The sequence below is a fragment of the Camponotus vicinus genome, unplaced genomic scaffold (genome assembly GCF_025532165.1).
Source record: "Camponotus vicinus isolate PSW18456_S1 unplaced genomic scaffold, iyCamVici1.0 SCAF_2, whole genome shotgun sequence".
Lineage (NCBI taxonomy): Eukaryota > Metazoa > Arthropoda > Insecta > Hymenoptera > Formicidae > Camponotus > Camponotus vicinus.
Genome location: NW_028141956.1, coordinates 14,908,307 through 15,196,664, shown reverse-complemented (window position 1 = coordinate 15,196,664; position 288,358 = coordinate 14,908,307). Strand labels below are relative to the sequence as shown.

At 31.3% G+C, this 288,358-nt stretch overlaps 6 protein-coding genes and 2 long non-coding RNA genes across 17 annotated transcripts in view; 4 read left to right on the top strand and 4 right to left on the bottom strand.

The window, feature by feature from the left end:
* Positions 1–45,842, top strand: part of LOC145967537 (uncharacterized) — a 147,525-nt gene extending 101,683 nt beyond the window's left edge. The window contains exons 5-6 of the mRNA XM_083092532.1: positions 33,161–33,362; positions 42,886–45,842. Coding sequence (XP_082948658.1) covers positions 33,161–33,362; positions 42,886–42,971 — 288 coding nt within the window. The 3' untranslated portion in view covers positions 42,972–45,842. The remainder of the gene's footprint in view (positions 1–33,160; positions 33,363–42,885) is intronic.
* On the bottom strand, positions 39,674–42,025 carry LOC145967540 (uncharacterized). Its single transcript, XR_014437452.1, has 3 exons — positions 41,758–42,025; positions 41,490–41,644; positions 39,674–41,089 (listed from the first exon to the last, which is right to left on the bottom strand). It is a non-coding gene; the product is annotated as an uncharacterized LOC145967540 (long non-coding RNA).
* Positions 45,843–68,813: 22,971 nt separating the features above from the next.
* On the bottom strand, positions 68,814–73,963 carry LOC145967539 (uncharacterized). 2 transcript variants are annotated; one of them, XR_014437450.1, is made up of 3 exons: positions 73,849–73,963; positions 69,340–70,350; positions 68,814–69,185 (listed from the first exon to the last, which is right to left on the bottom strand). It is a non-coding gene; the product is annotated as an uncharacterized LOC145967539 (long non-coding RNA). The 2 variants fall into 2 exon arrangements; XR_014437451.1 differs by having other exon boundaries at positions 68,814–69,976; positions 70,078–70,350.
* A 124-nt stretch (positions 73,964–74,087) lies between these two features.
* Positions 74,088–78,804, top strand: Cnb (centriole duplication and spindle assembly protein centrobin). Of its 6 annotated transcripts, none has more exons than XM_083090943.1 (9): positions 74,088–74,212; positions 75,180–76,005; positions 76,184–76,292; positions 76,436–77,128; positions 77,256–77,482; positions 77,577–77,779; positions 77,898–78,172; positions 78,243–78,404; positions 78,489–78,804. In XM_083090943.1, the coding sequence occupies exons 2-9, from the start codon at positions 75,248–75,250 to the stop codon at positions 78,576–78,578; spliced, it is 2,517 nt and encodes an 838-aa protein (XP_082947069.1). In that variant the 5' UTR covers positions 74,088–74,212; positions 75,180–75,247; the 3' UTR covers positions 78,579–78,804. The 6 variants fall into 6 exon arrangements, with proteins under 6 accessions (XP_082947069.1, XP_082947065.1, XP_082947068.1 ...); XM_083090939.1 differs by having other exon boundaries at positions 74,355–76,005; XM_083090942.1 differs by having other exon boundaries at positions 74,106–74,212; positions 75,183–76,005.
* A 2,477-nt stretch (positions 78,805–81,281) lies between these two features.
* Karl (lipocalin/cytosolic fatty acid-binding protein Karl) lies at positions 81,282–86,071 on the top strand. Its single transcript, XM_083092116.1, has 4 exons — positions 81,282–81,557; positions 84,704–84,932; positions 85,255–85,426; positions 85,823–86,071. The coding sequence occupies exons 1-4, from the start codon at positions 81,390–81,392 to the stop codon at positions 86,010–86,012; spliced, it is 759 nt and encodes a 252-aa protein (XP_082948242.1). The 5' UTR covers positions 81,282–81,389; the 3' UTR covers positions 86,013–86,071.
* Cask (peripheral plasma membrane protein CASK) lies at positions 86,058–278,238 on the bottom strand. Of its 4 annotated transcripts, XM_083092112.1 has the most exons (23): positions 278,134–278,238; positions 276,892–278,054; positions 260,763–260,875; positions 257,979–258,084; positions 256,910–256,987; positions 254,394–254,569; positions 249,661–249,732; positions 242,184–242,359; positions 241,900–242,022; positions 240,705–240,891; positions 239,580–239,701; positions 236,585–236,764; positions 112,196–112,384; positions 111,366–111,530; positions 110,998–111,072; positions 99,150–99,179; positions 96,017–96,254; positions 93,818–93,874; positions 91,534–91,653; positions 91,161–91,277; positions 90,920–91,027; positions 90,569–90,744; positions 86,058–89,285 (listed from the first exon to the last, which is right to left on the bottom strand). In XM_083092112.1, exons 2-23 carry the CDS (start codon positions 276,948–276,950, stop codon positions 89,106–89,108), a joined length of 2,847 nt encoding a protein of 948 aa, XP_082948238.1. In that variant the 5' UTR covers positions 276,951–278,054; positions 278,134–278,238; the 3' UTR covers positions 86,058–89,105. The 4 variants fall into 4 exon arrangements, with proteins under 4 accessions (XP_082948238.1, XP_082948239.1, XP_082948240.1 ...); XM_083092113.1 differs by lacking the exon at positions 93,818–93,874 and having other exon boundaries at positions 111,004–111,072; XM_083092114.1 differs by lacking the exons at positions 93,818–93,874; positions 99,150–99,179 and having other exon boundaries at positions 111,004–111,072.
* LOC145967324 (uncharacterized) lies at positions 205,362–232,861 on the bottom strand. Its single transcript, XM_083092117.1, has 3 exons — positions 232,050–232,861; positions 222,766–223,731; positions 205,362–205,727 (listed from the first exon to the last, which is right to left on the bottom strand). The coding sequence occupies exons 2-3, from the start codon at positions 223,360–223,362 to the stop codon at positions 205,656–205,658; spliced, it is 669 nt and encodes a 222-aa protein (XP_082948243.1). The 5' UTR covers positions 223,363–223,731; positions 232,050–232,861; the 3' UTR covers positions 205,362–205,655.
* LOC145966737 (salivary endonuclease-like) lies at positions 268,442–271,294 on the top strand. Its single transcript, XM_083091055.1, has 3 exons — positions 268,442–268,558; positions 268,660–269,143; positions 269,482–271,294. Exons 1-3 carry the CDS (start codon positions 268,474–268,476, stop codon positions 270,146–270,148), a joined length of 1,236 nt encoding a protein of 411 aa, XP_082947181.1. The 5' UTR covers positions 268,442–268,473; the 3' UTR covers positions 270,149–271,294.
* Positions 278,239–288,358: the final 10,120 nt, after the last annotated feature.

Sequence of the window (288,358 nt, the reverse complement as noted above, 5' to 3'; positions counted from 1 at the left end):
TTATATTATACCATTCGATATTCTTAATCTATGCGTCATCGCTATTACGGATACATATAAATTTTGCGTCCTTATGTGGTATCAACATGCGGTCTTTTAATACCTCATAACCTAGTATCGTAAACGGCATTGATTCACGTGCAACCTCGCTTATCTTTCATCCACGGTGCGCATATATGAGGTGATGAGAATGGGCTTGTTTAGTCCTTCTCATCCGATATATAAACTGTATCATTTCAAGGAGAAAATAAGTATAAGAAGTAAAAGAGTACTTTTTATATCCTTGCTAAGGTATTACCAACGATAATGTCATTTAATATAACAACATAATGGCTTATACATATATTTTTACTGTAGTCTAGTTAAGTTATTAGTTTATAGATACGCTAAATTAAGAAAACAAACAGAATTTTGTTAATTCGCAGAATCAAATATTGATTTCGTTCTTTTTCCTTAGATCTCATCCCTGAAATGCTTCATTGAGATGTTTTCACGACTATGAATCTTTCGCGCTTTATTTCGATCACACCTGTCTCTTCTTTCGCAATCATCCACACTATTTGCATCGCCTCTATATGAGATTCACACGTTCACGAATCTATTGGAATACCATGTATTACTGGATAGTATAGGCGGGATTTATTATTTGAGATTTATTGTGGTTTTATGCATCGTCCGACGTATAACCGCGCTATCGAGTTTAGTGATGACAAATTACAATTTTTCTGAGATATCTGGTCGGTAAATTGCATTTTTTATTTTCTTGTGATTTTATTTTTAATGTGTTGTATGTCTTTTTTACAAGAGAACTAATGTTCGGTCCTTATAATTTCTCGATCTCTGTGCAAAACGTTTTAATTTTGAATTTAAATCTGAATCTTTATAGAATATTTATTTGCATATATAATATATTTATTTTACATTTACGACTGAGATAAAATGTCTGAGACTGATGATGTTAATATAAAAACACCTTATAAAAGAAATTGGAAAATTGATTTCCTACTAATATGCTGTCATAAAATTAATTTTGAAAAGAATATTTAAATATGAAAAGATTTTACGAAGATTGCATAACAAGTTCTTAGAATTTTTTAATGATTTTTAAAACATCTTTTAATTAAAATTATGAAATATAGAAATTCTCTTTTAGAATTTATATTTTCAATTTATTCGATTATTTTCCAAAGCAGATGTATAGTTTGTTTAAATATCGCATATAATATGAATAACATACTTTTTTTATTTTTTGCTACATCTCATTTTTTTCATCAATCATTAAATTAAAAAAAAACCGTGTTCAATTAGAAAAAAATCGCGATATATTCGCATCTTATCGGAAACAATTTTGAACTTTATCGTGACGAAGCCGAGTTTGAGATTATCTGCAAATAGTTCTCGGCATCGTTTCCCGTCGTATCCTTAATCAACTTATAACCCATAGTAACTTCTGCCAATCAGAAACATATCCCGCGGGAAAGAAGATCGGGATCGCAGCTGTGCTGCGGGGGAGAGAAACTTTATTGAATCGTAAATCGTCACCTGAAAATAGCACTCGCGCCAACTGTTGTTCGTGCACTTTCGACTTCCCAGGACACCGGCGGGTATTTTCTTTCTCGTGCTTTTCGAAACCGCGCGACCACATTGTTGTTTTTATAATCTCATGAGGTATCCGACAGATATTGTAAAACAAGGTGGAGCGATGGACTCGAGGTACTACATAGTGAAATAACCTCCGGTGATGCTAGTGAAAACATTATCTTAAATTGCTGGCGAAGTTTGCCAGCTCTTTTCAATCGCGATACCGATCGCTTAGTACGTCGCGAATCATATTATTCAAGATCCAACCAACTGATCTTCAAGCCGCACGGCGAACCACGAGAAATATCCACAATGGTTTCATTGTTTCTATATCGATTTTACACAATCACGTTAAAAGCACGATTACTGTCCTGACGGGCAATCTTCTCGAGAATAAACAAGGCAGAGTGATATATTGTCATAATATATCGTATTATTTATTGAGAAATAAATATATATAATAAATTATAACATATAAAATAATTTATAAAATAATAATAAATAATAATAAATAATAATGATAAATAATAATAAATATATTTAATAAATTAATTGTAAATATTTAAAATTACGACGCGTTAAGGCATAAAATGCAAATCTGAATCGACAATTGCAATGAAATGCTTAACGAATCATAAGTTAATGAATGCCCGATTACGTGCACGCATATGTGAAAACATATCACGAGTAACTCTTACCAAAGCTTTTTACCATAAATGGCAATATAGTTAAATGACTTTTAAGAGCTTATATATAAGGAACATATGCTGATGATTACTCGCGTTAAACATGTCTCCGTCCGCCTTAACACCGCACATTTTCGACTTGGTTGTTGGCCAACGCGACATTACTTTTGCATATATTTGAATATAAGGCTGGTGCTGCGGAAACGGTGGAACATTAAAAGGTAACAATGGTAGTTTCTTATTTCTAGGCTTGATTTCTGGGCAGACTTACAGTAGATGTAATTTGAATAACTTGTATTAAAACTTCAAATACAAATCTACGCGATCTCTCTTTGTCATTAAAGTATACTTATATATTTATTTTATTTTCATCAGCCCACACAAGTCTTTTCTTACATTCAAATAAATTTTATAATGTAACGAATATACGGATGAAAAATACATTGTATGCATTTAACGAAAAATTTCTGAGGCGAGCTTCGTGCAACACCATTGAATTTACTACATCATAAACCATGACTCTATGCACTGCTTGCAATTGCTGCACGATGCATCAAAAGCTTCGTTCAAAGTCGGCACTTTGTTATCATTTTCCAACGTAACACCTGCGTCTACACGAAAGTACTGTACGATGTACGAGCTGTCAAAAATCTATGTATATATCTACTATGCGGAACAATAAATTCCTATCATGATGCTTTTTGTGTGCATAGCATTAAATTCTGTTATAATGCTATTTTCTGTAATCAATTCTACGTTAAATACTTCACTTTGAATTAGTTGAGAGAGAGAATTTCACAAATACCAGAATTCACGCTGAAATTCAAATATAATGGAAAGATCGACGATAATCATTGTGTAAAATATATTGAACTATTTAGCTATTTGAATTTGATATTGAACTATTTAGCTATTTAAGTCCGACACAAACGTTAAAGTAACATTCTCAAACGCAATCATTGATTTAAATATTAAAAACAACACGTTGTTATACGTGAGCATGAAGTGTAATGTGTCAATAGTACTTTCTCATTCTCCGCGGTAAATAGACAGGTGTCTAAAGTGATAACGAAAAAGGATTTGCCGCGACGGACCTTCCGTCCTTCATTTCCACTACGGCTTCACCGGCCAGCACTGTCTACAAACACCGGTCCACTTTCCCGCATGGCTTCGGCATAATGAAATGCATCGCTCTTTGAGGGTATAATCCGATGCAGATTAAAACCCCGGCCCCCACTCCCCCGTGAAACAAATTGCAGCGCAACGCCGCCGCAGGAGGAGGCAAGAGCGTTGGAGCTAATCCGACGCAAGGCTCGCAGCTTTTGTACCGGGAAATGAACGGAGATGTCCTCGATGGGAATAATTCGAAACTTGTCGAGACTGCACTTTTCACCCTTCATGGACGTCGAGTCCTGGCTCAAATCATTAAATCTTATCGCGGGTATTTTTATTTTTAAGGAGGAATGGGGGGGGAATTAATATCAACCGATCTGAAATAGTTTCTCTCTGCAACAATTCATATTTTCACGCACGATTTATTTATAACTATATATGCATATGCAAGGGGTAGCAGTTATTACAATAGGTAAAGGCATTAAAATGATAGAAGCGTTTCATCGATTTTATTTTATAACATGCGACAGCAGAAAGAAAGAAATTAAGTAGCTGTCTACCCTTAACTTTCCACCCAGCTATCAACTTCTTTCTCCCCTGCTCTCGCGGTATCATACTCCTTCCTACCTTGCCAACGTTGCTCTTTCCCTTCCTCACACACACACATACACACAACACACACACACACACACACACACCCACACACATAGCGGCTCATTCATTAAGTCTGGAGAACGCAATCTCTATAGGTTCGTCAGTAGATGTGTACACGACGTGCCGTTTGTTCTCCCCTGAAACTCGAGATGTCCTCCTCGGATAACATGGAGACCGTGATGGCTAGCACACACAAGTATATATGGAGCTCGCGCACACTCGCGCGATCACGACATGAAGCGATAGAGTCACCGACTCGAAAGATAATGAAAGCTTACACCCGCGATCTTACGGCTGCAAACGAGACGAACGATTGCAAGTCTTGACCCGGCGTGAAAAGCTTCTTTCCTCTTTTTTCTTTCTTTCCTTTACGAGAGACAGCATCTCTTATCTTCAAGTGGCGTTGGATTATAGAGAGGGGGCCGACACGCAAAAAGCTATCCGAATCTGAGATGCTGAGATTGGTGTCATTTTATTCTGTCAGCCGACGATTACTCATTCGCTCGCGCTCTCTTCCTCTTTTGCGTAGTAAAAATTGAAATGATCGAAGAGATAACGAGTCGTATGAATAAAAATGAAGCAAGAACGAAGTGAGTACAATAATTTTTGGACCCTTTAGAGTATTATTTAAAGTAGTATTTTTACACAAAGAGGCTATTCCAGATCTACGGTACTGTTCTTTTTTTATCTATGAGAATTCTTTGATGTAACTTCGAATTATAAAATGGATTGTATACGTATATGTGAATCTGAATGCACTCGTGGAGCATTATATGCTAGACAAAACTAATTTTAACGAAGATATTGCATATATACAAGCACAGTACGTTATGTAGTTATCCTTCTATTGTATGTATATTTATATAATACAACACAAGCTGAACAAAAGCAAATGTCATTATATTATATTCTAAAGCATAGAATAAGATCCCCAACCGAGTTAACTGTGTTTTTACGGAAATATGTGTTTTTGCAGACAGTAAATGTCTCTTTTATGTTATATTTTCATAACATTTGCTCTAAGCTTTCAGTGAAAATAACAAATATATTTTAGCATAAGAAAATATTTTAGAATTTTTACATTATGTTTTTCGAGACATTTCTAAATAAATAAAAGCAATCTCATTTTATTCATATCATCTATTAGATATAAAGATATTGGATAAAATTATTATAAGAATATGCTAAACTCTTTTCTGGAAAACTAAATACTTTTATGTACAAAATAATGAGAGGAATCAATTGATGTAAAGAAAACACATAATTGTTTCGAAAAAAAAATGTAATTTGCAATTAACAATTACATTTTTTTTCTTAAAAATAACTATGTGTTTTCTTTACACCAATTGATTCCTCTCATTATTTTGTACATAAAAGTATTAAGATAAGATAATCGAAAAATGAATATTTTACAAGATATTTTACAGTTTATGTAAAATTAAGAAATTATTTCAAGCCTCATAACTCGGAAAGTACTTAATGAAAACTAACTTAATTATAGTGTTTTGGAAAGCTCTCGAGATGAGCTACAAGAATATGCAAAAGCATATAGGGTGTCCCATTTAAAAAGTTGGAGGTGACCTTCACGTGACTTTCAGCTGATTCTTCAAGGTCAAACTAATGGCACCGTCTCATGTCCCCCTTGAAACTATATAACTTTTGTCTGAAACGTTTTTTTCTACAATCAAAATTAAAAAAGTTATTCGGGGTGATCGATTAAAATGGGACACCCTGTATAGGATGATATCCTTCCTGAATTAAATTTGTTACAAAATTGGGCATATTAAACCAAATCACACGTTCGTATGATCCTATTGTAACTAGAGATTGTTGTATGAAATTCCGGTTTACAGAAACAATTCCAGAGTATATTATGTGTCGCCATTTCATTAATGTAGTCTAGTGTAGTTGACTATTTTGACAAACAACACTATAAATTTTATTACTGTTATAATTGTAATATTATATCAGCAATGGAATAGAACACTTTAATGAAATACGCTCTGAAAATAATTAACGTGAGATTTATGGCCTGCTTACTGACCAATTAATATTTTGTAAATGTCTCGGCAAAAAGCCTGTACGTAACATAAATATTACGTAAAATTTATTACCGCAAGTTATGAATATATATAATATGAGGAAAATTAGATGTTCAAAGAACAATTAATTATACGATCAGTATATATCATAAATATTGGCGAACGGCATTAACTAGTTTAAATTTTATATAAATATATTCACACATAAATGAACATTTTATACATCCTTATAATTGCAATCAATATAATCGAAACGTATGTATCTTCTTTTTTTTTGCGGATTTGATTATTATAAAAAATATGCGATAAATTACAAAAGCCGAAAGAGATAAAAGACTTTATATAAAGTGATGAAATAGCATGATGAAATAGTTAAAAATCCCAACTGTATGATTTCCCCAGTTAGCAATATACACATGGTGATCATATTGGGAATTATAAACTTTATTTGATTATACTAACAACGGGAGAGAAATATTGTTAATTCTTTCTCGCATTTTTGCAATTAAAGCAAAATATACAAAGATATTATTGACAAGAAAAAATGTTATTTACTAATTATATTAATTTTAGTTTATTATTTTTTATTATTTAAGCTTTGATAGTAAAGACTCTTTTTCTTTCTCATTTTTTTATATATTCTTTAATATATACATATATTTTTATTTCTGTAGCGTAGTATATTCAATTTTATTTTATCACATTATCATATTAGTACGATAGATCAAAATAAATTAATTTTAATTAAAGAATTTTGATTGAACTGCTACAGAAATAAAAAAAAAAATATGTGTATATACTCATAATAAATAAGTAAATTTAATATCGTTATGCAGATATGCATTGTGTGTGCGTGTATTTTAAATAAATTAACGTGCATGCAACGGACCATATAGATTTTTTGATGTATACTTTTTGACTCTTACGTTTCTAAAACAATACAAACAATTGTCATCTTCTACAGTGTACGCAAGTATGAAATGATAATGAAACTACGTTACAATTATTAATAATCAGCGAATACAGAAAAGATAGTCAAACAAAACCAGCAAGCAGATTAAGAACAGAAAAAGATAAAAGAGGAAGTTACGTATTGTAAACATCGCGCGCTTCAAAGAGTTAATGTTGCCATGCATAGAAAGAGGGCCCGACGGTTTAATATCTTTTATTTTCTATGCATAAAAACATTTTTATATGATCAGAGATAAAGCAGCTTCGCTTCTTTCATATATGTATACACATATGTGTGAAAAAGGTATCAAAAGATATTAATACTAATAATATACATACAGTGGGTGTAAAAAGTATTCGTACACTACACTTTAGGAATTTTCTCAAAAAATGGATTATTTCTGTGTAACAATAAATAATAAACAAATAATTATTTGTTTATATTATAAATTCTTCTTTTCTTAATAACATTTAAAATAAAACTCATAAATTATAACATTTTATATTTCAAAACAATAAAATAACAAAATATAACGATTTTCGAAAATACAAAAAATATTCGTACACTATGATATCAATGACAACAACTGATCTTAGGTAGGGAACATAGTTTGTATGTTTGTTTACATTTTTTTGATTCATCTCCCCCTTATGTATTGACGTAAAATTTCATAGTTTCTTATTTTTTGTAAAAATGGGTCGAAAAGGAAGCGAGGAAGAAAGAAAAATTATTATTAGGCTGCACAATCAATGTAAAAGTCTCGCACAAATTTCGAAGATTGTTGGTCGAGCCCGCTCAACGATTCAATTTATTATTGATCGATTTTGTACAGAAAACCGTAAAAAATGCGCCCAGAAGTGGTCGACCACACATCTTTCAAAGACCGATGAAAGATTTATCGTGCGTCTTATCAAAAGAGATCCCAAAATTTCGGCTCCGACGATTGTGACTACAATGGAAAAACGAGGTATACATGTTTCAATCAGTACTGTTCGGAATATGTTGCGCAAGAACGGTTATCACGGTCGAGTAATAAGAAAGAAATTTTGAGTCAACGAGACTAATCGGAAAAAACAACTTCAATTCGAAAAAATACGTCAATAAGGATAGTGATTTTTGGAGTAAAGTCATATTCTCAGATGAGAGTAAATTTAATATTTTTGATTCGAATGGAAGACGCACAGTGTGACGAAAAAAAAATTGTGAATTAAACCCGAATAATTTGTTACTCACTGTGAAACACGGCGGTGGTTCAGTGATGGTGTGGGGCTGTATGAGTACTGGAGGGGTTGGAAAATTACATTTTATTGAAGGTACAATGAATCACAAAATGTATATTGACATTTTGAAAAATAATCTAGCCGTCAATGCGGAAAAACTTGGACTCGAAAATAAATTCATCTTTTAACAGGACAACGACCCGAATACAGTCTATAATACCAAAAATTGGCTGTTATATAATGTACCCCAACAATTACATACTCCCCCACAAATCCATCACCGGACTTGAATCCCATTGAATATTTGTGGAGTATTCTTGAAAATGCAGTGAGAAAAAGACAAGCATCGAATCGTGCAGAGTTTATTAAAATTTTATAACAAGAATGGGATGAAATTTCACCTGCCGTTACAAAATATCTTATTGATTCGATGCCAAGAAGACTGAAGGCAGTGATCGACTCTAAGGGATACGCGACAAAGTATTAATTTTGTTTCTATTATTCAACAATTAGAGTGTACGAATACTTTTTGTACTTTCGAAAATCACTATATTTTGTTATTTTATTGTTTTGAAATATAAAATGTTATAATTTATGAGTTTTTTTTTAAATGTTATTAAGAAAAGAAGAATTTATAATATAAACAAATAATTATTTGTTTATTATTTATTGTTACACAGAAATAAACCATTTTTTGTGAAAATTCCTAGTGTACGAATACTTTTTACACCCACTGTATATATTTATTATTGAAATTGTGATTCTCAAAGATACATACATATTGCAATATAACCAGAGTTGGGAACGTTACTCCAAAAAAGTAACGCGTTACTGTTACCGTTACTTTTCGTGAAAAGTAACTCGTTACCATTACTCGTTACTAATTTTGAAAAGTAACTCGTTACTGTTACCGTTACTAAGAAAGTAACGATTCGTTACTTTTTCGTTACTTTTTATAATACAAAAACTAAATTAATTTATTTTAAAATATAATTATTATTTTATAGTATTTATTATAATTGATTTTAAAATATAATTATTACTTTTATATATTCGATATTTATAAATTATTCCATCATTGATGTTCTTTATATTCAATTTTTCATTTATTGTAATTTAGAAATTTTTAATTTATGAATACAGAGAAAAACATCATGCATGTATATAATTTTCCAAAATATTTGTAAACTGTTTTGTAATAGGAATAAATTTTTCACTTACTGAGGGGATACTATCCAGGATTACAGAATTAAAGTAACGATAAAAGTAATGGTTAAATTCCTTACCGTTACTGAAAAAATGTAACGACGTTACCGTTACCGTTACAGACAGAAAAAAGTAACGATCGTTACCGAAAAAAAGTAACGGTAACGGTAACGACGTTACAAGTAACGCGTTACTTCCCAACTCTGAATATAACAATATATCTATTTATATATGAGATATTGATTGTCTGAACAAATTGTAGATACATATTTGAATTATATAAATTATCTATTCGGTTAAATTATTATAATTGTAATATTTGAGAGACCGTAATATTAAATAAATAGCAATATTAAATAGTAATATTGAATGAATGATAGAGAAATTATATTTTTCTGTGGAAATAGCTAATTAAATATAAACTTGAAATAAATACTAATAAAGAATTCAGACAAATCATATTTTTTTCGATACATTTTCACATTGTGTGCATAATTCCGTTCAATTATACGCAAAGGCGTATTTCAAATGCATATGCGATCGCGATAAACGATTAATAGCAACGCGGCATTTTTTTTTTTAAATTTTTCCATCCAACCCCGCCGTGACCCAAATACTTCTATACACAGAGTGAGAGAATTGAACAAGGGGAGATAATTGAATTCCGATTTACATGACTTAAAAAGTATTCGTACATAAGTTATCGGGCGTCCTCCTTTGTACATCGCGCGACATTCGATTCATCGACTTTCCCGAGCTGCGTTTCTCCTCGAGCGATGATGGGAGCTTGTTGACCATGTAGATCGATAGAATCAGGATCGGCTGATCTCGTATTCAACGTTCACGATCCCACCGTTGAGCGCGTTACGGGGACACATAGGCGTACGTGTATACGCACAGGCATCACGCGCGCATTAGCGTGTACGCAGGTACCGTGCATGTGCATCGCCGATGGGGGTTGCTGCGCGGGTGTCGGATAGCTATTACAATTTACACGCAGTTATACCTACCGCCGGACTAAGCCCGGAGTCCTACTAATTGTGGTTAAGTTTAATTCGCGCGGACGTGCGTCCTGATGGGACGGAGAATGGCGAGCGGCCGCTTCCCGTTTGACATGCGCCGCTCTACCTGCCAGTGCCGCTTTGCGCCGTGGCGTTTGCAGCCTCCCAGTGTGTATCCGACGTATAACCGCTCTATATCATTGTAGGGTACACACTGTATATGTGTACGCGCACGTATAATTCTACATCCGTCGATACCAGCGGATTATCGGCCAATAACACCGAGGAAAATCGTATCTAGCTTCGTGCGGTCTGCCCTCGAGGCTTCAGCTTCGTCGACTTTCATTAAGCGATCCCAATGAGGATAGAGAGAGAAAGAGAGAGAGAGAGAAAGGAGATGAGGTTACTGGGAATGAGAGGCGGATAAGAGAGAGGACAGATGAGAGAAAGAGATGAATCGGGACCACTTAACGAATCATCGATAAACAAGCGGGGACTCTCGGCGTCACATCGCTACGATCGCCGTCGTAATGGAACGAATAGATGCACACGGAACCCATTGTTTTCCATCCAGAAAGATCCTTTCGGAGAGACATCGAGGCTGGATGTCTCTGGGGCTTGTCTCGTCTGTATAACGGCTTCTCCCCTAAAACTACCAACTAGCTCCGCTCTATTCTTCGCTGCTTCGTCAATTCCTGGTCCTCTGTCTCTCTCTGTCTCTTCTCTATCTATCTATCTATCTATCTATCTTTCTCTTTCACATTGCCCTTTATTCCCTGACGCGTTTCCGACAGTCGCTTGTGTTTCGCGCACGTTTCGCTCCCTTTCAATCCCTCATTTCCATCCGCTCGTATACCCTCTTTCTCTCTGTTCGTGTTTCCGCGTCCACTTCGTTACTCGTCAACCCCATGAACTTCAGACCTGCGCGGTCTAATAAAGCTGGTGTATAGTATGCGTATACTTGACACGCGCATATCAATGTGTATAGGCACACGGATACGCGACACACATTGTCGCGAGCCGCCAGTTTCGTTTTGCCGATAGTACACGATAGCGAAGCGCGTGAGATGCTTGTCCACTTTACTGAAAGGAACTATGCTCTCTACAGCCGGTAGTAAATTGAAGCTGATACCGTATAGTCGATTCAAACGGCTGACGAGTTTATCGGGTAGCTTAACCGGTTGCTGGATACTACCGACTTTAATCTAAATGCACCGGATCTACAGTTAGAGACAAACGACTAATACCAGTCTGTCGTCTGAGTCCCGAGCATAACATCCAGGAAGATTTAAGCGAAACAGTTGACTAAGTTGCCTGTATAAAACGAAATAAATCAGTTTAACCGGTGTGTTAGTAGTTTCTGAAGCATATTGTAGAAATGATGAAAAAAAAAAAATTAAAATCTATATAAATCTATTATGATATATTCGACCAGAGAGATATACGAACTTGAAAATTCGCTTAACGCGTAATAAAGACTGTTGCAACCTAAAAATTCATCAGCGGTCTCCGTGCGAACAAAGAATTGCATGATGAAGTACGTCTATAGATTACGTATTATAGGAAGGTCACGATGACGCGGATAAAAATTCAGATTAATGTACACTCGGGAAATTTGCTCCGACGGTAATATATTTATGCGGCGGATTTTTAACTGCCGCATAAATCTCTCCGCTGCTTTCGCGTTAAAAAGTCCAAAGAAAGTCGGGAAAGTCATCAGAATTACATCGAACACTCAAGCGCGGACTTATATAAAGTTATAAGGCGAGGATTCAAAAACTATCTCGTTGCGCATCTGACTTAGTATAGACTTCGAAGCGTTGGTTGTTATGCGAAGAAAGTGTTTCGGCAGTTGCCGAATATACATTTATGCCATTGTTGACGAAGCTGAGGCGTACGTATATATTTCAACGACGCGCACTGCTAAGATAATATTTCGCAAAGTTAAATTCAGCAAAGAGATTTTTGGCCCGCGTGTAATTTTCCAAGACGATGGAGGGGTCACCATCTCGCAGATTTCCCAAGCTCAGCAGAAACATGCTAAATTTACTGTGAGTTGCAGACGGCGGGCTAATACCGACTCTCGCGTCGTCCTCCGCGTAATGTAATCCTGCCGGTTTATCCTTTGCTCAAGAAAGCTTGCAGCTGGTGTCCCGCACTTTCAAAACACGCTAGGATGCGGATCCTTCTTTAATTTTCTTTGGATAATAAATTATTTTCTTACTAATGAGTTTTATACACGAAAGATGTCATGCATCTTATATAGGGTGTTCCTAAATTCGCGATAAATATTTTAATGACAAATTCTTTGTAACATTTTAAAACGAAAAGTCTAATAGGAAAATGTCGAGGCTGTAATAATTTTCAAATGGGAAAAGTTTAAAAATCACTGATGACAGATCTAGAGTTTCACGCGCTCAGAAGTGACAAAATGGCTAATGTATAGTTACAGATCTTTGAATCTAGTCAATTGTGCTATGTTTTCTTTCTTTTTCTCACTCTTTTCTTCTTTTGATATATTTTAAATATTATTAAAAATTGTCCGACTTTATTCTGCCAATGTCAAAGATGACAATTGTTAGTAAGATTCATGAATACTCAGATCAAGTCGACAGTGACGTCGCGGTAACTGCAGACTGTCTCTGCCCCAACATACTGGTCATTATACTACTGCATGTAATGCATGCAAATTACATTATAGTCATCATGTTACTGCAGTTACTCGATCAACTTCACCGCAATTCAGTTTTGTGTGTTGTGTATCTTCCATAACTTTCATATAAACGCTTTTAAAAGTTTACCGACACAACGGATTAAAATGCATCTGTTTACAACATTGTTGCTTTATGAATATCTTTTCCATTTACATTATTACGAAAGAATTATATGATTAATGAATATATCAATTAAAAAGAAATATGTATTCTATAATGCACTATAATATTACAGAATTGCTGTAATCAAGAACGTGTTATTGACATACGTTTGAGATATAACTTACCAATTAAAAGTAACTATTGCAATGTAACAATGTTTCAATAAATCTCGCGCGAGTCAATCGCAGCAAATACACTGAAATAGCCTTCTTCGCGCCCGAGTTAATAGGTGATTGGCGTAATAACTAACTTTGCTGCTCCTCTACGTGACAAAATAAATAGACATAAATGTCTCGAAATCTTTTAAAGATACTACACAGAAAAAAAGGACATTCTTATTTTGAAAATATATTTAGTTTTAACATGGAAATCTTGAAATGAGATTATATTACGTTAATTAAAGAAAAATATATTGCTTGAATAATTGCTTACTTGAATGAAGCCATTTTATATAGTTCAATCAAGAAAAATATATTCTTATGATTTAAGATTTAATTTGCTTGAATGGAAAAGAAACAATGTTAGATAGAAAATAACATTTTTAAATCAAAGATTATAATTTTCTTAAAGTAGAATTAAATAATTATATATTCTTGAGGTGACAATTAAAATATTAAAATAAGACTGTAATATTGTTGAAATTTAAAATTATTAAATTCTTCCAAGAAGATTATAAATTGTTGCGTACATATGAAATAATGAATGCGTTAGTTTAAGTATACAAGTTTTGATTTGACTTATTTTTTTCTGTGTACATGTAGAAATGAGGTTGCAGTGCGCCAGCAATCGAGTATCAAATGGGACTAGTAATAATTCGCACACGCGAAAGGCAGCATTAATTACCTCCATAAATCTAAACGTTAATGCACGGGCGCTCGGCTAATTGCGCGAAAGACCATGTTGATGTAACACGCTTGGCCCCCCGGACTGGGCCCCGAGGAATCTGAGATTCACGCGACATTCACGAGGAAGGACGGCGTGTCTCACTGTCATGTCGGTGCGCCATACGTGTACATACATCCGAGACTAATTCATCATGCCTCGAAAGGGAGAGAGACATTACGCGTATTGTTTGCGTAGGATTCACCTATGAACCAATTTTAATTTTAGTCCCTCTACGATGCAATATCTCTCTCGCGCCACAATTAAGAAACAATCGGATATCGAATGAACAGACGATGAACAGTGACGACGGGATAGAGATTCAACGTGGGAGTTGAAGGCGGAATGCGCGCAATAGGCAAAGAGCAGCTTTTGTCTCGCAGTGTCTATCGTAAACCGACGATCTTATTGCGAAAGCTGTGGCGGCTTTGAAGTCGAGCACGAGAGACGAGGAAAAGGAACGGAGCCAAGCGGAAGAGAGCCTGACGCTTCGGTGACGCAGGACGAAAGGTAGAGAAGAAGAAAAGGCGAGCAGCGCGGATTCCCTCTTCCTCTGAGCTTATCGTGAGGTAGCGCGACAAAGGAGGAGATGGGGTTGAGAGACAAGAGCCCCCTAGAGGGTTCAATCGTCGTGAAGCATAAAGCACCGACGACACACATCGACGAAAAGATAGAACGTCGCTTAAGCGTCGTCATGACCAATGGCCTGGAATGCCTCTTCCGGTATCGAACGAACGACGCGTTGTAGCCGAGTTACACGTACTCATAATTTTTCGCAGACGGAGATGGAAAGAAAACCGCGATAGAGAGGAGGGAGGGGAGAGGATGGGGCGCGGACCGAGGAGGAAGAAGAAACCGGAAAGCCCCGTTTGCGTTGCTGTTGCCTCCTTCCTTTTCGATAGGACACGTTATATCGACTAGATCGATCTCTTATCGTTCCTTCGCGCATCGGAATGTCACGAACGTATATCGGCTACGTAACATCTGCGCGACTATTCGTTCTAGGTCACACGTTAAATCGCGACACAGTCACGTATAGAAATATCTTCGACATCAAGTCCCGATGCCGCGACTTGTCCTCCGTTTTTATCGTTTTAATATAAGTTTGGACTTGTTTCCAAATATATAGCGTGTGCACCTTGTTACATAATTTCGAGAAACGGCGCACTCGGGCAATAAATCATTCCCGAAGTTACGTAAGATGTATCATTGTACACGGGATAATGCCATCACCTAATGCTTAACAATATAATTATACGTCGAAATAGAGAGCGTGTCGCATGACGGTCAATAGCTCTACGCTATTATCGTAAGATTCGTTTCTATATCATTAGTTTTATGGACGTGTCCTCGATCCCGCCCTGCTCTCAAGCTATTAACCTCCACCTACGTCGATATCTATCCGCTCTTCAGATCGACCTCCCGCCGTCGCCGGGGCTGCGCTCATAGGTCACCGGTTAATACTTTACGAACGCCTTCCTAGGAGAGAAAAGAATTCTGGCTGAGAAAGTAGGTTATACCGCGCGCCGGATGGGTCGCGATGACAGCCCCGTCGTATGATTCGCAAGCGACAGTTGGACCATATCCCGGAGATGATGCACGAGAATACGCTCGCATACCACGGCACCATATATCCACGACGGAGCGATAATACCTACGGTGCGGGGAATGTGTCCGCCTGAAACGATCACGACAACGACCACCGACACTCGGATCGATGAACACACGGAAGACAGAATGGATAATCACCCACGCTCTCGTGAATAAAGTCTCGCTAGATTCCTCTGACGTGAGGGAAAAAAAATCTTTTTCTGGCATCAGGAAGATCGAGTAAAATTTGTTCATTTATCATTGCAAGCGGAGCGACATTCTCTGTCGAGACTCGCAATCTCTTTCTTGCTTACTAATTATCATCGACAATAGGAGATTTTCTCGAAGAAATTCTCTCTTGATAATTTTCTCGTTTAATCATGATAAATTCACGCGTGATAGACATTTTATAATTTGTAACTTTGACAGAATGTAATATAAGTGCGCAAATTTATCTCGAGCTACGCATCATATTTAAATATTTCGCAGGTATAAATATTGGCATATGTACCTTACTGCATTCATGTGCAGCTGTCGCATACGCGTTCGACAAAACCATATTTCAGGAGAACACAGGAAACGGCTCATGGTATAAAACGATCATGGTATAAACTAGTCCATACAGATCCGCATTCCACAATCAGCCTCGGTTTCTGTCTCCGCCAATCGGCCAGAAGAGAGACGCTCGACACCGCTCGTGGCCCATAAAGTTTAATCGCCGTTATTTCGCGGAGGATACGTATCGCGCCTCCCTCTGGCCGTTCGTGTACGTTTCAGCCACGTACAGATAGCTCGTGAGCCGGACACTTTTAAATATCCCGTCCAACACGTCCCCGGATATATCGGATTTTTCGCGATCGCGGTAGCCGTTGACCATAACCCGAGGCGAAGTTCGCGAAATCCGTGGAGCTATAAATTTCATGGCGGTACATGACGTCGGTGAGCGCCGGCGTCGGGGCGCCATCGATACGAAAATTAATCGAATATCCGAGAATTGAAAGTAAACGACTTCTGGGTGGAAGTGGATCATAAATAGAGCAGCGAAATGCATTAATAACCGCGGACGCGCTTTCGTCCGCCTCGCGCGTTTACGGGCCAATGGTAATGGCGATGATCGTTTGTCCATTGGAGTGACATCTCGTTTTTATTGCCGCTTTATATCCCGTATTATACTTCGCAAGATTTCTTCGTATCCCATAGAGAAAAAAATCAGGCTGTTGGACACTGTCTCGTAGCGAATGATTTATTGATGCAGAACAAAAAGGGTGTGTTTATTTCGATGCGTTTATTGTTACATTGTGGAACAGTTTTCTTTCAATCGCGTCGACACAATTTGATATTTATAGACTATCTTAATCGTTCATAAATAATATAAATGCATTGCGAATGCAGAAATTTTTATTATGTACATACATTGGCCTAATTCAATTCCCCGAACTGAAATTCCGTACAACTTTAGACGCCTCAGATTGTGTGTTATTTATCACTATTTCTGGCGCTGTATAAGTCTTCTTTGTTTTATAAATGATGTCGTATAACGCGAGAGCTCTATGACGTATCGGGAGACATATTTACTGAGACGAATCCCATTCGGGCTATTTACTCGACGACTCTTGACAGAAACTACTAGAGGACTACGGTTGTTCTTACAAATGTTGCGAATGCGATTCGTACAAAGAGACAAATCGCGTGCAACATGCACTGCTCTCTTCTTAGATGCAATTTATATCACTTAAAGTTAACTTCTATGATATATCAATTTAAAGAAATTTTTGATTCAATTTTAGATATGAACTTTATAGAATTATAACGTCACGCAATAAATTATAACATGCAAATTATAATTAGTTATATTTAATAAAATTTTGAGGTTTAATCGCCAAAACATTTATAAGCTTGAAATTTTTAAAGTTGCGAAAAGCACAAAGTAATGATTTCTTATTACATTTTTGTTAAGGAAATTTCGAAAGATTTAAAGCAATTGTCATTAAAATATGTATTTAGGCTATGCTATTCGTTAGTCTTTCTAGTGTAGATCCTTTAATAGTTTTAAATCAATCTATCCTTTAGGGAATTTGAAGAATGACTGGCACAATATTTATTGAATTTCAACATTAAATATCTTAGTAATTAATCTAAATTAAATTTTTATTTAAATATAAAACAAAAAGTTTGCTTTAGGAAATGGTTGAAAAACAAAATATTTTTAATGTCTATAAAATAAATTTACGTAAATTCTTTAATCGCTTATAGGATAATAACTATTGATTTTTAAATATTATTAAATCTGCACGTGTCTAATTTAATACATCTTCTGACATTTATAACTGAAATGCAACACTAATAGTTTCAAATACTCTTTATGCATGTGTTTATAATAATATTCGTTTTTTAATTGAAAACGATAAAGAATTTTATGTGCTAATGGTACCGTAATTGATTGTCGATATTATTCATGAAAATATCAATATTCTATATTTTTCAATTTTAGAACGAATATATAAGTGTTTTTTCTATATTTCTTTTTTGAAAAAAAGAATTAGTGTAGAAAATAAATTTTCGTCAGATTTTATTCTTGATGTTTTATTTGAAGAGAAATTCTCTACAGTAATATAAAATTTAATGATAACTGAAAAAAATATAAATTTTTCTACTAAATTGTTTCATCTCTGTTATAGTTAGTCCTTCATGTTACTTTTAATCTTTCTTTTAGTCACGTTTTTCTTTGCATTTTCCAACATGATGAGCATAAAGCGACATTAAAACATCTTTTAACTTCGCACGTACAATACTGTAACGCGAGTAAGCAGCTGCTTGATCAAAGTATACCGAAGATGTTACGCTGTAAACTTCAGTTCGAAACTACTTCGTTAAGTATTAACGCGACCGTAAATTAGTATATCGTACACACTCCACATATCGCTATAATCTCTGTACCGTCGAGAAACTGATTTTCAAGTTGGAATTTTCGATCCATATTCTCGTGCATATCAAGCTTGTGCATATCGAGCGGCCATTTGTCGGATTGTGCACTTAAGGATTTTTCCGCGCCCATCTGCCCCCGATTTTCCGATTTCCCTTCAGAAAATGCGAATCGCGAGCCTTACGGATCGCACGGTGAAGCGTAACCTGACAGGGGATCAAGGCGAGGAGTTCGTTTTCGACCTTCGCCACGAGAAAGGGGATCTACTCCCCTTGGTCCCTCCCTACGAATTCTAACGTACTTCTTCTCCGCACCTGAGATATATCTCTCCAGATTCGGGACTCGCGCAATCACGCTGGAGTATCTTGATTCGCATAAATCTCCCGTAACTCGCGATGGATACGAGGGAGAAAATGGGAGAGGAAAAGAGAGGCTCTTCCCTCGTGACAAGTACACGCGTAATAGGAGAAAGCTTTACGGGCGGGCTCTGAATCCGGTGTGGGGTACGACTGAACAGCGCCCATGAATTCAAAACAGGTTGGAATATTCCGGGTCTCCCTCCATCGTTGCGGCTAACGCAATTATGCGTACTGACGTTCCCGTATTCTCTTTATTGCGACGCGTTGCGTAACGCACTGCGGACCGATTATACCTCACGTCTGACGAAAATCGTGTTTTATTGGTCGACCATAAGGTACAAACATACCGCGGCTCTGGGGCTGTAAAAAAGAAAATTGACTATTCGTATATAATGGATGTGCCGTTTTAATATTGAAACGCAAATTTTGCGACACACGCGGGTGCACGCGACAAGCGAGATCGTTCGAATAGCAGCGGGGATGTTATAGCCGAAGAATTTACACAGGTTTCCCTTTGATGATCATTTCGGAATCCGAAAGCGAATGTGCATTGAATGATAAAATTTTTAGGTATACTCAACGAGGCTAACTTACGCGTTCAAATACATCGAACATATGGAATATCTCTAAAAGAATTTGAGATATGATATTCTCTTTCACATTTTTACGTTCCATATAAAAATTTAAAAGGTTTATATAATAATGAAACAAGTATAAGCAAATTTAAATATTTTACTTAAAGGAAAAGAAATTGAGAATAATGCGTGAAAATAATCACATTATAAATTATTCAAATCTGTTAAACTAAAACTATTTAAAATGATATAAAAGCACATCAAAGGACCTCGTACATTTTATATGAAAAAAGTGGCTTCGGTCAAATTGGCTGAAATTGAAATATGTTGTAGTTTAGGTGATGCTGATCAAAAGTTTTCTGGGGCAAAAAGTCCAAAAATCAAAAATATAAAAGATACGATTTAAAGTGGGTGGTACTGAAGTTTAAAAAACGTCTATTTTTTAATACATAGATTAAATTAATATATAAATGTTTGAAGAAAAAATATTTATATATAATGTGTGTCACTTTTACAATATTTAATAATTCCAAATCCTTTCTGTTTTGTATGGTGCGTGCGTGCCTGATCTCTGCATAACACACACGCATGACAAAAAGAATTAAAAATCATTAAATACTGTAGAAGTGGCACACAAATTATATATGTATATTTTTTCAAACATTTATATATTAATTTAATTTATGTATTCAAAAACAGGCGTTCTTTAAACTTCAAATACCACCCACTTCAAATTATCGTATCTCTTGTACTTTTGATTTTCGGACTTTTTGCCCGAGGAAACTTTTTCATCAGCACCACCTAAACGACAACATATTTCAATTTCAGCCAACTTGACTGAAGCCACTTTTTTCATATAAAATGTGCGAGGTCCTTTCACAATTTCTATTTATTTACGACGTAGCTGTGTGTGTGTTCATCTTCTAATTCTATGGATTACACAACCTTGCATGATCATTTAAAATAAACGAAAATTAGATAATCATGAGAAGGACGAATGTTTCGTCTTAATCGAAATCTACTAGTGCAAACTGTAGTTGGTTACATTGGTACGGAAGCAGCTGTTACTAAGTCCCGAAATCGTATACCGGGATCACCGCTAACCGCAAACTAAATCCTTTGAGGGATCAAAAGGATCTTATCCTTCGAGTTGTTGACCTTTGTGACACGATATGCTCCTGCTATTGGATACGGTGTCAGTAACTTCGGCGTCGCGTAAGTAATCAACAGCGACGCGTATAATGCCCGTTGTTACGGATTAGTATGTCCGATAGCACTGCGTATATACGAGTAACTGTCTTGAATGCCGGTGACCGTCGAATGCAGCATTTCACTTTAGTGAACGGAATATATGCATAGAAATTGCACCTTCGCTGCATATCCTGTTACGACTAATTATCATATAATATTCATATATTGATTCTTTATGAAAATTCGAATTAACGTACGTATTGACGAGATTAATTAAACATTTAGCATCTTGCTATCTGCAAAAACGGAAAATGTTTCTGAAAAGTTTTATAATGAAATTCATAAAAATTGCACGATATTACAAATAATCATTTAATCATCTAATAGGATATAATCTTGATCTCACTCAGAGATCAAGAGAAAATATATTAATTAACGAAGAAGTGAAAGAGAGTTATGATGTTATAATTTTGCTGGACTGTGAGATCTCATTAAATTCTCAGCGCAAATGACAGGCGGCCGGCAAAAGTGAGATTACGAGGCGTTATAAATCACTCTTTGCAAGATGTATATTGGCCTGAACGAGGATACGGGCTATGGATTCCTGCTCAAATCCGTTAGCCTTCCGCACTCGTACGGCACTCTTACGTAGCGCAATTTTCACGGAAAGGAGGCAGGGAAGAGAGCTCTCGAGTGGCTCGCAACTCGGAAACGAGGAGTGCCGGCACTCTGGCCGACCCGAAAGCACACATACTTCCCCTTCCTTCTTCTATCCTCTCCTCGCTATATATCCGGCTCTTTACAGTTGCTTCCTGTACACTCGCATATATAATTCTCGCAGCTTTCGTTACACAGCTGCTATTAACATTCTCACCTCGTACAAGATCGAGCCCCTCACGATTCGGCGGCGTAACACGTTGTTCCTTCGCAAATTTAGATAGTTTGCGCATACACAGAAAAAAAGGACATTCTTGTTTTGAAAATATATTTAGTTTTAACATGGAAATCTTGAAATGAGATTATATTGCGTTAATTAAAGAAAAATATAATTGCTTGAATAATTGCTTACTTGAATGAAGCCATTTTATATAATTCAATCAAGAAAAATATATTCTTATGATTTAAGATTAATTTTCTTGAATAGAAAAGAAACAATGTTAGATAGAAAATAACATTTTTAAATCAAGGATTATAATTTTCTTAAAGTAGAATTAAATAATTATATATTCTTGAAGTGACAATTACAGTATCGAAATAAAACTATAATATTGTTGAAATTTAAAATTATTCTTCTAAGAAGATTATAGATTGTTACGTATATATGAAACAACGAACGCGTTAGATTAAGTATGAGTTTTGATTTGATACTTATTTTTTTTCTGTGTATTGCTTCACAAAAATATATAATAATGTTTAGAGTTACATACTAGATTCATATCATATTTTTTCATCGATATCTAAAGATTTCTAGTTAAATTTATTTAAAGAGAAAATGGGCTTTAAATTTGCATGAGATGCACAGAAAAAAATTAAGTGTCAAATGAACACTTATATATTTAAATTAACGCGTTCATTGTTTCCTATATACGCAAGAATTTATAATCTTCTTAGTAGAATTTAATAATCTTAAATTTCAACAATATTATAGTCTTATTTCAATATTATAATTGCCATCTCAAGACTACAATATCTTGATAATAAAAACATTTTCTTTTAACACTAAAAAAAGTTGTATTAAGAAGATGAAGGTTTTGCTTTAATCTCTTTTTATATTAATCATACGTAAAACTTCTTTCAATAATATTAGCGTATTCATTATTCATAACTAAATAATGATGTTATTTGGAATATATTAAAATGTCAGGGCAACATTTAATATTATATATTTAAGAGTACTGGTTTGTCAAATGAACATTGTTTTCTTTTCATTACACAACACATACTATCTTTAAACAAACCTAGAAAATATTCTTCTTTCAATAATTTAGTATTATATTTAACACTATTAGAACTTGAATCAATTTATTATATTACTTATATCAAACAATATTATTCTTGAATCAAGAAATTCTATACTTATTGTAAAATTGCATTAGCTTCAGAATAAGCAATTATTAAGGCATGCTTAACGCATTCTCATATTCTTAAATTAAAAAGCTTTATACAAATTCAGATTTATTTACGATGAAAAAACAAAAATTCATGTTAATTTTTATTGTTTATTTTTACTATGAAATATTTTGACAATAATTACATATCTATTCATACATGTATGAATAAATATATTAATGAACTAAATATCTTTATTGTGGGAAGAAGTTTAATTAAAATTAAAATATGCTATTTTTGTTTCTTGAATTTAATTCGTCAAAAGTCTTTATTTTTCAATTTTATATATAATTTCATTACTATTAATATCTTGAAATTGTAGCAACCATCGTTTTCTTGTTTGATCTGTGGTATCTGTTGTTGAAAGGACACATTTGGCGGGTCTCGGGCACTCTGTATACTCTACTAAATTGCATGAACAAGCAGAGTCCGAAGGGCGGATATTACCACGAATATACTATAATATCACGCTCTTGGTATCTGCGAGGCTTGTCATCAGGGTTTCTATTTTTGTCTTTTGAATTTTGTTGTATTTTCTATTGTGTAGAAAAAAAATGTCAAATGAAATCCCATCATATTCTATTACTACTTATTTTTCTATTAGAAGATAATCCGGATTAAAATTAAAAACTCGTGATCCAGAGACAATACAATGCTCGGTCACAAGAATAAGTGTTTCCTGAGAAATTTCGTTAATTAATAAGTAAAGGCAATTCGAGAATTTTGTAATGAAGATCTAATTTATATTACATAACGTAATCCACACTTGTCGTATGTGCGCACGCATTATTACATACATACATATATATATATTTCTTTTTTCTATTATCTACACAGAAAAAAAATAAGTGTCAACTAAAAACTTACATGCTTAAATAAATTAACTAACTTATATGCTTAATTAAATTAACTAATGCGTTCATTGTTTCGTATATCCACAACAATCTATAATCTTCTTAGAAGAATTTAATAATTTTAAATTTCAACAATATTATAGTCTTATTTTAATATTGTAATTGTCACTTCAAGAATATATAATTATTTAATTCTACTTTAAGAAAATTATAATCCTTGATTTAAAAATGTTATTTTCTACCTAACATTGTTTCTTTTCCATTCAAGCAAATTAAATCTTAAATCACAAGAATATATTTTTTTTTATTGAACTATATAAAATAGCTTTATTCAAGTAAGCAATTATTCAAGCAATTATATTTTTCTTTAATTAACGCAATATAATCTCATTTCAAGATTTCCATGTTAAAACTAAATATATTTTCAAAATAAGAATGTCCTTTTTTTTCTGTGTATGCATTTATTAGTGTCAAGCAAAGCGTAATTGTGTTATATTTTCTCGATGAGATAAGAAACCGATATCAATCGCGAACGATCCTTCATCGCGCAATTGAAGCACGACGACGCATCTGTTAACAGAAAGCAGCAACTGTCATTGCAGAATCATCGATCAGAGTATACAAGAGGGACGCGACATCGGAGAGAAACTGCAAACGTTTGCCCTGGACGTTCGGCCTGTTTCGAATGGCATCCCGTGTGGCAATGCGCGTTCCGAGCTCATATTCGCCATGATTTATCGTATTCGCGTGTGCAACCGCATGTAGGCGCGTCACTCCACGCGGTCGGTGGATCAGATCTGTCCCATAGATCATGGAGACCGAACGTATGCGCGCAACGAATAACACGGAAGTGAAATAAAACAGAAAGGCTCACTAGCTCTCCCTGAATGACTAAAAAAAGAGCCATCGAAACGGAGAAAAATGAAGATTCATTCTCGTCAGTTGACACACGGCTAAAAACGTACCGTAACGCGTTGTCGAAGTTAATGCACCAGTATGGATGATATTTCGATTCTTTCTCTGTCTCCTTCTCTCCCTAACGCGGTTTTTTCGCGTATTTCAATTCTAAAAGGTCGAGTTTTTCTTTTCGATCGGACGCAGCAATACCGAGCAAAGTTTTCTAACACTAAGCCTAACAAAAAATACGTTACATTTGCGAAAGTTAGTACAAAGTTTTACGAAAGTAAAAGAACGAAATTTCTCTGAATCACACTGGTACAACTAAAGTAAAAAGAATGATGACTTTTTTTCACGGTTGAGGTAATAATGTTTTTATTGTTATAAAAAAATGAAAGAAAATTAATAAACAAATTAAATCTTGACGTAAATAATGAATAATCCAACGAGAAATAATTTTTCATTCAATTTGCTATAAATTTCATTTCAGCAAAATTTTTAGACAAAATTTCTGATATTAAAATTAAGAAATTTTTTAAAGTTCAATTAAATTTTCTATACTTTCGAAAGGATTCGCTGTTGAAAGATGTGTGTGCATCTTCGAAGACACTCGATATATCTGTGCGCAGCATGAAACGAGCTCCGTAAAGTGCAAAAATGTTACGTAAACTTTAAGATTGGATGAAAAGCAACGTTTGCAAGATTCAAAACTTGGAAAATTGAGCCGTCAAAGTGCAAAGATGAAATGTAAAAATGTGTGCAACGAAAATATATGCATATATATTTATCCGTAAACATATACTTTACGTAAGCATATGAATTTAACTTTTAAGATGTTGGCTGTAAACACCGCGATATCATACATTTACTTTTATTATATTTCACTAAATATGTATGAATAACGACATCAATTATGTACTCTATTAATAATTAATAATTATTACATATCCGTGTATTATACATTATTTCAGCCGTATCATTATCGAATTATATAATATGTTAACTTGTCGGCTATTGCAGTTGTTACATTAAAATAAGATAAACGCATTCTATAATGTAAACGTAACATGCACTTCACTTTTCACAGATTAAAAATGCATTAGACAATGCAGAAAAGCAATATAAAGCAGGTATGTTGGCTAAAACGTGGTATATTGGAAGAAAACTAATGTCCCTTCTGTAGACAGTCGATTGATTCGCAAAGTATGCTCGAGTAAATTCCAGCAAGGGAAGAAGAAGATTTCTCTCAAGCCGATCGTCGACGATCGAGCTGTGCCTTTTGATTTCTCTTCTCTACCGGAAAAACACGATCTCTTTTTTTTCCATCCTGTGGAGATGCTCCTTCTTTTCTCTCTCGATATCCCAGCATCCTTCTTAAGCATCGCATTCGATAGCAATAACAAGCGGACGAGCTATGCGATAGTAGTATCTCTTTCCCGCGATTTCTTTTATATTCCTAAACTGTTCTTGTTTTATCATATCGTATGCAATGTCGTCTAATTCAATAGCGTATCTGGAGAGAGAGGAGACTCGTGAAGCGAAGGTTGCGCAGCTCGTTACAAACGGACTACAGTCCAGACACGTTCGCCTATCCTCTGCCGTAGACAAGCAAGCTTGTAAAAGGATACCTGGAGAATCCTTTATAAGATCGATTCGGCTTTCGAGCATTGGCTTTTGGTTTCTTTCTACCGCCGCACGTTTCGCCACCAGCAGTTTATTCGAGCCATCTCGAATGATCCTCTCTCCTTTCTATCTCTCTCCCGTTTGGTTAATTCGATATCACCCTCTGCAGCTCGAGCCACTGCACTTACCCCAGCGATAAACGACGCTTAAATACCAGTCGAATCTCGGCGCAATATAGAATTTCGCTTGAGGAAGGCTATGGTCGCTGGAAGAGACGGTCGGGAGGCAACTGGGAAGAAATTGGACTGCTCCATGACTATCTTGCACGTTCACGAATGCATATACACGTATATCCACACGTTCCTAGATACGTGCACAGCTATCCGCGCCACCATCGCGGTCTTCTGACAGAATTTGCATGCATGCTGGGCCAAGATCTTTCCAGGGAACTCGACTTATCGGGTATCTATCGCCTCTTACGGAAGAAAAGAGACGGAAAGGAAATAGCTGCGCTGATGCACAAAAATTTGCTAGATGGCGGCGAGCTTGGAGATCACTTTGAAATTTCCTTAGAAACGTATTGCAGCACTTTGGCGTCTATCCGTAGTCATAAAGATGGACAGATGCTCGTACTTACTTTTTCATTCAGAAATCTTCCGATAAGAGTATTCTTTTCATGCGTTTCTTTGTAGTTGTTATTTAAAATGCCGAATATAACGTATAAACTAGATTAAAATAATAAGTAATATTAAAATATTCTTGCAAAATGCGATTTTATGACAATATAACAAAAGAAAAGATTATACCGATATTTTTTTATCTCCGATATTTCTTTCAAATCTGTTTCTATATAGTTCTCTAGACTTTTATATCTATTTTATATTTTATATTTATATATTTTTTTATATTTCATATTTTTTATTTATATATATTTTTCTAAATTTATTGACAAAATTTTAAATTTTTTGACAAAAAAATTAGAGCAATATCATTAGTAATGATGTATATTTTTACATCGTATAAATGTATTTTGATCCGCATACAAAAAATGATGTTTTATATATTCAAAATCTAGAATCAAAGGCACGAATTAATACCTCGAGGCACGTCACAGAATTATTTCAAGGTATGCCGCTAATTAGAACGGACAGGAGATACAAAAGATCGTGAATTATTATTCTGAAAAAGAAAAAGAAAGTCGGTCCAGAGCGCAATGAACGCAAGAGACTCCTGTAATATCCCATTTCGAGACGACGTTAAAGCCGCGGCGTAAATGAGTCAACTTACTAGCTATGAGAGTAAGAGCCGGTCGGGGGTTATATTTCATAAGTGAGCGGTTACACCGAAAACCGCGCGACACTTCAAAGGTGCCGCGGGAGAGCCTGAGGTCTGCATAAAATAACCGAGGTCAAAAGTATCTCGTTCTCGCGTTACACGACGGCACGTCCGTCCGCATAAATTCGAGGACTAAACTGTCATTGCAGAGCTTTTCGCATGGCTACGCCCTTAGGTGCAATGCACACTCCGAATTGCAGGCACTGGTATTTCGAGGCGTAAGCCCGCGGCATGAGATCTCTATGTGTACCGGTTGTTATTGTGCGCAGCTCAGTCAGGGTGAGCTGCCCATCATGGAGTTAGTGCATAAACACACGTGCCACGTGATGCATTGTGGCGATAATGCAATCTATGTAACGATTGTGTCGGTAGTTTTACCGATATATACATTTCGATGCATGCATAATCTTGTATTTTATTATGATGAAGTTTCTTAAACCGCATCGAAAAATGTTGTAGCAGATACAATAAATAACAATATAAATTTTTGTTGATACACTTAGAAATCTACCTACATCAGCAAGCTATTTCGAGTAGAGAGAAATGATCGGGAATATATAATGATGCTCAAAATAATGATGATGACGTAATTATGGTATATTGTGGAAAGACATTCGTTGGCAAACGATATAGTTTAAAAAACTTTAGAGAGATAAAACACAAGATTATGCATGTATCGAAATGCATATATTGATAAACTAACTGACTACCGACACAATATCTTTTAGCAAATTAATTTAGTGCATTGATTAACTGCAAAACATATGCAAGGAGGTGAGAAAAAGAAAGAGAAATATCACAATATTTGCTAATCATTTTTATTTATCTCGCAATAATTTTTCGTAGTTAGAAAATTGTTACTGTAGTTGCAAGACCATTTTTTTTTAATATCCAATATTTATCGAATATTTCTGAACATGACTTTTTGAACATCGAAATTTTTTTACCATTTTCTGTAATTAAATTATGTATGATAGAGATTTAATCTATATCTTTCTTTCTCTTTTATTCATCTAATATAAAATTATTTATAGACATTTTTCACGATTTATATGAAATATCATATATTTCATAATTGAAATCCAAAGAAAAATTTAAGACTGCTATGTATCGAATTAATTAATTATATTTGAAATAATTTTTTTTATAGAAATTCATTTGTGTTGTATACAGAGAACGTTTTTATCTATTTTCGCGTTACTTCAGTCCCCATGGAGATGGTCGTATTTTTTCTCGATACCAATCGGATTCCACGTTCGCGATATCAATCGAATATATTGGTTTTCAGATATATGCGCGCATCGATTCAACAAGTACTGTACGTGTAATTAAATGTGCATTACTGCGAGATTTCATATTTCGCTCGCGTTGGTACTGTGCACAGCTCTGCAATGGCTTTCTGTGCAGCAACATTCTGGCAATCTGCGTCTTGAATAGCAAAGAAAGAAAGAATTCCATTTTCAGGTGACGAATAATGAAATTAGAAAATACAGGCTGTTCCGCAAAAAGCATAAATCAACGGTATAATAGTATTTTCTCTTTCTTTTTCTCTCCCTCTTTTTATTTTGTTTTTTTTCTCTCTCGTTTTGACAAATGTGAAAATAACTTTTTCTTTCCTAAAAATTAAAAAGCATGATTTAATTTAGAAAATAATATCAAAAATTAAAAAAGATTTTAACACGAAACTAAGTGTCAGGATTGTAAATAAATAAGAATAAATAAATAGGAAAGAATTTCAATTTGAAATAAATTTTATTTAAACAGAGCTCTCTCTCTCTCTCTCTCTCTCTCATCATCTCTCGGATTTTCACATGTGTCAACTTTTGTTTATAATCTACATATAATAAAAAAATTTAAAGCGTTCCTTGCAATATTGTAAAGAAACATTACGACAAATTAGGTAAATTAATAGTTAATCTTTAAAAGTTTTTTTAAATAAAAAGATATATGATTTATGCCACCTTGACACATTTATAGTAATGTATAAGGGCATAAAATCCCCCCCCTCTCTGATCTTTAATCAGAAATATTCTAGATATATCTGCTTCAATTTGTCTCGAATTTCTCGCTTGATTACTTAACTTAGATAACACATGCTGTTACATCTATCTTAATCTATAGTAGGCTTTGTGGGAATGCGAGAATTCTAGAGAATGCGGTTGAGCATGCGAAGCAAACATCGTTAGCATTTCTTTCCTTCATGTGTGGAATAACTTCCATGTTTCCTATGCACATGAGTATTTTGCAAAATTTATTTATTTTAGGTATTTTTTTGTAAAATACTTAAAATAAATTTGTTGCTATAAAACATATTTTTTAACAATTATTACAATTGCGATGAAATGTCTACTAACAATAAGTAGTAAATTTGTCATTAATTCTGTAAAAGTTTTATGATATTAGACATAAATGAAAAAAATATAATAATAATAATTAAATATTATAATAAAATTAATTTGATTAGCCAACTTTAACTTCAAGTGAGCTTTACTTTAGCATTTTTAATTTAGTCACTAAGATAGATATTTAATACTAAAAATTGGAAGTTTTTCTGAAAACAGTGGTAATAAAATCTTGATTCATGAAAAATCAACTTTGAGTTTGCTAAAGAATTTTGAAACAAGGTATGTGGTTTAAAAGTTCACTCGTGAAACTTTTAACAAAAGTAGGCAATTAAAAGATCGAAAAGAAAAGTTTTTTACAACTTACAAGGCTTTTGTTTGTTGAATCTTGTAATTTGATTGAGGAACAAATTGCAAGATTATTCGGTTTGCAGTTTTGCATTGTATAAAAAATCAAACTATTTTTTTTTTTCAAAACCCAATGTTGCGGAAACTTAGTAGATATTACATTGCATGAAAATATCATTACACATCAAAGGTTTTTCTGCAATATAATATTGGAGTGAATTTTTTTTCTTAAGATAAGTCTATAGCAACATTTAAATTCATAATAGAAAATTTCACGATCCGTTAGGTAAACTCAAGCAATTTTTTTAATTTTCCATTGCACAAGACACGAAAGTGTGCCCGTGGGAAAAGAAATATAGCTTTCCTTTGGACGCTTACAAAGAAAATCCCAGGCGCTTAAATATGACGTAGCGACCGCCTTCTCATAATCTGTATTCAACCGCTGTAATCATTTTCGCTCACTTCTTTCCGAGATTGAATTTCACGGGTAGCTGTTTAAAAACCGGAATTTATATTCGACCGGGCGCATTTACTGCGTCAGAAGATAAGCATCAATGCTATTCGGTCATTAATCATTGATCGAGATTCTTTTTTACTCGTGTGACCGTATATCACTAGATCGTGCGAATTGTATAATTTTTCAATTGAGAAAAGCGTAAAGTCAGCAAGTGCTCTTGTGTATGTGATGCTCATATGTCTCCATCGATATTGTTTGTTGAAACTAGCATTAAGTTTAAATTATTATATATTGCAATATACTTATACAGGGTGAGTTTTTTATCTTGAGACATCGAAATACCTCGTAAAGTCTAAAAGATACGATAAAATGGTTCAGACAAAAGTTGTATGGTTTCAAGGGGGTCATAAGATGGTGCTATTAGTTTGACCTTAAAGAGTCACCAGAGTTAAGAAAAAATATGTAATTGTTAATTGCAAATTACATATTTTTTCTTAAAAATAACTACGTGTTTTCTTTACACCAGTTGATTCCTCTCTCGATTATCTTACCTGATTATTTTGTACATAAAATATTCAGGTAAGATAATCGAAAAATGAATATTTTACAAGATATTTTACGGTTTATGTAAAATTAAGAAATGATTTCAAGCCTCACAACTCGGAAAGTACTTAATGAAAACTAACTTAATTATAGTGTTTTGGAAAGCTCTTGAGATGAGCTACAAGAATATGCAAAAGCATATAGGGTGTCCCATTTAAAAAATTGGAGGTGACCTTCACGTGACCTTCAAGTGACTCTTTAAGGTCAAACTAATGGCACCATCTTATGTCCCCCTTGAAACCATACAACTTTTGTCTGAAACATTTTATCGTATCTTTTAGACTTTACGAGATATTTCGATGTCTCAAGATAAAAAACTCGCCTTGTATATAAATATTCAGTATTTATTCAGTAACATCACCCTCATTAAATTTTATTATTAATTAATATATTAAATTATTATTCTGATACGCAAATCTTCTGAATCCTTTGATGAGAATATAATATATATTGTATGTATGTATGTATGTATGTATGTATATTTGATAGAAAAATAAATATTTTATGATCTCTCTCTCTAATAATAATCCAGCTAAAAGCTTTGTTTTTTTTTACGTAGATAGAATCTGCCTTTGAAGTAATTTGGAGCTCAAAGATTGTATGGATTATTGAATCATTATAATATTTTGTATAACACAGTTGTGGCTTCTTACTATAAAGTCCTTTTATTGTAGTTCCGTTCTATTTGGCTTCATTTGATTGGCTGCGATCAGAAATCACCCTCTAAGATTCAATTTCACTGCAGTGCTGATTGTTATTTGAGAAGATTACGTTACGTTTCTCTTGTAATTGTTTCAGTTGTCTATGTGCTTCTAAGTATTCTTACAATTAGTTTCTATAGGATGTACCAATAAGGCCTATCGTAAACATCAGTTATTTTATTTTCTTTTTTATTTATATAGAATTTCAAATAATATTTCAAAATAAAAAATTAATATATGTATTTCTCTCTCTCTCTCTCGCTCTCTCTCTCTCTCTCTCTCGCTCCCTCTCTCCCTCTCAAAAAATTATATCTTATGGAAATATTTGCTTTTTTATATTTTTTACTTCAAACTTGCAATTAATATAAAATTTCTAAGAAAAGAGAAAGAGAAAGAGGAAAATTACGTTTTTAGAGCAAGAAAAACTCTATCGATCTATCGCCTGCATTGACGAGAATTTCGATAAACTTCTTACGATTCACTTACAAATCACTCTACCGTACGATTCACCCGAATAACTCACTTTCGACGCCATCATGACTCCCGGAACGATAATGATCCATTAAGAAAGCCGGAACTCTGTCATTCCGGCCAATACTTTCGGTTCGCTCGTTGCCGCCGCGGCTCGATGAGAACCGATCTCGCGCAAAAAGAAAGAAAGGGAGAGAGAGAAAGGGAGAGGAAAAAAGAAGGAGGGACATTAATCGGGAGAATACGGCGCCAGGAACGCGAGTCGAATCCTCTAACTTTCCATCGAACTGGAAACCCTCGTCTTTGTACTTGGCGCGGGACGTCGTCGAGTGCGCAGGATGACGAAAGAGAGAACGGGGTATCGGGTAGGGCGAGTGTTCGCCTCCCGATTCCGGATGAACGGATTTCGTTGAAAGCAGATTTACATTTCTCCCAAGCTCTCTCTACGACGACTGTCCCACCCTCGTTGGCTCTATCCATCTCCCTCGCTACCTTCGTAAATTCGCTTTTCTCACGGCATTTTTTTCGTACGGTATTCTAATGATGGGCTCGCGCTTGATTTGTTGCAGGTGGAGGCGACCGCGAAGCAGCAGCGAACGAAAGACGAGGACGGGGTGCAATGGAGCGAGATCAGTCTCATCCTTCAGCCATTCCATTACGCGAACGGCCAGTTAAATCTACGTTGCACCGCGCAGATAGCCGGCATCTATTCGACGATGAGCAGCGAGCTTCAGCTTGGCGCGGGTCTACGCGAGCCCGTGCCCGAAAGAGGTGACTATAAAAATTTTATTTTCGTGCCCTGTAGTATCCTATAAACCGCCGGTCACGGATTTCCGTGCCTCATAAATCCCTTCTTCGGATTTCGCAACTCGTTGGTTGTTTTCACGAACTTTGGCGTGTACTATTATGACCGACTCGAGCATTCAAGTCGAATGGCATCGTTTAGAGATCATTACGTTGAAAGTGGAGAGAAATCGAATAGTCTGCACTCGGCTTATGATTTAACCTTTCTCCAAATTACAATTTAATAGTTTATATTTACACATTACATTCTCTTACTTTATCTAAATCGAAGCATCTATTTGAATGTTAATTGAGTTTTCAACGTGAATATATTCGAAGGAATATCCAAGGTTAACGTAAATTAAATCAAGTCTGATTAAGTTAGTTCAAGTTAAATTATGTTCGATTAGAATCGGGTCAGGTTTCTCGGTATCCAATATCGCAATATGCAATCTTACCAGCGGATTAGTACGATATCCTTCTCGTGACATATCGGTAATTATAGCAAATTCAGTAGTAGTGCTCAACGAAAAGATTTTCGGGGAGGAAGGAGAGAAAGAGCGATAAACAGTAAAATGTTGTTTTATACGTCATGAAATTATTTGATCCGGATGCTCATCTATTTTTCTTGTTTTTTTGACAATTTTGCGACCAACATTAACACGCGCTCTACGAGTAATAGTCGCGCACGCTCAGGCTACCCGAGCCAGGATTAGTCGGTCGGTCGCACGCGGACTAATAAATTTCGAGAGCCGGGTCCACCCACTTGAAATCGGTAAGGAAGCCTCCGGTGCATGCTGCGCTCGCTTCCTGCACGCGACGTCGACGAGATTTAATTGAGCGGCCACGGATATAACCGACGCTTCCATTACCCTTCCGCTCGACCGACCTGTCCTTTCGCCCTTTGCCCGCCGCATTCGCCGACGTTCCAACTTTCGTCGTCGCGTGTACGTGCGCAGTCACTAGTGCATCGATGATGTCTGCCGTTTCTCTCATGGATGTTGCATAGATGCGAAATAATTCACAAGTTTTGCTCTCAGAAATACAGATTTGTAAAGTTGCGAGTCTACTTGAAAATTCTCTAACAGCAAGTTGCTCGCAAAATAATAAACCATTTTAATGTATATACCTCTCGAATATTTTAATCTTTCACGAAAATTATTCTCCGGTTAAGGGAGAGAGATTTGTATTTTAATGATATTTTTTGAAAAAATATTAATATATAATATATTTTATAATATTTATATTTATTTATAATATTTTATATAACATAATATTTTAGTCTTTTAATTATTTCATTTTACTGGACATGACGCTTCGAAAGTAATCATCGTCTTTTATTACAAAATTGTCCTACGTATTGTCATGTCATTTCGACAAGTTCAATTTTGTTACAATTGCGTCCTATTAATCCTGTGCCAGAGATCGCGAACTAGTTTAAAACCTAGCTTTGAAGTTGCAGCAGTATGTGTCAATAGATTACACTGATGCAGCTCTCACTAGCAGTGTCCCCGTTGGCAATCCCAATTTTATGATCGCATTCGTACCCTGTGGAATCGAAAAGTATCGTCTGCCGATAATCTATATCCTGGTGTTTTGAATCTGGCTCTCCATGGATTCTGTTCAAAATACGGGTGATTGGATACTTCCGCTCGCTCGACGGTCGGGAAAATATCTAGTGGGTTTTTGCGTATTGTGCAATTCGTCCTGCGAAAATACGATGAACGTATAAGCGCTGTTATACACTTTTTTGTCTCTTTTATATCTTGCTATAATACGATATCCCTTGTTTTCAAAAAAAGCCACGTTATACATGTGTTTTATTGTTTGCTATTATGTGTCGTCCTGTGTGCAGTTTTTTGGTTAATAAATACTATATTCCATTTTTCAACATTCACAATCGAACGATACTTAAACTGTTATCGCTACAATCTGGACCGATATTCAAGCTTTTGTTTACATATGTTGCTTCGAACGTCTTTTTTCTTTTTATTGTTAACCGAAATGGAGTAATATAAAAATACAAGCTCTCTCTTTCTCTCCTATATTTTTATATTTTATACGATGAGGTAGAAACTATGCAGGTAAGTTGACAGTTTTCGAGAAAAGAATATTCGAAAACCTTTTTAAATGATCAACTTAAGAGGAACTGTCAATAGAGAAAACCGCAGCCAGCATTAAAAATATTAAGGAGAATTCAACATCAAAGTGCTCAAAGAAACTATGGATGAAACGTAGTACGAGAAAGCTAAAACTGTATATAGAAATTTTAAAGATCTTGTCTCGACATTGCGGATGTAAGCTTTTATACGCGAGAAGATATAGAATATATTTGCGCTCGGTATAATATGGGGGATGTTGCCGTACATTTTTTAGTGATTTTCTCTTCCGCTGACGTGAACTGAAGTTTAATATGTGAAACGGGTGCAAAGTAGATGGATGACTTGAAGAGATGGTTGGCAGGTGTTGTCGCAAAGACCGTCGCGAAGAATGTTCATGAATTCGCCGACGTAGTTGGTGCCTCGGAAAACTTCTTATCACGACATTGAGGACGATGGTGACGAGCGTATGATACGCAGCGTGTGTGCCGCTTTAATATGTCAAGCTGATAAACTCGCGTTATTTCGATATAGCCAATCAACTATGCAGTGGTAAACCAGAGTTATTCCGAGGTAGGTAATCAACTATGCTGCGGTAGACCGAAATATCACACGTAATATGAAGCTGAAGTACAACGAGATATTATAGTATCTATTGTTAACAGCATAATACGTACGTTACCCTAGTAAGTTGCGATATTCTCTGTTCCTAGATCTATCAGTCGCTGATGAATTCTATTGGCGATATCAATAAAACATTTTGACATACAATCTGCCGGATAATCCCTTTTCCAAAATGCGCATGTATATACATTTTGCGAAAATAAAGGAAAGCCATTTGTACCCGAAACGAAATTAACGCGCGTACATTCAATCCTGTATACAAGTTGACCAGTTGCCAGCGGCGTGAATTTAATAAATCGCGGCGGAACGTGGATTACGAAACATATAAAAATTTCGATTTTAGCGCATAGCGGCATTTATCAAAAGTTGGTATATGTCTGACGGTACCATAATCACTTTTCCGCTGGGTCGTGTATTAATCTCTCGACATTTTTCGTTAAATATTATTCGCATCTGTCGAGCTACTGTACCGTTAAACTACCGGGGAGCTTGGTTCACCTCACATTTATTTATTTTGAAAAGGCCGGAGGTCTATATCCCGACGAAAGCGAGACGTACATTTTATTTTCAATGACATTTGTCCGATAACATTTAATAAGCGCCGATCGCATGCAGCATGCAGCATTCTACAAAAGACTTGTATGGGATTTACAGAAAATAAAAGCGACCACAAAAATAGCATTTTTCGTTTACACTCGTTTTTTCATCTCAATAATTCGTCTTTTATAGAATACCCGATTTATAACATAGGTGTAACACAATATTCAACATAAAATGTCCAATTTATAACATGGATATAACATAAGTATAACACAATATACAACATAAAACGTTAAAATGCATTTTTTCATTTAGCCATTTTATAGGATAGTTAATACTAGAAAATTTATTGATAACGTAATTTTAAATATTTTTTTATTTATATTTTGATATATAGTTTTATATAGTTTTATTACAAGTACATCTATATTGGTTGCTATATGATTGCTTATAATTTGCATGTTTATTTATTTAATATATAATGCAATATAATTTATTATTCAATATTTGTGCTTACAAACATTTATAATATTTAAAATTTATATATATATAACTGTATATATGTGTGTGGACTAAAAAGTAATACGTGTACATGAAAATATTTAATATAAAGTTTATTTTACTATATCTATAGCGGTAAAAATTTTACGTCAAATTGATAATACTAGATTCATATTTGTTAAGATTTTATTTTTTAATTTAAGACACATGCACGTTATAATTGCATTCAGAGACGCGTAAAGTTAAGTAAAAATGGAATAAATTTAGGAGTAAATAACAGACGATATGTATGCAAATATATTTCTTGATTAACATTGATCGATACTTGTTTCGTATTCGAGTTACGGAACTTGTATACAGGAATATAATCAGTTGAGTCAGGAAATGCATTCGCCCTCAGATGATATCATATAACATCTCTCCGCGCGCGTTACGCGAAATTGTCTTTACTCTGGAGAATTTGTTCCCATGCAGAAAAACTCGGGTCGTGTACACGGAAGTTTAACAGCAGGCTACTGCAGAATTCCTGTAGATTTCGATGTACGCTTCCGCTCTCGCTACCGCCCCCTATACGATGGTACAAGACACGAAAGATTCGGTACCTCGTTGGGGAAACTTGCCCGAGACGAGATGACAGTCCTCACGTCGAAACTTTGGTTCTTCTCTCTTGATCTTCCTCTTTCGCTTTCTCTTTCTCTCTGTTTCGTCATGTTTCCTTCTCGTTCCCTTATCCTTAATATATCCTTCCTCTAAAATCCCCTCTGTTCCTCATTCCCCAGTTTCGTGAATTATCCAAGTCCCGGGACGCTAATCTCACATGTACGACGACGAACGAGGTAAGAAGAAAGAGATTTGAATGTCTTTGGGCCTGAGGGATGCCATCTCGTTTGCTGTCAAAAGTTACACTGCAGTATATCTGTGCGTATTCTGCGTTTGAATATACATGCTAAAATACATAAAGTGATTTGGAATAACACGACTGTACAGTTAGAAATAATTCCGCATTGTTTCATTGCGCAACAAATTAATTTTACTATCAAACATTTAATTAATTTGTCTGTATAATTAAAATCTCATTATCGTATCTCATTAACGAAACCTTTTCATGCGCGTTATCTGTCCGTTTCACATGGTTTACACACAACATTGCTACGATTATTTGATACGTAATCTTTTTATCCAATTGCATTTTAACAAACCTCGTTTACAATTTATAGAAATTATTCATCGATACGCTGGAAAACATCAAAATTTTTTAATCATATACCGACATATTTATGAAACTATTCTTAAAATTATTATTTTAAGAATCCTGGATCAAGTACCAAATCTAGAGACATTTTCTCATACACATCATATGTGTAAATTCACGTTAGTCGGTCGCGTTGCTCGATCGAAGCGAAAGTATCCCGGGCGCGCTTTAAGAGTAGTTGTTATCAAAGCTTTGCATACTCGATTATACGCGGCTTTTGTTCCCGTGTAAACTCCACTGGGCGAAGAAAACGCACAACGCTTTTCGATCGACTTACCCTTCTTAAAGCGACGCTTATCGACTGCCCGGCTTCGCGCGCAGTAGACACAGCCATCTCCCGTCAGCCAGATAGGGAAATGGCTCGCGCTGCGCTCCGACGCGCGCTCGCTTCTACAAACGGCAAATGTGCGAAAGCCTGGATGATTGATCGCTGACACTTCCACTGTCATTATCGGAAGTGTCATGTAACTGATCGTTTCAAGACAGATTAAGATAAACCTTTCGCTTCGAGCAATCCATTTGCAATATTTCAATCGAAATAATATGCCTTTTAAGTATCAGTATTTTTTAAAAATTTGTACAAAAAATTTGAAAGCTATAGGAAGGATATTTTTATATTTAAAATAAAGGGAAATTATATTTCTGACTCTCATCATAAATCTGCAAAATTTTACGCTCAGAGCAGTTGAGTTTCAATTTAATTAATGAGAGGCACAGCACGAGTAAAGTCTGTGAAGAATAAATACAATTCCGAAATTAAAATAGCATGGTTATAGGAAATTTTCGAGTTACGTTGAATCAGGATTCTACTCTCAAGTTGTGTACGAACTCATTTTCAGGTGTCTGAAATTTATTGGTTTATGTCGAACTTCACCGAGTTTCTGATTACTTGTGAATATCCGATTAGTTTCGAGCGTAGGAAAATAAATGGATTACCGCAAGACGTGGAAAATGAGGACTTTTCGATTTAAGCTTATCCTATGGGTAAAGAAGTTATCAGAGTGGCATCGCATGCATTTATTTACATTCAAAACTTTACACGTATAATATACAATATACGTTGTAGACGTCGAGACGTATTGGTTCCCGCTTTTGAAAGCACGTAATAATATTTTTGAAATATATTCCGAGTGCAATGTTGTTACGATATATTATTGTACATATTTATCTTTATTCTGCTATATTTTTCTATTATTTCTCTCTGTGCCATTTATTTCAATATAAATTTAAATATATAGCACAATTTATATGTGTATAAATCTTGAGTTTTATTTGCTCTCCAGTAAAATTAAATTAAATTAATTATGCTAAGATTTAATTTAACCAAGTACATCATCAATTACCTCGTTAAATGTGGGTAATTTAAAGATACATTTTAATGCATATTAAAACATTTTATAATTGGACAACTGTATCAATTTCATATAAATGACTCGTAAATGCGGCATAGAAATGTTGCTCCGTTAATTGCGTGCACCTCACGAAAGTAACTTTTGACCAATTTCTCGCTGCAATGCGCATGGAGACTTTCGCAAACGATGACAGAAACGCACTTTGGTTGTGTGTACTTAAGTGAATCGTTTCTCCGAAACTTTCCGAGGACTCGTGACACAAACTTACGAGCACTGGACTTATGAAGTTGGCTCAAGAGTTTTTACATCAAGAACTCTTTGGATTTCGTCACGGCCTAGACCTCACGCACTTTTCAGGTCGCGACGGACGCTTTCAATCCTTCTGAAAGGCTTTTACCGAAAATCTATAAACGATACCTTACATAAGCTGTTCTTACATTCACGTTGCATTTATATATGCCATATAAAAATCTGATTTCACGTTTATGAAGGATATGAAAGTTCTATTCAACAACTCACTTTGTATATATTACACATTTCATATAAATACACTCTCTGAAGCAACTCTGTACAAATTCACTCGGTATTCATTATGTTGCATATTCATATGAACTTACGAAAGAAATACCACTATATGGTAAAAGATATTATTCTTTTATCAGATTTCACCTATATATTTTCTAGCAAATTTGAAATAATAAATTCTAAAATAGTCAACCTATAGTTGAAAGAAAAGTTTTGATGAATATATTTTTTATATATTAATATTTTACACAGGATATTTAAATATGCATGAAAAAGTACTGCGTGTGGCGCAGCATGCGATATCGTTAGAGATGAGCAGATTATATTCATCATTTTTTATGTGCAAGTGGAATATTCCAAAAGTAATATCAACGATCGCTATCGAGTGAGCCGCTTTCTGGAATGTTTGCAATTTTGCCACCGTTCGCAAAACTCTCGTACATTTTGGAATAAATTTGATAGGAGCAGACTGGGGAAACCACGACGATTGATAAGCGACTAAAGGAGATTTCGGCCCTCCTCAATTTTCAAACCTGTCAGAGTTTATTCCACTTTAGTCCCTCTACCTTTACTTCGCTACTACCGTCACAGAAATTCATTCTCTTTTGCGCCCGTAGTAATTTCATTTCGTTCACACTCGGTTTTCCGCGGCCGGCTGGTTGCTTGATTCGTACGTATTACTCCCTGGGCCGTGGTCGACAGAATTGTTTTTAGGAAATTGACTTTTCCACCCGACAGAAGGAACAATGCCCCGCGGAGGAAAATCCACTGACGTTCCACTTAATGGCGCTCTCCCTCCCCTTACGCGCCAGAGTTTCTATTCTGAAAGGGATTTCAACAGTTGACACGCTTCGCCTTGCCAACGAGATTTAATCTTGGGCAGGAAGAAAAATGTCGTTTTCCGTGAAATCCATCTCTAATAATCTATCATATTTTAAATATAATTTTTTCTACCTAAGTATAAAGCAAACTTTCTTAAGGAAATAGGGAAGAGAGAGTGAGAGATGTAATTAATTTTTTTTACTTTGTTACTCTCTCTTCATATTTTCTTATAAACTTATAAACTTCAAAATAGAAAGTATATTTATTTTTTTATTCCCTTGCAGATTTAAGAAACAAAATTGGATTTGAATCAATTTTATTAAATTTCTTCATAAAATGTACATGAAAATGTTTCTCTTTTTGACGCAAGAAAGGATTCGATAGTATTAAAAGCACTTACAGCTGTATATTTAAATTTTTCCGAAGATTAGATAATTTTCTTTCACAACATAATATTTTTTTATTCATATTTCAGCCTTTTGATTATAATGTAGAATTTTAAAAGTAATTCGTTTATTCTCTTCTTGAATCATGTACAGAACGCATGTGGATTAACTGAAATATTATTGAAGAATAGTAGTCGTATGTAAATATACAGTATATAATTACAACATTATTCACGCATGGTATATCTGTCAACATGTCAACATTAGAATCATGTTCGTTACCTATGTGCGCTTAATTTTCACATGTTACATTTACAGACGATAATGCCAAAGCGTACAAGCCAAACTAAAATCAACTGATTATCGGCGACATATTTCTCGACGAATTTAATATCTATTCACCAGATTTCGTGCGCATTTCTGTCCGACAGACATGTGTCGTTATTGCCGCTGTTATTGATTATAAGCGTGTCGCTGCTGAACGTAGCGCATAATGATGACGTTTTAATGATACGATGAAATGTAATGCAGAATATGTTTACTAATCAATATCCAGTGACGCCAGGCAGCACATTATCCAATTCCTATCTTATTTCTTTCGTTCATAATACTGTACAGATTTTGTATAAATTATTTAATCTAAAAAAATAAAGTTTCAACGAGAACGATACACGATACACTGATACGTGCCATCGTTCTGTGCAAATAGAGACCATGTAACGCATATAAATTCTGCAAAGATACTAAAAATTCGAATGCAGTATAGAGAGAGTTTGTGATAAAATGTTCAACTTGGAAAAACTTCCTCTCTTTTATTGAATTTTTTTCTTTTTTGCGATATGATGAATAATAAAATAATCTGTAATCCAATTTTAATGTATAGTTTTAATTGTAAATTGTGTTATAGGAAAGTTCTTCAAAGAGAATATTAAAAATATGATATGTCGATCTATTATTATTGAACATCCTTCTTCAATTTTTTTTCACAACTGGATATTATATTATTGAAAATTATATTTTCTCTTTTAATACATTTGCATAGTTACATTATGCCATATTTTTTATTTAGCACACAATATTAATAAAATAGATTTTTTATTTATATGCAATGTTAAAGCATAAAAAGTTGGAATGTAGTTGAAAAATTAAATGCAATATGAAGAAAGACAACTTGATTTATTTTTTAATATATTGTATAAACATATATAAATATATTGTATAAATATCTGAAATACATAAAGCGTTTATTATATATTTTAGTATTGAAAATAATTCAATTACGCTTTTACTCATTGTTAAAAATTACCTAAGGCTTGTCAGAAAAATGACTTTGTAATATTTAACATTGCGAAAACGGCGTCTGTTCAATTGTGATGAGAAATAGTAACCTTTTTCTAACATATGTTGCAGTAACCTCAGAAAACGGAAGCGACTCACACACGATGACGTTTGTGACAATACTCTGCCTGGGCTTGCTCCATCTGCTTCTGAGATAGTCACGGCACGTCTGAGACTACGAGAAGGGAGCTCACGGGCGTCGCATGATAAATAGCACACTAGTCAGCAAGAGGAGGGGCTGGAGAAAGAGAGGACAGAGTTTAAGGACCGCGTATGGATGGCGCAGAAACAAATAATATTATTAATTTGATATAATTACTTAACTTTCCTTTTTTTTTCTTTCGTCTAGTACATTGAATTCTGTATATCTCTGTATATTTTTTTTTAGAACGCGTTTGAGATCGTGAATTCTGCATGTTATCCGGGTTTTCGTTCATGAGATTTTTAACAGCAATATGGTGGTAACATTCGATTGGTGACCCGTTTTTCGACTCTTTGAACACTGCCATGAAACTGCCACGAAATTAGAATCAAAAGGACGCGACGCTTAACGTTTGAAACTTTGCCGACCGTGAGATCGTTGATTGTTGTCGTTATATATTTTTCAATCGCATTTCTCTTATATAACTCATTTTGTAAGACGTGCCCGTACGCGCGGATTGTTTCTCGTTTGTCTTTTCAATATACAGAGGGATAGAAGAGAACGTGATGAGCGCGTGCGTCAAAGGCTAACGTGTATTCCGACCGTGATTGGACCGGTGGAGAAATTAGTTAATGGGTCAAAATAATGCGCATCTAAATCCGCTGCTGAAAGACTTGCGCTTTACAACACGATGAATCGAAGAAACGGAGAAAGCGTAGCCAATTAGTCGCGTTCGATTATTGCCACGACGCTCAATTTGAGATTCGATGAGTAATGAAAAGGGATTCGTCCAAGGATTGAGCGACAGCGAGAAAGAAGGGAAAGGATAGGACTTTGAAGTCTGTTGCACGTATACACGTCTATAGGTGCTTGTACAGCCCGCCTCTGAAGGATTTGCGATCCTTGCCACGAGAAAAAGTATGTGCGTGTATGTATATGTGTGTGTGTAAGAGAAAGAAAGAGAGAGAGAGAGAATGAAAGAAAAAGAGAGAAAGTGAAAGACGTTCTCTTCCGCTACATCACTGACAAGAGACCCGAACCGGAGAGATCGCACAAAGGAAGAGGTACGGATAAAGCGGTGCGAAAAAGTTTTCGCATACCAAACGAGAGAATTTCTGTTCTGCGAAATCGTATCTCTCTCGTACCCCAGTAACAACGCACTGCGCGCATTCGAATATCTCCCCGTTACACTCGTCTAGGACGAATATGGCGATGGAGAGTCCATTTGTCCATTGTCCAAACGCTCCCGGGCTCGCTCGCGTAGTCGGATCAATGTCGCGAATTTCGAAACGGAGGACTTTCTGGACGCGCGCGCGGAATACACTACTGTTACGGCTCTTTTTTTCTAACATAAATTGTCGTTTTTTTCACTTTCTGCATACGAGAGAACGACGTGGTTGTCGCTGCGGACGAGTGCGACTGTAAACGAGCAGGTATGTATTTACGCCGATCGCTTATTTTCCATTTCGCGTACGATTCGTTCTAGCGATAAATTTGTTGCTCGATCGAGATGCTCGTTTAATAACGCTAAACAAAAAAAACAAATTTTGATTTCGAAGCTGTTTTTTCCCTGTATTTTTTTTTAACGCAACTAGGTACATGTTTATTTTTTTCGTTGCCTTAATATTTTTCCACATATTTTGAAGCGCAACTTTTAAACTAGATGGGTAGCAATCTCCGACGTTTGCGCTGTCAAGTTCTTGGACGAGTATTTCGAAACTATTTGCAAATATACGTAAATAGACGTAGCTGGGCGTGTAATTTGGAAGTAATCGATCGGTACCGAGCTCGATTTATCGAAGGAGATAGAAGAGAAAGTAACGTGCTGGAAAGACTGGCACGAACGTTGCGTTTTTCATTCTTTCCCCGTTTATGCTTTCTTTATTAAACGGACGATAAACCTCGCGAGCGATTCCGCGCGTCTATAAGTCGGCTACATAAGCCGCGCAGCTGAACAGAAATCGCATCTGTATTAACTCCTATCCCTCTTTCTCAGACACGGAACGTTTCTTTCTTTAGCTCTTTCTTTTGCTCTCGCTTTCCACATGCACACGATAATATTTGGCATGATCGTCTGCAAATCTTCACGACATGAAGCGTATCGACGTGAAACTGCATCATGCAAATGCTTATTTTTCACGAGCAGATTCGTCGAGTTCCAATTGGTACGATAAATCGCGCCAAATCGGTGTCGGGCGTGCTAATATTCCGTGCCACGCTCAAAATAAAGATCGAGTTTTAGTGAGAAGCTTGAAGTGCGCTCTTCGAAAGTTTATAGGATTAATAATTTATAGTGATACTCGTGAACGCGTTACATTGTTAAGTTAAAAAATATGTAGAAACGTAATGGCATACATTTTCGCAATCATGTTGTTAACGTTATATTTTTAAACTCGAGCTGTTTGCTTTTAATTTATAGAATGAAAAAATGAAAAAATGTTACTTTGTGGATGAATGCATAAAATACGCTGTTAAGTAATTTGATATGAAAATTTAATTTACAAATGTTGACTGAAATATAGCTCAGACAGGATTCATTCTTTTGAGAACAATTAATCTTTACGCTTGAGGTGAAAAAGCTTTTATAATTAGGTCAGATGAAAGAGCTCGATTTATTTTATTGATAGTTTACGATATTTCCAAAGAGAAATAATGTAAGTAATTACACGTATATAATAACTTCTCCGAGATATAATTAAAATTATAATTTGATGCAACGCAATCTGAAAGTATGGTAAATATTTCATTAAGTCGGACTTTAATTCTACTTAAGTCTCTTTTTATTTTTAAGATCTTTTAAATCATCGCATTATTGTTTTCGAACATTAATTTAATTAATATGTACATAGTTATTTTTATCATATGTAATAAACTACTGCATGTGGAACTACTGTCTTTTTACCGACACGCAATCGATCCATGAACTATCTTTACAATCTTATTTTCAGCCCGTTGAAAACAGTATCTTGTTGATGCGGACGTTTTCATTCCCCGACAATTGCACCCACAATCAGATCGAAGAATTTCCACAGACGCGCATAAATACATCCTCCCGGTGGTGCTCGCCCTATTCGACCTCTCGCCTCCTCTCACGATGATACTGCGCGCGCGCGCGCCCGCGACTTCTAAAATTCATTGCCCGAGCACCGAGTCTATAGATGAAACCCACAATTAACCCGAATCGAGATCTCTACGCTTTCACCCTTTCTATACAACTCGATTCCGGGCGAAGTCTTAGAAGGAACCCGTGCTCGTGCAAGCTCGAAGTTTGCACGACGAATATACGCTGCGCGCAGGCAAGCAGGTACAACCGCCGAGAAGATAACGTGTACCGCACGGGAAACCCGTTACGGTGTTTGTGCATCTCGTATGTGTGTACGTGCGCGCGCGTACGTTTGTTTGAGATGGTGTACGTGGCATGCGGTATGCGGTGTACGTTGGTGCGCGTAGCACGTCCGTACATCTCGAGGATAGTTCCTTCCCCACACTGACGCGACAAAGGAAACGACGTTTCAGCTAACTGAAACGTCGTCGCCGTAACAATCACCATCTCAGTCGACTAGACTATCCTTCGCTCTCCGCACCCCTCCGTCTCTCGTTTCGCCCGGCTCCTCTATTTGCCCCCTCGAGTCGCGCGAGTTTCGTCTCTTCAGTCTGTTGTGCCGATGTTGAAAGCCGAGCTATGGCAGAGCGAGAATGCCGCGAATCTGTACTCTGGCGGCTGCTGCGGTACTCTCGCGGTGCTATTCGCTGGTATAGTGCGACTCGGTTGCCATAGCTGATTCAAAATAAACTTTGTTTCGCCGCTCGCGCTGATACCCACCTGTCTGACTAGCTGGTTGGCTTGCTTGCTTGGTTGCTTGCTTGCTTGTCCGACCTTGTTGTGTACGTGATCGCACTCGTTGCTGACGAAAGCTCTTCTCTGCCATCCCCCTCACCTGAAGCATCAGCCACTCTGTAGCTCCCCATGCTCGTTATTAATGCTTCGATAATGTTTGGCGCGATGTTTCGTTTCCAAATTAGTTATACATCTATTTACCAATCGTGCAGTGTTTTAATTATCCTTTAATTATCCTTTACTGATATGACTGCAGCATCAAAACGTGCGACTGGTGTCTTAGCAAAGAATGAAAATGTTCGTTTAAGTCTTAGCAAATGAATTTTATGTAAGTGTGTTACTCTCGGATGTATCTGTCATTGTCTAACTTTCTTTAGAGGCTCCACTGTCAACAGTTGTAATTTCTACACCTGAATTTTTAATCATATTATGAAAATCACATGTAATCTTTACGTTTTTGGTCTCGATTAATAGCATTTAGAATGAAATTTTTTATATGTGATTCGATCGTGCAATATGGGGTTCTTTATGTTAACTTCATTAATATAACATTATATAACATAATAAATTTTAAAAAATTGAATGGTCTTTGTTAACAGAAATAAGGATGTAAAGAGCAGAAGCGCATCCTATGTTTCTCATGAATAATCTTTTGCTGTTATTACAAAGCATCTTTCTCATGATAGATACACATAACATGTGTAGAAGCAATTTGCAATTCATATACGTATATGATTTTGCAATACATCTTATAAGAAATAGGAAAGAATAAAATTCACTACATTTGAAAAGGTTTATTTTTGCAGATGATATAAATATTCCGTTTCATTCTTATTTCCGTAACGTATTTGCTACAATTTTTGTTCTATAGAAACAACTGCTTTGATTCTCTCTGTCTTCGAGCACAAATATTCTAATATCTCTTTATTCGTATTTTCCACAGCATTTATATCGATAAATAAAAACAAAGCATTTGTTCGTAGATTTTATCGTTGTCTCGGCTTTAATATATACAAATATGTATTTTCTCTGAGTAAATTATCTTATTTTTACAACAATACTCTTTTTCGGGGAAATTTTTAGTGAAAAAATTGATATTCTTTATTTTCGTTGACGTTTTATTAAGTTTTATTTAGTACCAATATTGCCATTATAAAATTAAAAGATATTATCGAAAAACCAAGATTAAAGTAATAATTATCTCATTCTAGTAAAGTAGAAAAATTCTAAAACTCTACAATAGAAGATAGAGAAAGTATAATAATTCCTATAATTTGTTTTGCGGTTACATGTTTCTTATTCATAAAGCAAAAAGAAACTGTAGCAAAAATGCATTTCCGTCAATAACCGGACACTGACGGTACTATTAATCTATAGGTACGAGACTCGCTTGTTTCGGACAAATCGCCTCAGCTTATCGAGAATCCATTTTTCGAAACTCGTTTAATCCTCGCAATAACTAGGAAACAACATTTATAAACCGCTTCCGTGCGCTCTAGCTTCACATTTTCTTGCAGCCACGGGTGACAATACGGGTGTCTATTCAAGGGTACGGGCGCGCATTATCTTTGATAAAATACGGTATTAGGTATAACAGGAACGGCCGGAATTGGGTCGCGCGCGCGATCTTTAGCGTCGGTACCGATTTACTAAGGTAGAGTAATGGAGCTTGGGGTGCTTTATGCCCTCTTTATAGCGGTGGATCCGCTCTGCTACGATCCTGCGGATAGTTCCCGCGCAACGACCTTTCCACCAACGCGCGAATTGATACTACGAGAAGCAAATGTTTGCCCGCGATATCTAGGAGAAGAAGTCGACCTGAGAAACCCTTTCCGCTGTTGAAACGCGTACTTTACACGGTTTAATGAAACCCCATTCGCAGCTCTGAGTAGAGAGACGTGTTGCGCTATAGGCGATACTCTCGTGGCTTTTAACTGAACAAATCAATCAGATTGTGGTATTTGCTTGAGAATTTTGCTTTAAGTAAACGCAATATGCAAATCTAATGTGTTGCATCGTTATATATACAAAGGAGAATAAAATTTAAAAAAAGAAAAGACAACAAAAAACATCGAGTATCAATTCATCGGATCGGATGATATATTCTATGCCTATGTATTTGTTTTTAAACTTAAACAAAATAAGATTTATTATAGAATTATAACCGAAAGAAATAATTTCTTTGAAATTTGATAATTATAATTTTGTTTCTTCATTTATTATGATTTTAATTATATCAAGTATCGCGCAATTTAATGTAATATATTTGATATTAAGAATTGTGAACGATAATGTGTGTCGATAATGTATATTTCTTTTACGGTTGAAATTGATCTTAATACTATGATATGCGAGAATAAGTAACAGGGATAGCTCTTGTGAATTGTTGTTACAATAGATTATACTTACGACGGACAGTACACGTGAAAGCTATTGTCATTAAAGGCGCTCCTTATCCCTTGCTTATGAAGTTCTTCGTTCAAACATACATAAGATATTTTCTATTAAACTCCATTACTCAACTTTAAATTTCCTATACAAAATACGAATAATCGATAAATACGAAAAAGATTGAAATGTATAGAAAAAAAGGATATAATTTGGAAAGAATATATAATTTAAATTAATATGTTTGCTTTTCTTTCTGATCTATATTTTTAAATAATTTATATAAAATATTTTATTAAAAAATGATTCTAAAATAGCCTATATTAACTTTACCTGTAAGGATGAGAAGTTATTCTATAAATTATATCAATTTAGTATAAATTATATATCAATTTAATAATATATTATCTATAGGAGAGAAGTATACATTACATGTACTTAGCTTTATCACCTGCCTCTTTTGACAAAGAGGAGAAGATAATGTTTCTAAACGACACCCTATAGAAATTGACCTACATGTTGTTCTCCTTGTAACAGCGCTATTAACGTATCCGGTAAATTGACCCTTACGTCACCTGTCGCAAGTTAATTGTTATGTTTAACATGCAATTTTACCTAACTACACCACTGTACGGAAAACTGGAAGTGAAGTTTAAATTTGTTTTTTTTTGCACGATATTTTTATTCTACTTAAAAATATTTCATAATACTTTGTAATATATTTCTTAATAATTTTTTTAATTAAAAATATAATTGATTAGCGGGGCAGGGAAGAGTAGCACGATTTCTATGGACTTTCTTTATTTCCTAAAGTCTGTCAGAATCGTCCATTTTAAAAATTCTGTCAATAAATTATTCACAAATCAAAAATGTGCTAACGCTTATCGATCAAGAATCCAAACTTGAAATAAAGCTACCACATTTTTCTCTTTCGTGCTTGGCATGATACGATTGTTCGATGATATTTGATTCGATATTATCATCGATATCGTCAAATTGATTTGTGTTCCGAAATTATCATTCATTCGCTTAAAATGCTTTCTCGATGGTGTTCGGATCCACAATTGGAACAGTTTTCTATTCTTTTCGCAACCGTAAATCGCAGCGCACGTTTCAACATGATCGCGTACCAAGGAACACGTAGCCACGTTCCGATAACGAAATAGCGAAATCGAACGAGCTGGCAGCTACAGGACGGTGACCCGACACGCTTCGGCTAAGTACCTGCCTATGGAAATTTAACGCGGCACTTCACCGGCATGTTACATTTGTAATTCATCGAGTCGCCGCGTGCTACAGACAGTTTCGACATACGCGCCATTTAATGGCATGAATTGATATTGATTGCAAATAGACGATTTTCGAAGCGGAGATCCGGATCCTGGTCTCTATCGTAACTCTAATTTGAGTTATTACTGTCGCAAGAATTCTGTGTAGAGATCATTGTTGCTCACTTTATTAACTTTAAGAGTTTTAATAACAATTATTTATGTGATATAGACCTTTCTAACCTTCCGCATAATACTCTTAATAACTTTCGAAGATTTCGATCTTTACTTATATTATAAAATATTTTTAAATAATTTAGTATGTTTTAATATGTTTTATATTATTAAATTTTAATATTTTTTTCCAGATTAACAATTTAATTTTTAAACATATTACTCAAATATATTTTATCTTTTTTAGGCATGTGAAAATATTCATAATGCCGTAAAATATAGAAAAATAATATTCTATATTAATATACGAAAATCGCGATAAATTAGATGATTAAAAGTCATTTGTTCTCTCTGATTCGTTTATTGTTTCAAGATGTACCTCTATTTCTCATCGCATCACCTTTCGCTTGTACTCTCTTCTTTTCTTTCTCATATACTGCCTCATTCTCTGTATTCAGTAATTGCACAGTGTATAAAATGTATACGTTTCTCGCGTACATGCTCATTCACGCTAGCCTTCTCGTATACACATACAGTACACACGTTTCCGCGCACGCAAGAAGGAACGTAATAGGTCTTCCTCCTGGTACCCTATGTAAATTTGCACATGCTCGCAGTTACCGCCGTTGACCGTCCATACGTTCTCGGGCGCGCGGTTGTGTACGTCCACTTTTCCACCGACAGATTCCGAAGAGGGTCTCTCCTTCGTTCCGGTACGCCGCAACACGGCCGTAAGGAACACGTACCGCACGTTACACGAACATCGCATTCCGACGTTCGTCCCTTCGCTCGAAAAATCTCCGTTTATTACGGCGCCACTCGTGTTTCTACGTCCATTCGATTCTTGCGATTTTCGGAGCACGTACGAGTTCGAGGCGGGAGCTCTCGTTGGCCAACCGGTATCTCCCAGAGGTATCGGATGATCTGTCGTAATTGAAATGAATTTCTGCTAGTTAGACCGCTGGAAGTTCATTGAGACGTCGAAAAAAAGTGCTTGGCCGCACTTGAACTTACGAGCGAACATAATACTCGCCTTTAGGATGTTTATCGTTTGTCGTCCAAGGGTTTTAGCGAAACTTGCGCATTTATACAATGTTAACTTGTAACATTATTTTGCAGCTATTGCCGTTTAATGGCATTGAAGGCGGCGTGTTTGTATTCCATTATTGCGTTCTATCATCAATTCCTTTCTTTTTTGTAATTCGCAAATTGTATAAATGGAATCTTCCTAACTATCATCTCATTGAATTATAACGAAACAATATATACAAAAATACAATTATATGTGAAATAAACTCAATTTTCTTCATATGCGTATTTAAAACATATAAATTATCCAAAATATTCTGAGTTTTATTTAAAATTTATATAAAATAAATAAATTGAATAAATAGAATTATTTTAATATTGAATTATTTATATTTTTGTATTTATATTATTATATTAATTATGTGTATATTATAATTCATGTGTGTATATATATATATATTATTTACGCTTATAAATGCGATCAATTTCATTTAATTAAAATAAAATACAATTAATTACTGTGACTGCACGAATAAATATTTACATTAGATAGATTTGAAATCGGGGTTAAAAAACAGGTTACAAAAAAGGAATCTAAAAATTTATTTTATCGTACAATAAATGTTAATTAAAAATCCATTTTATTACGTCAAAATAAAGATATATTCTATTATTTTAGACTTGAATAAAAAAATGTATAATAGAGCTTTATGAAGAGCCGTGCATTCAACCAGCATGTACACGACGAGACTAAATTAATCGTAATGCTGTGCCTGCCGTTTGCAGGCCGGCATCTGTTACACTCTGATCAAACAGAAAGATGCCCGCTAAGCTTATCTCCACAGGGTTTCATGCTGATGCAATTAGCAGCAGAAATCTCTTTGCGACGTTATAATTAACGCTGATTATGACGTACATAATACGATTCTCCGGTTTAGATCGCAACGAATGCATTAGTTGCATTAAATACATGCTGCTGAATGATCATTTCATTTCCCCGCTAATTAAACGAGACATTTGATGTCATAGTTCCGATTATTACATTCAACACGCAACTCGCCCACTGAGTATTCCGTCAATATTAAGCTGATATGAATGATCCAAATCAAGGAAAGGGATAGGATTGGCGTGAGTGAGGATTTCCCCATAGATGGCTAACCACGGCATCGAACAACATCTTCATTCCCGGCATTACGATATGCTGATTTAATTGTGCCCGTTTGAACGTAACGACATCGTCATATAGTCACTCGCTTTTGAAGGTATTTCGAGCAACGGAATATGCGATCGATAAATTTGAGACCGTTTTCGGTCTCGCAATTTACCGAATGTATTTATTATAGGATTAAATGAATACGCTATTTTCTTGCAACGAATAATATAATACATTAAAAATATCTTACTTATATATTTGAAGCGAATTAGAGGATATATGTATAATAATTGACGCAGCTTGCCTGATAATTTCATCCTAATACATGCTTCTGTATTAAAACTTAACTTTGAAACTTCTGCAAGTGCGAAAGTCCTTTAAATTTTCATGTACGCCTTTAGGACAGGAGTAATAATTCAGTTTTGAATGCGAATATTCTACCATGCGAATAAGATGAGAAGTAAGTTTGTAACTTTGGTACAAATTAACACATTACTGGTAGGATCTACAATATTAAACATAAAACTGACAAATGTGTCACACGCACACAGGAAAGACTTACATAATATATCTATTCATACTTTACAGAATCGTGTAGAGTAATTTAATATTCCAAAAATGATGTTATTGTTTTGAATTTGCAATGGAAATTTATAAAAATACGCGAAACTTGAGATATTTCAATATCCCCCAAGGAATGTCATCAAGTTATTTGGAAGCAAAATGAAGGAAATACATAGGTATGGGTTCGTTCGAACATCTCGGTAAAGCTTAAGCCAGCAGTAGACTCGAGCATGCCAATCTCCGGTTGCGACTGGAAAATTAGAAACCCCCTACTCCCTTGAAGGATATAGAGGAGCTAAGATCCCTTTTCGATCTTTGAAATTTCAGTTAGCCGCACTGCCTCGCGCAAGTGATAGCCGAGCAAAGCCGGTACACCGCACCGTATCCTAAATTGATTCCATTTCAACCTCCAGTATCTTATATCCGCAATCGATTTGGCGATAGTGAGATTCGCGAAATCACGTAATTCCGTAAGAAGAGCCTCCCCGGGTGCGACAGGCGATTCGATACTCCTGACTCGATGCAAGCGCGCGCGCGCGCGCACATATATTTATTACACAACCACACAGCGGAAGGGCAGAGCCTCGAAGTCGCTCTTCACTCTCTCGATTCGGGATCGTAACGATCGTATTTCGGCGACGGGGATCGGAGGATAGGATGGCGGTGGCGGCGGCGATATCGAGGTGGCGAGGATATATCGTCGCTACAACGAGCTTCGATCACCTCGAGAGCTTTCCTCAATGGCCTCCGACCGACGCCACGCTTCGCCATCGGAGCACGGCATAAATCGCCGGATTCTCCTCCCCCGCGACGCCTGCATCTAGCCTTAGTCGAGTGCGAAATATCCTCGACGCCGCGACGTTTCCCGTGCTAAAGAGCCATGAGGAAGAAGACCACTCCGCTGCGGAGATCTTGGGTATCTTCAGATGACTTTGATTCCCGCGCATCGAAATGAGATGAGAAAGAGAGAGATAGACGGAGAGAGAGAGGAAGAAGGGGAGGAAGGCCTTATAGGAATCTTCATCATTACGCGCGAGCATGAGCTGTGCTTTAATTAACCATGGATCAAAGCCAGCGCTTAATGGAAGCCGACGATATCTGGACTTGAGGCAGACCCCGAGGAAAAGAGTCAAAAGGAATCGCGTTGGGGAGTCAGAGGGAATCGTGTCGTTTGAAACACTCGTACGCGCACGTATATGGCTTTTCGGCCGAGTGACTTCTGCATCGTCGAGAAGTTTCCTGCCGCGTATTCGCGTGCGCGGGTTTGCGATTTCGAGTGGATGAGCGGCCGTGAAAAAAAAAAAGAAAAAAATGGAAAAAGTAGAAACGGGCGGAAGAATACACACAGACATGACACGCGTATCGCGGTTCTGTGCAGGTGAAGCGACGGGCTTTTTAAACAGTCGCGTGTGACGACGCGTGGTTTGATGCGATCAAACAAACTCGCGCGGTTGCAAATCCGGTTGAGATTCGTTCGCTCGTTATACAAAAACATAAATCATCGAGGGTTCTTGTCGTTGATTCGTGACGGGCGCGTAATATACCCTGTAGCTTTGTGCGAAATTTTCGACAATATTCGTTTGTGCTTTAATATGCATTCGTGCATCCTTTATTGTTTGGCAAATAATGAAATATTGAAAAAATGATCGTATGTTCTTTTCCAAAATGTAACAGATATATTTTTTATAAAAATTTTTTTTTCAATATTCAAATTCGAACGACACATCTATTGCAAGTAATTGTTGATAATTTAACAATTAAAGAGACAAAATGATAATTAATTTGCAAATTAATTGACAATTACTGAAATTGATTCTTTTTTTTATTATCTCGCAATATTTTGTGGAAATTATTAATTTATATAATTTAATATACAGAATCAGGCATCTTTATAAAGTGTGTTTTAATAATATCATAAATAGATTTATATGATAATGAATATTTTTAAAATTTCATGAGAGAAAATATCATTCACCCTCGCATAAGTATGTTTTATGTGATTGATTATAATTCTATTTTATCTCATAACGCAAAAAAGCAATCGAATTCTTATCGAGGATATCAATAGAGTTACTCACATCTTTTTGTTTTAGGAACTGGTCGCCGTTTTATACGGGACGAATTGTTTTTCATCGACAGTAAAACGAGACGAGGATGAGACTATGCTGAATCATAAGATTCTCATTCCAAAAAAGTCGTACTTTTCGTATATCAGACAGTCGGTCATCTTCAAAAGTGCGAACGACTCTTATTACTTGTACCTCTTTCACGACTCAGATCGAATTTTACAACTGGAGCTCTCGATCGGAAGAGATGTTTGGCGGAATTTTTTCGAATTTTTTGGAGTTCTCGAGAAGAGAATCTTCCTTATTCTCTTTTTTACCGTCAATGTAGAAACGCATAAAACAAGATTCTAGGGACCGGTTGCGGCGAATAAATAGTAATAGATCGACTGGAGCGCGTATCGAGATATTTATGCGCTCGTTTATCATCATCGAGAACTATTTTATCCTTATGATATGTTAAGCGACTACCGTGATGCCACGTTACACGAAAGAAACTTTAACTCTCTCTCTCTCTCTCTCTCTCTCTCTCTCTCTATTTTGCTTCGCAATGATCGAGAAGGAGTAAATTTATGCACGGATATAGTACGAGTATCCGCATTAACGCGAGGAAATACGATTCGATTTATTTGCTCGTATATTCCCCGCGATATCCATTTCGCGTTTCAAATGGCATAGTTATTTATGAAACGCGCGTTCCGTCGCGGTGTTTTTCTTTTTTTTTTTTTCTTCTCATGTTTGAAGTATGTGTTTCGAGCACCATTATCTTCAGACATCGCCGACTTCCGACACGCCGCCGATGTGAAAAATTGACCGTAGTCGCGACGTCGTCATCAACATCCGTCTTCCTTACGATCTCTCCAGTGGAAGAACGTGAATCGTGCGAATGCGCCCTGTCATTTGCTGTCATTCCCCATGCATTTCTCAGCATTAACCTGCGCGTTTACGTCGCCATACTCATTCATCCGTGCCACCGTCCATTTCTTCATAAAGCCCTCGTCGGTCCATCATTTCCATAACGTGACCGATCCGCAAAAGTAACTCGGACATTCTGCGCCGAAAACCACGTTTTACATACATACGCACCAATACACACGTTTTAACCGCCGGACTTGCTCGTCGCCATTGCATTTCCATGTAGAGCCGATTAAATGCTGAAAGAGCGCATTTCCCGAAAATTCCAACGAACCATCTCTCTCCCCTATGGACTCGTATACTTTTCGATATGCATTCGCATTCCCTGTTCGCGTCTCTTTTGCGTCTTTGATCTGACACTCTTCTTAGAACGCTGCACGGCTCCCTCTTCCTGCGACCAGTTATCGGAGTAAAGTATTGAAAAAGTTTCTTTCTCATTTCTAGTTATTTTTCCGCCTGTTCCCTCTTCCTTTTTTCGGTAAGCTTTTCCTCAACGAATATCAAGCCACAGGAGACTCGCTCGAATTGGCTAGTTAACACATAAAACGCGACTTATCGCCGGCAGGCTGGAAATAATCGAAATAAAGCGATTCCCGGAATAATAGCGGAGTTGCCACCCGCCACCTTCCGTTCCTCTTCATCAGCCGCTCTCTATCCCCGTCCGTCACCCGGATATAGCGAAAGACGGGAGAGAGGAGGAGTGTCGGTACGTTATACCGAATCACATTGTGCAGCATCCAGGTCAACAATATATACCCTTCCTTGCGGAGCATAATGGAACGTCGAATAAGTACGGTGCACGCAGCATCGAGGGTGACGCAGCAGCGGCGGCAAGGGGCGTACACTACGACTGGGATTTTATTTTGCAACGTCATTCGTCATGGATTATACACCCGAGTCTCGTTTTGCTCGGCGACTCTATCCGGCCGCCACCGCCGCCGCCGCCGCCGCTTCCTCGTCATCTATCCCGGCGCGCCGGCTTCTGGATTAAGTGCTATATCCGCGAGGAGCCGCCCGGTTATTATTAATGCGGCAAATTACTCAGCGAATTCTCTCGTATATCTCGCCTCCCCAGGATCCTCCCATCCAGGTTCTCGCGCGGCTCTCGTCTCCCTCTCATTCGCCGAATAAATTTACAACGCTTCGAGCGAGAAGGAGAGAGAGATACAGAAACAGAGAAAGGGAGAAAAGGAAGTGATCGGTGCCGAGACGAAGACGTTCGCGGGAGGTTCCGCTTTACCGCTCGTCTTCACAGCTCGCGTTACTCTATAGACTCCGAGCTGTCTCACGCGCTGTTCCTCATCGTTCAAATGATGACAAGTGATGCTGACTGATGTTCGCCGCATAAGCGCGCGTGCCCACCACCAACGCCATTACCAGCATCCCCAATCCCCGACTAGCATCCGCAGGATCGCTTATTCTCCACCAGAGAGCGAACAAACACGCGCGCGTAAAACGCTTGTAATGGAAAAAAAAGTGACGGCAACATCCAGCCGCGGAGTCTGATACGGCGCCGTTTTCGAAACAGAAAGACAAACGGAAGAAAGAGAGAAGAGGATTATTAATTCCAGGGTGGGATCTCGCGTGCCGCGAGACAAATACTGATAATGATGGAGACTTGAACGCACAATGGAAAACAGCGCGTTACGGCTGACACGCGAAAATAAGAGCGACGAGCAGCACTTTTAACCGCTCACAATTGTGGATCCGAGTAAACAAACTGATGTTTTATGCAACGTTGCATTTCCTACTTTGAAGAGTGATAGATCTGTGTGATTTAACCGTGGATCTACGACATGAAAAACTTTCATCGTATCTGAGTGAACAAAAATACAACGAGATAAATTTCAATTTTAAATATTTATTAACTTATTGGATATTATAATATATATAGCGATATTTCATATATCTTTTTGTATCTTTACGTGAAAGTGGTTTTTTTAAAAAAATTTTGCTCAAGTAATAATCGAAAAATCTTGCAAAAATCTCACGTAATATTTTATATAATAAATCAAAACGTGGTGATCTACAGATCTGCGGAAGGAATAATGGAAATAGTGGCAAACGAGCTCCTCGTATTTAGATATCTTTTACACGGCGTTCTCACGGAGACGAGATAAAGAAATTTTTGTTCTGATTTAGAAGTTGGTAGAGCAATCTCAGAAAGTGCAATTTCTTTGGAAGGAATTGCAGCTATTAGCGGAGGAACTCGTACCAAAGTTCTGCCGTTTAGATTTAATTCCCGCTGCAGTATATCGTATTTATCGGCGGTAACTGCGCAACTTTTAACTCGTCTCGCTCATACGAAATTGACGAAGAGCGCTGGGCCGCTGGGTGCATAGTGCTGGTGACGTAAATCAGTGCGGCGATGGTATTTTTTTCTCGTATAAGAATGTTGGTACACGGACGTAGCATAAAAATGCGTAAAACGAAAAAAAAAAAATACGAGAGAGAGCGAGTGCCACTCGCGAGTTGTATGCGAGTCGCATTTTAAATATGACGAAGCCGCAGGCCGACCGCGCTTTGGTCAACATTGGATCATTTTATTGTTGCAACGTCACCGCGCACGCTGGATAATGTTAAGCGATCTCCTGTTTTGTCCATCGCAACATAAGCGCATTATTTAACGACACATCGAACGCGGTTACAAATAAAGCATCGGATAACTAAATATCGTTAGCTGTTCTTGTAATATTACCGTTCACTCTAAATTAGCATCGATCTATCTGCTTGATTACTTTTTTTATGATTGCCATTATTTTCTGTAACATAGACAACGTTTGTCGCGATTATATTCAGTTAAATGTACGGTCCCATTTCACTGGACACTAATTCAGGCCATTCAACAGTATGAAATTTATATGTGTATCTTTATGCGCAATTTTGCGCTTCTGTTTTTTTATCGACTTCATTTATTATACTGCCATAAACTTGAGCGCTGTTTTTCAATCGCGCAACCTTCGCTATTTACATTTACAACTGCTGACGCATTTTTTTTTTACTAGAATTTTAATAACGATTTTTTTCATATTTGTTTAGAGACTCGTTTTGAATGATTATTTTATAGGTTGCTACTGCAGAAATTATCATTGACTGCATCGCTCATTAAATAAATATTCATACCGATAAAAACAGATATTAACAGAATAAATTCATATTTATGTATATTTGATGTGATTTATAAATTATAAGTTATAAATTTTTTCCGCAAATTCTCTTTTGACAAATTTTATACAAGAAAATTACAAGAAATTCTTTAGAATTTATTTCAAATTTGAGATTAATTTAAGAAATGCGATCAATTTTTATAATAAAAGTTGGTGACGTATTTTAAATTGTGTTGATTTTTTTTGTATATATTGCATTGTATGACAAATTTCCTCTCAATTTCATGAGATAGTGATTTTGTATGTCTGATTCTAGAACATTTTAATTAACTGGACATTGCAAAACGATTTATATGGTCTCGCGGTACAAAAAAACTTGATCGCTTTTATCGAGTTTTATGCATGTGTGGTAAAAAAGATTAAAAATAAAATCTATTTTGGATTTTCATTACCATTGTTATCGGAAAGAAAAAATTGTAGTATGAAACAAACTACAATAAAATGTAAATCTATAAAATGTATGAAGAGAGATATAAAGATTTTTGGAAATAATTTAAAAATGATATTATTGTAATTTTTCGGGCGACGATATAAAACAACCTTTCTGAAATTGAAATGTAATTAAATGTCACAGCATAGGATAAATTGGTTTATATGATATTAAAATTATATAAAGTCGATATATATTGTATAATATTTACGTAAGAGTATAAACACGGTACGTTTTTATTTAATAAAGTTGAATATATTTTTATACACGTACACGATATAAAATCAAAATTTACTTTTCTAGATAATATGTCACAAACATGAGTCGTTATTAAAATATAAATCGAATGTTAGTGAATGATTTTTAGAGAAAAACAAATATCTGTTATTTTTATTCAACTTCTTTTTAAATCTCATCAAGTTTTTGAACTGCGACATTATCTCGCTGATCGCTTAACTGAAAAAATGGAAGAAATTAAAGCGCTTAGGAATTGCTGATTCCACGGTTAGTGCGGAATATTAATTAGCGCTTTTCGTGCATCGGTGCGGTTGCAGCAAGCTTAAAATGTGCAGCACGCGCGAATTGAACACATCGATCTCTCATTTGACTTGTGTGCGTCGGCTGTACGTATCGCAATGTTCCTGAGTGGTATGCGGAAGTGATATCGAGATATTCCGGAAAAAGTTGCTGAAGTAGCGTGAAGTAGCAACTGAACGGTAAAAATCGGACAACACACCGTTTCCGCTGCACCGCTTTCGTCGCGATGGGAAAATTCCTTAGCCGCGTCCACCTTCGAATAGACGGCATGTACGGTATGAGATGGATACATCCGGCTTCCCGAGAATCCCAAGCGATTTTCTCGTACTAGCCATTTTCTTGGCGCGATATCGGAATTCAATTCTCTTTGCCGGAGTAACGTGTATAACGCATGTAATTCGTTTCGCGGGTCGTTCATCCGCGAAGCGTATTCACGATTGATCTATATTTCCACGCGTTATATGAATTAAATCTCAGGGAGAGAAAGAGAAAAGAAGAGAGACAGAGAGATTCATATATTAAGCCGCCGCGTTAATCCTCGCAATCAGCACAACCAGTAATTGATAGCGCGGCTAAATTAACGAGTTAAAGAGTCAGGATTTCCGCTGCTACGGTAAAAAGTACTCGCACAAGCGGAATTCGCAATTAAGACGGAATTTATAATTTATATTTCGAGGTACGAAGAGAGATAATTACGAGACTCTTTGAATCGTGTATTTCTTAATCGTCCGCATTAATAATCGCGGACATGCGCTATTTGATTTAACGTGTTTGACAATTTGACAATTTCGCGTTGCGCACGTAAATTAATTTAGCGTTTAATGAATACCCATCCGTCCGATAATTCTTTATACAAAAATTGGATGTTGCACTATTATCGAAGCTTATTCGGGCAATTTGTAGCATCTTTACTTACTCGTGGTTTTTTTTTAATTTTCCAAGCGTCGTAAATAAACAGAGTCGTAATTAAACCGCCAATAAATTATGACTTAGCAAAGATTGATGGCGATTTATTTTAGAAGAAAATTTCTGCTAGCAGATGATACATTTTCTGGAAATGCATAATGTAACTTTAATGTAATTATCTCAACTTGTGAACTCATTACGCCGATATTACAAAAAGTACAAGAATATCTTTTGTATTTTTAAGATTGATAATGATTCCTTTAATTGCTGTATAATTGATCTAAATTTAATTATCAAGCCATTCGGCTTAATATGTCTAAAATCATTAATCCGGCACGGACATGGCGCTAACATTAGCAGCTGTGGAACAGTCTGACTCGTGCAATTGGCCTACGAGGTCTTGTCCACGGATTCGAATCTGATCCCTAGTTGATCCTTAATTGAAGATCCACGGATTTTGTAGCACATCGAGAGTCGCGCTCTGATGTGCACTTAAAAACATTTGTAGTATTCACTTCAACCGTGACTTATTTTCTTTTAATTTTCAGTTAAGAGATTTTTATTTTAGCACACGATTTCCGAATTACCGTATCATCGTGATGATTCGTTCAGAGTGTGCATAAGGTCCATCGTGATAAAATGTTTCGCGTTTCAAAAACTTGCAGAAATTTTGTATTTCGTCCATCTCTAGATACCTATTTAATTAAAATTTCGGGGTGCTTCTTAAGTCGATTATGGGATGAGTACTATTTCTCGCAGCTATGGCTATAATAATTTCGGCTTTGGTAGGAAACGCGGAAAATATATTCCGTTTAACACGGTCCATCACCTTTAAGCTCGGCGCCAGGGCGTCATCGGGACGCGCTTGAACCGATAGCTAGGCTAGGGCATTAAATACGTCCGCGTGCACACGTAATTCTGCCTCTCTCTCTCTCTCTCTCTCTCTCTTTCTCTCTCTCTCTCTCTCTGTCAGTCATGCGTATCGTATATACGAAATTACATTTCCAATAATCCCGGCGACAGCGGGCGAACGCGCTCGATCGCAAAACACGTTCCTTCGCGCAAATCTCCCTTTACTCATCCGCGCCTTCTCCACCCTTTTCCGTCCGTGCGCGCCCACACGTGCGCTCTTCCTTTTTTCCGCCTTTGACACGTTTCTGTGCGCGCGCAGTGCTGTCCTCTTACACTCATCCGCATCCCTTTGCTCGTACATAGCGTGGCCATGTGTCGCGATGTTAAATTCCAGTGAAATTCGAGGTGGAAGCGCACCTGACCCGCATAGCGACACAATCGCGCGAGCTATGCTCTCGAACCTGTCCAACCATTCGCACGTAATGCACCGCGAGTGTTGGACACGTGAGCCCTGCGTTTAGATTGATAGCCCTTTTTCGGATAAATTTCCGGGAAGCTCCTATTTCCAATTTTTCTCAAATCTGGACCTTTTTTTTAGCAAAGAAAGATAATGAAAAGAGAAAATCTTGCACGAATCAGAAAATAAATTATTTTTATCTAAATAACAAAATAGTACGAAATAAATGTTTTGACATTTCAAAATTAGCACTATAAATTGTCATTACGAATTATCATTGCATTTAGATGCGCAATAGTAATTTTGAAATACATAAAATACATGTGTGTGTATATATGTATACTACTTAATTGATTAATAAATAAAACAAACATGTTATCGTATGTTAACGTATATAAATGCGCATTCGCATGATAGTTATTATTATTTATTGATATGCATAACAATTCGCATGTATATCATATCATGTAGCATTATTAACAACTGATTGTTAATACGCTTGATGAGCATCAAATCTTGATTGCAAATGTTAATTCAAATATAAAGCTACTTCCTCTTTTGAAAATTTCAAATCAATTATTTTATCGCTAACTACAACGATAATTACGAGTCACGTATATTATATTTTCATCTGGAAATCGGTGACATTTATTTAAATGTAAAAACACGGTGCATTGTCGGTAAATAACGATCGTTAGTATCGTGCATGTTTTATTATATTTTACGATAGTTTTGCGGTGTAAAAAAAAGCAACTGCTATCATGCCATCGGACTTTTATGCGGATCATGATCATCTAGTAGCTACCGATCGTTAAACGGATTATTTAGCGTAACGTATAACCATGAATCTGCACCGCTTATGCGGCTGCGGTTGCCGCCGGTATAATAGCTACACCCAACGTGGCCTGCCAATTACGGTAATCGATGTTTAACGTTTACAGTCGAGACAAAAGCCAAACATCGTACGGATTCCGCGCCCCATAGCTTGATACGCAAGTAAGATACGTGGACACGCATTCGCTTTCGCCTGAGATCCCACCGTGAGAACGTTCACGCGTGTGGCAGATTGCACATATTTAGATGAATAATATTGTGTCGAGCATATTACAAGGGTAGACCTGTTAACGCAAATTCAGACTGTAAGACGAATATATGAGAGATGATGTGACAAATAGCGATATGATGAATATATATATTGCCGTTTAGTGTTAAGTGTAACGCAATTTAATATTTATTTTATATTTATGTTGTTTCTGTCATATTACATAAGATAATACTTATTGCTCATACGAAACAACGATTAATGAATCTGGAAATTTCATAATCTATCGATTGTCATTATCTCTTATATTTTGCACTCATTCACACACACACATATGTATACAACATATGGAAAACCATTCATTTTTATAAATTTCCTATGAATAGAGAGACACATTGTTAAAAGGATTTAATAATTGAGTATAATTTTTCTGTGCAGAATAAGTTTATGCAAGGTTTATTAAATATTCGCGAATTTTTTTAATATCATTTTATATTCCAATTAATCATACTATAAAATTTTAAAACTTTATAATGGCTTCGTTATGCTTCTTGCATATAAAATTGCGAAATTCTCATCTAGCAGGTAGTGCTGCTATTAATATTATTAATAATTTATATGTCACGATTCATCGATGACCAAAACCAATAGGTAGTACAATTAACTACTTTGATCTCATAATAAGCTATGAATATCGAATTCCTCTCATTTAACTTTCTGTATACAGGTAGATCGAATAATTCATACGGAAGAATCATGCATTAAGTAGTACAATAAGCATTTTTATATTCATACAAAATTATATAATTTTAATGACATTGCAGATAACCAATAGACAATATATGTATATTGTTTACTAGTTGTTTGCAATGTCATTAAAATCACTTAAATTTATAATGATCGATATAATAGTTTAATAGTACATATATGTAATTATAATATGTATATTATAGAGAAAGCGGAATGAAATTAATAGCAACTACTTTCTATTATTACAGTACTAATACGCTATTACAAAATCGAAACAAATTTCCGCGATCAGCAGTCTATCTCCAAAATATCTAAAAAATATCGAGGATTACATCTGCTCTTAAGAATTATGTATTTTGGATTGTGCCGATATTCCTGTTCTGTATTTGAAATATCTGAAACTTCAGATTTCCAAGATTTGCGGAAATATACGTGCAATAATTCCACTTTCTAAAAAGCTGTGCAAATTTATCTTGGCTAGCTCGCATCGGACTGAATGAAATACTTTCGTGTGCGATACAAGAATCTTGAAAGGCAGTAGAGATCGAACGTGCTTACTATGTGGTTTGATGAAACCATTTGCGATTTATAGCCGAGAGAAGGTATCGCGACGGTCTGCAACGAAGCTGCTTGGAATGTTACAATGGGCGAAACGATAGGCGGTCGTATCTGCTTGCCAACATATGACTATAATGGTCCGATGACTTTTTAAAATCGCAAAAGTTTCATCGTTACAAAACTGAAAAGTCATGGAAGCATATTTTACATATTTTATCGTGAACTAAGATATAGTCACCTATAAATTTTATTCAAAGATACGGATATATTCATGGATGAGAACCTAACATTTTTATTTGAAGCATCTTAGTAAATCTTATTTTAAAAATTAATCCTTTTTTGCTACATACTTTTGAAAAATCGTTAGCAATGAATGTTTCACGAAAACAACGCGCATGAAACTATCAGGACTTTGCGTATTTGAAATTCACTATTTCCATCAATATCAACGTACGAAAAGATTATTGTGAAAAATTTCATTAATATTACTTTTGATTTTGATGTATATTCCAATAAAAAAGTAGTAGTGGATTTTGAAAAATTTTTCAAATGTAAAAAAATGCAATAAATTATAAAATTATAAGAGATATGCTTTTATTTAAATGTCCATTAATAAACTACATCATTCACAGTTAACTTTACCGTCCATACTTCACAACCGAAATGAATGGCATTTAACGACACAGTGTATATGAAATGCTATAAAAATCTAGTTGATAAATCTGTCAATAACAATCTTACAGTCTTGAAACGAATAATAATAAATTGAATAAATTGATCGAGATGTTATAAAAAGTATCAATTAGCAGTAATGGGATTGCAATCAACACATAACGATACAGATATGCAATATCGTGATAGCATAATCCGTGCAATCATCGTCGATTGGAAAGGTAATGAAGTGCGACGTGAAATACGACGTCGATCTCGCGAAAACGATATTGCGAAAAAGGGTGAAAAGGGGCGTGTGCATTACGCGTTACGTTGGCGCCACAAAAGGGGCGACCGATCGAGCGTAAAGGATATGTGACATTATGCAAGTGTGCCGGTGTGCAGGTTCTAGATCGGAGACGCTAGCTCTAAAAATCCCGACGCGGCGATTTCTCCCACACGATGCCGCCAAAGGGTGTCAAACGAAGACTGACGGCGAGGACGAAGGGCGGACGCGATATAGTGCAAATACTTTGGCTCAATGCATTTTCGGGAGATACGGTTGCCGTCTGAATAGGAGACAAGTACGAACCGTGACGGGGGAGGGGAATGGGGAAATGGGGAGTCTCAGGATAGCGGGCGAAGTTGGGAATCGAGGCTCGATGCACTACGGGGACAGCATAGTCATCGGTCTTGCCGCGGTTTTCCAAGATCCTCGAGTTTATCTCCGAGAGTTTATCTTCGGAAACGCTCTCTTACTCTTTCGCGTGCGCGGCAGGGAAGTGATCTAAGTTTCATCCGGGGGCCGGTGAGACGTCAGAATTCACGGATACTTCACACGGGCTATCCGGGCTAAAGGTTATCTTTCAGTGGTGTCAAAAACGCCTGGTTCGCGCACCGTTACAGCCGATAACACCTTCCTCACGTATTTATATGACGATGTAGCTTGGCGTGCAACCCATTCCAGTACCTGAATAAATATCATTTACAAAACATGCAGCTACATCCATGGCTACATCATGCCGAAGAATCGCTTGCGTTAGCAGATCTGCGTTTAATCACGATGATATATAGAATAATAAACCATTTGAAATATCTTCGTGGTTATTGATATTTGATGAAATTATTTCGGAAAAAAATGTAAGCTTCGATCACGTATGATAAGTGAATATGGCGAAATTTATGGATCGAGTAAATAATGTCAGTTTATTTCTAAAATTCCATTATATAATTAATAAAAATATTATTGAAAATCTTATGAGCAAATCTAAAATCGGGAAAAATGACAAGATACTAAAATAATGTAAATAATAAAATATATATAATTTGACGTAGAAAATATTTTGTATTATTTGCGCGAATATTCACGAGATACGAAAGACTATATCTTTCCTGTATCTTTTCGAAGCGGATATTCGTGATATCTTGCATTATTTTTAAACAATGCATTTAACTTAGCATACGTGCTTTATTTAACCATAGCCAAAGGTACTTTCCTCCTTCCGAAAGTTACTCTAATTTATGACCCAAGTCAGCGCAGAATTGCAGCAATTCCGTTACCATCGAGTTCTCGACAGCGTCGTATCGACAGCGCAGGCATCGAAACGAAACTCGGAATGTCGAACGCAGCACGAGAGCTCCTTCGCGTAATACTTCCGGCTGACAGCGCGCAACCTGCCATTTTTTTCCCACGTTCCACACAAGCTCTTTGTTTTCTGTACTTGACGGTGTTTTTGCTCGCTTCGCACGAAAATGCCGTTGTCGATGTTCGGTGTCTCTCTCTCTCTCTCTCTCTCTCTCTCTATGTCTCTCTCTCTCTCTCTTTCTTTCTCATCGCTTCAGATTATTGATCGTTCGTTCGGAAGATTCCTGCCAACCAAGAGTCATTGCTGTTAAACTGCTAGACGAGCAGTCTCGCAGGAAGTAGAGGACGGGTAGAGTTATCCTCAGGAAGAAGATCGGCCAGTGGACCTATTGATTGTACTTCAAAACTCTCCTTGTGTCGCACACTGTCCTGCCTGCTGACTGTTGCACACCGCTACCGATTGGGAGATTTTTCGCCTCGAGCTCTTCGAGAGTCGTCATCGTTCGATCTTTCATTTTTTTTGAAGATCTCTCGTCTTTTCATCTCCAACAAGCTTTTCACGTGACTCTTCAACGCGATACCGACGTGTGTTCGATGTTGACAAGTATTCCGGGGCGTCGAGCTCATTCTAAATATTTTCCTTTCATGTGTATATGATTTTAGAGAAATATGGAGTGTATTCGTTGCGTTCCGCTAGAAAAATGCTGTTGAGAGAAATATAGATTGTCTCTCAAAAATAGATGTTATATTATCGTATATACGCATGCTTGTATGTATTGTATCAACGATTTCGACGTTTGTCGCAATTATTTTTGTGAAAATTACATAATCCAAAAAAAGAAGCAATATTGTCGAGAGCAATGCTTACGTTTACAAATCAAAAGGAAATAGCAATATGTAAAAATTAATATTAAAAAAAAATTAAGCTCTTGATAATTATAAAATGTCTGGAAAAAATATCGAATTTAAGCAAATTTTAATATATACGAGGAAACGTTTAATGTATGTACATTTTTTCATAAAGAACTATGATTGTTACAATCACTTAATATTTGAATATAACTGATTTATAGAGTGCAGAAGAGCACACTTTGTCACGCGTTATTTGATTCTGCATTTTTTCGCGGAAATTCTGCGGAAATTATATGGAAAATACAATATATATATATAATGCATCTTATATTATATTGTCTTTTGTAAAGCGCTTTGTAAAGCGTGCAAATTTTTAATCTAGAGCTATTTGGAGAGAAAGCTGCCTTTTTTCATTTGTAATTATGTCGCAAATAAATCTCATTAAGATGTATTGTTTATACTCCCAGATTAGAAAGTATTGATAATAAACACTATATAAAACATACTCGGAAAAAATGTGAAAGATTATTAAATATTTAAGTGAACAGAATGCAAATATATGAATCAAATGATAACAAATGATAACAATTGAGAGTGAATAAACTAAAATTTGTAAAAGATCATGTATGTGATTGTAATATACTTTAATGATTGCTAATAATAAGTATATTTGCTCACTGAAAGATCGAAATTTCTTGATCTCTAAACTACCTTTTTGGATCAAATCATATTTTTATTATTGTTTTTTTTAAAGAAATAACATGAAGCAACAAGAGAGACTTTTCTCTTCTGATATTCCTTATTCTACGTCATTGTTTCGTGCAGCTTCGAAACGTCAATTACTTGTTTTACACGTCATCTTTTCTCAATTTGGAACATCGAAATATATGATATAAGCAGCAGTTCCCCTGCTAATACCGAAATACCCTCCTAATACCAAAAAGTTTCACAGACTCCAATGTGCGGCAATAAAATCGATAGTTCCCGCACATTGTTATCGTCGATATAATAATTACGTTGAACGTTGTGCGTTTAATATGTCATCACGGTTCTGAAGAAAGCGGAAGAGAACGCAGGATGTGATTTATATTGTATAGATAACATATATGATATATATTTAATGGTTTTATGAGTAAGATTAATCGTATGTGCTAAGTAGTTATCGAGTGTCCGTTATCGGTAGTCTTGATGATTGTATAGCATACAGAGACAAGAAGATCGATCCGTCGTTATAATATTCCATAAATTCGTCGTTAAGCCACCATAAACGAATCGTGGTTTTGTGAAAGTTGCAAGATATTTAATATTACAGTTTAACATGCGAATTTGGTGCCAGTTCTTCACGTTTGTCTACTGGATATTCTATTATTACTGTATGCTGATAAATGATTTGATTAATGACAATTGTTAATTCGACGAATTTGAGATTGATTTTTCAATAACCAACAAAGAACTTATTGTTAGAGCTTTCTAAAGCCTAATATATATTTTAGGAAATAAATTTAAAAAAAAGTATAATGCTTCTGATAATCAAAATCTTTTTTATCAATTAAGAAAATAAGTTTTAGTCGTCTATTTGTAATTCACAAATTGTGTGCCTAATTGCCTGGATACTTTAATTATATTATATTCATGTAATATTTTAAATTGCTAAATTTTCATTTAGAGAAAATTGACCTCAATTTCGTCAAAACACACGTCGTTACAGATTCATCGGCGGGTTTTACATTCACGTAAAGCGTTTGCATAAAGTATTGTATCGATGACCGCTCGTTTATTTTTTCATCGCCTTTTTAATGGCATACAGCAAGCTTTGTAATTCGTTATTACTTAACGTTGTCACTAAATAATAAGGTTAATCAGTGTACGCGCGTGCGCGCGCGCGAGAACGTGTCGTGTTGATCGTTGTAAATCGTATCGTGATGCCGAGCCTGGATATTTACCTTGCCGACAGTTTATATGCAGGAACTTCCACGTAAGCTCCGGATACACAACGGTGCCTCGAATGCAAACTTCATGTGAAATGCTAACATGCGTTCGGGCGCATCGTGTCACCGTACATACGTACATACACACATATTATACGTACGCACGTTTGCCCCCTGCATTGTTCAAACTTGCGTCGGTTGCATTTTTCGAGTGCACATCGGGAGGATTTTTCCCTTGCACACGCTCGGAGTATGATTATTGTCGTTAACCCTCAAGTAGACTTGCACCTGTGTAATGCGAAGACGGACCACTTGTATTTTACGAATTAGCTTTTTCGATTTGTAACACTTTTGGTTATATTAATTCATTATTATATTGTAATATGTACACAGGGCAATATTTAATCTATTTTTAATCGAGCTTTTCCTCTTGTGTTACAAATTTTATTCATTTTATAAGATAATACATAAGAAAATATTTAAGTTCCACTCTGTTTCAATTTATAATTTAATAGTTTGTAACACTCTTTCAAAGTCTAATATTTAAATCTAAATTTTCAATTAATAACAAAGTAAATAAAGTTTTTTTTAACGCAATTGCCTAGTCTATGCTTAAGGGTAACGGTGATAAAACTATAATTATAATAGATAAATATTTGTGAAACTATCTTTTCGTTAATATACGTGAGGATCTTTAAAAGGATCACCAATTGCAGGTAGAGAAAATGTTAGACGACGTGTTGGAAGTTGCATTATAAATTATTTGATTGTTTATTGTATTAAAATAATATGCTGAAAGCTATTATAGCTATGCATGTTTGCGTGAATTAATCTTTATGTGATAATAGATAATAGATTATTCTAAATATTATATTATATACGTGTAGTTTTTATTTGAGATAGATTTGCATAAAAAAAGCAAATAGTTTTATAACCATTAAATTCACTTATGTATTTTTTGAAGTATGCAAAAAGAGAATTTATATATAATAATAAAAATATTTAGCAATTAATAATAAAGAATTCATAATAGATAAAATGAAAAAGTTTTGAAAATTAAAAATCATTTATTATCAGATCGCGTGAATAAATTTTATTATATGATTCAATTAAATCTGCTTGTGCATCGCTATTTTATGTGACTAATAAATGATTAGTAATAAATATTTAAAAACGAGATATTTTTTAATTCTTAATTAACGCAATAATTATTTCAAAATAAAATATCAATTTTCGAGTTAATAATAAGTTCAAAACATTGATATACAATTTGAATGTTTTTTAAATTGATTATTAAGATATATGTCAAATATAAACGATCGACTTTTTATAATGCACCCATCATACTCGGTCAAAGATTGATGCTGTTAGGTACGCGGTATAGCCTAATGTGATATTCATAATACAATTATATCCATAAAAAGCTTATATATATATATATATATATATATATATATATATATATATATAATATATCTTTCTCTTTCTCTCTCTTTTCCCATGCGTGTATTTCGCAACACGATACGAGAGTGCATGCGACACAAGACGTTTCACGGTGTACCTTAAGCAGGTGTATAATATTATACAAAAAATATATGAAGTAAGTATTGTAGTCGACCGAGAAGAAGTGCATTTGCATTACGAAAACTTAATAAAGTGATATGTTAAAGAGCGTTGTTTGTCTTTTCTTTCATAATCGATATCTTATTTTTAGTATGCACGCAAGTATTTTTATAACCAAAATGCATAAGCCGCGTTTATTATTAACTAGCTTAAAAAATTTCAAATATTTTACAAAGGAAAAAAATGGCAGCATAAAAGATTTAAAAAAACTGATATTGCTCATAGAAAATAATCTCCTCATTTTATTCTTCCACATTAATAAACAGAAAATAAAAAGAAAATAAAATTACTTAAAATTTTAATTACAAAAAATTTCAATTTGTTTTTCTTTTCAAAGCTTCTTTTCAAATTTCATTTTTAAAATGAAATAATTATGTTATTCAATTTCTTTATGTAATATGAAATTATTATTGCACTTTTTATATTTGAATTAAGGAAAATATAAGCGAAGAGAGAGATTATATAGTCCTTCTATATAAATATAAAATTAAATTTTAACTTTGAATCTTTTCTCTCTCTCTCTCTCTCTTTTTTATTAGATTAAATAATGTATCTTTTGTAGCTTTTGAAAAAATGTGTCTTTTCCAGTCTTAAAAAAAACAGCACATATATATACAGGGTGTCCTAGACCACCCGTACACCCCTTTTCTTTCAAAAACTAAGCATTTTAGAGAAAAATGTTTCAGACAAAGTTGTTTGGTTTTGAGGGGGCCATAAGATGGTACCATTGGTTTGACTTTGAAGAGTCATTTGAAGGTCACGTGAAGGTCACTTCAATTTTTTTAAATGGAATATCCTATATATTTTTGCACATTCTTGTAGCTCATCTCGAGAGCTTTCCAAAACACTATAATTAAATTAGTTTTCATTAAGTACTTTCCGAGTTATGAGGCTTGAAATAATTTCTTAATTTTACGTAAATCATAAAATATCTTGTAAAATATTCATTTTTCGATTATCTTACCTTAATACTTTTATGTACAAAATAATAAGAGGAATCAATTGGTGTAAAAGAAACACAGTTATTTTTAAGAAAAAAAATGTAATTTGCAATTAATAATTACATATTTTTTCTTCGAAACAACTATGTGTTTTCTTTACACCAATTGATTCCTCTCATTATTTTGTACATAAAAGTATTAAGGTAAGATAATCGAAAAATGAATATTTTACAAGATATTTTACGGTTTATGTAAAATTAAGAAATGATTTCAAGCTTCATAACTCGAAAAGTACTTAATGAAAACTAACTTAATTATAGTGTTTTGGAAAGCTCTCGAGATAAGCTACAAGAATATGCAAAAGCATATAGGGTGTCCCATTTAAAAAGTTGGAGGTGACCTTCATGTGACCTTCAGGTGACTCTTCAAGGTCAAACTAATGGCACCATCTTATGTCCCCCTCGAAACCATACAACTTTTGTCTGAAACATTTTTGGAAAAAACTTCTCCTTTTCGAGATATTCGCGTGTATTGATTAAAATGGTCTACCCTGTATATGTATGTATATATGTATAAAATAATATAATTATAAAGAAACATATTATACTATATATAAAAAACCATAGCATTTTGTTTATATTTTTACAATACAAGAATGCTCTAAAGGAAATTTATCTTTCCCTTCAATTTAATTTTCTGATTTAACTCCCGCATGCCGATATATTAGCATGATACTTTACGTATTTTAACCGCGACATATCGATATATTTTAAGACTTTATAATTAAACATAATTATTGACAAATAAACACGGTGCGTTACATCCGCGTGTTAAAATGTTAATAAAAACGAACAATTTTTATAGTCATATTTTATATTCTACGTGATCGATGTTTTAATGTGTGTATGTATATAAAAAATTGATGACAAAACTAATGATACGACAATAATTAACAATATGTAGTTTTCAAAAAATTGGCGAAATAAGCAGAAATATTTTTATTTTTATAAAAAGATTTAGTTTGTTATATAAATTAAGAATTTATAAATTATGGCATTACAAACTTTGTAATGAAAATATTAAATAATTGCAAAATTCCTTACGACATTAATGATATTTCAATTCTAAGGATTATAGTAGAAAAATAAATTGTGCATATGTGTGTCTATATACATATATATATACATATATGCATATACAATAGTATTTTATTGTATCTTACCTCGAATTTGAGTAGCTTTACCTCGAAATGGATGTAAAAAATCACTGGACAAAGCGTTAATTGTGCTGATTGAAGCCAAAAAACGGAGAGAATTCGAGTATGTCACATCTTGAACTACGCATTTAACCAATGCGATGAAATTTGTTACGTTCGCGCCCAGCATAAACACCGCCATCTCTTGGCACTTTAGTTACACTACCGCAAATACTCGGAGTCAATGATCTGTGATGGGGGCCGTCGCCATATTAGTAGTAAATAGTAAACTGTAGTCCATGCATCATAAATGAATGAATGTATATGTGTGGATGAATGATTTTTCAAGACTGTCAGAACCAGTCTCTATCGGAGAATACTCCTTAGAAATGTAATGTTTTCCTTCAATGGCGCGCGAGTGTCATTCAAGTTTGTTTACGAAATTTTCGTGATTGTGTATACCTGTGCAATGCGATTTGTTAAGGGCGGGAATGATTAATTGCCACTTATAAGCTATACGCTTTGTGTTGCAGCCCTCGGTAAATACATTGCTTGAAAAGCTGAATCTAACCTTAATCTAATCTAACCGGTTCATGCATCCACGGATTCTCCTGCTGTATGCAAATAGCAATGACAAGACCCTTTGTAAATATCGACTGATCGGTGGTGATCGCATGACAAATTGCAATCGGTGGCAGGGAATTGCAGATGGATAATGAGTGAGTCCGATGATACGGATGTCTTGCTCCTGATCCCGCCCGATATATTCCACGTCCCGTCTTCCGATTCGGACGCCAGCTCGAGTGATTCCGACAGGAGAGATTGCGGCAAGACCGGCGTCATTTCGGAGCTGGTAGGACACATGCAATCGTTGGAGTCCCGTATCTCTGCTATCGAGTCCAAAGATAACAGTCTCGACGTATCCGCGCTAAACAATTCGCTGGATTCTCAACCAGTCTATCCTTATCGACAGACCTTGCCCAGATTGTCCGTAAGTCAAAGCACCAGCCTGCAAAACACTCCTGTGAAACCTCACAAACCTTTGTCAGTCCCTTCTACTCCCAGTGGGTATTCGACGCAGAACTATATTAATCCGCTGAAAAATGAAATGAAATCAGGGTGCTACCTTTCGACAACTGCTATCTCTAATTTGACTACTACTAATACTCCCACTCGAGCCAAGCATGATACTCTAACATCGTATTCTGACTCCTTTGTGATACCTTCTACTTCCTCGGGTACTGAACTCTCGCATGCAACTGCTATGTCTGTGAAGAAGGAGTCCCATTTATCTCTTCGTCCAAATGATTGTTGTATGAGTAACTTGTATCATAAACCTCACAATTCTTTACATTCAGCAGTATCTGCGACAAGCTTACCTAATACAATAGGACAGAAGCATACTCGTACTAGAATAGTGCAAGAAATGGAACTGTCAGAAGTTGATGAGTTGCTTCAAGAAATGGAAGCCACTGAATTGGAATTATCGAAAAGAATAAATAGCTCTAACAGATATCAATATTATAGTGAGTTAGCTCATCCAATATTATCAACTCAAACTGTTGATGCTACAAATAGTCAAGAAAAGGAAACACAACATAAGCTTGGAGCACATCAAAAATTAAATTTTCAATCATACAGTAAGGAGCCTCAAATCTCTGATGCTTTATCAGCATTTTCCCAAAAGAAATCAAACAATGCATTCCCTGATAAATCATTGCCATATAGCGAATCATTCCAATTAAACGAATCTAATAAAATGATTTCTGAGTTTAAGACATGGGAACAAAATATTCAACAGCCTACTTCAAAAGCAAATGAGCATACTATAGAAAACAGTATAAAAAGTATAGACCGTTTATGTAATGTATCATCTACTATAATTGAAAATGCTAAATTAAAAGAATCAATGTCAAATCAAAATATTGTAATGAAAAGTGAAGCAAGTACAAACAATGCATATATTCAATCCAAAGATTCTACAGATCCTTTATTATATGTTAGCGAATCAACTAAATTTCCTGATATGATGCCATTGAAAGCTGCACAATATAGTAATACAGAACATTTATTGGATCCTTGCAAAACGCCGCAACATAATGGAAATGTACATGACGACAGAGAAAAATCTGTACTTGCCAGAAATACTGTACATGTTGCTACAAACACGGATCCTCATTTAAGGTATTTATATATATATATATATAGACATGAAATTTTTATTATATATTCTCTTTTGTTTAAACATATGGAAAATATAATATTACTGCTATTTAAAAAAAATTTGATTTAAGTTTTTGAAATAGCCGATTTTATTAATAATTTTACCTAACAAGTATTTTATTATAAAATTTACTTGTAGAAAATATCAGCGAGTCTTGTCACTTTCGGATTTCTGGGAAACTCATCCAGCTAGATCACAAGAAGAAACACTTAGAATCAAATTGGAAGAGGAAAAATTTCGTAGAGAGGTATAGTAAAAATGAATATATATATTTATAATTCCATAAATATATATATATATATATATATATATATATATATATATATATATTTATATGTATTTATATTAATAGATAATTTATATTAATAAGTATATTTTTTGTGTTTTTAGCATTGTGAGCACCTGATTCAAGAACTTCAAAAACGATTGCTAGAACAACAAGAAAAAGTTGCAGTAGCAGTTAGAATTGATAATGAAAAAAATGTTTTGATATCTCAATTTCATGCAGCTTGGTCTAAATTAAAGCAACAAGTCGCAATACTAGAAGTGGAACATAAAAACTCACAAACTAATCTGCAAAATATTACAGAGAAACATCAGACTGAAATCTCAGAACTTCAAACTCAAATCAAAGGACTTGAAGAAAAATTATCGAAAGCTTTAGACTTGGCCGCAGGATATAAAGAGAAAAGTGACATCACGATTAAAGAAAAAGTTGATTTACTAAAAACCCATGCAGATGAGTTAGAAAATTATAAATTATTAGTCCAAGAAGCAGAAAATAGATATGAACAAATAAAAATGGAATTTGACAAATTATTAGAAAAAAGTCAACAAAGTGAGGAGACATTAAGAACTGTTCAATCAGAATTAAATAAAGAACGTTTGAAAGGGAGTGAAGTACGAAGTGAGATGAGTGTCATTCATAAAGCGCTGGATACTTGTGAAGCCGAATTGACAGTGCTCAGACAAGAAAAGGAAAATTTGCAACTTAAATTAAAAGAAGAGATAAACAGAAATTCTATTTTAGAACAAAAGAATTCATCGTTGCTTGTATCTATTGACGACGCTAAGAAAGCGGAGGTAATACATCTGAAATGTTCAATTATTTGTAATTAAGTTTTCAAATTTACATTATTATTATATTATTTTATATATTTTAATTGTTTTTGTGACTTTATATTATTTTAATTGTTTTTATTTTTTTCAGAAATTAGCTAGGGACGAAACAAAATCTATTGTTGAACAAAAGGAAAAAATCAGGGCAGAATTACAGGAAGTTTATCAAAAACAGGTCGATGAAGTGGTGAAAGTAAAATTACAAGAATTTCAAATGCAACTTGATACTGCTGAATCAGAATTTTTAGAGGAATTGAAAACAAGACAGCAAGTTATAGCTGAATGCGCTGCTAGGAAGATAAAGGATGTTATTGATAAGTTCGTTGCATATACATTTTCTTATGTACAGTACTGCAGTAAAGAATATACAAATTAATTTTTCAAAATATATAGACATATTGGATTTTTTCAGACACCGTTTAGAAATAAACTTGTTGGAGGAAAAACATAAAGAAGAGAAACGATTGTGCGAACTACAATTAGCTCAAGCTTTTCAAAGATCGTCTATGTTAGAAACGCACTTAAACTCTCAGCGTGCAACAAAATCCCAACTTGCAGAACAACTGCACTCTGTTATGCAAAAACAATGGCAGCAAGCTCTACATATTATATCAGGTAAATCATGAAATTTTGAATTTGTATTATTTTATTACTTATTAATATTATTATGATCATAATATTAATGTTTGCTTGGTAGTGTTAGTATGTATAAATTGCAAATTACAATTTACAGGTGGTAATACGGATAATTTATCTCCGATTCAAAAAATTCATGCAAACAAACATTTTGACTCTAAGGAGCCTAGAAAGTATGAATCAGTGCCAAATTGTTATACTAAACTTTCTCAAGAACCGATAAGATATGCGACTGAGTCGTTAGAAACGCAAAATCCAATACAATTGCTTGAAGATCAAAACGAAAGCGTGATTACAATGAATTCTAATGACAATACACCTTTAACTAGTAGAAAGGAATCAAAGAATGATCTTCGAAAATATGTGAAAATGGTAATTAAAAGCAATAATTTTTTATTATTAATAATATCTAAAAGGTCGAATACAAATAAATTGTTTACAGATTGCAGAAATGCAACTAGCAAAGGAAGATAGGGATTCAAAATCTAGAAGCAGCATTTCAAGCCCGCCGTTAGAATGCAGAGAAGTACCGCGAAAGCATTATTTAAAAAAGGAATTAAGTATAATGAGTGAAGATAGCATCATGTGGCAACCAACTTCCGAGGTTTGTTTATATGTGCAGCTAAAATTTTACGTAGTACACACACATGTGTTTGTATTTATATATTTATGATAACTTTATTGCTAGACTTCGCATGACATTAGTGAACATATACCTCTCCCGCAAAAAATGATCACGAAATTAGATCAGCAGAAAAGCAAGCCGCCTTGGAAATGACGTGTAGCTTGTAATAATGACGATACCGAAGGTGTGGACGAACTCGACTAAATCTGTTAGATCAATTCGATGCAGTGTACTTAATTAGCAGTAATAAAGGAGATTTTATAAGCAAGAAATATATATATATATATATATATATATATATATATATATATACATAAATCAATATATCTCTATATTTTACTATGAAAAAAATTTAATAAAAAAGAATTTTTTACACATATTTCGATTTATTTAAATTCTTACACTTTTGTATCCTCTTGTCATTTTTTTATAACGAGTATATAATATTTTTTTCGTAGATTGAAAATGAGAGAATCAATGATAAAAATATTTCTCTTTTCTTCCAAATCGTATCATGACATTAAGTTTTATATTTCTGATAACATTAATCTAATTATCGATTTAACATTAATCTAATAATCTTTAAATTGTTAAATTTATACTTTGATACATGAGTTTTCTGGTAATAAAATATTTTCAGCGAGTAATGATATTCCTATATTGCCAAGCGTGTGTGGAGGAAAAGGATGTTTGATAAAATAAACATCCGAATGATAAAATAAGTATTCTTGATAAAATAGACTCAAGACCGACAAACTGATAACAGGAAAATTTATAGCGAGAATATAGCGAATTCGTTTTAAAATGATGACCAGTCTTATATTTAAACATAATTAAAAAACTTTATGTATACAAGATATGTACATGGAAATTACGATCTAGTAAACAAATTACATAATCCAATAATCTCAATATATCAATAAAATTATTTATCCAACTTAAAATAATTTATCCAACTCATCCTATTGATAAACTTCGTGGTATATTACTCACAGAAGCATGCCGAAACTCTTAAACTTAGAACTAGATGACCTGGATAATCAGATCTAAGGTCGTAAATCTCTTAAGTCACTTTTTTGTCAGAATGACGTAAACGATAAATTTCGAGCTAAAATTAGAGAACGATTCATTTTTACATCATTAATAAATTTTAAAAAATGCTAATATAAAAGATAATATTTTAGTTTTTTATATGTTAAATAATAATGAGAACTCGGATTTTGTTGCAACGGATAATTATAAAAAATATATCAAAATATAACAAAAAAAATACTTAATAAATAAATTAGATAATAATTAAATTATACTTTTTATTATAAAGCTTCGAAAAAATAGATAAAAGTGTATATAATTTTTACATGTAACAATGTATAGACTTCAATAAAAAATTTTAGAACTTTCTTTCTATCTTAAATAATTATATAAACATCTTTATTTAAATAATTATTTTTTTTCTGAAAAATTAAAGCGACACAAATGTAGAATTTTATATATAGAATTTAAATGTAGGATTCATATATAGTATTTAATAGATTTATTAAATCTATATATTGCATTTTATATTATATAAATTAAATAAATTTAATAAATTTATATGTAGCATAAATTAAATTATAATAATTAAATGTAGGATATATATAACTTATCAAATATATATGTATAATTATTTATATAATTTTTATTAAACAAGAATATATAACATAATCCATAAATTAATAATTATTAAAATTCTTATAAATTCTATATAAAAAAATTAGTTTTTATAGCAAATGAGCTAATCAAGATTCGTCATAGATGCATCAAATAACATTTTATATCGATATCATTATGTTCAACACGTTTGCTTCGCACAAGTTGTTGCATGCTGATATTATTCGAAGAGATATATTGTTACTGAATCACCGTTAAGATCGTCTATAGTGACAATCGATCGATGTTACGTACGTGCAATATATATATATATATATATATATAATAACAGAATGCGGCGCTGCATGTTTGAAACTTATTATGTTAAACTACAGTGCCGCTCGCGCATCGATTATATTACTATCTCTTCATCCCAATAGCTTTGACGATCATAATTATAATTACATAATTATATATTCGTTTAATGATTTGCCATTTGTCTAATGCATTTTAGTTATTAAATGCCTATATGTAATGTTGTTTAGTGATTAATGAAGATATTAATATTTTTTAATATTATAATATTAGATTATTAATTGAATAAATATTACTATTCTTCAACATACATACACAGATATGTAAAGGAAAATAAATATTTTTTCGAAAAATATTATATATCGATATAATTACATCGACATGCATTGTCTTTAGATCAAGGATCAAAATTAAATCTATTTATATAATTTGGATGAAGTTTGTTGAATTGTTACGAACATATCGATGATCGTAAATCAGCTCTGTTTATGTAAAATTGTCTTTATTTTTATGACTGCATTACAACCGTAAAATCACTTCGTCGACCATCATTTAGCACGTTTTATGAGAAACGACACGCTCGTAGATTCTACAATAGGAATTTTAGAATCGTCCCATAATGAAAGGGTCGCAAAATATTCTTGTGCATCGTATTTTTTTGCTGATTTCGAACTGGAAAGTGTTAATAAGGAAACGAAATGAGCGAATCGCACGCAGCGCGAGCACGTTTCTTCAGCTATAAATGACGATCACACGCCTACGAGTCCTGGCGCCAGTTATGAGAATTCTATGCGTGGAACAAGTTGCCGATTGAAAACGAAAGAGCAGCAAGAATGCAAAGGGAGGAACGTGATAGTGGCCACCCCCTCTTCGTTCGTGTAGTAATAGTCATGAGTCGCATCCATTCTTCGTGCGCTATGTACGTGGCCTTTAGTCGCCTCGACAGTCGAGAAGAAACCGTGTTGCGCGCAATCTCAGCTAGCTAGTTCGTGCGTGATCTCGTGAACGGAATCTGAATGCATGGCAAAGATGCATCCTGGTACGAGACGACGTTTGAGATTCTGTTGGATAACAATAGCGCTGCTCGTCGGTCTTCTTGTCAATGCCTCCGGCGGTGTTTGGAAGAGACGAGAGGATAAGACCAAGTGTCCAAAAGTGAAGGGCATACGCAACTTTGATATATCCGAGGTACGAGATTACTCGTCACCTACGCGGCGCGAGATCACTATAGTCCCGAGATAAAGTTTCACACATTTCCTTTTGATATGTACAATTGTCTTTCACAATGCTCTTCCGACTATGAAAGATTATTAAAAAGGAACTTCTATACTTATTTTATATATGTATATATTTCTCTTTTTTATATTCTTTTGCATTATATATATGTATATATTATTGTGCGATATTCTCATATATATATAGATAGGTCAATAAATTGAACTTGCACATATATTTCCGAAAACTGCACAGAAAAAAAAATAAGTGTCAAATCAAAAGTTATATACTTAAATTAACGCGTTCATTGTTTCGTATATACGCAACAATTTATAATCTTCTTAGAAGAATGTTAATAATAATTTTAAATTTCAACAATATTATAGTCTTATTTTAATATTGTAATTGTCATCTCAAGAATATATAATTATTTAATTCTACTTTAAGAAAATTATAATCTTTGATTTAAAAATGTTATTTTCTATCTAACATTGTTTTTTCCATTCAAGAAAATTAAATCTTAAATCATAAAAATATATTTTTCTTGATTGAAATATAAAATGGTTTCATTCAAGTAAGCAATTATTCAAGCAATTATATTTTTCTTTAATTAACGCAATATAATCTCACATTTCAAGATTTCCATATTAAAACTAAATATATTTTCAGAACAAGAATGTCCTTTTTTTTGTGTGTGCATTTTTACAGTTACGAATTATGCAAATCATTTTTGCGTACCAATGTTTTACTGTTGTAATTATAGATTCGCTTATTTTTCCTCACTATGCTTTTTTATTTCTACTAAAAAATATTAATTAAAATATGTGAAAATAGAAGATAGAAAGTGATCTGGAAATAGACGAGATAGAAAGTTATTCTAAAAGCAAATATTTTTAATTTATATAGTTTGACGAAGAATTAACTTGCCGAAAAAAATATAAAAAATTGATTCTATATTTGTGGAGAAAAATTTGTTACTATAAAATTAGTTCTTAATAATTAAAATGTCTTGATATAATTACAATTACTTTTATATAAATCGAAATTAATTTCTGCGTGTTATTTGTAACATTCGACATTGTCCAATAATTTACAACGCTTTTCGCTGATCGTAATTTAAATTCATAACTTTGTCGCATAATTTGACTGTTATTTACGCGGATACATTGTTTGATGTGCTTCATTCAATACATGATATATTACTATGAAACAGTATGAAGTGCACGCATTGATACATTATCCACTGCTGATGTGGCTTTGAAAATGGATATAATCAATGAACATTTATATCGTTGTCGAATATGTCGGTCGAATATTAATTGTACAGAGTGCAATCCATGACTATATTTATTAGGCGCAATATGTCGGGTTTGTGTAATAGTAATGGAGATTATTGTTTGTCACATAATTAACAATAGCCGGTGTGGGATGAGATAGAAAATAATAATCCCTATGACGTTGACATTCCTATCGATAAACCGCAATTCTACGCATGATATTGCATACATGTTATTAACTTTTCGATCAATTTTGAATTAGATATATGGGATTAATAATTACAATTGAACATTTTAATAATTGTACATATATGAAACTAACATATCTTTCTGTGAAAATTCATAAATTATTAGGAATCTTAGTTTCATGTTTAATAGTTTTTGACAATAGAGAGAATTAATTTTGGCCATTAAAAAAATTGCCTCAGTAGAACAAAGACATCAAGCTCACGCAGCTTTGCCTTCTGCGAAATTTTCTTTATTATTTTTCGTCAGATTTTATGTCAGTTTCATACACAAATGTAAATATCAGATATAAAAGATACAGTATGATTATTTCAATTAATAAATAAATTCAATAAATAAATTGATAAGTAATCTTAATAATAAAAACTATATATACAAAATATGATTTAGATTTTTTGTTTGTGATTAGTTTGTCATATTATGCAAATTTTGCATATTTTATCTTTAGCTTAAATATTCATTTTTTAATTAGAAAATTACAACTAATCAAATTATAAAAAATGTTTACGGCAACCCTTTAATAATGAAAAATTGTTTTAATGTAAACCGATAAATTTTTGTAAATTTAAATATATTATTTGAAAATTGAGAGTGAAGCGTATATATCTAATGTATATCTAATGTTTAATATAAAGTGTTTATAATTAATTATCTAATAAATTTCATATAAAACAAACACATATAATATATAAATATTTATAATTTTATTTGATGTATATCATTCAAATATATAGTAGTTACAATTTACTGGCCTTGCATTTGCACAGATTCTCTTTTCAGGGTAATGTTTAGCAGATTTATTTTTAGATTGGAAGACTATTTCGGGACATGTGCTACGTATATATGATATTCTACATACAACCAACTTCCGTTGAGTTTCTTTTTTTTTCAAAAAATAATGATAAATACACTTCAAGATGAAATAAAATATGTGTGTGTCAATTTTTAATCTTTATATTTCATTCTCATTTTAATCCTTGCGTTTGTTTTTCAAAATTACAGAGTAAACGGAAAGTATAAAAACAATTTACACATTTTATTTAAAGACAGAATTTTAATTTCTTTTACTAGACATATATACAGTGCGTTTTTAAATTTTTGAATAATAATCTAAAACTCTTATTCGATGAATAAATTTAAGTAATTTATTTGTATATGTTTTCATATATAAGATAAAATATTTTTTTTTTGAAAGTATTAAGTATAAGAATTTTTTATTTCTTCTAGCAGAATAATAATGAGTAATATATATTTTAGAAAGAGTACATAGTTAATTATATAATTGACTTTTAATTATTAATTATATATAATTTTTTTATACAATGCATGTAAAAGAAGTTACATTATACAATAATTTGAGAAATAAGAAGAAATATATTTTTAAGAATAAGAACAAAGCGATAATCATTTAAGAAATTTCTTGAAGTAGTTAATGCTATTTACTATTGGGTGCGATCGCTTGACCTGTATAACACACGCATTCATTATCATATGTTTAACGCGAAGAAAATCAACGTGTGTGAATGAATCCATTTCCAGGTGTGACTTCGCGCCTACATACACTCGCACATAACAGACACTTTGCACTTCTTACAGTTTCTCGGATTGTGGTACATAGTACAGTACTACGCAAGCTCAGAAGAAGCTCTTGCGTACAGATGCATGAGAGCCGAGCTCTCGATTTCGCCCGAAAATGCCGAAGTTACTATGAATTTCACTTACAGCTTTACCGATGATCCCATTAATGAGCTACTCGTTGGTAACATCACGTGGAAAATTCCTTCACCGGACTTACCTGCTCATTGGATACACGCTGAGTTTCCGTGTAAATAGCTCTATTTGTCTTTAATTAATCTAATTTTTTTTACTTTTCGGCGCATTGTTTTATTATCGGAGAAATATTTCAATTTTTTTAACTTTTTTTAAATAAAATTAATGTTTTTCCAATTAACTTTTTAATTATTTTATAATAACATTAAATATAAATGTTTTTTTTGTTCAAAACCAGCTGAAAAATGTTTTCTTATAGAATTGTTACAATTCGATTACATCGTTAAGATACATATTGAATTTTTTTTAAAATAGTGCCAAGAAAGAGAAAGCTCATACATTACAATAATTTAATATAAAAATTTAATATATTTTAGATGAAGGGGTATACAATACGTATGTGTTAGATTCAGATTATAAATCCTGGGCCTTACTAATGCATTGTGCTGAAAAGAGCAAAAGTCCACGATATTTATCTAGCTTTATTATGAGTCGCGAATCGAGCCTTGGGGCAAACGTCATTTCTTATCTACGAGAGAAACTGCCTAGGTACATTTATCTTGTTTTATAATATTATTGCGATTAGAGATTTCTTCAGAACTTTGTCAGTTGAAAAATCTTTCAATGTGTGTGTGTGTGTGAATATCGAAAATAAAATATATTTCAAAATGTTATGCTAGTTAATACAAGACCTCTCTCATAGTCTACATATATTTTGAATCATTGATTTTAAATATCGTATATTTCCGAGATGTTTTATCAATAATATTCTCTTTCTCTGTTAAAAGAAAATAATTTATTATTTTCATCAAAAAATTAATTAAATTTTTTCACCAAAAATAATCTTTCCCATAATAAAATGAATTATTTAAATTAAATTGCAGCATATTTCCCATTATTTTATAAGATTATCAAAAATACATTTTTATCTTTTTTAAAATGTAGATATGACATCGATTTGGAATATATGTTTCCTATGGATCAAACACAATGCAATAAAACCGACAGTTCGGAAGATGTGCTTATACCAGCGTCGATTACATCAACCAAGAGAGACTACGCCAGCAGAAGACATCCGTTAAGGCGAAAACATAGACGTCAATTGCAAAAAAATATAGACAATGTAAAAAATTAATACAAAGAACATAAATGTAAATTGTCTTCAAATTAAACACCTTCATTACTTTGGGCTAATTTTATTAATTCAATTAACAACGTGTGTTATAATACTCTTCGTCTCTTCCTCTTATTTATAATTACATAATTGTAATGAACTTGTTATTGTTTTCTTTAGACCCGTCGTCTCTCTCAACATCTTAGCACAACTCACCCAAATTAACCGACACACACGTGCAACAGCACGTACACGTAATCACGATCACCATTATCATCATCAACATCATCGTCATCATTATCATTAGCATAACAGTCGTCAGATTATCACTCAACGCACCTAGTACTTAATTACTGGATATGGCAGCTACAACTTATAAGAAATATTACAAAATCACTTGTGACTCATTCTCCTCGCGCTTTCACAACGTTTTATGCATACGTATGCTATCACACCGAGGCGGACAATCCTTTTTTTCTTTTTTTTCTCGTGAGTGTCCCATTACTCACTTACAAATTCATATCTGGCTCCGTTAAAATCGGTTCTGTCCGGTATTAGCGTCGTCGGTCCTCGCGAGCGCGATATTCTGACTTCCCCGTCGTTTGCGTTTCTGAAATATATAATAATCGAGTGTGCGCTTTTGCTACACGGCCAACTCGTGTATAGTCTTGCCGTGATCGCTCAGCGTGCAGAATAGGAAGAACGCACCCCGGGGGAGTAAGACGCGCGCCTAAGTTCGCTTGTGTACGTATGTTTCGAGATCATTGCGACGATAAGGAATGCGAGGAAGGCTGATCGACGAAAGCCCGAACAGATCCACAATGAGCGCCGAAGTTGTCAATCAATAAATTATCACATCGCGCCTGCATGTATACACACATTCACTCCTTCGTTCTACGGGCATATGCATATGCAAATCACCTATTAGTTTCCTAATAATTCTTTTAGTATTAATTAGTCATACATTTAATTTTTTTTTCTTTAATCACTTGTAAATTAATTATCTAGTCGTTAAATCTGTATCTTGTAAATCTGCATTCGCGCGCATGCGACTGCTTGCGTACACGCTCGTACGTTTTTTACGTGCGTGCGTGTATGAGTGTAATTGTGAACGAGTAGATGTGCGTGTATGTGCGCGTGGCGTATAATAAACTTGTACGTATGTATGTAGACGCGTGTGCATGTGTGTATGTGTGTCCTTCTGCGCGAAACTGTCTCCTCATTATTATTTCATATAGCTGGTAAACTACCTATTTATTTGAAATTTACGTTTTATAAATATCCTATAATAAACCGCGATTTTTTTTGTTTTGTTACTTCGTCATTCGATCTCATGCGCTTTTGTACGAGGGTGTAAGTAATGCGAACAGAGTGGCATTGTAGTTTTGACATATGTGCCCATGTGTATATACGTATGTATGTATATGGCGCATGTGTGTGTGTATGTGTATCATGTATCAACTTAATAATCGCATACAAGTTCTTTCGAGTGAGAGCGTAGAATTCTCGCTGCCGGATCGATATCCGCCGTCCGTGCATTCGTCCGAGATATGCGGTTCGGTTCCGGGTTTCTCCTGTACAGAGTATAAGAGCGTCGCAATCTCGACGGTGAATATTTGAGCTGATAATGTTTCATGAATAATAACGACGAATGGCAATGGCATGGGCGAGTGCACGGCCAAGCGAGGAAGCGAGCGAGCCCGTCCCGCTCCAACGGCGGTCCCGATTATCGAAAGTATATGGAAAAAAGCTCGGTGGGTTAGGAATAAAGAGGCAGAAAAATGAAAGAAGACGGTAAGAGAGAAAGATAGAAAAGACGGCACTGAACGTAAAAAGCGCTCGTAGCATACGCATAGATTTGTCGCAATAGGATTCTTTGCGACAAGAGATGAACACTCGTTAGATATTAGTAGAAGTACTAAGACGAAACCGGCGAAGTTCTCTACTGCTTAAAGTTACAATTAAATGACGGACGGCCGGCAGCACACCAGAGTTCATGTTCTTCTTTTTTCTCCCTCTTTTCGATTGAACGGTATCAGACGGGTTTCGATTATTACGATAGGACCCTCGTCTTTCGCTATATGTGTATATATATATTAACGGGCACTGCCGTGCCGCACGATCTCTAGCTTTTTTTCGTTTAAATAGTTATAATAAAGTACGATAGGAGGCAATTACAGTTTATGGAAAATCGACTGATAGATTTCGCAGGGTAGGTAAGATACGAAAGTGCAGCCATTCGCTTGACATCCGCGTGAAACATGAACGGCCATGTTTTTTCATTTGGTTTTCCGTAAACGAGATATATTCTTTGGTGCTTGTTGTCGCATGTTACCGTCGCATGTACCATGTCTCCACACACGCGTCGTGACGACTGCTTTTAGGATAGGTGTAAATCGTGAGAAATTCATGTGAAAGGTTCGCTGAAACTGTGCCAGGGATGCAATAGACTGTATAGAATAGAGAGAAAGACATGCATTCGTATAGTAGCCTCGTTCAAGAGGAGTTTCAGCTGATTGGTTTTCTGTTTATCTCTTTATTTTCGAAGTTTCGAAAAAGAGAAGGAAGAGGAACAAAAGGAGAAGAAGTGCAGGAGAAGTTGGTGGTCCGCGAGAAGGCGTCCGTTTTTAGACGCACTGTGACGTGATTATCATCACTGATTTCGCCGTGCTTGATAATGGCGCGTTCCAAATTTCTGGAAGGTCCAACGTCTCGATAGTGGACGCGGCGATGACGCTCATCGACGTCAGGACGACTTCGACACGTCGCTAATTTCCCCTCGTGTCCCGCGACTGGTAACAACTACGCAGCGAGATGGAAAGAACTTCATGAACACACGGCCATCATATAGTACACGCACTCCGGTCGATCGTTTCACCGTCGAGTCGATCGACGTCGAGTACGTTTTTCTGGTATATATCCGATTGGTCCGACATAACTGCTCGCGGCGCGTTCCTGTCGGATGCCGGCAGCTGTCGGCGTCGCCGTCAGATCTTTGCGACGAGAGGCTGGATCGCGAGCCGATGGCCGTTATGGTGCCGGCGATCACTGCTTCATCCTCGACGAGCCGTTGCAGTCCATGGTGGTGATCTGACGAATCGGCGAAGACCGCTGTCAGTAGACCCAAGAAACGGGCACCCATTGAGGTGTCGTGTGCACGCGCTCGATCGCGGCTTCCAGCTGGGCGATCGTTTCGTCGAGATCGTTGTTCACGATGGTCAGGTCGAAGAAGTGTCCGTATGCCTGCTTCAGCATGTCCGACTCCTTCGCTAATCGTTCCAGACTGCCGTCGAACTGAAAACACAAGTGAGTGTTAGAAAAATCATATAATAATATATTCAGTTAAAAAATTAATTAAAATTTTCAAAAACAAAAAATTTTTTTCGATAAAATTTTCTACAAAAACGTTATTCGTCTTTTTACATGAGAATTCTGCATATCATTATTTATGTTGGAGATTAATTAATATGCGCTTAAGTCATACGAATACTATAAATATATAAATATAAATATATAAATATTATTTTTTATAAAAACGATATATAAATCATTTTAAAAAAGTATTTAGTTATATACATTATGCAGCTTACGAGAGATATAAATATGTGTATCAATTTATATTATATTTATATTATAGTATCATCTAAGCCCTATATTTTTTAGTGATTTTCTCAAGCATATAACAGATTATAATGATGGTCGATTAATCATTCAGAATAAATGGATATTACCAATAATTATTTGTCCGCGGCTAATCTATAATTCATTTGAAGATCGTTTAACAGTTAGTTTAATCTCTTAATCGCCGTGCAAGCAATACTGGCTCGTGTTATAGCTATGAATCAAGAATCGAAATACGTTTAGCAAATAGTAAAATATTCACAGATTGTCTATTAGTATTTTCTATAGAAACGTTGAAACAATGTAATCTTTCGTTCAACATTAATCTTGTTTTATATAACAAACTTTCAGGCTAATAAATCTATATTTTTTTAAATTAGAAAACTACGAAAAGATAAATTTATATATATTCTTTATATAGTATTTATATAGTGTTTTTAATTCATTATATTATTCTAATGTATTTATATTATATTAATATATTTTATATATTATATTAATTTAATGCATAAAGTAAATATAATATCCTATATAATTAAAATATATATAATTATTTTATTTTGATAAGCTTAATCATGATAATAATTTTAATACGTTGTTAAAAATAAAATTAAAAAATAGCAAAATAATGTAAATCTTATAATGCTGTGATTCTTAAAGATAAGTTTTTTCCGTTGTTATTATGAGATACTATTCGTCATACAATTAAGAGTTATAAATAATTTCATAATAATTGCACAAAAAATAAAAAAATATTTGAATATTTAATTTAAAAACGTCTTTGTTTTTTATTGTATTTTTCATATCTATCATATATATGCATATATATCATATTGCAATAAAATTTGATGTAATTCATGTGCAAGTACGTTATATGTTTTCAAAAAAATATTCAAGATATACAATGTATGTTTAATTTATTAACTAATCTCGTGAAAAATTATTTTCATACTTACGTCCGTAACGTTTGCAAATGCAGGTGCAGCTATGAAGACGACGTAAGGTGCAAATTCAGCAGTCCGTAAAACCTTCAGTGCCTGCGGTTCAACATCCAATATGGCCATTCTGCCTTCTTCGTGTATTTTACGAATAGTTTCGAGCTTAGTTCCATACATAGCGTCTTCATGTGTACCTGTTTATATAAAATAAATATTTTAAATTCGATGCTTAATTTTATGCTTTCTATGTATTTAATATACACTATTTTTGATGTTTCGATCGATCTATCATTATATATTTCTCATCGTTGATGATTACTGTTTTCAAGAAATTTCAAATACGATAAAATTTGTATAGGTATAATTTACCGTATTCGAGATATTCATTAGCAGCTATATCTGCCATCATTTCATCGTGCGATACGAAATAATAATTACGACCATTCTCTTCGTCGCTTCGTGGAGGCCTCGTTGTATCTGTATAAGGAAACATATTTTATAGTATTAAATATTCTGAAAAATATATTTTACACAATTATTTAATTTCACATACTTTTTTAAGATTATGAAACTTAAATTTAAAATTTTATGAAAAATTTAAGATATTTACGCGGAATAGGATAGGCGTATTTATCGGGATGCTTGGAAATAATCGTATTCTTTATATGTCGTCGACCGACGCCATGTGCTCCCAATAATACTAAAGTTTTCCGTTGGAAGGCAGGATCTATAAAGAAAGAAATAATACAATTTGATAATTAATGATTACATATGTTTTATGTGTAAGCTATAACATTCATGTGATTAAATTAAACCTGGAACGATAAAATTTAAAAAAATGTTAACAAGTTATACTTTAATAAAAAGATCTCTGATAATGTGAGAAAAAATATTCCTAACTATAGAAAAAAATAGATATTGCATATCTATGTCATATTAAATAATTTGTCGATCATATATGAAAAATCGTAAATAAGACTTACAAGGAAGCTTCACGACCTCTTCGTAGGTCACCAGATCCAGCTGGTCGAAAACGGCGTTGTGCTTTGCAAGATATTTATCCTTGTATTGCTTCTTTTTCCGGCCGAATATTGAGCAATTTACTGTAAACAGAAACGATCGTTAATATAGATGGCGGCGGAATTGGAGACGAGGCTATCTCGACTCGAAAATGTCTTTCCGGTGTAAACTTGCAAATTACTGTGCAAGTGTCGTGTTACAGAATCCATTATCCGTGCTAACAAACAAATCCCGTGCCTTTATAGCGTCGCTGAACGACCGCAAAATTGATTTTAAAGAACGATGACATACTGTGTACCGTCATATAGCGAGACAGATTCACAAATTCATTTATCGTGTATCAATTGTGTACGTGTACCAGAAATTAGTAAATGAAACGGTTATTTCTTTATGATACGAGTTATAAATTTTATCACAGAAGTTTCCTGACAATAAAACATTAATAATGCAATTTATCTCACGAGGAGAAGAAAAATACCATTTTTTAAAATAAAAATCAGATGCATAAAAGGTCGTATGTGTCGTTAAAATATTTCCTCTGATTATTTCTCCTAATAAGTACTTCGCCTATATAATATAATGTGTTATCCTATTAAAAACATATATCGATATGTGCACTAATGTTAGCAATCCTTTGAAACATTTCGAAAATCAACGAATCACGCCGACACGAAATAACGAACTACTCTGCGAATATCGATTCCTGGATCAAGCAAAATCTTGTCTATTGGAAAAAGAATTCATTCTCAGTCAGCCAGTTCGAAAGAAGCCATGCCCAAAGGCATTTGGGAGTCCTATTAAGAGGGGTGTTCCAGCAGGTCACAAGATGACAACGTAAGATTCGTGATGTAACTGATGCGTGAAATCTTAAATAGGTATTATAATCGGAGCCATGATGAATTGCATCGTGAATTTTATTTCCGTGATTATTAGAGCTACTGAATATGCTAGGAAGATTTCTTGTGTGCGAAACTACAACGCAAAAATCTTACAACTGTAAATGATAGTATGGCTGTGGGTAAATCGCGATATCTTGCCAAAACATTTGAGTGATTGAGAAAGTTAATAGCGTTAAAAATATTCAATATGTATAAAACATAAAAAAAAAGTTCATCTCTCTCGAACATAAAATTATGTGATAGTTAAATTTATTCATTTTTCACAAGAAAAAATCTTATATTTGAAATTTTGGCAAGATATTTGTTAACAATGAGTATCATTATATGCTAATATCTAAAACAATCGATTAATTATCTATCACAAGTTCCGATTATAATCGTGCTGCCACGTATGTTTATTAATGATCGTGCGCGATAAGCATAAGTGCATGAAATGTTTTGCAGCAAATGCATGCATTAAAGCACGCTATGTAAAAGCATCCTATTAATTTATAACACAGAATATCATAGCATCTATATTAATAAATTATTATTAATATATTGCTCATATTATTTTATTTATGCTTATAACATTTTATGTGATGTGTTGCAAAATTATTTACACACAGAACCAGAAAATAAGAATTTTTTAAAGAATTTCTTAAATTTTGTTTTTTGCTTTCTATAAACGTATAATTTAACAATACAATTTTTTATAAATTTATATGCAATGAATAAAACATAATATTTTTAAAATTAATGCGCAAAATTGATCAAAGAAGCAATTTCTGAATTGTAAAAATTAAAAATTCTGTGTTATTTTTTTTAACAAACAATTATAATTTTAGAGTAAGCAGTTACAATTACAGATTAGCTTATTGTATGTATTGCACAAATATTTGTTCATTATGTAATAATTATGATACATTTTTTATATAAAATAGCGAGATATATATATATATATATATATATATATATATATATATATATATAAAGTATAACTTTCAAAATTTCTTATCTCCAAATAATTTATTGCTAATTTCAAAACTAAATAAAAGCTCAAATATCTTATACAATTCTTTGTCAATATTTTATTTAACCACTTCATTAAATGCAATGAGTGAATAAAAAATGCGCGTCCATTTACATTATGAAATTGAATGTGATAAATTTCATGATATAAAATGAGTTATTAAAAGCATGACCATCTTCCTTTTGTGTAAATCATGAAGAGAGATGTTTGTCCTACTTTTTCTATCTCGCCTTTGTATTGATGTGTGTTAGAAGCATAGATCCAATCTGTATTTCATGCGTCTAAAATGGTCCTCTACGTGTCTCTACACGTGTCTACCTGAAGGCAGAGACGTACCTGTCGAACCGTCGCAGCCTTCGGTGTGAGAAGAACATCCACCTTCTCCTTCAGCATCTAGCCGCGCATAACACACAACAACAAATATATCACTGCAGCTAATTATTCCTGTAGCGCTAATTCTCCGTTTACCTATCCCTAATCCGTCTCTTATGCCATCCACATGTGTCAACAGGCATGTAGATATAGAGATACATGACAATCCAAACTTTTTCTTGCTATATGTTCTTAAAGTATCCAGCTCCTCGTTTGCATGGTAATGTCACAATTAAACCTCTAACTCGATTTTTTAACATCATACTTTAAAGATGTAGAATTACTTATTTGCCTAGTTCTTATTTTCTCTCTCAATTTTTCCACTTCATAATCTTTTTATATATATTTTTTTGGGGTTTAGAGACCATTCTGTTCTATTATAACATACATTGTAATATACATTATAATATTCAATTATAATATATATTGTAAAGAGTTATAAAATATATTACATAAAATGTGAAATCCCCAGAATCATGAATCATCTTATATACAACATTAACTATCAATTGCTTTTCCCAGCAGCATTTCTTTTTTAAAATGCTTTACGACTATTACAAAGGCGATAGCATTTTAAGATTTTACAGTTCAAGTAGTAAATATTCAAAGTAATGGTTGCGTTTGTTCTTTATTTTCAGCATCTGGAGATGATAGACGCATTTAGTCAAATGGTCTCAAGAACGTTCATACCTCTTCGAGATTCGAAATCGATACGCATATGGAGTATAAAAATTAAAACTAATTTAAAAAATATAATATTTAAAATGAGATTCAATCTCTCTAAGCGTAATTAATTGAAGCTTAAATCAAACATTTAATGCTAAATGTAATTATTTGATTATATGTTTAATTTATTAAACAAAAGAATATAATATATATTATATTCAATTTTGATCAAAGTCATAATCACATTTAGCACTAAATGGCGGTGTACATTTGCAGTTTTAGAAGTTTATATATTGAATTGATTAAAGTAATTCCTCTTCTCTCTGATCCCCACTCTCATTTAATATTTATTATTATAATTCATTTAATATTATAATTTACATATCGAACCTCACAAACTATAATAAATCTATTAATTATTCATTTTATTCATGTTATCATAGAATTGACAATTATGATTTAAAGAGAACTGTTAAAATGCATAATTTTTGCGCGACATTTCTTTTAAAATGTAAAAAAATTGAAATAATTTTTTAGATTATTTCCTATGTACATTAGAACTATAATAAAAAGTACGGAATATCTCAACTATAAGATTACGGATGTCAATTTCCGTTTTGTTTTTGTTCAAGATGCCACGTGGATTAGTGTCACTAAATGACAATTATCTAACTAATTTGTAGCGAATGATATGTTATCAATACACGTCTCATTTGTAATATAATTGATTGATAACAACGATACCGCATGCTCCATCGAAAACCTGTACACATCAAACAACACATAGACGACATCATGTTTCATTAGCACATTCGTTTTTGGCAGCAATAAAAATTAATGGGAATCGATTGGAATCATTAGATGTGATAGGATGATAATGGATTGATTGAACGGCGGTGAAAGAACGTAGTAATAACGATTTTCTCAATCGGCAAAATTCTGATTTTCTGATCGGTATTCGAAAGAAATTCTGCGATCTGCTGGAACCTGTGATTACTGCACACTCTCTCTATTCGAGTTTTCAACAGAAATTATCTTTGCGTTAAGCGTTTAACGTTTAACGTTCCTATAATTTCAGAGAAAATTTTTCTTTTCGAAAGTACTTTAGAATCATCGTTAAAACTCTCACAACAAAGTCAGAAAATGTTATATTCTTATTTTTATTAGTTATTCAAAATTGTGAAAAATGAAAGAAAAAAAGAATATATTCTACAGAATAATATTCTCTATAATTATTTTGTTATTAAATGCACATTCTTTTGTGTTTTCAGATGGCTTGCATTTTTACGCAGAATAACATTTTAACAGTAAAAATAAAAGGAAACCTATTCATATTCTCATCAAACGATGGAAAAAGGATCTCAACAAGAAGACACGCCACATAAATATCGTCTTTCATTTTTCGTTACTACAGTATCTGATATTGGAAACGCTATTTGTGTCCTATGGATAAGCAATTTTACATAAATAAACGAGCAAACAGCCAAGTTGTATTACCTTGTTCTTGTTTGTTCTTCTCCATAGACATGCAGGCAATGCGCCATTCTTGAAGTTCGGGCGAAGGGATAAGACCCGCGGAACCAGCCGCATTATCTTTTCGCGCTTGCCACCAATGATGATCATCCTTGCTGATAATTTGCAGAATGTCACCGGTCTTAAAGGCGATCCCAGCTTGCGCGCAAGGTATCAGTTCGTCCTCCAATGGATCGTAATCGAATTGTGCTCGAACGAAAATCTGTTGGTACAGTGAAAAACACATTAAAATTTCTCAGAAATGATAGAAATATCGTTATAAAATTACTATCAAGTTTGATATCAAAGATTTCACTTTATGTGCTAACATATTTATATAATAAGAGAAATTATAAAACTAATTATAAAAAAGAATTACACTTAGGATATACAAAGTAAAAAATATAATATGCGTAAAAGATATAATATTGAATCGCATAGTGAAATCATTAATATCTCTTTAGGATTAGTGAGAAAAAATGTCATCAACAACAATAGATTCTGGACCATAAAACGTGACTAAGATATCGTTCTACGGCTAAATCGATCGCTGATAAACCTACATAGCTCTGCGCTAGACATAGCGAACGAATCTAGATATTGCGAGAGAGAAGCGAAAAAATGCGATGTAGTAAGCACTGGCAATAGCTCTTGCAAAGAGTAGATAAATACGATGTAGAGTATCATTAGAGCACTCGCGCAAGTTTGTTCAAATTACGGTGTATCGATATTACAAAGCGTATAAAATACAAATTCACACGTTATATCTCGAGACAACCAGCGATCGATTCGTAGCTCGATTTCGCCACATCGCTTAAAAGTTAGAAGGAAGGGGACACGCGCGAAACAAATTTCCAGACGAGATATTCGCCGGTCTCCGAAACGTCGCTGTATGACGTTTTGCAATCGGTACGCAGTTAGAGGTCATCGACTCGAAACGGGCCGTGCGGCTTTTACAGTCAATTGGTACAATCATCGGCTCGGGGGAATTCTTCAATCGGAGAAACGCGGGAGTATCGTGCGAGTTTTTTGTCGCGTAATGTCACCAGCGCTATGATTTGGTCATTTAGCGATACACAATAGGTATTTACATGTAAAGGCATGTACATAGATACACGTATGAGTGTAATTCCGTTTTTTTTTTTTTTTATAAAAAAAGCTCAAGCACTAGTTGCTGCACATCACGCAAAACAGACGCACATGTATACGCGCACGCACGCATACCGAAGATGCATGATGCAGATATGCGACGCGGCCACTACATGAATGTGTGAGTAAAGAACGACGCATAAAGAGGTGGGCATGATGAATAATATGGTTGCACAATGACGAGAGTGGCTTCTGGTTAACGCGCGTGTCATTCGTGAGAAACACAGACAGCCGCGGAAATATTTAATTAATATATATAGAAACACGCGCGAGGATATTATGGGGAAGAACAAGAAGACTGATTGTTCATTGATTCCGTACGAATATTATCTCTTATATAGATATAGATATAATTATATATTGAGTTTAATTACAATTAGAAATTTTGTTTGAATATTTTTGAGAGTTAGAATATCGATAATCCTGAACTAATTAACCCATATATACTAATTATGTGCGTTGGATGGACAAGAATTTACGAACCGTGGCTGAATATATTCTGCTGTTTTGCTTAGCAACTAATTTATATTTAATATTTTAATATTTCATAAAAACAACTTTTCCTTATTTGATATAAATAATTTGACACGCACATTAATATATCATCATCAATCAATTAATATCGATAATATTCGTACAGGAATGTCTGTGTTATAAGTTTTACATATCGATAAAATTGTATGGTTACTTAGGGTTGCTATGATTTCTAGTAACAGAGCACCCGAACATTCGATCATAGAATCGTTAATGTATAAGTAAATAAATATGAAAACATATATGCTATATACGTAAAAAAAGTTATAAGTTTCATGCGTATTGATATATGATAATATTAATCGCGTATAAAATGTTCTATTTAGGAAAAAGATATTTATGGGTTAAAATCAAATCAGCAAAAAGTATAAAATCAAATTTAGTAACTTACGTTCACTCTTAATTCTCGAATCGTATGGCAATTGCAAGATTTTAGGTTCCGCAATTTCGAAAATTTCGGATATAATCAAATATACAAGAATTTTCGCGGACATTCGATTAATCGTAATATTGCGATCCCTGTCAACGTGTGGCATTGTCTGTAGATTTTTAAAAGCTGTATGTCTGTGCTAGCGTTATGTCAGCAAGTGCTCATTTTAGAAATGTCGAATCAATTGAATTCAAGCATATAAAGAGCCACACGTTCTCAGGCAGGATAATCACCTTTTCACACATCAGTGCTTTAAGAAGCGACAAAATTTCTTTTGATAAAAAATACATGGACGTTCAGACTAAAAATGTAAACAAAAAATATTAAATATGATTAAATTTATTTACATATATTACCAGTAAAATAATACAACATTACTTTTATACACATTCATTTATATTTGCGAAATTTAATTAAAAAAATTTTCCTTTTGATTTCTAACTTTTCACAAACTATTGATAATTTAAAATTAAAATAGCTTAATTACAATTAAAATTTTTTCTTAGCTTCTAATATGTATAATGAATTCCTGCACATACTAAAGAAACTATATATGTACTTTTTTTACAGGCTTTTCTTTTATTTCTAAAGCATTCCTCTGAGCGTCCATGCGAATGGAAATTTTCTCGTATATAGGCACATAAGCGAATGTATCGATATGCATTACTCGCGCTTGAGGACTCCTATCGCGAAGTAGAGGCGTCGCACAGAAAAACGCGGAATTAAAAAGGAAAACCGATAGACACGAAAGTCCGAGTAGAGAGTTCTACTTTTCAGCGATGGCGTGTATAGGTAATAGGAGCAGAGATAGAGTATGAGGCATGTAATGTATATATGAATGTAATATATATATATATATATATATATATATATATATATATATATAATATATTTTATATATATAAATATAATATATATATAATTATATATATAAAAATAATATGTATACGCATAGCCTTCTAACTACAGCAGTCCAATCACACCAGATCAAGTGGCGGTACTTACTAACACTGGCAGAGGCTTAATCCTGAACAACTAGAGTGTTGAGGAAACAGAAAAAAAGGAAGATCAATTAATTAATATGTTTAGAATCGCACCAAGCGTAATACGAATTAATTGAAGGCCGCCCCGCGCACGTTGCGCGGGGGGTGAAAAAAAGTGATAAGAATGATACAATCAACGATAAAGAGCACCTACGTTGAGTCGCACGCGTCAACGCTTCCGAGATGCACGGTGCGCATTGCTGTGTGGCACATGCAGGCTTTACTAGATCTTCGTACTATTATAGACAGAGATATTTCGTACCCTCGACGCTTACGAGCGTTGGGCTACCACGCATAATCTACGCGTAAAATATCTAAATGAAGACAGCTACAGCTTTGAAGTATTCAATTTTCGATATTCTAGATATAAACAGAGATTAATTTTACGTGAAATATTACATTTCTGTTATCACGAATAAACATAGTGATTATTCTAGTGTGTCTGCATCATCGAGATGTGGGTTCGCCAAAATTATGCAAATCTCTGATTAAAGTCATCACCTGTAACAGCATTCTGCACTGTGAATCAGCGACATTTTTAATTATTAAAAAATAATCAATAGCTATATAAAGTTGTAATAATAAGAAAATTCTATTATTCTATTAAAGATGTGTAGAATAGAGTGTTTAAAGTAAATCTTGTATAAATTATATGGTGTATTAATTAGTTATCTTGTACTGTGCCAATGATGCCGATGCAGTACAGAGTACCGTCATTGATATGCAATCTGATTAAGTATTAAAAACAAAGATCTTTTTATTATTGTCTGCTTGTGTGCATGTTTGGATTTTATACGTGATATTGTACGCATAGATTATATCGTTGTTTTCCGATTCATGCCCAACACCTGTTACGAATCGACTGTACGAAGTAATTTTGAGCTCGCAGTTCTGTGGCACGTGCGATGAGCGTGGCGCGGAAATGCGAGTTTCGAGCGAGAACTCTCGATGCTTTCCGTCGGGAAGTCGGGAGGAATCAAAGCGGACTGGTACACTTAATAACAATCTAATGCTCGTGGTACACCTCGCGTTTTATGTGAGAGAGAAGTTCCCTTGCGCGCATTGGAAATAAAACTTTCAAGCAGGAGCAAGCTGGTAGAAGTTCTCGTAGTTTACCTCCAATTGTATAAAATCCGCGATTAGAACACTGTTCAAATTAACAGGAGTATACATCCGCGCGACTAACTTTAGCTCGAATCTTTCTGAATTTCGCATAAATGATTAGAGAGAGCTTGTTTCCGGCGAAATGTTCACAAGTTGGCGAGAGACACTCTACTAACGCTTTAGAGTCTCGATAGAGTCTTAACTTGTCGTACTCGCAACAACTTTATTGTCACATTGCGGCTTCATTAATAACTGGTTTAATATCAAGTAAATTATGGGATAATTAATGACTTATAATACAACTGACCGAATATCGAATCATGTATAACTTATTAGGAAATATATATGTATATTTAACCGAGTAAAGTATTTAAAATATTGTATTTTAATCGAAAAATGTATTTAACCGAGAAAAGTGGAGAGGAGAGCAAAAATATTAAATTTTAAAAATGTGGAACGTACATATTTTATAAAAATATTCTGTGAATCGGCTTCATATAATATATTTATTTAATAGATAATCGAAAATATCTCCAAATTTTATTTGCACGAGAGATGTAATAATAATGTAATATTAATATACTGAAATATCCGGAGATAGTTTGTAATCACCGACAAACGATGTTAAATAAATGAGTATATCTTCCGTCAATAAATTCCATTTAGGGCGTAAAATAATGGAGACAAATTACATGTTGAAATTAATTATCTGAGCAAATGAGAGAGTTTACTACGAATATAATTCTTGAAAATCTAATATATTTTTGTGACAGATCAATATTATATCTATTTTCCGCAACTCCAATTCCGATAGAATTCATATCCTGTCCGTATCCTGTATAGTATAGAAATTTCCATTCTATCTGATTACAAATTCCTATCTCGCTCCGATTCGGACGGGAGGAATAATGAGGCGAGTTCCTTTTATGAAACCGATTCCGCAGAGCTCGGCAACGACGCGACGCGTCCCCAAACTTCTCTCAGGCCGCACTGTTCGAATAAAGTCACCGCGAGCGATTGTGCCCATCCCGTTTCCATAGTAACGTCGCAGAGGACAGTGCATGGACATGGTGGTTTAGTATGTGGGTTTCCGACGTGCATTGGAAGCTGCGCTCTACTTCAAAGAAGAAATGAACGGGCGAACGATGGGAAGAGGTTGACGATGGTATGCTGCTGATGGGATTTTCAGGCGACACTGGGAAAGACAATTCTACTCAGTGATATAGCAGGTACTGCGCTATCGACAACTCGTCTGGTGGACTGACTGCTGCTGATGCTGCTGAATCCTCTTGTCGATTTCCATCGGGACCGGACTATCTGCTTCCGAGTGCCAGACCGAAGAGTCAAGCTTCGGTCTTGCCTTTCGAAAGGGGGAAGATAAAAGGAATCGTATCGCAGTGCATACAAAATAACTCGACTGACAATATTGCAATTATCTATCGCAACAGCGGTAGATTTACCTGATTGAATCAATAACGTGCGTTATATCAATCAATGAGTATTTTTTATCATCGCTATCAGCTTGAATCGCGATTGAAAAACCTTGGATTTTTAAAATAATTAATATCTTATATTAATAATATCATGATATTGTTCTTGAATCTTATAATATCTTAATGAATCTTAATTTTCAAGTTTTATGGCTAATTAATATAATATATGATGATTCATATCGTATGATAAATATGTTTGTATACTATTAAATATTTTTGTGAATTAAACCGAATCAATCATTTAGCATTATATATACTGCGATACGTTTTCTTTGAAGAATCGATTGTGCTTTTGTAAAATAATTTTTCATTATTGTGAGGGTCAAATTTCTATATGGATCACGAACATCACAGATAATGTGTGTGTGTATATACATATATATATATATATATATATATATATATATATATATATATATGTATATATAGGTCGGGGTTTATCAAAGTGAACAACACACAGACACGTAGAGATTATAGCCAGGTAGAGAGAGATTATATCCTATTTTATCCATGTATACTGCATTTAATATTTATGTGAGGCGTGCGTTATGATTGAGGATTAACGAACAGTAACGCGCGAGGGTGAGAATAAGGGTGAGATAAGATTATAGTTGTCGAATATTTTTCCATCGTTCGCGGATTTACTCGAAAAATTGGTATCGCGTTTTCAGTTTATTCCAAACGTCGTCTGATATAAATATTACAAATACTTTCCACACGCGATCGTAGAAACGTACGTCGAATCATATTTTCGTTTCTCGTGGCATATTCTTCACGAGGCAGAGAACGTTATAAATCGAAAGTACGACTCGCTGGCAGAAGCAGAAGATACGCACGTGCTCAGAATAATATCTGAGAATAGCGAGATTGAAGGATCAATTTCGACAAATAGGATTTCAGTGCATCACGCGTTTAATCCGCGTCGTATTATATATGGAAAAACAGCTGTGAATGAATAATGTATCGAAAAATATCAATGCCTTGTAGGACATTTGTTGCCGAAAAATATAATAATTATTACATATTTAATTATTATTAGAGGTCTCAACTTTTATGTAGTTCACAAATAATAAGATGTTTTTTTCGTATAATTAAAAAAAATACATTTTTTATACATTGATTATAACACTGAATTTATCCAATATACGAAACTCTACATTAACATCGTGTATACTCGACACGTACGAAAGAAGTTTATTTTCTCTGAAGTATTTTATGGCGATCGACCTTTCACGCGCTACTACGCAATTGCGAAAAAGATTGAACTAATTTACTCGAGACGTCTAATGAGATCTTGAGATGCCTTCGTGCGAGGCGATAAAGTGTCAACAACGATTCGAGCGCGATCGTTGCATGGTGCAAGAACGATAAACGGGCGGTAATGGAGGATGACAATACTGAGGGGTATGTTGAACACATCTGAGCATGTGTGTCTAATGGAACAGACGGACAGACAGACAGTTGTTGTATGTATGTGTGCGTGTGTATGTGGGGGGAGAACGGGGTGTGCATGTATCGTTCGTCGATTCTATTTCTACGACGGACACGGACAAGAGGTCACGTTATACAGGTAACGTGCGACGACTCGTGGTGTGTTCCAGCACGGTTCATGCTTTATTATATCTTCGTACAATGCATTGTAGGGTAACAACGCCGCAGCCGTTGCGCTCGCCGATGTTGTTGCCGCTCCTGCCTAAAGGTGCGATTGGGGGGTTGGGGGTCCGAGAGTGATGGCGTCGGAAATGCAACGTGGTACGGTCGGGGTGGAGGGGTGTTTATCGTTACCGAGGGTGTCTCGCTTCTCGTGTAACACTCGAGATACCCTTGTCCTCGTTCGTCATCGCGAAACGCCTTTAGGTTACATTGTCTTATTCGTACCATGTCGAGGGATTGTTGCTCATTTCGAATGCGCATATGTCTGCGCGACTATTATTAGCCGCAAATGCTCCCTTTCAATGTATAACGAGTATAATGTAGACACACGGGACAGAGAATGCTTAACTTTATAAGCTCGTTTTCGCGAAAGACGGATAGCGTTTTGATACGTATTATAGTAGGACTTATTCTCGCCGCCCGATTCGAATGCGTACACATTTGCAGTTATCAAAAATAGCGATTTTTCTGCAGGCGGCAGTTACTGCGTATCTTAATCGAATCTGTTGAATACGAGTCTCTCATTCTTGTCATGTATACTTATTTCTCTCCTCGTAACATTCTTATAACGTAAAGTGATAGTTAACGTTCATCTGTCCTGCGTCTTTCTACCTTGCACCCCCGAAAGTATAACGAAATTGTATATTTCGGAAAATATGGTCTATATACTATGCAATCGCATATACAGATATTTGTCACACCAATAACTTGAAGTTATACATCGATAAGAGTTCTGCGTACATCTCTTATAACACCTATAAACTCCCAACACATTTTACAACGCTTTACAAAATCTAATCCAATCAAGCTGTTGCATATATATGTATGTTTATACGTATATATATGTATGTATGTGTGTGTGTGTGTTTGTTTGTTTGTGTCTATGTGTGTACACAAGTATAGAGTGCGAGGAAGTAGACGATATATCACTTTCTTATCATATCCACTTCTTCTTTGTTTACGTTTCTACGTGGTGCATAACGAGAGAGCGAGAGGCTGGGCGCTACGTTAAACACATGTATGAACATAAGCAGATATATAAGAGTACAGAGTATGTACAAACAAGAATGCTACGTCTCACATTAAGATATTAAAAAATTATAATTAAAATTGAACCGCACGCGATATTATACTCGTATTAAACAATATTGGTTGTAACTATAACTCGAACAATCTTTCAGAACTAAAATATTTACACACAATGAGAGACTAGAAGCTTCTAAGAATCATAATCATCGTTCGACGTCGTAACATTTTTAGAATAAATTCACAATTTTTTTTCTTCAGGTACAGAATACGTCGAAAATAATATCCGTTGATTCAGGTACGAAAAAGAGGGAAATGCCTTACTTGAAGCTATTAGTGCGTGTTTTACTAACACTTATTAAAGAAATACCTTGAAGATTTTATTAGAAATGGCGTCCGCTGTTTTAGATCTCTTACGAAGTAAAATCAAACCGCGGCGCTTATATTAAACAACGATCTATTTTATTTGAACTGTAATAGACGATATTATTTGCGATCTACCCTCAACTGCATGTACGGAAATTTTTGCACGTTTTAGGCATTTATACACAATAATGTTGCAAGAGAGATGTTAGGAGAGTGTATATTCTTTTTCTCAAAAATAGAATTAGTCCATCGTACTAAATTTTATCCAGAAAGAATACATTAGTCGTTTTATAATTTTAAAATGTTGTGAAAAAAAGAAACTTATACAGATGTAGCTTGCGTGTGTGAAACGGGTATCTATAAATCAGCATGTATTGTCCGTCTCTGTGGACAATCCAATAATTACGAGGCGATACGATTGGCCAATAAAACAAAGTAAAAAAAAAGAGATTAAATCACACTGCTACTAGGCTTGCGCGTTATCTACACAATCGCGAGTGAGTTCGTGCAAAACGATGATTAACGAACGGCCCAGAGAGTTTTGCAATCTCGACTAAAACCCATCGATCGATTTACATAGCCTTACGTGTATGCATTTATGATGCAGAGGGCTACATTGGCCAAAAAGAAAAGCATCAGTTCGCAAAGATGTCCTTCATGCAGGTGAGGGTATAATGAGGGGTGTAACAAAAGCTTCCTTATATGACAAAAACACAAACAACATTCCAACACATGTGGAAACGAAAGTGTGCATTCCTTGTATACTTCTTTTCCCCGTAAAGTGAACTATCGTACTATCAGTAACGAGATGTTGTTTGACTCAAATGTCATAAGACGAAATTAGAGATACAGAGAGGAAGAGTGAAAGTGATAGAATAAAAATTACGAAAGTATGAGAGAAGAGGGAACGAGAAAAAGAGCTTGAGAGAAAGAAAGAGAGAAAGAAAGTGAGAGAGGGAGAGAGAACGAGAGAGTAAAACCGGGGAGAAAGAGCGAAAAAGAAACATGCACGCTCCGTGAACTCGAAAGCGCCGACCAAAGCGTTTTGTTACACCGCTCGTACGATCTTGCCTTATAGAGATATAGATTATAATATACATATTTTTAATATATGTGTATGTGGATATCACATAAATTATTTTCTAACAATATCGTCCCATTAATTATTCCATTAATTATTCATTTAATTGGATCTCGCAATATAGGGCGAGATGTTAACATCACACTGGCCCATAATTCACAAAATTCACGTTAGTCGACGATGTCATGTCCAATTCTAATAGCTTCAACACTTGCAACATTAATCCGAATAATCTCAGTTGAGCGAGCGTCATCTTCTTACGTTAATGGTATCAGAACAGGTCACCAGTTACGCTTTATCTCATTACAGAATTAATGTCCATGACATTAATGTGAACTTTGAGTACGGGTCAGTGCAGGGACAATCAACTATATCAAACATATATGCGGAGTGCCGCAAGATTGACGTTACAATTGGCAAAATTTAGATCTCCGGAAACTATATCGTTAGAAAAACGCATTGCAATTAAATGACAATTAGATTAAATATACAATTACATTCGTGCGTTGTTTCCTTATAAAATGTTAAATTTTTATAATTTTTTTAATGATGAGAATGTCTTTTCTTATTAAGTGTATCGTCAATTTCAGAGCACTCTTATATGTGACGCTTGCGTGTTGCAAGTTCTATATAATCCTAGAAAAAAGAGAATATTATATATCATGCGAGATTAGAGCGTATGTCCTGTTGCCGTACAATTGCAACAATCGTAGGACGTCCATTATCTACATCGCAATGCAGTTTGGGATAAGCAATTTGAAGGCGAACATTCTTTGTACATGTGAACACGCGAAGAAGGGTGTATTGTACATCCATTTAAAGAGCTGTACATGTAACTGCATATTGTACGGACCTTTGACAAGTTCATGAAGTTAAATTATGTACAACGTGCTCGAGACACGAACTCTCGACACGCAGAATTGTCAGCTATGAAAATATTGCAAGGACATTGCAAATATTGCAAACATAAAATCATTTAGTTTCTAGTAGTCAAGTGTCTCATCAATCTCGCAGATTGATTGAAGAAGCACTCATTTCACGTGTACTGTGTTTAAAATTAAATTTGCAACAACATAAAAGCAGCTGTACCTAATAAAATCCTGATCCGGGAAAAAACTGTTCTCTCAATTTAATTTTATTGGATTTGGCGTTATGCTGAAAGAAATCTTTGTCTTATGTAGCACTGCTTGCGTACTGAGAAAGACGCGGCAAGATATATGTGTAAAAGAATAGAAAATAATATTTTCCGCTATAAAGACGATCATTGCAAGTGAGTGTAATTAATGTTAGTATTTCTCGGTACGTCAAGCAGTATTAGTTATATCTAAAGTCTTCTTTTATAAAATAGTAAAGAATTGATTAAAAAGAATATTATTTTATATATTGTTATGCATATATATGTGTCTCTCATACGGGTATAACTCTGGTGAAAACCTCTGCAAATATTGATCACACTGAACAGCATTTTACGCATTATTTTAATGTACCGTATAATTCTTAAAGAATGGACCATAATTTGTGCAATGGTTTGGCTTAACACGAGTACGTTGATTTAACATCAAAATTGTTACGCAATGTGATTCCGATTTTACTTCCACTATTGCCAATTACGCACATTTTGCGCTATTGCTTGGAATCCTATTTTGAAGTAATTAATGGAACGTGAAAACAAGCAAAGTATCTGTTTAAACATTTCCAGTAATTGCCAGTTTTATAAAAACAGCTGAGTGAAAAATTTGCTGATTGAATGAACGTTTAAAATAATAATCTCATAAGAAATCTCAAAAATATATCATTATTTTATAAATTATCAAGTGCATAAATCTCATATTAAATACATATTAACTAGTTCTCAAGAAATTTAGTATTTATATTTTTATTTTAAAAATTTCGTAAAATATCATAAAGAATTGTTTTTTTATCGATTTATAAATCAATATTAAAATAAAAATTTGTTAAAAATCTCATTGTCTTCTGAGAATTTTAAACATTATTAAGTAGACGAGAAATAGTCTTATTACATATTTATTTTTATATTAATATGTCTATATTTTCAGATAATTCAAATAAATTATTCAATATATATTTGAAAATAAAAATATAATAGTTTGAAAATAAAAATAATTGATTACTTATAAATAATAACTTAACGTAAAAATAATAAAAAAATAATTAAAATAAAAAATCCTGTATAAATTTTTTAGTTATAAAATATTTTAATATAAAATGTTTTAACATAAAATTTTAATATATTGTTATATATACAGGATGTTATAAAAAGGAATTAAATTTTCTTTCTTATTTTGATTCATTTTTTTTAAATGTACGCTCTCAAAATATATAATTTTTTGTAACACCCTGTATATATAATTTTTTGTAACACCCTGTATATATAATTACATATGAAAAATGAAATTGCTTTTAATATACAAGTATAAACAAATAAAATTCGAGTATAATACAAATCATCAAACACTAAACAATCATTCACTTTTAAATTTTTGAAACTGTCAGTCGACAAACGAATTTTTGAAAAAGTGTCGTTTAAATTAGTTCCACTGTAAACAAATCAGTTTATAACATTTTTATCCGATTTTGCTTGATTGTGTTGTAAATCAAAAATGTAAAATTGTTCTACCAAAACCAATTTGTTGACATTGTGAAAGCTGTTATGAAATGAAGTTTACCTGCATTCAATAACTGTACTATGATCCAAAAAGAAAGAAAAATAAAAATTTATAAATTCTGTTATATTTATATATATGTATTCAGAGTCATTGTAATTGTTCAAAACGCAAACACTCATAAATTAGAGAAAGGAAAGTTCTCGTTTACTCTAAGAATTTAACGTTTCATTCTTTAAGAACTTACTCCTTTGGATAGAACTCGTGCACAAATTACTGAAACTTTAAATATACCTGACCGTTGAACTATAGCAAAATTTGTCGCCGAATATATCCAACTATTCGAGAATATTGCGCGTAACCTGGCGCATATAAACCGCCGGATATCAGTTTTCGTTCCTACCGTCAATGTTAACGAAGATTAATAGTGAAACTATGTCCAAAGTTACCTCAGATTTCCGAGATAACTTAGGACAGAGATAAGTAAATATTCCTGTTATATGCTTAAAAATTTAAAAGAATTTTGACACACGCATCTAAATCATACATACTTTACTGATATACTTTTGTTCTGTGCGAAGATACAATGTAGTAAAAGTATTTGTATAGTAATATAAGAATTAAATGTATCTATTAATGTAACTATTAAATCTAATTATTAAAAATTGATATTAAAATCAAAGAATATTAATTAATATTCTTATTCTTAGGCTCATTTTATATATGTGTTATATATATATATTAATTAGGAATAATATTGTATATGACTGTATATTAAGACATGTCAAGAGAATATATTTTACGAATATATATAATAAACCATATCGAGAGAATATATTTCACTTAATTATTCTTTGTAATATTATTATATTACTTATACAAAGTTCACATGAATTTTGATTAATTCCGGTTAAAGAAAAATCACAAATTTATTAATGAGAGCTTCTAAAATAATTCTAAATCTTCCATATAAATATCTGTGTTGATACATTATTTTTTATTATTACCAATTACATCGAAAATCGAAAATTTTTTTTCTAATAGCGAATTTCATATGTGATTATCTAAAATGGACACTGTTAACTGTCTCCTCCCGCAAATTTCTTGTAAACTCTGTGGTCTATCTTGGATGGAATTACGCAGGAAACTGTATACAAACTACAAACTATTGAGAAACTAATCGCATATCCCTCTGTTCGTTATCGGACTCAAAACTTTCCTAATCGCGGAACGGATAATAGGCAGAGACTTCTCGCACTTTGCGCAGGTTCTTCGAAGTATTTCGTATTACGTAGAATACGAATCTAACTTGAATGAACTATCAAGCGAAATATGGAGCGATATTTCATTACAAAAGCTAGTCGTGTGAAGTTTGAATCATCTAATCGAATTAGGTTCTTGAATTTTCCTTCATGTATAATTACCTGTAATAATTTGCATGTATAATGTAGCGGAAATTATTAGTTGTTTATTATTATAAGCTCTATCAGGACTTCTAAAGTTTCTCTTGTTAGATCAGAAGATCGTAAGAGAAACTAAGACAAACTATTTAAGCGATTGATAGATCACGCTTCGAAACATGTCCCCAGGTTGTAATCAATAATAACATGCAAAATATAATATTAATGCTTAACTAAGTTTGATTTTATAGTGGATATATTTGAAGAATTATAATTTGTTAATAATTTATTTATCAATTTATATAAATAGTATTTAAGAATAAAATTAAAAATTTGCTTGTATAAATAATCTCTCACAAACTAAATTAGTGAATAATAAACACAAATAAATAAATAAATAAATATTTGGATTAAACATATTTACTTTAAATGTATAAATTAAACTTGTAATATTTATCATTGCATATTTATCATTGAAGTCATTTGAATGACTCTAAAATATCACAATAATAATACAGAAATTCACGAAATTATTATATAATTAATATATTCACTAAAAAAGCGTATTGGAAAAAAGCCTAATTATCTACATGCATAATTATTTGTTAGGTCTACAAGCCACCTACTCTATAAGGCTCAGGTTCGTAAATCAACTTTGCTCGATAAATTCAATAGTGTCATTGGAAGAAGGCATAAATTTATCCCCGAAAATCCATCACAATTATGTCTAAAAACGGATGTATTTTTGGTGATTCTATGAATGCGCGATCTAATCAGGTAAGCTAAAAAATTGAACGTTTTAAGACTTTCGCGATCGTAGGGCTGATAGTGGGTTTAAGCGACGTCTAGGCGTGCTCTCGGTAGACGAGGAAGCGCTCTTAGACTTGGAAGATTTCGACGCCTTAGACGTCTTCTCTTTGCTCGTGGTAGCTGCAGAGGTTTTCACCGGTTTCCCGGATTTGTTCGCACCACCTCCAGAGCTGACGCCCATGGAGGTTGCGGATGATGCGGGCTTACTAGACGCGATAGTGTTTTGGGAATGGGTTTGGGTGTTGGGTCTTACTTGTACCTCGCAGGGGGGCGGCGCGCTCCTGTACGACGGCACGATCTTGAAAGTTACAGATCCTCGTGCCTCCCGCTGTAACAGTCGAAAGAGATCGATTCTTTAGATATTATATCTATGAGAAAGTAAAATGAATTTTTTATATAAAAAAATGAGTACAATCTTGAGATTTACTTTAGCGGATAAAGAAAAAACCAATATATTTTATAATAAATGATATGTTCAAAGTGTAACTTTTACTAAGCTTACAATTAAAATTTGTATCAGTTATGTCTTCTTTCAAAGGAATAATTTATAGAAAAGAGTTTTATATTTTTTTAAATATTTTCCATTCGTGATTGAGAAGATAATTTTATGATGATACTTACCAGAATCTTTTGCAAGGCATTAACGGATTGATTCTGAACTGGTATACCATTGATCTCTCTGATCTCGTCACCAACGTGAAGAGTGGCTTGTCTATGGATCATCCCACCATGCATAATTCGCGCAACAAAGCATTGTCCGTCCTCGTTCATTTTTAGTGTAATTCCCTAAAAAGTGACAAAACAAAGCGAAATAAATAAAAAATGGTGAATGCAGAGCACGTTAGCGATAATCAGATATTCCAAATTTTTTTGCGATAACGTGTTTCTGAATGTTAATGCTGCATTAAGCCGCACATGTAGTAAATGATTACGCAAATTTAAAATTAAAATTTCATGATAAAATCCAGTTGTTTTATATCGCACATAAAAGTTTAGTACTTATCATGTTTAAAATATGAGATATTGCGAATACTCTATTATTTTTCCTTTATTTGTCCTATATAATATGAAATAATATTTGCGACATAAATCTTTTAATATGACACATTTTATTTCAATATTTCCCAAAGTCTGTATATTTTATTCTTACATTTTCGCTGAAAAAATATATTTAAATAAATATACGCTTTTCTTTAACAAGTACATATTATATACATGTATGTATGTGTGTGTGTGTGTGTGTGTGTATATTGATATTGATTTCGTTTCACACAAAAATCATGTTATAGATACACACACACACAGAAAAAGAAAGAGAGAAAGAGAGAGGAAGAGATTGTAAGTAAATTTTATATAGTGTTATATAAAATTCAATGCCGGTTTAAAACGTCGTCTCCTACTGTCGAAAAGGCACGTTTCCGCAATTACAGGTGCTTTGAAGTGCCACTCACCATCGGCTCATCCGTGTTCTTCTGAAACTGCACTAGTCTGACGCGAGTGATTTTCTCGTCTAAATCGCCGTTTTGTCCTTCGAGGTCATCGCCACCATTCAAATACGTGAGAAGCGGTGGTGGTGTTACTCTGGTGGCTTCCTCGCCGTAGACCTCGTGGCCGGCAACATCGTGCGCTTGTAAGAGTGCCTGAAACAGGTCGCAAAGCAAAATTGCAAATTAAACTACGAACGTCACTATCTTTCATGTAGCAAAACACATAGTAAATTTGCCATTACCAGAGAAACGTACACTAGAAATCTACTTTCCATATTTGATAAATTATGTCACCTTTTTATTATAATAGTTATTATGATAATGGAAAATATTTTTGTCATGTACAAATATGTTTCACTTGTAAAAAGAGTTTTGAATTCGTTAGTTATATAGTTTACTTTTTAGCTGTTTCATAAATAAAATGATGATTCCCATTGTGAAAAAAGGAAGCAAACAATCAAATTTTGATTGCTGATTCAGTCTTGTATTCAGAACGTGATCTAAATATGAATATCGAATCTCGTTATCGATAAAAAAACATTGTTTTTTTCCAAGTTGTATGGTCATATCGTGTACACAACGTGCAAAAAACATTGTTTTGCATACACAGTGAATACATTAAATAAAAAGTTATATACTTTTTAAGAAAATAATATATCATATAACTTTATATAACATGCAATTATCTCTCATTTTTTGACAATTATTCATACATATTACATGAAAAATGTGATGTCTTATTATAACACACGCAATATTTTTCATATGGAAAATGCATATCGCATAAGTAGTGATATGTGTAAATGCAAGCGTTTCTATCAAACTGCAAGCGTTTCTATCAAACTGCAAGAGCGTAAAATATGCAGTTTAATTTACATTTAAATTATCGACTTTCATTAAAATTCAAATGTAAATTTTGATTTTAATAACGGGATGGTTGATAAACAAATAAATGATCGCATTCTACTTTACAAAATGCATATTAATAAATGTACTTATAAACATCATGTTTGTCGCATATTTTATTTTTTTCATTGCCAAAAATATTTTATTGATAATACACATATGTACATTATCTATATTTTCGTAATATAGTGATGTATTATAGTTATAAAAGATAATATCTTCCCAAAGATCTATTACACACGTATATTACATTAACGAAGAGACATATACAATCTTATAATTATCACTTATAATTTGACAGCTCTTTATTGAAGTTATTAGATAGAAATATCTTATAATAGAAAAGAGAGATACGTATACACTTGGTATACATACAAATAACTGGGTAGAAGAAAAGTGCTCTATGAAAGTATTCTATAAAATTTATGATGTTTACGTCAACTGTACGTTGAATACGTAATAAATTTCCACGAAGTTGTAAAAAATGGTAGATAATACTTGACATTAATTAATATTGAGAAGTAATCACTAAAACTTTTTTCATCACCTTAATTCAAACTTTAGTTTATTTAGTAGTTGCATACTAGTAAACGTTGTCTTTTTATGTTTAAAACGTAAATAAAATTTTCGATTCTAAAGATGTCATTTTTTAAAGTAATATAAAAAAGAGAGTAAGTATATATGTAATTAATAATATAAAAAATTAAGATAACTAATTGTAAACTAAATCTTAATAAAATTATGATTGTATGCCAATGTGGCAGATTATGAGCACTTTAAATTTTGCTTATCGTGTGTAAAATAGATATATTGTGTAAGACGGATTATCATATAGTCAAATCTGTCTTCTAATATCGGAAATAGCTTTGAGAAGATCAAATATTAATCTCAATATTTACTAAACTTATTATTTACTAAAACTTTAGCAACAGCTTCGCGCTATATGTTACTACAACGATCGTAACTGCGCTTGTAGCTCAATAACAGTATTTGAATAGGAAGTTCTAGTCGGCCGATCAAGTTTAAAGCTTAATCTGTTACGATCTCCAAAATTGTCTCTCGCGAATTTGACTTGCTTGCGCTGCGAACTCTGGTTTGAGAATTGTATGTTGCTTTGATACGTTGAATTACATGTTTGCATAATCCTCTGTCGCAGTTAATCTCGCTTCTCTACCAAGATTTAAACTCCTACAAAAACTTTCATGCTTAAGATAGTATTCAATAAAAAAGAGCAATCGCGTTTAAATATATCTCTCATCTTATTTTAATTCAATTTGAAAACATATTTTCTGCATTGATCTCTGTCAATTCGTGCAAAATAGACTTCAATATGCATAAAATAAACAAGCGTATATTGCCACACGTGATCTTCGTATAGAATCATGGGAACACTTTATTCATGGATGTAAAGGATCCTCGAAGGGGTTATATACAGGGTGACCCATTTTAACTTAGGCAGCCAAATAACTCGAAAAATAAGCAAGATAGAGAAAAATGTTTTAGACAAAAGTTGTATGGTTTCGAGGGAGCCATAAGATGGTATCATTGGTTTGACCTTGAAGAGTCATTTGAAGGTCACGTGAAGGTCACTTCAATTTTTTTAAATGGAATACCCTATATATTTTTGTAGATTCTTGTAGCTTATTTCGAGAGCTTTCCAAAACACTATAATTAAGTACCTTTCCGTTAAGTACTTTTTGAGTTATGATGCTTGAAATAATTTCTTAATTTTACATAAACCGTAAAATATCTTGTAAAATATTCATTTTTCGATTATCTTACCTTAATAGTTTTATGTACAAAATAATGAGAGGAATCAATTGGTGTAAAGAAAACACATAGTTGTTTCGAAGAAAAAATATGTAATTTGCAATTAACAATTCCATATTTTTTCTTAAAAACAACTATGTGTTTTCTTTACAACAATTGATTCCTCTCATTATTTTGTACATAAAAGTATTAAGGTAAGATAATCGAAAAATGAATATTTTACAAGATATTTTACGGTTTATGTAAAATTAAGAAATTATTTCAAGCATCATAACTCAAAAAGTACTTAACGGAAAGGTACTTAATTATAGTGTTTTGGAAAGCTCTCGAAATAAGCTACAAGAATGTACAAAAATATATAGGGTATTCCATTTAAAAAAATTGAAGTGACCTTCACGTGACCTTCAAATGACTCTTCAAGGTCAAACCAATGATACCATCTTATGGCCCCCTCGAAACCATACAACTTTTGTCTAAAACATTTTTCTCTATCTTGCTTATTTTTCGAGTTATTTGGCTGCCTAAGTTAAAATGGGTCACCCTGTATACGAGCACTTTGTCCAAGGACAGTACTCGCTCACCTGAAACGCGGCCAAACTCGTCACCTGCGACCCAGTTGATAGCAATGACACGTCTCTATTTCTCCTTTCTCGCGCGTCTACTTTGTATGCAAATCACACATGGAAAAATATATTTCAAATATACTGTAAATAGAACGAAACATAAAGAAAGATGATAAATTCAAAGACAAATAATTTGCTATAATATGAATGCATATAAGCCGCGTTTTAGGCAGGAAAAATATCTGCAAATATGCTTTAAATTATATTTAAAACATTTTTAAATTGATTTTCAATGTAACTCAAATAAGAATTCTAGGTTTTGCAGCTATTAATTGATGATTTGAGAGAGATGATTTGAGAAAATTTGAGAGAGTAAGATCGTTGACAAAAAAGATAAGACTGTTATAAAGCATAAATAATGAATTAATCTTAATACGATTATACGAGTATTGTATTCTTGTCCATTTATTGAACCATTTGGTCAAAGTAAATTATATAGCTAATTCAAGAAAGACGAAAACAGTCGTGGAGGTTATTTAGATAGTATTTGTTCGCAATGCCGTTAATCAAATGCCGTTAATTACATTAGCGCCATTGGATATTCATTAATTAAGCACAGCCATGCAGCTGTCAGAGAGAGGGCAGCAATGTCCATTAAAGTTTCTTTTTCTCAGAGATCTATTAGAATTGAAAAATATATTGTATAATTTAATGTAATTACCATACACACCTCAATATCATTCTTCTTTATAGAATGGAATTCTTTATGGAATTTTTTTTTTCAAGAATTCTCGACAATACACGCGTCAAAGAAACCATTATATATTCATGCATAAGTACGTTGAAATTGCGCACTTGAAATGTTTTCACTTGGGAAATGTCTCATTATCATAATTTTCGAACGACGTAATGCATAATATTGTATAATTCCGTTACAGTTACACAGCTTTAGCAGACACTTGGAGGTATCTAACAAAATGTACAGCTGTTGCGATTTTGACACATAAAATGGCAGCATACAAAATAAGATATCCTGCGTAATAAGAGAAAAATATCAAAATCGCAAAATCTGTGAAAATGCTTGTCAATTATTTTATATATTAGAGAATTGTATATGTGTAATTAAAGTTTAAAAATAAATTAATTAACAACGCATGAATTGTGAAAAATAATAATAATATATATTTACTATCTTTTATACTATATTTTATTATTTATATTATTTATATTATTTTCACACATTTAAACGAAAAAAGAAATTTAGAGATATAGATATCCCACATATCAAAAAGTTTTGATTTTTATTTGATAATAGCGATAGTGTTGTGCAACTTTATTTTAGATATTAATATGCGTTCGCGCACAAGCATATGCAAACTGGTCCTCGGATTTGAGGATAAAATAATATTACTCCATGCAAATTGAAGTGCGATGTATCCGTGGCTCTGGCATCATTCGTACTCCGGAAGCCAATTCATCGGCCAGCAATATCAAGAGGAATGGAAAGGGGAGAAAGGGTTGGATGCGGTAAACCGCGATTGTGGGTTGCTTCAATTGTGGTGCATATAAGCTTCGTGTTAAAATTTATAATCATTCTTCTTGTGCCAAGGTTGAACAAATGGAATGGGTGTTGTTAAATAATATTGGGCTAATAAAATTCGTTCGATGTGTTTGTCAGCTATATGTGCCATTGATATCAATTGTCGTGTATAATTAATCTGTAATGCATGAGAGATATGTGTCTCTCTCTTTCAGATATAAAATAACTTTTCTTTGAAAAATACGTTAAAAAGAAAATGCTAAATCGACGAAGGAACTAACTTAATCGTGAGATTCGAAAATCCGATTCAGTTATCATTTAGCGACTGAATATCTGCGGTTATTCCTGCAAGGATACTTCTCTTTCCTTCAAAGGCAAATTAAAATTCAATTATACGTAAATCTGCTGTCTGAGAAATCATTTTAGATTAGAGAATTATTAAAATATATATAAAATAATCCTAAAATTGCCTAAGACACTCTAATTTTCGTGAATTTTTTAAATATATCTTTTAAAGTCATCATTTTAATAGAAATGTTAAAAAAGATAAGTTACTTTATTACTTATTACTTTAATTGATTGTAATATTTATAAATTTGAAATCAAATAATTTAAAATAATTTAAAATAATAATTCTAACGGAGAGGAATTAATTTCTAAATAAAAAAGTATTACACTTCATATATTATAATTTTAAATTATGATTGAAATGGAATTTAATGAATGTTAATTTTACAATATAAAGATATTCAATATTATAATATAATAACTTATAGAAAGTTATGTCAGAAAATATTTAATCAAACTTTAAGAAAAGATCGATCTTAAATTGCTCAAAGAGAATGAAAAAAATATGCAATAATTTTGAAAGACCTAATATTGTATGACTTTTTATGCAGTAGTGCATATGTATATCTCAAAAATACGGTTTTTAAGTTTTAACTTCATATCTACGTACACGTACTAAAAAAATTTTATAGTTTCCAGATTTTTGCTGTGTTAAATATGTATTCGTTGGTGAAAAAATAATAAAAGAAAACTGTAAAAAAAAGAATAAAATGATTGTTTAAAATATTACAGTTGCATGAATCTGCAAAAAATAATCTTTAATTCAACGTTGACATATTCATAACATCAATAATTCAACGCTGCAAATATACATTGTGCATGACCTAATATTTATCAGATTTGTCTTATTCTTCGTCAAAAACAATTTTGTGATATTTACTTTAATAAACTATTGCATATGCACAAACCCGATTAGGAAAAATAAATGATACTGAAATGTAAATGGAATATAGATTGATGAAATGTTACATTTTTTTTAGTTTCATACGTTTTTTTAGTTTTATACGTAAAAGTAATTATATTTAGAATCGCGAGATCAATATTAGATAAATATGTTTAAACAACGAGGATATAGAATATTTACTGAATTAATGCTTTATGAAATATTCCTATGGGATTATACATCATTTTCAATTATATGTCTATGGAGAGAGAGAGGAAGAGAGAGAAAGAGAGAATTGTTGACTATATAGTACCTGCCAATTAACACACAAATGGTCCCTGTTGTCGAGACCCAATCACTGAGTACAAGGGTGTACCCCGAAGCGATTGTTACAACATTAGTCCCTTTGGTCGTTTATTATATTGTAATAATATGGATATGTTCGATGACTATATTGGATTATTCTTACAGTCATTACAAATGCCGAAAGCATCTTTATGATATTTTTTAAGCTGTACAACTTTTCTTGTTTACAAAAGAATAATTGTAATTAAAGATGTATAATAATTGTATAGAAGACATACGAAAAACACATTTTTCGATGCATTTTTCATAAATCATAAAAGGAGCATGCAAAGTAGGAACTCGCTTACGATGGGGCGGAGATCGACATATTCGTGAAAATAGCGCCGGTCTCTGTCGATTGTGACGAATGAACGCGATTTGGACTGCCAACACCCATTGGTTTTTGGTGATTTATTCTGGAGAATCGACTCCGGATCTCTCCGCCGTTAAATGTGCTTGGAACGCGACGAATTATCGCCTCGCGCATGAACATATATGGCGCCTTCCTCGACTTCGCACTTCGATCGTACAAAGTAAAGCGATGTTGGAATATATTTATCTTATTTTGAAGCAAAAAGAAGATCGTAATAACAACTCGCAGAACGAAAACAAACAGGGACTCTTGTGTGCATACTATATATTAGCTACATGTATAAAGTTTGATTAAAAATTTTGATTTAATATTTACGCAATTTCATTCATATTTAGCAGATGAGAAATACCGATTTAATTTATATATGTTTATATTAAACATGAATATATATTTATGTATAATATATCACAATTTATATTAATTAAATTCTTTTATTGGTCTCTCTAATTTTTCTGTTGAATGACAAACATTCTTCAAACATATTTGAAAATAAATGAATACCAAAAGCTCATATATATCGATTATCGTTATTATTCCGAGATGTAAACTAATGAATGGTTACGATGATATATATAACGTGCCATAAAAATCTCTTCATTTGCAAAGCTAGAAGGACGATAAAATTCCCATTATACTTAATAATTGAACTGTCAACGGTCGCACTGTCAACAACTGAATTTGTTTCTCAAGAGAATGCAATATATGAAGTACATAACGTTGATTTGCAATCTAGTAACGCCATCCTGCTTTATATTCGTCCAGCTCTGACTGAGCCTTGCGTGACCATTTATTAACTTTTTTTCCCCACGCCCTACTTAATTTCTCTGTCAGCGGCAGAAAGAATATAGGCGTTATATACCACCGAAGGCGAGGGCCGAACTTTGGCTCCAGCATTTTTAAGTACTTGCTAATGAACCGGCGTTGTTAAATAATTTATTGTTCGTGAAAACATTATTCCGCCTTAGAATGCAATCGATAATGAAACACACGCGCGTTCCCGTATATTTACCGTATCCGATAAACGTATTGATATTTGTTCTCTACGGATCACGTTGAGAAAATATTTATGGTTTAGATAAAGCGAAAATAAAATCAAAGGATGTTATCTATAGTTATAACTTTCACATAAAAGAGAATATTCAAAGATATTATAAATTTTTAAGTGCAAAAATTAGTTTTATTTATTGTTATTATTGTTTAAATCAGATTTATGTTTCTTTCACACATGTTTGTTTCCATATCAGTCTATAAATTCATGTGACAAATCTGCCCGCACAATTACATGAAATTATTATTATTTTTACATACATAATTGATATTACATATAATACAATATTTGAATCAATTTAGCGAATATGATTAATATATTATTCAGAAGTGAAATACACGTTATGGACTAGTTATACATCTAAAAAAATTATCTAGTCTTATTATATTGAATAAATAATACATTTAGTTTACATTTTAATATTAATTCCGACTCTATTATATATTGCAAATATAAAATATATAATGATGCACAAATTAACAATAAATATTATTTAATAAATATTAGTGCAAATGACTTATCAACAAATTTAGTTTAGTTTGATCATAAGGAATAATAAAATCAATATTCATATTAATGTGAAATATATTGTTATCTTAAAGATAAATAATGTTAAGCAAATGAGAGACATAATTACGTCTTGTAATTTGACATTTAATAATATATATCTTTGATATTTTTTTAAAGAAATTTTTTATTTTGAGAATCTTTTTAGCTATACGCTTTGAAATGTTACTAATGAAAAATCTGCTGCGCTCTCTTTATAATAATATAAAATTACATATACATATATATAAATGAGCTTTTTAATAGTATCAAATTGTGTGTTATGCGTATTTATTCTATAAAATATATTAAATTATTTTCTGTATAGTTTATAAAAAATGAGATTATATAAGAAAATTATTTGTTTAAATATATAATTTGTTAAATTTATAAGTATAAGTATTTCTTTTTACAATATTCGCTGAAAATATATATCTATAAAATAATTATTGATATTCATTGTGTGAAATAGTTATATCTCGCAAAAAGATTTACTATATTACTATCCAGCCCCGTTGCGAATTTCATCAGTTACAAAATACTGTTGAAGCGCGGAATTAAATTCTCAAGCGCAGCTTATTCGATATAAATCCGACCGCCAATTAGTATACATCTTGAAATAACAGCTTGTAAAATTTTTCATATAATTCATTACGGAAAAATCTGAACATGACGGCGAGAAATTCGAAAGATATTATTAAAACAGAGGTAGTAGATATGTACATAAATCAGAGAAATCATGAAATTAATTATAACGGCACTATAAAGCTATCTTTACAATCGTAGTCGAATACCGAAATTCGTAACGGAATTCCTGGGATATTTCGAAGGGGAAGGACATGGAAGGATCGAATGATAGAGCGGAAGTGCCATTCTCGTACAACGCAACGACGCAGGTGCATCACGAACGACATAATGCACTGCGTAGCTGACTTCCGTTTTGTTTTGCGCACTCAGAAATATATTCTCTAGGTACATAGTATACGAGTTATGTAACATGGTTATGCATATATACGATGAATATGAGGTATGAAACTCGCAAATATACGTGCCATGCAAAACGTTGTTCCATTTTTTGACATTTTTCTAACCATTCTTCATCAAGTTATGTCACCCTAAATATTTACAAATTTGTCATTCGTAAATTTATACTATCATCATTTATACTATCATCTATATAAAACCGAGAATTTCTATCATTATCATTTTGGTAAATAAGAGATTAAAAGAGATTAAAATTGATAAAATCATTTCTTTAATAAAAATTTTATGAAAGATCGTTTCTTCTATTTTACAGGATTTAATATTAAATATTTAATTTTTAATATTAAATATTCTGGCGCAAACTTTAATTAAATATCTGTTGAAATACAAATCCTCATAATAGTCATTCATAAACATTATCCAAAACCCTAAAATAAATATAGTAATGTAAAAAATATAATTTTAAAAAATCGAAAAATTTATATACATCTTAATTTTATTTTTAAAGAAAAATAATAAACTAATATTAAACAAGAAACAAGAAAGATAATACATTAAACAAGAAAGATAATAAACTAATATTAGACAAGAAACACCTTGTAAAAGAAAGGGAGAGAGGAAGAAAGAGTGAGAAAAAGAATGAAAGGAATATAAGAGACGTAAACCGCTCGTAAATAATATTATTTTACATAGTGAATTCTAAGCGGTGTGAAGAGCGATCACATGATATACTTTATGTGATAGAAACTGATGGAAATCGTGGTCTCTAACGTTTACAATGTATTTTATACGGAAAAAGTGCGCGAAACATAAATAGTACGTCAACACTAAGGAATCTCACACGATGCAAAGTGGAAGTAGATACACGTATGGCACCAAACAAGGCGTTCTCTTCGCTGAGGCGAGGACTACATTCGCCATAGTGGATCAACTTCCGGCTTTCAATAAACTTGTATCGCACGGGCCATTCAAAGCAAACCATGTATGAGAGTATATCATTTCCTGTATCCTATTTTCGAGTTTGTGTGACAAACTATAACGATCGCACGAATGTTGAAATATCATTGTGAAAATTAAAAGTCGAGAGTGAGACTCGCGCACATACTTAAAAAGTGTTTTAAATTAATGGCCGCTTCGCGAAATGCATGTACAATTAAGCGGATTATTTAAGAATCTCGGTCTACTTCTACATATTTCGTTCAAGGTATTTTTATATTAATAGAAAATCTGAATATATTATTAGTTGGATTATAAATAATATTTCAAATAAAATTAATAAATTATATTATAAGTTAATATATTATGTATTTTAGCAAATTTATTAGCGATAAAATAATGAATTTTTCTACCAATGATTAAAGTGATGTAACTAGTAAAACAATTTACAATAATAATTACAAATCTTGGACTAATAAAAAATTTTTATATTACTAGGCAAAATTAGTTTAAGCATATATAATATGTTAAAATAATATATCTAAAATATATGTTTAAAAGATATATCTAAAATATATGTTTAAAAGAGGGATTCAAAAATGGTTTATGAATTAATAAAATATACCTTTAAAATGAGAAAATGAATAGTTAAATAGCGTATAATTTATATCAATAATAAATCTATTCGTTTCGTAAAAATACTACAATTTTACATCGCATGCAACAATAATACGTTCATTGCCGGCTTCTTAAGACGATTTAAATGCTATGGTAATATTATTACCATTGCATGTAAAATGTTATTTATTATGTCGTTAAATGAAGTTGTATATGCTGAAATTTATGATGTTTGTAAATTTTTATGGCTTAGAAAGTATCGAAAATATCATGGTAATTATTGATGTATGAGAATATAATTCTTGAATGAAGTACAACAGCTAAAAGTAAAAATTATTATAATATTTCTATAAAGACTAATAAATCTTAATGTTTATAAACTATATATTATGCTGTTATACATTTATTAGAAGATACAAAAATTGGCTAGCTTTATTATGTAAAGATTTATATACTTTATATTGTACATAGATTTATTAACTTCGTATACGTTGTATTTTAATACTTTTCGCTCCTATCACTAAAATAGAAAATGTCTTGATTTTTTCTTTATTAATTATTAATAAGTTGCTTGAAATAGAAAATATACAGATAATTTAAAAAAAAAAAATACACTCAAAGTTGATTTTATTAAAATGTAAAAAATTAATGTAAAATAATAAAGAATATGGAAAGAATAAGTATATATAACGTTCAATAAAAGATAAATGAAATAATTGTTAAGATTAATTGGTTGATTATTTTTTCTACCGTAGCAGTCTGCAGTTAATTGGTGCATTCAATGTTGGATGACAGGCGATATCATTACAAAGTAGTATGCATCAGCAAATCCGTAAATACAAAGAGTCACAAAGTGTAAATATAGATCAGAGAAAATATTACAGAGAAAATATTACTAGTGTCTATCTTGCAATGGTTACTGAAACTGTAAACTGCATTGTATCTGGAAATTACAATCAATTCACTCCAATAATGTCCCAGTGATACGTGTAATTAGAATCTGAAAATAATGTGTAAAATGCATTACCAATTCAATAAACGAACTTGTTAACGTGTAGTAGAGTGAATAACATTTCTCTGTTGAACTATATAAAGCTCGATCCGTGTCCGATATTAATTAGCAATATAGTAGCTGGATTGTATATGAGGAAAAATTTAATCAAATGATGTTGGAGATGTGTAATTTTACAAATCATGTCGCTTATTAATCTGGCAATAACTAATGTTCATATACAGAATATATGTATAATTTTATTTATAATCTTATATTTATTGTGTAATCTCTTTTAAATTATATTGAATATACGGATCTTTTGTTTCACATTTTTCAATAGATAGATTATTGTAATCTTCTGAACAATATATAACAAATAAATAAAAAAGTAAGGCGATTGGCCATTTGTTAAACTCGCTCGAAACTACCATCGACAGATACGTTAACTAAGATTACTCTAATTGTTCAAGTATAGAGCAATAATTTGTAATCATAAGTAAATGGCAATACACTACTCCATATTCATATATCTCTTGTACCGCCGTCTGTGTATGTGTATTGGTAGCACAATACATTTTCGAATTGTCATTTTATTACAATTGCATGTTTCTTTCGTCGAGAATTGGCTATTTGCGCCGCTTATAGCGCCCAAGTTTTGTCACTATTGATTCTACTCGTGACCTTAACGACTTAACCAATTAGATGAAACTTTGCTCATGTATTTACCGTGAAAACAAAACTTTTCTATTCGCGTTGACAGCGAGTCGCTAGTGAAAACTTCCTTGCGGGCACCGTTGGTTTTTCCTCGCAGGAGTTACCGAAACAATGAGATAATATACGAAATTGCAAGCGAGGGCGAGTTGCCGCGTTGGTAACGACATAGAGAGCAGGAAAGTATTATTTACAATCCGTATTATTTACAATTCTACTCGCAAACAATGTCTGTACATTTTAAAATTATCCCGATAACTTTCGCAATTTTCTACTAGCAGAGAACTACGCAAGATGCAGAAAATTGCTATAGTCATTCTTAGGTTATCTCTATCGAGTTGGATAAGTTTGATATACACGATCCAATATTTGATCTATCTCAGTAAACAATTACATTGATATTGGCGCGAACGTTGGATAACGCCATCTTGCATTTCCAAATTTGAAAAGTTAAACATAGCTCCATTGCTTGTACTGAACTATTGCGTTGATGTTCGATTTTATCATAGTAATTCAATATTAATCTCATATACAGCTATTTATCAATAATTTACAAACATAAAGTATTATTTTTAGATTATTGATAAATATAAAATATAAAAAGAAAAATATTCTCAACACACATAATATATCGAAACTTATATGCTGGTCATTAATAATTGATATTTGGTCGATATATTTAATATTATATTACAAATATTTATTTTTTATTAATAACTTCTAAAATTGTTTATTAAGTTTTTTTAATTGATTTTATTTTTCTATCTTATTTATTTATTTCTTTGCAAAATCCGCTATTACTCTCGATATATTAATCCGTTTCCAGTTGCATAATTTTACCCGAAGCAGTAGTGTTTTACGCAGATTTGTTGGACTATAGGATTATAATGTGACGGATTTTCATAAAACACCATGTTTCTATCTACAATATATATAAGCTTACGAGAATAAATATTATGCAAATGCATATTAAGGAGGAGAAATTTTAGAACAAATATTTAAAAAGTTAAATTTTTATTTAGCAAGGAAATTATCTATCTATATATTGCGGGTTTTGTACTATCAACTGGTGCATTTGATCCTATAAATTAAAAATCTCCTTCTTTCACATCATAGATCATATTGAAATTCAATGCCATTTGGACGTTCACGAAATAGGCGATAAAAGAGAGAAAATAAATCACTAGTTGCAGATTGAACGACCGAATAATCTCCGCAGGATTTATGCATGGAATGGTGCAAACGACAAGACAATTCTTTAAATCATATCATACGCGTGCCCTCCCTACGATGCAATGTTTCCAACGTACATATCCCGTTATAAATCAGAAATCAATTTTTCATATCCTAGATTTTATTTAATATTCAATACTGTGCAAGATCACTCCAGCCACTCACTTTGGTTGCAAGATGTACGCGCACAGTAGATGCGCTCGTGAAATTATGGAGATGATAACGGGATGGGATTTAGATGGTGGAAATGTGGTATGAAGTATAAGGCGATTAGAAGATGCAAAAGTTACGAGAGCTCGTCCTTGTTGTCATTTTACACCCGCGGAACTAAATGAATACTCTTTGAATTCGCTTAATAGCGAACAATTATAAATGCAGTCAAAGTGAGAGAATGTCGCGAAATGGAGGACAATGTGGAGAAATGTGGCAAAAAGCCAATTGTAAGTGAATATGCATTATCTTGATTTCTCACTCCGCATCGGTCGAAAATTGCCAACGCATCTCGTTATGGAGAAAGTTGCAACAAGGTGTTAGAACATTTCACCATGCGAAAAGCCATTTTCCCAAATGATTGTCAAGCCCACGGACCAGACATTTTTCGTGAAACTTACATTTACGAGAGATTTTTAATCGAGTCATGGGGCTAGATGTGTACGTTTATGGTGCAGGTGTATTTTGGTCCGGGCAATCGATGGACTAATTATTTTTAAAGAGCTTAATCCGCTTTATCGGAGCTTATATAGAAGACGAAGAAATTCAGTCGTTAAGACCACCATCTTAATTACATTTTCTAACAGTTGTGTGACTGTTTGCTACTGTTAGAACTTGATGACTTGAAATAAAAATTAGAATTTTTATGTAAAATTATAATTTGGCAAAATATTTTAATAAAATAATTAAAATCAAGCACAATTTTTTATTTTACATACAATAAAAAATAATAAAATAAATAATTAAAATCTATTTGTAATCGGTATTTCATGATTTAATAATCGACCTGTTTAAAAAAAAATACTTCTGATTATTATTGTAATATATTCACTTTATATGTTATGTTTGTGATATTAATACAAACAACAAATATGAGATAATTTGATAATTAAAATCTATAGATAAAATAAATCGTATAAAATGAACCTTCTAAACCTTAATGTTTCCTTCATTTATGAAAGTTATTATAACAGAATAAATTTATAAAAACATTATAAATATGCATTAAAATTCTCACGAAAATATTTATATATCATCTATATATCTCTGTGTCTTTCTTGGTCTATTATTAATTAATTTTTCATCTATTAGAAAATATAAATAAATATATAAATTATGATTGTGAGAAAATGTAGTGTAATATGTTTTAAATTGTATTTTAAAAAAGATTGTAAGATGTTAGTGTTTTTTTTTTATTTGATAATAAGATTTTCGCATCGACATATGCGTGTATATTAGAATAATGCACGTGCCTAGAGTAGTTCATTAGCAAATAAATTAATTCAGGAATGTAAACATAAATTACTATTAATTCCGGTTTAACGATGTCGTTGTGCGGGATAGATTCTGCTTAGTCAGGACCATCATGATCGCACATCGGCGCTGTGGTAATTCCACTTTAGTGCACGCGCTTTTACGTTACAGTCAGTCCAATTGTTGAAACTCCGACATGGAATAAACCACATTAACACAAAGTACAAAGGATCAGTTATAGTTTAGTCGCTAAAGTGTGAAGTTTATTTTAATAACTTTTAATATTTAAATAAGCTCTATAATATACATTATATATTAAGATATTTTGTGTCACATATTGATGATCAAAATTTGGTAGCTAATTTAATTCAAGGTTTGTATAAAAAAATATATGTTCTTAAATCTCTTACATTAGAATTGTGCATAATTAAGTATATAAAAATTTCTATAATATTTTTACACTTTGATAAATGTTTGTAATTGATATAAAAAAAATTAAAATAGAATGAAAAAATATCTATATTGGAAAAATATCTGTGTATCGATTTATGATTAATATAAATATATGTATATGAAAAAAATGACAGCAAAAATTGATAATATATTGATTTATTATTATTATAGATATAGATATTTGAAAAACTTTGATCCTTGAGATTAAAATAAATGATTAACTTTTGTATTAAATAATTGAAGAACTCTGAAGATAACCATAAAGGATCAATAGTGAATTGCCGTTCTTAATTAAAATAATTAAAATCAAAATATTTCTCTTTGTTTAGAAGATCATTAACGTAACTTGCACTAGAAACAATAATTAAATGCCGATAAATGATTAATATTCATAGTTACACGCATAATATCAGATCAGATTAAATAGAGATATGACTAATATTATATATATTGTAATATACATTAATCATTAATAATATAAATATCAATAATATTTAAAATTAAAGAACATATTATAAATATCATTCGATATTATAATTTTACATATAATTTTCAGTTTTATGCACACATACACACATATACATACACATATATATATATATATAACATAATAAAAAAATTAGTTATAAATTTTATATTAAAGTTTAAATTTACATTACTTTGTATCAAATAAATTTTAATATTTTTAACACATTATTGTTCAAATTCCAGTAAATTCAAATATCACTTTAATAAAATTTTCATCAAAATATTTATATAATTATGATTCTTTATATAAATGAGTATAAATTATATACAATTCATAAATAATTTTATTTAACATTAAATTATCCTCTTAATTTAACTTATAAAATTTAAAAAAATGCAACAATAAAACAAGTCGAATTATTCTATTAAATTGCGAATTATCTAATTGTGAAAACTTATATATGTGTAGCACTTGGCATAATAAAACGAAACTAACATTCACGCTGAGTAAAAAAGTTCAATTTAACTTTCTTCCCTTCAGCAATTCTATTACAGATACGTCTTGCACATCCGCGTGTTCGTTGAAAGCTTTTAGCATTAGAGACGCGGCATCGGTAGCGGAGATATCCTCTGATAAGAATACATTAAACTTGCCAGAAATTTCAATGCAATAACCACAGTTAATTTCTCGAATTGAAGTTCCTTTATATAAAAATAGTGCATTCATAAAGCGTAGTGCTATATCAGATGAAAAATTTAAGATTAGAAGTTCAATTTTATATATATATATATATATATATATAAATTAATAATATATAAATTAATATATAAATATATAAATATATAATATATAATAATATATAAATTAATATATAAATTAAGTCAAAATGTCACTAAAGATAATCATTATAAATAATTATAGAGCAGTAATAACTGAAAATACTAAGTTCTTAGTGCTAGCAATCAACAATTTTAACTTGGTACCGTAAATCGAGTACTTTCATGACAGTTCAAACCTTTTTGAGTAAAACAGTCCTAACATAATGAGTATAAAATAAACAATGCTGTTTAAAACAATTGTAAATTGTAATGATGTTGAACAACGAAAATCTTCAGTTTGTGTTAATTCAATACCGTCGCAAGTGCGATGAAGCAGAACGCTTGGCGTGTAACTTCGTTCTAGTAATAAGAACTTAATATGTCCTATCTTTTAACAAAGTCGCGATAAAAAATAATTATCTTTTTAATTGCAATTCTTTTGTATTAAGACATTAGTTATCCTGACTGACTTTTTTTAACTATATTATTATAACTAAATTAGTTAAAGAACAACAATCGTTTCAGAAAATTATTTTTATATACGATATCTATTTTTATATAAAAAAAAATGCAAGTTTATATACAGAATAATAACGATTGAAAAAAAAACAATCATTTATACTTAAAACACAACTAATACATCTAGAAATTATTCGGTAGAAGAACAGAGAAGGCAAAACGTCATATTTGAAAAAGGAGATTGAAGGTTGCACAATAGAATTTTTGAAAAACTTGCTATCGTTGATTACAGCGCATGTTTGTTAATAATTGCTCGCGGCTGTTAGCGCAAACTGTCTGCATTGCGGAAAAATTGAAAAAAATGATTCTTTCATTCATGTATTATTTTATGGATTCATCGAGATGATTAAACAAATATACCTAGCACGTGCGCTGTGGGAGCGGATTATTTTCAAGCCATTTGTTAAACGGTTGTTTGACAAAAACGATCATAACGATATATATAGGAAGTACCGGGCGGTTCCGTGATATTGTGTATGCATGAGCGCGAAGCGGAGAAAAAAACTGACGCGACTATAAAAAAGACTTCATATACGATCATCATTGATACTTAACGATGTGAAATTAAAAACGTTATATGGCAGACCCATGGTCAAATGAGTTTTCGATATCTTGTTGTAGTATCGCCAATTATTACTTACAACTTACTGTTTTATAACTAATTTTCATTTTACATATATAATTTTTGTATAATATTTATACAGGGTGTCCCTGAGCATGTGCTCACGCACTTGTGAGGAGGTAGAGCGCAGTGAATTAAATAAAGAAATCCTATTCCATGTAACGATTTTTGTAATAATAATAGAAATATTAATTATTAAAAGTTCATCATAGTTACTTTCAAGGTCAATTTTAAGATTGACAGAGGCACTTTTAGAAAAAACGTTTGATACAAAAGTTTCTTATTTTTTCACGTACAATTCGAATCTGTAATAAAAAGTACCATATTCCCCTAAAAAAATTCAACTTCCGATCCGGATGGCGTATTTCCGGTCGGAATCAAAAGTTGAAAATATCACCATTTTTTTATTTAATTTACTGCGCTCTACCTCCTCACAAGTGCGTGAGCACATGCTCAGGGACACCCTGTATATTACATACATATATATTAAAAAATTTTTTTTTTTAATTTTTATACATGTAATGTAAAATCGAATACGTTAAGTATATTATTTCAAGTTAATCTGTATAAAGAGAAAGAAAAAGAGGGAGTGAATTGCTTGAAATATATATTAATTTATACGTAAGAACATGTGTAATTAAGATAATCACAAATATATTTATAGTTTATTTCTTATTTCTATCGCATAGTATGTTTAACATTTTATGGGGAAGAAATCTTCTCAAGCAAATCAAAAGTTATAAGATAACATAATGTAAAAGGAGAAAGTTTTTAAATCAACAAGATTTTTCTATTATAAAAATTAGATCATGAATATTTTTTAATACTTGCACGCAAAATTCTTTCGATACTGCATTATGTGATAACAGTAGGAACTGTCTTATAAAATAATATTAACAAGAAGAGAGAGTTTTAAATACTTTTTAAAAAAAGTCGCTAAAACGAATATTGCATTTGTCACTTTTTCTCGTTTTTGTAATCAAACTTTACAACATGAGCCTCCAAGGATATTAGGGGAATATCATTGAATATGCAACAACGTACTTTCATATAACATTATCCTATATCAAATAATTTAACTAAATATGAATATAAAAGCATGTGCTATGTATAACGAAATTAATATATTTTCTCAAAATACATATCTTATACTTAAAAGGAAAATAAAATGTAATGTAAAAGAATATTCATAATATAAATGTTATAACATATTTTTTTGTGTTTTAATTCTTACCTCTAATAAGTATTTTTCTTATAACTTTGAATAAAAAAAATATACTTACAATAAACACAGATTAAAATAAAATTCGATGTAATTAAATTATTATTGTTATTAAATTCTTTATACATATACTCTTTTCCTTCCCACTTCTGATATGTTCCCATAGAACATCAAAATAAATATACTAAAATCAAACGATCATAATTAATTTATGTATAATTACACTCACGTAGCATAGCATTACGCTGACCAGATGAGGTTTAAACGTAATAGATGAGAAATATATCCTTTATCCACTCGCTTAATTGCCCAGATTGAGAACTGTCACGATTTCATTGGTCCTCTCTGATTTCGCGAATCAAATATTTAGTAAGATGCTAATTGCGATGCTAATTAAACAGAAACGGAATTGTTTAAGGAACCAAACCGTCAGAGGAGTTTAGATATTAGCACCGAACGTGCAGGCGGTTCGCCGAGTACTGACTGCGCCGCGCTCCGCCGAGCTGTTCGGCTTCCCGCCAATCCCCTGCCACTCGATGCAACTTCGCCCACCGCGAATGCACCCCTATCTTGTGAGGAAAAAGGTAATTCATTGCAAAACGAGACACCGCATTATTACACGGAATGGTACCTCGGTATCCAATGAAGAAGGACGGTCATATAACTCTACTGTATTCCCCTACATAATATGAAAATATCACGTTGTGAAATATACAAATTTACATTTAATATCAATCTTGTTGACGCAATATGTACCGTTTGTTATTACAATTGTTATGCAATAAAATATTAAATATTTAATTATTAAAAATTAAATATTTAATTGTTAAATACTTATTAACCTAAAAATTGAATTTTTAATATTTAAATTTAATTTGTTGTACGTGACAAAGGCAACAGTACTTAGAAGACGACTTTTATTCTTTAGCTCTTTGGTGATATTAATAAATATTAATAACATATATATTTTTACATTTTGAAATGTAAATATATCCCTACGTTTTGTATTATTAATTTATTAAATTAAGTGTTTCATTCGCATCTGTCGTATAAACAATATAATGCAAAAATATTTGACTGTTCATGAAATATGTTAATCTTTTCAATTTTTATAAATATAAATGTTGTTAAATTTTTCACAAATATTTTCAACATATGAATAATATGATAAAAATAATCGAGCCATAATTTTCTTCAGTAAAGAGCGCTCCATAAACTTTTGACGTAGTTATAAAGCAAGTTTCATAAAATAATTTTATGTCCCTTTATAAAATAATGGTCCTTATTATCTTGCACGAATAAGTCTTTATGCTGACCGTATCTTACTGGTACTTAACAGTATCTGTTATTTTATGTCAATTCCTCGCTTAAAATTGATTGTTCTTATTCGATTACTTACGTCTTGCATACCAAATGCTTTTGATATTAAATTGCATGGCGCAAATCGTCGTTTGTCGCATGCATTTTAAATGCTGACACAAAACTCTTTTCACAAAGCTCAAATGTTGGCTGGTTTTTAAATTTGCGATGTGTATTACGTTCAATAAAAAAAGAAATAATAAGTCTTTTCTTAAGGTTTCTGACTATATTAGAGGAAAATGAAAAAGCAATTATGACATAATAGATAATTCCAATAGAAATTAAAAATTATCTATTTCTTTAAGAGGAAACAATTATTGTTATCGCATAAAAATGTATACATTTTAAGCAATACATTTTAAATGTTCCATGTACAGTATAAAATTGTAAATACGAGATGCAACTCTTCAATATTAACATAACATATATATATATTACCGATAAAAGAGAATGAGAATAAATATATGCGATGTAAAAACACACACACACACACACACACACACACAATGCGCATAAGTTTGTTTTTCAGTAAATTTGGTTGTACTATAGATAATTACAAAATACAAAGTTGGATTATTATTAAATTAATTAATAATTAGATAACTTAAGATCAGATTTTGATAGCGTGAAAGTTGAGAATTGTTTGATCGCAAATATGCAATAATTATGACTTTTTTAAATATTTACTCGTGTCAATACAAAGTTAGCAATGCATTATTTTAAACTGTCTCTAAATGATTTCCCCTTTCAACGTTTAGCCGTTCATTTTATAATACAGTTGTATTCATGATTTCGAATTTGTATAGCACGTTGTATATTTATTTACTTAATTTAACATCGAGGATAAACTTTCCAAACGTATCCGATAGTACATGTTCAGGATATACAGTCTCCTGACCTCCATCAACGTTTACGGTTGAGCTAATACACTACTGGTATATACGAATTAACCCAATCAGATGTTATAGATTTAATTCCGGTTCAAGAAACATGTAACAAACTATGTTGAAAAAATAAATATCTGTAAAATTTAATATTCCAAGTTTCTCTTTTCCACTGCTAGAATTTTGATCTATATGCAATCAAAATTCCAAATCAAATAGTTGCATCAATTTATTTCTGTGATATCAATTTTAAAATATTTGTATTTTTATTAATCAATAAAAAATATTAAAAAAAATAGATTTTTTTATTGTCGTAATTTGCATTCAAGAATTTTAAATGTAAAAAGTTTAAAAATTTTATAAGTAATATTAAAGACTGTTAAAGAATTGCAAAAATGTAAAAAAAATGTTTTTCTTTTCTTTTTAATAAATGAGATAAAATAACATCAAAATATATTTAATATTTAATTATGAGTAGTACAATTAATAAAATTAAAAAAATATAATTATATAAGAGAAATGGGTATGCCGATAAAATTGTTCATTAATATTTTTTATTATAATAGGTAACTTATATCATGCAGCTTATATCATGCAGCTTATTTATAATTGTTATTTTTATAATTTTTATAATAAAGCTTTTTAATCATTTTTATAATTACATTACAACTCTTTTTCTATTTTCACTATTTTCATAATAAATAATTATAATACAAATACCTTATAACATAAATCTCTTATTTGTCTATTTATATATCTTTTTTAATTATGATTTTCGTAATAATATTCCTAGACTACAGTTTTTTATGCAATTTCATATTCTAGAATGTAAAAAGTAATTAAACATTGCGCGCATACCGGATTTATTAAAAACTTAATATTCACCGCAACCTAGATGCTTATAGCTTTTTAACAGTCATGTAATTAAGCGACGAGTAACGAATTTCCATCGACTTGACGAAGCACTTTCGCTCGATACTTCACTTTTGCCTCGCTTTGCATTATAAGATTGCTCTTTAACCCATGTATAAGCGTACGTTTCGTGCAATTAAGATGAGTTTCAGAAGGTGGGTAAGCGATATTCCTTCGGGCACTACTTGTAACTGGAGAGTTTCTGGCCCTTAGAGATTGACTGTCCTATCTTCGAACTTCGAACTTCTCTACTTTGTAGTGTAGGTAAGCATCACATGGATAGGCATTTGCGAAATTAGTCAAAGGAAATTCTATATAAGGTAATCTGTTGACATCACTAAATATGCAGAAGTAGTATGTATGTTATGTATTTATATTTGTGTTCAGCGTCCTTCAAAGAATTAGGAATTTGATAAAAATTTTAAGTCAAAAGTAAAATTTTAAAAGAACAAAAAAATATAAACAATTTTATAATTCAAAAAAAATATTTCGTTTATTGCAGTATGATGTAGATATAAAACAATTACTGCTTTAATTGTTTAATACTTGCGTCATTTATCGCATTATCTCATTCTTGAAATCTTCACAAATTTGTCCCAAATAGTAGGATGTCATTAACTTTAATCGCACATGATTTCACAATATAATGGAAGGAAGAGAAAATGTGCATTACAATTTTACTACTTTACATATAGTAAATTAAATGTTTCGCAATATTAATTAGATTTCTTGCGCAACCGCGACAATATACTGTACATCTCATCCCTCTTACCTCGCGCTTTGCAAGCATAGCATAGTAGGGAAAGATTTCCAAGCAACATGAAGCGCTCTTGAGTCAAGAGTTTCGGCGCGACCCCGAGGCAAGAATTTGTATCGTCATGCGAGGCAGTAACCGCTTCAGGGGATCATCAACAGGACGAATTCAGTCGTCTTTCTGCATGTGTATATGTTCCACACAAATCTCGGTACGTGAAATATTCACGGATCAAGCAACAATTCCGTTCACTGATGCGAACCAGAATGGAATCATGCACATTTTGTTTTCCGCATTAATACAGCCGTACTTCCTCGTATGCGAACACATATCCGGTTTCTTTATATCGAGTGGTCAGTCGGTCGATGGAACAGTCGATCGCACGAAAACGATTGCCACGAATATTCGCATTTTACAGACTCCACCGGCAACATCAATAGAAAGTCCGTGCACACATATCCCGCATCACGCGAGAGCATCCCACGTTGGCGCCGCGTGACATTCGATGTGTATACGCTTGCCTGCATTCTATGCTTTTGTTGAAAAAAAAGGTATTCAGAATATGAGTGCCTCTCTGTGATGAAATATTTCGACAGAGACAAGCCGTGCGTATATTTGATTATTGCCTAGGTTTTGTTCACATTCCAAATATTTGATATCTCCAAATTAATTAAACGCATTATTTGAAACATATTCAAAGTACTTTATAATATTAAAATATAGTTGTTGCTCATTTATTAATAGCGAATATGATTTTTTAATGAGTATGATATTTTCAACTTCTTCTCTCAATTCTACTTTCTTTCGGGAAAAAATATTGAAGATTTTTAGTTCTAGCAACTTTAAAAATATCATAAGATAGAAGACACAAGTTAAATATTAGAAAAAACTTTCATTGTGCAGGGAGCATAATATTCTCCGATGGTTTTAGTAAAATGAGAAAATGCTGGAGTCTGTTAGACCAATTTGCTGGGATATTTTTACAATTGAAAATCTTATGTCTCCGAGATAAATTAAAATATAATAAAGTGGATGAAAAATACGAAGTTATTTTCGAAAGATATCAGCTACAAATATTACTATCTCAAATAAAAAAAAAACGATGCATTGTTTACTTTACCATATGTGACATATGTATGCTAATTTAATTTAGTCACATATACGTGGGAGATTTTTTAGTTTCATAAGAATAGATAAAGATAGAATTTTTAATCATATGAAAATTTTGCGTCGTGATAATTTTGCTTGAATAGTGTATATAATTGTGATGTTACTATTAACAATAAATTATATATAAATTGAATATAAATTGTGTATTTTTCTCCCATTCTATTCATGAATGCAAAATTATCTTTATAAACTTTTATAGAATAGTGTTATAATGATGTGGTTTCTGTATATAATGGTAGACCTTACTACTTGCGTCTGATAAAAGACGTCTATTACTACTTGCGGTTTCTGTAAGATTGTTCCGCTATTAACCCGCATATAGCTATTTAATTTAACAGCTTCACAAATTTATCTTAATAACTTATTTTACATCTTTTGTAATGTAACTTTGTAATGTTATCAAAATTATTAAACAATAATGTAATTATAAAAATTATATAAACAAAATTATACTATTAAACAATAGTTTAAATAAGAAAACAGTTAAAAAAGAAAATTTGAGCTTCTTCTTGTCGCTTAAAAAGTGACGACGAACGGTTACAGTCACCACAAACTTTGCAAGGCATAAGTGTAATAAAAAGCTAGGATAAGGATAAGTTTAGAACACTTTTCTTTTATATCAGTATGGTGCTGCACACCTGTGCCACATGCTATTTGGCACAAAAACACGACCGACAGGTCTCTAATGCTTTTGTGAACATATACTACATATTGATTTTAAATCACTTTAAGGAAACACATTCGAAATTCACGGAAATTCGAAGTATTGTTTAATATTCCACTTGCATTCAAAGCAACATGCATATTACATGACAACCTGATGATAGCGGTAACAACAGTAATTTGATAGTAATTTGTCAGCAATTTATACAATTGGCTAAATAGGAAAATGGAAATTAGACCATTATGATGCATATTACAAATGTACTAAAAGGACTATTTCAAATGTATTTTATATTTGATTGTATAATATATTTAATGTAAAATATCAATCTTTTTCTTCGTTTGTTACATCTAGTGCTTTCGCAATAATCACATTTTAATTTTTAAACTAAAAACATGCATGTAAAAAAATATATATTATAATCTTTTCAGTTTTTTATTATTTTTAGTTAATCTTATATATGTATATAGAAATGTTGTTGGTAAAATATTATAATGTAGCTGATAATATAACATCAAATATAAATTACATTCCTGTGAGAATCTATTTGAAATTAATTGAAAGACAAAATTTCTCATTATCCATTCTCGAAACATTATTCTTCGAAAGCCTTGAATTTCCAATGTCAAATAACTTCGTAATTAAATTTTCGTTAATCCAGGATTATTAGTCGGAATGAAAAATCACCTCGTGAATAATTCAAACTTCTTGCCACCGGATCTGCTTGCTTTAGTGCGCCCAGCCTTTGTGTATTCGCTAGTTATTCCTTGCCTGTAGCTATGCCAGAGTGCGGTCGTTTGTTTTTGAATTCTCTTTCCTTGCATACTATCTTGCACGACAATAATAATACTATTCTAACAAAAGTTGTAATATATTGTACATTTCAGAGTTAAGAAGAAAGAACTATAAATAAATAATATGTGAAAGAATTGTATACAGCTAAAAAAAAAATGTACAATCTTAGCAACAATAAAATTTCTATCTTTCACTATATATCCTCGTGTCTACTCTTGACAATAATATTATATGAGACTAATTTATTATAATTTTTTTATATTTGCCACAAAATTTATCACAACGCTTTATAAACCCGATCATCATCCCGTGATTTATATAGACGATTTGACCTATTTCAAAATCAGGGTAACGAGGTTTTATATGCTATCTTTTACGTGAGTTGTAATTATAACGGTGGCACTGATTAAGCACTTCATCTATATTGCTAACGGCAAATATTCCAGGTTGGAATTGCAGAGGTGATATTCAAATCGCCGGGAGATCAAGAATCAAGAAACAAATAAAAATCTTCCGCTCAAGTTGTAATCTGGGATTTTCTGATCCGTAGAAGTAAGTAAGCATAATTACACCTCTGCTACGTACGTAGACGTTAGTATTGCCACTGATATGAGAATAAAAAGTAGCAGATTAACTTAAAATGGTTTAATGGCACGATTGAGAAATTATATTTATAACTCTATTAAAAAATAAAAAAAATGTTAGATTACGCATATATTTCAAAAATGATTTATATGTAAGAAATTTCTTTGTAAGTATATACAAAAATATATACAAGATATAATTATAGTATGCAGCCGTTAAAAATTGTTGTATCTTTTATTAATTTTTATTTTAATTGTGTACCAATTCTTTAATTGTATAAATTTTTTTATTAGTTTATTTAATTATAAAAAATTCACGTTCAAAGAGAGAAAAAAGCCATAAACCGATAATTATAATATCTTATTAATATGGTTAAATGCAGTAATCTAACAATCAGAGTTGCTATAAAACTTGCGTGAAATCGATAAAACTCAAAATTTTTAATTATCAATTTTTTCTTGCAACAAATAAAACAATGCCCAGGAAGGCAATTAAAGTGTAATAATGATTTTTGTAAAATAAAACACATTTTACGGTAAACATTGATCGCACGAGCGTCGGGTAGGAGACGATCGCTAGTGCCGATGGCGTCTAAGCCGATGGGGATGTGTATCCGCAAACGGTTGGGTCGGTAAATGCAAACCGACATCCCTGAATCGTAGTTGCGAACTAGGGAGCAAGTTTCCCCCAGGACATTGATTGTTCCCTTGCAGGGTAGTTCGCTAGCTTCCATCGCTTGCCGTCTGATGGCGTACGGACCTAGCAGTATATTTTTAACGGTGCGACTATCGAGGGTTCCCCGGGGATGAAAAATTGTCTACTCGACAAAAACGCTCCAATCTTCTCGACCGATTCATATATTTTTTTCTTTCAAGATTATTTTGAAGAGTTGTTTTTTACATATATAATTTAAGACTTTAAGACAAACTGAGAGGGTTTTTGAATTATTAATTTCGTTCACTAAATTTTTAGTTTATTCATAAGTTAAAAGAGAGAGAGGATTGCAATATAACTATTAAAATTACAATAAATGACATTTCTAATAAAAATGCAAACAAAAACTTGATATGATTTATATAACCAAGCATCTTTTGAAAAATATAATTAACCAAAAATGCTTCCAGTAATTCTCTTTTTCTTCTATTTTTTTAATTGTCGATAATAAATATTTACGAAATAATATATTAATATGTTAATACATTAATATGTTAAAATAAAATATGGGAAAATATGTTCTCATGTAAAATGCTCTTAAATAGAATTGATAAAAACATTTTGTAATTTAAAAAGTCCGATCATACAATGTTTAATAAAGTTATCATTGCAATATTGTGCAATACATTAATGCACATAATTCTAATTTTGTATAAAATTTCCTTTTATCTATTTTATTTATAACTTCTAATAATTATTTTTCGATGCTAATATTGTAGTATAGCAATTTTTGAAATGTATGTAGTGTGTGTGTAATAGTACTAATAAATATCTCAGTTATAAAAAGTACATTTGATCTAATTTAATGTAAGTGTAATATAACTTAAGATTATATAAATGATTTTTATTGTTGTATAGTTCGCTTCCATTCCGGAATTACATCCAAGAAAATAAGAAAATAAATACAAACGATAATTGCAAAAATTGTCAGATGTAAAAAGCCAACTTTTAGTATTGTACGTACACGTAATTTAAGATCCTTTATTATAATAGTACCATGTACCATAAAAACCGCCTGTTGATACATAAAACCGCCTTGTCTGTTATACCAAAAGTAAATATAATTATGTGAAGATATTTATATAAAATTATTAATGTTATTTAATGCGATGTTAAACAACTAACAATAGTAAGTTGTGCCACTTGTTATACGAATGAGTTTATTACAAATTATGGTACTCAAATATTATTCTATATATAAATAATAAAATAAATAAAAGATGTACGTCTAATAAAATTATTTTATATATATATATATATATATATATATATATATATATATATATCAATTGGTGTAAAGAAAACACATAGTTATTTTTAAGAAAAAAAATGTAATTGTTAATTGCAAATTACATTTTTTTTTTTCGAAACAATTATGTGTTTTCTTTACACCAATTGATTCCTCTCATTATTTTGTACATAAAAGTATTAAGGTAAGATAATCGAAAAATGAATATTTTACAAGATATTTTACAGTTTATGTAAAATTAAGAAATTATTTCAAGCCTCATAACTCGGAAAGTACTTAATGAAAACTAACTTAATTATAGTGTTTTGGAAAGCTCTCGAGGTGAGCTACAAGAATATGCAAAAGCATATAGGGTGTCCCATTTAAAAAGTTGGAGGTGACCTTCACGTGACTTTCAGCTGACTCTTCAAAGTCAAACTAATGGCACCGTCTCATGTCCCCCTTGAAACTATATAACTTTTGTCTAAAATGTTTTTTTCTACAATCAAAATTAAAAAAGTTATTCGGGGTGATTGATTAAAATGGGACACCCTGTATATGTATATGTATGTATGTATGTATGCGTAATAAAAAAGATAAAATCAAATAAGAAATAAATATGCAAATTGCTGCAGTAATAAATATCTATGTATTACAAAGAGTTAATAAAACTTTCTTAATTGTGATATATAGTTTTCACTATGATATACATCTCTTATTTTATTTTGTAAAATATGCTTAATACTAATTTATAATGCAATATCCAATGGGGGATAGCTATAATTTGTTCACGAACTTAGCTGTCTAGTGATATTCGTTATAATCGAGTCGCGTCAAAATGCAATTTACATATTTCGCTGATTACCACGGGGATAATATAAAGTTTTTAGCAGATAATTCCAATGGGAGTAGCTATCCATCCGCTAGGAAGGCAATCGCTGCTGCCTTGGCCGCGCATGGACTAATTTAATTAACCTTTCTAGGTGCATGCGCGCGTTATTCTGATATGCAATCTACTGGGGCCACGTTAGCGTCACGTTGACTTTAGATTTTCACAGAATGTGTATAGAGTTGATAGACGGCTATGTTTGTGACGATTAATTGCTTGTAACTACTTAGTAACATAGAACGAACTGAAAGATACTTTAGCAAAGATATTGTAAAATGTTTTCAAAATCGATGACGAAATATTTAAATATATCCAAAAAATATTATCATAATAATAGAAATAATGCATTATATATAGTTCATGATTTCCACTACTATAATAAGATATAATATTTGTATTGAAAATTAATATTTTGAAAAGATAATTATTCTGAGATAGCATAACTCTCTTAATAAGTTTTCTTAAGATTTCTTAAAGAACTTATAAATATATTTATAATGAAAAATGACGAAAAATAAAGCTTTATATGGAAAATAATTTTTATTATCTTTTTTTAATTAATAAATAAGCTTACATCTTTTATAGAATATATGCTATGTAAAAGTTATTTTTTGTATGCGTTATTTTACTGCTTTACTAATAAATATATTTTTAATTAATAAGAACACATATAATGATTGAATGTTAAAGTATATAAATTTAACAATTTTATAAAGCATTAAAAGACTGGTAGATATATTTTATTAAATCTTTTTTGAAGAAAATTGTAGATAATTATATGTTACAAAATAAATATTAATTCGGATGTCTAATATTATTACATGGCTGTAATTAGTAATAAAATTCTCATTATCGGTTTTCAACCTCATATTTAACAGCATAAAGAAAATCAATCACAGATCAAATTGCAAAAAGTTGACATATAAATACAGAAACAGTCCATTATATTTTTCCTATCTATATTTTGTTTATGAACAGAAATACGTGAACACAGTTATATAGAGAACATTAAGTGTCCCATTGGTGCAATCTGTCACTTGCTCTGTCAACGAATTATATTCTGTAATTTGCAGTTATTTGTAATTAAAATCGCTTTATTTAAACATTTATGACGCGTTTATAGAGTTATTAAATGTGATACATCAATTAAATTCTTCATGTATGTATATAAAGAATTATTTTCAAATTATTTCTGAATTATTTATTATATGGAATTAATTTCTATGTGAATGCAATTATATATACAGGGTTTACCAAAAGTGTGGAAACCCCTTAATATTTCGAAAAATACGCATTTAAAAAAAAAATGTTTTATACAAAAGTTTTAGGGTTTTATGTGGCGCATTACACAGCAACATTATTATGACCTCGAATAGCGTTGTCAAGGTTATGTGAAGGTCACCTCCAACTTTTTAAATGGAACCCTATATTTTTTATTACATTATCTTGCAGCTTATCTTGAGAGCTTTTCAAAACACTATAATAAATTATTTCTTCATTGAATACTTTTCGAGTTATGAGGCTTGAAATCATTTCTTAATTTTACATAAACCATAAAATATCTAGTAAAATATTCATTTTTCGATTATCTTACCTTAATACTTTTATGTACAAAATAATGAGAAAAATATATGTAATTGTTAATTGCAAATTACATATTTTTTCTTAAAAACAACTATGTTTTTTCTTTACACCAATTGATTCCTCTCATTATTTTGTACATAAAAGTATTAAGGTAAGATAATCGAAAAATTAATATTTTACTAGATATTTTATGGTTTATGTAAAATTAAGAAATGATTTCAAGCTCATAACTCGGAAAGTACTTAATGAAAACTAACTTAATTATAGTGTTTTGGAAAGCTCTCGAGATAAGCTACAAGAATATGCAAAAGCATATAGGGTGTTCCATTTAAAAAGTTGGAGGTGACCTTCACAAAACCTTGACAACGCTATTCGAGGTCATAATAATGTTGCTGTGTAATGCGCCACATAAAACCCTATAACTTTTGTATGAAACATTTTTTTTTAAAATGCGTATTTTTCGAAATATTAAGGGGTTTCCACACTTTTGGTAAACCCTGTATATTAAATTTCATGTGACAAATAATTTTTCTCGAAACAATATAAAACAATATAAAAAATATGTACCAATATATATATATATATATATATATATATATATATATATATATATATTGGTACATATTTTTTATATATATATTTTATATATATATATATATATATATATATATTTCATAAATCAAATTCAATATAAATATTTAAATATTTATTAAATATTTTCTACTTTTCTTGACTAAAGTCTTGATTCAAAGTCAAAATCATATCATCAAATTCAATTTATCTAAATACTAATAAATGGTAAAATTTCAATAGATTATCTTCGGTTTATGGGTTTTAATTTATGTACCGTTCAATCATCTTGAAATGGACGTAGAATCCATACGTCTTAGCTGTACATTGACAAACTGTCGATGGCAGCTGGCTATAACCTCCTCAATTGGTTCTGATTAATAAAGGAATGATAAGCCAATAGTTATATAATAATATATATTTAGTTTATAATTACGATTTAAAATATTTTTGAATATATAAAGTCATATTAGAGCGTATTCTCTTCTTTTTTAAAAATTTTAATTTTAATTTAATCTTAAAATATCTTTTAAAATAACGTATACAACATATATATATATATATATATATATATATATATATATATATATATATATATATTATGTAGAATAAAATTTTCTAATAAAATCCATATATAGTTTTTCTAGTTTTAATTACATGATAGTTTATGTATTACATTATGTTTGGTAATTGTTCATCGACGAAACAACTGCTTTTGTATGGAACTATTAAAGAAAACTGCTAAAATATTCTCTCTCGTACACACATAGTATAGTTTGGTTTTTCTTTTTATAGCATGCTATTCTCGTGCACCATAATTACCACTTGACGAGGGAAGCAAAATAAACTCATAATTCGCTTACGTAAGTGTGAAACCGAAACTGTAACAGCTTGCACGTAACAGTTTTTCATAAAAGGCGTGGAGAGAGATAGAAAGAAAAGAATAAATAAGCTCATAACTTTTTTATGAATTACATATAAGAGTGTACATATTTAATAGTTAACATAACAACGAAAATTATGTGAACTTTAATTACTGATGATGAAAAATCGGCATATATTGATTTAAAATTTTATTTTAACGAGATGAATTTAGATAAAATGTTGTTAAGAAATAACGATACTGTTGCTTATCTGATTCAGGAAGATTAAGTTGTCTGTCACGATCGTTAAATATGCCATTTCTATGTAGACGAGATCAACTACATCCAGATAACGGACGCTGCTCTGACAAATGTGTCACCCGTTGGTTGTATAGCCCTGGTTTGACACTTCCGCGCAAATGTGTCGCTTCCTTTAAGATTATGTCTTGAAATTAATCATGCGGCCGCTATTCCCCCATGTCTCCGTTTAATCTCCAACATCGTTGGAGCGGTGCGAGCGACTTTCAGCGTAACCAGTATCACCCAGTTATATGACAGTATGAAGATAGAGTGCCTATTTCTTGTAACTTGGTGATGCTGAGTTTCCAGCAAGTGTAGAACTCGCGACAAAGTTCTTAGACGTCTGGTTTCTAACGTGTCGTCAGTCGCTCTTCCATAGTTGTTCGATTGCATTCATGAATTTTATACCGCGTCAAGAATAGAAAGTGACAAAATAAAAAATAATGATTCTCTAATGAAAACTCTAAATCATTATAGAATATTTAAATCATATATAGCAAACTTTATTGCTCACCTTTTCTGTCACTTCAGTTTGATAAAAATGAAACTATTGTTCCAATATTTGCTTCATTTTTTATTATTAATATTATAATAAAAATATAATTGCAAATATTATACATTTGTAATAATTGAGCTTTTAATTATAATGTAATTAATTATAATTAAATTTATAAAAACAGATAATAAGATAATATAAGAAAATATAAAATAAAATAAAATATATATAATTAAAGATTAATTAAAATATTCTCTTATTAATTTTACCGGCTTTATTTTATTATTTAATATGTTTTATATTATTCAAAGCAAATATAATATGTACTAATATTCGATATGTAATAATGTAACATTCCAAATTCCATTGTGTTAAGTGTAATACTATTGAATTTCTTTCAAGCCAAAACTGTATAATATGAAAATCATTTAATATAAATTAAATTATTAAAATTTATCTCTGTCTCTCAAAGACAGGATTTGTTTGCAACATGTATTTATGCAGATATTTATATATCAATTCTACAAATTCTTTAATTAATTCTACAATTTCTTTATTCATTTACGTTTTTGAATTCCTCTTATTATTATTATTAATGTCTATGATTATATTTTAAAATATCAATATATCCAAATACATTAATGTTTGAAACATCATGAATGTATAAGATTCATTTCTTTTTATGTGACTAGGTATTATTATTTTGTATATAATTTTTATGTCAGAATTGCTTTAATCCATATATCAAAGCTAAAACTAAAAAAACTAGAAATCAGATAAGTTTAGATAGGCTGTGACAATGTAGTCCGCTTTTATGGATAATCGTTATCATCAGATGCACTATGCAGTAACTGAAGTACCGAGCAATATAATCTGGATTTGACACAGATTTTTTCAAGTGAATCATACAGTATAGTTCAATGCTCGATAAATGATATTAAATGATAAAATATAGATGCATTATATTTTATACCTATCGATATATATATAAAGGGTACAACTTCAAATTTATTAATATTAAAAATTAATTAAACAAATTAATTAAAACGTAACATTCTTCTAAATTAGGGAGTAATATTTTTTTAAATGTTATTTAATTTTTATATAGCGTGATTTATATTCATATTTATTCTAATATTTTATATATAAAATATCTTTTTTAATTTGCTATTATTTCTTTGAATATAATTCGTATATTCAATTATATTTCGTATTTACAATAACTGTATAGATGTATAATTCTGCACGTGATTATTTTACGTAATGTTATACAAGTATTGTTATACAAGTCTCCCAAATGAACAGTGTGCTTATAAATTAAACAGATTAGTTTAATATTATTTCGCAAAAGATTGTAATAATTTATGAAATTTAACATAGAAATCATTTATAAAATTAATGATTAAATAATGCTATTAAGATTTGCAATAGCAATGTTTAAATAATAAATCCAATAATAATGTCAATGTTAATAAATACAGCGAGCCATTAAATACAGGTTAGTTCATGCTGAAAACTTACAGTGTATTTTTCGTAGTATGTTGCACTCCGTTGCAAACTGTTTGTCATAGTTGTACTCATTTCGACATTTATTTAGATCTGACTGTGTGAGCCAAAGGTTATCATCTAACTGAATAAAATTTCAAATCGCCTCATGTGCGTGTAACATATACAATTCCCACTCTCTCTCTTTTCACTCCTATTCAATGACTTTGTAGCAGCGAAACATTGCAAACAAATAATATTTACGATTAATTCTGTTAATATATTCACAAAAATTCTCTTTATTCTTAAGAATAAAATCACATTATTCAGCAAACTTTTCAATGATGGAAAAATATGCGCAGCCAAACATTTTTGTATCTTAATTTTTCGATTTTTCTTTTGTTCTTTTACGTGAAAAGTTTCTTAAATGCTTTTTGCATATCAATTCATGATTTAGAATCTTTGCACATTTTAACATTTAATCGTTTAAAAATTTTTTCAAATAATAATCAATTTCTATCACACTCGCTTAAAAATACAAGTTTTGAATCAGACGAAGGTTTTCTAATTGCAAGAAAGACGAGAATTGTTGAAGCAGTTAGTCGACTGTTTGGATGTTTAATGCCGCGTTAAACTCCCAGTAAAGCGTCAGCAGAATTCGATAAGTGAAAAAGTTTTTTTGAGTTACGCGCGAACTCAACTTTCTGCGAAATCAGATTTATGTTGCTGAAAATATGATTTCTAACTCACAATTTTTTTATATTGTAACGGTCCATTAGAAAGCTCACTGTTAGTTATTAAAGTTCGGAATAGCTTTTGGAACAAAAAAGTAATCGCTCGCATTTGTGTTTTTATAACTTTTAGAACAGTTCATAAATTAAATAAGTATAAATATATCTTACATAATATAAAATTATCAAAAATCGGTACGCAAATAATTAAAAATAATATCTTTTGTGAATAACAAGTTATATATGAAAGTTACATTTTTAAGAAACATATTTTTGTTGATTAATTTAGTATATTAATTTAATTAAAAATAAGAAATTATCAATTTCGTATGCATCACAATGTAGAAAATTTAAAATAATATTTAATTAAAGATTGATGAAGGTGTTTAAACTGAAGGATGTTCACGCTAAAGGGTTCTAATCAATTTTAGAAATGAATGTTATTGTTGTCATTTTCTATTCATATTGTTATATCAAGTCTCAAGCAATATTTCAAAATTAGACTTTAAAGTGTTTTCTTAGAAATATGCTAACGCACATTTTGTTGAAAGCGAAAGATGGAAATATTCGAGAAATCATGCAACGTAGCGAAACTTGCGAGATACCTAATTGGCCGTCTCTTTCGAAGATGCAAGCTCGAAACTAAATTCATATCATATTTGAAATCATATTGCAATGAAGTAGGTCAATCGACGCGCGTTCAAAGGGGAACTTCTATAGCGCTCCTATAGAGATGCGATTTCTGCCGTTTTGCGACATGGCCTCCTCTCAACCTTCACAAATCACCAGCCATCCTTTACCATGGATACAGCTTATAATATGTGCTTTCTTTTTCTTCTCAGAAAAATTGTTAATTTTTTTAAACAAATTCAATTGGTACACATTGGTACAATAATAGTGATCAAGCATTAGCAGGCGATACTACACAATTCATTGCTGGTTAATAATTGGAATTACCATATTCTATTTTAAAAATAAATTCGATCGATTCACACTCCAATGATAACACAATATTCCTTGCCAATAAATAATCGAATGCGAATTTCGCAGCGGTCTAAAAATGCAGCAATTAATAACACATACGTATGAAAAGATACTTGAAAAAGTAGATTTTTTGAACAATTTCAATCTTTCGCCACTTTATGTTTTTACACAACTTTTCATTTTAATTGTGTCCAGATGTCGAGAGCGAATGTTAAATATTTAAATATTTACGGAAGTTAGTTTTTCCAATTTCCGAACAAAAACTCGTTACTATTTGTAAGCTGTGATTGTAAATATAATCAAATTTGTGTATTTGTTGTTTTACAAATGCGTAACTATCAGTAATTATTATATAGTTTACTTTTTGTAATATATATATATATATATATGATATAAATTTTTGTAGTAAAGGTAAAATTAATCGAATCATGGATAAATCTTGTTTTATAATTATAGCAAAAATGTCGTGGTAATTATTTACATTAACGGACTTCTCACCGATAACTTTGACCTTTACAATCGTAGGAACAGAAATCTAAAATAATAAATTATAGTTTCGATGTGAAATCGACTTTTACAAGCAGAAATTATTGCTTTAATGATATTTATAGAATCAAATATAATTCGACCACGACACTTTATCTCGTTCTATTTTTCAATTATTTAAATATAATTTAGATTCAATTATTTAAATATAATTTAGATTCAAAACGCACAGCGAAACAATCGAATCATAAATCGAAGTAATTAACATAATGAAGAGCTTCGTGATACATCAATCCTTTAACAAAGATTATTTAATTAATCTATATCTCTAAAATACTCCTATACACTTTAATATTCCGTGTGTTAAAGTACGTAAAATATTTCGGCAATGAATGGAGAATAACACGGTTCGGCCTTGGCGGCGTATGACGCGCTGTGTTTACATGTCACGGCCTATATCATTCGCACGGCAACATTCGACGAATAAAGTGCGAAATACTTCGTATATTGTCAAATTTTCTCTCTAACAATCGCGACTAGTATTGAAACATAATTCGCTATGATAATCATAATTAATACTTGTTAAACTTTTAACTGTAATTATTATTACGCGATCGGGAGTGCCGTGCAAAGTGTCTCACGATCGTTGCGTATATAACTAACTTTAATTAATCTTGTTTTCGGGAGTGAATGTGAGTGCAACGACGAAATAGCAAAGGAGAGGAAAAACAAGTCTGAAAAAGCACTGGGCAACATACGAAGCAACAATGCGGTAAATAATTTATAAATTATTTATCATTCATATATTCAGACTATATATCATTTATATTAAATTTATATATATCATTTATGTACAGATCATATTATATATTGTCCTTTTTTCATTTTCTTGATAACGATTCTCTCTCTCTCTCTCTTTCTTTCTCGCTCTCTCTCATTCTAAATTATCTGAATTATTTAAATTTTTAAATTAAATTATATTATTTTTATATTATATTAAATTATATAGAGAGTATAACATAAATTACATTAGCATAACATATATATAAAATATTCTGGATTTTATTTTAATATACTTAAAATATCTACAATAAAATGTTCTCGTATTAATTAATACTTTTATATAGATCGTAATATTTTATAAACTGCTTCAAACAATAATATATTATTTAGATATTTTACCCATAAAAAATTAGAATTTTTTTATTTTCATAAGTTTATATTTAAAAAAGAATTTGGTAATTATTTACATTAACGGACACTTCGCCGATGACTTTGAACTTTACATATGTTGTAGAGGTGAGAATGTTGATTAATTTTTCTCTTTGTTTTATTTGGCGGTCTCTTATGGTTTTTGAGATATTTAATGAAAAATGTTTAGTGATTAAAACGTAATTTTCTGGCATCATATACATTTATTACAAACTACATGTATCAGGTATTTGTTTGCAATATATTCCGAGTGTTTCTGTTATTTAGTTTGCTCTACATTTAACCATGACCTTCGCTTCGTCTTAGAAAGTATACAGTGGGTGTAAAAAGTATTCGTACACTACGAATTTTCACAAAAAATGGATTATTTCTGTGTAACAATAAATAATAAACAAATAATTATTTGTTTATATTATAAATTCTTCTTTTCTTAATAACATTAAAAAAAACTCATAAATTATAACATTTTATATTTCAAAACAATAAAATAACAAAATATAACGATTTTCGAAAATACAAAAAGTATTCGTACACTATGATATCAATGACAACAACTGATTTTAGGTAGGGAACATAGTTCGTATGTTTGTTTACATTTTTTTGATTGACCTTCCCCTTATGTATTGACGTAAAATTTCATAGTTTCATTCAGTCGTTGTTCTCTATTTTATAAAAATGGGTCGAAAAGGAAGCAAGACTAAACCGAGGAAGAAAGAAAAATTATCATTAGATTGCACAATCAATGTAAAAGTCTCGCGCAAATTTTGAAGATTGTTGGTCGAGCCCGCTCAACGATTCAATCTATTATTGATCGATTTTGTACAGAGAAAACCGTAAAAAATGCGCCCAGAAGTGGTCGACCACACATTCTTTCAAAGACCGATGAAAGATTTATTGTGCGTCTTATAAAAAAAGATCCCAAAATTTCGGCTCCGACAATTATGGCTACAATGGAAAAACGAGGTGTACATGTCTCAATCAGTACTGTTCGGAATATGTTGCGCAAGAACGGTTATCACGGTCGAGTAATAAGAAAGAAATTTTGGGTCAACGAGACTAATCGGAAAAAACGACTTCAATTTGCCAAAAAATACGTCAATAAGGATAGTGATTTTTGGAATAGTCATATTCTCAGATGAGAGTAAATTTAATATTTTTGATTCGGATGGGAGATGCACAGTGTGGCGAAAAAAAAATTGTGAATTAAATCCGAATAATTTGTTACTCACTGTGAAACACGGTGGTGGTTCAGTGATAGTGTGGGGCTGTATGAGTGCTGGAAGGGTTGGAAAATTACATTTTATTGAAGGTAGAATGAATCACAAAATGTATATTGACCGAGGGGTAAACCGCTGAGGGCATTGCGGTGTACAGATTTGAGGCATTGCTAGACTTATTGGGCATTGTTTGGGAATTACTGGCGTTTCTTGGGCATTAGTGGGCATTACTTGGGCATTAGTGGGCATTGCTTGGGCATTACTGAGCATTGCTTGGACATTACTAGGCATTGCTTGGGCATTACTGGGCATTACTTGGGCATTATTAGGTTTTATTGAAGTATTAATGCGTATTATGGACGTTATTAAAGTATTATTAAGTCTTTTTTTCCAAACAATAATTTTATGTCACAATTACAACACTCAATAAAACGTGTTTTTAAATTTTAGATAAATTGTATAAATATCTTATGATGTTATCCGTTGAGTATTCCGGTCGGTAAACGCTGTTCAGCGCTGCTATCACTACTATTGTTCTCGTTTTGTTACGTCATCATCGAAATTTGGATATATATTAGATGATTTAAATAAACTGTATTTATGTAAATCTATTAAGGTAAATATTAACTTATACAGTTTTACTATGACTGTGTTCAGCAGAAAAAGCAACTTATTTGCAACTGTTGTAAGATTCTTCAATACGATTAATTCTTGTCGAAATTCTTGGCCGTTCTTGCCCTTAGTTCTTATCGATCTAAATAAATAAATCAATCATATAAAAAATTTTATAACAGTTGCAAAGCTACTTTTTCTGCTGAACGCAGCCTATTAGTCTTACAAATGTGATATACGTAAGAAAAATCTGCATAATCTCTATAATCTTTATTTATAATATTTAATCATCTTCATTATGTAAAAAAATATATACTTTATAGATGGCAGGCATAAATTCAGGGTCTGAGGTAGATAACATTCAGCAAAAATTACTCAATTCAGAAATTGATGTGTTTACTGAAGCTGAAAGCTCTTTAAATATAAAAATTCCTATATCTTTAAAAAACTTATTAATAGCTAATGGATTTGAGAATGAGATCATTATATCCAATATAAATGATTCGGATATTAAAGACATGGTGTCGTTTGCAAGAAATGATTTACATAAAAAATGATTTACATAAAATTATAGATAAAGAAGATCTACCAAAGTATTATGGCCTGTACTGGAAAAATCCTTCGCTATTTGAAATAGTGCCCGGATTTAAACGCATAATAGCTCTTCTTTCTGAATATTATAAAAAAAAATTATCACATAAAGATACTGTAAGAAAGATGACAACTAATTGTAAGAATAAGAGAAGCCAAATATTACATCAGTTGAATTTAAATCAAGCAAATACTTCATCTTCTATAAATGAAGAGATAATGAATAATAATTCATCAACATCTGAAGAATCATCTAAATCCATAATTTTGGAAGAAAATATCTTCTCCTTCTTCATCTAAATCCATAATTTTGGAAGAAAATATACGAATATAAAAAACAATTACTTCCTGGGCACAAGGCAAAGTAACCAAAGATGAATGGGAAACTTTAAGAGAACCATTTAATAATATAATTATAAGAACAAGTTTAGATGCAGGTAAATTGACTTGTGTCATAACATGCTTTTGTGGTGCAAATTATAATGTATCTCAATTTTCTAAACGAGGTTCAAAATCAAAACGTTGGATTTATTCTAACTTTCAAATGCATTTACTTAAAAAACATATTCAAAACACAAATTCATCTGCAACTAAATTTGTTAATGAAAAGAGTCATATTACTCATGGTGTATCAAAAACACCGGAGTTTTCAAATACGAAAATAGGTCACAATATTGAGTTTGCAAATACAGGAAATATAGAAAAGGCTAGTCAAAATGTAAATAATGAGGAAGATACAGTAGAAGTTATGAATGTAGTGGAAGTCATAGATCAAGCAGAAATTACTTTTGATACAGTAAATGTAATAGATATAGTAGAAGATATAGTAGAAGAAAATCGAATTATAGATTCGCAAAAAATTAATGAAGAGTATGATAATGACTGCTCTATTTCTAATTCTAGTTATGTTGTTGATCCCAATATTGATTCTAGTACTCATACTTACCCTACTTCTAAGGTAAATGCTAGTCAATGTGATAAATGGAAAAGTATGAAATATCAAAGATCTGAAAGATTAGAGTTCGAGAAAAATTAAGTCCTAATCAAAATTTAATAACAGATTATTTTATTTTGGCTGAAAAAATTTCCAAAATTATATGTCATAATTCTGAAGTAACGGAAAATCTTTTTGTCGAAGATGTGGATATTTGTGCTTCTAGTTCAATTTTACTTGATGATTCTGATTTCAAATTAGAGAGTTTAGAATTGAAAGATTTTTCAAAACGAATATCACGGAAATCGATAACGGAAAACTCGCCTTTCGTAGAAATTAAAGTAAATGACAAAATAATGATTGTTAAAAAATCTTATTGTTGGCTTCTTGATGAATGTAAAGGTAAAATAAGTACGGATAGATTACGAAAATTTATCACACTTAATAACACAAATAAAAGGAAAAACTGTACAAAGGTATAACTTAAAAAGAAGCAAAAATATCTTCAAATTTCCAATTCTTTTAAAGAAGATCAAATGTTTAATGAGGAATGTTTCCTTGAAAATGATCCTAATACGAAAGTACCTGAAATATTATTAGAAAAATATTATGCTGTTTTTTACGATGACAACTATTATATTGGCCGAGTTGTTGAGCAGTGTAAAAATCAAGTTAAAATTAAATTTTTAAAATCTGAACTTGATTGTTTCATTTGGCCACGCGATGAAAATGTGACGTTTGTTGAAACGAAGTATATTTTCCACGGCCCAATTGAATTAATCGGAACCGGACCTTTTATATTAAAACATTTTGATTTAGAAGTTATAAATAAAAAGTATAAACTAAAAAAGAAAACGTAATAAACTTTAGATATTTATTATGGCTCTTAGGCTTTCATTTTAATTCAAAGAAAGAAAACAGTGCGGATTTTCTTGCTTTTGATGTTATCATTCGGGAATTCCATAGCGAGAAGCCTTAAGATAAGAAAATAAATATTTATATGTGTTTTATTTGCGTTATATTTGCAAACTCTATTTTATTTTATTTATATATTAAAGAAGTTATTTTTTTTAGTTACACATAAGATATCATATAATAATATGTCACACAAATGTCATAAGAGTTTATGACATTTGTATAGCAATATAAAAAAAAATATATATATATAAGTTTTTGTGTTCTTGGCTTATTCGCAATATTTAATTACATTATAATAACATAAAACTACAATATAAAGCAAACAATGCATAAACTACGTCTTTTATATTATATTTAATACATTTTCTATTTTATTATCAAACAAACAGTTTAGGCATTACTTGGACATTACTAGGTATTAGTGAAAAATTTAGCAGTAATGCCCAGGAATTGGGCATTAGTAGGCATTAGTGTACATAATTTTGATCAGCGGTTTATCCCTCGATATTGACATTTTGAAAAATAATCTAGCCGTCAGTGCGGAAAAACTTGGACTCGAAAATAAATTCATCTTTCAACAGGACAACGATCCGAAGTATACAGCCTATAATACCAAAAATTGGCTGTTATATAATGTACCCCAACAATTACATACTCCCCCACAATCACCGGACTTGAATCCCATTGAACATTTGGAGTATTCTTGAAAATGCAGTGAGAAAAAGACAAGCATCGAATCGTATAGAGTTTATTAAAATTTTACAACAAGAATGGGATGAAATTTCACCTACCATTACAAAAAATCTTGTTGATTCGATGCCAAGAAGATTGCAGGCATTGATCGACTCTAAGGGATACCCAACAAAGTATTAATTTTGTTTCTATTATTCAACAATTAGAGTGTACGAATACTTTTTGTACTTTCGAAAATCGCTATATTTTGTTATTTTATTGTTTTGAAATATAAAATGTTATAATTTATGAGTTTTTTTTTTTAAATGTTATTAAGAAAAGAAGAATTTATAATATAAACAAATAATTATTTGTTTATTATTTATTGTTACACAGAAATAAACCATTTTTTGTGAAAATTCCTAGTGTACGAATACTTTTTACACCCACTGTATGTGTAAACATAATGGGTCCACTCACCCCTACAGGGGAGGGGGGTTTCACTTCTAGAATATATAATCTAATCCAAACCTATTTGTGATTTAAAATCGAAATTAGGTTTGGGTTAGGTTATCTTTTGAAAGTGGAATCCCCCCGTAGAGAGGGCGGAATCCACTGTGTCTACGCATATACTTTGCAAGACGAAGCGAAGTTTTCTTTACACTTAACCACGGCTTTCGCTTCATTTTGCAAAGTACACGTTGACACCATGAGTTCCGCCCTCCCTATGGGGGTGAGAATGTGTACGCACTCACACACACATACACACTGATTGTAACAGTCATCGCGTATAGCAATCAGCTGATCGCGGCGAGCGCCCCACGTAATCGCCTATATCGCGCCGTCCCTGCCTACCTCTTGTACTCGTTCCGTAAGTAGTTAACTATTTTCCTTTATAGTTTAAAAACTAAGCTCCGGGCAAAATTTTGCAAGAGGAAAAATCGTCTTAGAATTCATTCAAGAATTTGATATTTTAAAGACAAACGTTTGTTCAGAATCACCCTGTATGACCAAACCAATTTAATGGCACAAGGCGCATTAAATTTATGTAGAAAGTAATTATTAATTTTTTTTCATCCACTATTTTGTAGAACATATTTTTTAATGCAGCAGTCTAATGCAAAATTAATGAAATCGTTTATTATACGTAAAAAGATTTTTCTCCATACAATTTTTATATCTTATTTGCAAAATTTAATTAAAGCTAAACACAATATGTAATAAACTTCAAAAATACGATCTGTGAATCATCACTAGTGCACAGAGTGTATTAAATTCTCGTTACTGTATGGCAAATATTCACTGTACGTTGTAATAACTGTTGCCGATAATATTGAATCACAAATGAAATGTTTTAGTAAGAGTAGATATTACATCTCGATCCGTAACTGTTTTAATCTATATTATTTGTTCATATTCAAATAACGTATTCAATTTTTTTTCTCTGAAAAAAATTGAGCCCGTTGTGAAAGTTGTAAAATGAATTAATTTAGAGTATCAGAAATGTTAGAAATGTTTAATAAATTAAATTTGATATTTAGTTTGTCGCGCGTGAATACAAAATTATTAGAGAAACTAATTTCAGCTCGTGTTATTTTTTTCTGTTTTAAATAATTTATAATTTTTTATTAAATTACTTTTAAAAAAAATAATATCTCCGATTTATCTTTACAAAATATTATGATTTATTTTTTTATAATTATACTGTAAATCAGATTAAATGATATAGATATAGTTTAGAATATAATATAGAACAATAATTTCAGATTTGCATAATATATAGAAAAGCAATATTTGTATATTACATTTAAATAAAGAAAAATATGTATATACCAATGATTAAAGATGATAAAAACAGAGTTAATCCGATAAAAGCACCAACATTTTCGACCTTGTGATTGTGGTTGAAGTCGGCTTCGTGCCAGAAAGCGCGCAGCGAAGTGTTCCACGTTCTCGAAAATTTCAGCAGGCTTACTATACTGTGACTTTGACCGCGTTCTTTTCCGTGTAAAACATATATCAATCGCGCGGTTGCGAATAAAACTCGATTTTCGCTTTTTCGACTTTTATACGATTTAACATTATAAAAATTCGCGGTTGATTTAATGTCACTTTCGAAAACATATTTAATTGTCGCGATAATTTACTCGAATCTGTTCGAATTTAATGGCACTCACTTTTACCTAGCATCCCGTTTTGCATCGTAAAATCGGATGCATCATTGATGGACAGCTTTTCTGTAAGTTAAAACGTCATTTCAAAATTGCTTCAATTTTTTATTGTTTTAAATCTTTCATTATTGACGATGGATGATTTGGACGAGATAATTGATGTTAAACCGTTCACTCATTTTTTTTATTATAATAATTATTTCACTGCAAAAGACATAATAATAAAAGCATTAAAAAGGGATTGGCTTCTTTTAGCCTCTTATATTCAATTCTGTGCACGTACGGAATAGTAACACAACCGAAGCGACTGGCGGTTTATCCGTTCCCTTTAATTAAAGTTTCAGGTTTTTATTTCCATAGAACGCGGCGCATGTTCCAATTTTCTTGAACAATTCACGCGGCTTTGTACCACGTGCACAGTTTGGCATATATCACTTCGATAGTTCTCCAACTATGAATATTCTGTAGATTCATATTTTTCATATAAAAAGTGTCTCTAGATTGATATTATGTAATACTTTCCAATAGATAGTTTAATTTCTATGTTTTTATTAAGCTTAACGTACTAATTAAACACAGATAAACAAGTTAATGAGAAATATGAAGAAGTTTTAATTTAGTAAATATGAGCAAATCTACTATTTTATGTTATAATTATTAAATTGATAAGCCATCTGTATAAATCAGTGATTGCGTAATGTACTTTGCTTTTACAATCGCACGCTACAATAATTCCAAAATCCGCATTTAATGAACATTCAGAACAAGAAATGAATTTATAACTGTCAGAATTTCATAATTTCGAAAGTGAGGGATTTAAAATCAAATTTTTGTATAATTGCGGGTTAGCGTAATAATTATATAAAAAAAACTCTTATTATTACGTATTTTATTTTATAACTTTCATATTATCCTCTAGTAGTTAAAATATAAATTCACAATGTGTAAAAAGTTTTTGCGAATATTGCACTATATTAAACAAATAGGTGTCTTTATTTTGTCTTATATTTTTAGGAAATATCAGTTTCAAATTATGTATGTTTCTTAGGAAGTAGAAACAATTGGCTTTAATTACTAAAATCGTTAAAGAATTGAGAGAAAGCAAGATAGCAGAATTTCCATAAAATAAAAAAATCTAATTCTACTTATTAAAATAACTACATAAATTTCTTAATTTAAAAGTGCCCATGTTCTAAATAAATATATAAGAAATCATTGATTCATTGTTTATATGCTATTTTTTGACGTAACTGATATAAAACACATGTTTTAATAGTCCCAAAATATTTTATTAATATCCAGAATCAATTTAATACTTTTTTCTTTTCATAAAAATCAAATAACATCTAGTAATTATAAAAAATTTATTATATCTCAAATAATTGCAGCATATAATTTCTATATCTTAGAAAGAAAAATCGAAGAATACATACATATGTATAACAAATATTTTTTTAATTCACAAATTTCGCGTTATAATATATATTCATAAAACAATATAATGTATAATATATTTGTTATTTATTTTTAGCTATTATTATTATTTTTTATTGTTCAATACTTTAAAATACGTATTAGAATATGTGTTAAAATATATAAAGGCATAGAATATATAAAATATAGTTTAAATTTTCTATTAATCAAGCTATTAACATAATATCGAGGAACCAAACTCATTTTATCGAAAAATGAACTGCATATAAGGAGTATTTGGGGATCGATATGGAACAAAGAGATAGAATTCATTAAGTGAAAAAAGAAAGGTGAGAAGTTGTCGCTTCACAGCCTGGAAAATTGAAAATTCAAGACTATAACTTTCTAAGACTTTCATGAACGAGGATAGTGGCATTAGTAAGAGAAGGAGACGAACTCAGATAAACTTAAAGAGTAATTGCTTTCGTTAGACGAATCGGCCGCAAATCGCGTACTAATGGCTGCAGTGAATCTACTTACGACCTATCTTTCGTGCAATGGTGCTAACATACTATAGTTTGAAAAGTTATTCAAAATTATTAAATTTTACTAGGTGGAAAATAAAAAAATATTTTTGCATTGCATTGCGTACACATTTATATTTCACTTTATATATCATAATAAATAGATAGAAATTACTTATATTAATTTATATTTTGTTAAAAAATTCGCTAAAATCAAACTTTTTATAATCGTGTAAAATATAATGCATTATAGTATAAAAATCAAAATATATTTTTTAAATTTACTTGTTATATAAAGAATGTCTTTTTTTTTTTTAATATAGATGAATGTTATATAAAATTTAATAGAAAGAAAAAGAATAGACAGATGAAAAGAATTCAATTAAAAAATATTTTAACAGCCGAAAATTAATGTAACAATTAACTTTCAGCGTAATCATAATATATAGTAACAACTTTGCATAATTAGTTTTATTAATCTAACAGGTAAAGTAAAGATTATATATATGAGACAAGTTTTAATGATCGAAATATCAAGGAAAAGTACACGTTGTAAGTGCACGTTTATTATATGTTAATCTCTAATATATATCTGTATGTTAATGTCTAAATGTTATAATTTTAGAGAAAGTTGTAATTATATCATAATTACACGAATTACGAATTCATTTGCATTATTAATATAAATAAATTGACAGTGTTTTAGAAAAAAAAAATATATACATATATATATTTTCCAAAATATATAAAACAAAGTAAATTTCACGACGTCTTTGTGACAAAAACTTTTTTCATTGATGAATTTTTAAATATTTTAAAATGTTTCTTTTGAAGTGTGCTAAAAGCAGACAAAATATTATTTTATTTTCATGTCTCTTTCAACGTCATAATATGATAAATCAAGACAAAATGTGATTAAAATCAGGTTACCTGACCAGACGTCAAAGAAGCGTAGCAATTCTGGAAAATCTAGAACGTTCAGTAACTTTATCGATGAAGTTTAGCTGTAAGATTATAAGAACAATCAAAGTTTATTGCGTACTTAAATCAATTTTATACATTATGCAAGTTAGCATTTCATTAAATGCTTTTGCTTATCTTTTTAATATTATCTCAACTACAATCTATCTTTTCTATTTCAAAAAGAAACAAAAGATAAAGGCAAAGCTTAAAGTCCTTTATATATATCACATTAGCGACATTAAAATATCACTGCAAACGAAAGGTGCAAATAAGAGAAAGGAAGCTTAGTTAGATTTTCCTGTGACAGACCACGCGTGTGGCATTAAATGGTTAAAATAAAGATACCTTAGTCTTCAAACAAACGAAGTAAAAATTTAAACGAAGATATATTAAAACTAGTTGCTCTGTGTAAAATACACACTTATTTAATATAGGCAACCTGTCTAGAGTATAAAAATTACATCAATAAAAAATATACATATAAATCGTTATTTATTTAAATTTACTGCAAATTCGTATGAAGAGTAAATTAATTTTTTATAGATTTCATAATTCACATAGCATTAGCTGTGTCAAAATATTAATTTAAATAATTAATCTCGATGATATTATTTTATATATATCTATATATTTAATATATATTTTATGTATCTAAAATTTTTAAATTAAATATATTTTTTAATCAGCAGAATACAACTGCAACTAGATATTTCGCGCAAATAGTTTTAATTGAAGCATTACCTAATCCTACCCGTAAGTTTGTTTATTCTACATGTATTCGTAACTGGTATATAAATGTGAGAACGAATGAAGGGATCTATCCGCAGATGTACAGATGCACGTACGCAGTTTACTCAAGGATGGTTTGAGCACGTATACACGTCGTATACACCTGGATGCACGCGTAATCTACGTGAGCGGGCCAACGATGTGAGCGAAGCACTTTCGTAGTCGGAAACTCTCTGTTAGTCCAAGAGTCGTCAATTTAACGTGAAGGACGTACAGATATGCACGGAGAAGGACGCACGGAGAAAGCACCCACAAGTGTCTATTTTCTGTCCTATCACGCTCATCTGTGAATTACAAATCGATGCCTCGTTACTCAGGAAATGTCGATGCATTTCTGTACTTTCGTGCGACTACATTGTTCGATTATATTATGTTCGATTATATTATGGATTATGCTGAAAGAGAATATCTCCACACGACTATTATACTAAGCCGATTGAATCTGTTGAAAATTCATAGAAATAGATCATGATTTATTGCACATCTAAACTTGAAAGAAAATTTAGTGAGTTTATTGACATGTTTGTAATATAATTGATATTTACAAGTATCTTTGCAATATCTCTTTATCCATAAAGTATTGCAATTCGATATAATGACGGATTAAATTCGTGTCATTTATTAGATAGCCATTCATTTACGAAGATATAATTAATAGAACGATGTATTCATCAAGTGCCAGATAAATGTCGACAAACTGTCGCAGGAGAATCGCCATTATTTCATTTGTTCTTTGATTAATTTGGAGTCGATAACTTTTTAATGAATATTTGATTACATCACAATTCTTATTGTTTAAGTTTTGTTTTGAAATCCTTTTTAATTTAATTAAAAATACATAAAATTTCTATCTATCTTCTCTCTTGAAATTTAATATTGACAGAAACTTGTTAGTTTTAATCATTTGAGTCAAAAATATTTCTTAATATTTCTGAGAATCTATAGAAATTCTGCTGATAAAGAAAATAATTATAAAATTATTTTTACAACATAAGATAGTATTCAAATATAAATAATTCAACGACAACATTTAAATATATTAAATTTCACGCGTGATGATGAATTAAAAATACCTATATTATTAGAGATTAAATATAAATAAATAACTAATAAAGAAATAAATTAATTAAACAACAAAATTTTTTTTTCGTAAATTCAATTTATCACATTTTTTGACTAACCAACGCATTTAATTAATTACAATCCATCAGAAACCATTAAAAGTTAACCCTGTCGTAGAGACAACATGGAATTCTATAAATTCCGGTCTGTAAACAAATTTTACTGACGACGCCACAGAATGCCGCGGTTTCGATTTGCTCGGCGCGAAAGCTCCATAACGCGACAATCCGGAAGCATAGTAGCCAAAGAACGTTTCGAATGAATTCCGGTGAATGATGCGAATCTCGTAATTTCGAATTTATTTGTGCTATGGTGAAACCAGGACAATTTCTCTTGTCCAATTTCTCATCTATTGATTATTACGATGTTTCTCTTTTTCATTATTTATTTCCGCGGATAACAACAAAATAATTTCCATGAAATAATATCTATCTAATTAACGGAACATAATAAAAATTAAAAATGTAGCAATAAAATAAACACTCGTGATATTTTTAGTTATATATTGAGTTACCAATAATTATTTATTCACTTTCTATTAAATTTATGCTAACAGTAACATAAAATATGCAAATTATAAGCGAAAGATATTTTTAAATAAAAACTGTAAAAGTTAAAAGAACAAATTTGAAATTTATGAGAGAGAAAAAGAGAGGTAGAAAGAAAAAGAGAGAGAGAGGAAGAAAGAGAGAGAGAGAGAATTTGAAGTATTAAATATTTATAATATTAAAAGATGTAATACGCACTTCCAATACAATTTACATAAATGTATTGCTTGTTCAACCAAAAATATCTATTCAATAGTATCCGACGAATGTATTACAGATATAAAAAACCGAATATCGTTAAATAAATATGATCAAGATTATCGAATAATTCTTCTATATCGATATAACAATGCATTGCCAAGAGAGAGCGATTTATTTCTTTGCAAAGTGAATCGATAATGTCTACGCATACTAAAATCTACCTTTGCCTATCCATTCTTTCATTAAAATGGTTCTTTCTCTTGCTTTTATTGGCGCAGCATACTTGCTTTCTGTGGCGCCATTCTGCTCATTCAATGCATCCGGTAGAACCTTTTAGCCGTAAATATCACAGTGATTTCAGTCAGAGAATATATAAAAAAATCGCTTGTTATATTATAGAAAATAAGAATCATTCGTGTTAAGTATTGCATAATCAAAGATGCGATCGACAATATTTTAGAGGCAATATTTTAGAAAGATATATTTATATCAATAAGCTTTTAGCATTTAAGCGAAGTCATATGTATTAAAGAACAAAGATAATCCTTTAGCATTAGCAGAGTTAAATTAAGTATCTTGTGCGTTCGATACATTTTAAAAACATCGTATGCATTATGTATTACTTTTCTAATATCGATAGATTGTGATTTAATTATAAATACTTTTAATTATAAATATATATATATGTAATAGTTCGTATATATATATATATATATATATATATATATATATATATATATATATATATATATATATATAATAAAGAAAAAGAATTATTTTTAAAAGAAAAATAATACATATGTAAATGTTAATGTGTAAATAATAATTGCATAATGACGATATTTTTTTCCTTTTCCATATTAAAAGATTTTTGATTGCGATAAATATCCTTCCGTATATAAATAAGATGTTACGCACATAATTATAACTTTTACTCTATTTTTCGACGCTATACATATATGTGTAGATTATCTCGTACGATATTTTCTCAACCCAAGTTGTGCTATTATATTTTTAGCTCCTTCGCTGTTGTACGTAAAATTATATATGACATCGTCTACATAACATCTTTAGATGATCAAAGGATGATGACTTATTATCATAATCTAGTTTAAGTGCACATTCTCTTTATGAATATATATATGAAATAATAATAAAGAGAAATAGCACTTTTATGTTTTTCAGAAATATTGAAATATTCTACTAACTATGCTATAACCAAATTGATAAGACACAATTAATTATTAATTATTCTTTAAATATAGAAAATATAATTCTTTCATGTTTATTAAAAAAATAAATATCTATTTTGTAGATATTGATATCACATAATATTAATTAGTAAAATATTTCTTATTTCTTTTTTTATATAAAATATTCCTATATAAAATTAATTTTGAAATATCAATATCTATAGATATGATATCAAACTTTATAAAACTACAAAATTAAGAGAACATCAAAGATTCTCATACTATTAAAATAAGAATTATAGAAAGATGAGTTTTTTTTCTTCTATGAAGAAGTTTTTTATTGCTTTTGCAGTCAACGTATCTCGTAAATTTAAAACTAGTAGACAAAACCGAGAAAGAGAGAAGATAAGAAACAAGAAATCAACGACTACGCAAAATTCCATATCTACCTTCACAAAGACGCAAGAGGACTGCAACGAAGAAATAAGAAACAGCACGCGATAAATCTCTACTCATGCATTCGCCCGATCGATTCACTTCGTTCCATCTCACACTTCTATATATCTATATATTTATGTATCTATATATCTATATATCTATATATCTTACCGCGATCTCACAATTGCTGCAGTCTCGGGGAATATCGAATAAAAGGATATAAACGAGACAATCAATTATTTAGCTATTTCTTTATCCACGTGATAATGCGACATTGATGAAAATGTAATAATATAAGTATATCAAATACAATATGAATACCGTCGTATTAAATTTCACGCGTATGATGTAACGTTTAAGGTGAAAATTTTCATAGAAACTTACACACAATGTCGTTTCAAATTTTAATAATTGAGACTTTGATCATTATGATTCATATTTGATATCTTTGATTCATATTTGATATCTGATATTGCAAGAATTTTTATGACGATTAGGAAGTAACTAAAATAATTGGTCTACGTTGAAACGTGATGATTAACTTTTTATTGAATATTACTATGTGAATATCTAGTGTGTGTGTGCGCGCGCGCGCGCGTATATGTATGTGTGGCAGTAGTATAAGTCAGCGGCATATCAGACTGAATCAGTAAACAATCATCTTTATTGGAAACGTAGAATCAGTTTACAACCAGATTGGATCTGTTACACCGCGTGATTGTATGGAAATCATAGTTTCGCAAAAACATATTTTCCCGTTATCATTATTATCGAACGTTATGCTAAGGATTAGTTTCCGCGCTGTCGACACGGTTACATTTTAAATCATCTCGCCTGTCATTTCGCAATGCATGAACGGATCAAAATGTAAAATGCACGAATTCTCGTTTCAAATATGATGCGTATGATTTATATGCACCAATGACAGACGGATGACGTCGATATTTCACTGCCTTGTCATATTTGATAAAAATAAAAAAGATATGAGTGAAAGTTGCATAGTAGTAGTTACAAGTGAAATTCTTTCTCAACGTGTATTTTATTCGAGAAATATACGAACTTTATAAATGAAATATACGATGCAGAATGAAAACAATATGTTTGAGTATTTTTTTCTGCAGTTCATAATAAAACTATTATAAAAAATACTATATTAATAATAAATATTAATAATAAATTTATATTAATAATAAATTTATAAACGTATAACTTTATTTTTATTAAAATATAGGTTAATATTATTTATGTGATTTTATTCTCATCAATAACCTTATTTATTGACTTTATTACTTTAATCTTTTATTACTGACTATGAAATATGCCATAGTATATTATAAAAATAGTATGAAGAAATTTTCAATTTTTCATTTATTATCTTATTATTGTATCATGTATATACAATTATGTTATAAATTTTAATAGATTGCTTGTACAATAATTTCAAAACTTTAAAATGAAAATATTTCTTCAGCCAATTAAAGCCGATTCTTGAGCCTCATGAACACAAAAAAAATGACTACGCAGAAAGTGAAAAGATCGATTTTCCTGAGAATAGTAAGTGATAGATTACGCGTAAGTAGACTGGGGTAAAGAGGGAATTCTTCGAGGCGAACGAGAGAAACGCTTGGAAGTCACATAGGAGAATGAAGATGAACGACGTTACATTGCACGGATCAATGAAATGGTGTGAAAAATCGAGTGACCGATGAGGTCAAATGGAAAGAATGTGCGGAAAGGTGAACGATATCGACTTCAAAATCCCTGGTATAAATCGCGCATAAATGATAAACGAAGTCAATCTATCAGTTTGACAAAAACATAGAAATTATAATTACCTGCAAAAATCGTGATTTGATAGTCGTGCACAAATAACCAGGCATTTAATTGTAAAGCATTGTCCTGAATTCTCTCAACGGCATTCATTCTTGAATTTTATAATAAATTTTAAATGATTTCTGCCATTATAATAGTGGTTGACTTGGTATTACATTAATAATTATAATTATACAGAGAAAGAAAGAGAGAGAGAGAGAGAGAGAGAGAGAGAGAGAGAGAGAGAGAGAAAGAGAGAGAGAGTTGAGAGAGAAAATACGTAACATAATTACAATGAAGCTAATGCACTTTCGTTACTTTAGCGTAAATAATTAATTGTTCGCAATCTATTATAATTTGCAGAATTTGAACGGAAAAGCGAAAACCATCTGAATCATGAGCAATCCATTTTGCTCGGCATATGTAAGTTCACGTGCCACATTTGATAGCGTGTAAGGAGGAAGTACAAGACACATGCTTTATCATACCTGTCCAAACATGCAATATGCGAAAGACAGATGCGTTTCTGTGCTGCTATATACAAAATAGAGACTAAAGAGAAGAAATAGACGGAAAATTTTGCAAAATATATTTCTTTGCAAAGAGTAAAATTTATCAGCTTTCTTGGATTTGGTCCGAATGTACATTTAAAGCAAATGTATGCGATGCGATGTACAGGCAAATGTATATATAAAAGGCTTTTCCTCTTTCGCGGCAACGCGCTCTCGAAGCTGCCTAAACTACTGCATTTTTCACTCACTATTTGCATTATTCGCGAGCAGCGGTGCACTCAAGTGTACACTGTTTCTTACTACGAAACAGAGATATAACGTCAAGTTGTACGCGATTACGGAGGCCGTTGGTCCGTATTATAATACTAGTTACAATTATAATATTTACTTAGAGATAACATTTATTCTCTTGAATAAAATTAATGCACTGTTATTAAAAAGCAGTAAATAATCATTGATTATATATGAATTTAATTATAAAAGAGAATATACCTCTAAAAATTAGTAAGATCACACCGAAAGAATCAGTTAATAATTGTGGCTGTTTCAATCAGTAATATTTTAAAATGTGTCTCTCTTTATTCAAGAAATCTTATATTAATCACATAAATGGGGGAGCAAAGTGAATATTTTCATTAAAGATCAATGAATTATTCAAAAATCTTCGGTGAAATCTTGTTTTATTGTTTTAATTAATGACATATTTTCATGGATTTAGAAGAATAAAATACCGAAACAGTTGTACGTGGACAATAATTTTGATTAAATAATTCCAAATAATTAATTCCGAAAAAATTTAGGACAATTAAAATTAAGTCGATTCATAATAGCTAGATAATTTTTATCGTATTTGCAAAAAGATATTTGATATTAATCGGGCATAAAATCGTATAGTATTGTACGTTAACTATTGCATTTTATTACGTTTTATTTCTATAATTTATCCTTAAAAATTTGATTTTCACATAAATTTATATATAGATCAGAATAATGCAAGTTTCTCTAATCATTGTCCCATGTTCTATATAAAAATAATATAAAAATATTACAAAGTATTCTAAAGCTTGTATAACGCGTCCACAAAACGCTTCACATATTCAGAGAATTTGTGGATCACGTTCCTGAAATATCCTACGGCCTACGCGTTATGAAAACTGCTTGAATTCGTTAATAAATATTTCACATTGATGACATAACAATATAACATACTAATTGAATCTTTAAAACATCGTTTTTTAAATTATATACGATATAATTCATATTACATTTTCTCATTAATTTGATAAGCTTTACTCGGGTATAATATTAGATCTTTCTTGTTAATAATAAATAATAATAAATCACTGCTTTCTTAATGTTCCTTTTTCCATTAAGTAAGGAACAATATACACGACGTTAACTTGCAAAAGTTAGGTAGCATGAAATTGTAAGAGTCTTAGAGCGCTTATAAAGATATTGACGTGTTACTTGCTGACAAGACCGCAAGAACACGAAAAGCCATTGCTTTCAAGAAAGTTGTAATAATCGACTCTACGTTTTGAGATAAGTTTGATCAAACTTAGAGAAAATTTATATGACTGATGCTTGACTTATATGCCATTCGTTACATTTCTAAACATACAGATAGATATATACTACAGTTTTCAAATAATATTGAGATAAACTTTATCTGACAAAATTTTAAAAAATTATTTGCACATTATATAAAAATATTATCTCTTGAAATTAATTATATATATTTTCTACATGTTTATTTATATTAACTCCCAATTAGCTTCCAATACATTTTATTTGTATATCTAAAAATATATTAATCAAAATTTTAAAATATAACAATGCAAGTTAATTATTATGATATTATATTATTATATTTTATGATAACACATAATAAGCATTCTAAAAAAAGATTTCGCACACGCGCGTATCTTTTTATACCAAGTATTTTGTCATATCATATTTTGCTGAGAAAAATCTATGATATGTCTCGAAGAGAAAGCACAAAGGTTGTGATACTTATGTGCATTATTACATGACTGATCGTTTGGAGCCAAGGACAAAAAAGGAAATACGTCAGCTCATAAAGGGGAACAATAGAGACAGAACGCGTACAATCGTCGTTTCTGAAGCTTCTAGGATTCTAGAAAATATTTCTTTTTTCTTATTTCGATCCACGATGCTGATAGCATTAAGAATATTACTTGTGCAAAATTGTTTCAGATGAAGAAAATTGGTATAAACATGCAGTATAGACTGAAAAAAGAACAATATTAGTTCGAAATAGAACGGATTTTGAACTACAAATGGCGAAGAAATCAAAAGAAGAAGTAAACACATACATAGTGAAAAACCTGATAATAATGTTATAGAATTTTAAGAACAAAATATAAGATAAAATTTATACATGATTTCTCGATAAAAATTTAATAAATTTTTTCTTTTGAAAAATGTCACAAAAGTCGAATAATTCTTAAATATAATTAATGTCCAAAATACAAAATACAAAAAATTACAAAAAATTATTGCAAATTATCATTAAATAGACTTGTTAAATATTAACCCAATTACCTATAGAAATCATAGATTTTTTTGCAATACAATTGTTTATTTTAATTTTTAATCAAAGACTAATTTTAAATAAAAAATTAAAGGGAAAAATATAAGAATTCTTTGCTATTCTTTTATTTAATAGTTTCAGCAATGTAATATAATATAAGATAAAGATAAAAATGGAAAAATCTTCATCAATTCAAAAATAATTATTAAATAGATATTCGAGAAGATAAATAAAATTGGAAACTGAATTTTTCAAATTGTAGCTAATATTAATAGAATATATATGTGTTACTACTATTGTTGATTGAAATTCAAAAAAAAGATTATACATGATTAAGTTTAATTCTTATATGTCGCTGACAATATGAGTAAAGATATATGTAAGATTATCATAAATGTGTACCTGCGACACAAAATTCTCTTTTTTGAAAAACATACAACCTTTTAATATAAAATATAATCTCGACAAGGAAAAACGAACCAACATACAATAGGTAAGATAAGAAGTAAAGCGTAAAGGGTTAAGATAGGATAAGAAAAGATTCACGCTTTAGCGGAGATTATGTTACGTATACGTATACATATCCTATAAATAGTATTATGCTTTTTGAGTTTTAAAATACATTTTCTCTGGCAAATAAAGAACAAGAATAAAGGAAAAAGGCGCAATACTTTATTAATTTAATATTATGTTTGGCTAATATAGTATTAATTATTTTAGTAAAATTTATCAGAAAAATGAAAGAATAGCGGCTTTAAAGTATTTCAGTTATATTAAAAGCATTTTACAGAATTTATCAAGTTTATTTGTTGTTAAACTTGATGTATAATAAACTCGATAGTAAACTTGATTTTCACAAGTTTATCGGAAACATGGGATATGCGCAATCAATTCTTGATGCTGATAAACAATAATATATATATGCGTGTGTGTGTAATAAATAAATGTATAGATATCGAAGCGAATTCCGTCGAAGAATCTGCGGAATAATATATTAAAATATTAAAAGAAATTAAAATATTAAACTATTAAAATATTGAAAGAAACGACCTTTTTTTATCCCGAATTGCGATAATATCTGAGTACAAAATACTTAAATGCAGTCAAGCCGAGATGCATTTTGAGTCGAATTCTTTTAAACGTCTCCTCGTGAAGAAAGTACACGTCAAAAGAAAAGATCACTACGATGCAATTCGGTTTACGTTTACGAGAGAACGAGCTCACTCTGAAACTCTATCCGCAGAAATGTCTCCTGCAGAATGCAAAGTAATAAATAAAGTTGCCTATCCTCGATTCAAACACACACCGTTAGATTTCCGCATTCACGTATTCGTCTCTCTCATTGCTTTGCTCTTTATCTTCTCACCACGTCGCCATCTTCTATTCGCCAGCAGTCGCAGATATGCGGCTGCGGACAAGACGGATTTGGCCAACGTCCAAGCAACTTCGAACGATTGCCTCCCGTCGACAAGAGGTCGTGCTGTACGTTGCAGTATGCTTTGGTCTCTGGAATGTTTAGTCCGCAATCCCTAATCTCTTCTATATCTCTGCTGATATAGTTTTCTGTCTTTGTCTTGCCGATTAATTGCGTTTATATATGGAATAGACAAGATTGACGAGCGGGTGGAGAAGAGAGCAATTCGGAAGACTATGCCATCCCAATACAAATAGACGACCGCTGTACTCGAGATAGAGAATTATGGCTACGGGTGGCGTTCAAAGTATCTCAGTGGGCTACATAAGTACACTCTTCATCGTACTAGACCCGTTCTCTATTGGGTGATTTTACACCGTATCGAATATCGATAGGGTAACGCAATCGTCAACCGTTGTGGGCGTTCAGACATACTATGTAGTAGTTTAATATATTTCGAGGGTACTAAGAGTGTCGCCAGGCAAAATTACTTTTAGCCACGGAGGTATGTTGCTTTAAAATACGGTACCGCTACCGTATATCTTAAGTGCGTTTTTGTCATGCTTTGAAAATCGGCGACTATATTACAAACTGTCTTTTATTATGGCATACTCAAAATGTTTCTAGAACCGTCTTTGAGGTTTATGAGATTTTAAATTTAATTCTTAAAAGTTCCAAGAGAGGAATGTACGTAAGAAGAGATGTGCTTTTGGTTTGAATTTATCAAGTCTGCAGCATACAAGCAATTTCGATAAATTTCACACAAAAATTAAATATAAAATTATTATTAAGAACAATTGATTTTGTAAAAACAAAAATAAAACATGTTTTTATGACAGCAGTAACAATTTTTTTATATTGAAATAAAATATGGAATAAAAAAACAGTAAAAATGATTTTTAATCCTCAAAATTCTGTTAAAATAGAAAGTACTATGAAGTTTTTCTCATTAGAATTGGAATGTAATTTGATGGGATTAGAAATAGAGGACAAAGAACGAAAGATGAAAAATGAAAGATGCAGTGAACTGATGGCGAAGATAATGATTTCGAGAGCTTTGAAAATTGATTCTTAAGTAGACTGAGGATTGTATCATTCGTAATATCTTTAGATGAAATTCTGGAAACAGTTTGAAAAAAATGAGTATCCTTGGCGATTTCGTTGAATGTCTACAGAATATATTAAAACTGCAATATTATAGAGAAAGATAGTTACAATTTTTAATTCTTAAAATGTGATGATATCTTACTCATATCTAATTTTAATTCAACAAATTAAATGAAGACGGATATATATTTTGTACAAACTATAGATATATAAAACAAATCTTTATCAAAATTAATCTTTTCAGTACAAGTTTTTCTTTTCAATTTTAGGAAATTATAATTTTCATTGAATGTATAAAGCTTCTATATTTAAATATTAATTCATTCTCCATTTTAGCTAGTCGGACTTTAATTAGTTTAAATTACGATTTGAAAAAAAATAATTACGCTTTTCTTAATTTTTATGAGATTTATAAAAGTAATCAGCAGTTAAATTAAAATGTGTTTAACACAAATCCACCCACATAAAAATTAAAGACGAAATTTTGGACTATCACTTTAATCATCTATCACTCATTTTATTATGTGTGTAACGATTTAACTTTTTGGATTATATACACATTATTTTTCTTAGAATTAAAAAAGTCTGCAAAGATACACATATAGTCATATGATAATGTATGAAATTTTATTTCACGCGATTTGCTTCGCGCGATTCCGTCGACATTCGTATATGTCGTACGACGCTGCGTAAAAGAAAACGTGTCGGCATCCAAAGTCGTTATTCACACCACGGGGCGCAAGAGGATTTTCATGTTTCACGTGAACGCCAACGGAGGTGGCACAGACACACGTTCATTCCAATTAATGCGACGCGATAAATCCTGCGACCGAGCCGGACCGACGACTCTCGTGGGCACCCGACACGTTCGCGATCAGGAAATCGTTTCCTCTCGGCCGGACGGCGACCTCTCTTGTGAGAAGAAGCGGCGTCAGTCAATCAGGTGGACATAGATGTGCGAAACTGCAAAGTGATTCGCGCCGACACCATTTATCGCAAGCCGTCTGAGAAAAGGAAGAAGCTTTCTATGTGCGCGGTTTTTTTTAAATAAAATTACATATATATATATATATTTCGTGAAAATGGAAAAATAAATTTTACTTTCTCATTTAAAGAAAATAATATTTTGTCTCAAAAGAGAAGTAATTAATTTAAGCGACATTATTCTTAGAAAGAAAAATTTAATCATCGTTAGAATTTAATCATTGTTAAAATGATTACATGTTTTATGTAAAAAAATTAAATGTTATTAAAAGACTTTATTCAATTTCTAAACGCTTTTCGTTTATATAATTTATGTGAAGCATACTTATATGGAATAAATATTATTAAATTATATAATTCGCCTATTATTATATTTTTTAAATAAAATACATATAATATTTTACTAACAAAACATATACTACGGTAAATAATATAATAAAATACGATCCCGCTATTGTTAGAAAAATTTTGGAAGCGAGCGACACCATTTATAGCAGTAGCATGTCATATTTTCAGTGTGCTTGAAAACACTTTCCAAAGTACAGAATTTACGGAAGTCGCTGAGATCGCGGAAAGGGTCAAGAAATGGTCTGAGAGCGATTTATCGTTCCCAACTGCATACCCTTATTTTTGATAACAAAAAGCCAACGTGGTCAAATACGATACCACCCATATGTTGACGCAACTATAAATCTTTCCAGATTTTTATGATGAAATAATTTGTATAAAATGTATAAAATCTAGAGAATATATTAACATACTCGTTACACACATCATAAATAACAAAATATGAAAGTGAAATCGTTTTCATGTCGCACATTTTTCGAAAAAACTGATATCCTATTGTCAATATATGACAAATCAATATCTTCTGAATAGCAATCCATTCTTATTTTCTAACCGCATTGTGCTAGTCTATATTTCACTATGTATCTTTTCATCTTATTTGATAAAAGTGGACAAATAAGAGCAATAAAAATGTTTATACTTCATGCTTCTGAATGCAAGATCATCATCTTTCCTTAGGAAATATTATGACCAATTTCAACAAGAAAACTTAAGGTTATATCATTAAAGATTTAATTAGATTAAATATGAAACGAGAGTATAATTTTAAAAATAGTTAAAAAACAAGTTTAAAAAAATCCATTTTTGTCCTCTAAGACAAAACGTCAGAATATAATTATCTTATATGACATATAATGTCATATGAAAACAATTATGCAAAGTCATATTAAAACAATTATGCAAAAATTAAAATATTTCATTTATATCAAGTATTTATGTCAAATTGCGGAAAATGGTTACAAAGATAAATTTAAAATAGAGAAGATTATTATTTTTGTATATATAAACTACAATGGTGACAAATGATGACATAATATTATTAAGAATATAAAATTAAAATATTTAATTTTATTACTAATATTATCTCATTCCATTACATATTATTGCAATTAATATTTTTGCATTGTCGAGATAAATAAATTATATTTCTATCTCTCAGACGACTTATTCATTGAATCTATGATATTTTAATTAACCCCGACAGACAAAGAAAAATAAAGTACTTGTAAGAAACTTTGATTAAAGTTGAATATTGTTCTAGAAAATCTTTGAAGACTTTGGGACAGTATTATTTTTGCAAGAAAAATTGAAACAGCGAGAGTTTAGTTCGTTGAAAACCTAAACAACCTAAGCAGACCCAATTATGTACAGACTTATTATCAGCCTCGCTAAGATTGCTTGCTCTAACAAAGTAACAAGTAAAAAGATCGTGTATATAATGCTTCTTTGTGTGTGTATGTGCAGTATTCTGGTAATGAAGGTTAATGAAAATCTCGCCTTTCAAGAATCCATCTCGATATATTTAAATTACAAATACGTGCAATTTTGTACTGTCAACCACAATTAAATTTTTTATAAATATCTTATTTTTGTAAAATGTGCATGAAAAATGACGTGACAAATATTTATTATATTTAATTTGTAATTATATGTAGTACATATATATATTTTAAGACGTTTCTTCAAATCTTTTCTAATTATATAATTGTTGTAATTATATTATAGTTATGTCCATTATTACTAACAAGTAATAAAGTCTTTCTCACAAGTAGATCAAAAATATTTTAAATTTTTTTAATAGTTATTAAGGCCAAACGAATCTAATTATTGAAAACTGTAAAAAGAAAACATTTTAATTGCATTTGATTTTTAAAATATGATTACATAAATTATGTTATATGTAACTTTGATTAAAACCATTGACATGCAAAAGATTAATGTATTATTAATAATTAATTAATAATCTAATTAACGTTTTCATTATTCATGAATTTCATATTTTAAGATAAATATACGTGTGTGTGATACACGCAGTTATAAATTATATATCTCATTAAAATTTTGTTTAATAAATTTTATAAAAATTGTAATTATACGTATAGCACATAACTGTGTGCGATCTAATATTAATAAACTAAAGAAATCCAAAAATAAAGGAACTTTTTTGTTTTTTTCGAACAGGTGCTGATAAAGCACTTGATTTCTCTCTCTCTCTCTTTCTATATATATATATATATATATATATAGAAAGAGAGAGAGAGAGAAATCAAGTGCTTTATCAGCACCTGTTCGAAAAAAACAAAAAAGTTCCTTTATTTTTGGATTTCTTTAGTTTATTAATATTAGATCGCACACAGTTATGTGCTATACGTATAATTACAATTTTTATAAAATTTATTAAACAAAATTTTAATATATATATATATATATATATATATATATATATATATATATATATAGAAAGAGAGAGAGATATAAAGATACTATGAAGTTAAAATAAATTATATATATATATATATATATATATATATATATATATATATATATATATATATATAATTTATTTTAACTTCATAGTATCTTTATATCTTCAGAATGATAGTTAATTGTGTAGATCTTTTTCATTGTAATTTTAAGTCAATTTAAAATGTGTTCCATTATCCAATTGTACCAAAGAAGAAATGCGGACAGAATATGTTTTCTTCACTCGGAAAGAGAGAGGTGAAATCTGCAGAGATTACTTGCAGAATGCAGCAGCAGTATGATAAGAATGTCTAAGTCGCCTTTTAAAAATGGTCGGACTTTTGTCTGCGATGAAGAGTGTTCAGACAGAAATTCGACCATTTTTAAAAGATCTATCATAGATTTTACTGTGACTTAGATAATTCTTTCTATCATATCTCACTGCTGCATTCTATAAATCATCTCTGTAGGTTTTACTATCTCTCTGATTGTGAGTGAAGAAAACGTATTACTGCTCGCATTTCTTTTTTAATGCACAACAGGGCATTCATTTTAAATTGATATAATCATAATAAAAGGGAGCTACATAACAAACCACATATATACAAATACATTTTCAAATTTTAAGTCATAAAGAAATCAGCATTGTTAGCTATCTGTTCGAGAAAACGAAAAATCTCTTTACATTTTGACTTGTTAATATTTATATACATAGTACTTTTTACAATTATATTATAATTATTTAAATAAAGAAAATAATGTTCTTCTTTATTACGTCTACTTTATGTTTGAATATTATGTAAATTTGAAATCTGTTTATAATAGATATTTAAAAAAAATACTCATATTCTCTCTGCATAATTTACTTTATTTATTTATTATATATATAATAAATAAATTTATTATATATATAATAAATAAATAAAATAAATTATATACGAAGTATATTATCATAAAAGTATCAAAATTTTTAATAAATTATTTAAATACTGTACAATATTGTACAAAAATGAGATAAGTCATATTCTTCCATTTCTTATATAATTAATTTATATAATCGAAAGAATAAAAGCAACAAATGTTTTCTTTCCTTTACTCTCAATAATTAATTTTTTATCCGAAATAATCTTCTAATAAATCGTACAATAAGATATGCAAATAAGAAACTGGCAATTGCAAGGATAGTAATAAATTTTTGAGAAAAAATTAAACTTGACAAGCGAGCTAGTCATTAGTACTGCAATGTAGACCGGGAGAGTATTCATCAACAAGGCAATCGGCCGAGCGCGCTGGAAGCTTCGTGCAAATGGGAAATGCAACGGGTACGAGGCTTATCCCTGGCGCTTTCGCCAAAATGAATTCCATAATCATAACACGGTGAACATGTACCAAATGATAGCCGGACTAAATCTGCATAGTGAACTACAGGAGTTAGATTTTTTGAACTAAATAATAATGGCTGCTTGTTTAAGCTCTGGTTCTCCTTTAAAACTAATACAGAGTGAAATGCGTCAACTCTATATGTAAAATTTTAAAAAATTGACACTTTTGATTTATAAATAATAAAAAAAGATTCATTTTTGAAAATAATTTAGATAATTGCGGATTATTGTTTTGCTTAATCAGATTGATTGATTTCTATTTATTGTAGGATTATGATGCATTACATATGTACGATTTCATAATTTTATATTGATAAAACATATCGACATAATAGCAATAGATAAATAATAAATATGATATAATATTTTTAGAATATATGACACATGATATTAGAGATGTGGCACATAGTTTGACTTATTAATTTTTTTTATATATCTTAATATATATATATGTATATATGTATATATGCAAATATATACATACATATATATATATATATATATATATATAATTTTATATTATTAAAAGGATTATTACCATTTAACAAATTAAGCAATAAAATAATTAAAATAATTATATATAATAAATATAAAATAAATAAAATTGTTATTTAAAAAAATTTTCCTAAATAAAATTATCTCAAAATGTATAAATGTGATTACGTTCTCTGTTAAAATCATAAACAAATACTAATCAATATAAATTATAAGTAACTTGTAGTATTGTTATGTAAATAATAATTATCATGTATAAACAATAAGTTTGATATAAGTATTAAATGTAATAATAAAAATTTGTATAATTTTTAATAAAATTTCTATAATAATATAATAAATAAGATTATTATACGATGCCGAAATAAAATTTAAAAGTTCATTATAATTTATAAGCAATTCGTAAGTCGATCCTGTTAAATCAACAAATGTATCTAATAAACTTTGCAAAAAGCCACCGATATAAAATTTAATTAGCCATTTGCATATAAAAAGAATTATTTTTGTATGTATCAAGACAAAATCAAATTCACTATAAATTGCATACGAGATATTATTACCTGATAACTGCGTGCACGAAGTTGACTGACATAAAATCAGGACTTACCTGTAATAAAAAAAAAACAATTTCATTAATGGCATGGTGTAAAATTGTAATATGTAAACTATCTTTACTTTGACAAATATTTGATAAAAAATGAGATTATGTCACATTTATATGACAAACTTACTTAATATAACAATTGATCGAATAAAAGGGTCAGAGAAAGAGAAGAAAGCTATCTCATATTCTTATAAAAAATTTATTGAAGAAATGCAAACTAAAACTCTAAATTAAAATTACAATATATTGCTTTATCATTTCATTCAATTTTCTGAACAGAAATTTATTACCCCTATGCTCTTTAATGTGTCGTGTAACAACTACATTTATCCGTAGAATAAAAGTTTCAATGACGCTCTGTGTTTTAAAGCTGTTCCGTTCGAGAATTGACTGAACACCCGTACGACAGTCGAATAAAAGTTAATGCAATTCTGGAATAGTTTTGTAAGTTTTCGAAAGACTTTTCGTATTCCTCTTGCGCGTACATGTTCGAACCAGAAATTCCGCATTGCGGACTATCGAGAGTAAATTCGCACGTCGACTATATACCGGGTGCCTCACCGCGCAAGCTGCTCTTTATGCAATTAATTTTTCAAATTGTGCAGAGAGACATGGCCAGATTATGTTTACTCTCCACCTTTTACATTATTTTCTGTCTGAATTACGGTAAAGCACAAGCTGACCTACGCGAGCTGAAAATATATCCAAAATATATGAAATGCCAGCTGCATTTGAGGGAATAAAAGTGGCTGTACTTGTTGAAATAAGACTACAAGAGAGAGCAGGTTTCATTTCATTACTAATACTTGACGTTGCCCTCCATGCAAAATGTATAAATACTAAAGCAGAAGGCATTTACTTTTGTAAGCAGCAGTGAGAAGTTAAATAAATCTAATTTTGATGACAAATGAAGATAAACATGTAAACACAATTTAGCAATATAATAATTTATTACAATTAAAAAAATGCATATTTTGCATTTGATATTTAAAGTATAATTATTATCGGATTCAAGCATATGTTTACATAAAACGTAAGTGAAACATTCATATGTTGTTTATATGGAAAAAAATCACATAAATTATTTAATATAAAATACGCGCAAACAAAAATTATAGAATTTTAAAAAGAAAAATATACGTATCTTGTGTTATAGTCTAGTCTAAATCATATTTATATTTACATTGCATGTATAAATCCACTAGAAAAATTAATACCAAGATTAATGAAATTTTATTAAAGCCCTGTACACTTGGTAGACAAAAATATAACAAAATATATCATATGTGGCATAATATATCATACACATAGAATGTAAGCTGCTAAATTTTTCGTGTAGCCGCTTTTAAAGAGTAGTCATGTATGTTTTTCTCATATTTGAATCGGATTCAAAACATATTTGTGATAGATATATTTATGTGGTAGTATTATACATATTTATAGATTTTGCATAAACTAACAATACGTTTATCATTACGTGATCACGGATTCTTATACACGTAATGACTGCAAACTTTTATACATATTCCAACTAATTAACAAATAGACAAATTCGCGCAGTAATAATCATTGTTACGATCGGGTTATTATGCTATCTTAGAGCGCGCTGTAAAATAAATAAATTAGACTCAGAGCGATAACTCCCAACTACTTTCTGGTCCACATCGGAAAATGATTGCCCGTGCCATTTCTCTTTCCTTCGAAACGAGACAAGACCATTAAGAATATAATCGTAAAGGATGTTGTAGCCTACCGATACTATCCCTCAAGAGGATAGAAAAATTCCCAGGAGTTATGTCAGCGATACTACTATACTTATCGCCGTTACCTGACTCTTTATATATATATGTCCAATGTGTTTATCACATTTTTCTTTATAACTAAGAAAATGCATGGTGCGATGTAATAAATATGGTTGTAGCAGTAAATATTTATTGTAAGTGAAAATAAATAACATAGAAATATAATTGAAAATTAATGTTTTTAAGATTTCTATTCATCCTATTAAAACAATAGTATATATCAATTTTGTATATATCTACATGTTTATGATTTTGTTTTTTTCTCTAGTTATTTTGTTAGAACTAGAAATATGTATCAGAATAAAAATTTTAACCAAATGTACAACTCTACCTTTTTGAAAAAATACAAAAATGTGATTTATATACTTAACATATATAAAATTTAAAAGATAAATACAATAGATAATAAATTTAAACATCTGATTTTATTAGTGAATACTATTAAATTATAAAATATATATAATGTTTATATTAAAAACAATTAAAACAATTAATTAAATAATTTAATATAAACACAAAATAATTTTATAAAAAATTTTATAAAGAATTTTGTATTTATAGTGTTATATTTTTCACAATATTTTCTCACAATATTTCTCAAAGAAAGGTGAGAGAAAAGTGTAGGCAAATTTTCAAAATATTTAACAAAAGTTTTAAGTAACTTCGTCAATATGGATCGGGCCCCTATGTATAAGGGTCTCGCTTTAAGTAATAAGTTTTATTTACTCTCACGCTTTGAATACGACACAAAAGTTTGATCTGAGAGATACTATGTAACAGCTAATTTTTTTTATAAAATAAAGGATCTTGTTTGACGAGTTTAATGAGTTTGTTACCCGTATATTTTTTTCAATCTTTATTATTTTCTTTTGCTTTTGAACATATAGTAGAATTTTCGTTATTATCTTCTTTTGCTTTTGAATGCATGGTAGAATTTTTAGAAGTTCATTTCTTTCTTTGCTTTCTAACGTATCGTAGAAGATGCATGTCTTCAGAAACTTATCTCTGCACACAATATGTTACATTATAAGCTCATTTATCGATTTATATCAAATCATTTAAGCATATTACGATAAGAATTAGTTATTTTCTTTCAAATGCATCGCATAAAATATATTTAATATAAATCTATATATACACACACACACACACATATATATATATATATATATATATATATATATATATTCATATAAATAAAAATAAATATTCAAAATAATGTACACAAATAATACATTATATACAATAATATATTAATAAATAAATGAATTATTAATGAAATGAATTCAATGACGTAATTTAATCACTGCTATATGTAATTAACTAAATGGAATTATGTCGTTTTATGATGTTTGAAGAGGTTCATTTATAATAAATATAATGCGCATGGAATTTTGTATCTGCATTATTTCTATAAAACTCATTAAATGCGGGACAGAAATGTACATTCTGTTAATTCAGTGCACTTAAGCTAATTCAACCCAATTAAATTCATGAAAATAACTATATAGAAATCATAAATACACATCTACATCTCTATACACACAATGATGTACATATATGCAATGATTTCGCGATAAACAACTAACATTCAGAGTAATAAATTTTGCATATTTCGATAATCTTGAAAAGAATTTGATATTAATTTAAACGCGTGTCATGGCAACAAAGAATTGAGATGATCTTATCCAGTTAGAGGATCTAACTAATCGCCCTTATATCGCGCTCGAGGATATTGAATCCCTGTAATCGACTTCGTGTAACTCCAGAGTTACTATTAGAGAAATAACTCTATTGCTAGAGAAATTCCCGGCAAGATAGGTTCTACGATCAGGTAGAAGGATTTAAGGATCAGAATCTCGTGCGTCCGTCGTACATCCATGAGGTAGATCGCAAAGTTTTGAGTGCTCAGGTGGCCGACTTTAATTCAATTTAACAGGGAGGTCATTCTGACTGCGAGAGAGTTATATGTTAAATTCACGTACTTCCTCTTTCCGAGATCACTTGGACTCACGCCGAGACCACTTGTTTTTCACGGATCGGTGAAAAACAGCATAAAAATACCACCGCAATGCGCGACCACGCGGTGAATCGACGCCGCCAGATATAATATTCATGGCCGATTAATATTGCCAACGGAGAAGTTGCCGGCCGCGATATATCATAGCCGGAGTTATGAAGCGGCTCGTGTAATCCTCGCAGTCGCTGAGAAAAAACGGGATTGCCGTATATCGGTACGTGGAAACTACCCAGGATGAAATAAAAAACTTTGCGGCGCTTAAAACGTCGTATCGTGGAGATTTTCTTTCTTCTTGGTATGATATGAAGAATATTACGACCAACAACATTAATAATATCTAATCTTGAACATTGCCGAGATTAATATAAATAGTAAGAGATTAAATACAATTACAACAGATGAAATTCTTAAAAGAAAAAAGTTAAAAAATGCGTATAAACAATAGCTATGAATAATTTGTACATTATGAGTTAAAAAAATTAAATAAAATAGAGATAACAATTCTCTGGTACCGCATAGTATATCTTAAAAGTAGCATCAGTCAACAAATAAAAAACATAAGTCGTCGGGGACAACAGCATTCTTAAATCTCTCGGCGCCTAACTGTATTTGCTAAAAGACTATATTTCATTTTTCCAGATCGTTGAAGTAATTCGACATATAAAGCAGACACACAGGACAATATATCTCTAGTAGATAGAGTATGAACAATACGGAGAATTTTCTTTATATGAATTCTGTGCAGCAGAGAAGTTTTTCGAAATCATAAGTATATTATATCTTTATATATATCATTTATAGTTTCATTAAATGCTTTTCAAAAATCTAGTGATGATACTTTTAAATAATAAATGATGCCTTTAAATAATAAATTTTATATTTTTGACAACAAGCTTATAAAAACAGATGAATATATAAAAATCTATAAAAATAATGAGAAACTTTATGCATTAATCTTTAAATTTAGTTCAAGAGTTAGAGTAATATTTAACACATTGAAGTGTTACGTTATTTTTTCCATATAAAAATTTTTAACGTTGACGTATATAAACGTTGAAATAAAAGCGTTGGAATTTTCTTTATTCTACTGTTGCTATTATAAATATACAAGATTAGAAATAATTATTCTTTTCTATATTTTCATATTAAAGATAAAACAAGAAATTATACAATGATAAATATGCTGACCACATTGCTTTAGGGGCTCACGAAATAATAAAAATTAAATTCTCGTAGCCGTTGCTAAAGAATTAAATCGTTCAAAAAAAATGGAAGGTACATCGATTAATCTGCCCAAAAGCCGCGAGTGTATTCGAAATGACACACAACTTCCTGCAAACTACACCCAAGAGAGATTTTTAGAATGTCATATTACGCTTTAGTGCACCAGGGCTCGCATACTCAACTCAATTTTCGAAGTGGAAACAAGATAAAAATCGTGCGCCGATATGCAACCACTGAATCAGCATGAAGCATCAAATCGCAAATTCCTCAGGAAGGCATAGAGTAAAACTAATAAATAAAAAGAGAAAGAGAAAGAAAGAGAGAGAGAAACAGAGAGAAAGTAGGGCTGTAAATGAGGTGCGGGAAAACACCTGGGACCAAATGGAAAAAGGAAAGATCGCATAATACAAGAGACGAGGAGAGACGAGAAGGCAGAATAAATGCGTGTTTTTTTTACGACCTTCCCTATCTGCATGCAACCGCGGGTTATTTCGTTTCGAAACGGATAACATTCGCCATGTGTACGTCCGCATATCTTTCGCCACCACAAGCGCCGAATTTATTACATCCTTTTCTTTCAGGGTATTATAGGTCACCGCTTTTCCGCTCCTCTCTGCGCATTGCTTTCACCAAAGGAGATGCGCCAACATCCGGCATAACAAATTCGTTTCTCGACTGTACCTTACGAGATTTGCCTCTCGCGGCAGAGATTCACGGGGCAAAACGTATAAAACATTTCCTGCGCGGTTTTTATCGTCAGGTAATGTTCTCGACGAAAGAGGGTCTGGATCTGATGCAAGTAGACGGATTTAGATCCTTGATACATATTAATTGCGCCAGCAGGCAAGACCTCATTGTCTGCTTTCTCGATCCCTTTACTGAACTATTTCATCAACTTCCTCCCATGTGATGGGTTTTAATTATATGGAATTTTGAGTAAGAAAGGATGGTATATATAAGAATGAAATATAATTTCTCATTATAGTTGCGATTTACAAACAAATCAATAGTCTTCAAATATGTATAAGTAGCGATTATTATATATATATTACAATTTGAAACCTCAAGTATATTTTATAAAATTGGCAAATTATTATTTGAAATGCGAGCATGTAATAAATATTTAATATGTGTAATATAATAATATAATAAATATTACACATTTTTTTCATTATTTTAATATAACGATAAATTAAATTAAATAGCTAAGAATATTAAATATGGACATGAATATAATTCGAAATAAATGTAGTTAAAAAAATTCATCACTAATTCCTAATTAATTTATTAAAAATTTAAACCGACCATGGAAAAAGATTCGATGAAATAATGATATTTAAATAATATTTTAATTTATAATAACATTATAAATATATCCTGTTCGTTAGCATATTTTTTTTTAAATATAAGAAACGGAATAGTAGAGAATTATAATTTTTAAAAATAAAAAGAATCCCCTTAATAGATATATCAATTAATGTACATAACACGTAATGTTAAATTATAATTATCTGCTTAGTGATACGCTAATTCTCAAAAAAATACGCTTGATACAAGTTTCATTAAGATCAATTATGTACGTTAGCGTACGGTGCAGATATTATGCAGTCTCTACTGCGATTAATTAAGTTACTCTAGCTAGGTTTGCCTTATGGATATAAAAGAAAAATGAACTGGACGTATATTATAATCAAGTCAAGTAATTAAATCAAGATTAACAAAATTCTGCGGTTATGACTTTGACAAAACGATGAAGGGAAAGTAATGTAGGGGTGTTGTATTTTACAGTTTCTTTTCAAAACTGCAAGTTTTCTCATAAGACGTGATTATATATTGATACATTGGCAGACAAGTTTTGCCTCGAGCGATTTATTTAGAAGCGCAACGTAAATTAACTTTGGTCATTGAAGTATCGTCCGGCGCTAACGCCTCGTTGGCCGAAGGTCAGTTCTCTACACTGATGGCTTTACTCAGTCGACCGTTGACGATTCGAACAATTCAATTTTCCATGGGATGGTATTAGGGAATGCGCTGACCGAATATCTGGTTGGTCGTCAGGGTCGAGAGAGCGGGTTGACTGTGGTCATCCTGGACGTTGGTCATGCTCGATCGTTGAACACTCTGACCAGATCACGTGTTACACAATAATTGCCAACCACTAACAAATAATTACATCAATTAACGATAGTGATCTGCCTATTGCCATTATGCAAAAAGAAATTTTGCCTAAGTTACTGAATCTCATTGGCATGTACAGGTCTGTAATTGGAAGGTTAATGAATAAAATAAAGTGGCATATGTGCGTGTGTGTATGGATAATTAAGCTATAAGATGAAGCTAAAAAAGGTTAAATATTCCACTTTTAGATAATACGGTTCGCTATACTTTTTTAATTATTAATCTTTCTGGTTCTTCTTTCATATGTATGTTATACGTAATTAATATATATAATATCTAACATATATATAAAATAATATGTATGTTATATATATAAATTCAATGGCATTAAAATAAACATTATACGAAAGTAATAAATCATTCGTGAGTTATATATCATAAAGTTATTTTAATAAATAATCATAAATGTGTGATATATATTGGAGCTACTTTTTGTTTATATGACTTTTTCTAACATAATGGAATGTTTATTTTTTAAACTAAAAAGCAATAGCTTTTTTCTTCTGATGTCTTGCAGCGTTTTATTTATATGATAATTATATTTACAAAATAATGCACTTCAAAAAGCACACCCTTCATTTTATTCTATAGTTGCAGTAAACAATTGATTGCAATAAACAATTGATAAAATAAATTAAATTTCTATTATTTCTATCATATTAAATTAAGCATAAAAATAATACAAAACATGAAAATATCTTTTAATAATTACATTTTCGAAATATAATTAAAAGTTTTTCTATATACTGCCCACATTTATTTTATATTTTAGTACAATAATCAAATCGTGCAGATAAAATTTACAATTTGGTAGAATTGTTCCATCAGATAGAATAACGAGTGCATTTTTCCAGCTCGCATACGTGCCAAAAAACCAGAGTGACAGAAAACTAGAGTGAACGTATTCAAATAAAACAACCACAGATATTACAGTCATCCACTGAGTGACAACGTATTTCGTGTCAGCATATGAACATCAACGGATTAGTTTTTCAAAGTTATCGTTTCGCTGATCCATGTTTGAGAAAAACACAGGAGAAAGAAAAGCACCCCGCAACGCTTGCCAAAAAATGTGGCGCAAATATCAAACAAGTTATTCGTTGCACAAAGTCAACGCACTTTATCGATTTATCAATGAAGGATAAATCAGCTGATACATGCGTATCACGTTTATACATACATGTGTACGTTATCATGAGAATTCCGGAAACATGAGGGTCATTTTAATTGCATCCCTACACATTCACGATGTGTAAATGTCAATGATTGTGCTCTGCGCGAATTTGACATAAAAATAAATCTGCACAAAAAATATTGAACAATGCAGTTCCGATATAAAAGTTACTAATATTTCCACGTATGCGAAACGTTCGGAGATTATATCGATATCTATAAAAGAGAAATATTATGAAGAATACGTTTTGAAAATAATTCATTCACATTTCTGTATCTATGTGTATAATAATGCAAAATCATATTTTGCAGAGAGAAAAAAGATCAAATAAATGTAGTAATAAATATAAAACCTACTTATGCCCGCTTGTCAGCTGACATTTTTCTCAATTTGCTTTTCTACCCTTTTATTTTCACGAGCCATTTTTCGTGCACACAGTCATGTCCGGCTTATATCGACGATACTTCGACAGTTAGTCGTATCGAGAAGATTGTCGGCTAATCCTTCTCTGTTCTCGCAGACCACGCCCAGCAGAGAGGAAAATATCCCCGTCGCGCTTTCCAATATATTGTAGAAACAAAAAAACGTACATTGCGCGTGTCTCTATCGGAAGCGTCACTCGCCATCGCGCGCCTTTCTGGTTGATAGATAAATCTAAGGCTACGAGAGGGCGAAGAAAATCGAAACTTGCAGACTTTCTGCGACCGGATCCGAGTCGCAATCCGAGCAATTTCGTGGTTTACGTATCGTTGTGCCAAGCGTCGTAACCACGACCGATACTGCGCGGCAAAGTACTCCAGTACATCCCTTTCATGTCCGTTCCAGACGACAGCGTCGCAGCATCCTTCCCTCTTTCTCTCTCTATAAGCCGAGGGATTATAAAGACATACATATTGCGGTGTAGCCAGCACCTAAGCCCCGCAATACCAACACACCATTCACCCCATTCTCCATACCTCCTCATCCCCTGCATCTTCCCCGCATTTCACAACGATGCCACTTGCACAATTCGCCTTCATGACGCTGCTTCATATGATGATAGCACAAAAGTGATTTATTTAGTGATTTATTTACATACTGAAGACTATCATATGATTTAAATTGTAGAAATAAATATAAAAATCTGTTCGGAAGAAAATGATCTTGCTTATATTTAAACATCAAAATGTCACAAAAAAATAAAACAATTGAGGAATATATTAAAATATTCTCAATAATATCTTGAACCATTTATAATAATTTAAAAACAACCTATGAAAAATACAAATTCTTTTGTAATTAAGTATCAATTAAATTTTTTTCAAATTGACATTAAATTTTAATCTCTGCATTTTCTGTTCACCTAATATTTAATTAAAAAAAAAATCTGTTATTTGTGCGTATGTTTATATATTTTATGCTTTGCTTTCTTAATATAATGCATAAATTTTGGTACTAAATAACTTCGTGATTATTAATCCTTCATGATTATTATTCCTTGAGATGTTAACATTAAAATATTAATTATGTTTTTTAATTATGTTTTTTACTGATTTTGCTTCTTTTACGGATATATAATTATAAAGAAGATTGAAGTTTTCTCAATTTTTAGCACGTACGAATCGAGTCTCTCGTCTCATGTGTTTTAGACAATTTTCCCAATTTCCCATATGTCACAATGCCAAAACCATGTCACGCGAAAGTAGGACGAGCGAGCAAGTAATATTTCTTTTTAATTTACTCGGTAGGTCATTTTTAAAATTCTAGCTAAGCTTTATATAATGCAGTAATTTTGTAAAATTATCAGCGATTATAGTAACTAAAAATATCCTGTGTGATAAACATAAACTAAAAATATTCTAATAAACATAAACTAAAATATGCAATGGCACTTTTAGATTTTCAAAATTGTTGTCGAGTAATCGTAAGCGTTCAATAATACTAGAATTAAGAGAATATTTTTTTTACAATTTTATTACAAAAATAATGTACTAAATTTTCATGATTTTCCATCCATAATAGTAATAATAAAAAAAAGAATAAAATAGACCATTTATGGGAACAACTTCCAAAATTATTTATTCTTATATTAGGAATGCTGTTATTTATTATTATTTTTCATTAACATACATGATATTTGTTTTTATTTTTTATTAACATATATAAGATCTCTAAATATTTCTAATCTTTTAATAATAAAAAAAACGACAGTGTTGCAACAAATTATATTATTGTATATATTAACAGTTACTTATATTATTTTATCAAGTTGACGATATTTTAGATTAAACTTTTGAAATAATATGATTCTCGATGCCTCCTCGTGAGAATAACTTTGTTATCATGAGAAGAGAAAACAATTACTCAATTGTGTTGGAAATTTGGATTTAAAGTACAAAGGAAACTGCCCACGCAATTCCCGAAACGATACGACCTCACGGATATTGCGATGTACGTAGAATTTGCCATCAATCCATACCACACATTACTAATCCAAGCGTGGGAGGCACGTGACACTTTCCAACGAAACCGTCCTAATCTCATTCCACAAATTGAATCTACTATTTGAACTGTTTTCGGTTATCAGTTTTGGAGTATATGCTTAGTGAAGTTTTGAAGTTCACCAAAAAAGACTAAAAATTATCAATTAAAAAATAGAAATTGTCAAATTGACAAAATAATTTAAGTTTTTAAAAGTAATTTAAGTTTTTTTTTAATCAAAATTTAGTAGATAAAGAGGTAATCTTTTTTTAAATATTCACAATTATTTATATTTCGTTATATAAACAGATGATAATCAAAGATGATACTAATTTATAAAAAAAATGTCTTATTTAGATCTTATAAAATTAGATAGATTTTTTTTAATTTGCTATCTTTTTATAAAATTTTCAACGTAATATATAGGTCATAAAATTTGATGATATTTGAATTTTTATTGCTGTATAAAGTTGTGTATATCATAAAATTATCTCAAGTCTAATAAATTTTTGCTACATGAGAGAGCAGAAAATACTACAGTATTGTACAGAAAATACTACGTAGAAAATATTTCAATTATATTTTATATACATGCTTGTAAATTTAAAATGTTTAATGGTGGCTGTGGTCGCGAAATTATGATAGCTATCCGCGCGCCCATAATATTATAAGCTATATAAAATTTTATTTAACTCCGAAATTTGATATTCTCAGGTACGTGAAATTTGTGTCCCTAAAGTTTCAGGCGGATGAAATTAATTTCCGACACGATAGCGCGAATGCACGTCGTTGTCACTTTTTAATTATAAATTGCGTCCTTGAATATCTTTGATCACACATTACGTCTTCTTAAAGTAAACTTTATTCTTAAAGAAAATTTGTAAAATAAATATATATATGTGGCTGCAACTCGTCTTCCATTTATCATCGTGTGTAAGTGTGAGCAATGTGTACGCGGTAATTTAATTGCTCTGTGAAATCATCTAGACTCTAAGTTGTGTAAAATAAACTATGCAGAAAGATCAAAATTTAAGTCTGAAATCGAATTGTTAATCCAAATCAGATTATTAAGCTTTCTAATGGAGCTTTGATGTTACCAAGATTGTCTTGACACGAGATAGACATGAGGCACAAGATTACCAAATTATGCACTATCCGATCTCGGAGAATTGTGCGACCATTGGAGAGTTATGCAACTATCATCTTATCTGCATCGCATACCAGCATATGTATTCATGGGCAGGGCGCGCACAGACTACATACTGCAAATGGTTAGTGAAACGTATCGCAGTATATCGCAATCACTCATTACGGCACGCATAATAAAGTCCAAAATTAATGTAAATTACTATTAGATTACTCGTTATTTATTTACAGACATTTAGTTTTTAAGTCTAATTATTTTTTTCAGGGTGTCTTTTTCGCGATAAATAAAAATTTTTCTCTTTTGCTCCACACAAAATTATGGCATATATAATTACTGCAAATAGAAAATTCAGTGTAAACAAAAAACTAAATCACTCTGAAAATATCAATATGATTTGATTATAATTTTCTAATTTGTTCATATGTAAATATTGAGAATAAATGTAAAGAATATATGGAACAGATACAAGCAAAAATATTGATCAAAGGAAAGAGTGAAAAACATTAGATATTTTTTAAGCAATATTTTATATCAGCTAATATTTTACATTAACTATAGTACAATAGTTTTTTCTCTGAAAATATGAAAAATTTATATGTTCTTTGGGAAAGTTTCGTTCGCTGAGAGAAAGATTTATATCTTCTCAAATAGCGCAACAAAAATATGACACTTAAAGACAAATATTTTAATGATGAATGCTTTTTTAAACTTATTTAATACTGGAAAACATTCGCAATTTCAATAGAATTATTTCGTCTTGGAAATAAATTTATAGTTTCCTAACTTCAGGAAACAGGAGATGGCTACTCTAGAATTCATCGAATGTATTGAAGCAAATATCTACAGAATTCTAAGAGAACAATACAATCTCAAATTCTCTCGACTGTAATGAGTTGCTAACAATAATTTTGACTTTCTCGAGTCTAAATAGCATATTACATATGTATGATATTGCATACAACAATTTTATTGATACACTTTTACTTTTTAAGGATATAATTATTAAGGATATAATTTCTCTGATTAAAATCACTGCTAAATATCCTTTCAAAAAAATCAACGTTATTTCGAAATGCTATGCATTAAAAATTGGTTAAGTCGATTTAAAAAATATGAAGCACAATAAGAGATACCACATAGTCTGAAAATTCGATATATTCATGTAGGAAAATTAAGCTCATAAGTTCTTATCTTATAAGTCTTCAAGTAATGTCAAAGTGTAGATAAAAACCCTTATTTTTTCGATAAAATCTAAAAATAACATGCACTCTATTTTTTAGTATTAAAACGTAATTTCTTTTTATATTGCGGCATATTGAAAAATCGATATCTTTTTATATGGAAGCTTATTTATCTCACCAAAAGAAATAAAAAGGTCCTAGAGCCTCATCCATTTTGTCGAAAATTATATATTCTTATTACAATATACAATTTATTGCACATGTGACATCATTTTATAATCAAATTCAGAATATTGGATTTTCTTATAACATTTCTATTAAGAATTTATAATTTCTTTCATCAATCTTTCATTAAAATATTTTATTTTCAGATTGCGATCTTCTTTATTAACAAGAAAATCTAATCAGTTGTACTTATGCTACTAGTCTTATTGCAATTTACTGCAAATTATAACTAGACTGCTGACTATTCCAAAATTCAATGTTGCAAGCTGCCGAAATGCGGCACGTCTCGCCGTATCTGGGTTAATACCAACGAGCTCAATGTCGAACTTTATTAATTTCGAGGAATGCCATTTCGTTATCGAGCAGCATTCCAGTATGTCATGATTAACGATTTTCTGTCAATTTCGTCAACGGCCTGCGCCGATAAAGAAACAATACAACATCTTCGGTCTTACCATTTTAAGCAATTAACGAGAATAATACGCGCTGCTCAATCGATTACATGGTCGACGCTAGACTTCGATTGCCTGAATTATACATATGCGCCACGCATTTCGCCATGCCCGGGGAAACAAACATACATGCCGTCTGTGAAATATGCACACAACGGTGCACCTGAGCTGCGCGCGAGTTTAATTGCATCGTGTCCAATGTGAGTATTGTACCTTCAAGCCTTCAACGAAGAGGCCGGGAGCCTTTTCAAGGACAATGATATTGTACGACCGCCAGTTCTGCGCAAACGAGAAGATTCTGGCGTGTCCTTGCACTTTGCTTAATCTTCCGGAATCTCGTTAATCCCGAGTATTTTAATTAGAACGAGAAGCAACTATAGCCGTCGAGTCGGTTGAAATTTCTGTCGAATAATTTACCTTCGACTGCGGTATACCGAAGGCGCGTATTTTAAGTATATGATGTTCTAATGGAATTATAAAATACGGTATGATAATCAAAACGTTTATCATGAAAAAATAGAGGAAAAAAATGATGTATGTAAAATATTATAATTCTCAAAACTAGTAACGAATTAATATTCAATGAAAATTCTTTTCTTTATATATTATTGAATGTTTAAAAACTATAATAGGTTTACATCGATTTTAAATTTGATTTTAATCTTGCAATTTTGATAATATAATAATATAAAGAGAGAAAGAAAAAAAATATGTGTATGTTTTGCAGTTTGAAATTATATATAATACTCAAAATATATCTTTAAATGTATAGTTTATAGTTGCCAGTAATATATATTAATATAATTGCATTATATAAGAAAGCTGATTAGCTTTCCTATATAATGCAAATTAAAAAAAAAAGCACCAAGATAAATTGACATTTTCAAAGATAAATCTCCTTAGAAGAAATGTGAAATCTATTGAGGAAAAATAAACGCGAAAAGATCCTATTTTTAAAGAGACATATCATTGTCATTAACCTAGCCATCTCCATCTATCAGTGACGCTTTCCTAATTAATTTCTCCCAGACACTTGACGCTAGCGCGAACACTTCATATCCTTTCAAAATCCCGAAAACTTATAATTCTTTTTCTACTTGTTCTAATTAAATAATTTAATTATTTAATTAGAATAGATATGGGAGAAGAAAATTATAGATTCCCGGAAAAAGAATTTATAATTTGTTTACGCATTTCGAATAAATTTAAAGTGATAATTGTTTAATAATTACCACAAAGGACACAAATTTATCAAATTTTTTAAAGTTGTTTCATACATGTATGTCAATTTCAAATGTTGCCGAATTAAATAATACACACACGCGCACACACCATGTATATATATATTGTTTTATTCTTATAAACATATAACGATGCACATGCATTTGCACGCATGCGTGATTTTTTTATACATGATGAGAATTAAAATCTGATTTTGATGTTTCAAATAGAATTTTATATAGAGTTATCCGTTACGTATATCGAGAATTTAAATGCACGAGTCAGTTTGAATGTATATGTCTAAGATTATAGGTCTAAGAATCGAATATTAACGAGGAATTGCTAATTTGTATCAGCTGTTTGTTTAGAAAATTCAATTATTTATAGATATATCACAATTTGTTTTTCAAAATGAAATCGGCATATAAAATCAATATATATATCATAGAGAACGTCATATCTATTAACATCATCCATTCCCATCGATTAAGCCGTATTCAATATCGGTTAACGTCTGTAATGACATCTATATCATTAATGATTCCCAAGGCTAATAATGACTATCCCTGATATCGATTAATCATTTGGCGACGAACAGAGATTAAAAAATCAAATATTTGTGTACAAAAAACTTGATTTGAATTATCACGCACAATCTGTTCAATAAATTGAGTAAATTAATGATAAAATAAATCTCAAAGGAAACAAGTTTAATTTGCACGCCATTCTTATTACGGATGCAAAAGAAACATTAAGTAAAAAATTGATACATTAAAAAGGGAGAGTATAACTTTTGATGTAAAAAAATAGAATTTTTAATTTTATCTTTCAAACTTTTTATCTTTCTCGTCTAACGCGATACTGCAAATTTTACGAAATTTAATATATTATAATTAAAAAAAATAAGAAAGAGTTGTTTTTTATAAATATGTTACATTGCATCAATCAAGAATAAAATCTTTTGCATAAGTATATTACATCGATATTATTTATGAAATCATCGATACCGATATATTATTTATGTGAAATTTCATGTAATTAAAGCGTGCTAATCTAAGGCTTAACGTATATATAAATTGAAACTGAAATTCTTTACATCTTAGCACACGTATTCATTGCGAACTTCGTGCCACGCCTCTTGACGTTACAAAGGCAAGTAACCAGACGACCTATTCAGTCCAATATACACGATTAAATATTTATCGAAAAGCAACGAGACTCCAAGGTATCACAGCGGAAATTGCAAAGTAATAGTCGATGAAATTGTAAAAAGGCAAACAGTTTCACTATACTTACAAGCTTTTCACGTGATAATTTACGGTTAGATCCATTCTCTTTAACGTAAAAGGGCGAAATAACGGAAAAGAGAAAAGAAGAGATGATGCGAAATATATATGCACAATGGAATCAAGTGAGTTGAGAGGATCCACCTTCGCTCTGTATGATGCTAATGTATTCTATTGAAGGCGACCGCGAAGAGACTAGTAAATCAACAACAGCCACCCATGTTTTGAATAATGAATGATCCTCGTTACCATCATCGATTTCCTACTGATCGCCACAGTCAAATTGTTCCGGCCGCATTATTTAAAATGCTAAAGACGCGCGACCACGCCGGACAAGCGGCGAATTTGCGTGCAAGATGCGAGATTTATGTATCTAGGTGGCGTCATAAATCTTGCACAGGAAATGAAAAGCGTCGCGTCGCATCACCGCCGAGATATCCGTCTGAGAATTGAAATGGTTGCGCGCATTGCAACCCTTTCAATCTAAAAGTGGAGACCATCTACGGTACTATAGGAATCATTTACATCACGTTTTCACTTCTCACAGTGTGCCGACTACCAAAGATGATGAAAATTTGCATAAAATTTGTTAGGAATATACTTTTATGGTATATACTTGTTCTCTATTAGATGACGATAATTTTTTAATACGACTACGATGGCATAATTTATCTGAATTTTCAAGATGCGTCAAGTCTTTGAATGAAATAACGTCGCTTTGTTCGTTTGCGATTAAGATGAACACGCTTGTTATTGTAGTTACGTGCGAGTTATCGGCATTATAAGGCCTATGGAACGCGTCATCGCGTGGTTTCACAATGTTATATCACTGCGTTATAAACGCGAAGGCTGCTTTTCTCCATTGTCGCGAATAGAAAACGCGTCGTCATTCACGTGTGTACCACGATATATAACTGTAGAAATATAAATTTCATGTTTCCACCAGCATAATAATATTTTAACATATGTAAATTATTTGTTTGATTATCTATGCACATAAATCTATGATTTCTGAAATGTCATACAAGTCAAATATAGCGTGGGCTCTTGAGGCATCGAAAGTTATGTCTATGCGATACTCATTCTTCTAAAATGCATTCATAATTGCAACGGGCTTATAAATAGATATTTTTTTATACTTTTTATCCAAATACCTAAGACATTTTTAGTTACTTGCATTAAGCACTTTAATTTACATATATTATCAGATTTTTATCTCTTTGGAAAATATAATAGAGTCTCCTATTGAAAATATCCTGTCGGAATATGTAAATCGTTATATCATCGCTAAACGTTATATCATCTCCATAACAACAAAATTGCAATGAAAGCAATCTTGTTGAATTATACAGCTTTCTTAACTACATTTAAATATTAATTTCTTCTCTTGGCTTTTATTTTTCCAATATTTATTTGATTTTTTAAATAGATATGACTAACACTTTATACACATATAGTTTCTAAAAAAATATATTCTTTCATAAATCTTTCACATGCGCAAAAGCTAAATGAACTAAAGTACGGTATGAAAAGTTAACTGAAAACAGTCCTTCACAATGAAGAGAATGGAAGTAAAAGAGGGATATAAAACCAAAGTTTCTATAAGAACTGCCATTTGCATCCCTAATGCTTTGACTTACGGAATTATCGATCACGACATTCATATTTTTCGCAGACGCCGTTAAATTGATTTTCACGACGTAGCTTTTTATCCAGCGCTTACGATATAGAATACGTCGCATAAAAGAACATCATTTAAGATATATATTGATTATGGAAATACGGGTTTAGGATTTCTGATAAACGAGACCACCGATGCGGCGGACGCATTAACCAGATTGTGCATTCTCGAGGGGCGGTTACAGTAGAAATAGAAGGGAAGTACGCGGTGGAAATCACCATAATTGTGCACAGTTGCATCGAGCATTGCAACTTACGTCACACTGTAGAAATATAACGATACTTATACCCGACGCTTCACCCCTCCCCCACGATTTACAAAGATGATTCCGAAATTATTATACATGCACATATATATTATCAGATTTTTATCTCTTTGGAAAATCTAATAGAGTCTCCTACTGAGAATATCCTGTCGGAATATGTAAATCGTTATATCATCGCTAAACGTTATATCATCTCCATAACAACAAAATTGCAATAATAGCAATCTTGAATTATACAGCTTTCTTAATATTTAAATATTGATTTCTTCTTTTGACTTTTATTTTTCCAATATTTATTTGATTTTTTAAATATGTATTTATTATGCCATTATAACGATTAAGAATCATTTTAATGATGAATTTCTTGTTCTTCTCTCTTTTTTGAGTAAAATCTCCGAAATAAATTTTTTAGAGTTGAATTTTTGATTATTGTTTACTGTAGAAACCACAATATACATAAAAATATGTATGAGTGTTTATAGATCTACTTATTTTTCAAATTCAGAGAAAAATAAAATTGTTCATTTTCCAATTTAATATATTCTACGATTTATATAATTGAAGAATATCTCTGAATATAGTCTCATATCTCTTGAAAACAAGATAAATTATAAATTGAGAGAAATTATCAAGATTATTTTTTGATATCGTGAACATTATTTATGGATACATTTGTTTGTTACAAAAATAATCTTTATCCTTTGCTCATATTATATTTCTATTATATAGACAAACTAAATATGAGATATAATACAGTTTCAAATGTACCGTAGAAACATGAGTTGAAGATTGTGAAAAGTATAAATCTTTTGCCGGAAAATGGCGAAAATACTTTACGTAAAATAGCGGACGTGGACAAGGGTGCGTTTATCTGAGAACGATCATTCATGCGTACACAGTGCCGTAACAAATGGAGGAAGAGACGGAAACTAAATTACCATCTAAAATTCCTCCCGTACCGGTCCTCTCATACCATGCCGTAAACAATCTTTCGGTAGAACGAACCTTGTGAGCTGCATCGAACTTCGAAGGATATTCTATTGTTCGATGGAACATCGTCCGGTGTGTGCGGAAACAGTTAGTCCGTTTAGACAATAATTAGTCCTCAAGGGAAAACGATGGACGAAGGCAAAGTGCTTAATTGCTACCCTCGGTACCCGACTGGAAATAGGTGTTCCACTTGTTAGTGCCATAACGAGAAAGTGAGATAGAAGGAAAAGGTAGAACCTCATTGACCTTACCACGTTTACTAACTTTGTCCAATCCTTTCGTGCCGTAGTGTGCGTTTACATAATGAACGAGATTACAATCTAGCAAGAGTGGGCGGAATACGTCCGAAAAGTGATTATCCAACATATGTATGTTAGTTAAGTAATCAGTTTAAATAAATTGGTATGTAACTAACATCGCATTATATACGTGTAAAACATTAAGAAGTTAAATACATTTTTAGTAATAGATTTACAATAATAGTAAATCTATAAATTTTCAGCATCTTTTAATTACGTGTGCAATGTTAAATGTAAAATATGATATACATAATATTGTGTCGGAAAAAAAAGTGTTGTGACAAGTAAGTTCTCCATTCTCAATGAAAAAACTTTTCAATAAACGGGACTTTTCGATAACTCTGATATAACGACCTGTTTAAGAATAAAATAAACATCTAGAAAAGTCTCAATAAATTTTGTCCATATTCTTACGCATAATTCAGAATGTCAGAACAAACAGTCATTACAAACAGTCACGAAATAGAAAGAACTAAATTTTCAGAAAAAAAAATCATTTAAATGCTGTTATTCCGTTGAAGAATTATATATGTTCCATAAAGTGTATATATATGCATTGTATAGTAATATATGCCTTGTATAATAATACAGCTTCTCAAAATTATATATACACGTTTATATATGTATATATATATATATAAAGAAAATAAAGAAAAAATTCTTTCTTGATACATATCACATATTTTCACTGTATTTATTTATTTGCGAAGAAACAAGGAAATATTATCGTTTCAGAAGTACAATCGTTAAATGTATAAAGGAATGTAACATAAACATGCTATATATTATATATTGTAAACCTTACGCGAGTTTGTGAATAAAATAATTTGCTAAGCGTAACTCAGAAAATATATCTTAAATAGTTTTATATTACATCTTAATTGCTCCAAATATAATACTTTATTTATTTATGTGAATTTGCAAGAAATTGCATTCAATAATTGGTTATAAATTTTTAATTGTGAAAAATTTGGATTTATATAACATATATCAAATAAAATTTCCCATCCTCTTTCTATTTTTCGAAGTCGATCATCAGTATCATACATTCCGTCAGTATCATACATTCCGTATACATTTCCGTTTTCGAAATGACCGTTCGGAATTTCAATGCGTGAAGTTTTTAGCGCAGGAGATTGAATATACGGACAGACCATGTCTTCTTATCTTACTATTACGACGAGAAGAGAAAAGTTTCGGAAGCAGAGAAACATTATCGAAACATCGGCAAGTAATGTTTAAAAGTTGATACTTTTGGCTATATGCGTCAAGGAAATTCGCAGGTGAAATTGCGAAGATTTTCGTTTCACGCTTTACTGAAAACGTCATCTTATGCTTGCGAATCCTTGCAAGTTTTCATGGATGGAGCACACGATACATATTTAAAGTGATCCCGAATATATTTGAAGAATAATGCGAGAACGTTCCAGCGTACAATACGGCCAAAGATTTCTTTGTGACACTAGCAAAGTATACCCGAGAGTAACGACGAATGTTTACATAAATGAAAGTCGGTCATCGATCAAAGCATCTCAAAAAGACAACCAAAAAAAGTACTACAATATACAAAAGTAAACTATATCCAACATCCATCGCGAATATTTCACGAAAATATTTACTTCGTTCATTAACAAATCTTGTCAAAATTTGTATGTCATTTTTATAAAATTATTAAGAATAATATTATAAAGTATATAATTTGCAAAAAGTATGTTACGTAGATGTGTTTTATATGTTTGATTTTTCTTTTCTTTTTGAATAAATTATGCTAAAGTGTGAAACGGCCAGTCATAAAGGAAACATACTACAAGTAAGATAAATGAAATGGAATGTTGCGAGTGTACCTGCTCGTAAATCAAGCAACAATCTCCTGATAGGTCGCTTTTAGTAAGTCTTATATCCTTCTTATGTACTTTACCTTATTATCATTGAAATCTAATTTTCCATAATATAATCCTTTTTATAACAATAAATCAAAATAAAATATCGGTGGAAGAATCTAAATAAATAAAATTTCAAAATTTCTTTAAATATGCAATCTGCTCTAGTTTAAAATAATGATTGTGATAGATAAAGATGTGTCTTCATATATATGTGCATATCTTTTTACGTAACTTTTGTTTAACTTTAGACGCAATTGTATCAAGCAAATTGTGTCAGCTAAAAACACTCTATTTTGATTACGCAAGTGAAGTACATTGAAAACAATGATGCAGCGTAACAAGCGCGCGTTTGTGCTGAAAAATAAAAGTGTCAAACTAGAGATTAACCTGCTTTATACGACGCATCCTGCTTTTCCGTATTTATCACAACAGTATACACCTGCAGAGATCAAATAAATGGTGGCGATAAATAGTGCAATGACCCCCCGTCATATCAGTGAAATTGGAACGTGAAACATTATCGCGAAACATTCACGGCGATGGTATGCGCTCAAAATGATCGCGGATTTAAATCGTTGTTCGATATTATCCATTGATACGACGATCGCCGCCGCGTAATAATTCCGTGAAATATGCGTTCCCGAAATGTCATGCTCTATCTGTGTCACGAGAGAAAGGGTGATGAAAGAGAAACACACGACGATAATAACTGTCGCACCAGACGAGGGAAAAGTCAACTCTGCCTGGGATCGCCGTTTTTGGTACAGGAGGCACGTAAACCGCGACATTGTAAAAGTTCCAGACAGGGCGACGACAGTTGTCGGTGTCTCCGTCGACCAGACTTGGAAAAGCGGGAGGAATGGCATAAAGAAAAACGGCGAAACGCGGTGCAGAGTATGCTTGATGGTCGGGGGAAGGCTTGATAAATTGGGTTTCTCACGATTACGATGCCGTCAGGCAACGCTCGTACAATCCGCGAGACTAAAGGATTCTCTAGTTCCCTTTTCCCGTCTCACCATAGAGCTTGAGAAATTTTCATGCCGTTCCATGTCCTGGAAATTCCTGACGTATCTCATTTGGTTAAAGTACGATGCTAGAGAATTTGTCATAAATTGTCGTAATTTGTGTATTTAAAAGTTGAGCGCAACGTAGATGAAGCACAGGTCTTTAATGGAATAGATGATATTAAGAATCTAAAAATAATTACGTTATAAATTACAAAATAATGAATATAATAACAATATTAATCTAAATGTAAATATCGCTTTTGTAGGAGATATAAGAGAGGATCGAAATAGTGTCACTGTCTAACTTCGTTCAAATTGCAAATAATGAAGAATTATTGTTTAATTAAATAAATTGATGATACACGTACATATACACAATTGCGAAGGGCGGAAGTTACAATTGATAAAAATTACGAAAAAAGTTATTTTGGAGAAAATTAGCATTTTATAATAATATAATATATATAATAACGCGGGTTAGATAAAATATTATTAGTTATTTATAATTTATAATTAAAATTATTAATATATACAAATATATATATTATTCTCCGGTAAAATATATTTTTTCGTACACTTTTATATGTTGTAAAGATTTTTAATTTTTCTATTTTTTCATATCTCATAATTTATCAAAGAATTAATTGCTTTTCGCGAGAAAATTCTATAGAAATCTTCAATTATTCGTAATTTAAAAATAATTACTAACTGTTGATACAATTATTTAAAAAAATTATTGAATTAGCCAAACAAGCTAAATAAGAATACATTTGCAAGAGAATATATTTTAAACAAATCCTATATATACAATATAATGAGATGATATTAAATATTATATATATATATATATATATGTATATATATAAAATTATATATAATATTGCAGATATTTTATTTGTAAAGTATGGAAGATACACGTAGCAATTTCAATCTGATATTAACACATGCCCAAATACATATACTTCAACACAGAGCAGTGCCCACTGAAGGAAGCTCACACATTGTGTTCTAAACCATTTCGAATATTGCAACGTGACATGAAATGTAATTCAGGATCCATATCCTTCGACCGGTTTAACTAACCGTGTTTGCGGTCGTACTCGCAGCTGCGATTTGCAGATGCGATTGCCACTACTACGTGGTAACCTGATTTACAAATTTATCAAAGGAATAGCTCAGAGATATGAACCTACATCGACCTGCTATTATCCATCTTCTACACAAGACACAATACAACTGATCCCGTATTACTCCTCCATAGATAATGAGCTTTCGCTCACTCATTAATGAGTGAATATATGTACTATCACATTTCAAATTTCAATGAAAAGGTCCAAATACAATGGAAACAGAAATATTATGTCACAAGTTTCTCCATCAAGCACAGAGATATCAAGCACTAGATTTTTAGTAAAATATAACAATCACGTTTACCTATAAAAGCGGAAGAAATCTGAGCGAGCTTTCATTCATTCATACAAAACTCGGAAATTACAAAAACGGAAACTACATATTTGGACTCTATTCATTCTCCATTGCAATATTCCAGAACAATGAAATTAATATTTCTCTCTCTCTCTCTACTTGTCTTATGTATGTGAGACTCTTCCAATTAGCTCATAAATACCGAAAGATACGTCGAGAAATTTAATTTAGAAGATTACGGGCGATTTTCTTTTATCTTGTACAATTTTAAAAAATATCTGCTCGATATATCCAGTACGTAGCATATATCAGCGACATTAATTTTCTAGTATATATTAAACATACTGGTTTTTCAAATAGATATATCTGTGTAGATTTCCACTATTTTCTGTGAATGCAATATGTGCACGTGTGCATTACAAACCACAATCTCGATCTAAATGCGACTACGTACTTTGTATGATCCAATAGTAGTCAAGCACAATGCATTTTTCTTATGAAATAAACACTGTGATACGCAGGTATACTTTTACGTAAAATTTTAGCGGAAGGACCAGCGCGATAATGCGGGAACAAATTTCCGGTTGTCATGTATAATGGAATTAGGTTCACGCGCGATAGCCATCACCAGTATATTACGACATCAGGATAAAATATAGGACTGGATTCTTCGCGTTCTCTCGTTATCATTCGTATGCACAAATGAATCCAATTGTTGGTTACGTTTTTTGTTAGCAGCAAGTCTCACAAAATTTAAAAATATATGAGAGAGATACCGAGATCACGATTGTTCAATACGCGCTTAATTTAAAGAAAATATTTCGTATCAAAGTTATGTTATCAAAGATGAACTATTTAATTTCGGAAAATCATATGATTTCGATTATTTAAGGAATTAGGGTGCATCCGCTTTCAGTATTAAGCATAAATCCTCGCATTAAGCTTTAGCTAAAGGATTCGTGTTTTCGAGACGTTTTGTAAACTTAGATTAACAATGAACTAAGTAGATTTACCTGAAACTTTGTGACACGGTAACTTTAATGGTGAATATATTGTGATTGAGTATCGAACCGGAAAAGATTTTCATGATTTTATATAAGGTAATTTATATGTGTAATATATATGCAAAATATAATCTTATAAAATGCATTTGTTTATTTGTAAATGTAGGTTTTCATATTTGTGGATAAATACGTATTCTTTAAGTTTTAATTTAAAGTGTAACGTTAAGAATAAGCATGGAATTCTTATCTTGAATTCCAGAATTAGTTATCGATTGTAATATCTGTATTCTAAGATAATTCATATCTAAAATCAAAGCCATAACTCCGAGATTGATGTTCCACATATAATATAATGCTATATATATAAATATACTAAATTCAATAAATTATCTATTTCATACTTTCTCTCTCTACTGTATATTAATTTGTTCCCTATCATTATTAAGCAACAATTTACAAAAAATCACTGAATGATGATACTGAACAATTTACAAAAAATCACTGAATGATGATACACTGTGCTTACTTATTTTCTCTCACAGATGTACTACGTGCTCTTTAGAGAGAAATTGTTATTAAATTTATCGATAGCGCCGTCTCTGTTCATTATGCAGCCGCACGTGGATCCTGAGGATTATAACATCTACGTCTATCGGTCCGTTTAAATATGCGGAATAAATCGCGCAACCCTCGAGGGAGAAGCAACGAACAATATTATCTCTCTCATCTCCCTCGGACAATAGACGACATGTTGTGGATGTGCAAATGCGCTTTACCTGCGAGTGCGAATGATAGTCGGTGCCGGCGCCGTTTGGGAATCTGAATCGGAACGGACTATGCACAGGGCAATTGAGGCGAAATGGGCTCTCCGCGGGCAGTCTGGGTGGCGGATGGGTGTGCGGTCCAAAAATCACACAGTCCATCGGCATAGGACGTCCAGGGGCGTGATCGAGAGATCTGCAGGAATAGTTCATGGGCGGTCGTACGGCTGGATGCTCGATCGGTGGCCGACCAGAGTGTTGCGCTTCGTGCTGCCGATGCTCCAGCAGCCGCGATACATGCTCGACAGAACGACAGCCGTGCTCGTGAGGCCTCCCAAAGTGATCGTGTACGTAACTGGCGTGATCCTTCAACCGGCAGGGATGCTCGATCGCGCGCATCACACGACGATCCATGCCGCTTCCCATGGCACCCGGCGATATCGAGGATGAAGCGACTGAATGATCAACGACCGATCGCGGCTGTTCCGTACGAATTTGCTCCATCGATCTGCTCATTCCTTCCATTGGTCTCATGGACTGATGATGCTCGACGGATGCGCGCATCGGATCAGGCGGCGGCTGACGTATGATGGAATCGATCGATCTCATCGACTCCATCGATCTCATCGTTTCGGTCGAGCGCATGCCGTGCTCGAAGGGCCGCATCGGTGAAGGATCGGTCGATCGGCATGGCCTCTCCCAGCATCGTGGTACCGTTGCCGTTCCACCGCCTCCGCCGCCGCCGCCTCCGCCTCCGCCGCCGTGACCTTGAGGCACCCAACCGCCCGCATACGGATGATCCATCGCCGTCGCGAGGCGCCGTACTCACGGATCTCGTAACCACATGGCCCTGTCCGGTGCCATGATCCGTTCTTAGCCGACGTGACGGACTGACTGTCACCGTCGCCGCCGCGTCGTCGCGCACTATCACTCGCGAGGGTTGATCCGCGCTGTCGCTGACGCGTCACGACGCGTCACATTGTACGCCTTGCGGGGCGCGAACGAGAACGAGCACAGAAGAGAAGCGGATCGCGATTCGTGTGATATACAGACGTAGGAAAGAAACACGACCGAGGAAGGACACGCGGAGATAATCCGAGAACGAGACAGACGCGAGAGAAGAGAGAGAACGAGGCCGAGAGACGCTTACACGAGCAAAATAAGTGAGACGAACGTGAGAAAAGAAATCAAGGAGCGCGTAACAAAAGTGAAATGTCGACTATCCAGTGATGTCGCGAATGAACGAAAAGTTGGAACGACGGAAAAAGCCGTGTGCGAGTGCGGCAGCGATGGAAAATCGACGCATCGCGATGCCGCGCTCCCCAACACTGAGCCTCGCAGCCTCGACTGCCGCGCAGTCCCTCCACGCAAACCAACCAACCGACCCACTATCCTCGACGGCCACCCACCCGCCACCTAGTCATCCCTCCCACGTACACCCTTCCATACCCCGGCATGTCTCATCCGCCAGCATCACCAACCCCTCAACGGTAACGCGGCTCTCCCTCATCCCTCTGGACCGCAATGTTCACCCACCGCCTCCGGTTCAACTCTTCTCCCCGTTCCACCAACTTTCTTCTCCGAACTCAGCCGCAATTCCCCCTTTCTTCCCTTTTCCACGAGGTGCCGCTCCTTCTCCCGTGATCTCCCACTCTTGTTTTTCATCCTTTACCTCTTGCTGTCTCTCAAGTCTTCTTTCTTGCCATAAACAATCACCGAATTCGACGATTATTGTCTTTTCTTTTTTCCTCCTTCGAAACTACTCATCTTCTTCGTCGCGTCGCGTCCTTTCATTATTTCCTTCAAGAATAGCAATTTTTCTTAATTTTCTCCGTCTTATCTCGGTGGCACTATATTTTTGTCATCAAAAAAGCCAAGTTAAAATAAATTGCGAAACGTATCGAAAGCTCGAGGCATTGGTCTAGAACAGGGGAGGTTGATGTGCATGATTGGAGGCCGAATATCGGGGATGTAGTATACGTCCCATACGCCGAAGGCGCGTGAATGAAAAACGATCGATCGATTCCTTCGGGTAGGTGGCTCTCCTGACGCTACGTCTCTCATTCCCGTATATAGTATCTCCAATTCCCGTGTCGTTTGAGCATTAAACGAATGCTCTTAGAGCTACTAATTACCTATATATGTACGTAAGCTTTTCACGTCACAGTGCAATTCTCGCGTTTCTCCTTTTACCTTCAATTTAAGTTAATGACAAGTATCATTGGGTTGTGATGTCGACATAAAATAAATTTATTTAAGCAAAACACTCTTATAAAGAGACTTGGAAAGTAAAAAATTTAAAATTAGCATCGACCATAATTGTATTGACAGAAAAATATGAATAATTTATGAATTTCTAGGAAGGAGAGAGCTATACGACTTAATATAAAATTTAGTTTGAATTCGGATCCTATGGCCCCGAAGTGAATAATATATAAAAATCGGTATTTCTGCGTGATTGAGTATATTTCTTGGAATTAATAAAAACTATACTAATAAATATTTTACAAATATATACAAGAGAAATATGTGCGCGTTCTGATTAAAACATATTGAGCAATATACAGGGAATATCCTGCTTTCTATCGCATTATTTTTTAATGATAAACTCATCGGCCAATTTAAAGTTGATTTTTCCTATCAAAGGTTTCGAAAGAGATTATTATTTGTATAATACACATATTTATTATTATATATTTATGATTTATATAACTAAGCCTCAAATAAAAATTATATTTTTAAAAATCAATTGATTATTTTAAAAAATTATACAATAAAAGTAAGAGATTCTCTATAACAATTATTTCAATATTTGGAAATTATACAATTTTGAAAACTCAGAGCAAATAAAAAGGAAAATATCGGAAAGTTTATTCTAATAAAAGATAACATTGATAGAGAATGAGAGCGTTTTTTTTCATTCAAATTGATATTTGGCAAAATAAAGTTTAGTCAAATCGAACAATCCTTTTCTCACAATGCAATCAATACGCAACAGAGCTTTACTGTACTCGACACAAATTAGCGCGCCTCTTGTTAAACTTTTATGATTGAATGGCTATACTTGTAAAAATGTTCAATCTATATTGATATCAACGACGTACAATAAAAAAGAGTTTCTATTAATGTATACACAATATGCGATATTTTGATTCAGACACACACTTGTGCCCGTAACAAATTAAACAATATTAAAATAATATCCAATTTCTCTTCGTATAGATATACAATTCAATACAAAAGCTGCAATTTAGAAATAGAAATTTTGAATTAAGTCTGGAATATGTGTTGACATATAACAAAATCATATTTGATAATTATTTTCAAATATCTTTTTTTATATGTAATATAAAAATGTAATTATTTAAATATTTAATATTAAGAATAAAGCATAATCAATAGAAAAAGAAATTATTACTACGGATAAATTTATGGAATTCATTTGAGAGTAATAGTATATATCATATTTTCTACTGTTTGACTGACTATTTTGGTCCAGCAATGCATAATAAAGTTACGCGAATCACTACTTTTTAAACCGAAATAATGCAAGTCGGGTTTCTAGCTGCAAGCTAAACAGGCATTTGCCATTACATCCTGCATTCTGAATAATTCATCGCTTGACACCAGTGGAGTAACCCTTAAATGTATTCTGTTACCATTTGGTAACGATGCTAATTTCCCATGCACAGGGTGCACTCAAGATAATCGGAGCAGTTTTGGTATCCGTCTTATTCTGTAGACATTTGCATTGTTTGAAACATATGCAGTTTAAAGAATATCGTTTTCGCATATACATACACATGCAAATCACTTCCATTTTCTTTAAAATTTCTATTTGCTTTATAAATATACTGAATGTAAAAAACACAACTTTTAATAATGCAATCAAAGATTGCTTATTCATCTGTTGAGAAATAATAAATCTAAAGTTTATTGAAGATTCGTAAACAGAATTGATAATAATTTCTGCATAGTCACGTTTACATTTCCCAGTGAAAACATGACACGCTAACCTATATTCGAAGGTTGACCTATATCTCTATGAATCAAAAAAATATCGCAAAGTTTTCTGCATTCTGATTTTAAAGTTAAAAAATATTTCATTGTTTTATAAAATTATGATTATCTAATCATTAAAGAGTATAATTATTATATCTTTACAATAAATTCTGCTATAAGATGAAATAAAAATTCCAATTTCTTTATACAATTTATATAAAAAACGTAATTAAATTAAAATGTCCATTATTTAAATAACACGTTTCGACATTGTACTTGTAATTTTGTATTTTCCTTTTCGGCCTTCTATTAACTGCAATGCGTACGCAAAATAAATTATTAAAAAGATTCAATGATCCATACATTGATGTATTACACAGAAATTGCGAAATTTACCGATGGCGCATATCATTAATATGTATTTATACACGGCACATTATAACAAATCGTATTAAACATAGATAAATAATCCATAAAGCGAATTTACAATAATCAATGGTGCTCTATTAATGTCTATGAAAGAATCTATGAAAATTTTATCACAGTCTATTTAATCACTTAAATCAACTGATGTGATTTGATAATAATTAATTATAAATAATTGTAATTATAAATATCTTGTGTAATTAATATTTTATAAGTTAATTATCTCAGAACAAATTCTCATTTATCGCGATAATCCATTATATTTTTTAAAAGATTCTGTTACTAATTGCACTCAAATATGTTACTCACTTAAAATGTCCTTGTCCTATTTGCGAGATCTTAGTGTAATTTGCGAAATGGAGATGCTTGCCAAAGTTTAATCTTATTGTTTATAAAACTTATATTATAGAAAGAGATTGATGTTAAGTTTCTAATACAAAAAATATAATAAAAAATCGAGTTGTTATATAAAATCATTTTTTATATGTTTTTTCTTTTTCTATATCTTAAATCTATTGTATAATTTATAATATATACGTAACATTAAAAAATCTACATTTTAAAAAGATTTATGTAAACTATTCAATTTCAACATAAATAGTTACATAAATTTCTGTTAAAATGTAAATAATATTTATGTGCTTTTGTTTCGATAAAATTAAATGTGTTTCTATATTCTATACAAATTTTTGTCCTAGACAGCAATATAATACATTTTATATCTTAACCAGTCATATAAGCAACAAGTTTTTTTATTTCTCAATAAATCATTCTGATAAATATGACAAAACAGATATAATGTACATATAGTACATTAGCATAAAATATGTAGATATTTTAGCTAATGTTTTTCCAAATTAGACTTTTGCAAACATTTCAGCTTTTCTTTGAATATTTTAATACGTGATAAAAAAACTAAAAATTTTATAAAACTAATATACCAAAATAATTATTTTAAATTAATTTACAGATGTAAGTTTAATAAGCATAAAAAACGAAGACAAATGACACACAAATTGCAAATATTACTAATTCTCCACAATCGCACGATATCAATAGTCTATTTTAATTACGGTTAAAAAGATTGAATTTATGTGCAATCTCTCGTAATATTCGATTTATCGTAATTTCAACATTTTAGATAAAAGTATCAAAATTTTATTATTGTAATTTTTTTACACAATAATCTCTTTATCTATTATATATAAAAAAATATGACATTTTCTTATCCCATCGATAAACAAAAGCAGAAATGAGTTTTTCTTGTGAAAACTGACTACATTAATATATACGTAATATACTAAATAATATTCATATTTATACAAGCAGAGAGTCACACAATATATTGAATGCATCGCATATCCTACTCGATTTTTAATCCTCTTATCTATGCTTTAAGCCTTTGTACGATAAAGTTCGCATTGACTTACACAGAGATAGGATGAAAATATTAATTTCTTAATGCAATGATGCAATATATCTAATATTATCGAATGAATCAAATAATGCCACATAAAATTAGGCTCCTCTTTGCCTATATAGATATTTTTTTGCGTAGATATTTCAATAACAGTCTATAAAATTTAAAATAAAAATAAAAAATAAAAAATATCTTTTTTGCATCATAATATGTGTTATTAATATTCTAGATTTTTTCTACATTATAATGTAGAAATACTGTGCTTTATAATAATAAATAATTTTCGCGTCACAGTTGTGTATATTTTAAGAATAATCAAGGAGTTGCATATTTTATTATGATAAAAAATAACTTTTTAATTATAAAATAATATTGTTTAATTCATAAGTAAAATAAATGTATTCATAATATAATAACACAGATGAAATTATAAACTTACGTCCATCGTGAGCGAGGTCTGACCAAACCGTGCTTTTACTACTGTACGTTTTTAAATCGTCTGATTCAGCATTTTACGGACATTTATTCGACATTTTACTTACTTCCTGTGATCTATACCATATGCTTGAATAAGAATCTTTTTTGTGCTTAATTTTATACATCAAAATTTTCATAAATGAATACCTAATGTCGAAATCATTTCTGTCAAAAATAAAAAAAACATAGATTCTTGTAACCGATTCTTGCGTCCGACACTTCTCAGTTCATATTTTCCGATAGATAATTTTTTTACCAAGGTAATGCAACAAATTAAATTAGCAGATGTAATAAATTTATAGCTATTTTAATATAATTCAAAATATTAGGAAGTTGTCATCCGTAAAACACGAAATGCGATGGTATGTATTCTTTAATCTTCCAGTCGGTACTTATTTTAAACTTTTTACCGTATCCTAAACTTTAATGCGAGAACATGACTAACTTTAATCCGTGTTTAATTAATAACTTTAAGAACTTCTCGCTTTCAGAAATATCTGAACTCGGCCTTTGCAAATTATCTTCATTTATTACGGCTATCATTTCGTCCCTTCTTTTCACGTGCCTCAATCACGAAAAGCTAAATTAGCCTAAACTTAATTATAATATTAAAAAGTAAATAAGCCTAAACTTAATTATAATATTACGCAAATTATTACTTATTAATTATTATTTTATTATTATATATTAGCATAAAAGATATATATATATATATATATATATATATATATATATATATATATATACAGGGTGACCCATTTTAACTTAGGCAGCCAAATAACTCGAAAAATAAGCAAGATAGAGAAAAATGTTTTAGACAAAAGTTGTATGGTTTCGAGGGGGCCATAAGATGGTATCATTGGTTTGACCTTGAAGAGTCATTTGAAGGTCACGTGAAGGTCACTTCAATTTTTTTAAATGGAATACCCTATATATTTTTGTACATTCTTGTAGCTTATTTCGAGAGCTTTCCAAAACACTATAATTAAGTACCTTTCCGTTAAGTACTTTTTGAGTTATGATGCTTGAAATAATTTCTTAATTTTACATAAACCGTAAAATATCTTGTAAAATATTCATTTTTCGATTATCTTACCTTAATACTTTTATGTACAAAATAATGAGAGGAATCAATTGGTGTAAAGAAAACACATAGTTGTTTTTAAGAAAAAATATGGAATTGTTAATTGCAAATTACATATTTTTTCTTCGAAACAACTATGTGTTTTCTTTACACCAATTGATTCCTCTCATTATTTTGTACATAAAAGTATTAAGGTAAGATAATCGAAAAATGAATATTTTACAAGATATTTTACGGTTTATGTAAAATTAAGAAATTATTTCAAGCATCATAACTCAAAAAGTACTTAACGGAAAGGTACTTAATTATAGTGTTTTGGAAAGCTCTCGAGATGAGCTACAAGAATGTACAAAAATATATAGGATGTTCCATTTAAAAAAATTGAAGTGATCTTCACGTGACCTTCAAATGACTCTTCAAGGTCAAACCAATGATACCATCTTATGGCCCCCTCGAAACCATACAACTTTTGTCTAAAACATTTTTCTCTATCTTGCTTATTTTTCGAGTTATTTGGCTGCCTAAGTTAAAATGGGTCACCCTGTATATATATATATACACATATATTAAAACAAGATAAGAGTTGTTAACAAGTTACAAAATTTTAAAAATTATTGAAACAATTATTTATAAATTCTAAATAAATAGAGCTAATTAATTATTCTTTCATAAAACTTTCAAGGCTGTAAAATACGTATATTTATCATTATTTTTTGTGTTTCTCTTAAAACTAACTTTTTATAATATACTGTAGCAAAAAAATTAGATCAACTATTTAATATACAATTTTCTAATAAAAATGTCTTGTATTAAGCAATTTTTTATGAAAGATATAAAGTTTTATTAAATTTGATAATTATTATAAGTTTGTATATATTATACATAAATATATAATTGTCGACTTGAAAAATTTAGACAATCTTCAATTAGCAATTTCACTATCTAGCATCGCATCACCTATCTCTGAGATTCACTGTAATATACGTGCAATCAAATATACATTAAATACCTAGCAAACGATTTTCGATTTAGTTCTGCGACTTGTGCAGTAATGTCATACGACGACCAGGCTAATGAAAATAATAGTCTTTATTCAGACTAAGAAACCATTAGTTACCGGTAATGTAACTTAAATTGCAAAGTCATTATATGTAGTTATATAAGTTTTTGTCAGCGATTTAATCAAGATTCATATAAATATCTTCTGTCATATAATAATACCTTTTAAATTAGCAATATTTTTGTTTTTATCAAATATTGATGCATAAATAAATTTATTCTCTAAATAATTTTTCTAAGAAATTTCTTAATTTTTCACTAACTTCAATACAAAAATCTATCTCTTCCCTTGTTAGTTCTCAAATAACTCGTTTCTGCAAAGTATTTATTTTTCTAGTAACATCAATCAATTATTTCAAGCTCTGTTAAATACATAGGAAGTAGGAGGATATATTTAGAGAAACTTTGGAGAAACTCTTAAGAAGTATGTCCAGTTTAAAAAGCATATATAGTTATTATTGAAGCCGAAGACGTGTGACGTAAATCAAAACACAATCTGTTCCAAAAATCTATTTGTTTCATGGCCAAATGCGAAGTTTCGAAAAATCAGATCTATTATGAAGAATGTATTGTTTACGTACAAAATAATAAAAGTTTAACATTATTCTAAAGATTTTCTTTCTTTCATTTCGTTTCTTTCAAATTTGTGTTCTAAACTTTTCAATCTTAGGATATTTCGAACATGCATGACGATCATTTTTGATTCGGTTACTTAAAATATGAATTTATACATTTCGCAATGTCAACACTGAAAGGAGCAATTCAACATCGCTAGCTATAGTAATGGAGAAATGTACATGTATATATATTGGTAGGCGATACGTGAACATACGCGGGGGAGAACTTAGAGTTGCACTCGTCGAAGATTAATGACGCGATCGATCGTACCCGTCTTCGTCTCGCTTTCAAAGAAGAAGTAATAAGGAAAGATGGATACGGGAGAGCTTACACTATTTACGTGTAAACACGAGAGACCGGGAGAAAGACGACGGCGCGGCAAAAAGGAACGTCTCTTGCTTTAGAACTGGACAGATACTTATTGAAGCAATTAAGAGTTTTAATTACGTATGATTACATAAGTTCAATCAAGGACATCGCGTTCTGTAATTACCGCAAGTTTGTGCACGAGCGTAACCGTGCGCGATATATCACTGTGTTATACCGGGCTCTCCGCGCTAGCGCCACTGCGTGTCACCTCAATTTATCATATCCTCAACCAAGGTTGCGAGATCACCAAATAAAGACTGCAAACGCGGATGTAAATAACTCAAGGGGCGGCGCAATACAATGGTACCATTATGGTCGTACCATTGAAATCGTGAACTCGAATGAGTTGTATTCCGTAACGTTGAAAAAGAAGAGCAATTAAATCCGCGAGCGGTATTCCTCTGAATAACTGAAAGAAATGTTCCCTTGACAATTGTTAAAGATCAGAAAGGAAGAACTTCCGGTATATGATGATCTCCATTGTCTAGAAGAAAAAGTACATCAATCTCTCCGCACAGTGGAATCATACAACTTTCAATGTTTTTTGAACTTTTTTAATCATGGGGAACGTGTAACTTTATGAGATTATGACGCGAACATGTGCTGTAAATAAAAAAATTTACCTACAATCTGCGGCAATTGGCTAATTTTTGTGCAGTTTCTCGGAAGATATCGGTCATTAGCGATATACAACGTGTTCTAGAAACTTTGCCAAGTTCAACTAGTAACTGGCACGTAAGTTCGTGTACATAATAGTATCATTTCTTAGCTAAAAGCTTGAGAAGTGAATTAACACTCAGTTCATTCTTCACACACGACATATTTAGCACAAATGACACTTAATTAGAAAATCTCGTATTATAATAACGAATTCGGATATTGGTCATCTTGCGACACATGCTCTAGTTTAATGTTATATGCGTTTTTGCAGATCTAGAGAAATAAGGTCGTGACACGAAATTCCCGAGAATACTTATTAGATTTATTACTATAGTAATTAGATTTTATACAAATTAGATTTACTACAATTTTTTTCATTTTCAATATTGCCTTACAAGAATGTAATTGTATTAATTGTTTAGGTTTAATTGTATATGACCATTAAAAAATATAAACAAAAATAGAGAAATAATTAGTTTTCATTATTATTTCTTGTTAAAGGAGAAGATTTGAGAAATAGAATAGCACTCTCTAAAAAAAAGTGAAATTAAGATAAATGATTAAAACAATTCTTCATAACACAAAAATATGTTTCGCGAGATAAATAAAATATTTCCTAGTCATGCTGCCCGTGTTACATTTGGTCGCTTTAACGTTGCGTTGCGGAGATACCGCTGCTTTCGTTTTATTTCTATGCGAGCATAACGCACAATGTGTTATGCTATATTTTTGCCTTTATGCATTCCGTATCGTGCTAGGTTAAAGTGTACAATTTTTCTCGTTCTCCTATATTTTATTCTTCGTCATTTATTTTATCAAGAATTTTCAAACGCCAGCGCAGACATGCTCGTGCTTCATTTAAATGCGGCAGTGTAATGATTTACTGCGAGCTTTTTGCGGAATCTCGCGCGACGAATATAATTCAAAGGTCAATCAATAATTGATAACCCTAATAAATTGAATCTCATTGTAATTCAATTACCGTCTGCTTCCGCTTTTAATCATCGACGTTCCGTGCGACGATTACCCGCACATTGACCGCGGCTGCAACCAAACGTGCAGCGCACGCAATATCTATGCATAGCGCTCGAAATTTATTAATAAGAGGGAAATAAGGGGCGCGGATTATTATGAGTAGGCGAAGAAAAATACGGAATAATCAGCACGTGCACGTGCTCGTTAAAGTTATCCATGTGCACCGTCTGGCTTACATTACTGACTTTATATGATGCATTATGAATAATCGCGATTACTTTTGCATGGAAAATAAATCTGACGCAACTGATAGAATCATATTAGAGCGTTTGAGCGAACGAACACTTCAAATATTTAACATAGAATTCCAACATCATTTCTGTATTAATCCGTAGAAAGAAAATTGCAGTTAATATTTAAGAACATCAGGCGTGCTTAGTTTCTTTATGCATAGATTCTCTCTTTCATGTAATTATCATTCCATGTAATAACACTTCCTAATCAATGTATGTGATCTAAATGGAAGCTAATAAAAATAATGGAAAGCTTTAAACTTATAATTTTGAATACTCTTTTAGTGCATAACATAAATCATTTATAATAAAAGAGCATAAGGATAAATCAAAACTGTCTTAGTTTTAACTCTATAATAGTTATATTATCCGTATAAATATTTCAATTATGTTATTATGGAGTTATATCCTTTGTAAATATGCTAAATTTTATACTCACAAAATCGATTAATCTAACACGCTTTTCCGCATCGTCATGCTCTTAAAGCACAACTCATCTCTTACCTAATTATGAGTAAATGTTTCGATAAGAATATATTGTACCATAGGATAACGTGAGATTATTGCAAAATTCCAATTACAGTTTATTAAAAGAGCTGAGCATGCAAATGTCAAACGTTATCGGAAAGCCATCGGTCACGGGAATTTTAATGGATTTTAAATTACAGAGAGTTCAATAATAAATTTTGTGTAATTTATATTCGCAGATGGAGTTCTTAATATTTCAATTACGTATTATATATTTAACTGAGAGTAAAAATAATGAAGAGAGAGAACGAGATAAGATAAATTCATTAAATAAACAAAGTAAAGTAGAATCCATGGAAGCTTCCATGTCAGCTGTTTGCATATATGAAATGTTAACCATAAATACTGCTTTTAATGCTGGTCACTACAAAGTTTGTTAATATGAAATTAATAAAATCAATTGGTGCAGTTATATTTAAAAGATTCGACTTATGATCATAAAAACAGCAATATAGTATATATATGTAATATTACATAAAATATAGAAATTATAAAAATGTAATATTACATAAAATATAGAAACTATAAAAATGTATTTTACCTATTTTTACATGAGAAGAGAAAATATCTTGTAAATAAATTTTTAAAAGATGACTTCACTTACCTGTAAAATAAAAAAAGTATAGAATAATTGTAATGTGCAAACACAGAGAGAGAGAGAGAGAGAGAGAGAGAGAGAGAGAAGGAAAAGAGAAAAATATCTTTATAAATATAGCGTGTCAAAAAATTAAATAATATTCATGACTAAAACTATACTATTTTATTCAGTTTTCAGAACACTTTGGAACATGTCATTTATCCAATAACATATCTACATCTAATTTATACGCGGCACCAACTGGCCTAATTTTCACGTCCGAAGGGCAGGTAAAATTTACTGTAACGAGAATTAATGTTGCAACAAACAGGTCGCATTTAGGTTGGCAACTAATGGATCAACAGTCAGACCCGCAGCTACCGTTCAACATCAATAATTGGAACAGCGAACGATGTTTGTGTGTTCCTTACACTAGAGAATTGAATTACTGCTTTCATAATCTTGTCAAACTATGCACTTGCAATACTCTATTGCCATATGCGTTATTAGTTTGACAATTGGATGTATGTATACGATGTGCGTACTATAAGTTTAGACGTCTTATCGCAAATTGTCGTTTGTACACATTCATTCATAATTTTTTTATATCTGGAATCTCCCTCTCTCTCTCTCTCTTTCCCTTTCTTTCTTTCTTTCTCTCTTCTTCGAATTGATAAGTAGCATGGCAATTAAAATATATAAAATATAAAACTTTGACATGATATTTTCAGCTTGAAAATAAAAACTATATTGCTTACTCAATAAAATTAACATTAGAAATAAGCTAAACAAATAGGCAAATATAATTAATTTTTTCATGTCTCTTCTTTATAATATTTCATATTCCTCTTATAATAACATAAATTTTTTTCTTTATAACAGTTTAAGAATACTTTACGCGCGCGAAATAATCAGTATCAATATCAGTATGAAAAATTATTTTTCAAGATTTATTTTATATTTTTTATTATTTTTTAGCTATATATACTATATTTAGCTATATGACTTCTGGTAAAAGTATGCAGAGATTGGATTTATATCTACAAAACACATTTATATTCTGTGATATTAACTTTTGATGCTACGTACGTCAACAAATGTCAAGCGGATTTGACACATTGAGAATAATTTAATGTCCACTATATGTATAAACACGCATCATACAGTAATGTATCATAAAAACTAAATATACATATTACTCTGTCAGTATATATTACTCTGTCAATCTATAAAAAAATTTCGTTAAAAAAACAGTCTGTTATATTTAAATCGAGCAGAAAATTACAAAGATTTCAAATGATATATTAAGGGACAAATTATACATCAATAATATAAATGTAAAAATAATTTATAGACACATCAATTTATATAAATGAAAACTGCTATACACGATAATTCTCACCCCCTCTCTCTCTCTCTCTCTTTCTCTTTCTATTGTTATTTTTTTAAATCATATTAATCTTTTTTTTATATATAAAAGATATATATTAATTTTAAATTTAAATTTTAAAAACCCTATACATGTACTTATAGATATATTTATTACAATCTACCAGTTTTCATTTAAAAGCTAACATGCTATTTTTATTCATAAAAATGTTCATGGCTTAACTATAAACACCTCATAATTTGCGTCATTTTTGCATACTTTAAGATAATTACTTCACTTTTTGTGAAGTAACCACATACATAGTATGTTATATATTCTATTTTTATTGTATACAGAGATTGCTCTTCATATATAACATTTTCATATAAGAAATTATTTTTGATTTGTTAACAAATATATTTAAAAAATTTTCAATAGTCTTTACGAAAACGTACTATAATATCCTTTTTCTCATTTTACTGTTATTAGAATTCTTTGTAACCGCATTTTTTGTTATATTTTTACTTATACGTGTAAAAATAAAAGAAATAGGTGCTCACTGTTAGTAAAGGGAAATAAAAAATATAATAGAGAGTGTAAAAGGAACAGATGCACAACGATATAGTATAGAAGAATTTCTCTTCTTCGAGCGTTATATTTCAGGAGATATATACAGTATATAACTGACACCCTTCTTTCGCCGTTTAATTCCATTCTTAGCGATCAGAAGTTCATGCTCATCAGATTCGCATCATTATCCCGGATGTACGTATTTATCCAAAACGAAATAGAGCAGTAAAAGCAGCAGAAATCCTATCCGTTAGGTCAGCTTTAAGAGATGCTTGATATTCAAGCAAAGTACCATGTGCCATTTTGATATTCCTTGCGTGAAGCAACCTTAGTCATATTATTATAGCGACGGTTTCACATAAGCCGCTTGTGGAACATATTGCACATACGCGGACCAAGCGTTAGCAGAAATTGACTGTCCATTTGTAATTTTCTTAAGCACCAAATACTTTACATTATAGTAGTCTGATGTGTTCTTATCTCCGACGCTTTTATTTTTGATATAGTGAGATTACAAGATTCTTATAAGCGGTTCCTGTGTCCGCGAAGCCGGAAATTATCGTACTTCCTACCATATGCAAGCGTGGACTTCCACTCCAGTCGGAAAATTCTTCAAATTCTATTTGCCTGCATTTGGTTTCCGTTTCCTTGCATCCGACGTGCTCTCGGAAATTGCAAATAGGATAAGCTCAACAAGTATAAGTAAATAAGTATATAGGAGTATCTCCCTCGTTTTTATTAAAAAAAAATTACTAGCAAAAATTTGCAACCGTTTTTCCTTATTTATGCTACACATTTACAAGATTTATATACGTAAGTAAGCACGTTATATGATATGTAAATATTAATATTATAATATTGTAAAACATAATAAGATATAATCTATATAGTTTATTTTTTATCACATTTTATTAATCTAGCTCTATCGCCTTCTTCGATATTATTATCGATAAAAAAGAGAGCCACGAAATCGAATTGGCTTTGTTTTAGAAGAGAAATCGTTAAATTTTCAACGGTAAACGCTTGAACAGTGTCTTTTACGTGGTAAGCAAAATTTCAGATAATGAATGCCTTGATATTTTAGTTTGTGACACATGTATATTATCTCAAATCATTCATTCAAGCTTTCAAGACAATTAAAATATTTTCTAATAATTCGACTTTCTGATGTGAAATCTGTCATACTTAATTAATTTTTTCCAAATATTTTAAAATATAGCTATTAAAAATAAAAATAAATATATATTTTTAACTAACACAATCAAATATTCAAAATCATAAAATAGAAACGTTCATTACGCGAAAAATGTTTATTTTCATGTGATTTCAGGGGAAGCTAAAAGTTTAGCTACTGTAATTCTAGCGAATGAGATTTGGATGAGTTTAATTTTTCACAACCAAAAGAAACTTCGTTAACGCAATATACCTCTGAACATTAAATTTTTTAAAATTATGCTTGCGCTCTACATCTCTCAATTTCCTGAACGCTCAGATAAATAAAAAAAAAGATGTTGCATTTCATTACAAAGATGTAAAAAAAAACTTAATAAGAATTTAGTTATACCATTAATGTCATAATTATAATTAGATTTACTATCATCGATGTAATTAAGAATATTACGTTTCTTAAAATTTATAATTGTATTTTCTATAGAATCCGATAATTATTAAATGACATCAAATATCATTATAATATCAAAATAATTATAATAAAAAATCAATATTCGATGAAAACTAAATATTTTGAATAACATATAAATATAAATATAAATATATATATATATATGTGTGTGTGTGTGTGTGTGTGTGTGTGTGTGTGTGTGTGTGTGTGTGTATGTTATATATATAATTAAATAGATCATTTAAATGGGTCACATGCATGCATAATCTGCGATAATTAATTGAATCTCATTCAATTGATTGAACATATATTAAAGAAAACTAAGAATTTTTATTCTTTGACTATTTAATAGTACTCTTTATTAGGTCATTTTATAGAATTACTTATACTTAATAACAAATAATAAAGCATGATAAATAAAGAAAATGTTTACAACATAACGTTTCGAATACGAATTACTTTGTATTTTATAACGAAGTATGCAAACGAAAAATATCGGTCTGTTTGAGTACAGGCTTTTCCTCTTTGAGATGAGTTCAGGTGCAATATTCGCATATATTCAATAGCACTAGAAAGCTCAAGAATACTTGTCCGTATACTATAAATATCACGTAGCGACAACGGTACGATAATTTTACGATCAGAACATGCAATGTGACAAGTATAATTATGAAAACGTAAATTTGATATGTATGCACAAGACACATTTTCTAGCAAAAATGAAATAATTATTACACTCACGTATATTAAATTATGCGCGTGAAGAAAAATTTTATTCACTAATATCTCTGAACGAATTATTAGTCAGAATTTGATGTCCACCGCAAATCTTGCCTTTGCTTATTACAGTATATTTCTTTTACTGACGTTTGTATTATAAATAAAGTAGATTTATTAATACAGCTGTATAAATAAGCTCGCGACTTTTAATGATTAGAGCGCACATATCTCGGCGTCCTATATTTCACGTAAGTTAATTATTATGCAAAGATTAGCATATAGTTGAATATGTTTTGTTCTAATTTTCAGGTATCGTTATTATAATTTGATTGCGTTTTTATTCTGCCAGCAATATATTCTTTTAATGGCAAATTTTATGGATTATTTCGAGTTAAATTGAAAGTGATTATAATACAAACAAATTATAATGCTGAAATTTAAAGCCCTCAAACGCATTTTATAACACATAATATTTCACTACGAAATTCTATTCAGTCTTTTAATGAAAAATATAGAAAATCAACATTAATTTTTTATCCGTATATACTCTTTGTAACACAAAATACATATATTCTTATGTAATACACGGAATATTTGATTAAACACAATATTAAATATAATATTTTGATAACATAATGATGCAATATATTATTTGTATAATTTTGATTAGAAAGAAAGCATTCTAAGATTTTTTTGAACCATTTTTCTGCGGAATCTACTAGCAAAGCTAACATTTGCCTGTCTGAACATTAAATCGCGAAAACTCGAGTGTATAATCGAGATAATGGTGATTAATTAGTTTATTCCTTCTCGACGTGTCCAATATTTAAATTTTAGATAGAAGATAATTACTTCGATATTTTTGCAAGGACACTTTAATAAAAAATGAAAAGAGAATAATCTCATAAACTGAAGATAAGTTCTAACATCACTTAAATGACGGCAGTTTTTATCACGTAAGTGTAATCAAATTTATAATTCATTGCATAAATTTTGTAATTGTTTGGAGATTAAAAGTTTCATTAACTAAAAATGTTGTGTAAAAAGAAGATTTTAAAAATCAATGAAATCACATATGTGTGTGTGTGTGTGATTTTCTAATATAAACAAAATAAGTAGTGAAATAAGTTGATTAAGTGAAATTACAAGATGTAATAAAACCTTGATATTGTCGATTAATTTTGCAGAGCAAATTTTAGATTCTTTTCAGTGTATTTTGCATAAAAAATAATAATTCGTATTAAAAAGTTTTAAATATGATTTTCATAAGCAGAACTGATTGTTACATTTGTAAAACCGTAAAAAGAAACGATAGAATTAATGTAAATGTATATTACAATATGTAAATAAAAAAGTATATAAATATATATATATATATAATTTACAAAAATTATCTTACTTTATGAATTTACTTTATATTTACTATTACTAAGATAATTATACACTGTATAATTATATATTGTATAATTTTATATCTAATATCAGATTTTCAATCATTCGTGTATAAAGCATTATGTGGGTATAATTATCCTCATTAAGAAGAAAATTATGTCTACTTAAAACCAAACGAGAGATATGTGTGAAACATTCGAATAATTCATTTCGCTTCTCTCTCTCTCTCTCTCTTTTATGTAGAGTGACAAAGAGATGCAATTGTTATTATTTCTATTCAATATCATGACGTAAAGCATATGAAAAACGTTCTGACGGCTGCCAGAAAATAAAAGAGAATTAATGATCCGCGTCCGTAAATCGAGTTTGATTAATTCCAAGTAAATTTTATAAATTTTACGAACATTGCGAGAGAAATAGATCAATACTCTACACAGAAGATATTCCAAAGTTACATGGGAAAATGTAACACTCAATTAAGTGTAGGGCACAAATGATTAAATCATATACAAGAGAGAAAGAGAGAGAGAAAGAAACAAATAAAGGAAAACTCACTTAATATTTATATAAATATTGTAATTAAGTAGATACCGGAGAAAAGATAGCGCCACGGGCTATCCAGGTTAATTAATCTTGCTGGTACGTTGGCCGGTCATTGACCTCGCGAACGATAATTACCTGGGTATTTTGTCGACGGTATTCCTTGGTGTGCGCGAGGTAATACTTGTAGACGTGCAAGGGTAAGGATCTTTTGGTCTCCTCGCCGATCCATCGGTGGGTCTGATCGAGGCCGGGCGGTTTCGGGACGCGAGCCCCCGGAGAGCGTTGACCGAGCGATTCACCGGGCGAGCCTAGGCGTACAACGCTCGCGGATTTGTTCAGGGAATAACCGGCCGACGAGCCCGGCGGCGGATGAGTGTGATAATAGGGATTCGAGGCCGGCCGGCCGTCGGCGATGTCAACGTCGCGACGACGCGGCGACGGCGCCTCGAATGATCGCTGCCGCCGAGGACGCTCGTACGCGCGTTCCCGATGATACTCTTGATAATGGTCCTGGTGACGGCATTCCTGATGATGAGACTCCTGACGATGTTCCGGCTCCCGGACGGACGGATGCGGGAAGAGCGCCGGCGGGCGTCGCAGCACGCACGGCTGCAGGCTCAGGACCGGCCTCTGGCAGATTCTGCACGGCGTGCAGTATTGCGGGTTCCACGTGTGATAACAGCATCCCGGCGACCTGGAGCCAAGCGGGTCCCGGGTCGCGGGGTGGTTCATGACGAACCTCACATCGCATTAAATGCGTGACCTTCCACACCCAGCCGCCGCCGCCAGCACGTTACGCGTGGCACGTTTTCGTCGTCCTGCGTGCGGCTACATCGTCGTCGTCACCTTCGTCACACGCGCGGCGATCGGACGGGCGGCGACGTGGCGCGCGGATGCAGCGGCATAGCGATGCAGCTTCACGCGTGGCACGTCATCGCCGGGAGCGCGCGGACCGCGTTCACATACTTCACATAGTGACGATCCGACTGGGACCGCGACGGCGATCGATCGATGACACGCACGTTGCTCGAAAAGTTCGCCCGTTTCACTTGCGACTCTTGGCGCGGGAAACTAATATTTATTCTCACCCACGTGTAAACGCTAAGAAAAACGAGAAAGGAGATGGATATTGCTCCAGCAATTACTCGATCTGAACGAGATCGGCAATGAAAAAATACGCTTAATCGAGAATGCGCATCATTCGTATAAAAAAAAAAAAAAAATGCAATGAAATTACAAAGTTAGATAATTGTCAATAAATCTCGAATGCTTCCTAGGGATCGTTTTGCCAGTCGCCCGATCGTGAGTTCGCTCCGCGTTAAGCATTGTTTACTCTTTGGGATGCAAATAACTGGTAATTAGCGTTAATTTCTAGCCACGTATGTGTGAGATTATAGTGAGTCAGAACTGGAGCGTGCAAGCGCAGGTTAGCGACTCTATCTCCCGCCGGCTTGTTTCACTCTGAATATCATGACTCTTGGCTTAACGCTAACTAGCATGCAGCATGAACACCGAATTGCCACACGCGGACGTAATGTCTTCAGCATGTACCTACGTACAACATGGTTTTATGCAAACAAGAAGATTCCAAGAATCGCGCGGATAGTAATAAAGACCTGTATGCGACCTGCAATCCGTTAAAGCCACATAAAGTGACGCTGTGAAAGTGCAAAGTTCGTAAATTATTTCTGCGTGAAATCCAACAACGGAATACAATGAGACTACCATTTGAAACATGTTGAAATTTCGAGATTACCTGAAACTACAGCTTTAACTGCACTTTAAAATTATGAGAAAAGACAGAGTGATGTAACTTGTTGTTGCATGAATTTTATAAAAGCAAATTACGTACAAAGGAAAATTGACATACTTATTAATTAATTAAAAGTAAATTTCGTACTCGAAATGCAATTACATATAACAAGAGAATTAAAAAACACAAATAAATCATTGAGTTATTCAAATAACTATATATTGCGCAATAAACGACAACGGTAAAAAAAAGATATCAAGAAAAATTAAAAAATTAAACAAAAATGTATTCCGGTACGTTATGTGACTTACCATGTATAATTAAATGGTAATTCGCATTGTGTGGAATGGTAATTAGAAACAGAGAACTCGAGGCATAGTAAAGCTTATAAAGAGAGCTAATAATACAACCGCGTAGATATGCATCAGCATAAATCATTGTTTATATGTGAATTATGAATTGTAATTATAGTGCTTAGATGCAAATAAATGTACTTTATTATTCCATTTACTCTAATCTCAAGATTAAAATAAACGCACGCAGAAAATATATTTGTTTGGAGGTATAGTTGATATAATTTCCACAATGTAATACGAAAAGGACGAAAGGGATAATATTTAATATTAGAGAAAAACATGTAATTTAATTATTACGAAACTTATTAGCCAAAAATTAAAATTTCTTTGATTTTCGTAAAAGATAGTTGTTCTACAAAGTATTTTATCTAAATATTTTATATTTATGTAAAAATAGTTCTTTCTATAAAAAGTTTTATTTTAAATTTTATATTTTTACAGATATTTAAAATAAAAGCGATAGATATAAAATGAAACGTTGAGGAAATTTCCGACCAATTTTAAGAATCTCATAAGACTCGCTGGATTATCGCCCAGGCAAATCACTAGACATCTACTGAGAAATTTTCTTGGATCTTGCCGACGACTTGGTTCTAATTTGAAATGTAACGTGAAATGAGTAGCGATTAAGGTACGGAAATGAGCAGATTCAAGGAATTTTATTTAGTAAAATCCAGGACGTGGAAGCATCGCGTCCAGGGGTTGATCGAAGATCAATATAGACAGTGAGATGTTTGGGGTTGGAAAGAAACATGTCCGTCTTGAATACAAAGTAGCGTGGTAAAATATATTATATGTCTTCAACCACGATGCTCAAAACTTGTGCTATATATAGATATTTGCGTAATACTTTCAAGATAGGATGCACTTACATATTAAAATAAAATATAGTTAAACAAAGTTAAAATGCAAGCTAAAATGAGAGAAGCATGCATTTGCAAAATATCAATTTTATCTTTATTTTACAAAAGTTTTATAACACGAATAGACTGTTTATTTTTCTTTAGAAAAAATTAATAGCAAAGAAGGGGAAAATTCGTTTTTCATTTTTTTTTTAATTAATCGCTCTTTTTTTAATTAATCTCCTTCTCTCTCTTTCTCTCTCTTTCGCTCATTTCCAAATGTAATTAATTTTGAATTGTAATTTTATAATTTTTTTTAAGTATTCATATTCATTACTTATTAATCAAATAAAATATCCATATCGAGATAGCAACTCTCTGTAAAAAGATTGATATATACTAAACGTCGCGGTCGAAATACGTTTCCCTTTTCTTTTCTAATCCATTCGTAAAGCTCCATCATCGTGCATTTTTACTACTGTCCTTATTCATTCGTATGAACTTTTATATTTCCATTTTCTTAAATTTTCATTCTGTCTCTCTCTTTTTCTTCTCGTACTACTTTGTCGTCATTTTCTTCATGCTGGTCAAGATTAAGTTTCCGAATGTAGCTTTTTAGGAGATTGGCAGTGTCTCAAAAGCATTCACTTTTCCTTTACGATTTGTTCTTCGTACGTGCAAAGTCTTACTACGTACGTATCCGCATTACCATTGACGATGTGAACTACTGATTTTTCTTACAAAGTAGAAAGTTAGGTCTTGTACGTGATAAACAAGTTATATACGAGTATACTTTCTGATAAGTAGAAAATGCTATTTATAACTCGTATAAGATTAGAATCGGCACGCAAATCTTACCACGCAAAATATTTTCTGGAATCCATAGTATTAGATACATAATATCTAGATTCCATAAAATTAAATTGCATCATAAGTTTTATCTTAGCGCAAGGGATAAGTATATAATGATCAAAAATAGAGAATTTGTAAAATATCACCGATATTTTAGTAAGTATCCAATACATGATGGCATACTACTAATTTCGATGCATAGTCAAAAATGATTTTCAGACTGATATGTAAAACATAATTTTTGAACATTGTGGAAAAGCATTACCTACACACATTGTTTTCTCTCGAAATACGTAAATGTTTTTTTTTTTTTTTTTACACGAGTAATTAATGTTTGAACTGTTTCCAGGAAGCAGTTATTACAGTAATTATTGTCGATTACGTTCGGTCAGATTAAATAAAGTAGTTAATATAATATTTATCTTTAAAGTGGCAAAATTGCCTCGTATTATGCAGTCCACGGTTAAACATGGTAAAACTGTCTTACTTAATTGCCTGATTCAATTCATGTTTAACACCCCAACAAATGGTGCTCTACATTACGTATTCAGACTGGTAATTTCCTATACCTAAGCAACTTCATTCTTCTTACTTACAACTATTGGTCCATTAATTGATATATGGCAATGGCGGACAATCGAGATATGTATCAAAAAAGAATATATATGCGCACACAAATATGGACAACATTATTTAAGCATTTTCTCACAGTTGATTTAACTAATTTCATCATTTCCGTTTTTAATCGTTTGATCGTGAACAACGTTTTAGCAATTTTATATATTCCGCCACCTCCCGTTACCTAGAATCATACTACGTAAACCCTTTAGGCATTGAGTCGCACTAATCGACGAAAGTGGACGTGAAATGCTTCGTCAGGCATTGGATTATTCTGAAAAAAAGGGACATTCCCGGAAGCTACTAGGATTTCCGTGCATTTACATACGAATCCAATTTCGACACAATATGCAATATCATCCTCCGTCAACTGCCAGGTCTTCGTTTCGTCACATATCCTTCCCATCCCATTTCCGCGCGCACGACGTTAGTCACATATTGATTCAGCAATCGACATATATACTTACTCCTGAGAAAAAGAATCTCTTCTTTCAAATTTGTATGTCGTATCTTATCTAATTATTAGCATATTCAAATATAAAATATGACTGATCGTGTCAATTAAACATCTTGCAAGATTTCAGTTCCTATTTCATTTAATAGCGAGATATTCTATTTTATATTATAATATTTATCGTATTAGCTGAACCTCTTTACTACTTTTGTTTTTGAAATGTTTTAATGATAAAGTTTTAATGATAAAATTTCCAATCATGTGAGGTAGTTTTTTTTTCTAATTCTGGCATATATTAATTATACAATATAGCATTACAATATATTGTACGTATACATATAGTATTGCAGATTTTCAACGCATATTTGAAGCTCACAATTACTTTAAGCACCATCAACTTTAATCTCTTAATTGATTAAATAGTCACGCGGACTGTCATTATTATAGAATCGGTATAATCCATTATATGATAATGCGATAGTAATTATAGATAATATTAATTGTTACTATTAGCAATTCATGACAGTATTAAAGTAAGTGGTTAATCTATGTAATGAATATTTATATTACAAGTATATATGTGTGTTCCTACTTTAGAATAAATATTTAGTTCAAGCGCAAATTGATGTAACGTGCGAAAACTTTTCTCATACGATCACATATTGACGTATAATAACATCTATATATGTAGTAGATGAAGATCAAATAAACTTTAAAACATGTTACATTTCGAACATAGTTTCTATCCAGTAGATTAAACTGAAACAGCAACGTGTCGTAAGTAGGTAACAAGAGCACTTTCCAAGGTTGAACAAAGAAGTTTTAGCTTTATAAACGAGCGAGCTAAAATCTTTTCTATGCCCAATGGTGCTATAAAGAAAGTGCGTAAATTTGATGGAGCGAATACGAGCTTGTGGAAGATACGAAAGAATCAAGGGACTAAGGTCACCGAGCCGGGGATAAGCATGAAATCGTTGAAAGAAGAGAGCTAGAAACTCGTTTAAGAAGAAGTTTGCACTATTTGCTTTTCCAGCTTCAACGATTCCGATTCACTTTAATTTAAATCCGCGCCTCTCTTTTCCATTTTCAAAAATTTGCCATTCGCCATGCATTCGATCTTGCTGCCATTAGTCATCGGTCTGCATCCCCACGCCAGTTTGTACAAAATTCAATCAATGCCCTACTACGCAGAAACGCTACAATTGTATAAGATTTTTTATTTTTTATTTTTCATTTTTCTGAGATAAAATAGCTTAACTAAGATAAACTATATATATATATATATATTTTTTTGTCATTATAACACTTATTCTATATCAATCTCATTTATTTTATTGAATTATATTATTTTATTATATTTTATTTATTACAATTATAAATATATTTAATCATATATTCTTATATTTATTATTATTCTATCTTTTATTGATTATCTTTATCTAAAGTTTTTCTATGACAGCATATAGAGTATAATTCTGTAGAATTTTTGTTTAATAATCGGCATCTCTATATCCATATTATTTTATATAAACAACAATAATAGAATGTTTAAATTTGCTAAGTCAAATCAAAGAAAAAAATAAATTAGTTCCTAAAAAATAAAACGGATTAGGCATAGAATAAAGTTTTAATCTAGAAAAACAAAAAATATATATAAAATTCTTTGTTAACAAAATTTATTTTCGGATATATATTAATCATGGCGTTTGTGAATATATTTGATTCATTCTATGTATTTCTGATGCGTTATTTATTTTACCAAGATTCTGGTACAGTAGAAAACAACTTAATAACTGGATAAAAATGCAACTAAGTTTTAAAAATATAAAACTTGGATCAAGTGTTGAAAGCTTTCCGACTCTATCAATCAAGCGAACGAGACTCTCGACGAAAGAGAACAGAACTCACTAGGTCAAAGATGCTGCACATTATACAGTTGGCTAACCACATAGCAAACTTTGGTTGCAAGTAATCGGCATTTCCGAGCAATCACAAAGTTTTAGATATTACAATCCACAAAACGACTCTTTATAGGTTAAAAGGATCTCTTATAAAAAGAGAAAGAGAGAGAGAGAGAGAGAAAAAAGCAATAAAAAGCATATTTATGTATAAAATATAATTTAAGCTATTTATCTCTCCATCATTGTAATAACTTGTCATAATAATTGGTAATATAATACAAGCTATTAATCTTTCGTGTCGTATTAATTTGTATACACATCTGTAGCAGCTAAGTAATAAATTTCAAAAATAAAAATAAAAATAAAAATAAAAATAAATATAATATGATTTAATAATAAATTATAATACACTTTGAATATTTGATATTACACATTTTAAATTATTAAATAATTAATACTTGAGAAATACATTTCTTTATGCGTACGCAAATTAAATATCACATCAAATATGAAACTACGATACATTTTTGACAAATTTTAACTAAAATATTATTAACTATAAATACTATAATTTAACTATATATTTAAAACATATAATTTTAATTAATATATCAATTTAACTATATATTTAAAATATATAATTTAAGACTTTTAATTATCAATATATTAAATTAATGTATATAATAATAAATGATAACTTTATTAAATTTATTTTAGAAATATTTCAGTTCCGACATAAAATATAATATATGAAATAATATCCTGTATATCATATTCCGTGTATTTTTGATACTAAATTGAATGGCGATATTTATTTAAAGTATATCAGAAACACACATTTTATTGATTTTTAACTTTCGATGGACTATACAATATATGTATATTACAATATAGTAGTACAATAACACTGCCTAGCTTGTATCGAAGAAAATAAATTTAAGTTGCAATAATTTCGACAAGCACGTGCATATATACGTATACATACATGCACACATTTCATGTTCTGTACATTCGCATTCAACCGTGCCAACTCGGACTTCATCAAATCAACTTGCAAAAATCTCTCATGTAACTAGTGTCAGTGACACTCCGAGTGTAACTCGGGATACAAGATAATGTAATAAAAACGAACTACCGTTACTACTTAGTTAAATGAATCGATTATAATGAAGAGAGCGCAGTTTAAGGAAAATCGAAGGAAATCAATATAATAGAATGGATAGCGAATATCGTTAAGCTATTCGAGGAAGCTGCAGAATTATTGGTTTTCTTTCATCGAACATTTCTGGCGCGATCAAATTTATCAACAACCGCGACTACGGCAACTAACGAAACGTCGGCAAGATTGCTTCTACCGGCGACACAGACAGATAACTTCATTTCTACTGGTCGAAGCAGTTTGCCGACGGCAGAGAAATGTGTTTCGTACCTGTCCAAGTGTACTCGTTGGGGAATACCACGTGCGAACTTTTATGAAGCTTTGCACGAATGACAGATGATAAAATGTCAAACAGATCAATACTATTCGAGAAAGAGAGAGAGAGAGAGAGAGAGAGAGAGAGAGAGAGAGAGAGAGAGAGAGAGAGAGAGAGAGAGAGAGATATGTGTGTTTTCCAACCATATTTCAACTTACATAACTTTATATTTTTGCTTGGATATGTTTGTCTTTCACAAAACGCATGAATAATTTCAGCAATAAATAAGAGACATATCTACCATAAATGTAAATTTAATAAGACTCGGAGAAAATATCGTTAATCAAATACATATTAAAATAATGTAATACTATTTAATTAAATATGTCTTAATATTTATCAAATATAACTCATTGATAAATAATTATTAAACAAATATAAAAAATATAAATAGTAACTTCTAAATATATATAGTTATTATTTATTCATACATGCATGTGTATGTTACAATCAATACTTTCACAAACCTATAAATAAATTAAGTTAATAATAATATTAAAGCAAAAAAAAACTCTGATAAAGATCAAAAAATAAATCTTTCAAGTTATGCGAAAGAATATAATTATATGACGCAAACATATAATTAGAGAATAAAATAATAGAAGTATAATGAAGAAAAATAAAATGAGAAAAATAAAAAAAGACAAATAAAAGTTTCTGTAGAATAAATTATAGACGATCACAATTTGATGATTATCATAAATGAAACAGTAATCTCGAATAAAAAATACGTATACGAAAACTCATTATATTAGTTTATATCATCATCTTTTCATGTATTTTACGCGTGAGCGAACTGCACCAATTGCGTACTGACTTGTCAAAACGATTTCCCGAGAATCTATAGATATATTCAATTAAATTTCACTTAAATGATTGCACACAAGGCAGGAGTGATCGCAAATATAAGACTAAGCGCGCCTATTCCGAAGTCGGGCTAAATCTGATTACATAGAAAATGTCGCGGCGCTGCTAAGCAACCATGTGCCGGCAGACGCGAGTTAACCGGTTGGCGATCATTCAATTAGCGAGCAATTCGAGCGATCCATCAAAGTGGGATCCTTGACGCGCAAAGTCAGCAGCATAATCGTGAATGAGGAGAATCAGCAGCCGCGCGTAGGCCGATCAGCTTTAACCTACGACACGCTATATTTTCAGAGTCGTTCACCAAGGTGGAAGAATGACGTAATGCACATTAAAAGGCGTACGGTCGATTCGCTTCGTCGTCACTTTCGGCACGACACCAGAGAGCCCGAGGTGTATCACAGGGGTAACACACTGAAAACGCCGCGTTCGGCGATTACGCGCCGGTGACGGCGCGGCGCGACGTATCGCGGCGCCGCGAGTACAGTAGTGGAGGGCGCCGTTATATGCTTACGAGAGGTCGGGTCGGGGCTGACTACTACCGACTGACACTACTAACTGATCACGCGCGGCCACGACGCGAGAACTTTTCCGCGACTATCCTTCGCGCGCGATTTGCGGCCTCCTTGCCGAGGGTGATGGCATCGGTCGCGCCGAACGAGTCGCACGTCTCGAGATCGCGTCAACGGCGAGCGATCATCCGGCGACCACCTCCACGTGCGCAGCACGATCGACCTGCGGCGGGTCGTCGACGAGGGACCTGTATGCTTGTGTGCGTGTATGTGTATTTGGATAAAAGGGTGCGGAACGCGTCGCTCGCGATCTACGTTCTGCGGCATACTAGCTCTCTCGCCCTGGCTCCCACCGCCCACCCCCCTGGCTTCAGCAACCCCTCGGGGGGAGGCTGCCCGCCCCGTACGTCAGATCCTTCCTTTCGCCCTCCACCACGACTCGCCAGCACCGCGCCATGTCGCCCCCGCATCGACGGACCGACCGTTTCGCAGTACCATCAGCGTCGGTAGCTGCCACCACCGGACGGGGTTGCGTACGCCACCGGACGATACGGCGCCAATCAATCGTGATCCAGTTTCAAGCCCGGCGGATACTTTCTTCCGGCTTGCGACTCGTTCAGCTGCTCGAGTAAATCTCGTAAGAAGTGTCCTCAGTGCTCTGGAAACACTGTCGCCTTTATAAACTCTTTTACTACTTGACAACGTACGTACGCTGTAACACACGTTTTAGAATTGACGAGGATGATTGTTAATTACGAATAGTGAATGCCTAATTAGGAAAGATTGTACTTTTACAGCAGTAATATTACATCGCACATTTTTGCGATACTGGAGCCAATTTTGCATCTCTCTTATTTTGAGTATAGCAGCATTTGTAGGCTCGATAAATATCAATTAACACACTTGCGCAATGCCTCAATTATTATTCCTTTTTACTATATATATTCTATTATGTGAGAAACATACACACATATGTGACGCTTTATACGTATATACTTCTTAAAGACTTTATAAAAAACATTATAATAATAATAATCTGATTATAACTTATTTTGTATCCAAATGTTTTCAATTCTAATTACTTTTCAGGACAATTAAAATAGTAATAAGATTTTTAAAAGACAAAACATTAAAAATGAAATATATAATATAATAAATTTATATAAATATTATTAAAAATCATTGATTTCTTAATTTAATTAAAATCTGTGTTTAATAAAATAAATAAAATTATAACAAAATTTCTAATAAATATTTTGCGGTATGCTCAGAAAATATTAGTGAAATACCATTATTTTATGATGATCAGTTGGAAAATTCTATTTTAAAAATAAATTTTAATTAAAGAAAGACAGGATGTTATTCTGTAACACTTCACATATACATATATATGGTTAACAAAAATTTGTTGTAAATTTATGTATTTTTTACAGGAGAGCCATTGCTAATTGTAACTATAATAAGTACAATTTACTAGATAATTAATTTATTATCACGATTGCATACAAGCAATTATATCGCAATATACATGCATATAGTTTTATGAGATATAAACCTTGAGTGCACTTCATCGATCTTCTCGTTTTCCCAAAACATTAAGCGCATGCGTTAATCTTTTCCTTGGATACTTGCTGTGACCATATAGTCGATGGATCAAGAATTCTCTTTCTCTCTTTTTTTCTCCCTATCTTTGTTTCTGTCTCTGTTTTTCTATTATGTATTTTAATGTAAGACAAGCATTCTTTGATGGCAGTGCATCGATCGATCTTGTCGCCACAATATTATTTCCTATCAACGAAGCAACAAGTTCTACCTCCTTATAAGTATGGATTAAATTCATTTTCCTTTTGTCAACTATACAATATGATTTAAAGACTTTTATTTTTATTTCAATTTTGGATTTGATTGTCATGATATAACAGAAATGAGTATTTTAATTTACTTTATCAATTTATTTTATCAATATATAGTGTCTACAAACATTTGCAAAATATAATAACTAATGTCTTTAGTTATAATTTTTACACTAAATTTTATACTAAGCAGTCAGAAAGTGTATAGATAATTCAAAAATATTTTTATACATAAATATATGTAACATTGAAAGTATAAATATACCTTCGAAGTTTCTAGAAATCGTAAGCGTGTGTTTATTGTGTCGAAATTGATATTCCCCACATCGTCAAATGAAATATCTATAGAAAATTCGAAGAGTGAAAATTGCAAGAAAAATACGCGAGATAAATGACCAAAAATAGCTTCATTGAAATAGTATATAATAGCATATGAAAATAGTGACTGTGCAGTAGTAAGATGCAAACTGTATTTTCATTATTCAATTTTTTTACATAATATATATACTTTCAAAATGTTTCTTTTTACTTCCCATAATGCATCAGTTGACATATGGATACCAAATTAAAAATCTCTTACAGTATAATACCGAATAGATATATTTCGAACAAATATAATCTTATCGATCTCTCAGAAAACTGGAGTAAGTAACTGCTATATAAATTTTTACTTCAAACACAGTAAAAGTAAATTAAATATTAAAAATAAAATCTTATTCAGAGATATAATGCTTTTTACGAAAAAAATAAAAGTAGCAGCTCTATCAAATTAAATGTATTTCGCGCCCAGACACTCTTTATTTTTATTCCTTCCACTTATGTCGCTAATCAAAGTAGGACGCCACATCGATTTTGGTCGTATCCAGAGCAAAGTGCCAAATATCTCATGAAAGAGCATAGCCAGGTTCTCAATTTCTCGAGACGCCGATCTAAAATAGGACCAGACAGAAACACGGACGGAGACGAAAAAAGATGCGAAATAAATAACGAGTATCGCGCCTCAAGGATGAAGTCCGGATTAATAAGGCACCTAGTAACGAGATAGCTCGTCAGAATGCGCCATGGCCCGATTAAATCGCTTGTCCCGTGTTCTCGATCTATCTCTTGTCTCATTCCGTTCCTCTCCTCTACATTTATCTTTCTCCTGCTATAACTCTTTCCTCCTGCTCCCCCTTGCCGCTCCGCGTTGCAGCTACGGGATTTTTAACTGAGAATTTTAACGATCGACCTACATTTCCGCGCCCCATTTACGGTATATCCTACGGTAATGTCAAACACCGCGATAAATATGCTAGTGATTCTCGCTGTAAGGACCAACAGTGATGCAACGGCACGATTGGACATTATCAGATTACCAGAATACATAGATCGGAATAGTTTGGCAAAAGGCGCCACACAAATCATCCGATGCAAATATCAATTTTCTTCTGGATTTCACGAAAGTTATTTCTGTCACAAGCAATTTCCTGTTGTTATATCCAGGAATCATAAAATATGTCTTGTATCATAATGTATGCAAATTAACATATAAATACACATATATAAGTATGTAGCCAAAAACTATACTATACGTGTAAGTATGATAATAGATTGTGGAATTAGTTTCTTCAATCCATTAATAATTTTTAAACAAAATTATTTAAGATAAATGTAACATTATTTAAAAAAGTTACTTCTAATAATATTGCATGTAAAATCATAAAAAAAAAAAATATATATATATATATATATATATATATATATATATATATATATATATATATATATAACTGTATATATAAAACTATAAAAATTTAGAATTATTTTTCTATGCAAATTAATTTTTATTCTTTATAATAATTATCACGCAAGAAAGAAATTCTGATATATGTAAAATCCACCAATAATCAGCTATATTTACAAATCTTCTATATTATATAGCTTTCTTCTAAATATTAAATTTCATTAATTATTATTATTATTAAATCATTTCATACAACTCGAATAACTAATTATCAATATCTTTAATTTTCTTAATTGAATTCATTCATATGATTAATTAAGAAATCATTATCAATATGTAATATAAACGAATCAAATCTGGTCAATGTTTACGCTGGTAATTATAAGCATGACACGATCCGAGAGATAGAATCAATTAAAAGCTATAATTACTCGTGGTATAATCTCAAACTATTTATTTCTAAAATATTTTTAAAAATCTTAATTTAGAATTCGGCAAAAGAATTTACGTAAGAAAAAAATGTAAAATAGAATAGTATTTCGTTCTATTTTTTCACGAGTTTTAGGTTCTTTATAATAAAAATGCACACACATAAAGTATCTGTATGTAATGACAGGCATAAAACTGCCCCTAAAATGTTATGCGCCATATTTTTTAAGATATACGTTAAAAAGCTAGCTTTAAAATCAACAGAAATAAATTATTTATTCCGTTCGTGCTAGTTGCCGGCTTTAAAATGCAACGTACTTACCCGCATATGTGGCTGAACCAATAATTCGTGAAGTTCTCGAAGATCAGCTCTATCGATATTTCGAACCGCCGAATGCTCTGCTTCCCGAAGGATCTCTTCGACATCGCGAGCGCGTTGAACTGCATCCGTTTGCGGTGCTCGATACGGTGTTGGTACACGTCCTGAGATTCTGTCATAAAGCTGGAAACAAGCAATACTGACATTAATACGATTTTCCTATAATCCTTATTTTAAATATCATTTATGCTAGTAATCGAGCGTACTATTATATTTTATAAAATATCATAATCAATCTCATAAATTTTCTATAATCGATTAAATAAATATTTTTTTCTTAGATCAAGAGAAAAATATAATGCTTTAGTAAATTCAGTAAAATATTACACAAATATTCAAATTTCTTTTCCTGCCTAACCTAACCAAATCTTTTCCTAAATTTGTTGACAATCATTTAAAAAAATATTTTTATACAAGCATGATTATTTAGTTCATAAATATAACATAATAAAAAATACTATGATCATTAAAAATTAAGAGAATTATAATGTTATTAAAACTGAAACATTAGAGTTGAAAAAATAAAGTAATTTATGATTTATTTATATGACTCATTTAGAGTTTCGGCTGAGAGAGAGTTTCGACAATTTATATTGTTTCTTATCCCCTGCTGGATCGAAATAATTTACTTACCAGGAGACCCGCGATTTCGAACAGGTCGCCGGCTAGCTCGGCATCGCCGATGAACATTAACTGACAGAGACGCATCTCTATTTGTTAGACAGCGCTATGAGCCTCGTGAAGCATGGTCCTAACACGTGGCTCGTTCGGCCACGTGACACTTCAGGAACCACCGAGGAATAAATTTATACTAACGCGCGAGTTGTCGCGATTATGCGATCTTTCGAACGTGCGTGGCATGTTGTTTATCAAGACTCCGCGGCAGCCATCTTGCCAATCCGGAGGCAGCGCTTGCGTGCCTTTCTTTGAAAGGAGCGAAGGTCGTTCCCGCGGGATATCTCGCACGAGTGAATATTATCGGAGTAGCAGAGCCAAAGAGGGAAATGCGGGTGGCGCCGCTCTCAGTGGAAGAGCTCAAGCTTTGCAGCGGGATTCAGCCGCACGAGAAGGAAGCTTTCGACATGATTGCCGATCTGGATTACGGCAGGGTTGAAACAAAGGCTTAACAATTCAAACATGGCGCGAATATTGCGTGGGAGAGGTTGGCGAAGTTATCCTTCGCCGTCGATAAAAAACAGAACTATTTTATCCTAGCAGGGATTCCTTTTGTTACCTACACTCGATTGTAGAAACTCTCGCTGTTGATGAGAGAATGAGAATAAAATCTAAATAATTTAAAATCTTAAGTAAAGTTTTCTTTCTACTTTTCCCTTTCCTTTTCTCTCTCTTTCTCTCTCTCTCTTTCCCTTCCTCTCGGCACATCAGAGATATACTCGAGATACTTGGCTATTATAAGATAGTCACATAACGAAAAAGAAATCTTTTTGAATAAACAAAATGATACTGATTACTGATAATTTCCCGTTCAAATATTAAATTTAATTAGTAATATAATTAAAATAATATAAAGATTATAATATATAATTAATATAATACTATATAAAATTCTCACTATAAACACTTCATATATCACTATTATGAATTGTTTAGAAATGATCTTTTCTAGTACTCAAGCATTCTTCTTAGTTGTGAAAAGAAAAAAGAGAAGTTTGCTAAATATGGACAATATTGGACATTGCAATTTTGTTACATACAAAATAACATTATCCTAATTGTAAGTAACGTATCGTTAAGGGGATCCTAAAGTGTCTTTTTTACCGATATAACATTATATTTCTTTTTGTATCGAAATCTTTTTATTAATTGCACAGAATAGTAAATGCTTCTCCACGATTAAAGTACACACAGAAACAAACCGGGAACCCCCGATTTTATGTTAAAAACCAAAAAAAATTGAAAAATCGTAAAAAAGTCGTAACAATATTTGCTTAATATAAAAGTTTTGCAGTTTGTATGTACAAAATAAGATAGGTTCCCGCTAGATATTGCACGAAGGAATATAAATAAACTTTTAGAAATGAGTTTATTTATATTCCTTCGTGCAATATCTAGCGGGGACCTATCTTATTTTGTACATACAAAGCAAATATTGTTACAGAAGCCGATAAAAAAATTGTAATTTTTCAATTTTTTTTTTGTTTTTTAACATAAAATCGGGAGGTTCCCGGTTTGTTTCTGTGTGTACTTTAATCGTGGAGAAGCATTTACTATTCTGTGCAATTAATAAAAAGATTTCGGTACAAAAAGAAATATAATGTTATATCGGTAAAAAAGTCACTTTGGGATCCCCTTAAGAGATATTATTACGATTTTTAAACGAAAAAAATATGTATTATGTAGCGAATTTTTTCAAATTTAAGAAACTTTGATTTCTTTATATGTCGATTTTCATTTCAGGATTATAAAATATTATCATTCAAAGAAGAAAGTCCTGAAAGCAAATAATTGGCAAACAAAAAAATATTCTTTTAGATTCAAGCAATATATATATGTGAAATCAAGACATTTAATTGCTTAAAACACAATCATAATCCTATTATAAAAAATCGTATAATAAAATAATAATTAAACAAAAATAAAATAAAATAATCGATTTTCTCATTTAATATTGACAAGATCTCTTCCTTTCCCTTATCTCTTTCTCTCTCTCTCTCTCTCTCTCTCTCTCTCTCTCTCTCTTTTCTTTCTCTTTGCAATAAAAGTGCAATAATTTACACTCATTTACAATTAAACACTTGACACAAGTAAATTTGTGAAAAGTTTAAATACAAAAACAAATTTGAATCTGAAATTTTTTCATTCAATGTACTGTAATTCTTTATTTCTTTCATTTTTTCAGTTTCTCAATTAGCATAATCTGATATTTTCTTGCGAGCAATTTTTTATATAATTATAATTTGTTATTAAAAAAAGATACCTCTAAAATTGCTCGAAGACGGTGATCATCAACGGCGTTGAGAACTTCTGTCCGCACCAATCTATCGCTTTCTTCGAGGATTTCAATGTCATCCAAGGAATCCACAATTTCGGCTACAGCTCCTATACATAAAATAGTATCAAATATTGATTTTAGGAAATATCTTATTGATTTTACGAAATGTCTTTGATAACTCTTGTTCTAATCATGATCTTTAATAAACAGATCTGTCATAGGCGTAACTCGAGAAGTTATGCTCTATTTGTACATAGATAATCTAACTAATACTCATATGATATATCACTAAATATGTGCATATAATGATAAAGTTTCCAAATTACGCGATTATCTCATTATTAAAATAGTACGCTCAAAGCACATGAATAAAGCTTTGGTTTAGATCATGTTATCGTTGCATTTATTGTTATGATAATATCGCAAGCAATTAAGCACACATAGAGTGTAAATTATGAAAAGGCAGAATTCAACTTTAATGAAATTTCAAACGGAATCTATTAATTTCTCCTATTTGTCTCTAATAATTAAGATGTGAATGAAAATTTTTATAAATAACATTAAAATTAGCTCAAAGTAATAATCACTAAGAGATGAAGATGGCAAATAAGATATGCTAGTTAGAACGCAAGAAGAAAAAACAAAAAAGAAACAAAAAATTTTTCTTTTTTTCGTTGTATAATGGTCAATTTAAGTTATAAAATATAAATTAAGTATGGACATTTCGGATTTTTTCATGTATCTTCAATATAACAATATTTATGTTACAAGAGTATTGAATAATAACACATAAAATTAAATTAAATACTTCAGAATAAACATATGCAGAGAAATCAAACATGTTTTCGCGAAGACTGCATTTTAAAGCATTATTTGAAGCAACATTTGGTTTTTCTGTATGTTATTATTATAAGAATAATTTTTTTTGCGCTCTACTTATACCGTGCCATTTTCGTCATTTTGTAAAATTTTTATGAAAATTGTTCGATTGTTTTATGAAGTAAACATTAATTTATCAAAAGAAAATAAATCTTGTATTAAAATAAATTTTGTTTTATCATATTTATACATATATCAGAGGCTAAATAAGATCGCAAGTCTTCAACGCACCTGTAGTTGTTTCATCATCGCCGACATCGGAGAAATTGTCACCATTAGCATCTGAATATGGGGCATGCCATTTCGACGAGGAGATAGCCGCTTTTACAGCATTGCTCAATTTTCGCCTTGCATTAAATTTCTTAAGCTCTTCTATAGTATCAGCTAAATGTATACGAGCTGCGCCCTTATCACGATCCTGAAAATTAGTATCCGTTCATTCGCTATCAAAAATACGGCAAAGTTATTATTTACAACGATGGAGCAAGATGCGTTTGTCAAATTTATTTTATATATTTTGAAAATTATATATTTCAAATTAAAATCAATTTATAAACAACAAAATTATTAAAGACAATTGCCATTTGCAAATTAGTTTATGAATAAAAATGTGTTGCTGAAAATTTTATATGTATCGTTTTAAAAGTTTAACGTCGACGAAATAAATATTATAAAAACGCTAAAGAAAAAAATTAGCATCATGAACGTAATCGAATAACATACAATTTAAATATTTTTCTTCATACAACCGCGAGACGGATTATTCCGCTATAACGAGAGAAGAAAGGTCGATTATACTTGCTTCCACAAAGTCCTCGAGGGTTCGACGAACGTACAGCCGCGTAAAAAAGCTCTAAGCAATGCACACAGAGCACGAGGCATATACTTTACTACAGTTATTTTCATTAATCGTCGGTGCTTTGCTCCTACTATATAACGATCGATAGCCTAGTTGCACGTGTGTTGCATCGAAGAAGTATGGGGGTGACTCCGCAAATGTTGTTACCTTAGGTCACTGGCTAACTGTTGCACCATACAGGTATAATCGCACACCATACTGGTATGCGCGTGCGCACGCACATTCATCGGACATAACAACGGAGAATGAGGCCACGTGTACATACATATCATATATATATATATATATATATATATATATATATATATATATATGGCATAATTATAAAATAAAACCCGATGTACTATCGGCGATCAAACGGAAACCGCTACATCGATTATCCCCATCAGGAGTTGTGCGGCATGACGTAGAATGCTGATCGTCATCAAACGCCCGCGCTCGAACGATGCATCTATACGTACACGCACATACACACAAACGTGATATTGCTTTTCTGTGTTTCATCATATCCCCATATTCCATAAATAAAGGAATATCGTGGATCCGCTCGTCGATTACTTTACTTACTCTAAGCCACTTATGGTTGAGAACTTCCTGGATGGTGATTCTATGATTTACGTCGGTCGTGAGCATTCTCTGTATGAGATCTTTCGCCGGCTCGCTAATGGGATCCCAGAGTGGTGTCTCCATCTGCAAATTCAATTAAATTGGAATTACTTGACGTGTATGCGAAGAATCCCGCGCTCCGAATGGTGCGAGCGGTTCGAAATCACGAGACGAGCGTTATTAAAATTTTTGAACCGCTCGTTTTTCATCCGGATTAGCGTTAGGAGAGATCATAAAACCATTACCTGTACCCGCCCGCGGCAGATTGCTTCTCGCAGCCTGTCTCGAGATCCGACAAACGGAAGTGTACCAGTTAACAGAACGTGGAGCAATACTCCGGCCGACCAGACATCACCGGGTTTCCCATATTGTCGCCGTTGAATAACTTCCGGTGCCATGAAATGCGGACATCCGACACGACCTGCGCGACCAAGAGCATCGTCAGCGAAAGAAGATAAAACTGCCAAGATGTGACCAGCAGAATGGAAGCGAGGCGTGAGTGATTGCTCGGAAACTTCGCAGTCGATCGTTAATATAAAACGGAATTGCGTTTGCGATATGTACAAACGAATTTGTCAGCCTGATAAAACATTTGTGTTTGATTTCCCCTTTATTTCGCGACTATATACATATATAAAACCAATAATCGACAGCGTTCTCTATATATATATATAAAACCAATAATCGACAGCGTCCAAATCGATCACTCGCCTCGTAGCGAGAAGATTCGAAAAGTACGTTTTTTCGTTTAAATGCTATCGTCGGATCGACTGGACGTATCAAGTGTAATTAATGGCAAGGAACGAACGTATCAGACGCAAAGGCTACTGCATTCCTCGAAAACAAATACACTTGTTACAAAAGTAGCCGATTTTTCGTAAGATATGAGCACAAACGTCGTTTGCGAACGATAACCAACGTGCTAACTTGCTTACTTTTTTCAACAATCTATATTTATTAAGAATCAGTAAATGACACAGAAAGCGGCACGAGAGGAAATATAGGTCACTGCACGTTGGAAAGTGTACATGGGAAAAGATGAGATGATTAAGGCTGTAAAGCAAAGACGACATAATTGCGATCGCGAGTACATCGTTAAACGCTAGAAAAATTATCATCAAATTATCGTATAACTTTTTATATATAAAAAAATATACTATAATATGGCACACATTTATCGTATAACTTTATATATATATAAAATATACTGTACTGTAATATGGTAAATAATTATATGAATAGTGGTCATATATAAAATGTGGTTCTCTTTCTCTGAAAAAATAGTAAAATGTATATATAATCAGTATAAACAATATAAAATATTTCAAATATCTTTATACATTTCACATATGTTCAGCTAGATTATATACACTATATAATCTATAATAGATTACTATGTGATACAGATATTAACTATTTTATCTAATCAATCTATTTAATCTATAAAATATGCTCTTAGCTATATTTTATCTAAATCTCTTTGTTGATATGTGAAAAATGTTGTGCTAATAAGCATTATATAAATATTTATACATGTTTTGAATAAATTCTATATCATTATATATAAACAAAAATGTATTTTTGTCATGTTTCTCCGTTTTGTAAGATGATATAACATGAATTATGAAACATCAATATATAAAAATCTATATTTTTTATTTTTTACGATAATAATTCAGTTTATGCAATAATTGTGCAATATAAAAAAAATATAAAGAATATCTGAAAAATAATAATTATAATATATTTTATAATTTTTAAATTATTGTATATATATATATATATATATATATATAATTATATATATACATGTATATATATATATATTTTTTAATTTTATATATAAAATAATTTTATTGTATTATTTATGGGATTGTCGTCGTCCTTTTTCGTTAATTCTTACATATGTATATATATTTAATGAAGCAAATAATTTAAGATACAAACATATTATAAACATGTATTTAAAAATATATAATAGATTTTGAAAAATATATAGTCTCGTCCCTATATAACATAATATATAGAAAGATGAAACACATTACGCAGCATTTTTTGAATCAATAAACGATACAAATGGTGCAGGAGTGCAAAGAAAAATTGATGCAGTTATTTATTTGAAAAGAACAATAAATGAAAAAAATTTTAATACTACAGAAACAAAAACTTAATAAAATATATCTAATATCAAATTGTAGTGCCATAACAGTGCTAAACTACATATACATTTAGAAAAAAAAAATTTCATGCGATTTTCATAGCAAGCATGCATGATATTATCTAATATCAAAATATAAATTTAATAATGAACGATATATTTTATAAAATTAATTCATTAGTACAAAATATGAATATTAATATAAAAAAATTTTAAAGTGTTTTTGCCGCTTTGCTACCGCTTGTTGTCGCGTAATTTTAGTTAATTTTTTAACAAACTCATTTTTTAGCAAAAGTAATTAGTCACACAAATGAAGCAACGAGTTAATAATACGATATACATTTTATGCACCAAGTATATTTTATGTACAGAATGATGCACGAGTGGCCTGGAAAATTCTGTCACATACGGAAGTTTATTTTGAGTAAAACATATTTTGAGTAAAATATACTAATATACATATAAACATACACGCAATTTATTTATTAAAACAAGATGTCAAATTAAAAATCTTAATTGCAAATGTTGTAATAATATACATAAAAATATATATTAAAGTAATATTTTATTTTATTTATTAAAAAAATCCATTCTATATTAACAATTCGTTTCCGTTAATGCAATTCACAATTGTCTTTTTCAAGTTACATTTCTCCTACTCTCAATTTTTTCCGAATTTGTTACATGATCTATTATGATAACTTGCAATATACAATTACAAATTTAATATCAGTTTTTGATAAAAAAGTAAATTCAAGAACAAATTTACAACATCCTATTTTTTAATAAAATTGCATAAATCTTTATAAAAAACATTTATTTGTTTTAATATAATATATGTGTGTTTATATAAAGGACATTTCAAAATTATCTGATTATGTATGTATTTTAAAGAAGCAGATTATTTTTCACTAATAAAAATATCAAATCAGTTAGAAATATTTCCAATTTTTCAATTAAAAATATTTTTAGTTTTCAGATAAAAATTTAACTTAAAATGTGTATATAATTATTAGTGTTTAATCTTAATTTTTTTTAATATATAGATATTTTTTAAGTTTGTTTTAGTTGGGGCAGATATGTCGAAAATGTTAAAAATGATATAAAAAATTGTTATTAATTTAATTCCAAAATTTTAGCTAATTTGTAGATATTTTGTATATTTCTAGAAAAAAGGTTTCGCATTCCATTCGTAAATTAACATATATATATACATATATATATATATTTTGAGAGATAAAAAATTAAGTTAATTAAATTATCAAATTGTTATCTTACACAACATTATTAACATACATATTATTATAGTTATGTTGTTTTTTTATTAAACAAAGTCTAATTAATAGTCTAATTAATAAAGTCTAAAATAAAAAATCATATTTAATGTGATACAATGTCACTGATTTGATGTTACTGAATTGATATTAATGTCATTGAGCTTTGACATTAATTAAAAGAACGAAGATTATACTTTTGCGCAACGTTGCGGATAGAATATATATCTTATTCCATTAGACACATGATATGTAATAAATACGCGGGAACATTGCACACTTGTCGCTCCAGATTATCAAGTTTCATGAAAAAAAGACGTTAAGATGGTACTATTCAAAACGTAAATTCTTCATTATAAAATAGATATGACATTTTCGTAATAATTTACTTGTCGTAATAATGTAAAGAAAGATTGCATAAAATATTTATTTAAAATCATGCAGTGTTATATCGTAATTGTTGAGACAGAATTAATAAATTCATTTTTATATAATATTATTTTTAATGAACAAGTAATTGCACGCAATAGCAAAATGCCAAATATATATTTTATAATATATAATTAAGATATATTCATATATACTAGATTATCCCGATTTCATTTTAACATGCGATGTATCTGTTCGATGACAACGCTGTTTGGATTCCATCACGTTTGTCTTTCTCGTTGTAAACACATTTCACTGCATTTGCAACAAAATAGTCTTGCCTCTCTCTAACGCGGCGACTAGTTTCAATTTGTCATCGATAAGTGATGAAAGACAAACACAAAGCGGCATACAAATAGACAGACACACATAAATACACAGGCTAGTCTACCGCTACGAACAATAACGACATAGACAAGCCCAAATTATGCGGGCAATTAGTCCACGTAACTAGACTCAAATAAAGGTAAACCGATTTGAAGGGTTTATTACGCATAACCAAAATATAATTATTATAAATACAAAAAAATTAAGACAACAGAAGCTTCTACTCAGAAACGATAATTGTTTATTATTTTTAATATAATATATATTTATTACTAATAATAAATTCATAGTTATATAATATATTATTAATTATAATACATTTATTTATTGATTATAATATCAATAAATATTATATATCTCAAAACTAACTCGAATTTGTATATTTTGCTGTCTCTATTGTTTTTACTAGAACGCACTCTATTTTTTTCTTCTTAAAATTTTGTCTTTTTTTAGACGTACACATATACATAGACTATGTTTACACGGCTTCTAACATCGATTTAATAACGCTGATGTTATAACTCCTATTTAAAGTTGTGTTTATACGTTCAAGCTTATCCTATCCCCACCAAGCTAAAATAACTTAATAACTTTCGAGTGAAGTGAGTCCAAGAAATGATACCAATGAAGTGATACTAAATTTGCAAACAAGAGAGAGTTAAGATGTTTAATTTATCGATTGGCATTATTGCCATCGTTACACTGCGGCCGTTTACGCGTCTTTTTTACATCGATGTAATAACGCTAAGCCTTTTCGCCAAACGACTTTGAGCTACTACATCGATGTAATAACTTCATCGTAAAAGAGCGTTTATACGGCATCTAACGTCAGTAGTTATAACATCAATGTTAGAACTTCGGCGTAAATCGAGTCGTGTAAACGTAGTCATATATTATTAAACATTATTAGCATATACATAAACACATATATTATTAAAAATCACTGGGTTACCAATAAAATCAATATCACATCAATGTCAAAATTATAATCACATTGTGAATATAATCAATTTGAGCAATTTAATTTGAAAATGCATTATGAATAAAGAAAATTTGCAAGCTACAAAGAAAATTAGATTTAAAAATTTATTATCCAAAGTTTTAATTATTGCAAATAATATATCCATGTTTATTTTTTACATTTTCAACATTTTATTTTTTCCTTCTTTTTTTAGCAATGCTAACTCAAAATTTTATACTAGAAATTGAATTGGTCGATATAACGGTTTTTAATTTTCAATATAAAGAGACCAAAAATGACGAATGATGAATCTCGAACAGACTTTTTTAAATTTCAAATATTTTTTATTGAAAATCTCTGATGAGCCAAAAAGGCGAAGAGATGATTTGATATGAAGAGGTACAAGTTAGGTTTTTTGTTCGATATCGATGAAATAAAATAATGTAAGAACGAATCTCGTAACGAACCCTTCAATTCTGTCACAAATTTATTCCAATCCTACAACGATGAAGCAGAGCTTGTGTCATTCGCGCGTTACAAAATCAGACACGCGGACGACGGAAGGGGTGGAAATAGAGAAAGGAGGAAGGAGTCGCTTTGTCACTCGCTTCCTCTCGATGGCACAACGAATATCTGTTACTACGCGACCTGCACAACGATATCACAGGAATACGCTATCGCACGTGGGTCGAGTGTCTATACAGACACTAGACGTTCTCAAACTAACATAACCATACCACACATGGGGGTAGAACGTCGACTATGTCTCAAGTGAGAGTAACCCCGAAACGAGACTCTGATCGATCGCTCGATGATCACCGAATGCTATCGCATTCATGTGCATGCTTCGCGTATAAATTCGATGTCATTTCTCACTGAGATATATGTTATTTTGTCAAATTCCAACTTAATACGTGGATCTTTTCCTTCCTATATACAGGATACTCCACATAAAATAATTCCATCTCAAGTATTAACAGCAGTAAAAAATATAGCAATAGCAAAATATAGATTCTTAACATGTGTTCTTAACATGTATATTAATTTTTATATCGAGACTTTTATATATTAATTTTTATATCGAGGCTTTTATATATTATAATATTTTTCTCATCATCAATCTTTCAAAACACATGTAAGCAAGGCAAGTTATATGGAACACCCTGTACATGTCTGGGCCTTGTCGTTGAAAAAAACAATTTTCAATAATACTTTACGATCACAATTAAGAAACTGACCACTATATTTAAGAACGCGTAAAAACAAATAAATTCTTTTAAGAAGATGCAATACTTTTCGTTTCTACCCCCGATTGTGGTAAATCATAAGTTATGTGTCAGGCATATGGATACCGATATTGTCCTCCGTGTCGCTCACTAGCGAATCCTCGGCGTCGGTCAGGTCCTCAAAAGGAAAATTGCAGCTCGAGGAGATCAGGCCTATCGAAAGAACACAGAGAGAAAGGAGAAGGATTGTTATCGTCACAATAATTTCGCGTCGTCACAATAATTGCGCGACTTATTTTCGCGGACGATAAAATGTTCTTCATCGTCAACGCCGTTACCCGTAGAGGAAGACAGACCTGTGGTTGTATTGGGTAGTTTGTTGCTTTTATCAAAGGATCAAATTCGTGTAGAATCAAAGTGCAAGAGATCGACCGGCTCATTTATTGATTGACTCTCGACTTGATTCTCTGGTGGTATGTGTGCGTCTATTGGTATGTAAGATGTGCTTGTGGCGTACCTCCGCGATGTGTCTGTATGGGTTTATTTGTTTGATATATATGTACATAGATAAAATAATCTCCGTATAATCCTGTTAATATATAAAGTCTGTTAGAATTAGAATTTCTTTTAATTTGTAAAACAAATTTTTTTAATACGACATTTCAGAGATTTTTAATTAATCACCCGTATTTTCACAGAAACTAAATTTTATGATCTTTCTAATATAGGAAAATGTAAGCTACAGAATGAGTTCTCAATAGTCTAATCATTAAGATAATAAGTAATATTTATATAGATCTAATTATTATATATACATAATTATTATATATACATAAATTTAGATATATATATATAATTACTGTTCTTATATAAGCGTAAATGTGAATTATTGCTAATAATGAGAGACGATATACATACGAAATCGCAATTAATCCTGCTTTTAGATGTATGTATTATGAATTATTTCTAAGCCAATATCTGATGTCTAATAATAAATATTGCGTATAGTCCACAAGAGTGGCATTCTTTAATAAATTTATAAACGAGATATACATCCGAGGAAATGTATATATGTAAATGTTAATGTATTTGCTAAATCATTTATATATATATATATATATATATATAAATGAGTTAGCCAAATCAAAGTGAAACGCGTAAAGCGAGCAAGCAAGCAGTGGCAGCTTCTAGAGTATGGTGATGTAGTAGTGATATATAAGTACAGGAATAGATTAAAATGTGTAGCATAATACAATATTTTGTGGATAAATGTGTATGTAATATATATATGGCGTGAGGTGACAAGGCTCCTGCGGAAGTAATAATTAAAGGTTAGATCAGGCTTACCCTCGCTGTCGGCCTTCAAGTAGAGCTGCCCCTTTGGGCTCAGACACTGCCGATACTCGGTCGTGTAACATGCTGTATTCATTCAAATCAAATTTCAAGTTATCAGTGTGTAATCAGATGACGCGCTTTCCTCGCGCTGTAATTGCCTAATTCAATCCGCGGAAAAACGTTTAAAAGAAAAAACCCATTGAGATACGCATTTTCTTGTCATTCTCTGCGAAGGGAATGTCAAGCACGAATTTAACTAACGCATATAAAAAGGCAAAAAAGAAGTATTAGCTTCCCGAGAAACAGATATTAAAAGAAACATTGCATGACAATGTTATATCTTATCGCTCTACTGGAAACTCTTTATCTAAAAGTGATTCGTAATCCTAATAGCGAAAAGCTGATTTGCGAAATTCATATATAAAAAATTGCACAATTACACGACAGTCTTCCGTCAGTGTTTGTCCTACATTTATAGCGCCATCAATTCTCAGAATGCTAAATTACTTTCTGAGGAAAGCAGAAGTGATAATCGTGAAGGTAAAGGAGATTAATATTTAACTGACCATAATAGCGTAATGTCTTAGCAAAGCAAGAAGATAATGAAACTATAGCATCTTAACTATCTTATATAATAAATATTCTTATTATATTTTTAAATTTTATTACTAATTGATGGAAATTTTCTATTTTTATCGTATGAAAATGTATATATTTAGAGCCATTAAATTCACACATTATTATCATATCTTTTTCATGGTAACATTTCGATTAAGAAGTTTGCTTATACGAGTGAGAATGTTAGATAACCTATTGTACTATTACTCTCTCTCATTCATTGTGTTATTATTCATTCATTCATTATATTATTGTACAATAAATGTAGAATATAATTGTACATTTGTAAGTATAATATTGTATTATTCTACAAATATACAATTTTTGATAATAATTGTTACAGATTTTTGTCATTTACCCTCCATTAAATATTAATCATATAAAATAAATAAAACGAAAATAAAAATTTTATTTAATGTGAGGTCTCTCGAGACCGATAACGTGCGATTTATCAACAGCTCTTAACGGCGATGGGATTTAACGCGATACTATCATCGTTTTAATATCACTAATATAATTACCAACATACAAATTAATACCAACAATTAATACATGTAATAAATCATGTAATTATATAGAATAAAATAAGAAATTTGTTTCAAAAAGAATAAAGACGCTTTAATATCGCATGGCTATACAGAAGATAAATCTCTTGACAATATAATAATAATAATGTAATTGCGCCGCTCACGCAAAGAAAAATAAAAGTTAGTTCAAGATATACATATGTATATATATATACATATATATGTGTATATGTATATATATATATATATATATATATATATATATATATATATATATATATACATATGTGTGTGTGTGTATATATATATATATATATATATATATATATATATATATATATAAAACGATCTATAAAACAGTATCTACGAGTGTCGCTAATAATAAGAGCATCTACTTATTGTGGAACCATGCGATATCGAAGCAATGAAAGATAAAAAAAAATGCATAGACAACAATCGATTGCGGCTGATCAGAAAAGAGAGCATCACGGTTGTCATAGGGAAGAAATCCGATAAAAGCCGTTGCATTCTGCACATCGAACATCGAGAAATTTTTTGAATGTGATTTGCCAATCATCGACCAAGCCAGCCAATAATCGCAGAGTAGGGCATTCAAAAAAAACTATATAAAAACAACGAGTGTCTTTGAAGTGACGCTTGATGAGAGTCAGGAACATTGTATCGTCGGTAAAAAAAGAAATAGAAAAAAGACAGAAATTTGAATTACAAATTCTGAAGAGGCAATATTCAATGCGCTTTTGGTAGAGTTTTTTGCCCTTATTCGTTAACATTATTAGCGTTCTGGCATTGTGAGGATTATTATATTTTCATCCATAATGACAGCATGTAAGAAAAAACTTTCTCAGGAGACACAAGCAGCACAATTTATTCTGTAAGAATTTAATCACTTTTATCTAACCCATCAAACCCATTTGCATACTCCCTCGGCAATAATTTCTGTATCCCTAAAGACATGCTCAGTCACTTCTTGTCACTGAATATTTTACACTTCACTCTTTTTAGTATCATATGCGAAAAAGAGAGCGTGCAACTAAATGACATTCATTGAACTAGTGTCACAATGTATCTAAATGTCAACAGAGAGAACGAGAAAGAGAAAGAGAGAGAAAGAGAGAGAAAAAGAGAGACAATTAGACGTTGACAATTTAAAATTAATTTCTTCAGATACACAGCGACACACAATCAATTGAAAAAAGCATGAAATATATTTTTACAAAATATTTTGTTTCATGTAAGAAGAAATAAAGGCAAAATTACATTGCATCAGGAACTATTGTTTAGTATGTTGGCAAACGCGACACTATATATATATATATATATATATATATATATAATTTCTGCGATAAAAGAAACTCAATCATTTATAGTCCATTAAACACATAATTTCGAAAAAATAAATATAAAATCTTATCACGTCGCTACGAGATAAATGGTATGCATTACGTGATATACAATAATATTTATTTATTCAATTATTATTAAAATATGTGTGTGTATAATTATTTCATATATAATACTTTCACTGAATTGAATCAGGAATATCATCAGAAATGGCATATATGTGTGTGTATCTATTTATTTAGCTTTTGCTATTTATGGTAACTTTATCAATCTTTAACAAAAAATCGTTGATACATATTACATTATTAAAATAAATAAATAAATATATATATACATATATATATATATATACATATATATATAATTTATCATTTCTCGCATATTAAAAATATTATCTCTGCAGAGAATCTCTGCATTAACAAATTAAGTACGTGAATGCATATAATTTGTTAAACCGTTTAATCTCTCTCACAAATAATTTTAAATATAATTCACATTTAAAGTCGATAAATAATTTATTATGCGAAATTTGGTTTACTTGCACATAAACAACTTATAATTAATTAATTAATATTTTAAAGAATTAGAGTTATTAAGATGAAATTGTCACACAATCTAATGAAAACATGATATGTATGTTTTTGATATGTATTTATCAGCAAATAGCCATAATAATAGGCATATGCGCATTGAATAATGCCTTTCAAACACAATCAGGTTAAGCATGTGTATATAATAAAACTTAAAAAAATATATATCTAATATTAAAATTATATATATATATATATATATATATATATATATATATATGTATATATCTTGTTTAACATATAAAAATGGTGTCGGCGTCAGTTTATGATGAATAAATCTTTCTTTTCAGTCCATCTATTTCTTCGTATAAAATATTACAATTTAAATAGAATTTAAATATACTTGTGTTATTTTTTTATAGATTCTTTCGTTAAATAACATCTTGCTCTGTTATATAAGATAATAATACAAAAGCTCTTATATTCCTGTTTATGAAAGCTATTAATCACGGGAAAAATGACATTTACTTCGTATTTTACTGTTTGCATCGTTCATAATAACATCTCTCTTGTCCTATTTTCACGTCTCCTAGCGCCGACTCCACTTAAAAATATTATGAAAAATTTATTAATCTTAATGCTATCGCACTAAAAAAAACAGCACGACGTCAGCTCTTGTAAACTATATCACAGAATAGAAGAGGACGCGGAGTAGTTCAAGAATTTGCATAGCCTTTTGAATAAACTCTTTCTTTTAAATTTTGATAATTATATACTTTAATACACAAGTAATCTTTTTGTTACAACGATTTAATCAATTTACATTTCACTCAGTGTCTTGCTTGAATTATTGAAGATTCTTCAATCTTAGAATTAACTATATAGAATCAACTATATTTGATTTTACAAAAATATATGGTAGATTTTTCTCAGTTAATAGCATATAATAATAATAATATCTCTTATGTTATATTAATAAATTTTTATCACTCTCTCTTTCTTTTCCTCTTTCTCTCTTTCTACCCTCCCCCCCCCCCCTCTCTCTTTCTCTCTCTTGCTCAATATAAAATATTCACATTTTTTTAAATAACCGCAGAATTTCTTTCAATGTAAGAAACAAGAAAGATAATATTACTTAAAAATAGAAGAGAAATGAAATCAATATTCTCAAGTTTTTCCAGTCCGATTAAAACGTGATAACGAATATACAAATAGAAAAAAATAAAGATTAAAGAGATAAAAAACAATTTATATTAATTTTTAAATTTGTAATGTTAGAAAAATATAACAGTTCCTTTTTATCAAAATTATATTGTAATAGTTTCTTATTCACATATATTTATTATATAAATATTAAATTATAATTTTTTCAAAGCTAATTTCTGCCATTAAAATCTTGTTTCTATGACCAAACTTTCTAAATACCTTTTTAAATCTTTCAATTTGATTAAATTATATATATCATATTTACATTTAATAATTATTGACTGCACGCCATTCAATTTAGCCGTGTAAAGTTATTTTTTTGATAATGGTTGTGCGTAGAATTGCCGAGTTGGAAAAATATCGTTAATAATATCAAAGTCGACCATTTCAGAGCTGACATTGTGCGACATTCTCTAAGTGAATCTCTATGTCATGTAAAATGCCACTTAAAAGAGATTGCGAAAAAAAATCATAAATGAATTAGAAGAAGATATGAACGTACCAACGCCATTGGACTGCGAGGTCGGGAGTTGCACAGCGACACCGAAGCCGCGCAGCTTCACCGGGGCAGAATTTTCCTTGCCAGCTAGAAGGGCGCACTGCGGCTTCAGGTCACGATGAATAATGTCGTTCTCATGGCAGTAACGCAACGCTTCAAGGATCTGTCGCATGTAGTGACTGTAAAAGAAAGTGCAGTTTTCTTAGGTGCCGGCACTCTACACGTCAAGAGAGTACGCCCTCACAATCGAGAACAATAGCGAAAGCAGTACGAGACACAAGCATTTTGGCGACACAGAAGCGAGTTTTTACCAAGAAGTTAAGTAGAGCGATTAAAACACGCCTCGTTACATCGTGTAATGATTTTACACCACAAAATCTTTCAATCTTTTAACGAGCCTACTTGAGAGGGAAATTTAAAAAAATAATGAATAAAATAGAACAAGAGAGAGAGAGAGAGAGAGAGAGAGAGAGAGAGAGAGAGAAATAAAATAGAACAAGAGAGAGAGAGAGAGAGAGAGAGAGAGAGAGAGAGAGAGAAACAAAAGTATTTTCATAACATAAAAATTAAAATAATAGAAAAATTGTTAATAATATTATTTAATTATGTATATCTCCCAATGTATGTCTATCTCCAAATTATTATATAAATTTAATTATAGCTATATATATATGTATATATATATATATATATATATATATATATATATAACAGAATTTTATAATTTAACCGTTTTCATCGTTTCACACACACACACACACACACACACACACACACAAAGTTTACATTTTTTTATAAGATGCTGGTTTTTTTATAAAAATTCGGCGTTTTATAGAAAACTCAAGCCTTTTTGTATTTTAAACAGATTGATTTTGTAAAAAGTCTATACAATATAAATATATAAAGCGGACATGTATGTATATGTGTATATGTATCGAACTATATTATTTCAATTCAAATATTAACATGATTTTTGATATTTCTTTTTGTTAGCAAATGTATTTAAAAATAATAATTTCCATACATATGTGCATGTAGTATAAAACTCTTGCTAGCTGACTCTTGACATTTTTATGTATTTTTTATAATATACAAAAAAGAAATGCAGTCTAATAAAAACAAGGTATCGATAGATAATATATATAGTTAGGCGAAGATAAAAATATTAAAAATATACCATATAAACAAGAATAATACAGTTCTTTTAGTGTATTCGTCGTGTTTTTATTGTATCAATCAAAGTAGACTTTGATACGATCTTTCAAGCACTTTAGTATGTTACATGCAGTGAATATATAATGTTCGTGCATTTGGCATATGATATTAGCGATGAAATATCGTTGATATTCAGAAATAGATTATAAGACACGAAAACATGTTTCAAGACAAAAGAAAGTAAAGATTTCAGAAAAGTTTTTATGTTTGATCCTACAGAATACATATATTCTTTTTAAATATATTTACTAAATATATGAATGTTTGTAATATATGCTTTAAATATTTTTATATTCTGAATATACTCTAAATCTACTTTTTTATAGTGAGATAATAAAATAATGAAATCTTTATATTTTGAAATTATGAAATTTTTAGATTCAGACATTATTTTTTGAATTATACTATTTTGATCACATAATCATATCTAAAGCATATATTGATTTATAATTCTCTTCATAGCATGAATGATACAACACCGTATTTGTGACAAGTTTTAATAGGATCCTTCCGAGGTGAAGACTAGTACTAGTTCAAGCGTGACATAAATGAGTATAGCAAACCTAATGGATCGCAGTCAAGGATTTATCGAGACAGGGATTTATTACGCGCCGGGGAGACTCTCGCTCTCGAGAGAATCTGCGTTTGCATTATATCGAGGTGTAATATATATATATATATACATATATAAACAATAATCACGTTTCATTACAAGCGCGAAGCACCTCAGAGAGATAGAAACAATTAATTTATCAAATTTACCTTATCTAGAAATGCAAAATTAATAAATAGATTAAAACAACATTTAATATAAAAGTGCCACAAAATTCAAAGTGTATATTACTTAGAAACGTATCCTCTACAATATATGTCAAAATGAAAATGATCCGTACCGTGTAAGTCTTTAGTTAACTCGCGTAAGTTAATGTAAAGTTTTATCAAAATATATAATTAATATTTATCACAATATTATACAATTGGAATATTTAAGACCAGAACTGTTTTTATCTATATCGTATTAGGTTCAAAGTCATGCTAGTCATTTGGTTCATTAGATAATATATTTAAACGAATGTACGTTTGTGCGGGGTGGATTCACGATATCGCAATGTATTCATTAAGTGTGTATATGGGCTGAGTGTGGATTCACGATATCGCGATGTATTCATTAAGTGTGTATATGGGCTGAGTGTGTGTCCATGTGTGTGCATGTGCGTGCGTGCATGTGCGTGTATGTGTGTGTGTATGTGTGCGTGTGCGCACACGATGATATAATGAACGATAGATATAATGAATTTTCTTACCTAGCAACCGCCTCGCTGTATACGAATCCAGCGGTTGCTCGTCTCACCACTTCGAAGCATAAATCAGAGCCATCCATACTGAAAAAAGTGACAATATTAAAACAGGAACAATAATAATATAACAAAAAGATCTGCTGTAAAATTGCATAATAGTTTTTTCTTTTTTCCTAACTTTTATTTTTTAGTTATATTAATAAATAATTAATGTTTATCTATTTGTATCGAATATAATCAAATTTGAATATAAAATTCATATTTAATTTCTAAAACATTATTAATAAAGATATATATTATATAATTAATTACACATTGACAATAGCAAAATATTGATTATTAAAATTTCTTATAGCAAAAGAAAAACATGCCATTAAACTAAAGAAGGTAATGGAATGCAATTGAGTGTCATATTATTTAAATAGTATCATTAAAAACACCTTGAGCATCGAGTCTATTAAAAACCGTTAGCTATATCTTATCCGATAGCGTAGATTATTTCAAGAGTATCTCGGATGTGTGTATCCAATTATAGCGAACTATATAGTATATAGCGAACTATATAGTAGAACGTTATAACAAATAGCAAACAACTAAATGGAAAACGTGCCTCTCCCGAATAAAGATAGAGCCGTTAAGGAAACAGCATGTATTTATTTTGTCGAGTCTTTTATTTTCGACAATTGCATGATGCTTTTTCCTCTTATATGTATGTTATATAAGAGCGTAATATTCAACTAACCTAAAGGTAATAATTACATGAACAAAATGAAATAGAACAGACTTGTTGGCAAATAAAGAATGAAAATTAATGTTTAAAAGCCATTAAAAAAAAGAATAAAAATTAGTTTAAATAAATTCACGATTAAAAATATACAATTATAATAATCTGTTACTATTTTTTATAGCTTTAATTTTAAAGTCTGTAAAATTGCTTTATATTTCGACTTAGATAAAGTAAATAGATAAATGTTAAATAGATATGTGTATATAAATATGTTTGTTATTTATCTATATTAAATTAAAATACTCTCGCGAAATGATAAAATTGTGTAAAATATATTTGTATACTTACTATTCAAATACCATGTATAACATGCCCTCGGAACTATAGGTTTCCAGCAGTTCTACAATATGTGGATGTTTCAGCATATGGCATATTGTAGCTTCTCGTTTCAAATCTAAAACATGTAAAATATGGATGTAGCCTAGCAGATTTTCACATATAAATCACCGCATGAATTGTAATCGCTGAATAATCGTTAGTAAAATCCTATTCTTTATACGAATTATTTTAAACTGATACACAGATTTTAAACTGTAATTATTATAAACTGTAATTATTTTAAATTGTAATTATTTTAAATTCTAATTTTACTTCGATAGATTTTTATACATAAAAATCAAGAAATTTTCTAAATATATTATAAAGTTTAAGATTTAAAATTTTACAGCAAAGAATTTTTAAATGATGAAAAAAAGTATTCAATAATAAAATGCTAAGAAAACATAAAAAGTTATTAACACACATATGAAATAATTACGAGGCAAATATAATTTATTTACAGAGTAAATATCACATGTAGCTAATATATCTCAAATTTCATTATTATATAATATTATTTATCAAGTAAAAAATTAATATCATTATTAATTATAAATACATATTCATTATTAATTATAAATACAAATTCAGAAGAATTTAATTAAAAATTAAAGCAATATTTTTGAAGAAAAAAAATATTTTACATTTAAATATTGTTAAAAAGAAAAGAAAGGATTATTTTAAATCTATTTCAGTTAAACGAAACTGTTATCTGGATTCAAATATCACATCTCGATCGAATATAAAAACTTCGTTTCCCAGATCATTTTTACTACAATTTAGATACCGTATCTGTTATATCTCATTGAATGCAATAAACTGCAACAGAATCTGCAATAAACTGCAATAGAACCTGCAGTCTTAGGTAAAGTCTACGAAAGTCTGCTGCAATAACGGAAATGCTGTATTTTTCAACTTTATACTAAATCAAAATATTATAGAAAGGAACTGATCGCAATAATTTTAAACAAAGATTTATAACATTTAACTTTTATCACATTTATACCATAGCTTCTCGCAATACTATTTAAACAATATTAACATAATTGTATTCTTATAAAATTTTATATATCTTTATGAAAGTAAATACTGTTCTTCTTAAGTCAATTAATAATTACCATCGATAAAATTTCAATAGAAATTTTCAATATATAAAACGGTCGAACTTGGCTAACTTTTATTCATACATTTTTTGACTAAATAAAAATGTAATTATTTAAGACTATTTAACAATATTAAGAATGTTAACTTTTTTAACAGAACTCACAGAATTATGCTGTACTATTTCATATAGCTTAAATCATTGTAACCAAGTACCATAAATCTCGTTGATATAAATTTTATTAAAAGTTAAAGAATATAAATTTTGCTTTTTATTTGCAATTCAATTAGATAACATGCTTTAATTTTTAATTAAAAGATTTAATATTTGTCTTTACAATAATCAAATAACATGTTAATAACACTGATTGTATATAATGCAAATTTTTATAAATATGATAAAATTAAGTCTCGCCTTATATATGATTATATTTCACAAAAGGAGCAAAATATTAAACACTGTTCACATATTTCCCTGTTAACAGATAGTTCACAGATATTTCGATATAGAGTTCGTATACGATCCTAAAAATTTCTATATAGTATCTCAGGAAAATCTACTTTCTTATTAATACTATTTAATTATAAAAAATATTTTCGATATGTATGTTGAAACTAATTTTTTCCTTTTGCTATTATTAGTAATATTATAAGACATTTAAAACTTAAATGAAAAATTCCAAAGTCAACTTTCTTTACTGTCAAAATTTCAACTGTTATATTATAATTGCTCATGCGTGCTAATGCATAATGTATATATGTATATGTGGTAAAAATTAAATATTGGTTTTATTTCCAGAAAAATGCGCTCGATTAAAAAAAAAATCGATTTTGCAACAATAGTCCTCGTATATCGTCTGGATCTGTCAGTTGGTATGTTGGGTTAAATTCCCGAAAATGTGCAGGTTCGCCCTTCCAATCGCACAATGGCTCTCGCATCGGTTCATGAGTCGAACCCACGTTTAGTCGATCGCACAGCATTGGGGAAACGCGTGTTGTCAGGTATGCGGATAAGGGAGTATAGATCTTGTTTCGAACATTTGGTGGAAATTAATGGTAGGGTATTTGCAAGGAAATGGCAGAAACTGTTTCTTATTCCGATAAACTTGTGGATGCGTAAAGTAGTCCACAAGATAAAATTACATTTCTTTTACAAATTTCTTTTATATTGATTGAGTAATAAAGAATTTAAATAGTTTTTCAAAATTAAGTCAACATATCTCTCTGTTTAATGAAATAACCAAATACTACGAAAATCATAAAATATATATGAAAACGATAAAATCATAATATTAAAAATATTTCATAATTACTCAATAAATTCTTTAAGAAAATTATAAAAAATATAATCCAATAAATGTAATCAATAAATTGTGAAGAATATGCATCACAAAATGTTCTTCAAAATAAAAAAAGATATATATTTAATCTAATTTTATTATCTTAAAGTTCCGGAGAGATTTGATCAAAATAAAACGTATATAATCAACTATGTGTGTTTTCGGGACTTCACATTATGTCGGATATAAAAAAATATGTGTCTTTTATGTTGTTTCTATGTGTTCGAAACTCAAAATCAGAGAAAGACAACTTCAGTTATTTCTTTTGGCGTTGGTATGTTTCCCTTGTGTACCATTCACTATTCATACTCACCTGCAGTGCTAAGCCCAGGGCTAGAAGTGAACTTTGCCACATCGACGATTTTTACAGCGAAAATCTGCCCGGTATGACGATGAATGCACTTCCGAACGACGCTGAATGGTCCCCTGCAACAATGCGGACGAAACGTCAACACTAATAATTACTCGAATACGAATTACGCGTATTGTTAGGACTCGTAAATCGAATAAAAGGAATCGAATCAATAAGCGCAGGTAATTAGATATCGCATAATATTTAGTACTACAAAACAGAGAAATAAATTTTATATATTGAGAAGAGACAATTTTTTAAATTCCTTTTTTATATAAATATTTACCGTGTGAAAAAGATTGTCTCAGAAACTTATTTTCTTGTATAATTTATATTTTAATGATTATTTATTCTTTTTTTAGCAAATTTATTTATAAGATTTAGCTCCAATGTATACTAAAAATAAAATATGAAGTTTATATATTATTTATTTTAATATATTAACAAATAAAATCCTTGAAGTTTATAAAGACGTTATAAAATGTTGAAGTTCCGGGGGGCGGGATATTAAAGGATTAATATCTTGAGATTTCTTTGACATCACTTTATAGACCAAGGTCATGTCCTTCCGGTGACCTAACGCCATTTTTAAATGTCGCTTGCGCTGTGACTCTCCATTTTTCCTACGCATGCATGTACTAATTTTGATGTACTACCTTTGCATCCATACTATGCATCTAGATGTAAATTTTACAGGAGTTTTTACATTAAATATAAGAAAATATAGAAAAAGAAAATGTCAATATAGGTCATAGTTCGTTGAAGAAACTAGAAATTTCTTCAATTAAAAATTAAAAACGAAAAAAATTAAACATTAAAAAAAATAATATAATTTTAAGGCAAACTAATGAATCAATATAAGAATATAATATTTTTAGCGTAGTAATTTTGATGAATATTTCTTGCTAAATATAAAATATTTTTTATTTCAAAATATTTACTGCTCATTTATGTATATGAAATGAACAATATTATGTGTAACAAAATAATTATTTCTGAAAAATATAAATAGCTATATTACTAATCTAATATATTATTATATTTAAGCATGATGTTGGTTTTGCATCAGATTATTTTATTGTTCAAAAACTTTATATAGATAAAAATTGAGATAAACAGATAAACAGATGAATATTAAGATAAATATCTAATCTTCGTCAATATTTTAAGACAAAATTGTTTAATATCAATTTATACTTTAAGAATTAAAGAAACAAAATACATGCGCGCGATAGCATTTATATTTAGAAAAATTGTTAATCTTCACATACATATGGACAATTCAGTTTCTAAATATAGATATATTGCATATTTAATAGGCATAGAGAAAGGGAGCAATATCTGTCTAATAATCTCTCTGTTCTCTATACAAGATAGGTAATCTATGAACGAGCAGTCTCTGTGAATATGTGTGATGTATAGGAACATGAGTAGGTCATACGATCAGATCTATACTTAGGGGTTAAACTCGATAACGGTCTCGATTATCCATCGAATGATAACCATGCACGCATTCATGGAATTCGTGAAAACCCACAATGTCGTGCGTATAGCATCTCACGTAAACATCTGTTCCTGCGGTTCGTATAATGACAATACATCATCATATTGAGAACACACTTTTACGTACAAATTATTATAAATATAAATATATTGTACAAAATTCCGTTTATATCATATTTCTATAACACAAAAACATTTACGGTTTAAATTTATTTTTTGTTAGAAATTTCACTTTTTTTATTCTCTATATTATTTGTTTTCAACATTTACAAAGCTAATTTTATCCTCTATTCAATCGATATACGCGAGCGGATATTTTCGAAGTATATAATAAAAAACAATTAAACTATTTAAAGATGGCCAAATATTTTGAATAATAAAATTTTAATAGGTTTTTAACTTTATAATTTATTGAGAAAGAGAGACTGATTTAGCGGTTTTTATATACATATATCAAACAACTAATAAATTAATTCTTTTTAAATTATTTTATTATTATTATTAAATTAAAATTAATTATTATTTATTATATTAAGTTATTATTATTATTAACTTTTCTTCCAAAATTAATATTATTAAATATTTTTAATCGTCCATCTTTTTAATATTTCTAACTTTAATTCATAATAACAAACTGTAGTCATGACATATAATAACAGTCACATTTAATATTATTGTTATATATCATAATAATTACTCAACACAAACATTGTAATTAATTATTTTAAACTTTCTTAGATAACTATAATAAATTATTGAAATCATCTACTTATATATTTAATAATTTTTTAAATGTGTGAAATAATGTCTATGTGTTTAATATAAAATATTTTTGTATACAAATATAATCTTAATCTAAAATAACATCAAATCTGAAAATAACATCAAAGAAAGTATTTATCAATATTCAATATGAACTTTAATAAATTATAAATTATAGATATAATAATAATTAATTATATATATACATGTAACACATTATTTTGAATACATAATTAATAATGCCAATTGTAATGAGAATTTATTTTTGCTCTCGCATATTAATATTAATATTATTTCCTTACGAAGATTATAGTCATATAATTGTATTATGCATTTATTGTGTGTGTGTGTGTGTTTATATGTGTTATATTTCTCGATACAATCCTAAGTTAATAAAAATCAATACAATGTAATCCTTTAAAGTGTGCCTATGTAAATCTTTTGCTGTAACACACAGATACATACAAGTGGCATATCCGCAAACGCGCGCGTGTTACTATATACTACATCTATAACCTTCGTTTTTCGTTGTTAAAAGCTCTCTTACAAGACGGTTCTTGAGTGCTTTAAGATCTTCATAAAGCGATTGGCAGCGTAATCCGCCTTTTATGAGAAGTTATTGACATCTCGTCACTTTCCGGAAGAGGTCAAATACTATCGCGACCTACATTCAAAACCGATTTTTCTCTTGTAAAAGAATATCCCTCTGAGATTTTTGTTATTTCTTTAATGTGACATATGTTATATATAATTTTATCTATCTACTTTTTTTAACATCTTATGTATAATAAAAAAAATAAATGAAATTAACTTGAGTACTACAATTTTATATCTTGTTAGGTATCATTTTATTATTTTATATCGTGTTAAGTATCATTTTATTTATATGTGATCTATGTAAATAGTATTTTTTTCTTTTTTTGAAAACGTATTAGTAAAGATAAGTCGGTAGTGAGCAAGTCGGCAAGTTCTCACGATTGTCAAATTGTCACTCTATTTAACCTTTTAGTCATTGTAAATTAGATCTCGAATCTATCGTAATTGAACTTTGCCCTCCCTAATTGGTACAAGTTACATTGAAGGTGTTTAGAGCGCTTTACAGACCCAAGTTTTCATACAGAATTTTGATTTTTAAAGCGGCAATTAATTGTTTGAAATTTTAGATGGATGATAACATGACAGGCTTACAAACCATAATTAAATTAAACATGCTATTGATTGAATGCTGCATTCAAATTGTTGATTTATCATCTAATTTATTTAGTTTATTAACAATTAGACAAAAATTGTTTTCTGTAGGATTAATAAAATATACCATCATATTCATAAAATAAAGTATTAAGATAAAAATAATATTGTAATATATTAATATTTTTCCATTATTTTTCAAAAATAGATTTTGTTTCTAAAGATAAATATATATTTATGATTATAAACGATAAATAATTATAAATTGATAATATGATTATAAATGATAAATATATATGATTATAAACGTACGTACGTATAAAAGAGAAGACACAAAAAAATTGTGTTATGTCTTAATATTTTATATATTAGTTAGATTGAATGTGTATAAATATTAGAATTGTAACGAATATTCAGCCGAATATTTCGATATTCTGTCTGTCCAGAATATTTTATCTATTTTTACTATTCCGTATTCGTCCGAATACTGAATATATTTTTAAATGTCCAAATTGAAAGAAATAGTAAATAGTAATAGCATGACTCCATGAAGGAAATAGTAATAGGATGACCTAATATTCGGTATGCGGTTAGGGGCCGAATGTATAATACTATTGCAACTCTACAATTTTACTATTTCCTTCAATTTGGACATTTAAAAATATTCGGTTTTCGGCTGAATAGTAGATTGATATTCGAATAATAAAAATATTGCGAATAGGATTGCAGAATACCAAAAAATATTGCAGAATACCGAATAAATAGCCGAATATTCATTGTAATTCTAATAAATATAATAATTTTATGCGTTGCAATATATTTTGTAATTATATACATAAATATAAACATATATAAAACTACTCTTACATATATATATATATATATATATATATATATATATATATTTTAATATATTATATTTTATTTAGAAACAACCTGCAAATATTCTAATATTGATTTACTTATTTCCATTCAAAAGCTTTTACTCATTGTGTTTGATAAGGGTCAAATTTATCATAATTGGATGTCGGACATTCGCTTACGTATATAGCATTCAATGCGAGAGTACATAATCATACGTTTGTTCGAAATTAACATTCCAGCTTCATTCGTTTATGCGATATTGGAGCCACGTAGCATATATGTATACGTTATGAAGTATAGATTGCTCATTCTCTATCTTAACCGTAAGCGGCACGTATACAGATATTAAAAAAAAAAGAAAGTTGTTCTCTCAATATGTCTTTAGTTTTAATTTTTACATAAAGAGAAAGTAAAAATAATCGCATTTATTATATTTATAGATAAACGGACATTTCTCTGCGTTAATCTTCTGCTTATAGAAAAGGAAAGGAATAGAATTGAAAGTATTAAATGGAATTGTTAGTGGAAGCCAGAAATAAATAACATTCCTAATACATGGGTGCTTGTGAGATATTCAAGTGTTCGTTTAACTTACTAAAATATCTTTTGTGTCGACGGTTCTCATCAAACTATTCAGTTTTACATCAAGGATAGTTTCTGCAGTTACTCTTATCGACACGTACAGATCATATATGCTACGAATAATCGAAATGATGTTTAAGTGACAATTACTCGGTTCTATTTAAATCAAAACTACACCATTGCACTGATATTATATTCTTTCTTCTCTCTCTCTTTATGCATCGTCATTATAAATCGTTCGTTATTTGGAGTTAGACTTAAAGTTTGTTATTGAGACTTATTATTAATTTTTCACCGGATAATATTCATTAAATTTATGATAGTTCTTCTTAAAAGATTATTATCTTAAAATTATAGAAGATATTTAATTTAATACTATATTGATATATATGTTATAGTAATATTTATATGCACTTATCATATTATGTATCTTACTATGTCGATAATACATGCGCGTGCGTATTAGAATCAGAATATATTCAAATCAGAATACATTCAAATTAATCTAATCAGATATTCTCCTGTTTCGGACAATTTAATATGTCTCTGCATATAATAGCTGTAATCGCAAAAGAGTAAAATTTACATATATAAGTTTGCATAAGACAACAACATTCACAAGCAAATCAATAACAATTTATAGCATCAATGACAATTTTAGAATCAATAACAAAATGATCGTGACATTGCATCTTTTCTATTAATGTCAGTCCCAAGTAAAATCATTTATACCAAGTAATTTCTGATTGCAAGTAAATCTTCTTCTTACTTTTGAATTCATATAGATTGAGTTGGTATATATACATAATATCGGATGTTTACTACAGATAATAAATAAGTGTTAACGGTCTGTATGATAAATAATCGAATTGATATGAAACAAAGACTTAGGACCTCGGCGTAGGATGACGGTACGAAATAACAAATCAAATAAATAATTAAATGTAACAAATCAAATAAATAATAAATAATTAATTATTTATTTGATTTGTTATTTCGTACCGTCATCTACGTCGCGGTCCTAAGCTTTTGTTTCATATCAATTCGATTATTTACTACAGATATTTTCTTAATTATATAAATATTAGAGCGGAAAATAAACGAAGAAACAATTTCAAATATTTGTTACGCGGAAATATCACACAAATATACAGGATGTCCTCAATTTAAACGTCAAAACTTCGAGAGCGTGTAAAGGACCGATAAACTAAGAAAAAAGTCCTTTCGAGATTTGTTCGTTTTTGCTCCATTTTGGAGAAAATCGCAAAAGAAGAAATAAAAAAAGTTATCATTTTTTTCACTTATTTATTCATATTATCATCTATCTTATCTTAGTGAAGATACTGTTCAAAATGTTGGCCTCTTGTAGCAATACAAGCATTACATCAAGATCACTCAAGATTCACTCAAGATCTCAATACTAATTCATAACTAACAATAAGGAATAACTAAGGATAACTAAGGAATAACTAAGAAATAACGGAGAAAGTAAGAACAAACAAACAAAAGAAATAAACATTCATTCCTTTGTTTGTTTACATTTTTTTCGTATGGGAAGGAGAAAGATGCCAAATATCATCAGAACAATGTCTAACTACAATTAGAGCGGTCAGTGATAGATGTAATGCTTGCATTTCTAAAAGAAGCCAACATTTTGAACAGTATCTTCACTAAGATAAGATAGATGATAATATGAATAAATAAGTGAAAAAATGATAATTTTTTTTACTTCTTCTTTTGCGATTTTCTTTAAAATAGAGCAAAAACGCGCAAATCTCGAAAGGATCTTTTTTCTTAGTTTATCGGTCTTCTACACGCTCCCGAAGTTTTGACGTTTAAATTGGGAACACCCTGTATATATATATATATATATATATATATATATATATATATATATATATAAAGTTAAAAATACATTTGATAAATCTGAAATATACGAAGTGTATCTTTTCTTATGTTAGTTAAAAAAATTCAATAAATCTATAAATAATCTTTAATAAAAATATGAAGACATTAACGAGGAAAAAAATAGCTTTATGTCTTTTAAAGTGTCGATAAAAATTTGTTTTAAAATATCATTAAAGGGACATTTTATTCTTGAAAATTTTAAATAAATTTAATAAAATATGAAATAAATTTAATAAAAATAGAATTTTTATATAGAAGTTATACATATAAGAATACACACAATGTCGAATGTAAAAGTTTTGAAAAAATAGCTTTATATGTATAATCGAATGTTCACAAAGAAAAAAATCTATTCCAAAAATGTCAAAAAAATATTTTTTCCACTAAAACTATTTATAGTGAATTTCATATGGATTCATAGTATGCATATTTTGTATGCATTATGCAACATTAATTACTTTTATATACGGATCTAAATTCTTCAACAGATTCAGTCACTTCAGATAAGAGATATCGACTTATCTCTAATAATATGATGAAAACATTTCATAGCAATGTTTGTCAATTAATATTTTGTAACAATAGTATTACTATATGTGCATTATTTCATTATCAGTTACATGTTATTTAAATGTGCATCAAATTAATGCATTATTTTTCACATGAATCGGTCTGAAATATATGAGCAAATAATGAAGCTTATCTCTACATTTCAATATTCGTTTTCGTATAACGAATTTGTGTGTAAACAATGTTATCTCACGACAATTGATAATCAAATCAACATTTCATCGGAGATTATTGGATAGATATATAACTGGTCGGCGAGTATAAAATCGACCAAAGAGAGGGAAACAGATTTTAAATGTACGGTTGTTACTCGGATGCTAACATGTTGGCGGTCATTGCGTTTCTCGCATATAACTCTTTGGTGATAGCATATAACTCTGGTAAATCATTTGACTGTTTCACACATCACTGCGCAAGTCGTACGCGCGAACATCAATTTACAGTAGTATGCTACAAATATTTATGATAACGATATTCTCAGGTGCCGACTGTGGGATCTCTACAGGATATAACATTGGCGATCTTAAGGAGCCTCAACCTTTGCTCTTGAAACGGGTCGCCAAAAGTGCGACCATTTGGTATCCGGATGACGATAATGGAACGCTAAGTATACCAGCAAACGACTCCATTTACTTGGCATGCCCAGGCAAAGACAATTACCTTAAAAACAGAAGTTGGGGTAATGAGGTCAAGGCAATTTGCGTACAGGATAAGGTGTTTGACGTGAATGAAGTTCGCCACAATTTCTCATCTTTAGTTTGCAAATCTCAACCCGAACATTATGCCAAGTACATGGGTTCGCCACCTTGTCTTGACAGACACAGTCCTATCGAGATTGGTTTCAACGTAAGCGGCACTTTCATCCGCACTATTGAATTATGCCGCGATGACAAAACATATACGACATACTATACAAAGTTCAAGATGTCAAAAATGATCGGAAGCTATCAAAGGAACTATCCTCGGTAAGATCGGCTATCCTTCTAATAAACGAACGCTAATCGATTCTGAATATGATATTAATATCTCTATTATTAATATTTCATTAACCAGAAAATCATCCATTTCTTGTTATAATATTTAATGTATATATTAATATATTAATGGTATTAAAATAATATCCTGATTAGAATTATAAATTGTAATAGACGATCGATATAATGTTCTCTTTTATCTTTTTTCTATAATTTTGATTATATGTATATTAAAATACAATTATCCTCTCTTTTTTAGAGAAAAATGTATATTACTCATAATATTATAAAAATGATGTTTATATTTTGTTAATGATTGCATGTTTCAGACCGTTTTTTTTAGCGGGAAAATTTTATCCTGGGATAGATATAGATCATCTATACAAATTCGAAACCCAGTTAGACACACTCGGTAAAATTCTGAATTCGACTGAGTTAGCTCAAAAACGATTGAAAAAGTCGGTGCAATTCCTCTCCCGTGGTCATCTGGCGGCTAAAGCGGACTTCATTTACGGCACTTTGCAGCGGGCAACTTTTTGGTACTTAAATACTGCGCCTCAGTGGCAGTCCTTTAACGGTGGTAATTGGAATTTACTGGAGGGCAGCATCAGACGCTTCGCTGCCAGCCGCCGTTTGGATCTCGACGTTTATACGGGGGTGCACGGTCAGATGACCATGGAGGACATTCATGGCAAACAGCAACCCGTACACCTGCATGCCGAGGGTGCAATCATGTCCGCACCCAAGTTCTATTGGAAAGTCATCTACGATCCATTGAGCAAGCAGGGTACGGCATTTGTAGGCCTCAACGATCCGTTCATCAAGTCGGTTACAGACGATGTATTTCTCTGTACGGATATCAGCGAGAAGATCAAGTGGCTAGATTGGAGACCTCGCAATATCGTGGCCGGCATCTCCTATGCCTGCAGCGTCGCTGACCTACGAAAGGCGGTGCTCGTTGTGCCGGAGCTCGATGTGATTGGTATTCTAATGTGATACAAGTGATTCATACTTGATTCCGCCTAATCGTGTCTTAGAAGTACGAAAGAATAAAATTTATAATTGTGACAAATTGATTTTATTTTAAGTAGATATATATTTAAAATATTTCTTATTTAATCTCTCTCTCGAAAAATTAAAAAAATAACGAGAAATTAAAAAATAATGTAAATAAATAAAATTTGTCAATGTGGGAACGGACTGCAACATTGTAACATCATGGAATGTACATAGAATAGAATGATATAAGTCCAACACAAATCTTTATAAGTCGAAGTAACGACACCTTACGATACTGAACATACTAAGCACATACTTTATCTTCGATATGAGCGAGGTGTCGATAATAGAAAAAAAACATCCATGTGTTTAAAATGCTGGATACAAACGCGTTAGTAATTTATTGTGGATAATATCGAAATATATTGTATCAATTTCTAAAATGAATATTGAGAGAGAAAATATTATGCTGCATATTAATATTTATATGACCAAAAATGCATATGTCGATATCTTGTTACATTTAATTATACTTGATTATAAATATATTTAGATTCAGCACAATAAGAAATCTTGATAAAATTTCCATAAAATAATACTGCACTGCAATGATCTATATGTCGATTGGCTAAATTCCAACGAGAATACGAAACGTCTTAAGAACAATAAATTATTAAAATGGTATGTGCAGACATAAATTAGTAACTGTAGCAACTTCTTATCTAGATTTTATCATTGCTTTAGGAACATTATTCTCATATCGTGTTAAAACATGAATCGCACCAATATATTAACATGTCACACATTACTAAAAACGCTGAAATTATATACAAATTCAAGACAAGCTTTATCTCAGTAACATAAAACAAGCTTTATTTCGAAAAGTTAAAGATTTAAGGCGCTTATACCTATGACATAACTTTGCAAGAAAACTTGTTCAGACAAGAAATATTGCATTTTTACAGACCGAGAAACGAAGTGAATGTACGTAGCGAATGTTGTAGACAAAAGAAAAAGTTTGACGAGAACTATTTTCTAAAAAAGTCAGAATATCACTAAAATATAATATTTTGAATATATGTATTAGATGAGATGTTACATACGCGCGCTATAAATAATATATATATCACAGAGCAAAACTATTTCTAGAAGATCGTTTCATGTATATATATATATATATATATATATATATATATATATAAAATTAAAATATTAATTTATTAAAATTACAGTAAATAATGATGCAATATAGATAATAAAAGAATAGTAAATAATGATAAAATAAAACTTGCAGAATTTGTAATTTTCTATTTCTTAGAATGTTTTTAATAAATGACGTATTAAATAACAAAAAATCATGGTGTATGCTTATCATGCCTCAAAATAATTTTGCAATGATAATAAAAATGTTACAATTTAATCTATAATTCAATATTTTTATAGTAAAAGAAATGCAAATATTTTATAAAATTTAATTTGGAGTGCATCATGTGGCCAATGATTTATATTACGATAAATGTTATTATACACTAAAATAGAACGCAATTTTCCAGCTAAATGTAATTTAAATATTAATTTAAAAATAAAATATCAGATATGTCCTGCAAATTAATTAATAAATTGTATTTTCTCATTTGTTTAAAATATTATAAAAATGGGCTTTCCCCCTCTTCTTTCACATTTGTCCATGTATCTTCTAAAATATAACGCCATAATTCTTTTTATTGTATGATTGAAACATCAATTGCCATTTTTATTAATTAAAATTTTTCATTTATTTAATTCTTGCACACATCTGATATTTGTCTTAATGTCATTATTTGCATATAAAACAATATATCGTGCGATAGCAAGCCAAAAATAACTTTGCTATTCGAAAAAAATCCAAAGTCGGCTCATGCAATTAAATTCAAAGATAATTCCACCATTAAAAATTTATCTTTTTTTATAAGAATATTTTATATGCACAGCGGACATGTATACAAGATCTACTAATTTTGTAATTAAAATTTCATTTATTTAATTTAATTCTTGCACGTGATTGACCTATTTGTCTTAATATCATTATTTGCATATGATACAATATATCGTGCTTGTATAATTAAATTCAAGGACAATTCCACTAATAAGAATTTATCTCTTTTTTTTATAAGAATATACCCAGCGGACGTGTATATAAGATCTATCAATTTTGTAATTAAAATTTTTCATTTATTTAATTTAATTTTTGCACACACCTGATATTTGTCTTAATGTCATTGTTTGCATATGATACAATATATCGTGCTTGTGTAATTAAATTCAAGGACAATTCCATCAATAAGAATTTATTTTTTTTTATAAGAATATATATACCCAGCGGACATGTATATAAGATGTATCAATTTTGTAATTAAAATTTTTCATTTATTTAATTCTTGCGCACTTGATATTTATCTTAATGTCATTATTTGCATATGAAACAATATATCGTGCGATAGTAAGCTAAAAATAAATCCAACATATAAAGTCGGCTCATGTAATTAAATTCAAGGACAATTCCATCAATAAGAATTTATCTTTTTTTATAAGAATATATGTACACAGCGGACATGTGTGTGTGTGTGTGTGTGTGTATATATAAGATCTACCAACCGAGGGTTTGTACGAGAGAAATGAAAAGTAGGACGAGAATCGTAAAAACAGAGCGTGCCGTCTTGTATCTCGCCTTGTACGTGTCTGCATCGAGATTTAAAACTGTCTGAATGTTCTGAGGATTTCTCGGTGCTTTCGCTCTTCAGCAAGATGGCAACGACATAAAAGGATCGAAAAGTCCTATGTATGTGTTCAATAATTCCCTTTCTATATCCACAACTTCCAAGATATACAGTTGATTTTTACTTATTAATTGTTTATAATGTTTCTATAGAAATATATGTAATATTAGTATTTTTATCTCTATACTTTTATATTCATATGCATCTAGCTTTGCGCACGCGCATGTGTATTTTTATTTATTTTTAATTATTTCTCTCTCTCAGTTTCACAAATAATACAATATTATCGATAATATATTCAAAAATTTAATCACGCATAAATTTTATATTAGTTGTTATATAAAAGATAATCACATAAAAGAAAGTTGTATATATAATAATATATAATCTTTCATGAACATTGCATTTTACGAATTAACAAAAAAAATAGATATTAAATATTTACTTAATTAATTTGAAATGTATTATAAGATACTGACTGTATGGCAAGAGATTGATCATTTTTAAAGAAAATGGTAAATTACAGAAAATGGTACATTACTGTAGTTACAGTAAAATAAATTAAATTAAAATAAAATTAATTAAGTTAAAGTAAATTAAGAGTAAAAAAAATTAAAAGTAAGAATTAAAATTAAAGTTAAAAGGTAAAGTAAATTAAAATTAAAAGCAAAGTAAAAAAACAGAAAATATCGCTGTTACATATCTGCGCTTTAGGATATCTTAAATATGGGGCATGAAACATAACATTCAATTGAAAGGAAGACTTTAAAAAAGAACCGTTTCTTACAGCATTTAAGTTCAATTGACATAGAAAAGAGCGTCAACTGTGCAACTTTAATTAACTGTAACGAACGAAGAAAGCACTTCTCGATAACGCTATACAGAGTTTAATTGATGCAGTCCATGTAGGTATATATGTGTGTGATGATTTTCAAACTGTCCCCGTTAAAATGCTTTTGCACTAGTCATGCGAAAAAATGTTTCTACTTATACATAATAAAACTTTCTCTGGAAATAATAACATAGCGAGAAATTGATTTTTATATATAATCAGAAAATTATAAAATTTTCGATAAAAAAACAGTTTTACATATTAATTATAATCTTAAAAAACCTTCTCTAGGAAAAAAATGTTAAAATTTATTTTATATATTCTTCTAATTAATTTCTTCACGAGTATAATTTAATTTATGAGTTTACCAATTTCGATCACGAAAGACGCGATATTAATATTGTTTTATCAAAATTCTTAGTCAAATTTGTAATATTCAAATTAAATTTAGGCAAATACTGAGTGATTGATTAAGCGTGTCTTACAAAATGGTCTCTATTGCAAGAATATCACGAATGGTGTATATTACTTATTTTCCTCCTAGTTACGAGAAAATCTATTACTATACAAGGACAGAACTTAAAATAGAACACATCATTAACGTTAAGATAATGTAAATTTATATGTTATACTCATAAGTTTGAGATGATAACGTCTAATAATATGTTAATGATAATACTAAAAAATATTACAAGATTTTAATTTTGTATATAAATATGTCTGTTTAAAAAAATTACATGTATATTTTAATAATAATTGACGTTTATTTAAAAAAAATTTATGAAAATTATTTTAATAACAATTGTGGCATACACATATCCAATAGCACAGAACATTGCAGCAATATTACGATAATGTTGCTGCAATATTCTATGCTGTATGAAATATGAATAATTAAAATTTATGAAATAATTATACATAAAATTATTTATATTAAAATTAAATAACTATTGAAAAAATTATGAAAGAAATATTTATAATTATTTAAGAAATTTTAAGTTTATATTAAAATTAAAATTTCTTAAATAATTATAAATATTTCTTTCATAATTTTTTAAATATATTAAGTAACATTTAAAATTAAATATAATTAAAAAAAAAATATTAGCACTCAATTTCTATATGTACACACACGCTATATAGCTTGTTATATAACATACTTGTTTAATGTCTAGAAAGAAAATAGATTAATTAAAGTTATCTAATAAAATATAAATCCAAAAAATGTATAGTATTTAAATGAAGAGTGCAAGACAATAAACTACTGTATACTGTTTATAGAAACACGATAATTGCAAGTTATAAATAGTTTGGACTGAGAATAAATAAGTCATAAGTTGATGATCATCAAATAGCTACGCCTTTGTTATACGTATTTTAGTCACAGTTGGTGACGTGTATTATTTTGGTATGAAGGTTAGCCAATTGAATGATAAATCAAGTATTGGCTTCCGATACAAACGAAATTGCGTTTCTGTGACAGCAATCTCTGCTTTTCAAACTATAGTCTTCCAGTAGATTAAATAAACCGTTTCAATAGAATCGATCATTATTAATATAGGTACCCAAAACTATTAAAAGTTTCGAATTGTAATTAAATCGTCGTGTAAATTTCTAATTTTTTAACGTTGAAAAATACATCTTCATGGATTTGCATTATCTTTATCGATAGATGATTATTGTGATCCTGTAAATAATTAATTCTTGTATTATTGTTTTAATATTATTTTAAGTGTAGTAAATTTGTAATATTATTTTTTTAAATATATATATATATATATATATATATATATATATATATATATATATACACACACACACACACACACATATATTTCGACCAAATATGAAATAATGTATATATTTATATATGTTTCATTGAATATTTAAGATTTTTGTAAATAAATGTTAAAGAAAGTTTTTTTACTTGTGTTTTAAAATTGTGGCTATATATATATAAATTCTAATATCTATTCTTTGGGGCACTTTATAGATCAATACGGATACAACCTCTTTATAAATTTATCTTTAAGGCCCTTTATGTGTTAGATTTCTGAACAGATACGATGTAGAGATTTATAAATATCCAATGACTCTCATATTAAAAAAACTTATAATTCTTCAGAATTTTTTCTTCGAGCTTTAGATAATTGATATTTAGTTTAATTATTATATTTTTCAAGTATTTACGTTTCTCATTCTGCTTTTATAGAAATACATGTTTTAATGTTTTTATTTTTCTTTCCGAGTTGTGCAATAATCTTGTTTCCTGGGCGAATTGGAAAAAGCTTGGACACGTAAGAGTCTAAATAAATGGTCTATTGACAGGTAAACCTGATAGACGAATGAGTTGTTGCCAATATGCCAATTAAACCGTTTATTTCGAAAAAGATGTAACTTAACCGAACCTTATTGAAATAAATGCATTATCAATTTTGTGCATTATTATCTTACTTAATTTGTGTCATATATTTTAAAATTTAGCAGTTTTTTTTTTCATAACAAACGAGTCAAATTCAAATTTGAGAGATAAAACAGCATATAAAGAGCAATAAAAAATATATCATTTTTTGAATTATTATTTAACAAAACAATAACATATCAATGTTTCAAATGTACTGTAATTGATTCATTAAAAGCTACAAAACAGGGTAGGGTATTGCACATACAAATTTAACTGTACAGTATAGTGTAGAAAAAAAAGGAGAAACGATACAATTTTATTTGCCTTGCAAGCAAATTGGGTGGCGGGTCGAGTTACTAGAGAGAATTCGACGAAGGTGGAAACTGGAAGCAGACAGGAACTTGCACATGCGACGTCCGACTCGTTTTCCTCACTCGACTAGCATCTCTTTCCCCTACTCTATGCATCGTTACTCACTCGTTCTGTATCATACCGAGCTATATACGAGCCCTCTGTGCATGTATATAGGCATTATCCCTCTATTCAACGGGTCCACATACGCGCAGACGCGCGCGCAACGCATGCACACACTGACGCATACGATCAACACACTCAAGTACCTCCGCCCACCGTCGTTCATCCAATCGCATCACGCTTTCTCTCTCGCGCAGTACATCCTTACATCCCTCTCTATCTATCTAGAGCGTCGCGCTCTCTTCTTCTCTCTCTCTCGGATTCTCGTACTCACTTGCCGATAATCTCGCAGAGCTCGTAAACATCGTCGAAGAGAACCTCGTCGTCCGCCATAGTGACGACGAGGAAGAGGTCGAAGAAGTCGACCGAGCTAGGAACCTGTCGGAAGACGCGTCGCAGTTACGCAAATGCGTGATAATTCGCAACGCGTGCGAGAACGCGCCTCTCTCTGTCGCTCCAGCCGTAGCCTCCCGGCCGATGTCGTCGTCGTTGTCGTCGTCGTCGTTATCGTTATCGTTGTATTCGTATCGTGTCGCGCGAAATACGCGCGGCGTGAGCGCAGCCACGTATCGAGGATTCACGGCCGCATCGCTGTCGCCCCGTCCCTCTCTCTTTATCTCGTGCGCTCACCGTCGTCGGTCTCTCGCCTTTACGCACACGTCACGCACATATATGCACGCACACACAGTCGTGGATAATGCACCCGTGTGTCAGCACACCAACCGACCGTCGTCGCACTGACACTCCGTTGGCGGACCACGAGCCCACACCGTACCACTATAGGGTGCGATCGTGAATCGTACGTGCGGCGCAGCTCTGTGCGAGGCGATACGATATCGGGTACCGTCGACACCGCCTCGTCGCCTCGTCGTTCAAGGCACGCTGAATCCGCTCGTTCGCTCGCTCGTCACGCCGGCAAAAATCAGCGTGCACGGAAAAACAGACGGCGTATGATATTATGTCAGGCTCTCGTGGAGGTGTAGGCCCCGTCGCGACCTGTCTCAAAAGTACGGCGAGAAACCGGATCGTTGGGCCGGTGTATCCTCGCCGAGGAGCCGCAAGCACGTTACCGATCGTATGTACGCACGATACGGCTGAGAGACACGGCCGACAGACAACGATAGACAATACCGATGGCACTGCACACGCTACCCCGTCTGTCAAAAGCCGGAGCAGTGGATTCGCTCGCTCCGAAGCAAGACTGGTTGCATAAAACGCGGCGGGCGGCTGCGCCAGCCATTCTCCTCCGACGCCCCCTCTGCGGCCGCACCGTGCATGGAGGGGCGGGCGTGGCGCCTGCCTTTACACGCAACCTTTTGCGCTTAAACGTGTCCTTTACTTCCTTCATTGCCCGCTCGCCGAGTATGCGTAACGCGCCCTTCGTCTGGGGAGGATACTCGCGAAACCCTCTGCGCGACTGAGGCACCGCCGTCTTCTCTAAAAAACACGATCGGTAAATTCTTTGCAATACCATGCGAGACGGAATGAGTATTCTTTTCATGTTCTTAATACATACAATAAGTTTTCTTCGTATTTAAAACGATGAAAACTTCCTTCATTTGTAATAAAAGTTATCGAATAAATGACACTATAAATTCCATTATAAATAATTGAATATTTCTGTAAATATAAATTATATGTATCTATGAATATTATAATTATAAATAGTTGTAAATATCAAGCATCTCTCAGCTACCAATGTAGGAGAATATGATAAATAAAATGAATAAGTATGTACAAAAACACATTAATATCATGTTAAATTTCAGTTCAATTGTAAAGAGAGTGCCTTTAATATACAATTAACGCGTTGTTACTAAAATCTATAAATAAAAAAGTCTTAAATTTAAAAATTGTTAAAGAAACATCTGTTTACCACTATTATAAATGAAAGAGCCCATCGAAGATATCTTCAATTTCTCCCTTTCGGCCGAATACCGATAATGCACAAATTATACGACTGTGACGCCATCGGTGATAAATAGCATGTTTACCGAGAGCCGTAAGTTCCGCTTCTCTCTCCAGATATTTTAAATGTTTATGATTGTATCCTCGTAAAACAATAATATTTTCTCTATAAATGTAATTAAAAAACATGTATATATTCATATTTATGATAAATATATTAAGAGAGAAAAAACATGTTTAATTTCTTTTTCAAGCTACATTGAAAACATATTGGCATTAAATGTACAAAAATGATTAGATTACAAAAGAAGAAAGAAAAACTTGAATATTAATTTAAACTCACCCAGATTTTTGCCATTGCTTAATGTATGGATTTTTTGTCCGATCTGCTACTAATTTATTATAAAGTGCCAGTATACTACGTGTTATCTATAAATAAATGTTTTAAGTATTAAAGCTGAATTACAATTCATTATTTTATATCACTAACTTTATAATATGTTTGAGATCAATAATACATTATAAATACTTAAAAATTATATTCATGCTTAATATTATAAAAGATTAAAATATATCTTAATAACTTTTTTATTCTTACCATACTTGCAGCTACTCCTTGTGCCATAATAATATCAGTATTAAGTACTGAATAAAAAATAAATTCATCAGGAGCAGCTTGAATATCATCCCTAATTAGTCTGTATTTTCTACCTCTTCTATTATATATCATATGCCATTTATTACTTAATTTCAATGTGTTTCTAAAATTGTATAGAATATGATATACATATTAAAAAATTTATATATTATTTAGCATATATATTATATATCCAACTTGTGTATATGTGTATGCCACTCTCTATATGTTTATATCTCTACATACATTACATTACATAAAAAATATATTATATATAAATATTATAGCATACAATTAGCATATAATTTGAAAAAGTAATAAAGATAACATATAGATAAAATGTGGTACCAAATTACCTGCTTAGTGATTTACATAAAATACAAAAATTATGTTTATTACAATAATATTTTTTGCTACTCTTATTTTGATTCTTCATTATCTTGATTTTATTAAATTATTTTGACTTCCCGCTGTGATCAAATATTTATATAAATGTAAACAACATATAACTGCTACATATATATATTTTTTTTCATATAAAATTATTTATATCAGAAATTGACTCATATCGTCAAAATTATATTAATTAATAATTAATTTAATTAATATAATCTTTTATATTAATAAAAATAATGTAATCTTTTTTTATTTTTTTATAATTGTATATATAATTTTATTTTTAAGTTTCTTAAATTTGTTGGTAAAATCTTACATAACCTAAGCAAAAAATTATCTTTTATATATTATGATTTATATTATTACACTATTTATCTTAATTCTTAATAAAACATATAATATTTACATACTTCTAATAATAAATGCAGCTATTTTCTAATTTCACCATAGAAGTCCCTGGTACAAATAATAAGTCAATTTTAAACATACATTGGGCGAAATCTTCCTCACCAACTGCAGTCAACTTTATTGTTCGTTTACATTAAACACTTTATATAACACATGTTAAATTGTACAGAAATTTAAGGAAAAAATTTATGTCTTTACTTTAGCTACATTTAATCACATCGACATTTTATTATTGACATTAGATAAGAGGTGTCCGAGAAACCACAGTGTACCAAAGAGTGCTAAGTGCAACCAGAGAGAAGCCTGAGAGCGGCCATGCCCCTGATTTAGGTGGAACCCGTATTTGAAGCGCCTCTATGTCCATAAAACGTGGACATTGAACTACATAGCCATGTCCATGAAACTTTTCAAAGGGTAACATGCTATGTCCACGATTTGTGGTTCTGTTCCGTGCTATATGCACAAAGTGCCGGCAATATGACTGCAAAAATATGAATGCAAGACAAGTTATGTATACATCTTTAATGTAAATAAGATTTGTGGTCTCTCTTTCTCCATATATATATATATATATATATATATATATATATATATATATATATATCGAGATTTATACTAAAAATAGCTATATACAATATATAGAAATTTATTCATAATATGACTATACTTGAAAATAAGATATTTTTTACCAGACTATTAATAAATAATTTATATATTTAAAGAGAGAGAAAGTTTGATATTATTTTCAATATAGATCCTACACATTTCTTAAGAATAAAAGTTCTAAATAATAAAGATGTATATATATATATATATATATATATATATATATATATATATATATATATGTATATATATACACACGCGCGCGCGCGCGCGCGCGTGTGTGTGTGTGTGTGGTATATACGTATGTATGTACGTATGTATGTATAAAAGCAATGCGAAAGTTACGTGAGGAAGCGAGAAGGACAAGTAAAATAACAATAAGAGCGAACGAGATAGAAATAGCACGAGCAACGAGACTCGAGCTCGAGAATCGGATTTTTCTTGCGCGCTATTATTTTCCTCTCGCTCGCACCTATTACTGTCTCGCTCGCACCTATTACTGTCTCGCTCGCTCCTATTACTGTCTCGCTCGCTCCTATTATTGTCTCGCTCGTTCTTGTTACTGTTTCGCTCGCTCTCGATTCTTGGGTCCGCTTATCTTTCCGAGCTATCTATCACGATTGTCAAGTGTGACAAAGAAAGTAAGACCATGAGTAGAGAGCGAGCGAGATGACCTATCATCAAAGAGTTCCGAAGTCTCTTACAATCGGTTTCTTCGCTTCCTCTATCCATTCGCAATTCACGAAAATGTAAACATCTTATAAAATAAAAATTGAAACTTTTATTTTTAATTTTATCGGTTTGAAAGTAATTTTAATGAATTAATGAGATTTTGGCGATTAAAATGATATCAAACATGACGTAAATCGGGTAATTTTTAATTAATCTGATAATAAATATTTCATTATAATTATATATTTAATTAAATTTATGCGATTTATATCGTGTTTGGTATTATTTTAATCGCAAAATTCTCATTATTCTATTAAAATTACTTTCAAATGAATAAAAAATGCATTTTATTTTTTGACATATATTCGTGAATATTATAAATGAAGTCTCGTGTAAGAAATTTCGGAATCTGCGGCATCGGGAATTTTTTCGTTATTTATAATAATATATGACTTTAAATTGCCATAAAATAAAAACTAAAGCTTTTATATTTTGTTTGATCTTTTTTGATTAAAAGGGATTAATGAAATTCTTGCGTTTAAAATGACATCGAACACAATATAATTCGGATAACTTTTACTTATTGTTATATAAGTAAAAGAATGTTTCTAATTGAAAATTATTTGAATAAAATGTTGGGTTTAATGTGATTTTACAATTAGTCGTAAAAATCATATTAATTCTAAAATTATGTTCAGTAAGATAAATTAAGTAATATAAAAATTTTAGTTTCTAATACATTTTCAATGTTATCAATTGTGGTGTTCACATGACGTCTCCTGGTCTAAATATGTTCAATATAATTAATATTAAATGGTCTATATATTGTGCAGTGAAACAATTTATTTTAATTTATTATATATATATATGTATATACAGGGTGTCGCAGATCACCCGTTTCAGCCGAATATCTCAAAAACTGAGCGCGGCAGACAAAAATATTTCAAACAAAAGTTGTAAGGTTTCAAGTAACGCATTACATGGTGATATCAGTATGACCTTGAAGAGTGTTGTCAAGATCAGGGCAAAATCACTTTGGATTTTTTAAATGGAACTCGCTATTTTTATTACATATTCTTGTAGCTCATCTCAAGAGCTTTCCAAAATACTATAATTAAGTTAGTTTTAATTAAGTACTTTCCGAGTTATGAGGCTTGAAATCATTTCTTAATTTTACATAAACCGTAAAATATCTTGTAAAATATTCATTTTTCGATTATCTTACCTTAATACTTTTATGTACAAAATAATGAGAGGAATCAATTGGTGTAAAGAAAACATAGTTGTTTCGAAGAAAAAATATGTAATTGTTAATTGCAAATTAAAAGAACAGTTAGAAGGAGACAAAGAGTGAGTTAAGCTAAGATTAAAGTTAAACGACGTTGGTAGAAACAGGCATAAGTCAACGATTAAATTATAAGATAAATCGCGATTTAAAATTCCCGAGAAAATGCGACGAATAAATAAATCGATAATATTCGGAATATCCGATTGTGATATGTACCTTTTATAATATAATAATCGAAGCGTCTCAATAGACATTATAATCGCGCGCGATATAATTATCACATAAATGCGAAGATATTTGGACAGACAATTTGATGTCTGTAATATTTACGAATACAGTACTCATTGTCTGAGTCAATTGCGAATCTTTATAAGATAAATCGCGACTCGAATTCACGGGAAAACGCGACGAATAAATAAGTCCATAATATGCGGAATATTTGATCGCGATACGTAATTTTTATAATATAATAATCGAAGCTCTCAATAGACACGAGCGCGATATAATTGCTATCACGTAAGTATAGAAAATCAAAAATATTTCGACAATCATTTGAGGTCTGTAATGTTTGCGAATATACAATTCACCGACCGATTTACTTGCGAATTTTTATAAGATAAATCGCGATTTAAAATTCGCGATAAAACGCGACGAATAAATAAATCGATAATATTCAAAATATTCAATTGCAGATACGCGAATGATATATCAGTAATATCCGATAAAAAGAGGAGCGATCTTAAAAATGGAGAACGATTAACATCTTGTGTCTACATTAGATTTCGCAACATCAATCTGCGAAGAAAAGTTAAGTAATCCATTGAATGTCGGGAACTTCACTGTAGGAGGGAACGAATCCTGGATCTTCCGGACTATTCCCGATAGCAATGTGATTTCAGTAATAAATCAACCACAATTATCCCTCGTCATTATCTCCAATTCACGAAATTGATATGCACATTAGAAAACATGTTCTTCCATTATTAAGAAATATATTTCTTTATTGAAAATTAAATGGATATAACGACCTTTTTTATTGAAATGTGATTACGAACGATTATATTTATAAATAATAAAATACATGCATTATTGGAGTTTGTGTTAAATGTGCGAACACATAATTTGGGGTACGGTTCGCGCGCGCGAGACGAATCGAACCCGATATCAGCAAGATTTAAAAAATTTCAATTCGAACAGTGTGCAAAATAAAATAAATCAAATAATTTTAAACAATTAATTCTAGATTAATTCTCTAGATTCTTATTCTTATAACGTTTAAATTAATAATTTCTTTTCTTTTAATCAATATCTTACTGATATAGGTACCCATTCGATTTGTCTCGAAATTTTTAAGTATTCGCACATTTTATATAATATACATGTATAATTTCGCGTATATATAATATATAACATTATTAAAAATTATAAAAATATTTTGGATACGTAAATTTGTGCATATATTTTATTATACATATATATAAAATGGTATATATCTAAAAACTAATATTTCAAAATGCCGATGGATGTCCAATACCTGCAAATAGTTTCTTAAAAGAAACTAAAAATTAATGTTAATATCCCCAGCACCTAAAAATAATTTTTCAAAAGAGACAAATTATATTAATTAAAAATATATTCGTTCGTAATTATTTTTATCAAAAAATTTATACAAATTAATTACAATATGAAATTACTTGAAAACCTAAAATTTATACACAACGCTATATCCATATTTAATCTACTATTAAATCTTTCTAGCATTATATATATAGACAATAATAATACCAATCCTAATAATGATAGAACATTTTTAACGAAGAAAAGAAAAGATACATTTCTCTCATCTAAATATATATTATTTAAATTAATTCGACGTTAAAGAAGCGTATCATCGTTGAATTACTACCGAAATCATTGCTTTCGGAAATTGCCAGGAAAACCTGAGATTAGTTCCTTCAATCTTACAATAAAAATTCCCAATTTTTAACAGGGCACCGAACTAGACGTCGCGAATGGATCTCACAAGAACCGATGAAAAATAATTCTCCATGATGAAAATCGTTTTGACTCCTTGGCGGTACGAGCCACGCAACTTTCATTAAAGTTTATTTAACGGAAGGAACAATGGTAACTCTTTTATTAAAACGACAATCTCGTCTAAGAACGCGAAAAAGAATGCGAAAAAGGACGCGAAAAGAACACGGTGTTTTCGCAACGGTAATTTATTAATTTATTTATGAATATTTTCCGATATGAAAAAAAAAATTCGTAAATACAAATATAACCAAAAAAAATAAATTATTAAATTCATAATAATTAACTCGCGATTCTATAATATCGAAGGTGATCGTTAAATTTTGTGAAGTTAATATTTAATCGTTGACTTATCACAAATCTTATCGAATCTTCACTCTCTTATTCGACATTTCTTTATATTTAATTAGCAATATTTAGGAATATTATCTGACGAGAGGGACAGCGATAAAATTCTTCTGTTAAAATGATAATCTTGTATAAGAACGCGAAGAGAACGCGGAAAGAACACGGTATTTTCGCAATCATAATTTAATAATTTATTTTAAGAATATTCAGTTCCTCTTTGACATGAAAATACAAACAGTTACTCTTTTATGAATATTCCAAAAATATATACTACAGAAACAAATACTTTAATTTAATGAATTACTATTATGTTAATTACTATTATGTAATCATTATACGTATACTTTCGATAATTTTTCGTGTAATTTACATAAGAATTTACAATCATAAATACAATTTCATATAATATAATTATAGTCATAATTGTATTGTATTTTACAATTAAAATATCAATGTTAGATATTATAATTAAAATACAATTATAACTATTTATAATTTACAATTTACAATTTACAAATTTATGATGCTATCAATATCAAATAATAATTCCATTTATTCAAATATTTAATAACATTGATATAATAATTTGATATTGATAGCATTAACATTTGGATTTAATATTATATTCGATTTAATACACATACATTTTTAAGTTTTAAAATAAAATATAACATGTTAAGATTTCTTAAACGTTAATAATTATGCAATTTCTTTAATATTTCTGAAGATAATTTTGATAATTTAAATTTCCCTTTTAAAACATTTTTATTTTTAAAACATGTTATATTCATTTTTACGTTTTTAAAAATAAATTCAACTTAATTAAAATAATTTTAATTTACCCCTAGGATTATTGGAATATTAAAAGAAAGAATGAATCTTACTTAATAGCCCTAACAACCCTACTATTAAAGGATTCTAATAATTTTAATAGCTCCAACAATCCTACTATAACAGAATTCTAATGATCTTAAGAGCCCTAACAACCCTAATATTAATAGAAGAATTCTAATGATTTTACTTAATAGCCTTAACAACCCTACTTCCTGATTAACTAAAATTATTCGAGATTTGAGGAACCTATCTCTAATCATCACCTCACCTAATCATGTATATATTTTAGTCACGTGCCCTAACCGCGTACCCTAACCGTACTCTTCAGGCCAGTTGAACCTACCTTTCGTTGATCCTGGCCACTTTCTTTCTCGATCTCTAATCAGAGATCGAAGAAGGAGATAATTACTCCTTCTTTTGCCGGATAATTACCGGCAAAAGAGCGTGAAATATTTACGCTCATTTAGTAACGATCGTTCGATTTCACGATCGTTCGTTAAATATTGAATATAACTTTATTTTAACTGAAATAAAGCCAAATTACTACAAATTTCTATAAATTATATTTTATAGTAAAATATAAAATTAATATGTGTATTTATCATATTACAAATTATTTAATTAATTAATCATTTGGCTTTATATTAAGTTCAAGTAAAGTTTAAAAACAATATCTACAAACAAATTCTACGATGGATGAGCTATGAGCAATTAGAAGATAAGTGCGTATTATAAGAATAAATTAGCATCAAAAATTGATAAAATTGGTAATTGTTAATGCGTGTCCTTTATTTAATAAATTAGACAAAATCTTTACAAAAAAATCTTTTCTTAATCTCTTCTTTTTTTAATTAATATTTCAATATATTTTCGCAATAGATGCAAAGCATAAGTTCGAAAGAACTTATTAAAATTATTTAATTTAATTGAATTAATTTAATTTAATTATTTAATTTAATTTATTTAATTTAATCCATCCTAGCTCATCCATTTTAAGGCAACGGATTTATCTACAATCTACAATCTACATCTACATCTACATCTACATCTACATCTGCAATCTCTACGAATCTGTTACCTTAAAGTTAAATAAAAGTTTTTTTCACTCACCGGCACTGATGCGCAACAGCGGAGTTGTTGTTATCGAAGCTAGTTGTCTGTAACATACAAATATAAAATTCATTTATAATAATGCTCACAAAATGCAATTAATATTTAAAAAAATTTTTATCGCGCGGAATTTTATATCCCATGTGTAAAATAATAAGCAGATAAACACGTATGGAAAAATTTTATAAATTTTTGAAACCGTTTTTTAAATAGAAAATTTTATATGACTTTTATAAAAATCTTTCTCTTTAATTCATTTAAATAATAAGATCGAATTATTGTTCGTTTATAACAAGTTAACGATTTATAACAATTAACATATAAATAATAGATATTCACCATCAGGTTGCTCCGCCGATGTAAGATGCCTCTCCCAGGCCTCCTCCTCCTCTCATGTTGTTGGCGCGCGATAACGACACTCCCGCACTCGCGAGCGATATTTTTATATCGCTATTTCCGCTATTTTACGCGCGATACTTAACGGTGTCCGCACTATTTCGGTACAATAAAAAATTTTCTATTTGATCGCGCGATGTATATACTTAATATGTATATACTTTGAACGGCACTCCCGGTTTCGGTACGAGCGAAAATCCCATTTCACTTACGAGAATCAGCTTCGAGTCAACAGGTCGGGAATGCAACGATACAACGAGCAAGGACTAAGCCCAAACCGGAAAAAAGACGAAGCGATTAACGGAAATAGAGGAAAATGAAGTTCACCAACTCTTTTTCGCGCATAATTATCCTATCTCGTATCGAACCTGGACCCGCTAAGCACGATTTCAGGTGCTCCGCCCGGACATATTATGCCTCCCGCGGTTGCTATATGCTACACCAGGCTAGTAGACGGCAAAAGAAGAGGATACCCACATTTTTTAAATGCTAACATTCAGCAATTTAGAAAATGGGGAGGCAACCCCTTTTACCGAGCGAAAATCGTGCCTAGGGGAATCCACTCGACTCCTCGACAGGGTTAACACACGCAGTGCGTATGGCTGTAGACGAGCAAAGAGAAGGGACCCATTGACGACCATTCCGAGCAATCGATCAAGTTCTAACTAATTCGGGCCGAATCACTTGACGAAGCACGAAGCACGAAGCGCGAGTGTACGTTGTATAGTAACGTGTGCAAACTCGAAACATCCCAGTTAGTTGGCATCGGAAGTAGAGACTCGTGACAATAAATGAAATTGGGATTTTATATGAAAAAGTCCAAAAGTTCCGCGAAAACGCGACAACGCGAGAATACTGCAACGCGAAAACGCGGTAACGAAGCGCTTGCCGTCCGCGGCACGTTGACGGCACCGACGACGCGAAAGGGTACTTAGCTTCCCATTCAGGCACCTTAAAATTTATCATAAATAGAAAAATTTAAGATAAACCTCAAGGCACCATCCAAGTACTAAGCCCTCCCACCGCGACAAGGTGTACCCCATGGGAGGGTTATATTATATATAATTTTATATATAATATAATACATAATTTGAAATTTATTTT

Bases quoted from the DNA above. Each gene is read 5' to 3' on its own strand.
- Cnb (XM_083090939.1), top strand. From the start codon at position 74,537: ATGAGTGAGTCCGATGATACGGATGTCTTGCTCCTGATCCCGCCCGAT. The intron at 77,483-77,576 runs GTTCGTTGCATA...GGATTTTTTCAG, and splicing joins ATAAAGGATGTTATTGATAA to ACACCGTTTAGAAATAAACT. The intron at 77,780-77,897 runs GTAAATCATGAA...TACAATTTACAG, and splicing joins AGCTCTACATATTATATCAG to GTGGTAATACGGATAATTTA.
- Karl (XM_083092116.1), top strand. From the start codon at position 81,390: ATGGCAAAGATGCATCCTGGTACGAGACGACGTTTGAGATTCTGTTGG. The intron at 81,558-84,703 runs GTACGAGATTAC...CACTTCTTACAG, and splicing joins GCAACTTTGATATATCCGAG to TTTCTCGGATTGTGGTACAT. The intron at 84,933-85,254 runs GTAAATAGCTCT...AATATATTTTAG, and splicing joins GATACACGCTGAGTTTCCGT to ATGAAGGGGTATACAATACG.
- LOC145967324 (XM_083092117.1), bottom strand. From the start codon at position 223,362: ATGAACCACCCCGCGACCCGGGACCCGCTTGGCTCCAGGTCGCCGGGA. The intron at 205,728-222,765 runs GTAATTATCGTT...CTATTCTTGAAG, and splicing joins ACCGTCGACAAAATACCCAG to GAAATAATGAAAGGACGCGA.
- LOC145966737 (XM_083091055.1), top strand. From the start codon at position 268,474: ATGTACGGTTGTTACTCGGATGCTAACATGTTGGCGGTCATTGCGTTT. The intron at 268,559-268,659 runs GTAAATCATTTG...CGATATTCTCAG, and splicing joins GGTGATAGCATATAACTCTG to GTGCCGACTGTGGGATCTCT. The intron at 269,144-269,481 runs GTAAGATCGGCT...TGCATGTTTCAG, and splicing joins TATCAAAGGAACTATCCTCG to ACCGTTTTTTTTAGCGGGAA.
- Cask (XM_083092112.1), bottom strand. From the start codon at position 276,950: ATGGCGGACGACGAGGTTCTCTTCGACGATGTTTACGAGCTCTGCGAG. The intron at 256,988-257,978 runs GTAAGTATACAA...CACTTTTTTCAG, and splicing joins TTATACATGGTATTTGAATA to TATGGATGGCTCTGATTTAT. The intron at 111,531-112,195 runs GTGAGTGGCACT...GTCACTTTTTAG, and splicing joins AGAACACGGATGAGCCGATG to GGAATTACACTAAAAATGAA.